The sequence below is a fragment of the Strix uralensis genome, chromosome Z (assembly GCF_047716275.1).
Source record: "Strix uralensis isolate ZFMK-TIS-50842 chromosome Z, bStrUra1, whole genome shotgun sequence".
Lineage (NCBI taxonomy): Eukaryota > Metazoa > Chordata > Aves > Strigiformes > Strigidae > Strix > Strix uralensis.
Window position 1 is genome coordinate 4,222,892 of NC_134012.1, and position 288,358 is coordinate 4,511,249.

Genomic DNA, 288,358 nt, shown 5'->3' on the forward strand with positions numbered 1-288,358 from the left:
TTTTTGCTGTGTCTTTGTTGACACAGTAGACGATAAATAAGGTCCCAAAAGCATAACACAAGAGCAAAACTATTCAAAATTGCCTCAGTATGTTGTTCAATAAATAACTAATGAAATGTGTCAACAGTTCAGATTTTGTGCAAGGCTGGAGAACAAGCAACACACAGTGGAAAAGAAGGAACAAATTACTATTTTTTTTCCCCTAAGAGCACTTGCACAATAGTACCATCAAAAAAGATTGTGTTCAGTCCACAGAAATTGATGATAAAACAAAGGCAGATAATAGATGATGTGTTGGCTGAAGTATAAACCTCCAGAGCTGATTTTGCCAGTCAGAAAAGCTTGGGTTTTGAGGAAATGAGTGTGAGGAGTGAAAGATTTTCTAAGGGAAGCTTCAGATAAAGCACCCACTAACTTTGCCTGCATTTTGACTCTCTCCTGCAAATTGTGGTCTGGATATGTCGTTTAAGAAACCAACCGAGAGACTGTGACTATTGCAATTCCTAAGTGGTAAAACTGCAACATTCATCAATAAATCACTGAAAAAATGAAGAATTGGAACATCATGTTAAAAGAGCTTCTGGTGACAGGACAAGCAGATGGCTCTTTGCATTGCCTGACACTTGAAAGGTGGTAGTCATGATGCTGCTGCCTCTTTTCCATCAGCTCAAGGATGGATTAGGAAAGCCATGCATTTCCCCTCGTGTTGAAAAATTGCACAGGTACCCCAAATTACTTTCTGCAAGCACATTTTCCTTGAGCAAACAATGGCATCAGTGGACTTCAAGGCACAGCAGATAGTTTTTAGTGCCCAACAGCAATACTGAATTTGACGTGTTCCTCAAAAAGGCAAATTACTACAGAGAGTCTTCAGTGACCTTACTGGAGACTGGCAATTTTAACACAGCACGTACACTTCCCATGCTTATTTTTTACAAAGAAACGAGGTTACACAGAATCATATCCTATGAGGTGAGGTTTATCTTCTCTGTCCACCTTTGATCTCATGATCAAAATCCAAGATCTTACTGTTCATCTTAATTTCGTACCTAAATTTATTACCCAAATGACAGAGAGAAAACAAAACCTGAATCAATGCTGTTTCTATTACTCTAACGCACACAATTCAGTGAGTTTTATCATGTAACTGACATATCACTGAAGAAAATTGCCATTTTTCTTGTATGTGCAACTAATAGAGAGCAGTGATTTTCCACTTCATTTGCTGGGAAAAAAAAAAAAAAAAAAAAAAAACAAGTTTACTGGTAGTGTGCATTGAGGACATTACACACCTTATGCTGCTAAAGATGGTCTTAATGTCTGAGCACTAAGAGCTCATCAGGTTGGGTGTAGGTGGAAAGAAATGTTAAACAAAGGCCCTCTGAGTGAGGAGAAGCCAGACCTGAGAGATGGGATTTAGAAAAAGGCAGGACGTAGTATTTAAGACAGAGGCAGGTCAGGGAGCGTGTGATAGAGGTCACAGACTTCTTAAGGAGCAACCTGCCAGTGACTGAAGGTAGATTCAGGGGAGGGGACAAGATGAATGTAGACTTAAGTGTGTCAACATTCACTTCACTTGGGAGAGGTGAAGGCGAGGAGGGAGGCTGTGAGCAGTTCACCGAACAAGCATGTAAGAAGGCAGAAGGGAGATCAAAGGGCAGATGCTTGTGATTTATTTGGGACACAAAGTCTGAGTCACCCCTGCCTTCCAGACGAGCTGTGGGCAACAGGAAAGAAATCCCGTGCTGAATGCCAAACAAACATGTTATAATACCCTAGCAGTAACAAATGTGAGAATCAATGTTTGGACAATCTAGCAGGGGGGTTGTTGTTGTTGAATAGCTACAATATGGTGGGAAGTAGTGAAAAGCTGCCTTTGTCACAACCGCAATATGCTGAGAGAAGGAAGGTTTTATAGGGGAATGTCAACAGTTAGTCTTAATCTGAAAACCCAACCATCAGCACCAGCTGAGAAGAATAGGAGACGTAAAGGGACGCTGGGAGGAAACGAGAGTTGACACACACCGCGTCCCTCTTTTGGCAGCGTGGTGGAGAGGGTTTGCAAACAAACCAAGATCTCACATGGCGAGTGGTTGTTCGTCACGAACCGATCAGTAATTGTCAGGTGTTAGAGAAAAGTGTGTGTCACATAGTTGGTTCATTTATTTTTCTTGCTGAAGGGAATAAATGTCCACAGCTCGCTCGGTCTGTTTCTCCGTCAGACCTCGTCATAGCTACCACCACTGCTGGAAACCCCCACAAATGCCAAGGACAGACTGGGTCCATCGATCAGACCCTGCTGTTCAGTCCCTCCAAATCACACACACCTGTACCACCTAACAATACTGAATTTCACCAGGGAAGGAAGTCTGCTGCCCCTGTGCCAAAAATAAAACCATTCAGTGCAGAACGATTTTTCAGGGATGCCAAAATAGCCCTGTTCTTCGTGCTAGACTTGTTGTAAAATATCGAGATCAATCTGTAAGGACAATGCGTGTAGCAGGAGATGTCTATGATTGTGGGAAAAAATGTCTATCTGTAAATATGGTCTTTTTTTCTTTTACTAAACTAATTGCAAAATAACCCATTTAACTCAGCGCTGTCTCCAGTACTGCTGCCTGTTACCACAATGCATTAATTTCTTCCTAGGAAAAAGATTATAAGAAAAACATAATTCTTGTTTGACTATCAGACTCTTTTCCCTTTGTGAGCAAAAACTGCAAGTAGAGTTTTGTTCTAGTTGCTGTTGTTTACTTAATTGCATTCTTTTCCTCCAGTTTTAAAGGCTGAGTTGTTTTTAGGGGCAGTGAGGGGGGCAAGTTTTAGGAAACTGAAATAAAACTGAAAGGATGATCAGTTTGTTGTTAAAAATGTTTTTAAAAGAAAAAAGCTGTGTTTTCAAAGGTAGGTGCTTGTTTCAGTTAATCTCTTCTGCAAATTAAAAAGAAAAAAAAAAAAAAAAAGGTAATATTTACAGGAATATGCAGGTGATACTCCAGAGAGTGACTAATTGCTGGTTTCTGGCCTACCAAATATTTGCAAATCTGAACTGTATCAAGTATCAGGGACTAGAAAAGACAATCTGATTTTAATTCTGTTTAAAATCCTTCCTTATTCCGCTGAAGCTAATTCCATCAACAAAAGTGTTCACCTCTTCGCAGCTGAATTAATTCATTATGAGTCAGCCTGTCTGATAGACTCTCTGCTTCCTGTTGGGCCTCATCCTCAGAGATAAACTGCTGCTTTCACCTGCTTTGTAAAACCACAAGATTCGTGACCTGAATTTTGAAACGTGTGGTTAATAAATTTTTAAGTGTTGTAAATGTTTGCAAAGTGCACGTCTTAACTTTTAAACCATTGCGATTAAAGTCTGGTCTGCACTTCTCCAGTGAGTGTTGCGGATTGTACTGCAAGGACTGAAGATGCTCTCCTGCTTTTGGGAAATTTAGTGGAAGTCTTGTAATTGCTCATGCCCCAGGTCAAGAGACTTTACTGCATTAAGGGAAGCAGTGATCTTACAAGAGCAGCTCTGGGTCAGAAAGCAAAGCTCTCAGGATGCCAGTGTGCCATAAGAGAGAGTCATAGCGTGGTATCTGTATGGAGCAGCAAAGATGAATACATTCTGCCTCTACATTTTAACACTAAAATAAAAAATACATTATCTCAGTATTGCTCAACATTTCTAAAAGATAAATAGTCCAAAACATAAAAGTTTAATAAAATTAATAGAAAGAAAAGGAATCATAAACTTAACATTGATATTTTATATTTGTATCCCTGTAACATTGATTTACTTGGTTAGTAATACCTAACAAAAACAATGTTGTTATGTGTTGCAGTGACTCAGGCTGAGAAAGTGAATGTCTATATTGCAGCCTAACAGTTTTAATTTTACTCTAAATATATGGAAAACCTGGTGATCCTCAAAACTGTATCTTCTTAGGTATAGGAGAGGAGGGAAGGTAGCTCCAAGCCTTAATATAGCCTTTTGGCATCCAGCATCGAACACTTACCTCTACCTCTGGACATAGCAGGAAAAAAAATACTACATGTTACTTCCACCTATTTTGGTCTTACTCTTTCAAAAGTCTGTAACAGAGAATGGGCTTTGAATTCTGGTTTATCGATTGTCTGTTTTCTATTTGACAAAATTATCTGATGTGCAATTTGATACAGTTCAGGAGAAGCAAATGAACATCTAAGCATTGTATTCAACAACTGTTAAACATGAACTCACAGAGGAAGACTACTGTACCCATAGCCATGGATGAAGGAAGGTTTAGCCCAGAAAATAATCTTGATTACAACAATCCTCAGGCAAGTGAAAGGTGATTTGGTTTTCAAGTATTTAGGGCTTTATTTTCATTGTCCTTGTCTTTTGAATGTCGATTTCTGAATACCAGATAAAACCTTTGTCATGATTTGTCTGAAAGTCCAGACAAATAAAAAAAAAAAAAAACCAAAAAAAACCTGATATATCAGGAAGAAAAAAACTGTTTATTTCACATGTTTTGGGATGAGTGATCACCAAAAAAGCAGAAGGGCTGCGGGAGACCAGGGCCTAGCAGAAGAAACAAGACCTCGATTCTTCATTACAGTTGCAACGACAATAGCTTTGAAAGGGTTGGCTGGCATATGAAATGGCTGTTTTCTGCTCATGTCCCAAACTTAGTGTTTTACCCTCAGTAGCAGCAAAACTCTGTCACCAAGCAGGGCTTGTTACTCTCAGTGAAGCTCATCTCCATTAATAAACATGGATTTCCGTTCAAAAATTAGTTTTACTTTGTGCTTTCTGATGAAATCAGGAGCAGGTGACCGATGACAAAAGGTTTGGAGACCTGAATCTACAAGTTCTCACCTCTTTCTGTGGGAAGGGTTGGGCCGGGGCGGGGGAGGGGGTGTGAAGTAGCAATTTTTCACCGTGAGCCCCCCTTGATGTTTTTTCCCAAATCTAGTTCTGCCCAACCTGCAACGAGAGAAGAATCGGAGGCGGGTGGGGGCAGGTTTATAAATTATGGCTACAATAAAGCTTGGAATAAATTGTCCCTTTCGGGTTTTATTAATTACCTTTACAGAGCTGCCCAGTTCAGGGAGTCAACTTTCCTCCCGGGTCCCACCAGTTCTAAGTGTCACTACACGGTGTCGAGAGCTCCGCTCGATTTCTCAGACACACTTCCCCCCGCTCCCCAAAGTTTTCAACAAATTGTGCGCTGCCGCTGCATCCCCGCGGAGAGCCGCGGAACTCCCGCGGGGGTTGTGTGGGGCGGGATAGAGGGGACCAGAGAGCATCTGCCCCGGCTGACAGAACCGCTGCGTGTGCCCAAAAGAGGAGAAAAGCCAACGGGGGGGGGGGGGGGGGGGGGGGAGTTAAAAAAAAAAGTTTTATCTTTAAAAAAACACACAACTGTTTTTTTTCCCTGTTGCGGGTGATTTTTCACAATAATTTCACGCCCTTTTCGGCTGCATCCCTGCCTGCGCACCCGCGCTTGGTGCGACCTCTCTCCTCGGCCTCATTCCACCGCGTTTCCCTAAAATTTCTCTCACTTCCTCGACCCTCGCACCCGCCCCCGCGCCGTTTCCAAAATTCCACTCTTTTTCCCGACTTTTCCCTTTGGCCCCCGGTTGGTCCAGCGGGATCCGCACCCGCGGGAGGGTACGCAACGCCCCGGTCACCCCGCCACATTTCCTGGTAGTTTTACGAAGTTTCGGGAAACTCTTAAAAAACATAAAGTCTCCTTTATTTTTAGGTTCATTATGATTTTTTTTTTTTTCGTCGTGGAGCACGGACGCGGGTGTGTTTGCTCTCTCCCGCCCTACCTGCCTCGCTTCCACATGCCTTTTTTGTCACTGTTATTATTCTTTTTTTTGCCTTTTCTGCTGTTTCCTCGTTTCTCCCTTACCACTTTCTGGGGCGGGGGGGGGGGGGGGGAGATAGGGCGCAGAAGCCCCGAGGAAGCCGCGGAGTTGGGGGGGGGGGGGGGGGGGGGTGTCGGCCTTAACCCCGCCGCTGCCTCCAGCTCCGCGCAGCTCCGCGGGTGCGGAGCGGGGCGGCTCCGCGCGGCGCCGCCAGGGGGCAGCAGCGCTCCGCCGCATCCTCCCGCCACCGCCCCCCCCCCCCCCAATTCCAGCCCCCCCCCCAGCCCTTCCCGTCGGTGTTGCCGCCGTTAACGGCCGCCGGGGGGGTCCCAGCGGCGGCTCCGAGACCTGACCCTCCCTCCCTGTCCGTCTGTCCGTCCGCCCGTGCCGGGGAGAGGGGTCCACTCCGCTCCGCAGGTTGGTTTCTTTGTCCTTTCTTTTAATAATAATGCTAATTGTGATTATTAGTAATAATATTGATAATAGCGATAAGTATAGTGTAATATGCTACTCTTGCTGCTACTATTATTATTTTTTTTTATTTATTTATTCTATGTATCCATCCAGGGTGGGAGAGGCGCGTATAGGGGTCGGGCACCGACCCGCTCAGGGCGGCTTAAAAACTGGGCAGAAACACTCATGTCGGGATGAAAAACCGGTATTAGCCCGGCCGGGGGGGTCACAAAACTGCTTTTTTGTTGTTGTTTGTTCTTGTTTTTTCTGAACGCTGGCGGTTTTACTCCGGTGAAGTTCACCGGCGGTGGCGGGGCGCGGGGTGGGGGGGTGGTCTCCATCCTCCTGCACAGGTGCCTGCTCTGGATGGTGCTGCCTCCTGCCACACCAAAGCAAAGCAAAGAGACTTTTTTCCCTGCTCTGGAAGGAGTGTACCTGCCTCCTGCCCTCCTTCCCATCCCAGGTTCGGGCAACCCGAGTGTGAGGGGGAAAAGTGCTTTTTCTGAGAGCAGGAGGAAAGAAGCAACGTGCTGCTGGTGTCTGGGGGGAAGAAGATGTCCACGCAGGACGGCGGTCTTCCTCACCTTGGCGGCAACTTCAGCTGGGACCTCTTCCTCAAGGCAGCTTGAAGTTTTGTGACCCAGGCGTTGCGTTCTTATCAGCCTCTATGTTTAAGAACATATAGCCGCGGAGCGACGCTGTACCGCACGTTGTGGGGTGTCTGCGGGTCCGCAGGGACACGAAATCCCTGCGGTGGGGGCTGCGGGCTTGCCTTCCCCCCCCCTCAATGCAGATTCCCACCTCCAGGTGGGTCCCTCACGGCAGGTCCGCGGTCACTACCCCTGTGGGTTTAACCGCTCCTTAAGATCATTTCTCCCCCCTCCTTCGGTGTTCAGCAAGTCTAGTTGTTCGCTTGGGGTGGGGGTGGGAGGAAATAAAACAAAAGAAAAAACAAACGAACAAAATTAAAAAAAAAAAAATCAACCCACAAGCGGGAAAATAGTGGAGTCTTGAAAATTTCTCCTGTCGTTTCTACACCGCTTGGGGAAAATGATCCCCTTCAAGTGTGTCTGGAAAGCATCCTCACCCCACCAAAAAAAAAAAAAAAAGAAGAAAAAAAAAGAAACAAAAAGGTAATTGAGGCAATTCATACAGCTCTTCGTTTTTCTTTAGTGAGAATAACGATCTCAGCTGAAATAGGACAGTGGGGCTCAGGGAGGAACCGTTTGATGCTCCTCACATACCCGGTTGGGATGAGCCGGTTGGTACCTTTTTAGCAGGGAACGCTTTTTTAGCAGGGATATCACCCGATTTTGCAGAGTTCGGGTCAAACTTTGCACAGCCAAGGCATGTTCAGAAGTTCGCGTTTTATTACTTCAGCACATTTTTATAATAACACTCCACTCATACTTTAAAAAAAAAAAAAAAAAACACATCGACTCCAAAGACCACAGCAAACTTTCTATCCTCGTTTTTGAGACCACGCTTAGTTTTTCCCCAGGAAAAGTGACCCCTCGTCTAACGGAAGTTTTGCTGAGCACCAGCTGCAGGGCTGGAGGCTGCCTTAAGTTATTCAAATAACAAAAAATAATACATTTTATACTCATGATGTGCTTCAAGCGATTTCGCCTAGAGAAGAAGAGGACGAAGTGCGTCCTGTTTTAAGCCAAAATCGCTTCAGGGGGTGCCACGGTCCGACCCAGCACCCCGATCCCGGCTGCCACTGCCCGGACGGGCGGTTTTCAGAGTGGCCTACTTTTAGCTCAGAAATGCAGGTGTACTATTGGACGAGGAGAGTTTTGGGGAGAGAGAAAATCATTAGAGGAAAGACGGGAATAGAATTAAAGCGTTTCACTCCTCCAGAATAATTAAGCAGGATTTTGAATGTTTTATCCCCATTTGTATGGCGTCAACCTCTTGGCAAGACTTTTTCTTCTGATAATTATGTTCCGTACAAATGCGCTACTGGAACAATCCATTAAATTTGGTAATAAACAGTTTCAACTTCAGCAGATACCCCCGCCCCCCTTAAATTCCTTTGAAAAAGCTGAATACCTTGCCTTTACCTGCCATATATATATGCAAGTTTAACAAGAGATGAGTTTGAGAGCTACATTTTAAAGCGAACAGCCACATACCCTTGTAACTTGAACTGAGCCAAATTCTTCCCCTTTAAAATCAATTGCCCCGATTCAATGGGTTTAGAACCAATTTCGTGATGATTCCGTGCTTAATAATCCACTTTTTTTTCCCGCTTGAATTCTTAGAGCTTGACAGCAACTGATGCCTAACATCACTGGCGCTGACTTGCCCAGAAAGAGCTTAGCTCATTTTCGAAGTAGCAAACAATTTTCATGTATCCCTATTAAAAAAAAAAAAAAAGAAAGAAAGAAAAAAAGAAAAAAAAAAAAAAAGAAAAGAAAAAGCAAAAGCGTGCTGACGTTATCAGTAACTGCTTTAAAGAAGAATAAACCTGAGTGTGAGTGCGTTTGGAAAGATACACACACCAGGGAGTGGATGCTCCGTACGAGAAAGTGAGTAGATGTAATCAACAGCAGCGGTTATAGGCAGGGCAAAGAAAGGGGCGGGGGGGGGGGGGGGGGGGAAGCAAATTCAGGAACTTGCTTGTTCATTTTTACGAGCTTCAGGTAGTGGCACAATACAGCAAGAGTATGCAGACGGCTGTTCCAATGTCAACCCTTCCGATGGGAAAGGAAGTCAGTTCTAAAAGGTTTTAGTTTCTGTTTTGAAAATAAGGAAATGAAAAGGAAAACGTTTCCGTGCTCATTAGAACGATCAACATTATTCGATGGATTTTATTCCGATAATTTAAATAATAGTAACTCGCAATTTAGTCTGACTTAGCTGTTTGAATTTATTATATTAATAATTTTATATAACACCAAAATCGATACGAGATTAAAAACAATTCCCGGACATAATATAGGATGGTTACAATACTTTTTTTGTTTGTTTATGCTAAAGCATCAGAGATTTATTTTTATTTTAGTGCAAACTGGTTTTAAATATAATATACTTCCTACTTATTGATTTTATTTCGATATCACTAGTACAATCTCTCATTACATTATTTGTTTATGGAGATACAGTCTACATAAGGTATAAACGTCCCCAGAACGCGTTGGCAAATATTAGCGTTTGCTGTTTTTCGCTCTGTATGAAGGCGAAACTTGCATAACCCTCCAGAAACCACAGCCTTGACGGTGTGCTGTGCTCCGCTCCAATTAGCTACATGGCAAATCGTATTTTGCCGTCATTTGCATCACAGAGGGAAGAAGGCTTAGCATGATGCAATCTCGGGCGTGCAAATCGCTCGCAAATCGTGGCAGATGTGGCAATCACAGATGTGGGGGTCTCACCCCAAACGCGTCGGGGTTGCATCGTCCCCGGCCGGTACCAACGCGAACAAGTTTTCGATGAACCTGTGGGAGAAAATCGCCAAAAAAAAAAAAAATCTTCCGCTGAGCAATCGGAGGGGCAACGGGTACAACGCTGGAAACGCGCAAGTTTCGAGGGGGTCCAGAGCGAGCCCCCCGCCAGCCCCTCGGACAGGGGTGGGCTGGGAGCGTCCCCCCTGCTATATCGGGGTTGGGGAGGGGGGGGGGATGCAGCTCATTAACCCCCCCTGTCTCATTCACCACGGGTCCTGCGGTGCTGCCCTTCCCCGGGAACCGGCGGAGCGGCGGCAGCGATGCCCAGGCAGACCCACCCCAGCAGAGCCCCCCTTCCCCCCCAGAAAACGTCCTCCGTCGCGGCCAGCCGCGGCTGCTACTAATTCATTATTAGTACGTGTTGGAATAATAATAATAGTAATAATAGTAATAATAGTAACGACCACAGGAAGGAGGGAGGCGATGCCAGGCGCGGGAAGGGCAATGCCCCCCCCCCCCCCCGAGTCGCCAACCCACTCTCGGCGTGAGGCTCGCGTCCAAGTGGGCAGCCCCCGAGCCCCTTCTCCCCTCTTTCAGACCCAAATCCGAGTCCCCCCCCCCCCCCCCCCCCCAGGCTGATCCCCGACTTCTCGCTCTGCCGGGAGGGGGGGGTCACCGAAGGAAGGACCGCCCCGATAGACGTGTCCCCGTCCCCCGCGGCTTTCTGATTTGGGGGAGGGAGTGGGTGGGAAATGCCGGGGGAAAGGGAGGGAGAAGCCACGTCGCGGCCCGGTGTGGGGCAGCACCCGTGGCCGCCCCCCTCGCTCCCTTCCTCCCTCCCTCCTTCCTCCCCTCCGTCTCCCCCCCCCCCGAGCTGCTCCGGGCGAGCAGGGCCGGGATGAAGGAGCCTCTCCCGGGCGGCTGCGGCGCGGAGGGACCGCTGTGAGTACCGGGGGGGGGGGGCGGGGGGGTCTCGGTACGGTCCGGCCGCGCCGTCTCACCCCGCGGCTGAAGCGTGTCCGGGTCTGGGGTGAGGCGGGGCACCCCCCACCCCTCCCGGCTCTCTGTCCTCTCGCCGACCTCCCCCCCTCGGCCTCCTGAAAACACGGAGCGGGGGGGGAAAGTTGATTTTTCCCCGGGGGGCGGGGGGGGGGAAGTTGAGATCCGTACAGAACGGGGTGCTGCGGGGTGGGGGGCGGATGCTGGGGAGGCGTTCCTGTCGGACGGCGGAGGGACAGAATTCCTCTGCAGCTCCTTTTTCTGTTTAACACCCCCCTCGCCCACCCCCCAATTTCTTACGGTCAGTGACAAACCGTATTTACACGAGCAGAAGCTGTTGGATTACAAACCCGATCACCTGATGGGGGATCACTTCTGCGGGGTCCGTGGGGCACCCGCGAGGGGAGGGGGGGGGCAGGCCAGGTGAGTGTGGGGGGCTGTGGGGTGTGTGTATCCCGGGGAGAAATCAAAATAAGGGGGGGGGGGGGCGGGGGGGAGTTGGGAGGGCGCGTTATGGGGTGGGTGTGACGGTCTGTCCTGGAAGGGGGATGGGGTCAGAGCGCAGAGGATTTACAGCCTGGCTACAGGTCTTTCTGCCCCCGCCGAGCGTCTTTTTGGGGGTGTGAAAGAGCCGGGGGGGGGGGACCTGGCGTGCTGCAAGGGTAGGTGGAGGTGGGGTGAGCGTCCTTCCATCCCTCTGCACCAGTCTGTCTGTCGGCCGCACGCCGAAGCAGGACGGGGGGTTTGCACCTCCCGGTGCCGTCGTTCACCCTTTCCTTGATTCCTACTGAAAGTTGGGGAAGAAAACGGGGAAGGGGGTGTCTTAGGGCGAGGGGTTCTGCGTGTCTGCCCTACCCGGTGCCTCGGGGCGCGGTGGGGGGGGGGGGGGGGGTGGGTGTTGTTGTTCGCCCCTGATACCCGTCGCGGTGGATGCGCTGGGAGGTCTCTGAAACTTTTTGTCAACAGGCATGCGCATCAAAACCGGCAAGATTTTAATGAGGGTGCCGCCGTCCCGGCTCGGGGAGGGGGGAGAGAAGGGGGTGTGGGGGTGCTCCGGGAGCGTGGGAACCGTCCCCGGCATCGGCGTCCGTCTGTCTGTCCGTCCGCACGGCACGGCGAGGAGATGCGGTGTCACTAGGACTAAAGGACAAACGCCCTCCCCAGAAGGAGGGACGGACAAACGCCGCCGTGTGTGTGTGTCCCCCGTCCCGGGTGCACCGAAGCACCTCTGCAGCCCCTTCGGGGGTTTTGTCGTTGCTTAAAATCCAGATTTTTTCAGTCTCCCCGAGCGAGACCCACCGCGTCCATCCGCAGCAGGACACCTGGGAGTAAGGGCGGGGGAGGAATAATTCACACTCGGGTTTTACGATCTGGGAGATTCAGCCGGGTTTTGTTGGTTTGCCTCGGTGCACGACAGCTAAAACACGCGAGGAGCAGCCACGCCACGCGTGTGCTAGCCAGCTTTTGATATAAATATCTGGTATCTGTGAGCCCACAGCCTTTCCTCACTGTAAAAGCCCAGCACGAATTTTTTGTTGGCTTTTGGTTGTTTGTTTTCTTTTTTTTTTTTTTTTTTTGGTGGGGGGGCCAAGAAGAAATAAACTCCCGCAGGTTCAGAAGAAGCGTCCTCCGAAAGAAACGGGTTATTCCTTCCTCCGCTCGCAGTCTGTTGAGGTACGAGACAACCCAAACTCCTAGAAGGAGAAGTGGGAAATCAATTATCGAAGCACACCGACTCGGCGGAAGCTCGGCTAATGAACTACCAAAATAACAAAAAAAAAAAAAAAAAAAGCGGCGGTTAATCCAATCAAACGTAACCTCCAACTTCGCGGGAGTGCGTCTTCCTCCTGGCAACGTGCCGCGATGGGAGCTCCTCACCGCCATTCCTGCTCGTAAAAAACTGCTTTTCGGTAACATCAAACCTTTCATTTTCATTACTGCTGTTAAAAAGAGGAAGGGAAAATCGGGGAAAGGCAAAGCCTGGTACAGCTAGCAAGTGCTTCCGAGAAAAAGGTCTTTCCACGCAGCACCGGTACGAATTCAATGAAGAATGGGGCCATTCTGCAGGGACGAATATTGAAATATTAACGTTCCCCGGGATGTTGCAGCCGCACACCCCCACCCCCCCCCCCGCCTCCCCCCCACCGTTCATAAACCCAGTTTTTCTTCAAACAAGCATCCATAGAGCGAGACCATATTTTGATGCCGCGATTAACATGCGCAGCGCGGAGGAGCTGGGGGGGGGGGTGTGTGTGTGTGTGTGTGTGACAATTCCCCCTCCGTGTGTGGAAGGTGCCGGGACGGGGGGTGCAGGTGGGGCCGGGGGTGCTGCCAGTCCCCCCGCGGGACGCTCTGCCGGGCTTATCGTTACTCCCGCCAGGTCTATATATATATATATATATTTTTTTTTTTTTTTGGTGGAGATACGACGGCGAGGGGTAGGATTTGGGGAGAGCGGCCCCTCTGCCCTCCCGGGAGGAGCCGTGCGGCAGCGGGAACCGCACCCGGCGCAGGGTCCTGCCTGCTCCTGCCCGCGGCAGGTACCGGCAGGTGTCGCTGTCCCCCCGCTGCCACCACCAAGACCGGGGAGATGGGGGGGGGGGGGGTTGGAGGGGGGACCGGTGCCCGGTGCCCTCCGGAGCAGCCGAGGGGGCTCTGGGGGTGGGAAAGGCACCGCAGAGGAGCGGGGTGTCCGTCCGTCCGTCCCCGCGTCCTGCCCGCCTTTCCCCCCCCGCCTCCTCCCCACCAGCTCACAAGTGGGGGTCCGGCCCGCCGAGGGGGGGTGCAAAGGGGGGGAGAGGGAATAAAAACCCTGCATGCCCAGATCGAAATTTAAAATAATAATAATAATGAAAAGAAGAAAAAAGCAGGTTGACTCCGTGAGGCCGTAATTATGGAAAATAGCGAAATAACCGTGCATTTCCAACCTCGCCTATACCCGATGGTTTATGTTATGCCCGGGTATTAAACTGATTAAGAAAATTTAAAAAAAAAAAAAAAGAAAAAAAAAGCAGAAAAGCCATCGCGAAAATGGGTCTCGTTCCCCTTCTGCCAGCGCTGAAAGGCGTGCGTGGGAACTCGGGGGCTTTGGCCGCTTATCCCGGGCTGGGGCTGAAGTTGACGGTCTGCGCGCTCACTAAAAACGCCCCTAACAAAGAGTTTGCTGTACGTCACTGCCCGGAAATCTCACCATTTAGCGATTATTTGAAGTCTGGAGGAAAGTATTGCAGTTCTCGCCCCCTCTTCTCCTGCCGCTCCGCTTGGTTTCTACCTTTTTACCTCCAATCGGGGCAGATGTTCTTAACCAGAGAGAAGGGGTATGGTTTTGGGGTTTTCTTTATTATTTCTAAGGCAGGTGTATCCGCACTGGAAGCTATTGTGTAAGGAATTCAAATTATGATATTTGTGTGTGTGCGTAGGCAGAAAACTCTAAATTCAGCTTGTTTCCTTACTGAAAAAAAAAAAAAAATTTTCCTCATGCCAAATTTCAGTTACTTCACCTGGTATCATATGTTTGCCATTCTACATTTTTTCGTTTCAGTATTTAAGTCTTGCAGGGTGGGGAAAGAAAAAAAAAAAAAAAACAAGAAAAAAAAAAAACCCCACGTTTCTCTATACCTGCATCTCCACTCTTCTAAAATAATATGTAAACAATGTCAAAACAGGTATATTCACGTGAGGAGTGATATGCAGTTCCGATTATTTACCTTTTGATAAGAAGAGAGAGAGAGGGCTGAAGAGACGAGGGAGAAAATCTCAGTGTAAAATGCTGAATACTCGGTTTAGAGTCTAGGTATTAAAGGCGTTGGGGGGGGGGGAGAAAAAGAAAAAAAGGTGAAGGTGGGGGGAAAAAATGAGAAGGAGAGGAAGTGGGTCTATTTCATGCATTTATTTATTTTCAACCTGGCGCCCTGTCTCATCTCCGCGGCTGTAGCGGCCACTTCAAATCTGAGCATTATTAGTGCTTTTATGTACTGATTCATTTATTTATCTATCTACCCTTGGCAGAAATCCGTGCAATCGCCAACTTCGGTGGCGTTTTGAACACCTGGGGTGAGCCGTGCAGATGCGCAGCGTAATATACGCGCCCGTATTTTTAGCTGTAAAAGGCCGGTATTAGGTAACGCGTGTGCAGGGCGGGGGGACGGGGAGGAGGGGGGGGGGGGGAACACGGTATTTATTGTTCCTATTCCACCCGTCGAGTTCACGTTCAAGTGGCAAGTGGCGGAGGGGAGGCAGCTGTCCCCGCGCTGCCCGTGGCACAGGCAGCGGCGCAGGCAGCGGCGCAGGCAGGGCGGGGGAGGGGCGCGCTGCCACCGCCCCCCCCTCTCCTCCGGGGGGCTCATTCAAACGCCGCCGCCGTATGGTAACGCGGGGAGGGGCGGGAGGGGGGGATGCTGAGGCGCGGACCCCCGACATCCTGGGGGGTCGGGGGGATGGGGGGGTGCTCCGGGAGCGACAGCGGCGACCCCCCCCCCCCCCCCCCGCTCCGAGTAGGCGTAAGCAAGCGGGGAGGCGGCCGACGGGGGGGGTGGGGTGGAGGAGGGGGGGGTGTGCTGTGGGGACGGACAGACGGACACAGGCGTGAGCCCCCGCGCTCACCTCCGCCCCCCCTCTCTGCATATGCTAATAGGGGTCGGCGGGGGAGCGGGGGGCTGCACGTGCGCTAATTAAAAGCGGGGGAGGGAGGGTGGGTTTGCGACCGCCGGCCGGGAGTCCCCGGCACTCGGTCTTGGTAAAAACGTGTAAAAATGGTACTTTTCTAATGAATTGTTGCTATGTGTGGTAAGGTAAGAGCTAACCCAGCGGATGATGGTGTCCGTTTCCTTCTTGGGGTAGGGTTTTCTGTTGTTGTTGTTGTTGGTTTTTTAATGTTTTACGTGTAGCCATCTGACCGCTTTTTATTGGGCGACAGATCAGTGTAGAGCTCGTAAAACCGTAGGGAGAGGTAGCGCTGGAAATACCGTAAGAAACGCCAAAGAATTAAAGTGTACATGTGGTGAAACAGGCACTGAGTAATACAGACCGAGCATGACACTCTGCTCTTTATTTAAAAAAAAAAAAATACATGCATGACAGTCTTTGGGGAGGGCTAACTTTTGCCCTATACGTTCATGCAGGTAAGTCATTCATAGTGTAACTAATTATCTATGCATGCACTTGGACTTTTTCTTTTTAAGGGAAAAAAAAAAAAAAAGAGGAAAAATGCGTGTACGGGCGGGTGTTGTTTTTCATGGAATAACGTTGCTGGTTTAAAAACATAACATGCTGGACTATAGAAAGAGAGTAACGTTCTGTTTTTAATCATATTTAAACTACTTTTCTCTCTACTCTTCTTTCTTGTAAGAATTTCCCCATTAAGGTAAACCGAAATGTGCTGACAGTGTTTGTAATGTAATTCAAGGCCTGGGAATTTTCGGATAAAGCAGATGTAATGCTGTCGGCAATATTTTAAAATAACCTCTAAAAATGCGTTTTCTGTAAAGAAATAGGCAGCGGGTTTAAAGCTACACACGTCAAAAGGAGATGTAATACATTTAATAATGCAGCACTTCAGACAGAACATACAAAATGTCTTCCTCAGAGAAAGGTCTCCGTACCTGGGTCTACACATTTTAAGAGAAGATTTTGAAATAAAAGCTTCCTGAAATCAAGGCAGATATAAGCGCGCTTATAGGCCGTAATACAGCAATGAGATATTATAAATCCTTTGAAACAGTCCGCGTTACACGCGTTATCTTATACCGCCTTATACCTTAAAACGTTTTGGGTCTGGTTTTTTCCTCTTTTTTTTCCTAATAGGAAGTTAATTAGGCGATCAAACTTCCAGTTTCGAGCTAGCGGTATGATAGCTGAGCAGGGCAATGAGATCCTCCTCTCCTCTTAAGACCCAATAAGCATCTTGTGCACCTTGATTTGTAATATTAGCGCGGTGCCTATTTTGTAACGTTATAGAAACAGAAGCATGGAGGAAACTGAGTATAAAGACGCACACACAGCAGAGTCTCGCCAAAAACCGGGGGAAATAGGAAAAAAAGGGAAAGAGGGAAGGTATTTAAAGGGGGGGGGGGGGGGGGAAGAGAGGAGAGATGAAAGGAAAAGCGATAACCTGTAACTTTCAGTAAATTAAAAAAAATGCAAATATACCTTTACATATGCATCAGTATTAAAAGTAATACACGCTGGAGCCGAGAGGAGCAGCAGGAGGAGGAGGAGGAGGAGGAGAGGAGAATGGCGCAGCGGCGGAGCCCGGATCGTGCACCGCAGCCGCCCGCTCCCAGGCGCGCTCTTCTCCGCGCCCAGCCCGGTCCGCATCGCTCATTTCGGGGATGTTTGTTTTGTTGATGATGATGATGATGTTTGGAAGGAGAGGGGAGGCCCGATTTTTTGTTCCGTTAATTAGGATCTTCCGCAATAGGGGCGATCGCTCCGAGAATCCGCGGTCTCTTCTCCGAGCGGCGGGATTTGCATATTCTTTCTTTTCTTTCTTTCTTTCTTTTTTTTTTTTTTTTTTTTAATGCCCTTATTTCCTTGATGTATGTAAATGTAGCCGGACGTACAGTATGCCTCGAGCTGACGTCAATGGACGTGACCTCGCCGTTAAACCTTGAACGTGAAACGGGGATGGGGGACGCGGGGAGGGGGGGCGCAGCCGCGGAGGCGGTAACGCGATGCTCCGCGCCGCTCCGCGCCGGGGGAGGCAGCCGGCAGACACCGTCCGCGGGGGGGCGCAGGCTGCCTGGCCGCGCTTTGCCGCGCCGCTCCGCGCCCCTGCCCGATGAAATGAGCACTGGCAGCAACGGCGGCGGCAAGCAGCAGCCCGCCCGCCCCCCCCCTCACCCCCCCCCTCCCGACTCCAAACAAAGCCCACCTCCCCGGAGCACCGCCGAGCCCGTCCTGCCTTTTTTTTTTTTTTTTTTTTTTTTTTTTTTAATGGGACGTTATTTGCTGCTTCTCTTCATCAGGCGACGAGCGGGAAATAGAAAACTCCGGCTAATTTAAAATAAATAAATAAATAGATGGATATAAAATTGCCACTGCTCCCTCCCCAAAATATTGCATGACACAGGCGCGTTGAGCCAGCGGAGCCCAAGCATCCCTGCGGGCGACCAGCGGTGCTCCGCCGGCTCACCGCGGTTTCGGGGAGAGGGGCTGGGGGCCACCGGCCGGGGGGCGATGGAGGGGGGGCGGGGGGGAGGCAGACGTAGGCGAGGGATTGCAGCCGCTAAGTCTAGTCTCAGACCCCGCCGGTCTGATCTGCAAGTCAAAGCCGCTCTCCCGGCTTTGCAGCGATCGTCATCCTCCCCCTCTTCCCACCCGGTGCTCCATCGCGGGGGAGGGAAGCGGTATAAACGGGGGCTCGGTGTATGGAGGCGGGAAAGTGGCCGGTACGAGGGTGGACGGGAGCGGTTTGTGCTCCTTTTTTCTACACCCCCACCCCCCCCCCTCGCCTTTTCCCTTTGGTGCACAACGATGTTTGGAGAACTTTTAGCGCCAGGGGAGTTTCTGCCGGCAGGACTGAACGCAGCCGGGCAGTTTGGAAACGGGGGGGGGGCGCGTTCTCTGTGAGGACCCGATTTATTTTTTTTTACTATTATTATTAGTATTATTATTGATATTATTAATAATTTTTTAGTTTAATTTTTAAAATTTTATTTATTTATTTATGTGTTAGCCTGCTGAGAGATGCTCCAAAGCATGTCTCTGGACCTTGGTACGGTCGCTCCCACGGCAAATCGGCTGCCAGCGAGGGCTGCACACCCGTACCCCCCCACCCCCCCCCCCCCCCCCCAACCCCACCCCCCCGCACGCTTACGCACTGCTCTCCATTCAAACACCTCAACTCAACTTAAATACCCACGCCAGGGAGTGGAAACGCGAGTGTATTTCTGGCCGAGGAGTCGGGGGGGGGGGCGGAGGGGGGGGCGGTGTGGACTTTTATAAATCCTCGCAGCATTTTTTTTTGTTTGTTTTTAGTGTAGCCGGGGGTGGGGGTGAACTCCTCCTGAATTCCCTCGGTTGGTCCGCACAGAGATGTCTTTGTCCGCCGGGTCCCCGAGGGGCTTGTGCCGGCGGGGGATGCCCGGGTGCTGCGGCGGGGCTGTCCCCGCTTAAATCCGCGGAAATATCCGCGCTCGGGGACGGCGGAAGCGCCCTCTCCGCACCCTGCAGCCGTGCTGCGGGCAGGGACGCCCATCTGGCACCGTATACAGACACACACATCTATATCCGCGCGGTGTGTAGCACGTATATATATATTAATTTTTGAGCGTCGCTCCTCCCCGACCGCCCCTACCCCTCGCAGCCCCCCCCTTCCCCCCCTCCCATACCCACACTCCTTGACACCTGCCCAGGCGTGGTCTGGGTGTCGTGTAAAGCCGCCGCAGAGTGGGGGGCCAGCAGTATACCCCCCAGGCAGGGACAGAGGGGAGCCGTCCTGCTCCCCCTTCGCCGCGCACCACCTCCCTCCATCCCTCCTCCCTCTACGCACCCCTCCCGCTCCGGCGCACATCCAAACTTCTTCCAGCCCGCCCGCCCCTGCTCTCCGCCCGCCTCCCGCGCCCTAAAACCGAGACGGGGCTTTGACGGGCGTTTTCACGCTGTTTCCAAACCCGGAGCGATGGAGAAGAGGGGACAGAAGGAACCGGCAGCTCTTTAGGACACCCTCCTTCCAGCGGCGAGAGGTCACGCTACAAGTTTGCATGACAGCAGGGATGGGAAGAAAGTCTTTTTTGTTAGCACCATGATTTTTTTCTAATTCCCCCCCCCTTTTCTTTTTTTTTTTTTTTTTTTTTTTTTTTCCCCTTGCTGTTGTCCGGCTGGTTGATTTGGACAAAGTTGCACAAAACGGCAGTGCCTCCCCAAAAGAAGTCTCGGAAGAAACTGTTCTTCAGAAGTTAGCTGGAGGAAAACACCTTAGAAAACTCGACCTTTTGCTGCATTATTTTTTTTTAAGTTTCCAAAGAAATGCGCGCTTTCCTCCTTCTCTAGGAAAAGGTAGCCATTGCTCTTCTTTAGACTAGACATTTCTAATTTGTTCCGTCTGTCAGAATGGGACTGTGAGAGGTTTTTGGTCCAAATTCATTATCTCTGGCAACGCATAAGGCATAGTAGGAACTGAAAAAGACCGTGGCAATGGATGAACAATAGGGCTTCAGTTCATCAGCAACAAAAGCGTTGGGGAAATTGGTTGAATTTCAGAGCACGTCCTCCTCAGCAGAGAGGGCTGGACTAGACCTTGGCCAACCCCCCCAAAAAACTTGCAGAGCTTCACATACAACACTTCACTTTCTACTCCGGGGCGTAGGAAGCAATATGGAAAAAAAGGGGGGGAAAAAAAAAAAAAAAAAAAAGAAAAGACAAACCCAAGCCAACTTTCTGCGTTTCTCTCCTGTTTTCCTGGATGGAAGATTTCTAACTCTTTTAGGGCCTTTCGCATAAGAAGAACACCGTGGAGCTAAGCGGCACTTTTAAATAGGGATGGCGAGGGGAAAGACGTGAATTTTTGGAGACGTGAAAGAGCTTTCTCTGCCTCGAGGGGTCTTGTCCGTGGGGATCTTTGTTTGCCACCGGAGGCTCAGCTCACCCCACAGATCTGGGGTCAAATCTTTCTCTGATAAAGACGAAGAAATGTAAGTACCGCCGCGTCTGTGTTTGGGGGGTGGTGGGGGGGGTGGTGGTGGAGGGGGGGGTGTAGGGTAGAACGATCCTGAATTCCATGCAAAATCGGGGATACTGAGCCCCTGGCAGGCCGGGGTGAGCCCGGTCTGGGGCCGCCTCTGGCCGGGCAACACAAGCGGGTCGCCCCGGCGGGGCTCCGGCCACTTCCAGCCGCCCTCGGCGAGGGAAATTTGATTAATAAAGCAGGGTTTATAACTTGACACGGCGCTTACGCCGGTGAGCCGATTTTGTGCGTCTGATGCTACTAAACCTGTTGGTTGTGGGGCGTAGTGAGGTGCGGGAACTGTTAATTATCCGGCAGGCTGCCGGCGTAAAGCGGGGCCGTGGCTTTTCGGGGAGATTTTTGGCAATGCCTGGGTGTCCTCGGGAAGCGTGCAGGGACAGGAACCAACATTCAGAGGGCTGGAGTATAGGAACTCATTCCTGTGGCCTCTATATATTCGAGCTATACATATATATATAGGGAAAAAAAAAAAAAAGAAAAGAAAAGGGAAAAAAGCGGAGGGGAGAAAAAAGAGGGAGAAAAGGGGGAAAAAGAGAGAAGCTGAAGGCATGTGTCGCGGCTGGCGGGGGTGCAAGGAACTGTTCGCTGCAGTTAGTCCATCCGCTACCTCCGCACGGAGCAGGTCACCCGGAGCAAGCAGTCATCACTTCCCGGGTTATCCAAAATACAGCCCGGTCAAAACACGCACCCCTCCGCGCGCGGGGGGGTGGTGTTTGATAAACGCGTGATGCTCCTGCCACTCTCCTTCTCCCGGCCGAGGCGGCGGGGGACTGCGGCGCACGCTGAGCCGGGCCCAGCTCGGCTGAGCCCGGCTCAGGAGCGCGCCTCTGGACGGGATGGGGGGGATCGGGGAGGGGAGGGGAAGCTGGGCAGGGTCCCGGGGAGGGCCGAGGAAGCGCGGCACGGCCGCCGACCGCGTTCCTGGGTGTCACTGGAGCGGGGGACTCGTCCAGGGATGCCCCGCTGCATCCCTTCATCCCTCCCGCCAAAAAAAAGTAGCATCCCTCGGCAACTCCGGTCCACCCCCCGCCCGGGAAACCGTAAAATAGGACTCTGCTGCTCCCTGAGAAATAATAACAGTAATGGTAATAATAATAATAAACAATGGTGATGATAATAACAACAACAACAACAACGTGCTTTTTTTTTAAGCTGAGGCTGATGTAATCGATATGATGTAATGAAAGCGAGTAGCTTACGTTGTATTTATTTACCCCCGCGGCTCTTGATACTCTCGCAGGGCTGTAAATAGAGAGCATGCCTTCCCGGTGATCCCGGTTTCAGGACACCGGCGGTCTGGAAGAGCTGGGAAATCTGGCGGGGAAACGCTGGCTTAATGTGTTTTGCATGTTTTGAACTGAAGGCTAGGTGGAGCCTCCATCCTTTATTAAGCAACCGGCAGCTTATAGTATGCAAATCCTATATCTGCCTCTGTAGTTTTCGTCACTTCTATTCAAGCGGCCCTGAACAATGTTCTTAACCTTTCATTTTTAAGCATAGTTCTCCAGAAATAATGATGCGGTTTGCTCTTTTAAAAATTATATTATCCGCATTATTTCCTGTAAATATTGATTACCACATTTAACCCTGCAGATACCGGAGTACATTACTCATATCTGTTTTGTGTCACGTTAGATGATCTGCAGGAAATGTGGCTAGTTATTTTCCCGTTTAATCTAGAGCCAAGCGTTTTAGCGATTTATTTAATAACCGCAGAAGTTAATATACTCGGCGCCTTCTGAACACACACAGGTTTACCTGCTCACATATATTTCATGAACAAGAACCAAACACTGAAAGCGTTCAATCATGATCTTTTGCTTTTTTTTTCTGGCTATTTTTCAGGTTTAGACAACGCGGACGGACCACAGGGAGTGACAATCACGACAAGAAAAGGTAATTTTTATTTTTTTATTTAATAAAAGTCAGACGATACGATATGCGTTACCTACAGATATGAATACATGTTCTTTAACAGCACGCAGCTTTTCCACGTGTAATTACTGACTGTTTGCGGTTTTGTTTTGGTCCCCCCCCCCCCCCCCCCCCCCCCCGAGACTTTGAATTCTCGATAGTCTGGCTTTTCTTATGTCGTCATTCGGTTTTGTATCAGATACCCCTTTGCATGCCATACGCTCAACATGACAGAGGTATAATCTGCAGTAGCCTGTAAAATGGAATTGTGGTCACAAAACAAATGAGGAGGCACCTTTATTGGAAGGCGAGCCAGCCAAGTGACTTACCTGGCTGGGAGGAAAGGGATGCTCTGCAGGGAAAGCTGGCCTGGGGTGGCCTGGTGTGCCGCGGTTTACATCTACGTGAATTCTGTCATAATTTAGTGCGAAAATGGGATTTATGTAATGCTACATCCTTCTTATGTACCCCACAGCAGCTTGAGGGGGGGTCCTGTGTGTCCTCCCCGGGAAAGGTGGGGATGCTGTCGTTGGGACGGGGCTCTGGTTGCAATAATTAGAGAATCATAAGCATTCCTCTTTAAAGTCGATAGAGACTGTTTATTCTTAAGAAATCCACGCAGGATGTTTCTTCTTTACGTCACAGCCATCTGGAGACCTATAAAAAGATTAGAAAACAAGCATGGCAATCACATACTAATCTACAGACCATTAGCGGGAATTTATTAGGGAGGTAGGAGGAAAAAGTCAATGTTTGGATTCCATATCTTCCGTAGATCATTCGTACAGTGATTTTGGAATAAATAAGTTTTACACAATTATGTAAACTGGAAGAAAGCAGGCAGCTGCTTTTGACAGTTCAGGTGATATTTTGGGCAGTAATTTCAGGACTACACGTTGCTTAAACTTTCCACATGCCAGACAACACCACAGTCTTGGAAATGTGTTTTACAACCGCTGTGTACATTTTTGCGATCTTCAGAAAAAGCAAAGACTTTTGAGCAAGTCTTACTGGACACCCGCTGATTTCGAGGTCCTGCTAGATGTCTGAGAGTTAGAAAATGTAATTGGTAATATGGCTAATGACCAGTGGGGTGATAATCGTCATGTTGGCTCTTTCGACTGTCTGAGGCTCCAAATGATTAATCAACAAAACGTGACGGGTGGATTGCAGTTACTTCCCAGGTCAGTGTGTAAGTGAGCTGGTCGTGAGAATAGGGCTTGGTGTTTAAAGGGTATATCTTGCATCTTTGGAACATGCCCATTTGCAATAATACGCCTTGTATTTAACTGTAAATCCAGTGACACGCTTTACATGCATGCATTAACATGTACATATGTGTGTTAATATGCATCATATATACACATACCTATATAAGCACAGGTCTACACACACGTATACACGAGAGGCACTTGAATTTTCATGCCTCTGACTGAAAGAATTTAATGCAGAAGCCCACAAACCTGTCGTGTGCAACACATGCTTGATGGCCAACACTGCTGCCCCTAGCTATTGCCAGAAAAAAACATCTTTCTATCTGCCAATTCAGAAAAGCTCATTAGAATTTTACATAATATCAAAATAATCATGTGCCTCTGAATGTATCAGATGTCTGTTTCGGTCGTCCCTGTTGTGCTTGCATGGCCTGAGAGGTAATGAAGAAGCTCAGTAACTAATAGCACAGCATTATAAGAATTCTAACCATTTTGTGTTTCCCACAAAGAACACCAGTACAATTACCTCTTATGTCTCTCAGGTACAGAGCACCGGTGGTAAATTGTAGGGTCCCCCTATAGCAGGGTATCTAATACCTGTTTAAAAAAACCCCTAAAAATGCTCCATTTCAAACGCTGAGAATCTGAAAGCAAGATTGAGTAGCCTCGTTAGTGATGTGGCTGCTGAATTTGAGATTGGGCAAATTAGTGACGTGTATGTGTTACTTCTTGGTGGCAGTGTTAATTTTGGGCCTTGTCTGACAAATGAGATTGCTTCCCCATTTTCATGCTCCCGTAATGTTATCTTGTGATAAAAATGGACTCGTTGATGTAGTTGTCATTTTACAGTGTAACCACATACACCTACATATACATTTTAACACAAACACATGCACAGACATGTACCTAGACTGACACATGTGCATACGGTTCCCCGATGTACACACAAGCACACATATACTTTATCATGTAACCAGGCTCTGTAGCCACCACAGAGCAACAACAACTTCAATTTAACTCCACGCATTCAAAAATTTCCCTCCAGAAATATCAAGACATGCAAACAGAGGTTAATTTACAAACAAACATATTTAAATGCAATGTGGCACGTTGACTACGACTGTACGGGAACACAGCGCATGGTATTTCGTGTGTCATTTTGCACCTTGAAAGAACAGTAGCGGCATGAATTTTAAGTCTGGTTCCTCTAGGAGTGCAGAGCGGTCCATATTCCGTTCTGTGAATTTTTCGGTGTGCATCCTATACCGACTGCAGCATGCACGAGCTGCTGAGGTGCATTTATTAATTTCGACAGTAAATATGGTAGATCTCAGTGAGAAGATTCATTGTATCACGTATACTCGAGAGACCTTTAGCGTTTGCACTTTAGACTTATAAAAATTCTATACAAATTATACTGTTAAATAATTCAAAGTATAATGTTCTTTTCGGCGGGTGGGGGTGGGGGAACTGAGAGACTTAAATCCTAAAACTGTACATGACGCATTCTAACAGTTTAGAAAGACTTGCCTCCATCGGCTCCTTGAGTAATGTCAGCATGCATTTCTTCACTCTAAGTACGAGGTTAATAAAAATAAACGATAAATCAGCGTTTTTTATTAAGGCATTTCGCCAGATGATATATAGCCTTAGATAAATATTGCTGCAATGTTCACCTGTGTTGCATTCTAACGCAGACACACACACACACACAGAGGCTGGGAGGGAGGGAGGGAGGGCGGGAGGGATAGAGAGAGGGAGGGAGGGAGGAAGGGAGGGAGGAGGGAGGGAGGGAGGGAAGTGTAAGGGGGGGGGGGGGGGGCGGCATGAATGCTATAAAATAGCCTGAGCTCTGGTGCTCGCAGCTTTCCCAGCAGACAGGCAGAGGAAAACGCCTTGCACAACCGTCCCGATGTAAATACCCGCAAATCACTACTACAGGCGCGAAACACGACCGGGATGCGAAGCCATTAAAAACCACAGAACTCGCCCCCCCTCCCCCCAACTCCAACCCCCCTCCCCCCCCATATCCGCACCCACGCCACGGCGGAGCAAATTGTCAGTGTAATTATACATCGACTCACTGCGTAGCACAGACCTGATCCCGGCCTCAGAAAGCAAGGCCCCGCTTTGAGCCGCCGCAAAGTCCCTCCTCGCGTCTCCCCCGCGCCGGGCGGAGGCTGCCAGAAGAGAAACGCCGGCAAAGGCGCTCGCCGGGTCTGGGGAAAAAAAAAAAAAAAACACCAAAAAACAAAAGCAAGCCACAAAACCCCCGGCTTTTATCTGTCCATAGAGAGAGCTTTCTTCCAGTCTATGGATGTTAGAGCGCTGGCGAGGAGGACGGTGGAGGCGGCGGGCGGATCTCCCTGCGGCGGGGATGCTGGAGGCGAGCGGGCTGGGTCCCGCCGGCCGCTCATGCATATCCATAGCCGTGTGTACTTGAGATTTCTCATGACATCATCATTACCTTGGTCTCCCGCGGTCCAGGACCTCTGACCTTGCCGGGCTGGTCCACATTTTGGCACTGAAAGCCCTCCAATGATGGCCCTTTTCTCCTTCTTTCAGACCGGGGGCAGCAGCAAGCAGGCAAGACCGCATCTTCTCCTCCCCAGCTCTAGGAGCCCCGAGAAAGCGAGGATCTTCCCCCCCTAAAACACACACGCACGCACGCAGGATATTTGCAACCAAGCTGCCACCATTTGGTAAAAAGCTCTGTGCCGTGCTTAATCTAAAGGGATCAGGAGCCACATCCTCGAATCACCTTGTCACTTTCTACTGAAATGGGATTTTTTTTTTTTTTTTTTCCTTCTTCCTCCTGACACTGCGCTGGAAATTGCCGATGGCTTTTACGTCTTTATAGAGGCTAAAGAGTCTTTCGTGAGAACGAAGCGATTTACAATGCAAATAGAGGCCTGTGAAGGGATGGATGCTCCTCTCTCTTAACGCAGCTTGACGCACCTTAATAGCTGGTTTTATTTTCTGGCATTAAGAGACGAATTGTTGGCTACCGCTGCCGGAAATTACTGGCTGAACGAAAAAGTTCGGAGTAAACTTTGAAGGCAACAGCTCTCTTTTGGATGTTATTAGCCGCACACACACACAGACACAGAAACCAGGTCACAATTGCAAAAAAAGGATGAATATTATAAAGCGGCTCCAGTACTCTTGGAGGAAGCAACACGCCTGTTTGTCAGAAAGAATCTGGATTCTAGCAAAGGAAAAAAAAAAAAAAAAAAAAAAAAGCTTTGAGGGAAGCGAGTTGTTATCTTTGGTTATCTAGCTGTATGAGTGTTTTGGTCTTCATAAAGCTAGATAACCGAAAGTAAAAACTCCTTCAAGATCATCGTACTGCGTGTGAAAATGAAAGACTACCGCGAGAGACAGTAAAAACCGAGAAAGGTCAGGAATGCTTATTGAATTTAACATTTTTACAGCTGAAGGTGGGAGTGGAGGAAATTAAATGGCATACTTATTCCAAAATATGAAGTTGTCAGATGGCATAGAACGGATAGCCAGACGCTGCACAGAGGAAATAGTACTGATCGTAAACAATGCATGTGCAACTATTGCTGTTGAATAAATAAATAAAGAGAAACCCAGACCAGTTAACGTTTAACTGGGCTAAGAGGATTTTTTTTTTTCCCCTCGTAGAAAGCTATTTGGAAATGCTGAGTTTCATTTTGCAAAATGATTCATTGCAATGAAATGGCCTTAAAAATAAAGGCGGTAGTTGGTGATGATGAAGATGACGGTGGTGGTGATGATACAGCGTGGACTGAACTGAGGGAAAAAAACACCACTAAAAACAACAAACGAACCCAAAACCTGTCTGTGTGCATCTGAGACAAAGCATCGGGGTTTATTTCAAATAATATGGGAGCAAGCTTTCAGAAAAAGTTTACACCGAAGTGTAGGCAAGCTTAATAATTTATATCTACTAAGAACTCGGCGGAGCTGCACAAAGATGGAAAAAAAAAAAAAAAGTGATGGCCGATTTTTTATTCTTCTATTCAAAACGCGAGCACAGATGCTTCTCTGTTCCGAGAGGGTTTCCTTGAGGAAGCTACTGAAGCAGAAAGACATGATGGAGACGAGATCGCCTCCCCCCTTGTCAAAGTGTTAAAAAATGTTCCGCGCCTTACTCTGCGCCTAGCATTGGAAATGAAAGTGACATTTACTCCCAAACCCACGTGTGCGCCTCCTCTCTTTTTGTTTAAGGATGATCAGATCTATCCGGGAAACAGCTCTGGCATCCCCAACCGAAATAATTAGGACGTATATAGACCTGACAAAAACCGGAGGGGGGGGTGTGGGGGGTGGGAAGGGGGGGGTGTAGGGGGGGGGGGGCGGGGAAGCGGAGGGTCTTGTCTTGCCTAATTGATTCCGTTAAACGGCGTGCAGGAGATGTGAACGGCTGGGCGCTCCCATTCCCACGCTCGGGGCAAGTGGCAGCGCTGTGCCCCGGCAGCCGGTGACGGACAGCCCGGCGGGGGACGGGGGCTGCGGCGGGGGGGACCCCACACTCCGCCCCCCCCCAACACACCAAGAGCATCCCCCACCCGCAGCCATCCGCCGAGCGAAGGGGACGCGGCCGCGGAGGCCGACAGCTCTCCCGGGCGCAAGTTCCGCCCTTCGCCCGCGGAAGGCGTTGGGGGGTTAGTGGGGGGGGGGGGGGGGGGGGGGGGGAAGGGGTGGCCTTGCCCACATCCCCCCCCCCTTCCCCGGGGTTGTTACAGACCCCACTTGGGGTGCTGAGTCGTCTTTATCGTTACCGCGCGCCTCTCGCACCGAAATGGAGGAGGATTAATTGTGGAGGGTACCGTTTTCCTTTGGACTTGACCTAAACATCTTCCCTGAGGCACCGCGGGCGTAGGATACGGTGTTAGAGACCGGACGTCTCCAAGGCAGATTAAAATAAGATCAGAGATAAGGGAACGGGGCTCAGAGGTCTCCATGCTGCCTTTTTTTTTTTTGTTTTAAATTTTATTTATTTTTTTTTTAACTTCGCAATTGGGCTGCTTACATAAAACACCGTTTTGGGGTTTAACAGCGGGAATATTTGCCTTTCACGCCACAGACCGTGAGAGGAAGGGAGCAGCCAGCAGGTCCCGGTAGCAGCAGGGGTGCCGCCGATTTAAAACAAAGAATTTGGCCTCAAAAGTCACCCCACCCTCCCCGCACGGCAGTTTCGGTCGGAGGGTCCCGCCCGGTGGCTGTCGGCAGCGCCGGCCGGGCTGTTTTGAGGTAAATCCCCGTTTTGGCTGCGCTACACGTGCCAAAGTTTTACAGCCGCAGCCAGCGGCGAGCGGACCCTTGTTTATTTACATCCGAAAACGTGTTTGTGCCACCAAACCTTTCACCGCGGCGTGCCCGCACGCCTCTCATTGACTGCCGGTCCAGGGGTGCTATTTACCTAGAGACATTGTCTGCCACAATTAACATTTACATGACAAAGTACGCGGTTTTCTTTCTCAAAGAGCTTCAATTAAGGCCATAAGCTGTTTTCTGGGGAAACCCATTGTTTACTTAGGCATTCAGCGGGGTCAATTTACTTAAGCTGTTGCTTGCGCCTCGGTCTTTGATGTAAATTTGCGAAGGGAAACACCCGAGAAAAATATCGGCATTATAATCGCGTGTTGGCCGTGGTCGTCTTAAATTTGTTTTGTACCTTCTTCATGTGACGTAACTATCGATCAATAAAGCACGTTTGGCTGTTATTGCTATTATTACTGTTACTCCTTCGCTGCTTTAGGAGCAAAGCGCCCCATTTCTCTCCCTCCCCCCCCCGCGCCCCCCCCCCCCCCCCCCCCCTTTGTGCCGCAAATCTAACTTCTGACTTGGGAGAGCACGTGGAAATGTGGCAGCATGCCCTCCAAGTTTATGCTTTAAGAGGCTCACGCAGCAAGTAATGTTTCCTCGGATTATCTATCTGTTAGGTGTCGTTTCCTTAAAACTTGTGGGGAGATAAAAAAAATCAAACCCTATACAGCTTTACGTGACAAGGAGGTGGTGGGAGGGAAAGTGTAAATATCAGCGGACCGGTTTTTTGAAGGATAGTTTTAGCGCTGGGAGAGGCCAGATCGAGTTTATTTAGCATACCAGCGCATTGTAAAACAGTTGGAGTGAAGTTGCAGGTTGCGTGAGTATGCATGTTAACTAGCAGGGACCCGGGCTTATTCTTTGTGAAAAGGGAGCAGCAGATTGCTGTGCAAGGCCAATGTTAAAAAGGCAGCTGAATTTAACACCATCTGGAAGAAAAGATCCCTTCACGACTTTCTCACACCGTCAGACAAAACTAGTGTCTCTTGTTCTGAGCCCTTGTCTATGCGACCATACAATACTGAGTCATTATACTTTTGCTGAGAGAAAATTTGAGAACACAATATGGGTAACCAGTGAATGACCAAGTTTCATTGTGCCCGCTTAAGTCGATTGAAATCTACGTCTAGAGCCATGAATGGCAGCATTGTTTCCCTCACCGGGGCTGTACTAAATGTCAGCACAGTGTAAAGAAAAACTTGAAGTCTGCAAATAACTTACCAGATCTCAATTATAATATTTTCCCACACTAGAACTAATATCATTGCTAGGGCCTACAATGCATGAAATACAAAAAGAAGCGGGGAAAAAAATGAGTTCATTTACAAGTTATTTTAGCCAGATAAACTTTTTAATTTTCTTACGGGAACTGGGGTTCAGTGCGTAGAGCTGGCTAATCGTTTCCTGAGAAGTTCAAGTTACCAAACTGCTCCTTATGTAATTAAGAAAACAAACGGTGCCAACAAGCTTGTCTTCGGCAACTATTGCAACCCTCCAGCTTGGAACTGATAAAATGTTAATAAGTGCGCACTCCATCGTACACAGGTCACTTCTTCTGAGTCTAGGGAAAGCTTTCTTTTTGAATGTTTAGCAGAAATAAGGCCGAAACTGATAAGAAAAACAGTGGGAAATGTATTTCTCCACGTGCTGAAGGCAATCCATCAGGGCATCTCAGTGTAGACCCAGGTACCAGAAGGAATGTTTCCAGTTCTTTCAGTTTTTACTACTACTATTCTTTTTTTTTTTTTTTTTTTTTTCCACCTCACTTGATAGCGGTTTCTGTTATGAGTGCTGCTCGTTCAGTTGAGTTCTCTGTTTAGCATCCATGCACAACGCAGACTAAGAAACAGTTCAAGGACATTGTGAGGAGTTAGTCGTATCTGCTTTATCAGAATGTCTGTGTTTTCAATCCAAGCAACTGCGATTCTGTCCGTGTTTTGTAAAGCGCCGTGCAGTTCCTGGCATAAAACCACAAAATGATGAGTAACAACCCTTGTGCTGAATAACGCACCCCTTCGGCCTCTCCACCTGCTGCCTTTCCCATCACCTGCAGCACTGGATGCTGGGGGTACTGGTGCAGGGTGGGGGCAGAGGGCCGGCGCGCTGCCTGGGCAGGCGTTGGTGATGGAGAAATCGTCTTTTCTGACTTTCTCACGCAACCACTTGCGAGTGAGGGGTAGCTGGGGCTGTCCGGGCTCAGAGAAGAAGCAGGGTGGCACTGGCAGGTGCTTAAACTCTGTCTGTGGAGGTAGAAAGAGAAGCCAGGCCTTCACCAGCTCCCTGCCTGCTGTAAAAAACCCGGCCAGGGGTGGGGGGCTGCCTTCACCCCTCCGGAAAGGGCTGCTTGTATGAACAGGCATATTCACGAGTGCATCTCCCCCTTCCCTAAAGTTGCCATTAATACGCGTTAGCATAGGGTAGAGTCATTCTTTTTGTTTCAATTAAAGTAGACGTTGTGAGATATTTTGTGGAAAAGCCAAGGACACGCTGTCCATTAGGGCAGATCCCGCCCTTCCCACGTGAATTAAAAGTTGTTTTCTGATTTCTGTCAGCTACCTCCAGAAGTGGGGGGGGGAGCGGGTGCGTAGCTGTCCCACAGAGACGCAATGAAAAGGAGTCCATTTAATTTTTAAAACCTAGACCACTTCCACAGATTGCTCACCCTGGAGTGAGCACATTAATTACCCCTTACCGCCTCCATTATTTTAATTTAGAAGAAAGAAAACGTCAGGCTTTGACAATTAAATTTCCTAACTAAATGGCAAGTGCATGAGGTAAAAATTAGGGCGCACTTTATGGGCCTTTCTGGAAGGGAGTGGGAAAGGAGGAGAAAGGAGCCTCTTGGTTTTACTCTCGCCCATCAACAATAACCTGTTTTGCTCTTCTTGAAGCTCTCACTTGTGTTTAACTATAAACATACAGGCGTGTATGTATGCACATACATCCACGACGTGTGGTGTGAAGCTGGTGTGGAGATTACCTGCCAGGGTCAGAGTCTTAACAGGGATGAACTTGTGCCATTGGTTTTGCAGGGAGCAGGACCAAGTCTCAAACCAGGCTGCTGACCTGTAGATTTGAGAGATATGTTGGGTGTTCAGTCTGTGTCATTAAAGCGCTAAAAAAGCTGTTTCTCCCCCTAATTCCATACAACTAACGTAAAGCTATGCATGAGCCGAACCTTGCAGTGCTTGTCCTCCCTAAGTGCCCCTTGGAGAATGGGCTCACGGCTGCCCACTCCAGCTTCTGTATGATTTGGACTGGAAACAGAACAGGTCAATAAGTAACCACCATTAGGCTTCATGCATTTGGATTTTGTCCCTTATATGACAGTAATAACGGGAAAAAATTACTATGGCAGCTTGGCTTGCCAAGCAGGGTTCCCTCTTTGTATTGTCCATGGTGGATGGACACCGGGGGCAGAGGGGAAGGTTATCGTTGATAACCCCACCTGGAAGGAAACGGCCTCAGCTTTGGCCTCGCAGCCTCCACCCGTGGCGGGCATCCTCCAGGCAAACGAGGAGGCCGCGCTGGGCCTGAGCGTTCGCTGGCCGCCCCGCCAGGCTGCGCGCCCCTCCGCGGCTCCCCCCGCCGGGTCTGGGCCGAACCGCGGGCCCGGAGCCGCTGAGGGTGGTGGTGAGGCGGCAGCCGCCGAGGCCCAGAGCCAGGCCTAGGCCTAAGCCTAAGCCTAGACCAACCCTGCCGCCTCCCGCTGCCCCGCCCAGATGGCGACTGGCCGCCGCGGGGGCCGCTGGGAGCCAGCCCATTGGGCCACCGCCCGCGTGGCCCCGCCCCCCGCAGGGCGGCCGCGGCGCTGATTGGTGTTTCCCGGGAGACCGGCGGCGGCGGCGGCGCCGCGCCCGGGCTGGATGCGGCGGGCCCGGGGCTCCGCGCCTCGCCCCGCCGGTACCCGGCCTGTGCCCCCTCCCCCCGCTCATCGCCCGCCCCGCCCCTCCCACGGGGCAGCGCTGCTAAGGGCGGCTGTTAATTGTTGTTAGCGCTTATCGCTAATTAGCGCTGCCTGCCCTGCGAGGAGGCGCCTAGCACACAGCCCTCCCCCGCCCCCCCCCCCCGCCCGTACCCCCTTGCCGAGGGATTGAGTTATTATCGCGACCGATCTGTCGCTGCGCCGGTGTGCTCGTCCGCTGTGGAGGCTCCAGAAAAAAAACCAAACAACCCCCCCCCCCAAAGCAACAACAAAAAAAATCGGGAAAGAAAAAATCCGGGTCTTAAGCGGTTACTAAAGCCAGTTAATAACATCATGCATGGACATTTAAACTTGTTGTAAGTTGCAGAAAGGATTAGGGAGAAATCACGCTGCGCGGGGCTAATGATACCATCGTGGCTCCGGAGCGCTGTCAGGTTGGAGCTCAACCCGCCCGCCATGGCGACCGCCCCCACGACCCTCACCGCGGCGTCCTGGGCCACCGAAAAGCACTTGGGCCGGCCCTGCCGCCACCTCCTAGCCAGGGGCTTGTGGTTTGTTTTTTTTTTTTTTTTGTTTGTGTTTTTGTTTTTTTTTTTTTTTTTTTTTTTTCTCTCACCCTCTGTGCTGGACCCTTGCGTGCGTTAACTAATTTCCTGGAAAGATGGGACAGTGCCCCACCAGAAGCGGTCACCTCCATGTCGCTGCTGTGAGCATAGGCCCATTTTGGGGCCCTGTTGTGAGTTTTGAGTGCCTTGCTTACAAGTGTGGATGCTTCCAGCACCTTGGAGTAATGTTTTGGAAACGACTCTGTAGTACGCCAGCCATTTGGGATGCTGTTCATTTTTTTTATCTGTAACCCCTTGCTTTTGAAATTTTTGTGCCTGGGCTACACCATGTGGACATATTTATACTAGAATGCTAAATACGCACCTATTTAATATAGGAACAATGACAGGAAGCATAGAATTCAGGGCAAAACTGACCTTGCTCCTCCAGGCGTAGATGCTTTGTTGCCATCTTTTTTCCGTTCCTTCTCTTACTGAAATTTGAGGCATCTGATGTTGGAAAGTAACAGTGAACAGGCATTCACGCCTCCTAAACACTCATGGTTTATATATCTACGGTGAAGCCAGTATGTGCTAAGAACACAGATCTTCTTCGTTTGCTTAATGATTTGTAGACTGTTATGGCTTCCATGTGGCATGTGAGTCAGGTTGCAGTGGTGAGCAGGATCAGCAGACCCACGTGATAAAGAAAGTAAGGCAACTGCCAATGTGTAGGAGACTGTGATAAGGAACCACCTTCTCCTTAGCCTTTTGACCTCCAGTTTGTACATCAGCGTGGAGAAAGTAGAAGCTAGGTCAAAATGAACTTCATAAATAAATGACTATGGGAAATGGTCAGTAATTTGTCTTCCTTAGAGTCTAAGAAGAGTTTGTTGGGAAAAATTGATGTCCTGTGCTCTGAGTCAAAGCTTGGCCAGTCTGTCTTCAGACTCGAATAGGACCAGCATTTCGCCCATCGTAAAAGGATCTGTATAATCTGAGTGGGGTCATTTTAATTCCAGAATAAACTCTGTGCCAGTGAAAAGGGGCATGTAATTGTTTTTTGAAATCTGAAATTATATTTTTTTTTAAGAGATGTCTTTTCAAGTAAATTACATTTATCCTGTTAATAATGTCAGTTCTCTGAAAGGGACATTAACATAAAAAATACTCCACTCTCATTGTCATGTAGAACATTATCTTTAGGAAACAAGAGTTTGCGGTGTTATAAAATAATATCATTATCATGAGAATAATGGTAATAGTTTAATGTAATTGGAATCTAACACACAATAACCTTGTATGAGAAAGCTGGAGTCAGTAACAGAAAACTTGCACAGCGAGGATGAGATCACACATATGCAATTTCTTCTCACCTGTCTACCTCAGCAGCAGTAGTGGTACCTCAGAAAGTGTAAAATTAGCACTCTTGTGTATAAAGTATGAATTATTGTCTTTAGCTGTTCTGTCACAGAAAGCAGTTGCTGTTGTAGCATCTCAGAATTGGCTGTAGGTGCTTAAGAAAGTATAACCTGGTGGTGGTACAGGCTGAAACAGAGCCAGAGCTAATTCTTCACTTATTTTTCTATATTAAAAAATTGTTTCAAAACAGACCATTAAAGCTTCATTCTCTATGGTTGTAATTGGTGTGAGCATGTGTTATATAGGTTACTGTCCATCTGAGTACTGAGGATTTTATGAGGTATCAATATTTTACCAGTGGGCATAAATATATTTTTGGGAAAGATATGAATATTAATTTTATGTCTTCTCTAAATTCCCATAATTCTCAAATGGCATAAATTGCGTTTGTATGACCATTACGTAGATCCTCTTTTTATTTTAGAAGCATATACATGGACACAATTGGCATATGCAAACTTGTGTGTGCGTATGTGTCTGTGTGTGTAACTCTGAACTCAAAAAACCTGTGATCTGTATCTGCATGTGCATCATCATGAAGTGAGTTCACTGTGCTCCATCGTATCCATAAGCTCTACCTCATTTGCCTCAAAAAGACTTCATGGGCTGAGGGAAGATCCATAGTATGACACAGTTACCAGGAGTGAGTTACCTCTGTCACCAGTCTGTCTACACTGACGAGACAGAAAATTTCCATTTCTTCCCTGCATTGTCCTTTACCACTGGTGACTGATGGGATAGGCTAAAATAACTACAGAAAATCAAGTAACCATTTAATGACATTGTAATAAAATCAATGTTTCCTCTGATAGTTGAAGAAGAGAGGCTCCAGGATTTTATTGTAAATTATATTTAAAATTTCTTCCATTCTAATAGGAACAATACTTTATTTCCTATAGAATGGTCTAATTCCTAGTCTGTCTTTAAATTTGTCTTTTTCTTAAAGTAAAACTGAAAAGGGGAAACAATGTTTAGCTTTCATCGTTTAAAAATGGTTCATCAAATACAGCTATGTTAGATATTATAACATCTCGCACATCACTACATTATTAAGTTAATCTAATGCCCAGAGTCATTACGCACATTCCTGGGCATCCTGATATCTCTCCAGTCCACTGGATTTTGAAGTGTGATTATGTAAATTTTTCACTGATAAATAAATTACTATAATTGTAGTTGAAACACCACTCAAATTCTTAAGACCGTTGCGTCTAAATAATATATTATGCATTAGTTAATTATTTATCAAGACTAATTCAAAATAACTGTAGGGCAAAGCATACATTTATTTTTAAATAGCACTTTTTTTGCACCAGGTACAAAAATGTTCCAGATGACAAAAAGAAAAAAAGGAGAGAGAGAACAAAGTTTCCATCATTAAATGTAAGGTTTTTGTTTGGATTAATAATATTACACCAGTGATGCCATTCTTACTGTGATCGTGCTATCAATTCAAATATATGTTGGCCAATATACATAATTTCTATTAGCAGGAAGAGAAGAAGGGAACAGTTAATGTGGGTGGAAGGTGAGTGTATGTAACAATAAGAGAAGAACAGCATTTTTAACTTGCACTGAGAAATAGTGAGGAGCTGGCAAGATTTTGGTGGCTATAGATTTAGCAGGGAGTGTCAGAGGTATATCAAGCATTGCAAAATTAAAATCATGGGCTACGTGGATTTTAAACCCAGCATTCAGTGCTAGCTGTGGAATGTCTCAATGAACTGCCTAGTGGCTACTAGCAGCACTAGGCTGCTTTCAGGGGCACCATTTAGCTGCGCTTGCCAAGGAACTTTATTTTCAGTCTCGTGCACATTCTAATTCTAGGCTGGGTTCTAATCATCACATAAAAATCATCATAGGCATCATAAGTTCGCAGTCTACACACAATAGTTTTTCTTCCCCCTTTTCAGAACAGACCTTTATCTGGCTGCTAATGAAATACAGGAGATTGATTGCAGAAAACCTGCAAGGGCATATTTACTGTACCATATATAGTAAGCCCCATTTGGTGCATTAGCATTTAGCCATTTTATGCAAATCTAGGGAGAAAATGACTCATGTATATGATTTAATATGCATCAGCGATAACTCGTAACATCCTTATAAGAAGAAAGAAATTAAAAATTCATTAGAAAACTAGACTAGTGTCGCTACACAGTTAAAACATTATTAAAGCATATTTCAGTGTTTTGCTTACACTAGTGTTCTCATCATGGTGCCACCATTTCATGACAAAGAGCGTAGAGGAGAAAACATTCAACTTAAAATGTCTGCTGGCACACATCGCTGGATTTGTATGTCACTAAACAATGAACGAGCATAGCCTTGAATACCAACTATTTAATTAGCACTTTTGCCAGCCATGCATAGAAACTATCTCATTTACATGCGTCATGCTTAGTGATTATTCCCATAAAAAGCTACTGATTTTTTGTTTAATATATGTAGTATTCTAGTATGCCAACGCAATAATATCAAAACATATGTTATTATTTTAAAAACCTTGAAATTCATAAATTTAATTAAAACATGTAAAGTCTTTATATTTCTCTTGGAGGTATATTTTAATTATTTAATTTAACCTTAAGTGCACCACAAAAGGCTGGGTACAACTAATAATTAAGAACTTCAAAGGGCAACAGAAACCCTCTAACAGTCCCCAGTTTAATTAAAGGCTATTACTACAAACCTCTTGAACGTACAGTTACATTTAATGACAAGTGGTGACTTGCAAATGCTGCATTTGAAAGATACCACTCCTATTCTAAACACTGTTGACAGATGACGCTGAAACATGTAAATTGTCCCGGTGAAATACTCTATTTTGAACATAAATGGGATACATTCGTGAAATTAAATAATTCTGTCACTTTGAAAGTATACAAGTTTGAAGCATTTTGCGTAGAAATATTCATTAGTTTTGTTCATGCCTCTCAACATCTGCGAAACAAATAGAGTATTACGGAAGGAAAAAAGATATGCCAGTTAATGTAAATGAAAGTCAGCCATTTGAGCACATTGTGCTAATAACGTACAGTATGCAGACACATTCCCTTGCTGTACACACAGTAATCATAAGATACTATATTTAACACAAATGCTTAATTTCTTAATTTAGTTTAAAATACTATTCCACCATCACCTAAGAAAAAATAAATCTCACTGTATTTGATGTGTGTTTTCACAAGCAGCATATATTCAATTATCTGTGGGAATGTAGGCCAAAATACCTGTCAAATCAAAATATGTTGTACAAACTATTAGTCATGTATTGAGCCCAATCCTGTAAGGTCCCTGTTTTTCAGGCAGTCGTTACTTTCCTATGGTGTGGGAGGACCTTAAAAGAGGCAGGTCCTATTAATAAGAGCTACTAAAACAAACAGGAGCTTTATGTTGGGCCTATCATACATAAAATTAGCATTTCTCATTACTGGATACAGTCTTCTGTACTTTGAGTTTTAAACCAGATTTTGACCTGTTCTTTCCATGTTTTCCTCCCTGTGGTTTTGCTTTCTCAGATGAAGCCCAATCCTGTGCTTAACTAGCCATCAGTTACACAGAATGCTAAAGACCCCAGGATATTTGAATGCTCAGGTGTAATACGATGAGTTCACCTAACAATGAACAAATGAATATGCAATTTTAATGTTCTAATAATTTTTAAAATGAACATTTTTTCCCCCCAAAATGCTTAAGTAATTGCACACACCTTAGTGATTTTAAGGGACTTTATTATCTAGTCCTACAAACACTGAACTGATGATCTGAATGTACATATTCACTAATAATTTGGAGAGTGCAAATGAAACACCTCAAGTTACTTGTGTTTGCAGATGCTCTAAGTATTTTTGGGAAAAGTGAAAGAATAAGAGTAATTGAGACAGGTTAGCAATATTGTCTGGAAATAAAAATATATGTTTTAACATGGAAAAAAAAAGGTAATGAATATGTGGAAGAAAAAAAAAAAGATCTGAAACACAAATAAATATTCAGTGGAAACAGATAGTAAGTAATAGGAAGAGACCTAAGAGTGAAGTGGACAACAAATTAGTTACAAGGTCAAAATATGATTAAAAATAATAATAAAAAAGAAGTAGCAGCAATGCCATATATTTAAAAGCATTATGTTGGGAACCCATAATTTCCACATGACAGTATTAGACTACCTAGAATAGAGCATCCCATTAATAAAAACAGAATGTAATGAGTCAAACTGACGAAATTTGGAGTAGAAAAGGGGAAAACTGTGAAAGTGACAGAATGGTGGGATTGATTTGGGAGGAAGGCTTGAGAGAAGTGACTGAGCTAACTGATGATCAAAAAGAAATGCGTGTGGTTGCTGGGATAGGGAGTAAGCCCAGCTACAGAAGGTTTGCATGATGTCAGCTGGTCATTCTTTGTATGTGTCCAGAGTTTTCTCTAATGTTGACCAAAATCTGGCCAATATAATCCAAACCAGAATGCATTATTAGAGCAGTGCTGACATGATGATCCGTGTGCCTAGGAAAGGTAAATGAGAAGAAACTGAGCACAGGAGCTCGTTGTCTGAATATCTGGAAAAATTCCTAGTAGGGAGGTGGGTGGTGGGATAGAGTGGAAGGAAATAATGGTGACTCCATTGCCTGAGAATACTCCAGAGAACTCATTGCAGGTTACAATCCAACATACTTAAGGGGATTGACTAGATCAGCTTTTAGATCTTTTTTCATCTCTAAATTTTTATGATTATATAGTCAATTGATTCCAGGTGATTCTTTTCCTAGAGTTAAATCTTCAAGTGAAATGTTTTCTAAAGATAAATCTCGATAGTTTATTTGCACACTCCTTTGGAGAAGCACACGTGAAAAGAGACCTGTCGTGATAGTGTTTGCTGCCCAGCTACCACCATGGGAGTAATAGGAATACAAACATTGTCTTGAAATATAAATTTAAAAATCAGAAATGAAAATGGTTGGTTTAAGATGCACAGCCTTATGCTGAAGATCCCAAAGGTATAATTATATTAGATATAGGCACATTCCTTCCATTTATTTGACATAGATAGATACGTACTGCCTTTGCCTTTTTTACTATTTCCCATATGACAGTACCTGAATTATTCCTTTCTGTGAACACGTACAAATATATCACATTACATATCATTATATCATGGTCTATAGCAACATATCACATGTTTATAAATACAATGGTTAACAACATGTGATTTTTAATGTCAGTGTCCTACAGAATTTGCATTGTCCTTTAAAGACCCTTGCATCTTTCCATTGTAGTCAACAAGCGATGCTTGTACTTGTGCAAAATCAAGATCTCTTCATGAATGTCTGTAGGAAGTTAAAATGATTGCGTCTCAAATAATTTATAAATTACTGTCTCTGAACAGACACTGGCAGAATACCAGGCCAGGTTAATTATAGAGACACCTGTCCTGATTTCATCCTTAAGTCTGAGTTTGAACATGGCGTGAGCGTTCAGCCACCTTAGTTCAGTAAGAAGAATACAGTCCAGCCTGACAAATTCAAGCACTTTTACGGTATGACCTGAGAGCTGATTTGATGCCTTTGAATTGTTCTGGATGCCTTACTGGCATGCATCCCTGCTGTGCATAATTTATAGTTATACATATATATGTATACAGGAATATGAATATATATGTAAACTGTATATATTATGTACTATCAAGGTAAACTACACAGAGAGTCTACCCCAGTGTAGAATTTTGTGGTGTCATTGTTTACTAGAGAGAAAAAATATGAAATTTCAAAAATATTAAAAATAATAAAAGTTTTAAAAATATGAAGGAAAAGGGAAAAAAAATGAACTGTCAACCGTAACTCCGTTTTAACATATTTTTTTTCATGATAATTTCCAATAATGACTAGGCATAAGAAAGTCAAAGAATCATCTCTTGCTGATGAGACCAATATTCAATAATATGCATTAGCCTTAAATCCATGTTGAGAGTAAATATGTAGGAGAAATAGTTTGGGCCATTATTATTTTATTAGTGTTCTAAATTTTCAGTTTATAAAATGAAGACAATTAGAGCAAGAAAAGGAAAAGTAAGACATGAGACAACAAAACCATGACAAGCATCTGGAGAAGCTTTGGGAAGAATTTTTAGTTTAATTGGAAGTTATTGAGGGAAGTTTGTTTATTTCTAGACGCTCCATATTCTAGCTTATATAAAGGTGAGTTTCAGGAGCGTGTGCAGTCAGAGGTATCAGCCGCGAGCTGGGTGAAGCTGTGCCCCTGCGTGGGGCGATAACAGAGCTCAGCGGGGCAGGGAAGGGGGGATGGAGGCACTTTGGCTGAAGGGTCTGGACGTGCATCGGGGAGACCAGGGTCCAGTCCTGGGTCTGGGGGCTGTGGCTGTGTTTTCTCATATCGTCTTGTTTGCTCTAATAACTCCATGCCCAGTTTCAAGACCCCAGCTGGATGCTGGCAGGGACCAGGTGCCACAGAGGGTCGGTGCGGATGTGGGGGCAGCCTTCTTTACAGGATCTATGCCTCGCAACTCCTCCCCACTCCACTTCTCCTTGATTCTGCCTTCTTAGACCTTTTCCGTGCTTTCTGTCTTTTCCTCCTTACCAGTGCAGAGGAGGATTCTGCTGTTGGAAATAAACACAGAGATCAAATACAGAGCTGCTGCTCTTGGGATGAGAGCTTTGCTGTCCTTGAGGGTTACTACGTGTAGGAGAAGAACATGCTGTAGTGGGGGCTTCAGTGCAAGAATACAACCTTTACAAACCAGGGCATATTCTGACCTTTTGACTTTGGTTGTTTCCAGGGATGGTTAATAGAATTACTTTGTGTTTGCCATGTTTTAAACCAAGATCAGAATCGAGCCCTTTTTTTTCCCCCTCCCTACTTTTGCTTTTTTTTTTTTTTAAATTTTCATTGCACTAAGAACGGAAGGATTCCTCCTTCATGCATTTTTGCAGTATTTAAATGTGATAAGCTGAGGCTGTATTTGTATTCCAGAGCCAGCCTAAGAAGAGGTATGGTAGATGATGGTAAAAGTAAGATTATTGAAAGATAACCACATAGCTATTATGTACATCCTACCTCTCTGATTGGTTAACTCTCTGACAAACAGCAGGAATCAATTTGTAGGGTATATACTTAAAGAGAAACAACTGTGCAGTGATTAAGAAAATTAGAAACTCTTCAGCCAATCAGAGTGTAAAGCACTACAAAGCTAAGAATTAACTTTATACGGTAATTGAACGTATGTTGAGGTTTAACCCCAGCTGGCAACTAAGCACCACACAGCCGCTCGCTCACACTCCCCACCCAGGGTGATGGGGGAGAGAATCGGGAAAAAAAGAAATAATAAAGCTCGTGGGTGGACATAAAGACAATTTAATAGAACAGAAAAGGAAGAAAATAGTAATAATGGTAGTAATAACAACAACAACAAACAACATAATAATAATATCAACAACAATAATAATTATTATTTATTATTATTTTTACTAGAATACACAAAACAAGTGATGCATAGTGCAGTTGCTCACCACTTGCCAACTGATGCCCAGTCAGTTCCCGAGCAGGGGTTCCCTGCCAGTTTTCCTCCCAGTTTACATACTGGGTGTGATGTCATATGGTATGGGATATCCCTTTGGCCAGTTGGTGTCAGCTGTCCTGGCTGTGTCCCCTCCTGTGACCCTCCAGCCCTCTCGCTGGCAGGGAATGAGAAGCTGAAAAGCCCTTAATATAAACACTTCTTAGCAAGAACTAAAACATCAGTGTGTTGTCAACATTAGTCTCATCCTAAATCCAAAACACAGCACTGTACCAGCTACTAGGAAGAAAATTAACTCTATCCCAGCTGAGACCAGGACAGCATATCTTAATTTACCATAAGAAATTAATTTTATTATAATTTTGCTATGAAAACTCATTCTGCTATGTGTTTGTTTAACTTTTTCATAGATATAGGTTAAAATTCCAGATAAAATTGTGTGTAATATATTGCAAATGTGGGCAGAAATGGTTTATTGCAACAAAGTGTGTGGAGTTCTGAAAATGCTGCTCTAAAATGCTAAGGTCTGAAACTTAATTAGTAGGTAAAGAGATATATTTTCCCGTTTCTTGAATAAATTTAACAAAATGACATGATTTGTGTTTCTGCCACATTGTCTTCCTTCAAGTATAAAATGTGTGCATAAATTAATAATGAGCCTTTCTGTACAATAAGTTGGGGGCAGATTATAGAAGGATTAGCTATAGTTTAATCAATATTCCACAAAACAAATAATTAAGTTTTTTTCACAAAGGCAGAAAAACTAGTGAAGGAAATAACATCAATTCCACCTTTAGCCGGTTATGATGTAGGAGGAATTCTGATCTTTTTTTAAATTCATCTATGGATGTTGATTATGATTTAAATATTCCATAAAATGTAAATTTCAAGTAATAACTGAATAGAATATAAGATTATGGAGTATTCTAAAATAGAAAAAATGGAAATATTCCAGTCTGTTGATCTTGAGTTATAAATCAGGATGAAAATAAAACCATTTTCCTACCTTTATGTTCAAAGACATTCCAAGTGATACAACATCCTTATCATAACATGTAGCACCTGTATGTGTGTATATGAGTATGTGTATATGTTTATGTTTTCATATACGATGTATAGGTATATGGAGAGAGGGCTCTTCACATATCAAATCCTTCATAAATGTTTATTAATTCATCTTAAAATAAGGTACATTTGATTGCGAGGCTGACTGCTTGGATTTTTTGTTTTTTTAAAAGCAGGAAAATCTCAACTGTGTAAACACTGTCTTTCACAAGAACTTGAGAGAGGCTTTACTGCACCAAAATAATGTGTATATTTTAAAAAAAATATTTTCTGCATTTTAAGAACTCCTAAGAGAATTGTTGTTCTTTAATTTTTTTTTTTTTTTTTTTAAATTGGAAATTCTGCTCTCCGTGAACAATCCAAATGCGCATTTATCTGTTGCTATCAACTTGAGTCAATAACAGGCACAGCTGAGTTGGTACTCCAGGTATCTAACTTTGAACTTATTTCTATAGAGATATTTAAGGAAAGAGCTAAAGTTCAGTATCGTTTATGAACGAAGGTGTTTAGTGTGCTTTAACTAGTGAACATCTGGTCCACTAGTTAATTTTGTCCAAATTATTTTTCTGTTTAGACATGACCTCAGAGTGTAGATGGACCAAGAGCATACTCAGCACTGCTTAGGAGCCAGTTTGGACCTTGCTCTGAAGTGATGTGTTTTATTCTTCTGAGTATTGGTAACTGATTTTTTTTTGCATCTTAGCTGCACATTTAGGTGACAACTGGCTTCTTTTCAGTGAAGAGAGAGTTCTACAGCAACTTGACAGCTAGTAGCATGACATTAGAAGAGTGAAGGAGTTGAAAGCAGGGCAACTGGGAAAGGAAAATAAATTTTAATCAATTACACACAGACTTTATGCTTATTTTGAGAAGTCAGCTGATTTCAATAACTAAGGCATGTTTTAAGAAGAAGCATCTTTGACTTTTGAATTAAGGGTTGACATGTGCAACGTTTCAAGAGATTCTTTAACAGAACTATAAATAACTAAATATTCATCCTCATGGTCCTCATATTTTGGCATAGGAGAGACAGTTGTCCAACTTCAAGTAAAATGAGGAAGCTACAGGGTCTTTGTTCAATTCAAGGGCTGCTTATTAGATAAGTATTCACAGAAAGCAAAACTCCTGATTTGCATTGGTGATTGACCTCTAATTAAATAGATCATCTTCAGTAAGTTTCAAATAAACTAAAGTTTATGGAAGCCAAACTTGTTTGTCAGTGGCCGATCTGATCAAAAATATTTTTAAGACTCCTCAAAGCATCTTATCCTGAAATTAATTCCAGAGCATCATTTTTTAAGCCTGGAGATCAAGAAGTATTAGATGAATGTCCGTTTGGAAGGCAGTGTACTCTCTTCTAGATACTGGTTTATTTAAATTCAAGTATTTATCTACAATAATTCTTGGAAAGGCCATCAACTTTTGGAAAGCCCTGATATCACTTATTTTAACAAAACATGATAAATAAATGAAATAAATCTACAAAGAATAATAGAGAGTTTCAGCAAATTTATTGGAGCGGACAGGGAGAACTCTTCACCTGAAGGCTGTTGTAAAGCATACCTCCCTTCCAGGTAGCTGGGAAAAGGGTTTTGTACTTCAGAGATGAAGTGGTGATTTTCAGGAATATAAACTTGGGTGATCATTCTTTCAGTAAGGATCACAACTGAAACTGGATTTCATGATAAGGGTGACAACTTTATCAGTAAGTTAAATATCAAAGCAAGTAAGTGGTGAATCTCCCTACCAATGGGGTCAAGCCTATGTAGGCATAACTCTTGTGACAAGTTTATCCAGGAGATTCATCTTCAAAAACAAGAATCAAGAAAGATCTTTTCTTAAGGAAAGAATCGGTCTCATGGTGCATGAGACCACCTTATTCCTAAATTTGACAGTTTAATGACAGTCCTGTTTTGACATGTTTTAATTTAATCTTGAGGGACTCATCTGAGGATTTTACATCTTCATAAGCAAGTTCTTCAATTAAATAATAATAAATACTTTATACATGATTATAATGGTAAGGGTTCCTTGACTCTTTCTCTCCTTTTCTTTTTTCTTTTTTTTTTTCCTAAACAAAAATCTGTAATGAAGGGAAAAGGACACAACCAACGTGGTGTATACAGGTTAGGTAGATATTCAAGTTCTTGAAACTTTTGTGCTTTGGCCAGGTGAATTTTTTTGTTCCCTGCAGGACCCAGCAAAAATACAACCCTGCAAAAAGCTAAGTGCCTTCTGTGATATGCTCATTTTAATCTTAATGGAGACTGAGACTGTTCAGCACCTTGTAGTAGACACTCAGCAGCTCAAAGGCCTTCAATTTCCTTCTCAAATGCAGGGGAAAGAACAGTAAAGTGAAATCTCAAGACAGAGTCAATGTGCCCTCAAGGAAATTTCTTTTCTGACCCAAATTTAACAATCAGTGAAATGTAGTGTAGGACATCAGGAATTTCTGACAGAACAAGCTGCATCTGAAACCCGACTATTCCTTTCTGAGCTTTAATACCAAGGCAAATGGCAACCACAAAACCAGCAGAGAAGATGAGGAAAATAGATGGGTGGGGGAGTTGCAGTTGGCTGCCAGCAGAGGAGCTGGGATAGGCTTCCACTTCCCATCAGAAAAGCTCGATCTTCTGATGCGTGCACACTGAACAGATTTATATGAATATGAGCAAATATGTACACGGTGGCCAATCAACCAGCTGTGTTACTGGATGGTCAAATCTCCCATCAATCCGAGAGGGCTTAGCTGGTGCGCTCCCCACGGAGGCAGAGAGCGGTGTTGTCATACTGCTGAATCGAGTCTATAATTCCTGTTCCTTTCCTGGTGCTGAACCCTTTATCCTGAACACAGCAGGGAGATAAAAATTATTGCACAGTAGAGTAAACCTTTGCCAGAGTCAGAAGGAAATACTGTTAAGCTTTAATTTACTAGACATAATATGAAAATACCCAAACAATTCTACTTTGTATCTGTGATTCTTATTATACGCTTGAGTTCTGTATGTGAATAAACCGGTCCTGGACATATTTTAAATGGCAAGATTTGTATCTGTTTTGCTTTTTGTAAATATTATTTGTCGGTAGCTTACTAGTGAGCAATGTGGTGGCTCTTCTTTCTCCTAAGATTGAAATGTGCAGTGTGGATATCTAAACTCTTGCAACATTGATGATAAAACAGCCAAGCACGGACCCTAAATTTGAGCTGCGGGGTATCAGTACAGATATACTGGATATTTGCTATATGTGGTTCTAACCTGCCTATTACTGAGGAATTCTTGCTTTCACTGAGGGCATGTACTGTGTCTTTGTTGAATCAGGGCAAAAGAGAACATAGGAATAGAAGGGTTTGAGAACAAAGTTGATGGGAAGAAAATACTATTGCAGACTTTCATGTTTGCTGAAATGCTTTGATTTTCTTCTGGAAAAAAAAAAAAACAACATAAAATGTTTGGGTTTATTGTTATTGAATTATATCTCTCCATGTTCTAATATTGCTTCATGGGTGTTGAAGATGAGATTCCTTCTCTCATATATGAATAGTGCAGTATTGTCTCCTGTCTAACCAAGTTCTAGACACGTCACTGGAGTTGCATAGCTGCAAGCGCCTGCACACTGAAACACAAACCTGGTGCATAAAGTTAAAAAAGCCCAACAGAATTAACAAGTCTTTTAAGGAAACATGGTGCAAGATTTACATATGGGCATACCTGATGTTGCAATTAGATTTTAAAATGCCAGAATAAGAAGTCATGGGAAACTGACTTTTTGTATTAAATTTTTAAACTTTAGTAATAAAGTTTTAATAATAAAAACTTAATAATAAAGACTACTTTACAGTTGCATTTGTGTTCTGGAGAACAGAAGCTACTAATTTCTCACAAAGAATTAGGAATGGATTTAAATGGAAGAAAGGAATCTACATGAGTAGAAAATTGCAAAAATTTAAATTATAATTGAGATTGCTAGGTAACATAACTAGCTTAACCTAAGTTATAATATCATTACTGCTAAACCAAGAAAACATTATCTTCATCTAGAGATAATCTATGAAATGTGACTTCAGTCTTAATTTTTTTGTGCAGATGTATTCTTGACCAGGTTAAGCAAAAAGCTAAGAGCCATTTTTTCCACTGTTTTTCATTTCCCCAACTTACTTATCCACTTCAAACATCACTTTTATCAGTTTGGACAATAGAAATAAAATCAAGATCAGTGACTAGGGTAGATAAAATGTAGTTGAGTAATGAAGAGCAAGATTCTTTCTACTATGACAATGAGTAATTTAAGCAATCCTATTGATTCCACTGCTCAGAAAGTTGGCACATTCTCAGCCTAGACAAACAAACAGCCAAGATCATATCTCTGTTTATTTTCAAAAAGTGATTTTAGGCACAATAATCACCATCAATTTTAGCAATGGTTTCTGGTAATCTATATGAGCGGAAATTGATCTCAAGTCTGCAATTCTAAAACCCCATCTATTATTCTATACAGATAGTAGTGCAGACCTCAATTTCTGCATTAGTTTTAAGTTTGCATCCCTCCATTGAGAACATTTGGTTGTCCCTGGACTGTACTTTGGCACAAAGAGCAGTCTCCCTAGATCTTTTAATTGCAAGTCTAAAATTGCTGTGGCTATTAGATGTGGCCCTTTTTACCTACTAAAAAACTTATTTTGAACCTAAATTACACTCCACGCCCCCCAGAAAATCCTTATTTGCTTGATCAGTTAACTTAATAAAGTGAAAAATATTGTCAGAAACATGCTCACCTAAGACTAAAGCATACTGCTTAAATTAAGGATGGGAATTATTTTTCCAGTTGGATCACAACATTTTGTGAAGGTTTTTTTTTTCAGTGTCAAGCATAGAGGTAATTTAAAATTATAGATGCTCCAGTTTAGAAGTTAAACATACATTTTTAAAATGTATTGCTTCTGGATACATTTTGTATCAAAGCTGAATTTCCAAATTCATCTGTTAAAGCAGTGGTTTAGATATTCTGATGGTTCTTTCATTGCATTTAATCTAGTAATGTCAAAAATAAAAGTTCGTAGTTACATTATTGTGAGTTTTGTAACTTTCACAAGCATCAACAGTTGTTACAACTTAAGAAGTAACCATAAAAATGAAACTGCAATATACCAAAATCAACATATAAATCTAATTTACAAATTTTAAACCAAATTCAAACCAGTACTTCAAACAAGGCAGTATTTTTATGGTAGTTAATAGAAAGATACTGCTAGACACCATACAAATATAAATGCCAGTATATGTGATATTGTCAGTGTGCCAGTGGTGTTAGAGTTGTTTGAAATGAGAAGTACATTTTATGAACATTTAGAAATTTAAATTATACCTCTAAAATGATAACAATAAAAAAAGGGTATTTTTTGGTAATTGCATTTTTTACTAAGCAAGAAATGTGTGGAAAAGAATGCAGAAAAAAAATCTCATAATGGGTAATTGACATGAATTTGTTTTTTCTGTTTGTTTCTCAATCCACTTAAAATGTGTTTCTTTTTCACTATGTAACAGAATAGTCAAAATATGAAGACAATGCATATGTTTTAGTGTTCCCCTTTTAGGGGTTTATGCAAAACATCTGATTTTGCATTAAGGTGTCATTCATTTTTTGCTTTTCTCAAAGACTTATTCACTCATATTGGGTCAGATTGTGCCATTGATTTTTACCTAGAATTCCCCACTGACTCTAATAGGAGGTTCTGCTAAAAAATCAATTGCCTGATCAGGATCACTGTGAGATTCCTCTGAAAGAAAGAACCTGACGCCTCATAAAAATAGGATAAGTGGAAGTACTGATAGCGAGGCAGCGGTATGAAAGCTGGAAAATGAAAGAAGAGTTGATAGCAAATGATACGCAAAAAATAGAAGCTGAGTTAGAGGTGATGTTTTGGCTGTTGGGTCTTCCTCAGGTCATAAGTGGAAAACTAACATTTTTCTATTTCTTCTTCTGCCTGAGGAAGGCCTCAAAGGAAGAGCATTGCCTTTAACCTTGTTCTGTATTCCAACATGTATTTTAAAGACTAGAAGAATGTTGTTGGGACAAAAGTGATAGGATAGATCAGAAGAAAGCTGCCATTATTTTTCTTAACTAAACAGACTCTGAGAACTATACCCCCAGAGTTACTCTAAATTCAGTATTCTGTCCAGGGACACTGCTGGTAAATAATTAAGACTGCTACTGACTTAACTAAGCCCAATTATAGATCTAAACATTCCTCTGAAAATCAGTGTCTAAACATTTCCCTAGCGATGGTGTTTTATACGGAGGACCTGATTCAGGCATCCTGACTTTCATGATATGATATTACTTGTGCACAGAGTTTAATTGAGGTTAAAAGGCCAAATTCTACTCTCATCTGTACAAGGGGTACATCTTGAGTAAAGCTATTAAGGTCAGAGGAGTTACTTTAGATTTACAGCAGTGTAACTAAAAGCTTATAGGATATATTCACATAAGATTTATTTATGCTTGTAAAGGTTACATGCTTGGGCACCTAGGTTTTCTCTTAAAGATACAAATTTCAACATTTATGTCATGTTTGGTATGCCTACCTAATTTACATATTTCCTGTAAGTTGTTGGTTTATAATTCATATGTAAATGTAAACTCTTTAAAATAATCAGTCCTTGAAGTAGGGGGGGAAATAAAAATATTAACTCTTTTTTCAGCTCAGGAATGGCAGTTCATTTCTTCTCACAGAGATCTCATGTAGACTCATTCCTGTAGTATATATGCTAGCATGCTTTGCTAAAAATGGGTCTGCCTTTGACAGATGTGGCCTTAGGCATGCAGAGGCTGTGACATTCATGGGCATAATGTCTGAAAGCCTAAAACACAGAGGATGCATCTTTCTGATTTTCTCAAAATAAAGTGATGGAATTACACTGACTTTGTAGGAGTACATGAAGGCTTCAAAAGAAACCAAAATATTATTGTTTAGAGTTACAGGAATGGCCAAAAAATAATACTTAGCATATTTACAGCATGGTCTGTTCACAACATTGCACAAGCCTTAACTAATTCATCAATAAGATAGGTGATTTAACATGATGTCTTTTCTGCTTAGTATAGCCCTGGCTATGGGTAAAAAATGACATGTACAGTATATACCAGTGAACAAAATTGTGTCAGAGACAAAACAGCAAAATCTACACAACCATGAGTGTTTCCATAATGAAAATATGCAGAGCTAAATACAGAAGACAAAGTATGGACACAGTGGCATAGGCAAGTTCTGTTCCCTCCTGAGCCTAATTTGTTTCAGTTACCTTAACTGGGAATCTTTTTTTAAATATTTTCCTTCTAGTGATGGAATAATGGAGTACCTCGTTAACACTGTGATTACTGTAATCCTAGACACTTTTGAAATTGAAGCTTCGTAAGGAGAATTCACTAGCCCCACTCCAGTTCTTATCCACCATCAATCTCTGCTGGGCTCCCGAAGAGCAAAGTTTCATAGCATGGAGCTTCCCAACACAAGCAAATTCTGACAGGCAGCTGTCCCCTATCCGACACTTGTCCTGGATGGAAAAATGTTTGTCATTTTTTCTATGGTAAATAATTACCATGCTGGCTATGTGTTTTTTCTTGGCATTGGTACATACTAATGAAGATAATAAATGTTGGCTGGCTGAAGTAGACTTCCAAGCATGTAAGACATCATGGACTAGTGACCGAACTACAAAAAGAACCTGGAAGATATTTCAAAGATGTAATAGATCTTGGGAAAAGGCTTATGCCAGAAGATGTAAGTGGAAGTCCTGCCTTTACTTTAGCAAGATAAACGCCAGTCCTCACTGTGCAGAAAGCAGCCAAATTTTTTAACTGAGCACAATGTTTTACAGACAAAAAAAACCCCAAACCCCCACCAACACTCTCGGAAAGTATGGAAGCAACCATTTTGAAAACAGGAGGCAAATGATTTGGTAGATATAACAGTCCGGAGGAAAATGAGAAGTGAGATTTAAGATCCCAAATAGAACTGTACTGTAGATTTTGAGATAACAAAAATCCCCTGTAGGGGAGAGTGTCACTCGTATGAGCATTAGGCTTACACAGGGTTTACATCATAAACATAAGGGGAGTGCCCAGAAGATGCTCTGGTAGATAAAAATAGCAGCTAAACCAATTGATAATGAACTGGGATTAGAGAATGATAATGTAGCTGAGATTCAGAGATTCTTCAAGCACAGTTTTTAGGATTCCATATTTCGGAGTGAATGATTTTGAATAAAGAAATTGAGGAAAACACAATATATTTATTGAATATGGGTCTGCTAGGGACTAAAATGAGCGGTGCTTACTGAAATGCATATGGTCAGCTTAACATGTTTCTGAAACAAGCACCCAAGTCTCTGTAATCTTTATAAATATATTTTGCACCAATTTTGTGTTATTTACGTAATAAATGTAGAGCTTAAATTTTCATATCATCACTTTCAGTTACATTTTTTAATGCTTTTGTGTTTTTCTGACATTAAAATTTTATCCTTAGATACAGATTAATTGTTTTAGAATGAACTGTAATTCATACTCCCTATAACTCAGTATTTCAACAGTTACTTTTCTGTCTTCATGGTTATATTCCCTTGACTTACATGTAAAAACTGTCAATTCTATTATTAATGTTGTCTTAAGGTTTTCTTGAGGTAACCTTCTGACATGCAAACTCCAAAGCAATGCTGATGTATCCCATTTCTCTACTATTGGGGTTTTTACTGCTCCTTTAAATAACCTTGTTCAAAAAATGCTTGTGTATGGTTGCAAGAGTGAAACAATATGTCCCATGAAGTTACAAACAGAAAGTTTCAGGAAGGGATTTCATCTTCTATTTAAATCATAGGATGCGTGCAGTAACAACTGACTTTTTTTCAAAGTGTGTGTAGTATTTACAGTCTAAACAAAATAACACACTAAGCCAGAGGCATTATTTAGTAACTCATGCCACAGAAAGTTAGGCAATCTACACTTAATGAATGAATCATGGCCAAAGCTGAAATGAGTGTTTTAAACCAGAGGAGAGGAAATGGTATTTTGTAAGTTAAGCTACATAGTTGATGTGTGAAACTCACTTTCATAAGGAATAACCCAGGATGGTACTCCAGCAAAGTATTAGTTATGCTATGGACAACTTGAGTAGCCACAGTTATGTTATATGAGAAGTTATATGCTGTACAGATAACTAATCAACAAGTAAAAGAAAAAAACATTTCCTCTGGACTGGTAACGTCATCATGCGCTGCTCTTGTGTTTAAATGTTTTTTCTTCTGTGTAAATAATGCTGGCCAGCCACAGAGTCAGGATGATTTGATCCAGGATATCAGTTCCCATTCTTTTTCCATTGGATACATAATTTCCACAGAACTATTGGAAATGACATCTGGGACAGCAATGGTTAAAAATCATTAGGATTATGATTAAATCATCATCATAGATTTGGAATGTTTTGGGTTGGAAGGGACCTTAAAGACCACCTAGTTCCCACCTCCCTGCCATGGGCAGGGACACCTTCCACTAGCCCAGGTTGCCCAAAGCCCCGTCCAACCTGGCCTTGAACCCTTCCAGGGAGGGGGCAGCCACAGCTTCTCTGGGCAACCTGTGCCAGGGCCTCACCACCCTCACAGGGAACAATTTCTTCCTTATATCTAATCTAAATCCACCCTCTTTCAGTTTAAAACCGTTGCCCCTCATTCTATCCTGTCACTCCCTGATCAAGAGTCCCTCCCCCCTTTCCTGTAGCCCCTTTAAGTCCTGGGAGGCCACTCTAAGGTCTCCCTGGAGCCTTCTCTTCTCCAGCTGAACTCCCCCAACTCTCTCAGCCTGTCCTCACAGGGGGGTGCTCCAGCCCCCTGAGCATCTTCGTGGCCTCCTCTGGCCCCGCTTGAGTAGGTCCGTGTCCTTCTGATGTTGGTGCCCCCAGAGCTGGACACAGCACTGCAGGGGGGTCTCATGAGAGCAGAGTAGAGCGGGAGAATCCCCTCCCTCGACCTGCTGGCCACACTTCTCTTGACGCAGCCCAGGACACGGTGGCTTTCTGGGCTGTGAGTGCACATTGCTGGCTCACAGTCAGTTTTCCATCCACTCATTTCCCCAAGTCCTTCTCCTTGGGGCTGCTATCCATCCATTCCTTGCCCAGCCTGTATTTGTGCTTAAAAGTTTTGTATGAAAAAAGAAAACAGTAGAGAAATTATGTTAATATAAAATACATAAACCAATGTGATCCTTCAGCTGTAAAAACTGAAGATATCTTAAACTTAAGAATTTTATAGGACATCAATAATTTTATAATTTTAGGGCTGCAGTGTTTTAAACCTTAGCAAATGTGATTGAAACAAGGTTTCTTTAGGTTACTTTCAAGGCATGTTTCTTTAATATGACTATTTGATGGATCAAATAGTCCACTGAAATTTTAAATTGAAGCTTTCTTTTTATCTGTAAGAGCACTGTAAAAGCATAGAGCCCCTTATTCTGTAAAATCTGATATAAGCTGTGCATCTATAGTCCTTTTTTGTCAAATTTAATCTACTCTTTTTTTGAGACAGAGGAAGACTCCTGCAAGCCTTTTGCATGTATCTTCTTTCACTATTTTGGGTTTTTTTGGTCTGATAGCTCACATAGCTCTTCTCTTTATGTCTTCCAATATGTATTTTGCTCTCTCCCCAAGTCTCAGTGAAGCTCTTCTGCCTCTTTCTTCTGCACACCTTTTGACTTTTCTACTCTTCTCATTCAACTACTGGCAGATGATCTTTCTCTTGAGTTAGTGAAGTATCTCTGAGTCTAGATCGCTTGTGCCGTGAGGTTATATGGTTATCTGTCACACCAGCCAACAATTCCAAATTGGTTTAGTGCCTTTAATAAACAGCTGGCATAAATATGTGAAAATCGTGCCCTTCTTTATGTGAACAGGAAAACTTGTATATTGTTGGAATCATTATTTAAAGACTTTTCCAGTTGTGACAAGAATCACAAGACCAAAATTACAATGCATTTTATGTATGCTTAACCATCATAGAAGCAGTAAAAGGTGAGACAAATTTACAACCTTGCATAGTATAAAACATCTCAAGATCACCTCGATATGTGCATATGCATTCTGAAACTACAGAATATGGAGAATTTAAAAGTAAGCTAAATCATTTCAGCTCTTTTGTTATCAAAATAATGTAATGAATTGGTAGCAATGTCATAAAAGGCTTTTCTTAATGTTCTGTTACAGTTCCCTGGAATCCTTAAAAATTCAGTTCCAATAAAAAGATATATAAACCTAAGCTTTAGTAATCATGTCAAGTATGCACAAATATACACACTAATAGGACATTATTGCCATTTCATCGCTAGTTTTAGGATGTAATTTCTTGCTCTTTCTTAATTAGACTTAAATTCCAAAGTCATGTCTCAGAAGAAATTGGCCTGTTTTAAGACCCAAGAAACATTATTTTTGTTACTATGTTTCCCATTCATCAAGAAGTAAACACTTTTTTTTTTTTTTTTTTCCCATCCGGATTATCTGCTTTATATACTAAATAAAAAAAAAGAATGAAGAGCTTTAAGTTTTCTGTGACAACACAGGGAGTGACTCTATCTAAAAGTGTCTGCCGAGGATCTCAGACCTCTGAGCCAGCAGACAGTCAAATACATGCAGTGTGCACACACCAGAAATTACAGTCATTATTTGATCCAAATCCTTTCTTACGAGTCCCAAAGTCCTGCTCGGGCTGATGTTTTGATGGGATGTTATTATCTTTATTATGTGGGGGTTTTTGTGTCACATAATAGAAAAAAATGAAGTAAAAGGTCTTTAATACTAAAACTCAATTCTGTTAACCCTGTATTACGTACATTCACTATCCTTTCTTGACAAAAAAGTTAATTTTGATCTGAATGTTGAGAGACAGTGTGTGTTCAGTGTCAAAAAAGTGGAAAGAAAGTTTCAGAAACATGTTTAGCCACAGAGGCCAAGTCAGTCTCAGTATAAGCTGAGGACCTTTTAGGTTGCTGTATAATTTTTTCTGAATGCAAGATGTTCCTCTGAAGCATTGTCACTTACATGGTGAGAGATGGAGGGAGACATTAACAGTTGTACTAGAATATGCCATTTACCTTCTTTCAACTGCTCTGGCTGAGTTTCTGGCCTTTGATTTTGCTATATGCATAGGGATTAGACATTTCTTCTTAAAAACAAAAATACATTTTAAACATGTATGTATATATCTTGAAATAAAACCATAAGATTCCAACAGTAAAGGAGTTCAGGAACTAAAATTGACAGCATGTTTCTGTAATAATTTTGCCCTTCAGAAGTCATTATTATGGAACTGTACTGGGATCATGAATAATACCTTCAATGAAGATAACAGAAATAAGAAAAATCAGTATGTTGAAAAGATTAGTCTGGGCCCCTGTTTTAAGCGATTTTTTCCCCTGCTCCTACACCACTATGCAGAATATAAACATAACATCAGTGAGGGGAAAAAATAATGCTTACCAAATCGAATACAGCAAATCAGGAGGGCACTGCAATGCTGTCTGCAAACTTCTAATTAAAAGAAGGTGTCGAAAATGAAATGACTATGGAAGAGAGCTGAACTTGTCCCATTAAATACAGATTACCAGCTACAGTTTTCAGGTGCACTACACAGAGCAGTGCCACACGGTGAAGGCAGCTACACCCCCTTACAGGAAAGATCCCTGAAATTTTCTTTGCAGTACTTTCAGAAATACACATGTAAGCATTATTACAAAAGGCCAGCGCGGGATGAATGGCACACACGGTGCCATTGTGAAGGTTTCCAGCTGTAATAGCAATCAGGCCCTTGCACTGTTTGTGTGACATTTTTAGTCCTGACTATTGATCATAACCCTTCCCTGCTCGTACCCTGGTTGTTTCAAGAGCAGGCATGGGACCAAATGAGTTTTACTTCACCTTCCTCACAGTATTCTAGGGAACACTGCTATCAGAACAAAAACCCGACACTGAATAACGGGGTGATAATAGTTCCGTGTAGCCACTTCTTTGCTCCCTACGATACTGTAGGTTTTTATTTTTGGAGGATGGAAGGCAAAGTGCAACTTTCCTTTCATAGATCAGGGCAGTGACAGTGATGAAATGCAGCTTAGCAGTGCTGCTTTTTTCACTTTTTGCTCTTCTGTTTGAGGCTTCTGGTTGCGAACCTGCGGATCCAGGAATAACATTATTCCAGCTACTGGACTTTGCACCAAGACTTCTCTGTTGCTTCATGTTATATCACATGACTGACTATTTAAATTGATTATCAATTAGCACAGAAATATTTTTAAAATAGTTTTTAATGGTATTCTATGAGAAATTAATTTTCAAAATTACACAGGAAGTACTCAAGACAAAACAATTTATTCAATAATGATCAGATTGAGTTTTTATTATGGCTTTTTCTTCAGGGTCACTATCAATGTAAAACAATATTTTGCACAGAGGAAGTTAATGCAGTGGATTACTCTCAGATATTTGTACTTTCATGCAAATGCCTTATATTCCTATTCAATATTGTGTTACATGGCATGCAGTATTATCTTGCTATCTTGTTATGTTACCTATATTATGACCTATTGTTTCTTATTTCACAAGACTGGGAGTTTTCAAAACAGATGTTCTGGACTAAAACACCTGCATGAATATGTATTTGCAAAAGTTCCAGTATTAACATTTATGGTACTGCCACTTCTGCCATGGTAACCAAAACTTATCTACTTACATTTTCACAGGTCACAGTGACATTAACGGAGTAAGGTTTTTTGCTAAAATAATACTTGTGGTTTCTTACTGCTGCTCTATTGCTCCAGCTCTATTCAGTTTCAGAGATGGTGAAGACCTAATAGGTTATCTAATGTTTTTCTATGCCATTGTAGGATTGTTCCTTAAAGTATACTCTTCAGTGTTTGTCTTGCGAAGAACAGGAGTCCACTATTTCCCCTGGGAAACTTTTCAAGGGTCTAATAGAATTCACCATTAGGAACATTTTCCCTTTTTTCAGATTACATTTTCCTTTTCTTCATTTCATACAGATACTTCTATTTAATGATAATAATTGGACAATTATATTGTATTGCCTTTCCAGATACATTCCCAAACACTTGGAACCTAATTCTGAAGTCATTACTAATGCACAATGTCCTACCAGTGATGAAAATTTAGTTTTCAAATGCAATCCTGCAAGGTGCTGGGCATGTCCTGCAAGGTGTTGCACGTCTCTCAAATTCAGCACTGCCCAGTTAAATCCAAGCCTTTTGCCTTTGTGTTCAAACCTCTCCATAGCATTGTTCTACCTTATTTGACCTAGACATTTGACCTGCCTCTGCCCTCTCTTTTCTACTAATGATGTTACCCTTGGTGCCCTGGCTGTCTGCTCCCCTCCTCGTCTGTGTCTTTTTGTCTCATCCTTGCCATTTGCATAGAGCATCCTCAGTGAATTGAGTTATGAAACACCCGCCTTCTCCATAGCAGGAGCTCTGGCTAAACTCCAGTTTTCGGCATTAAAATTAAAGCAAACTTGGGTGATCTTTTTGAATGTTTGGAAGTATGTTTATGTTGCAAGTTATAAACATCAAAATAATCAACCCTGAGGTAAACTCACTTTTGCTAAATAACTGCAGTTATTTAATTTTTGTCATGATGTTTGTGTCTCTCCTCTCATTTTATCCTGTTCTCCAATGTGTTGAGATTGTAGTAAAAGTAAATTTCTCTGGGAAAAGATGTTTGCTTTGGAAGTACAATGTCTAGCTTAAAAGAGAAATTATGTATTCTTAGTAGAAAAACAGTAGTAGTAGTAGTTTTATCCTGAAATTCCAATAGGGCAAAAAAAATCTGCAATTTTTAATAGGCTTTGTACTTCAACATCAAATGTAGCTTGGGCTTCAAGTAAATTAATAAATAGAAACTAATTAGAGGAAAACTTCACTTTTGAGTGGAGCTCAAACTTCATTTTGAGTGAAGGAAACATCAGGAGTTCACTTGTATGTGCAAATACTGCTCAGTTGAAAAAACAGGCGCAAAGAATGATTTAGGATGCTGACGCCTGGCGATGACTAACCCGTTTGACATGAACTATAGAAGTATTTTCAGTCGGTCTGGGCTAGGTTTTGAACTGTATTTGCAAATTAACAGTTATTTGCTCAAATTTTATGGGTGCCTTTTTATAAGCTCTGTCAAGGCTGTTTGCTAGATAAGGATGTATGTATATCTATTGCTCTCTGTTGAGAGTATCCTCAGAGTTTTCAGGCTGATGTGCATGTTGAATCTGAAGGTGAGTGTGCTTTGCTGTGAAAGGTTATTTGAGGAAAGTAAGGCAGAAGAAGTATTGGTGGTGCATCCGGTGATCCTGGGTTGAGTGAATGACAAGAGGGGACGTTCAGTCAAGGGCCATTTTCATTAGATTTATCAGTAAAAAAACACCACCTATTTTTCATGTTCTTTCTGGTATAGCATGCAAACAAATCTGGGAAAAACATCTCCTGGTTTTAGACCTAGTTCTGTTGCTATCTTTTATTACCTTCTGCAATTCCTTTGGGAACTGTTGTGGTTTTACTTTTTATTTGATATGACATAAGTATCTCTCAATTTTACAATAAGACATTTATTTATTTCACTGATATCTAAATTTTCTTCTACTCTTTGCCTCAGGCCTGTGTTGTATTATATCTGGACAGAGGCCTATGCACTCTTAAGATTCCCCCAGCCTGTGAACAACATCTTTAAATTACCATCAGTTAACAGTTTGTCAAAAGAGTCCTCTGTTATTAGAAGGGAAACCAATTTGTTTTATGAGAATTCTTCTGTGTCCTTAGACTATGAAATAAATGTTAACAAAATATACAGTTCTGTAATTTATTTGGTTAACAAAAATACTTTTGTTTGTTTTAATATTTAATTATTTTTAAGATTTTCTGCTTTGACATTTTTATGAAACCCACCCACTCATAAATCAGCCTCCAACAAAATCATAGTTGCTTGAAAGTGACTTTGTTAAAATAGTGCACATTAGCACCCTTGTTACTTATCTTTCTCTTTGAGCCTACAGAAAATTTATATAAAAACTTTCCTCTATAAACTTAGTTTTAGGTGTGGTGATATCCTTGTATATGGAAGAGAGAAACCTCTCTTGACATAGTTCATAGCTACCCTAATGCCTTTCTACCAACTATTAACTGAAAGAGGAAGATTGTGTTCCTCCCTTTATCCCAAGCTGCTCATACTTATTTTAAAACAGATCGATATTATTTCTTTGAAAAATGAGAAGCACAGCCACAAATTGAAAATCCTGTGCACGCACAGACACTCCATTGCCAATTATGTTGCCAGATAACAACCACATCTTTTTATTTTCTTCCCTTGGTTGTGTTTCTACTAGTTCCCGCTACTCAGCCACATGCAGTCACCACCTTTTTATGGGAGTGGGTCTATCCAGTGTTCAGACCCTTCACGCAGGAGTTCATTATCAATCACTGAAGAGTTATTCTCCTCCAGACTGTTGCATCGCACTGCAGAAAGGGCCATTTTTTTACTTTATCTGCTAGACATTGATTTTTTTTTTACCATCCCCAAAGATTTTTGTGTCTAGTAAGCAGATCAGAATAGGAACTGATTTGTCAACTGTGGGGTCCTGTGAGCTATTGCAAAATCCGGGTCAACATTTGCGATGGACACTGTGATGGAAAAATCAAGCCTTGGTATCACTTATCTCTTATCTCAGTCCCTGACATGGCCCAGCTTTACTTAGTTTATGAAATATGAGCTCTCTATTTGAGTACAGATAAGTACACATCCTTGTATCACTGAACAGCTCTTTTCCTAGCCTAGTGATTACAACTTTTAAAATTTTATTCTGGCTTCCTTGGTACGATGTGTGCTTTTACAGGAGCTACTGAGTGTGTTGTAACTTTTCCGATGCAGTCCTTTATTTTAATGTTATTTGCAACTTGGCAATATTTTGCTACTGAAGATTTTGTGGTAGAGAACACAAAATTGATGAGATTCTTAGTATCTTACATCCTACACAGAAAAGATACAGTACTTCTCAAGCTTGTGATTTGGTGACATTCTGCGGGAAGCCAAAGATAGCACAGCTTTCCCATCGCCCCCCCGCCAAATTGCTTTGAAAATCTTACTTCAAACTTTGTGTCCACTGTCATCCATATTTTCAGAAATGATAAGCACTCGTTCTTGCTGCTGGAATAAACAGAAGCACAGAGAACTTTTAGAAACCAAATTTTCAAGCATTAATACATTAATGCTTGTTTTTTCCTTACAGCACTTATCTATGCCTCATATTTTGTTGTTAATATTGCTGTAGAAATAATAGTAAAAAAATAAGATCAGTCTAGGAGTCGAGACTTTATTTTCAGGGGTTTAAGATCACTTTTCTTGCATTTTCGGAGTAAGCAGGCAAGCGAAGTTGCAGAAAGTGGTACAGGTGCTTGAAGGGATTATTTGCACAAGTATTCGCAGTGCCATCTTGAAAATACATTTTGGAAAGTTGGAATGAAAGGAGGGATGTTTTGACACAGAATCTGGGAGGAAGAACAAAAATTTAAAATGAGAGCCAGTGTTGGTAACTCGAAGGAAGTGCTGGAAGGGGTTGTGTTGTTAATAAAAGCAGTACTGGGCCAGGAAGGCATCTAATCACACAGCTGTTGCCCACAGCACACCGTGGTAGTGGCTATGGAATAATTGTGAGATCGCTAACACCCTTGAGCATCACCTGGGAAGGGCAAGTTCGGGAGTGTGCCTTGCATCGTGTCCAGGGGGTCATTAATTGTGGGCTGGTCATGCCTACGCACAGAGAAGCTGTGCAGAGAGGGGGCAAACAAGGATGCACTGAGCCAGAGAGGATGCAGGGGACCGTTTTGGGTGGGTGTGGTGGAAAAAAGATGCGCAGTGCGTGACAGCTGGATCTCCCGGGTAACAGGGCTCACCGGGAGCAGGGCTGTTGAGAGGCGGTGGAAACGTGAACTGGAGATGGGGAGCTCAGCAAGGGCCTGAGGCTGCTGTCAGAGGAAGAACAAGCTCCAAAGGAGGCTCGGCGTCTGCAGCAGCAGCAGCAGCAGCAGCAGGGTGTTGACATACAGGAGGATGCTGAAAGGGGCCTTTGCCCTGGGGATGGAGATATGAGTCATGTAACTCCCTCCTGAACCTGCTGGTTTTTGGAGTGCCCCTTGCTAAGCAGCTTGGACAGGAATGTTTTCATGTCTTCATTGAAATGGGAAAGTTGTTTCCTTTGGTATGGAAAATATTAAATTTTTTTTTAAAAAAATTGGTGTTAAAAATTACAAGCTTGCATCTCTAATAGTTGCAGTTCCAGCTTATTTATAATTTCTGTCTTTCTGGAAGCTGTTACATGGCTCTTGCAGCTAAAACTGTTAATAAAAGACACTCTTTTCAGGCAATCTTAATCAAGTTTTAAAAGTTGTTTTCATATTTAGTTAAGAAGGTTTATAAACACTTAGTTTAAAAAGCCTGACAGTCTGTGTTTTCAGAAGTTTGAAGTTGTAATAAGAATTTAACTTTTCAAGAAATTGATTTTCATATTCTAAATAAAAATTATTAGAAAATTGTTTTCACTCAGTACATAGCAGGACAATCACAGATGAATGTCATAAAAAGTTAACAAGGCCTTAAATGCTGTCAGTAAGTGGAATAAATCTTTTCGTCTGTGTCGTTCTCTCCTTTACACAAGTGAGAAATTCTGTTATTTGGGAACCTAACATATACCCAGCTAATGTGTACCTATATGAATTTATACATATACACATTACACTTACATATAAAAGTATATAAAAGGTCAGCTTTGAAATTTCTTAACCATATGTATCTGCTGATCTACTGAATGGTCCCAATTTCATTTTCTCTCTCTCTCTCCCCCTTTTTTTTTTTTTCCTTTTTATTTTTGGTAAAGAAAATGAACCCAAAACAGCCCTATTGTCTTGGTTACACAGTTTAAGACATCAGACTAAAGACTAGGAATAACATCATGTGAATCAGTGGAAAAAAACCCCAAACAGCTATAAGAGATTGAGACATAAACTCAATTCTGTTCATTCTTGTGCATCAAAAATATGACATTTTCCATTTTGCAAATACTTATGCATGCAAAAATCTCCTTCGGGGTAGTTAGATGGCTCACATGCATAACATTAAACACAGATATGGCAGCACTGAAGTCTTGTTTGCTAAATTCCCCTTGCAAGGCCTTTTAGTCGCATCTGTGTGTCACTACAGGTAGCTCTTGGAAGGTGTAACCCCATCACAGCTCAGCCTGAAGAAGCATTTACTCCAGAGAGAACATAATTTATTTTCAGGAGTAGGACACTGGAGCATGTTTGTGAGGACTGCAGTCAGAAAGTGCTCTGTGTAGACTGATATATTGATAGGGATTATCTGAGAAAGGTAAACAAAACAAAATAACAGAATACCCTGTTTGTGATTTAAGTTGCATTTCCAAGCTGTTTTCCAAAGAGTTAGTTTGGGATGCTCCTGTTGAATGGTTCTTTGGTTTTCAATATAAAGTACAGCTGGCTGTTTCCCGTTTTGACTGACAGATGATGAAGGAAGCAATCTGATTGTTTTATTTGCAGTGACATTACTGGGAAACTAAGTAAAATGGAGGAAACAGCTTTTTGTTTGTTTGATTGATTAGTGGGTTGTTGTGCAAGCAGAGATGAAATGTTTTGTGTTTTAATTGCTTTCAGAAGTGCCTGTCCTGTAAACACCTTGGCTCCAACAGCAGCAGGTTTCTGTGTGCCTGTAGTGAAACGAGCAGGGTTCTGCATGGATTCACTTCCCTGCCCCTGTGCTAACGTTTGCTGGCTCAGGGCCGAACACACATGCTTTAACTTCGCGTGCGTTGGTCGTGCCACTGAACTCAAATGGGGGAGGTGACCTTACGAAATAGCTACATCAGGAATGTACAGTACAGTGCATTATTCTTAACGGCAGTTCCGCAAACACGGGCAACAAACATGCAACCTGATGCAACCTGAGAGGCAGAGCCAACGGGTAAGAAACTTTCATCTAATATAGGACAAATTAGTATGGTGAAGGATTAGCATCTCCTAAATGTGTAATGCAGTTTTTGGATGTGATTCATTTTTTAAGGTGAAAAAAAAAAAAAGCCAGAAATGAGTATGTTTTTAAAATGATTAACAAAGCACTTCTGAGAAATGTTTTCTACAAAAATGTGCTTTTGTACTTTATATACTTACATGCTTTTAAAACGCAAAACAAATTAACTTCAGAGAATAGCAATATCTGGAGCATATAGATAGTGGATGTCTTTGCCTATATTGCACTTACATATCTTTGAAATTTGAAGAAAGATGTTTTACCTATCTTCACTTGAGGTTGTGAATGGCACTGTCTTGAAGTTATAAACGATAGATGTCTTTCCATCTTTAGACAGTCTGAACTTGGTCACAACTTCAGAATGGCAGCCTGTGCTAACCAGAGTCATAAACCAATCCAGCACTGCTGTATCAGAAGTGTATTTTTTACCCAGTCATACAAAGCATACAATTATTACGTTAAGGCGATATTCACATGTAATGTTACATGTTCTGATAATTTCACCTAATGAACACTGGAAAAGATGAACTCTCTCACATCACTTAGATTAATCCAAACTCTAAAAAGAATATTTCTCAACCCTAAGTTTTCCTTCATATTTACATCTCTGTAGTATGTCTTTCTAATGCTCAACACTGGGCCACAATTAACAGTAATATTTTTGATTCCACATGTGCTGATTCAGTGTATATGAATTGAGCTAATCTAACTTGAGTCATTATGAGGAAATGACCTCAGAAATTAAAAGTATGTGAGAAAAAAGGACACTGTTGCATCTACAAAGCAGGGAAGAACAATCTTTACTACATAAATATTTGAGTCCATGCTTTCCTGTGATAAAAATGCTACAATGGACCAAAAGCATCAAGTGATTTCTGGTATAAAGTTGCTACTCACATACAAATCTGTCCCAAGTACATCAAAAGTATAGATATTGATTATTCTTAGCTCTCCTATGTCAGCTTTTCAGTTTGTTTCCCAGACTTCCTTCCAGAGGAAGGTATCATTCTTGCTTTCCAGATGAGGAAATTGATGCACATGATTGTTCTAAATAACAGAGAAACCAAAACTTTGTCTCGGAGTAGAGTATATCTACCAGAATTCATGGCTCCCTTAGATAAAAACTTGCATCATACCTGAGTATTTTGCATTGAACCACCAAAGCTATTTTGCAGGTGCATTCCAGTAACCCACTTCCTTCTTTTATTTACCTGGTGTGCTTTGGAGGATGCCTTGATGCAATTCTGCTTTATGTGTCTGTCACACAGTCAGATTCAAAAAGGAGTTTTGGTGCCATCACATGGGCGCGCTACTGGAAGTTGGGTGCCCATATGCCTGAACCAAAGTCTGCATCCCTTTTTTCCAGTTCTGCAGGCGCTGCCTGCAAAACTACTGATATTTTAGGTTAAGTGTTAAAGGCAGACAAGCTTTGAGTGGATCTTTGGATACTTATCCTAGTGAGAGTGGAACTAAATATTGTGCCAGTGGCTTGATTTGCCCTGTCCTGGCTGCCTGAAGGCATGAGTAAGCCGCCATCCTGTGTGATGCTCTCTGGTGATGGAGCAATGAGACTATTTCAGACCAAAGTCAGACTGCAAACTATCACCTGGGCCATGGAAATAATCAAGGAAGCCTGAGCTCAAATATGAACTCAAGACACAATGGGACAGTTTCAGTGTAGCCCAGAATATTTAAATTGCTTATATCCATGCACTTGAAAAACAGTTTATTCTGTTCTCTTTGGTAGTTTGAGGCTTCAGCTGGTAAAATGGTACCAAGCCCCGTACAAAAAATATCTGGGCTAAACAGATGCTGCTCAGTCCTGCAAAATTATCTTATAAATTACTTATGGTCTAAGCTGATTTTATGCCCAGCAAATATATTTCTAAAAGAGATTTCTTGCATGAACCTTCCCCAATAGCAATACCTATTGCATAATGCCTTAAAACAGTATACCTACTTTGAGGTAATAAGCCTCACAATCAGTCACTGTGGCAAAGAGTAAATTATCTTTTTATTCCCTTTTCACAGGCATAGAAGTATACACAGAGGTAAAGCGTTTACTAGAGGTCAAATATGAGATACTATCAGAACAGGGGTTAAAACTAAGGGTTTTCCAGTGGTGCTTGTATACTTAGGGTGCTTAATATTGCTACTTCATTTGTCCTTTTGCTGTAATATTAATTAATTTGTTATGACAAGAATGTTAAAGAGCAAAATATCGGAAACATTATTGTGTAATTCTTTCTGTCATGCTACCTGTGAAATGAATAATTCATCTTCTCTTGGTAGATGAGTGCATATCTGCATCAGTGTATTGTTCATAGTATCAAAGAGAGGAGGTTTTGCCCTTTAAAAGTTTTATTTAAAGTAGAAAACTGAGCATGCGTTACAGCAAACACCTTTTTCTAATGCACTTAATTCTGTTTCAGAGCAGTGTATGGCTAGTGACCTATCTTCCTGAGGAGAATGGCTGAGATGTCTGGAATTATTCCTGGAATTAGACCAGCATGAGGTCTCCCCTACCAATCTGAGGTAATACCGCTGAAAGGCAAGAAATCCAAAGTGATGTATGTCCAGCTGACTGTGCATTGACACTGTCAACCCTGGCAAAAGTTCCACATGCCTGGAGCAAAAAGAAAAAAAAAAAAAAGCCAGAAGAATGGGTAAACCTGGGGACATCATCACTCTGTGAGGCATGGTAAACATAAAGTCCTTTCCGAGGGATATTTAGTCAGTAGAGCCAAAAGCTTCTCTATGTGACGGCTGGGTTTTATTAACAGTGATAGCCCAGACTTCTGCCATGATGAAGAACCTTCTTGGAGATAACTAACTAGTTATTTACCTAACAACGCACAATGTTATGGCAAATAAAAGAGCATTGTCATGTTTGGTTAATTTGTAGAGTCTTTACAACCTCAGAGACTCCACTAGAGGAAAATCAGACAATTTAAAATGAGAATGTGGACAGTTAATGTTTTGTGGTTTGATACTGCTCAGGCCTAAGCCTCTTGCTAGAAAAAACACTCAAATTCTGCTTTCCTTTAACCTGGTGTGCACCAGAAGAGGTTTTGTTTGCAATCATTTGTATCAGGATAAGCCTGCAATAAAATGAGGGCTGAATCAGCCCTGCTGGGACATACACACATACGTAAGGCAAGTATGATTTGCTGAGCAATATGCATGAAAACTAATTTGCTTGCTGTGGAATGATCTTTTGAAATGTTTTCTTTAAATGGTTGTAGCTAAAAAGCAGCAGAAAATATGCCCAGGTCTGAGGTATATCTGTCTCATTCTGCTCCCTTGAAGTTACATAAATTATGTATGCCCTCTTCACTTTGGATAACAGTCTGGTCTCAGAAAGATATTAATTATTACGCAATAACTTTCACTAATTGTTTCTCCCTTTAGATTATTTAAAAAATTGGTTGTATTGACAATAGTAAAGGATAATGAATGGTTGTTAAGATGTCTGTAGTACAAAATGAAATACTGCGTCTGCCAATAATTTCAGCAAGGCAAAGTCAGTGTGATTTTAATGGTATTATAGGTACATTACGCTTCTGCTACCTTTTTTGGGAGGAAGAATAGCCTTCAAATGTTTCTGCCATTTATGCAACCTGAAAAACCTGCATTGGCACCCAAATTGTTATCAGCTAACACACTGAAATATCCCTAAACACACTGCAAACAATGCACAAATCCTTCATGTGCAGAAATCCCATTTACTTCAAAGGTTTGACCTGATTTCAGTGGGAGCTCTGTAAACAGGGGGTTGGAAATCTAGGTTCTTTAATAAAGAAATCCTGACTCCAAAAATACAGATGACAAAAATCAAACACATTTTAACAAAAAGCTTGAACAAAGATGTTTTTCACAAGTTTGTGAGTTATTTCTTTCAGCTATCAAAACTCATGTATAAGCGAGTTAATATAAAGTTAATAAATGTCCTATGTACTAGAACACACTTGCAAAATTTATAGGTGTCTTAACATCTCTTAAAGACAAATGCTGCCTCATTTCCTAATAACTGTCTCAATTGCATACTTGCTGCCAAGTCAAAATATGTCACAATACAGTTCTCATTAAGAGGAACTATGCACAGAATTATGTATTTATTTGTATACAAATATATGCACATCCCCCTCTAATTTCTGATGCTCTCTAATTCTAGAAGTGAATAAAATGCTTATGTTGTTTTGAGGTGCTTTCTTAAAGTGTACATTATTCTGTAACACAAATGCCCTGTCAATATTTTACTTTTTAAACAATATTTTATTAATTTTAAATGCAACAAAATGCTTAATCTCTTCAGCAGTTTTAATTGTAGGACCACTCTGTGAAAGCATTAATGAGACCTCAGACTGATTTTGATGTTACTCACCTTGGTCTTTGCTTAGATATATGTAACTCAGGTGCTGGTCTTTTCTGGTACAAGCTAAAAACAATGGAAAGAGAAGCATACCTAGAACAAGGTAAAAGACAGTCTCCTATAAAAATTTAGCCTCTTGGAAATTAGTGAATACTTTAATTTAAGAACAGGCTACACAGAGGAATGCAAATTACCTTGCAGTGCTATGCCACTCATTGCCAGGAAGACTTTGATGAAGTTTTGTCTAAATACTGATGTGGTCTCATCTTAACTGTTGAGGATACAGCGAGAATCAACAAGCCAACCAACAGCATCTAGGTTGCCTTACTCTGCAAAACAGTTTGGATAGGACAAATTTTGTGTTCAGCTGGGCTGACTTCGATCAGTAAAGTGGCTGGATGTGGTATCTGTTCATTTTCTGAAGAATAGAGATTTTTTTATATAATATCAGCAGGTATTTTTTTACTTTTTAAAAATAATATCGAATACTTACAGGAGCATCTGATGGTGCTCCTAACTTTTTTTATCTCTAGTGTAACTAATCTGGAATATTTCTTTGCAAGTTGAGCAGGAGTGAGGAGTGAGTGCCCTCACCCAGGAACTGCCCATTCCTGGTGGTGGGAGCTAGTTCTGACTTTCTCTGCAGATGTAAGACCTAGGGGCAGCTCATAATAAGGACAGGGACAAAGATTTAGCTGGAATTTAGGAATCCAGGCCAGCTTCATCTATGGAACTCCTTCATTCTGTCATCTCTTCTGGCTCTGCCAAATAGGTCAGAGTCTAGCAGTAAATTTTTGATAGGCACATGGATGGAGAGCTGAATGTGTCCTGAATAAGGCTACTTTTTTTTTTCTTTTTTTTAAAGCAAGCATCCTGAGCAAAACTCTGTCAACAGCATCTTCCACTACCCTGCCACAACCACCACTACAACCTACCACTTGCTGATTTTGTGGTGCTTTATGAAACAAAATGGCCCTGTGATGAAATGGCCTCTCCTGTGCTGAAAGGGGTAGGTTTAAGTAACCAGGATGAAAACAAATGGTAAAATACGTATCAGCAGCAACCCCAAGTCACTTCTCTACCTACTGTTTCGTGTCATAAACATTGTTCAGTTTTAATTAACTGATCAGTGCAATCAGTTGTAAATGGTGTTACAGTTCTTCCAGGGTTTACATGTTACTTGAACAGGCACCCTTTTTGTCATCATTTTACAGAAAAAGCTTGCTGTGCATTGGAGTATATATGGCAAAGATAAAAAGGCAAGCCCTCCTCCTTGCATGAAAAGCTTGTAAGTTTGGGAGTTCTGTTGTAAGTCAATATACCAAAAGTTTCAGTAGAAGAGAATTACGCAGTCGAGCTTTTGAAAGTTTGGAAGGGTAAGAATTAAAGCTTCCTTTGAAGCCATTCTGATATTGTCACATACTGTTTTTCTCACTTATTCAATCAGTGGAGTTTGGAGGTAAGATCTTCAAAGCTGCAGTGCAGGTTTCTTTCATTTGAGCCAACAGAGTAACCAGTAACTGAGGTCAGACATTTTCCTGTACGTGGGCAGCTCTCGGAGAGAGAGATGACATGTATTTTGCCACCAAGTTACACAGCAGAGAGAGCAGTGAAATACAGGGTAAGGGGGCTGCTGGACACTGCAATTGGAGCTGGGGTGGGCTTGGTAGCCCTGGAGCCCTACAAGAATTGTAACCCTATGGGAATTTTTTTTGCAAAATGGTCATTTGTCGGCTACTTGTGAAGGGAGTATCATACTGAGAAATAAGGGCTATAAACTGAGCCGAATTCTTCTGAGCACAGTGGAAAAGAAATGAGAACAGACCTTTTGTTTCCTGAATCACACCTAAGTGTGCTTTCCTTTCGTAAATCAACTTTTTAAAGCTTGTGGGTTTTTTTTCTCCCTTAGACGCTATATATAGCTCCCTTTGCCACAGTGGGAGTGCTATAAATATATATATGCATGAATGGAAATAAAACTACCAAACAGAATATGGTGCATTTTAAAGCATGGGGCAGCAAGAATGCCCTTAGAGAGCTCTGTCTGAAGACTGCAGGAGTGGTTCTTATTTTCAGAGATACTGTTTTCAGTATTAGCTCATTCTCTGTACTAAAATCTTTTTATCAAATAGTTAAAAATTTCATGTGGCTTATATAGCCTGTTCAAGATATGGTGTAAAGCTAAAGCAATAGGAAAGCCATTGACAGAGGTTTACTAATTCCAAATCCATTCAGACTCCTGAATGTTGTGGCACCATGTTTTTTGTTGATAGCTCAGCCACCATCAATTTGAACTTCTGAAAAATAAGAGTGGAAATGTTAATGGCCCAGTTTGAATTGAGGCTAATACCAGGCTACCATTCATGCATCACTATAGGGAAACAGCAGCATTTTGTGAATAAAAATACCTACTTCTGCCTTTATAAAAATGTTAGCACCTACTTGTACAAAAACAATATAATTTGCTTCTATATAATGTTTTTTGTAATACATTGTGCAGTGAAAATTTCTTTTTTTTTCAAAATTCAGAACTAGAGAAGATGCATTTATTTCGTTATAACAGTAGCATGAAACTGTAAGCAGCTAGATGAATATTTGTACATATATAAACAAAGATCAGATTTTGACAGCTGAACTTAAACATTGCTTCCACTTGCTATCCCCAACAACGTAAGGCTGAATGAAGGCAACTGCAAGGCTGAGCCTTCCAAAACTAACAGCAGCAATCCCAGAGCAGGTCAGTCAGTCCAAGTGGAGAATCTACCTGATGAATAAACCAAACCCAGCCCAAACAGATTTATCTCCCTGTTTGCCAGCTGCTGAAAGCTTCAGAGATGACTTCCAGTGCCTACAGCTGTTATGTCTCTCCTGCATTAGAGGCTAGTGAATACCTCAAGAAATGTTTGTTCATATTTTGAGTGATTCACTGTAATTGACTCTGCTCTTCTGTGTATGAGTATTCTAAGAAAGTAGTTTACTGGAGGAAACAGTCACTGTAACAGAAAATTTTAAACAAATATTACCAAACACTCATGATATAAAAACATTTCATTCATAGTCATGAGTGTTAAAAGCCTCATTCCAAAAGTAGCATTAGCCCAGTCAGAGATGAGAAACATCTTATGTTACTTACATAGCCAGATAGGCTATTGATTTAGAAATAGTTATTTTAGAAATAATTATTACAGTTTTATTGAGTTACTAAATAACTAGTATATCAAAGATGACATAAGACAATTTGCAAATATATTTATTTATATTAGATATAAAATATATGTATATTTTTTACCTCTTGTTTATACTCTGCTCTACTCTACACCCTTGCACTCTGGGCTGTATAAACTCTACTAACTTCTCTAGTCCCCTTCTAATCCCTGCAAGGAAAGATGACACCACCTTGTGCACAACCCCTTTATCTCTTATCCCTCTAACTTGCTGTTTGTTTTGTAGTAGTACTACCCAATTTGTTAAGCATCGTATACACATGTAATATTTCCCAAACAGGTGAAGCCCCAGGCAGGTGTATTGTTACTGATCATATATTTTCCTTTGTTTCTATATTCCCACACCTGACAGTCTTCTAGGAAACTCTTCATAATTGCATGCCTACTGGAAGGGACAATTGCTTTCCCTATCTTGTAAGCCTGTGGCGGGGATGGGTAGGGGACAGCAAGGTCTGTGAATGGCCTACCTTTAAGCCTGTTTCCCTCATCTCTGGTTTATTTTCAAAATTGTCAGCCTGGAAGAGTGTGATGACTCATAACCACATTTTCTTTAAAAATCTTCCTCAGCTGACTGATTTCTGTCAGCATCATAAGTGTCTACAGAGGGAAAGCACGCTGTCGACATTGTTCCCAGGAGCTTGGTCCTCCTAAACTTGCAGATGTGCTGTCCTGGACAGCGCATTTGTGTGAAACAGCACCAATGCAAAATGCTGCATAAGTTAAACATTTCACTGTGGAGTATGGGTTGACCTTTGAAACTCTGGGGCACGTCTGTTTCAATGTCTAGGAGCGGGATGTTCATGCTGACGTGATGGACTGGGATCCTCAGCCCCTGAGAACAATGCCAAGGCACATCGTGGCTTTGGTATGTTTTTATTGTAGCAAGGATTTTCCATAAGAAAGTCAGCTGAGCATAAGGTCCGTGTATCCCTCACTGGATGAAGATGAGTGAGTATCACAATATTTACATTATGATAGGATGTGTTCTCCGGTTATTTACATATTCACTGATCTGCTGAATTTATTTAGTTGGAAACCCACTCCTGCAGCTCTGGCTGTAACACTTGAGTTTGATCTTATTTCTCCTACATCGGAAAAATGCCTGAGGTGAGATCTAGAAGGGATTCTTAGGCACCTCAGACTACAGTTCTGTAAAAATAGTGCTTTATGGTAGGATGATGAACATGCCTAGACTTCCCAGGGAGACATCAGAGTGAAGCAGGTCATGTAGAGGGTTACCTCTCGGTTCTTGGTGAGGGGTCCTATGGGGCAGCCAACGGGAAGGAGCTCCTGCCTTCTGCAGAGCAGGACGGTCTGTCAGCTGCCTGTTCAATGTGGTGTTTCCAGTTCACAGCCACTCCACCAACCGCACGCACGGTGAGGGAGAAAGCTAATAACATGCATGCCAAGACAAAGCCTTTTGGCCTAGCTTTTCTAAATATCATTTATAACCTCTGTGAAACTATTGTGTGGAGAACAAGGTTTTGGTTTGGGAGAGACAGCACACGGGGCATTGGCATAGAGGTGTGTGCAGAGCTGACTGAGGGTTTGGTAGTTTGCGTGATGCTTTGACGACTCTAAGCCCCCACGTGTGTATTCCTAGTCTGTATCTTCCAGTTTTTATGGACTATATCCCATACAAAATAAATGTCATAAGAATGGAAACAACTGCTACTTCCCACGTATGAAAGATGACCTGATTAATCAGTGCAAGAAATATTTGGAACAAAATGAAACTCAGAATTAAAAACACCACACAGATCATTATTTTATTTAAAAGCATGCAATGAATATAGCTGTCTGAATCGAGTAATTGTGGCAGCTCCCAGGAAACACAGACAAATTCTTACAGGTAATGCAAAGGACGTTTCCTCCCTTGAATTATAGAGCTATTTTATTTATGCCACATCATATTGATGAGATGTAACCCATTCTTCTGCTGGGAGATGCTCTGAAACAACGTGATGAGGACAGCATTGTGTTCTTTAAGACTCACATGAGAACACCCCCCCTCTTTGAGAAAGAAAATACTTTTTTTCCTTCTAGTTTCTAGCAGGAAGGAGACAATGGTGGTATTGTAACAATTTGGCACTTCTAGAATCATTCTTCTTTGGAAAGAAAGAAATATAATGATGTTGTATTTGATTAATTCCATTATTTTCACAGGATCTTAGGAATTAAAGAAGTGGTTAATCTCCCATGTAGGAATCTCACGAAAAGGAATGTATCATGCAAGATAAAGTTCAAGAAGTCAAATTATTCCTTCTATTTGCACCCTAAAATTCTACTGAAGGCAAAGACTTTTTTTTTTTTTTTTTTTTTAAATGAATTTATGCTTCTTTCAAGGTGGGCCCAGTTGTGTTCCTGTTGCAGCCAGTGGGAATTTACCTTTCCCTTTCAAGGGGACAATGTTAAACCCTTTATTACCTACTTTGGGACAGAAACCAAGGAACTGATTCTGAAAGCTTCCCTCTGGTTGGCAGATCTGCTGAAATCAGTGGATAAAGCTGGATGAATCAGCCTCGAATTTCCATAAGATCAAAATACACTTGGTACAGTATAAGAACAACCAGAAAGTAATAACACACTTCAGGGATCCAGTCTCTTTGTTTTAAGGTATGAGGCAAGGAGAAAGCCTTGAAATCAAAGGCTGGCTGTCCATGTTGAGCCTTATCTGTCAAATTCAGTAATTTATATCACTTTATCAAGATCCATGCAGTTAGACATATAGCAGATATCTCACTTGTCATAAATAAACAGTTACTTCTTAATTGTTACCTACCACTAGTGTGTTTACTTAAACTGCTATCAACAGAAAACCTGAATGTATTATTAAAGCAGAAGATTTTTGGAGGCAGTTTAGATGTTGACTTTGCATTTTCTCAAACAATAGTAAATTGTATTTTATAAACAAGAGCATACATCTGATTTAATGTTGAATTACACTGGTAAATCAAATGCTAATATCAGATGGCTGGAACAATTTTAAAGAAGAGAAAAGGTTATCTCTGTATATATGTTTTGCTTTGTCACTGTGCTGTACTCTATATCAGAAGAACAAAGGCTATATGCATAATAAGGCCATGCAAATGGGGTGAAATCAGCAAAAGTATGGTGGGGGAGGGGAAGATGTAAAATATGGCCATCAGTATAATGACCAAGGAGTAGAGAATGTAAATGTTTAATGCTTGCACATTCCAGTTCATTTTTCTGTCATCTTTTTGAACATGTAGAGTGAGGCTCTTGAAAGACCAGAATGAAAAAATCTCTATTTTGGACCAGAAGGATTAATAATGTGATTTAGCAGACTGACCAGATATGCCTTCCTAGCCTACAGCTATTTGCTTCTGTTTTTTAAACTAGAAGAAGCATGGTAATAATTAGCAGGGATAATGGAGGAGAGGGAGAAACCCCGCTATTTGTGTTTTCGGTGAGGGTTTTTTTTCCTTGCCCTGCTGCACTGTCTGGATGCCAGCTCCCCATCTCAGCCATGATGGAAGCTCAGAGTACAATAGAAGCACAGCAACAATATGAATTACAAATACATGTATATCTTACTGCATGGCCTTTCCCTCCCCCTCCTTTAAATGAATGTAGTCTAAAAATATCCTCCACTCTAAATTGCTTTACTACTGAGGCAATGTCTTCCAAAAACACTAGGTTACTTACAGAAGAAAACAAAACCTCAGATCCCAGACAGAATAATGTTAGTGTAAATTGGGTTTGCATCTGACAGCAAATTAATTAACTTTTTGAAAGATATTATTCTCATTTAGTAATGTGGAGTGCATGCCCACATTAAGAGCAATAGTATTTTACTTACAGTAAATTTATGAGGAATATCTTGCTGCTACAATTAAAAAAGGGGGAAAAATATAGGTGCTATACATGTTAAGTACATGTTGTGTTATTTTTTTATTGTTGTAGCCTGGTAAAAGTAATTTAGATCAGCTTTTGGAAAAGTATTAATTGTCAATTATTTCTTCACACATGGGTCTCAAGGGGTAAAAAAAGGGGAAAGATACACCAAAATAGTAAATAGAATGCATATTAAAATTATTTTGTTAATTTCAGAGCCCAGTTCAGCAAATTTACTAACAGGAAACTACTCATATGAGTAACCCATTCATATTAAGAGGTTTACTCAGGTAAGTGTAGTTACTCATGCGCAAGAGCTTGCAGAATCAAGCCCCTGTCTGTAAATATTTAGGAAATAAATCATTGATGAAATGCACTATATCCTTCTGTCTACAAGATGGAAATGTCCATCTGACAATTGTAGAATGTGCTAATGAAAGGCTTTCTTAAAGAAGTGAAAATTAGCAAAGTATGAATGACTTCCTTTGAACTAGTTAAATCATTTCTTTACCTGCTATCAAAAGAAAAACTAAAATGGGTAACTCTTTCTTTAGCATTTTAACTCTTTTGTGAAAAATCTTAACACTGGCACTGTCAGAGTTTGGGGCTTAATCAGCACAATTGACAAGGATTTATGAACTTTTTCATTCCGAATGCATTTACATATACACAAGCATATATGTGTACATAAATTCATTTTATTACAGCCATTTTATACAAACAGAACCTTAAGTAGTTGAAGTACTAAAAAAGCCAATCAAAATACTCTTCATATATCTGTAAGTCCATAAACCTCTTAAAATTGTCTCTTTAAAAAAACCCCAAACAGCTAAATTATGGAAATGCAGGCTGCATTACAGAATATTTGCCAGTTATATCTTGATTCTTATTTGAAATTCCCACAAGAATATAGGCATGCCAGTGATAGAAATCACAGAAAGAGGAAAAAAAAGTAGAACACAGGGACTTGTAAATAAATCCATGAATATCAAGAAGCAGGGATGCTAAGATTATGCATTTTAACAGTACACTCCTTTGCTTGTAAAGCATAAGGCCACATGTTTGTGAGATGCAATATTGCCAGCTCTGCAGAGGGGGGAGCATGTGTGTGTGTGTGTGTGTGTTTGTGTGTGTGTGTTCGTATGTATGTATGTATTTATGGGGGGGTGTGTGTGTGTGAAAGACAGGAGGGAGGGAGGAGAAAGGGAGAGGTGTCGGGGAGAGGAGAGGAGGTGGGAACAAGCAGACACAATAAAGCATAATAACATTCCTGCATGTCTAATAGCTTAAATATGCTCCATCTCTCTGTATCCTATTGCTATTGATATTGCAAGCAGAGTCAGAGAAGCAGTTAATATTCCATCAATAATTTGTCTTTGATTCAAGTACTTTTTGACAAAAAAAAAAAAAAAAAGGAAAAAAGATTTGTAGCTTCAAGTACACAGAAAAATGAAATGTTTACTTTAATGATATTTTCAAGATACAGCAGTGTTTGCGTGCCTCACATGTTTAGCAGGCTGCTTGCCAATCATAAAATACTAGCATTAAATTATTTATATCTTAGTTTTGTAGCACACCTTATTAGTAGTAAATTAATATTAATAGTTCCAATTTGTCTTTTAACAACAGCATATTTTTTTAAATTACAGTTTTAGGGACGTAAGATGAAGCCAAGCCCATAGCTAGCAATGCTCTTCCTGTATATTATTTGGCTCCAGTGTGGCTGTTTTGTGAAAGTATAGGGTATTTTTTTGTTTATTTGATGGATGCTGTGGCTTTAACAAAGAGTGACTGAGTTGTCTTAACAAAGACGAAGAGGGCTGAGTATGTTGTTTACAAGAGAATAACCACCTTCCAGATCTCTTAAATCCACACTATATGTAGCGCGGGTCCTGAGTGGCTGTTGTTTTCAATGTCTTTTGTGAGCTTTTAGGGTTTGGTTTTTTGGTGGTGTTTTTTTTTTTTTCTTCCCCCTGCGTCAAATGTCAAGTTAATTTACAGGGCGCTATTACTGATATGTTTCCTTGGTCTGTGGTTTTCTGTGAAAGGCAGGCAGCTGAGACCAAGTCTTGGGGCGAGGGGGAGGTGCAGGAGAGCCCGCAGCACGTACAGTGAGCGCCCGTGCCTGTAAATTGGCTGCCCATATGACAGCAGGACGGGGGAAACCTCCCACCCTCATTTGCATCCTGAAGAATATCCAGGATTAAACCCGACTGATTTCCATACGGGATTTAGACCTCACATTTATTACTCGGTTCACAGACCTCTTGAAGGAAAGTTTGTTTTCCGCTCATAGATGAAAAAATCCTCCTAAGATAAATAAAGGCTGGCTTAGCAGCAACAGTAAATAAATATATTTCCTGTATTTCTTATGGATTTATCTTATGTGATTACCAGACAGATGCTTGCCACCAAATTATGGTATTTTGCTCCTTAGCAATTCAAAAGAAAATATCTATCACATCCACCATTTGGAAAATGTGGCTGTTTAATTCCAGAAGTTTACTTCCCATAAATAAAATTATAGATCATGGTTTTAAAGGGAAATTAAAACAATTCTTGAAAAGCTATGTCATAAAGATTTTACATCTGTCTATCCTTATGTAGGGAGATACAAATTTCTACCTGCTGTAAGCATATGTTAGTATTTTTCAAGCAGCATGAAAAATGCAAGCAACTGTTACATGTGAGCATGCATGTAGTGAATTTATAACATCACACTGGCTCGTTTTCGTCACCTAATAGCTTCATAAAATATTTTGGTGATGCCTAGCACTCCAGTCTTAATAGCTGGTAGTGATAAAAACCCATAACACAATTTTAAAATAAAATTTTAAATAAACCAAGCCTTCACTTTTAATGAGAGCTAGTACAATGCTTTCACTTGTCACTAATTTAAAGGCACACATTATGATTTTCTCAAGGTGCTGCTCTCCAGACAGCTCTCCCAATAATTCTGATGCAGGATGTCGGCGCCTTCTGTGAGCTACTTGGTGGCTTTCAGGATCAGGGCCTTAGCACCTTAGCAGGCATATCCACATAAACGTGGCTCCCAAATCTCCAGCCTTTGCTGACAGCTTTTGAAACTTAGCTTGGTCTGAATAGTGAGAACAGGGAACAAACGCAAGCTCAGTCACAAGGCTGATCCTACAAGAGTTAGGGTATGCTAACACTAAAAATATTCACTGAGAGCATATAGGGATACAGCCCTAGCATTCTCCTGCTATATTTTGTTTTATTTTTATTTATTTTATCATTTAGATTAGCTGGAAGACATGCCCTGCTGTTTGTTTTGGCCCCATGTCTGTGAGGCACAGAGCATTTTTGGGGGACATCTCTTGGTGGTTGTGTGGAAGTCTCCATGGATAGACCCTTTGTGAACATGGGGCAGCTGTGAGTGAACCTTGGTCACTCCTTCTGTGCCTGACAGATGCAAAATACATACTCAGAGGTAATTCCTACACTTACATCAATGCATATCCATGTTTTCTGAAAAAAATCATGTTAAGACATTCATATGATCTTCATGGATGTTCTGACAGATTATAAATTTTAGCCATTTAAAAAATGTAATGCTTGGGGACCATATTGTTTTCTGCAGATGGGATGCACGTGCGCCCACGCACACATCCAGACACGTGTGCACATCCATGCGCCTGGGTACTTGGGTGCAGGGTTTTGCACTCCTTTCATATGCCATAACACAGCTGTAAGTTATATTTGCAGTGTGCCACAGTCAGGTTTACACTGTATGTATATACAGCCACAAATAAATGTAAAATGCTAGATTTGGCACCCCCGTGTTATGCAAAGCGAAGGCTTCCCACATTGTTTCATTACCTTCTGGCTAATTTCCCCACTTAAATCTGAGATCTCACACAATAATGGCAGACAGGACTTTGAGTGAGCTCCTCTTCTGCTGCATTGTTACACATGGAGGACAGGATTGAGTTTATGTCCACTAAACATACCATACCAAATAACTTTAAAAAAATTGATGAATGAAACAAAAAATACATCTATTTTCCTAAGCGTAAATGTAGTGGTGTATTTATGTATTTAAGAGAGACAATTGAATGTATTCTTAAATTTTATGAAGAGCAAATAAGTTTTACTAAGAACATACACAATTAAAATTAGTGTTGTGTTTGCTCTTTAGTATGTCCTATGAGATTTTTTCTGTTTAAGTATATAACAATGGAATAATTTCTGTTAAGACTGAAGGATTCATAGAGTAATGATACTGCATGATTTGTTTTGTGAATATTTTGAGGCATGTGGCAGTGTAAATACCAGAGATTTTTTTTTGCAAATGAATTAACTCTATAACAACGTCCAGTACTACTGTAATATACAGTGTAGCAGGCAGTTTTACTATTTTTTTGTAAAAAGCTAGACTTCTCGATCTTATTATTGCATACTAATTTGTGGTGAATATCCACTGATATTTTGAGGCCTCACAGTGCATTACACCTTCATCTACAAGTAACTTTACTGACCTTAAATGAAATTGTGTCATGAATTTGAAGGTCTAACTGATGTGCTATCCACTCAAAATATCAAGAACAAAAATTCTCATAGTTAGTAATCATTACAAACACTACATTTTTGGACTAGACCCCAATTAATTTCTCTAATAAACCACATATCCAAACCTCTAGGAGGTACAACGGATCTGGAACATAATTGCCGTTCGCCATAGTTAGCACTAAATCATTTAACATCATTGTTTTAAAAGTCTGTGCTTAAAAATGAGAACAGCTTGCTAAATCGCTCTATCAGGTGGGTAGTCAGATTATTGAAGTAATTAGACCAAACAAACTCATTTTTCAGAAAGCAGTCCAATACATGAGACATTTTACTCTCTATTGTTATCTGTAGGTAACAGAATAACAGCATGTAAAATATCTACAGAAATACTTTTGTTCATTTCACATAAATAAATGGCATTAAGGTAAGACAGTCTTACATGCATGCACACATACCACATGTACATTAAAATCCTGAACCTTAAAAATTAGTATGCTAGTAAAGTATTTGATTTTTAAAATATTTTGTTCAAATTCCTACCAGTTCACACAGCTCCCAGGAGAGACCAAGGAAATATTAAAAATACTATAGAGATAAAAAGGATAAAATATTTGTCACTCTTGCTTAAATTGATGTATGCTGCTGTCCTATAAACGTCACATCGGATAACCCTGAAAAATTACCATGAATCTCCATAATTACGCATATTCATGATGGTGTTTTGCATAGCGCTAGCAGCAGACTGCATGGTGGGGCTATGAAGGGAGGCGGGTGAGGAAAGACCGAATGGTTTGACAGACTAAAATTATTGCCAGCATCCTAGAAATAGACTCAGCAACAGTTCCGTTTTGCTTGGCTTACAAAAACAGAACAAAATCCCTTGCGCCGCTTTCGTGATGCTTACGATTCGTGAGCAGTTTTGTGCTGCATACTTAGCCACAAAAATTTAGCAAGGATAAATTGCTGAGAGATGCCTGTGCTAATTAGAGGGGTCTTTTTTTTATTACTGACAGTTGTAAAGAAAACTGGGAATGAGAAATCGGAGGAGTGCTGTTTCAAAATTGATTATTTTGGGGGGAGAAGGGTCGCGTTTCCAGCACCATACTTTGGTGTGGATTCCTCATTTGCTCACCCGAAGCAGGTGGGCCCAGCACAGATTCAGTTCATCCTCACTTCTGCACCCAAGATGAGGCCCAGGCGATATTCAAGTAGACTGTTAAAAGACCAGGAGAGACAGAAAAGTTGTCCTGCCCCTGGCTCAGTAGCTTTTTATGCCGAAAACGGAGAGCAGAGTTAATCAGAGTCTCTAGAAGTAATTATCAGCAGGGTTTGGGCAGTGCGAATGCTTGGGTAAACAGCGATTGTTCTTTCCAATAGAAACAACAATGCTGGCATTGTCCTCCACTTCTCATTAAGGGGCTTTGGGGAGGGAGTTGGGTGCTGGGAGGCGGGTGGGAAACTGACAGTCAGACCATGCTCCGAAGGAGCCTCTCCTGATCCCGCTGCAGCAGGCCCTGGCTTTTGGCATTGGCGGTGCCAGCTGCATGGGGAGAAGCCAAGCCTGTCATACCATCTTCTCATCAAACCTTCAGTGAGGGGGCAGAAGCTCTGTTAGAGCCTAATGAAGAAACAAACACAAAAGGGAAGATTAGGCCTTGTTAACACATGCATTCATTGGCCCCCAACAACATCCCCACACCAGGGCTGCTGTGTAGGGTGTTTCATTTGTTTATTGTTTTTTTTTAAGGGGGAGAGATGTGGCTAAGGTGGTGTTTTCTGTGGTTTTTTTAGACGTCTTGCCATGACCACATAGCTGTAACATGGCAAACTGTGATTGTCAAAAATTGCATTTGCAACAGCTCTGTCAATGGCCACTGTCAGAGCCCACAAACACGCACTTTGAAAATGTTGATACTAACAATATTGCACTGCTCCTGTCCAAAGTGTTCACTTACACACTCTGCTAATATGATTCTATGTTTTTGGATGAATAATCCCGTGGGCCTTTATGTGTTGTTAAACTCAATCTACTCTTCAGGACCAACACCAACATGTGATGGCCCCGAGTTACTCCCAAGAGTGGGCTATGAGCTCTTCTCCCCGAACAATGTCTCCTTCATGAGCTGCTCCACTGATTTCAGCAGTGCTTCTCATTGGTCCAAAGGATGCTCACTGTGAGCACAGTCTGGTCCTCCAGTCCTGCTTCATCCTTCTTTACTCAGAGCAAGGTGGCCTTAATCAGGGTCCCAACCCAAAAACCTTTTGCGTATCCCATTTCTGGTGGAGCTAATGGGAATTTTGTGTTTGTGGTTTGAAGAATTAATGCCTTAATCTGCAAGCCCGTAAACAACACTGTCTGCAGGGGAAGGTTATCATTAAACAATGGAAATCTGTGTAAAGTAGCTTGTAGAATTACATCCTCAGCAAGGACTCAGAATTTGGCCCTGCTTTAGGCAGGCTTTAATGTAAAGATACACTTAAACCTGTGTGAGCTCGTGTGCTTGAATGTATATCACCAGAAAAATGAACTGGGGGAAAATACAGATAAAACTTTTAGCTAAATTTATCTCGAAAGATAATTTGGAGACTGGAGGTTACTTAAATGTTTACACTCATAAGGTATGTGCATACCTGTATGAAGATATAGGTAGATATGTGACTACACAGAAATATGCCTATTTCAGTGTCAGTGATTTTATATTTTCGTAGCTGAGTATACGTGAAAATAAGTTGAACACTGGGAACAGTTCTCAGGTGTTTCTTGTACAGAGACATATACATATTTACCTGAAAGTGTCTGGGAAGTTTGACAGGCATGATGTTAGGATCACTTTCCTTGTTGTAGGTGAGCAGTCTTCTGCAGAAGGGCGTGCCGTGCAGAGACCCAACACACAGCTTCTCTTTGTTTATGCTGCATTTGGCTATGTCAACCATAGAATACTGGTAGTGTATATCTTAAAAGTTAATACTCTAAAGAAAACAAGAGAACTTTAACTGAATGATCTGTTTGCCAAGCTGCAAGGCATGCACAGAACCTGTACAAGAAAGACCCATAATAAATCCCTATCGTTGAAACCTCATGTGCTTGTTTGATGAAGGTAGCCTATTGCTAGAAGACAGTGATGCGGAAAGATATACACAGAATTCTGTATAGAGAAGTATCTGATTTTTAAACAGGAATTGTGCAAAAAAAAAATCGTTATATTTTCTGCTCTGGACAGCCAAATTTTGTGCAAGGATGACTTGAGAATTATTTGCAAAGTTCAGCTTCTTTCCAAGTATGCTCTGCTATAGAAACAAAATGCACGAATATTTGAAGTATATAACAACACATGATTTTATGAATGATGACATGTAACACCAAGTCCCTAACAGGATCAAATACTGGTTTTATGTTACATTTACCAAAACTTTGATTTCAGTATATTTATTTCCATATACTGATTCACTCCTGCCTAGGTGGCAAGAAGAAGAAAAAGTGCTTATGATGCATTTGAATTGCAAAACCAAGACCTATTTCACGAAGACCCCACCCCCTGGGATCTCAGTGACTGTATGCCTTATTTCATTTTTCCAATTTTTACTATCATTATCGCACATCATTATTTTTATTTTATTTCACCAAAATTAAGAAGTACATTTCTATTATGAGGATTAGCGTTACCTTTTCAGCACATAATGGTCTAGTGTTTTATCAGGTTTTTATGATTTAAGACCTATCAAAATGAAATGTCTTTATCTGAGAAATGCTTCTGCAGATTCAGTGAGACTACAGGCAAAAAGCGCCTACTTTTGGTAATAATCCTCATGATATTATTTGGTACTGTGTTTACTAGTCAGAAGTCCACTGTTGTGATTTTGTGCTATTTTTGTGAAGCTGCTCATCCAGTACCAAAATTATATGATTTTGTTGTTGTTGTTAAACTAAGCAACCCTTCAGTTATTTTCAAGGAAGGGCAAAAGAGTTAAATAATGTTGCTGAAAGCCAGTACTGCTGTACAGTAGCATAAGGCAAATATTAGTGCAGTTTGCAACTACTAGATCCTATTTTTCTTTACACAAATAAGTGAGCTTTGTAACAACAGAATCTAAATTTCTTATCAATTACAGAACACTTAAATATGTTGTTAGAACTATAACTAATGCAATCATATGTATGTGAGAATTATGCAAAGTACAGCAACACTATTTCATAGGTTATTTGTCTCTTGAAGAGGTTCTGGTTGTGTATACAATCGTAAGATCAATAAAAACAGCACCTGAAAGCACTGTTTAGCAGATGCTAACTATTACAGGGATGTCAAGAGGTCATAACATACATTAGTGTCATATAGAATTTAAGTGTCCTGTGTGGTGCCTGTATATAGTGCTATCACCTGTGTATTTCATGTGTTTAGATAGGTGATTGCTGGTGCCAGATTTGTAGGGAGAATATAAAGTTAACCACTTTTTGAAAACTCTGTTGCTGGCCAGTTATCAATACTGCAGCCTTCAAATTCCAGGGAGAATTAGCCCAAATTGCTGTATATTTTATACTTTAAGTAGCTTTTGAGAAAAATTAGATTGCATATGTGAGGTCCTTTGAGGAGATTATTGAAATATTTTTGAAATAAATGTTGTGATAGTGTCTCCCTTCAAGTTCTATTTTATTTGAAGGCAAAAAGATATGTCCCAAATTGTTTAAAAAAATTAGTTTTTTTTTTTTTAAAAAGAAAATACATATATATGCAGACAAATATATACACATGCTTACTATACTATATAGTCATAAGTTTGAATATATGCAGTATCCAAGTACATACCTATCTCTTTATATACACTTGCTATATTATATATCAATATGCATATAAATATATGCATTATCCTCAAAATTTTTATATCTATAAGTAACATTTTATGTTTTTCATGTATTACTATACTGCTACTATAAAATATCAACAATATACAGGAAAATATTAGGCATAATATAAAACAAAAGACTCATTCTTACAAAGCTTAAGCACAAACACCCCCAGCAACAATTTATAAAGTTTGTGTTTTCATTTCTCCTTCTTTACTAGGAAAGATAATAAATAAAGCAGAATAAAAAGCCACTAAGATAAAATATTACTATGTTGGTTACAATGAATCATTTAATAAGGTTTTGAGTATGCTGTTTTTTACTTCTGTAGTACTCCTGTGAATAGTCTTCACCAGCACTACTTATTTAGTCAATGACATGTAAGGTGAGTGAAAAGTGTAGAATTAAACCCTGAAAGGAATATTAAAAATCCCAACAAAATCACTGGAGCAATCCTTCAAGATACTGAGTACTTTGCAGCTAATCTGACATGAACTCATGAGCAGGATAAACTTAAAGTGTGTTCTCAAAGTTAAAGACATACACAGGTTTAAGTGCTTTGCTGAATGGGAGAGAAAATGAACAGAACTTTCTTGCCCTGGTTTTTGGTGGGTTTTTGTGGAATGTTTTGCTCTAAGTGTTGAGAAAGGGGTTTCTGAAATGTGCAATGTTTATTGTAACAAATTATTTTCTCCCAAGTACATACCTCATAATTTTTTTTTCCCCTTAGACTAAGAATAAGGCAAATCATTCAACAAATATATAGGACCTGGGTTTTGTTCTCAGACCTGCCAGAGACTTATTTGTGAAGAAGGTCTGTCTGCCTTATGAGGCCAAATTCAATTTGATTAATCAGACTCATGACCACCGAAATAAATGTAAACAGTAATATTTACTGCCTTGCAAGACTGTCAAAGTGTTTAATTTGTTATTGCTTGTCCTCATTGTAAGTAACAACTAAGACGCATGGTTGTGCTGTGAGGTAGGTTGGGATTACCACTGATGTGGGCACAGAGCTGATGAACACCAGGCAATGGCTCAGAGGATGTTCTGGGCAGGCTCTGAACAGGATAATGCTGATATTATCCAGAGGAGGTCTGTTCACCAGTCTCACCTGCTGCACAGAGTAGTGAAGCACTGGTTGAAGGAGGGGAAGCAGGCACTGGGCAAGTTTGACTTGGGTCTATCCATGTCCGATGAGCTCTGCTCAAACCAGTGCAAAGCAGGATGAGGTGGCAAACTCCAAAAGCATCAGCTATGCACTTTACAGTGCAAAGATTATATTAATTGATGTCCAAAGTAGAGAGGTTTTACAGTCCCTTGAAGAAATTCTTTGTTTCTGCCTGTGGGGGATATTTTGGAAATACCTGCTTTTTAGTGTATTCCTCAGGCAAAACAATCACTCTTTATGAGCTAAGAATAAAAGTCAACCCTGTCATGGTTGGTTTAGAAATTCACAGAGAGGGACATAAAATACTGGAGGCCACAATATCTTTACTTCCCACCCCCTTCAAATTTGGCACAGATATAGAAATCTAAATAACATCGTGTCTCTGTCTAGACCTTCTGTTTCCAAGCAGTGAATTTGATTTTGTTGTTCAGCTTTCTTACAAAGAGATTAGTGCTAAACACTGAGCTGTGCCACAGATGTGTCCATCCCCACAGCTTCATGTGTATCGTTCAGCTTTCTATTAAGTTTATATTAATTTTCACAGATGTAATTTATTATTTCCCATGACTTTTTCCGCTTGCTCTCCATTGCTGTTTTTTTGTCAGTCTTGTATACACTACCTCCAGAGTTGTTTACCTCATTCCTTGCCTCTTGTTTTCTTCATTTTGTCTCCCCTTTCCTCTTCTTTTCCTCCCATTGCCTTTTCTCCCACATCACTACTGTTAAACCTCCCTCCATCCTTCTGACTCTCATTGGGTCCCTGGTATTCACTCTGCAGCCAGCGCCTGCTCACTTGTGTGCTGCTGCCAGGCTTTGCTTCAGCTGGACACAATAAGGCACTCGGTTGGGTGGTGCAAATCTCCGGACTTTGAAATCTAATAGGGAGGCACTTTTCTTTCTGGATAAGTGCCATAGACGCATGTGGCTGCTCTTTTGGGTATGAGAGGGCCAAAGAAATCTCTCTTTATCAGTAGAGTTTAGGCCATCCTTCCTTTAGGTAGCCTAAGACTGTGGTGTTGAATCACAGGCTGCTTACAGGAGCACCATCTTCATGCATTATGCACTGCAACTGTGTGACAGTGGAGAGAAGGTACCAGTCCTGGATGCTACCTGGGGAGTTTATCCACTGTCAAATTGCCCAGTCCAGCTTTGCCACGAAGCCTGTTTAAAAGTGGATTTAAAATTATCAGCCATACGCTTATTTTGAAACATAGCTGAAATATTTATTGCAGGTGTAGTTCTACACACATTGTCTAATATTATGAGCTGTCTATGTACTGTAACAATATTTTTTCCTGCTTTTAACTCTTCAGCCTCTCTTATTTCAATAAAAATACAGTTGTGCAATATCTCTCTGTTAGAAGCATGACAGGGCCCAAAACCTGTGCTGACCTACACCATATGCAATTATTAAATCCAGTGAGTCATACTGTGTGAAAGTCCTCCACAAGGATCCCCAGGCTCATATAGAAAACTGACTGCCCTCTTGAGTGCACAAAACAGCCGTGAAACAAAGGCCGCTGCACACCCCAGATGTCGGGTCGTGTTCTTCACAGTGCTTTTCCCATAAAACCACAGAGCAATGAGAATTGGTTGGGAGGGGTTGCTTTGCTCCTATCGGTGTGGATGCCGTGGCCAGAACGCCCCACATAACGGCGTGTGCCCGGGCAGTCCCTCCTAACCCAAAGCTGTCAGTGCAAACCTTATTCACCCAGCCTGTGGGGAGGGGTGAGTCTCATCCTCAGCTGCTTGTGCACGACCACGTACATTGCCCTGCTAAGTGTTCTTAATCGAAGTGAAATATTTTGCAGCCTTATAAGGTTTTCCTAGGTAACCCGCCATACTACTGCATGAAAAATGCTTCTTTACTATTTTATAAAGGCTGGTGTATTTTCAGACATGACCACATACATTTGTGTTAAATCAAATCTGCTGAGTGTGTCTGTAAGTGGGCTAACAAAAATGAATACTCCAGCTATAGGCATTTGAGTGACCTATTAGCCTGAACCTCATTCCTAAATTTTTCTGTAATTAGAAGTTAATTTAGCTACCTACATGCTCTGCCAATTAATTCTTAGTGTATTTATCTCTTTATTTCCTCAAGTATCTTCCCAATTCAAGATTAAGTGACATGTTTTAATGAAGGAGTTTGTTCTTAGTTTTAAGTGTTATGTGAAAGTCCCTCAAGCAGAAATTATTACTCAGAAAGCTCTATTCTGTAAGGAGAGTGCTCACACATACAAGTTACAGCAAGGACAGGCCCTCAGACTGTCGTGAGAACCCTTCCATGGATAAAGTTAGTGAGGTAAGTAATTGTTTGCAGGACTAAGCCCAGATACAATAAATGTGAATGTGAGAGAAACAGAAGCAGTTTTCAGAGATGTTAGTCCATGATGAATGTCAGTATATTGGGAAAAGGTACTTTACTCTCTGGCATTCATAAAATTTATACTGCAACTGTATATCGTGTCAATATAAATACAAAAAAATCTTTTGATAATGTATTTCTAGAGTGAACATAGTTCACATAAATCTCAATGATTCAAAATAAAAAGAGATAGTACCAAGTGCCCAGAATCACAAACAGTGAAGCACACAAAGCTTTGTTGACTTCCATGGGACTACTTATATGATGAAAGTTGCCTATATGCCTAAGTGTTCATATTATTGTGTTCTAATAATGTCATCTCTCTTTTATGAAAAGCACTAGTGCCCCTTAAAAAGAATAAAGATCCTGCTAAGGAACCAGTGCAGGAAAAGCCACTGGGTAGCTCATGGAGTCACTCATTTTATAAGGGAACTGTTAGTGGAATCATCTTCTTTTAGGGCTTGACTGCTTGCCCAGCCATCCCTAAGCAATAAGTAGTGTGCACTGATTCATGTCAGAGAGACTTCTAGGAAGTCAGTTTTTTATTTTGCTCACCTCTTGCTCCAGAGAATAGTAATCTGTAGGTGACCTCTTCCAGTAGTAAATTATCCCTCACTCCCTGCATTCCTGTGCCTGCTGGAGCGCTGGGGGATGTCGTCGATCCCCTGCACTTAGCTCAGGCTGTACCTGCTAAAGAGGTGCAAGATGACTGCACGTGGGAGTTGAGAACTACTCTTACCCATATGCAGAAAGCCACAACCAACCTTTATTATTATTTTCCAGACTTTCTGTTAGTAGATACAGCTAACCAAAATCTTTGCTTTCTCCCTAGATGATAAAAGAATTTGCAGATTTTGCCTTACTCACCCCACTTTGGTGCCAACAGTGCATGTGCAATGATTGTTGAGTAAAAGTATAAAACTGCAGTATACTGTTCATAAAGAAATTTACTTGAGATGGAGAAAAACCTTGAGAATGCTTAAGGTTCTACATTTTCCTCTCTAAGGGAGCAAACCAGCCCATGCAGGAATGGGATCAGGGGTATGGATCCAGCAGATCCTTCAAACCGGTGACAGGTAAAAATTGCTCTGGGCGCAGAGTTCGGTGGATGCACAATAACACAAGAGGCTTAAGAGTCAGGCTGGCAGAGCTGCTGCTGGCCTCGTGGTGAGCAGCACACTGGGCCCTTTGGAAAGCAACACAGAAGCTGAGGATGGAAGCTAATACTGATAAACTGGCAGTTCCTTGCAGAATTCTCTGGAGAACCTCAAAGAAAACGTGCTGTGGGGGCTCGTCTCATTTCTCAGCTTGGAGCCTTCCTTGTTTCCATTTTATGGGGACTGCTCATACAGCTTTTAGGGGAATTCTTCTGGTTGTATTTGCTGCCATCCTACTTTTTGGTGTTGATGTAAAGGAGAAAAGCACCAGGCTGACTGTTTTCATGCGCTTAGAAAAGCAATAGTTCATTATACTTTGATTCATTATGACTAAATGTTTGTCCTGTTCACAGTGTGGAGTGTTTGTGCAATTTTCTTATTCTGCAAAATTTTGAATTATTTTCCTTGAAGTATAGACTCCAATTGATCTGCTCACAACATCCCTGTTTAATAACTTCTCTTCTTCGTGACAAGCAAACTATTGTAGACTTAGCAGTCAAACAACAGGCAAACTTGTGTTGCTTATGATTAAGAAACATCAGAATTTAATAAACCTATTTAACCCCATAAATGAAATATTTCTATCAAATCATAATTATATGATTTATGATAATGTTATCTTAAAATACTTTTTTCAAACACTAATATAATTTTAAAAATAAAAATGTTTAGAAAAGCATTAATCCATTTTCCCATAATGTGTAGCTGAGATTGAAGACCAATAATGTTTGTTAACTGAGTCTGTCTTTTCCATTTTTAATGCAAAAATTGTAGCCAGGAAAAAAAACCCCAACCACCAAACAGAAAATGTTTTTTGATTTTGGCCTTTGTGCTTCACTGAAAAAAAAACCCCAGAAAATAAGGAAAAAATGTACCTTTTTTCCTGAAAGGTACTGAATAAAAGGTCTTTTTTTCAAACAAGTCTGAATTTTTACATAGTATAATTCCTCATGATAATTTTTCTCCATGTCCAGAGCCAAGGAGGAGATTGCATTACTCTCCATAACAGTCAGCAAAAATTCCCCCATTAGGCCCCAGTCAGAAATTGCTCATGACCTGTGATTCATTTTGAGTTGTGTTCATTTATACCATCTGCGAAAACTATCTTGTGTTGCTGTCTGCCGTACGTAAAGGATGAGACCAAAATAAGACAGTATTGCCATGGTAAGCCAAAAACTGACTTGGTTTTCAATTCATCCTAAATAATAAGCTTACAAACGTGCTGTGTGACTGCTCAGTGGGCTTGGTGTGATGGGCTAGATGCTTGAGAAAGGAGAAATGTCTTTGTTCTATGCCATGAAAATTTCTTCCTTATACCAATTTACCAATAAACTAATATTCAGCGCAAAAAGTAGAGCCCTGCTGCTTGTATATCATCCCCTCCCACCTTAAAAAGTAATTTTCCATGTCATCAGCAGAACTACATGAGATGGGGATGAGGAGCTGGGGGAGGACCCTGCCTTCCTCAGTGTAGGCATTTGTCCTGACATCCTTCCTGGAAGGGAGGGGAACGCAGGAGTGGCCAAAGCATATCCTTCATAGATGCCAACTTGTTTGCCTATAACAGGGGGATGCTGCTGCTGGTTTATATTGATGTGCTTTGCCAAAAAGAGACCACGTGCACGTCTCTGCTGTCTACTGTGCATGTCTTAACAATGGCATACTATTAACTTGTAACCCACAAGGCCGATCTTTAGGAAAATTCTGTTGTTTTCCATTAGGAAGTACTGCATGCCAGGTGCTAATTGTTCCTTCCTTGCAGTGTTTCAACTGATCGTGTGCTGTTTACATCAATAAAGCAAGTGGTCTCCCAAATGCAACACTCAAATCAAGAATAAAAACCCTTGCTTCACAGCGAAGCGTCTTGTGCCTCCTTCAGCCACAGATGCTGATAAGCAACATTTGATCAGCGATGACTGGCTTTGGTTTTGCTTTCTGTTTTCTGCTGTGCAAATGCCAGCGAGGGCCTGATTAGGATGCTGAACATATCATTAGCAACTTCGCTAATAAGTGAATGTTCCCCGGCGATTATTAGCAGGGTCTTGACGCATGGTGAAATTGTCATTTCAGCACACGAAGCTGGAGCAGGGGAAGCGACAGGCGGTGCCAAAGGTCCGTCTGTCTGTCCGCGCATGTCCACGCTGCAGCTGGGGTCACTGGGATGGTGGGACTGGTTGAGGTTCAAGGTCGTTGCTGACATTCAGCTGTCACAGCTTCATTGTCTGCATGCCTTCCCTCCATTGACACGTTCAAGGGTACTTTATAGACGCCACAAAGAGCCAGTCAACTGATACCATTGCACTCCCGGCACACACAAACCGGATGCTTGTTTGGGACTGTTGATACAGTCTCACGTTTATTCATTAGCAAAGCCATTGAAACTGTGACTTGCCCAATGCTGCTCCTAACAACGCGGGCTTGCTTGTTTAGTCCAAACATTTAGCTACGTCTTTTAAAAGTTTTGCGTGGCGTTCTCTAATTGACACAACATTATCTACATTTTAATGCTAGGACATTTGTGTCCAATGAAAGGCTACCTGAAGAAGTCGGCCACTTACCACGCCGGTTTAAATACAGGCAGCTGCAAAGGAAAAATGTACACAAAAGATGTAAGCAAGGGGAAAAAATGCAGATATTTATTTGTTCTGAGATCAGAAATAGGGTCTGCAGTGAAAAAAGGGAAGACGTAAGCTCGGGTCAGGGAAGAGACAGTGATTAGCTCCATTGTTAGAGGCTCTTTGAGCTTCGTTGGTCCTAAAGAAAAACCCACTAATGAATCTGTTGAAGCTTGCCAAACTTTGGAAGACAACTTAAGTTGTGGTGCTTATCTGAGACATGGTAGTAAAGTATGCTGATAACAGAAAGCAGCAAATGTGCATCTTTATTATCTGCTTTCCTGCACAAGCCCTACAAAGACTTCTGACAATTGTTTATTCCAAAAATGTGCAATTCTTTAACTGAAAACTTTGATTCTGGGAAATCAATGCACAGAGGACAAAATATAAAATAAGCAAGGCCTGGAGCTATGTGCTAGAGGAAGCTTTAAAACTCTTTACTGCTGTTTTCACAATGAAGCCAGAGGAAAGTTTGTTTTCTTTGAACTTGCTTAGGAGACATTTATTTTGGTGTTTGCCTTGCTGCTTGATCAAGGACTTGAAATGTGTACAGCTAGACCTCACCACCACAGTAAACTTTGTCATTACATTAGTTGTATATCAAAAGCTATTGGCTCCTAAATGCTCTACTCAAAAATACAGGTTATACTGTACGAAGCTATTTCTTTATGTTGTATTTTTTTTCTCCTGACTGCTTTCCTGTGTACCACTTGAGCTCCTTTGTCACAGTGCTGGTGCAGCAGAGGCAGCAGCAGAGCAAACTTACCACCAGCATGCCTCATCTGATGGGGAGGGACCACCTCTAGAGGCTGCAAGCTGCTGAGACAGTCAACAGGGGTGCCAATTAGCGTCAATTGTTGCCATTGTTCTCTGATATGGACACCTGTCCATTGGGAACCAGCCCTAGACCACCAAACTAATTTGACAGAAATCAATGAACAAGCACCAGCTGAAAACAGTCTCCAGTTACACACTGACTATCTGAACCGGCCTGATAAGGGCCTGTGTTAAGCTGGGCAAGCAGGAGGCCATGCGTTGCTGGCACTGTATTCAGCCCATGAAAACATATATATTGTCTTGTAGGTAACAAATCATAGAATCACAGAATCATAGCATGGTTGGGGTTGGAAGGGTTCTGGTTCTAACCACCCTGCCATGAGCAGGGACACTTTCCACTAGTTGGTCAAAGCCCCGTCCAACCTGGCCTTGAACCCTTCCAGGAAGGATGTTCAGGTGATGAGGCGAAGGCCCCTGGAAGGCAATGGTTGTCTTCTGGTGAGGCACCACCAATGTACCCTCTGCTGAGAGTCCTACCTACCTCTAGCTGGCTTTACACTTTACCAACCAGATCTCACCCAGGGCTTTATCATTTAATCTGGATCTCCAGAGAAAAGCTGCAATCCCAACCTCTCCATTGTCACTGAGTCAATTAACAGGTTTTAAAATCACCAGACAGGACACCTGGTAATCTGCCTTAGCAGGAAATAAGGAAAGACTTTCCTGAGGGGTGGCCAGAAAGATCTGACTGTTGCTGACAGGTTTTTGCCTCCTTCACACCCATCACGGGGCAGGCCTGGTAGCCAGAGGCCTAACTCCTTTAAGTGTTATGGATCAGATAGAGATCCAGCTTTAACTTGCCAAAAAACAGTACAGTTGAAAGCTAAACCAGCTGTTCCTTAGACACACAGTATCTGGTAGTAGATGGTTCCTTTGCAGTGTTTATAAATAAAATTGAGGCTATTTAATCCCACTCTGAGTAATCCTTCCCTTGTATATCCAAGGCAGTGAAACAGTCCCTGTATTCAGTCATGATCATGTATCCAAAGGTTCCCAAGTTCATTACCACATGCTTACAAGTGCATAAGCTTTGACTTCACATCACACTACACCCGTGTAACCGAAAAGGTTTAAGTGAGCCTTTTCTCCACTTCTTCCAGTTTTCTTTAAACCACTTCATCTTGGTGTATAGGTGAAGCCAAGGATGTCCTGCAGCTTGCAAGAAAGCCAATGTCTGAATTTAAGCATTGACTGAGTTCCCATTGCTCCAGAATGAGTTAGTCAACTTCTGCAACTCAGCCTTGCATTTGGGTTTAACCTGGATGATTTGTGTTTCTGGGTTTCTGTGTTTCTGTTTTATGGGTTGCAGTGCAACCTGAATCCTTAAAAGTCTGCGTATAAATAGCACATTCTTGTGAAGATACTAATACATTGCCAAAGTGATATTTCATGCTTCATCCACCCCCAAACCCACTCTGAAACAGGCAACAGAAAAAAAAAAAAATCAATTTAATCACAAGGAACACCACTCTGAGACCCAAGGAGATGGAAACACCAGCTACGTTGTGCATCCGGCTCTGCTCGAAGGAGATGATTTAGGCAGCACCATGACTCTGGTCCAAGATACTCTGCAGAGATCAATGGGCTTGGACCCAGATAAATCTGCTCTGACTACTTTTTGTGTTATGTTTGTTGGGAAAATTAAAAAAAGAGGAAGCAGTGCTAAATTACTGTGAAATAATAGAACAACAACAACAGCCAAGAGCATCAGTGTAGTGCAGCGAGGTTATTTGCATAACAGATTTTCCACCACTTTTTATTCATGTATGTGCAAACACAAATATACTACCAATATCACAATGTTACTTAACTAGTGTATGTGTGGGTGTTTTTCTAGCATCAGCATCTGTACTTCTGGATGAATTACAAGGCCATGCTAGTAAAAAGCTAAAGCCTAGAAGTAGGCTTCTGAATCTGATTTTCCCTGTTTTGGTTGTGCTCTACACCCAGAAATTCCTGTTGGCATCAACAGGAATTGCAATAATCAATTTTTGGGAAATAAGGTTACTTAGGAGTAAAATTTTCCAAAACTCCTAAACAGGTTTATAGGAGAAGTAAAAGCTTTTGTTAACACAACTGACACTTTTTAAAAAACAGGGAAGCTTTCAGATTTGTGAACGCTTCCTAACATCCCAGCTTCATAAGAGATATTAACTCTTCCTGTAAACTTTGCTTCTTGCACTGAGGCCATCATGACTGCAACAAAATTATTATAAAATTGACTTAGAGCTTCTAAACGTTTTATTTTTATGGGCCTAAAATTAGGCTCCATTTTTTGACTGACATGACGATGTACATTCTTGTTTAGGGCATTCCTGATTTTTAGTGACTGTGTTTTGGGATTAAGCTGGTTTCAAGTCTGTGTTGCTCTTCTGGTTCCTCCTATTTTCTTTTCTTTTTGTATTCCATTTTGTCCTGAAAAATCTTGTATTTCAATGTTTTTTTCTATTTTGTAGACTTAAATCTGCTACTGATAAAATCGGTGAGACCTACATCACTGGTGTCTGAAGAAGTTAGACAAAGCCATATTATTTGGATAAAATATATCAAGCAAAGCTTCTTCTTGTGATTTTAAAGTCTGGTTCATGCATAATTTTCTTTTATAGTTTAACTTTCCTCCTTACTGACACAACTCATTTGCACTCTTCTACTTCTTAAATAAGGAGTAAACACCATAATGTATCACACATTCTTCATATGAGTCCATTCATTAATAAAGTGTTTAGCTGCAGCAATATTGCGATACTGCCTTTTATGAATGAGTGATGGAGAAAATTTCTGTATTTAACAGTTAAGAATAGCTCTGGTGGTCTGACACACTGGTATAAATTATATCAGAAACCAAGTATTCTAATTCCCTCTCCCTTTTTTGTCCAAGAAGTCTACATCTAGCCTTAAATGTAGTACTGATTATTTTAATTTTTGTTATAGCCTGCTAATTACACCAAGTCTTACTCATATATTGTTGGAGGAAGGTGGAAGGTTAATTAGCAGCAGTAAAAATCAAGCTTCTGAAACTCAAACTGCAATTAGACCAGACTGTAACATTTTTGCAGTTTTAATAGATGCATTTTGTGTTGTTCAAAACTAGACGTTTTAATTACATTATCTGGTTCTTTAGATAAACAGAAATAATTTTAAGGCATAAAACACTTGCTGGCATAATTTAATTTTACCTTTCAACAGCACAGAGCCAAACCAAGCAGTTTACAAAGAAGGAATTTAGATAATATTTAGTTCTTGCAGATTAAAAAAAAGAAGAAGAAAAAAAAGAAGGGGGTAGATAGGGAGGGAAGAGGCAAAGGGGGTGGGAGCAATTTACTATTCTAATAGCACAATCTTTCATGGAAGGATTGCTGAAATACTCTTTGAGCTAATTTTTAATCTAGAATTAGAATTATTTGATGGGTTTACCCAGTAATTAGCAAAATCCATAATCAAGAGAACTGATTCTTTTCTACTGGCAAATCTAAGAAACCGAGTGCATCTGTTAACAGCCTACAGTCAAGTAGCGTGCAACTGGCTTTCTTCGTCATAGCAAAGCTAGTAGTGCCTGATAAGACAAAAAAGAAAACTGTTGTTGCATTAATAGCTAAGTTAATATGAAAATAAAGTCATATTTATCCTGTAGGACTAGTAACTGTGTTGTACTATTGAATTCGATGGCCCATGATGTTGTTAGCAATGAACACCACCAGACATGCTGAGCTGTGCCTGGCAAAGACAAGCTGCTTGCGGTACCTCCACACAAGCTCAAAATGAATTTATTTTTAAAAATTGTGTAATCTGCCATTTGTAGATGATTTTTAGCTCTTCGTGGTGTTCTTGTAGCAGATGACCATGATGGCATCTTGAATGTTTTGGGGTTGTTTATTGTTTGGCTTGTTGCTGACGCTTAGCAGAAGAGACACTTTCAGGTTCTGTTTGAGGAACCTCAGGGCTCTCTTTTAGGCAGTTCAGCCTAACGGAATTAAGCCTGACATGTTTCAACTCTATTTCTTTATAAAATAAACATAAAACAATGGTTTAGATTTCTAATAAAACTCTTGAACCGTGTGAGACTCAAACTTTCCCTGTTCCTTTACACATCTGTAAATAAAGACCATAAAAGAAGAGTACAACAGGATAAATCAACATGAATTTGAAATCCACTGCAGCATATTAAATGGCGCGGTCTCACTGAAAGAAAGGGCGACCCTGCGGCTTCTTGCAGTTTGAAGCTAATTGTTTTCGTCAGGATGGGAACGTCTGGAAGTCCACTGCAGTGTCCCACCAGCAAGGCTTCAGTAACTGAGCCGGCTTGCGGAGAATGAGCCCACTTTGTAGCGACACAGCAGGCTCAGACACCACCTATTCTGCTCTCCAAACTGTCATGCATAACAACTTCATTGTGCTAAATTGAACTTGAAAGCAACCAAAGGCTATGAGAAGGAGAGGCTATGAGAAAAGCGTGCTGTCAGCGCTGGCAAAGGCTGACCTGGAAAGTAGGCTCAGAGACAGGAGAATAAAAGACCAGAGCCCATGAACACAGCATATTGTTTCATTTTAAAGTATGATTCCCATACCAGCGAAAGTAGCAAATGTGATGTAAATTTATTTAAATAGATTCCGCTGCTTAAAAGTTTGCCAGCCGCTCTTATCCAACTTTCCCAGCTCTCTGATTCGTTACTTACAGTGGGAATATAATGACATATAGTCATCATTGTAACAGCTTCTTTGCAGAGGCACAATGATGATTAATAGCTAGCAGCAAATTTTCACATGGGCTCTGAAGCACTATAGCGTTAAGCAGCCAAACACTCCCAAATCCCCCTTTTCTGTTCCACTGAAAAGTCCTCTCCTTGTACCTTGCAGATATGAACAAAGCCTATCTTAATTCCAATCAGCTTTTTCTCATTCAAAGAAACTTTCTCTTTTTCATAATTGATTCATGTGCATTTTTTTTCAGTCTTTCACTGAGCCTGAGACTTTTTTTCTGGGGGAGGGAGGAAATAATTTCAGTAATAACTTGTTTTGCTTTGTCTTTTCCTCCAAAACATATTTCGAGACATTTCTCAGCTAGTTGAGCTAATGCACATTAATAAGAAACACAAAAATGAAAAAGAAGCTTTAACTTTCTCTTCATTGAAATATTATTAGCCATGAGTACTGAGGGATGAGCTCAGAGAAACAGCTCTAGTAACGTAAGTCAAAGACTGGAGACCAACAACAATAAGCTGCTTCTATTTATTGTATCAATTCCCATTCCCATGAGAAACTTACAGCTGAAACTGGAGTGGATTCATTTTTCTGTGCAGAATTATTTCAAAGATAAGATAACTTTAAATAGAAATATTTTATTAGAAATATTTAGAAATACTTAGAAATATTTTATTGTTAATTTAATATTTATTCACTAGTGGGAATTTATTGGTTTTCCACCAATGTTCTTTCCACATTTATAGAGAAAAATTATATTTAGGATCGATGCAGTCTTCCTTTCATCAGTTTCAGTGTGGTATAACTACACTTTGAGGGAATTACACCTGATTTACACCAGAATGAGCATAGGGGAGATCAGCGGGATAGAGTTTTGGGTTTTTTTGGGGGGAAGACAAAGGGAAAGAAAAATGTCAAAGCATTGTTAGAAAGCTAAAATTAACAAAGAATGTCAGTCTGGTTTGCTCCACCTATGGAAGAAATTAATTACAATTCTATAGCTCCATGTGAGCATCATATACTCTGTTAATATTTGACTGGTAGACTTTACACATTATTGGTGTTCCACTCATGATTCGATCTGTCCAGTCCAAGAAAGTATTTCCTTGTCATTTGCATATTAGACATAATGTAGGCAAAAATCAATTTTGAAAGTAGAATAGTATCTAGGAATAAATAGTATTTCCTGAAATCACTTCATATATATGTGAAATGAGGAAGTATATACATTCATCATGAATATTCTTTTTCATGCACTTTAAGAGAACGCTATGGTCAAGTTGCCCATAAATTCAGTGAGTTTATTTTCTAGAAGTTAAAATTTTCATCTCAGTTTTGCTCCCAACACATTCTTTCGGAAGAATATAAAATATCTGTGAAAATTTTCAATTGTTTTTCATTTGTGGAAAATTTTCATTTGGTTTCAGGGTCGAAAACTTCTAGTGAGACAAACAGCATGGCAGATTGGGTTTAAGATTTTCGCTGAAAATTTCTTTAGTTAGGAAATAACATTGCATACCAAAATCTCTCAAGTGATCAAATTTCTACTCAATTTCTTTCTGTCGCAGTACTCTGCAAGCAGGTTTGTTCCTTTTTTTATGTTTCAGAGATTTTTACCCTGATGTAATTTAGCAGGATTACATATGATTTAATACATGTGACCCAAGACTTGATTTAGGCTCATAGGTTTTTTGTCAAGTGTTATTAATGTTCAGTGAATTAAAGGTTGTGTTACAAAGTTGGGAATCTTTTGCTGCATCAGCGTGTGAGATTCCTTCCTCTTAACTGAAAGATATACTGCATTAAAGAAAATTTGCATTGTTTTCTGCAAGAGATTTAACTTTTGACATTTAACTGAAATTGTTTGACATTTAATGGAAAGAGTTAAAAATAATGCAAATTCTAATACATATCAGTGACTTGTAATGAATAATGCTTGCATTGCAGTTATTTAAGAGGGACTGTCATTGAAAATATTCCTGGAAAAGTGAAAACCTAAACCTGCATATGGATGAGGGTGATCTGTTCACTGGTTTATAGACCCCAGGTTCCTCAGGTGGAGTCACAAATCTACCCAGTGTCCCTGTGAGTGGTGTTTTTGTTTGGAACTCTGAATTTCCTACAAAATATGTAAGATCTTTTGTAGTCAGTGAACTCCCCATTGACAATGCATCTGAGGCACCTTCTGCGTGCTGTTTATTTCAGCAAATACCTGGAATACATACACACTCCCGATAGCCTCAGACAACGGTATGCAAATAACTGGCAAGAGGGGCTAAAATCTCAGATGACATACCCTTTTCAGGATGTGTCAGCACAAGCACGTTCAACATGTCAACACGTTCATGCATCCTAATGTACCTTTTGGAGGACAGCAGAATCCCAGCACAGCTCGGGTTTTACAGCTAGAAGGCTTGCAAAAGCACGTTTGTTCCACTTTTTGGTGCTGTGTATGTATTGGTTTCACACAGCTGAGCCTTATGCAACTGCGATGTTAGATAGGAAAACTCCTTTCACTAGCAGTCACTAGTGCTTTGTGGGGATAGGTCAAGTTACATAATTTGCTGAAAATATTAGACGGATCTGACCCAAACATTCCTGATCCTTGCAGAAGTCTAGCTCTGAATCTCAGGCTTGTATCTCCAGTGTACTTTACCCTCTGTCTTCTGCTACATTGTGAGCTTGTAAGCTGCAGACTTCAGCTATCTTCCCTCACTTTGAAGAATGTTCATTCCCCTTACTCCATCAATCCTGAGATATTTTGATATGCACCGAATCTTTCGATGGTTTTCCTAGCACAGCCCTATTCATACCCAAAAAAAATATACCTGACCAGTACAGCGGTTGCAGGTTTGTGAGTTAAATCTAGGAAAATATTGAAGTACATATACTTACTTTTAGTGGGAAAAAAGGTCTAATTTTGCCATCTTTACTCATGTTGAATGATAAGATTTCAATGAAAATGCTGCTGCTGTAAGTAACCATTCAGCAGGAATAAGCGTCAGAATCTTCTTCATGGTTTTGAGAGTCAAAAAGTAATAATTTTTTCTTTTCCTCTCTCATTTGCACTAAATATATTCCTTCCCTCTTTCTACCTTCAGCCTTTCTAAATTCTGCTACCTATTCTTGTACCCCAGAACCTCTTCTCTCACGTGATTCTTCCCTTTCCTCCATGTTGGTTTTTTTTTCCCGCAATCCAGAAAAACCTCATTCTGGTTCCCTGTGAAGACGCTTGGACACCTAATTGCCTTTTTCCACACCCCTTGAAACTTCTGCTGAGTTCCCGGCCATCAGGTCCATATCTCAGTCACTCTTTTGCTTTGGAACAGACTTCCAGTTCATTGCCTCTTTTTGTGTTTGGTGACAGGGTATGGACTTGTGTGTCCTCCATTTCCAGCGGCTTTTAGTCACCTTTTTTAAGGTCACAGTATTATGTAGCAGTGCCACACTCTGTGCATTGAAGAGCTCAGACCTGATGTGCCTACTAAAGTGGTGTAATTCGCACTGTAAAGGCTCACTTTTACAAGGAAGAAGAGTGTCTGTATAGTTCTTCAGCTATTCCTATCTTAAATTAAATTTTCTCATTCCGGATCCACAGTTTCACATTTCCAAGTTATTCTGTTCTATTATCCAGTTCCAGATCACTACTTGTTTCCTCTGTGGGCTGTCAACCTCATGATGAACCTAGATTAAATATCTGGATTAAAATTGTGCCAAAACTGGTGAACAAATACATTTAATTGTCTTGGGAACCAGCACTGTGAATGTATTGCCATTACATTTTGTGCTTAGTTTCAGCTGCGACAGCCTCTGTTGAACCAAGAAGCCCAAAAACTGTGAAGAAAACCTATTTCAGTTCAAAGTCTACCCAAGTATCCAGAGAATAGCTTTTTACTTCTAAATCTCAGCTCTTAAAGTCATGAAAGATAAAAAAGTCTTGTGGAAGGTTACCTTAGAATAAGTCCCCATCTGCCATTTTCTGACTTTTATTTTTGACCTGGTTTCTGCATATTCTTTAGGTCATCCGTAAGAGCAATAAATCGTAAGTATCATTAATAGCATAGACACAGATATCCCGTGACATCAAGTTTCTTGAATTATTCTTTCGGTCCGTTGCCAACAATTTTTCTTAGTTGTTCTGAAGGAAGACAGTGCTTTCAGTCTAGAATTCAACTATTACTGTTTTCTCTCACTGTCACCTTTAACCTTTTACTTTCTGAGTCTCATGGATCACCAGACTTTGTATGTTTATCCAATAAAGGAGCTTCTCATAAAGGAATCTCCTTCCAAGCATAATACATCTTATTCTTCCAGACTCTTAAAGCAAACAGTCCTCTGTAAAGAAAAAGAGCACTTTGTACCCTCTAGGAGATAAGGAAGCCAATGTGTCGTCCATTATGGATAGAGTCAGCACATGTTGCCTCTTGCCTGAACATCACGCAAAACAAAGCTCAGTAAAGAATGGGGGAGGATGATGTGAGTAAACACTGAGGAGAACTATTGTGACAGGAAAACTGCATATATTGTGATGGTGGAGGAGAAGAGACTCAGAAAGGCCATGGAGAAGCTGTGGATTATCACAGTTGATGATAGGAAGGAAGATAAAGCAGAAGGCTACTGGAGATATTGAAAAGAATCAGTAGGATTAGTGTATAAAGGTGTCTTTTCTTCATCAACTCACAAGAGACGATCCATTCATATTTTCACATCGCAAAAGGATTTTAAAAACTTTCAAGAGAGGCACTGGAAAATTGGAATGAGTCCAATTTTGGCCAACAAGGTGATCAGAGTGCTAGGGAATTTGACATACGGAGAAAGGTTGAAGGCATTAGGTTTGTTCAGCCTGGGGATGATAAGGCTGGGGATCAAAGTAATCTCATATCTGAAAGGTTGTTATAGAATAAAAGCTGTCTTCTCTTCACAGCGATGCATGGTGACAGGACATGAGGGAAGGGGCACAAGGTGCTTCAGGGGAAGTGCTGTCTGGATATATGAAAAACTTCACTCTTAAATATTGAAACAGTTTGCCCAGTGTAGTGGTAGAGTCTACCTTTCTGGAAATATTCATGTCTTGGCTTGACAAGGCTCTGGATAACCTAATCCAAGGCACAGAAAGTTGGACAGACTGTCTTTAGAAGTCCCTTCCAACCTAGACTTCCTTATGATTCTGTGACTCATACTAGTACCAACATTAGCATAGAAAGAGGCTAATTTTAAGACTATGTTAAAAATCAGCATATATTTAAAATATCAAAATAAAACCATATATTTTAAAATGGCATTCATTTCACAAGCATGAGTTGTTTGGCAGTTATAAAAAAATTGAGGGTTCCAGGCCAATGTTCTCAGATCTTCAGCCAGCCATTCTCTACTCTCACCCCAATCTCCCTGCTTTGTAGGTAGCTCTGGCAGTTTACCTGTCTCAGCTGTCTACCTGTCAAGCAAGAATAAGACATTGTGAGCTTCAGTTAACATAAATAAGTGACTTCAGTGAAAATGTTTATTGCAACAGCAATCAGACAATATAATTTTGTAAAAACTGAATTTTAATAGTTCTGATTGTATTCCATTTGACTGGTGTCACTACACATCTTTTATTGTATCTCCCCTTTGATTTTAACTGCTCACACCCCCCCTTATTTGTATTTCAAGTCCCCCAATCTCTCCTCTGTTAGTTTTAATCGTCAAGTCAGATAGCACTTTCATTTTGCTGCCTCTCATTTCCTATTCCTCATCATTTGTCCTAAAATAGTTCATCGGTTCTCACATCTTACTGCAGTGATGTGCTTTCAACCTCATCTCTACTTGGAACTGATCCTCCCCTTTTCTCTGCTGACCTCCACCCCTAGCTTGTGCCCTTTCCAAGACTTACAAGTTGACAGTGTCTCTCATTTCTGTGGTGCATTCTGCTCTTTACTTCTGACAGTGTTACTTCTACTGGGATTATTGTCTACAGCTATGTGTTTTTATAATTTAAACTCTTGATCTCCCTTTTCATCATTAGTATTTTCCTCCTGTAAGACCACAAACACTACTTTATCTTTCATCTCTGAAGTTCTTATGCTCTTTTGCCATAGAATTAAGAAGGCTGGGTACCAAGTGATTTCCCTCTTCTGCATATGTTTTCAAATGTTGTATTTAGTATATTTGTAAAATAACTGTGCTTCAGGTGCTGATTTTACAGTCTTTTCTGCCTTTTCTGCCGCTTCACAACTCTCTGTTCTTGACTCCACTAGAGGACTCAACAAGTTCTTCTCTCCCCTTCCTTTTCCATCATGCCCAGTCATGTTCTTTCCTATTTCTGTGCTCTTATCTCCTTTCCTAACACCTTTGCTCTATTAAAACCTGGTGGTTTTGTGCCCTTATCCTGCTCTCTTCAGGCACATGTTGTGCTCTCGATGGAGAAGAGACTGAGTAGCAGTCACTGGAGAAGATGAATGGTGCTTCAAGAAGACTGTCTGAGCTGTTGACAGCAACTTCTCATGCTCCTCTCCTGGATAGGATTCTCAGTTTGGTGCAGGGCACTTCAGTGTCTGATCACATTGGCTCTCTCCAGGCTGAACTCCTCTTGCAGGCTGGCTGTTTACTCAAGGAAAGTTGAAGAAGAAAATAAGAAATAATTAAAAGACATCCAAATGCTAATGGTCTGTTTCTCCTTCTCCTGGAGCAGGCTTTATGTCTCCAGCCTATTTTCCTAGTTCACTAGGTAGTGCTGGTTTATCACCAGCACAGTACCTCTTTCAAGGCCACACTTTTGAATGGCACTTCCTGTTTCAGCTTTTCTTCAGAAAAACCAATTGGGTCTGATCTCCACAACTGCAGCAAATGCAAATTTAGAGTAAGAGGTGAGGCAACCCCGGCACACACTCAGTTACAAACTGTCTGGGGGCTCAAAAAGTTTTTAGATATCACTTGGATCAGCCTGAAGATGACCTCAGTGACCTCTGTGCATCCCATGGGAACCACTGCACTGCGTAAAGATCAGGGTGATAATAATATATTTTGCCCTGCCTTACCTGCCTGGTCATGATCCCTCCCTAGCCAACCACTAAGACAAGACAAGAAATGGCAAATAGTAGTGTAGAGCACAAAACCACTACAGCCAGACTTGTGGGACGTGCCTCTTAGATTAATATTTTTTCTCAGTTATGAGCACATTGTCATAAATACAGCTAATAAGAACATGACCCCATTCTTCCAGCATCCCTCCAGAGCAAAGGTGCACATGTAACTCGGGTTTTCTGTATGACTCAGATTTTTCATATCAGCCTACTCTGGCAGGTGCTGAGGGCAGAAAGTGCATCTGTCAAAAAGTCATAGATCCAGTTCAGGAATCACCTGGGCAGTAGGGCTTCCTCACGCAAAGTAGAGGAGAAGGAAAGAAAGATGCTGGCCTACCAGGCATCTTTCTTTTTGAGAAGGGAAGAAGGAATTGTGAAAAGTGAGGGAAGTGTAGGTGAAAAAACTGTTGGATTTATCTAGCCTGCCAAGGATGACAACATCCCTTCAGAGATCAGGCTGGGCAGGAGCAGCCCTTGACTCACAAGGCTTCAGTGATCTGGCCATGAAATATCGCAAGAAATGCCCCCTGGGAAAGTGATTAAAGAAACTTAGGTCATGTCAAATATAAAACATAAATAAATGCATTACTGAAGAAAATAAGGACTACTCTAGATCTTTGCACAACAGAGGTCCACGAGGCCACAAGGATAAGGATAGCTTTGCCTCAAGGAGGAATTCGATTTAGGGACTGGAGATGTATGAAGACCTATTTTTCTACATGTACATATTTTTTTTTTTGCTTACTTAGAACTGACAGCATGCTTATTGACCTACAATGTACAAAAATGAATCCTTTCTATTAACTGGTATCAATAACAATAAAATTACAGCATACTGACATGGAAAATGACACAAAAATGGGAATAAATTTGGCATCAGGGAAGGTGATTATTTTTGTCTTCTCTTGTAAAATTGCAGAGTAAGTGCCTTTTTAAGACAGAATAAAATGAAAAGCAGGGAGGGGGTCCAGTTATATTAGAAAATTCAGATGAACTGCAACTTCTCTTTTTCTGAGAAGCTGAGGTGAGCTTCTTTTTGAGCCAGCCTGGCTCAAACAGTGAGGGAAATAACAGAACTACTGTGTGATGGCCACCATGTGACTGACCTCTACCATTTGTCTCAATGAACTAGGTATGAACTTGAAATACACAGAATGGCATGATAGGGGGATAAAACTAACCTGTAGAAAAACAAACAGAGAAAAAAGCTTTTAAGGATCACAAACAAAACTTGTGCAGATCTGTTAAGTGCTCGTTCATGGATGCGATTCAAGACACGCGTCAGTCTAAATTGGGATGGGATTAGACAAACAGTTATGGAAATGAAACAGTCCCTGTAGAGTTTTTCTGTGCTTATTTTGTGTGCATTTTCTGCTTTTTAACTGAAAAGTAAATCCTGAAGTCATGCCTGAGACACCTTAGCTTTTTGGTGTGAAAAAATTGTTCTCTGATGCAGAGATTCTAGTTGCTTTTTGTTTGGCAGCTCCAGGAAACAAATTTTGTGGAACACCGGGAATAATATAAAAATGGAGCATCACTGTCAAGCTATCAAAAAGAAATCAAACTTTCAATATGTAGGTAAGAATACTACAATCTACAAAGGTACTATAATATATTATGTCCAAGGCAGTATGTTATAAACCCACTACTTTTTCTGAACAAAGAATCTTTAAAAAGACAACCTTTCATCAGAAGTCTTGGTAAACTTACACCAATGAACTTAATAAAATTGGACCTGATGTTACTCTTAAATCTCATAAAATTGCCTACATTTTGACATTTCCTCTATTGGTTCATGTTTCCCCGTGGAAATATACCAAAGTCAAAAATAGAAAAATCTTGAAATCTTTTTCATGCTTTTGATAAGATACTTTCTTCAAATAATGTTTAACTCACAATAACTCTTCAAGCCATGTAGAACAGAGAACAGAGTATTTTTAACTTCTTTCTCCATCCTCCAAACAGTTGTTAAAATAAAAAAAAAAAAGCAATTGAAGTATCACCTACATGGTAGACAACTCAATTTGTTGTTTTGCTGCAAGGTAATCTATACATGCCAGGGCATACAGTGGGGTCTTTGTACCTCTTACAACAGAATTGCTTCAAGGTGAAGTTTTTAGTTGAAAAATTTAGAGTTTTGTTTCCTTTTTGATGGAATATTCAACTTTAAAAAATAAAGTTAACTGTTAATTTGATGTGAAATGCAGCTTTTGTTTCTTGATATAATAGCATTTCTCCATTATGTAAAATACACAGAAACCGCAATTTTCCTTTCTTTTCAAAACAGCTTTTCATTGAAGTTTATGTGAATAGGTTAATCTTAGCAATTCTTATAATCTTATAAATTCTTTAAGTTTTTTCTGCTTGTCACATTTCATATGAATTGAAAAAGTATTTAGCTTAAAGGTGTTATGAGTGATCATGAACACCACAAAGCAACTTATTTTTTAATCTTTTTGGTCAGATAGCATTTTCAGATGATTAGGATTGGGTCCAATTCCCTGTTGAACTGCAAAAGAATTGGTATTCTGTCAAAAATAAAAATGGTGTTTAATGGAGGAAAAATTTATCTCTAGCTAGTTAAAAATCTCGCAGGAGGATAACTTTGTGAATTACATGAAATATTTCTTTTTGTTGTTGCTTCCTCTCCTTCTCCTCAGGCTGTCTACTGTTCTTTATTTTTCCAAATGTTTACTGTTCTTTAGATTTTTATAAAGGGAAGGGGAGGAAGGTGACTAGACCATGTCTGTGTTGAGAACTAGCTTCAATACTCTTTATTGTTACGAATGTAACCGGATGCTTAACTAAAATATTTGATCCTCTGTGTTTCAGTCAAAAGCTCCCTTTTAAATCATAGATAAAGCAAGGTCAGAGGAAAGGCACTCCCTTGCTTTATGAACTGAGGAAGTAATCTGGGTGCGTGTTTTGGAGATATCTAACTCCCCACATAGGAATAAAGCTAAATCTGGAGCTAGTTTCAGGTTTAATACCTTTCACTGAAAGTTGGACCTTCTGAAATCCAATGCAAGGTAGAACTCACAAACGAGGATTTTGTTTTGTGAGGGTGTAATTGCACTAGACAGTTCAATCCTATGTCCTTATATAGCCCCTTACCCTCCTTTACTTTGTACAGTATTGCTGTAGTCAACTAGCAGAACTTAATGAAGGCTTGAACATTGTTTACAGAGGCTTATTTGTGTACAAATTGGCTTTATGGCACTCTCTCTTAATTATATCAGTTAAGATGGAATTAGAGAAATCTTTATTTGTTGTATTATAGCAGGAAATCTGAAGGTAAATGATACTAATAGTGTAGCAACAGCTTAGTTTACATGCTACTCTAGAGGTACAATGGTTATTTTGTTGTGTGTCTGCTTTTATGCCTAATCTCTGTTACAGAGTGCTATAAACATGGTGAAATGAATTAAGATGTTTTTCTTCCACATTTTTTCAAGCAAAATAAGGTCACTTTTTACCATAATTGTCCTCTCTGACACTGATAAAATTCCAAAGTATACATGCTGTATTGTATGTATCTTACAAATGCTGCAACTGTGTTAGGCAGTTATATGTGATATGCAGATATATTATTTCATCTCCTCTTCAACCTGCCTTAAACCATTTTGTCAGGACCCAAATCCCACCAAAATCAATGAAAATATTTTCACTGACTTCATTAACTTTCAGACCTGATCTGTAATGAACCTGTCTAGGTTCATCATAACCACCACGCCTTCCTTCACCAACAGTACATTTAGTTTTTCTGTTTTCGTCTATTTTTCCTGCTTGGCAGCTTAAAGTCTTTGCTGTTGTGCTTGCACAAGCTTCACAGACCGTGCAGCAGGGCAGCAGAATGAATGATCAGAGTCCTTTGACCTATACACTGCCAATATCAACCTTCACATCAGATCTACCATCAACGCTGGAAAGGAAGTATTAATGAAGTCACTTATTCTTATGCAGTACCCAGCCACAATGCTGCCTGGGGGCAGGAGATATGTCTTTTCTAGAAGGTCATGTTGCTTCTGGACATGAAAACCTGAAAAGTTTTGGGTTGCCTACCCAAGTTTGTCTTGACACCGCTGCTCTGAAGGTTCCGAAAGTCTCCTGAAGATCTCAGAGAACAACACAGATGTTATCAGCAAGCTCTAATTACAGGAGAAATGGTGCAGGAGGCTGCTGGAGCAGCAAACGGCAGTCACCCCTGCTTGCTTTTCTTGTGCCCATGTCCTGGAAAGACAAGATGTCCACTGCTTCTGTGATGGGGGGTCTGGTCCTTGAAGACCATCAGTGCTGTCACAGTCCCTCTTACCTCGTCTGAAGAGCACTTTCAGCTCTTCAAAGCTCTCTGATGAGCTATGCCATGACTACGCTATCTGCTTTGATCTGGTACTGTCACTGCATGATGAAGTTCACTTTTGCCCAGATGACTGATGACCTAATTTTGTTTGTGAAAGAAGATGGTCATGAAGACTCGGCTCCCGTGGTTGGTCCTGGCTACTTCTCACCTACAGCACTACCACGGCCAGCCTCCTGCAAGTCTGTGTGTCAGACCAGGCCACCAGGCAGAGGAGGTCTGGTCCTATGGGTCTTCATGTTTAATTCTTAAGGAAAAGTCAGTACCATCCTGTCCCTGGAGGCTATAAAGGTATCTCTGTCTTCTGCTGTTTTATCCATAGCATTGTGTGTATAAAAGTGCTTTAAGACAGTTAAATTTAGTTTGAAATATTAGGTTTTCCCCCTTTGTCCCTAATCTTATCTTTGAGGCATTCCTGAAGGAAATAGGATGAAGGTTTCAGACTGGCAGTTTTGATTGTATTATTGTTTTTTTTTTTTTTTTTTTTCCCCTGGAGATAGGAGGTGCCTCAAACCAAGGACACACTTTTAAAACTGGATCATCTTTGCCCACCAACTGGGGAAGTTTTTCTTGAATATCTACAGCAGAATCTGAAAATCCTCCTGTAGTCTCTGGGAAACTGGGGAGAGGAGGAAGTATGTCAACAATGCTAGAGGATACCTTGAAAACCAGGAATCAACTCCCCCTGAATCTCCTGAGATCAAAGCTTTTTTTAAAGAATATTTTAGAATAAAAACCCGCAATTTCCTTGATTTTCTGTCTAAAGTTCAAGTCATTAGGTTGTATACAGGTCACATTATCCAGCTTGTCCTTGTAGCCATAAAAGACTAGAAACTCTCAATTTTTAAAAATGAAAACAGGAATGTCTTTTCTGGTCATTTCCAAATTTCTTCTTTTCATATAATCACTTGGTTTCCAGGAATGCACTTCTCTCAATAGTCCCTGAAATATTGCTCAACTCCAGCCCAATAATGGGCAATAGACACATCACAAACTGGGCTCTTAGTCAAAATCTATATGGATATGATCAATATGGATAGATTACACATTATAGCCTTTGGCTAAACCACAGATCAAGTGCTGCGCAGAGATCGCCTTGCATTCCCTGGCCGGGTTCAGACCAGGGGATAACTCCTACTCCCATGGGACAATTGCACTTACAGTAGTGTCAGGTTACTGCAGACTGTTGATATCAGTTGGCCACACTGAATAAAACAATAAGGCCCTTTTAGCTCCAGATGCAGTCCAGAAGTTCTGGGGAATGCATGTCATCCCCATCCCCGGCATGCCTGCATCTCGCCTCTCGCTTCAGGAGGCAGCTTTTCCATTCCCAATGAACTCACACAGCAAAGCGATATCACTACACAAGGAAGGAAAGAAATCTCTGAAATACAAACCAGAGAGATGAGGGGTATTTTGGCCAGAGAATAGGGAGAAAAGTGAAGTATGAAACAGAATAAATTTGAAATAATTATGGATTTTCTTGGAAAGAAATAATTATCTCTTTTGCCCCACAAATATATTTTGAATTTTTCTGTCTGATACCACCTAAAGGGAGTAGCGCATCCCCACAAAATGCCAGGGATCAGCAGGGTTTTTCTGGAGAAACACAGTTTTTTCAGGGACAGGTCTTTTGTTAAGCTAGTGATGACGGGTATATTTGGCCTAGATACACAAAATAGCAGAGATGGCGAGATAATTTGCTATCTTAATTTGATATAATGCATACACCAGCTGCATCAGGGAAAGAGTTAAAAGGCAAATAAAAAGGAACTGTAGAGAAGTTCAACACACCGGTGTGACCCGTGCCTCTATGATACAGGCATATTGCTGAGGTAGACTCAGCAGCTCCGTTTCTAGATTGTGGTAGAAAAATCTGATTTTTTTCAGAAAGACAAAATTTAGACTGCCTATAGCAAACGTGTGCCCAAGTTTTAAAAGCTGCTGCCAGCAGAAGAAAAGAACCACTCAATTTTTTCAGATAATTCCTTCTCTCAGTTAATCATGACTATTGGCTAACGAGCATCAGAACTGAGATTTCCACCGAAAAGGAACATTTAATTTCAGAAGGATTTTTTAAAGAAAAACATGTAATTTTACAAATACATGAAGAACTAAAATTATATGGTTTTCTGACAACACTTTAAATGCTGAAGAAATAAGACTGAAAAAATGCACACATTCTCTTTGAAATGTCTTAATTCCCTTTTTTTGCTTTTGGCCACTCTTTCTTTCTTGTTTCTCCTGATTCCTTTATGACAAAGATGTGTAGTAAAAAGGGTGAAAGTGCTGGGAGGCTCCTCTTCATTTCATCCTGCATGAGTCTGATGTGATTTCCTTGCACTGTATGTGACAGTTCTCCTTTCTCAGTGGTTGAAAACTCTAGACAGTGGTGGCAAGACATGCCATGGAGTTGATGCTGGAAAGGATTTCCTCCATCTACCTTTCTGGTCCCTTCACAGTTCCTGCATATTTTGGCCTCAGCTCCAGACCTGTTACATTACATGTCATTATATGGGAACTAAGAAATGCAATTAAACGTGAATAAGAAATTATTTTTCCATCCAGAATTTGCAGCTGAGTTGTATATTCTATAATGAGAAAAACATACACACTGCACATATGGGAAAAATAAAAGCAGATCAAAACAAATAGAGCAAAATTACATTATTTTGCCTTCTTTCCTTCCTACCCTTTCCTTTACAGCACTCCAGTGTCTGGAAATCGTTTGGGTCAGAAAATTATAGAAAGATAAACAGTGACCTCCAGTTCATAAATATTTTAACACCCATAGATACAGTGTCACACTCAGAGATGACATTGTACTAACCATTCTTACATGGGTTTTTTTCAGCTTATTGTATGTTGGCTCTGCTGGTAAGCATCCAGGCTTTCTGTCAGTAGAGACCAAATGAAGCTATGTAGGATGCTTTAGCTTAGATTAGCCTAGATTTACATTACTCTCCTGCATCCCACTGTCTTTAACTTGGACCATTGTGTTTATGAAGTTTAGCTCACACTGCAGTTTGCTAAAGACTCCACATGCAAACAATGGAAAAAGAAATGTGGATTTTAATGGATATAATCCACCCTTCTGCTTTTTCATTGCCACCCAAGTGCAAGAACAGAGACATAGATCTATACTATTTATTAAACAGAAATAAAGGCATTCAGGTATGAATAGAATGCAGGAAATATCATGAACTTAAGCTCCAGAAAGAGAAGACCTTGCAAGAAAAAAAGTTGTGGTTTTCTTCCTCAAAATTAGTCTTTACAATGTGAAATGACATACTGATGTTATGTTGAATATGTTTTCTATACTGAAATTGCCACACCACCACTATGAAAGGAGTGAGGTTCTACAATAACTTTAACGGAATGCTGACTTTGTTGCTTAATTATGGACTTTTTCATGTCAACGGTATTAATTACACGTTGCACTGTCTGTCTGCTTCCTCCCAGGATGAGACCCGCAGCTACATGACATTTAAGTTGGGAATGTCATCATTGCTTTTGGTTGAGGGGAGAGTTACTTGATGATGTGACAGCACAGATGTGTTTGCCAAAAGCTTTTCATATTATAAATAGCAAGTATTGAGACATCTTGTACAAAAATGTTATCTGTATCGAGTAAATACAAATAAATAAAGACTTAGTTGAGGAGTGACCTGGCAGAGACATCTGCTGTTGTAAGATCCATCTTGCATGGCCCCATGTTGCATTTACTTAAGGTTGATCTGTAGCTGTCTCCTCCCAGGGCACATGTACTCCAACAGTAACAGCTACTAAGCAAAAGAAGATAAACTTAGAAATCATCAGGAGGGGAAGCTGGTTTTCCTTTTGAGAAAAAATGAAGAACCAACCCATGGAAACACAGTAAATCCCCTTATAAGAGCAATCAGTGAACTAAATTAAGGATACTAAAAAATATGATCCTATTTAACCTATAGTAACTAAAAAAAAGAAATCTTAACTTTCCCATATGAATATGCTACATATACATTTTTATTAGCTCATCTCCAACAACAGGACTCTAATAATTGGTTGAAAAGCAATCTATCACTATTTATAGTAAGAGCAGTTGCCAAGCAGGAGCTGATAGTCTCAGTCTTTGCTAAATTGTACTATCATTATTCCCACAGCTGCAGTGCAAGTGCAAAAAGAAAATGAAGCCCTCATTATTTTCCTGTGCCGCTCTCTTCCTCTAGGCCATGTCAGGTCTGAGAGGATTTTGCGTCCCACCAAAATGTTCCCTCGGAGGCAACATCATGGTGGGCTATGGCAGTTGCATACCACAAGCCCTTCCATTGAGGCCAAGTTTCAGAAGACCACTTGAGAGTCAAAACCCCCTGTGGGCTGTGGTAGGGACATGGGATTGGTCCCAAATTGACCTAAATTTTTGTGGTGGGCTACATCTACCCCTTAGGGTCAGGCTCCTGAGCCTAACTCGAGGTTTGTATCTCAGAGGGTGCCATGTGTCCTGGGTGCCATGTTCATCTGAAAGCAGAAGTCACAGGAAGAATTTGGTTGCTCCTGTAGGTTGCTTCAATGCTCAGACAATAGCCAAGCAAACAGTCGACAGCCTCAGTACCCCCAGCACTATAACAGCAGCTGTGGATTTAAATTTATTATTAAAAAAAAAAAAAAAAAGCAAACGCCTATAACTGGGTTCTTTTTTTCTGGTTTGTGAGCCCTCAGGGTTGAACTCAATTAGAATATTCTGACTAGATCCAAATATTTTTCTTCTGGAACATGAAGAATTCTTCTCTCACCACATCCCCAAAATGCAACAATTACAATAAAATCAGGGTCTGATAATAACAACTGAGTCACACATACTCAAACCAAGCAGCACACACATGCACACACAAAATAATAAGAATCTAAGAGGAATCCAGGTATTGTGAAAAAAAAAGAAAAGCAGAGGTTTTGGGGTTGATTGTTGGTGGATGCTGGAGAAAGGGTTGCACAGGGCATTAGGTTCAGATGTGAATCAACACATCTACCACCAACATATCTTGGAAAGAGTTAAACGTCTTTGGGGTTGATTTAAAGCATCAGAATTAAATGCCTAAAGTCAAACCATGTGAATATTCCTGAAAAGAAATGGAGGGAAGTGACTTAAGATTGTTTATATTTTTACTAGGAGACACCAAGCTACTAATTTTGCCAGTAATTTATAAATGTTACATGGATGGTTTTATATTCTGCTAGTGAAATACTGACAAGGAGAGTTTAGCAAAGGGAAAGGCAATATTAGGAATCATGAAAAAAAAAATTATGAGTCTAGCCCTTTCATATTTGACCTTCATGAATACAATACAATTTGTTTTGTTTTGTTTTGTTTTGTTTTGTTTTAATTTGAAAGATCTTAGCTTACAAAATTAAAGGCAAATACAAGTAATCTAAGAGGGCTTAGCTATCATTCAGGTAGCATCTTTAGATGCTACAGGGTAGTGGGGGAGATGGCAACAGTGGTCACATTTCAAGGAGAATGATTTCTCCTGGGGAGACCTGGAGGTTCAGCATTTCTTATTTCCCACTCTAACATCCTCTCTTTCATTTCTTCTGTCACACATGGCATTCACACTATGTCTTGAAGTCAGCCGAAAACTTTGTTTTTTTCATGAGGTGTTTGAGTTATAAAACCTGTATTCAGCTGAATGAATCTCTAAGGTCATCAACACCCGTGTGTTTCTTTCTTGTCTTTTTCCTTTTTTTGTATTTTGCAGTGAGTAGGAACTCTTACCTGCAAGTTAACTTGCTGTGAGTTTCTCATGTTTTGTAATTAGCACCCAGAACCTGCACTTTTCTGAAGCAAGCACAAGAAAGGCCTGATAGCTGCAGTCCATTAACAGTCTCTCAGTACAGTTTGCTCTCAACTTATTTGCTTTTAATTGAGACCTTACTCATAATGAAACCATTGTTGCTGAGGACAGAGTATTGCTACATTAACACAGATCACTTTGCCTGGTTTTCATATACATTAGTAAATTACGAAAGATCAAATATCTCACAGAGCTGACACGTACAGAATTGATCCTGAAGCAACCTTGCATTCACTGTTTCAGGTTCAAGATAATATATTAAACCATTGCTTTTGAAAGGCAGTCCCAACAACAAATGAAAATGGTACTTGAGTGTTAAGTGATAAACAAGATTTGAGATAGAGGTTAACTACTGTATTTGCAAATAAAGTGCAAACTCGGGCGGTTGACTTACATATTTGCCGATAAGGTGCTAATTGCATGAGGTAGGAATTTGAAAGCCCTGAACTGAAAGCTCAGAACTCTGGACAGGCTGTAATTGTATTTAAATAGATAACATGAAATTACAAGGGGGAAAAAATTAAGAAAAACTGAAGTTATTAGTTCCATTTTACATAAGTAAATGGAAAAATTGAATTTATAACATACCATGGTGTTCTATAACAGCTATTAGAAGTTTTAACTAAAATTTAATGCTTTTTCAAATCTTTCCTTGCATGTTCTACTTTACTTAATTGTTACCAAACAATTAAAGCTCATTCCTGACCAGTTCCAGAAAACAATTATTATCCATGATATTTCTATCACTAACTACTGCTTTTACTGGAAGCATTATTGTTAATGCTTAGGTCTTAATAAAATTAAAAGTTTCATCAGCAGTTTAAAAATCCATTTATAATTTGACTGGTAAAAGTGAAAAATAGAAAAACGGACTGTAAAAAAATATGTAGGTGCCTTACGACTTGCCATGGGTCACACAAAGTAGATGCCTTAGCAGCATATCAACAGTCCTGCTAAAAATTAGAGATGATCACTCCCTGTCTCCAAAAATGAAGTATCTAATAATAAATAACCCTACTTTAGGTCTCAGTGTGATGGACAAAAGAAAGATTTAATCATTGCAAGCTGGTTGCTGCCCAAGAATCAGTGATTTTGACTTGATTGCATTCAGTGTGAGTAAAAGAAGGAAAGGTTCAAGTAGCAATATGGCATATACATCAGGCTTTCAAATTGGAAGTCTCATGGGCAGAGAAACTGCAAGGATACATTGGAGAGGAATGTTTAGAATTAAAGGTGTGAATAAAAATTAAGGGCTTTATAAGATGAATTTATAAGACAGCCAAAAATCATGATTACACAAGAAAAACAGGCAACACTAGTTTTTGGCTGCTAAGCAGTGAAGTGAAGGCAGCATACAGAAATTTAAAAAAAAAAAATTAAAAAAAAAAGTTACAGTGGGATAACTAAGAAAATGGACGGCAATAAGTATGAAAGAGAGTTTTTGTGTAGCTACATGAAAACTTTAAGACACCAAAAAGAGATTTATGGTATTTTTACATAAATAAACAAACAGATACAAGGATTTGAAAAAGGCAAAGATCAATCTATAAATTTTAAAAAATGCATTGGGAACAAAACAGGTTCCTACAAACATTGGTATTCTATTAGCAAATTGTTGTGATAAAGCTATTAGTAGACAAGCAACGCAGAAACAGTCAAAATAATTTCTGTTGTCCATTTGGAAACAATAAGGACATTCTTATCACATAAAAATATCCTTTATTGAGGTTAATAGGTACTTTCCAGTCAATTAATAGACATTAAAAAACATCTGCCAGTAGGTCTGAATAACTTTTATCTGAGTCCTAAAAGACTTGGCTGGGGAGAGCACTCATTCACTGACGTTAATATTAAATAAACCTTGAAATAGAAGGGAAGTGCCAGAAGACTGGGAAAACATTGCTGTGCCAATATTCAGAAAGGGCAAGCGGTCCTACTCAAGTAACTTGAGCCAGTGAGAAAAAAAGCTGCTTTGCAAATCAGTTGATGGGGAATTAAACGGCAGATCGCAGGTGATTAAGGGAAATTAATTTTGTCAAACAGACCTAACTTCTGAATAAAACTGCTGGTATTGCACCGTGTAAAAAGAAAAGCTATTCTCCCCCCTCCAACACCAGATGAATAAACGGTAAATGGGTTCAGAACAGGCTAATGGATGGTTCAAAAATAAGAATGTGAAAAAGAGTTTTTCTGCTGCGACCTGCAGGGAAGAGAGCACTGCTAGAGCTTGTCAACATTTCCGTCGATGATTTCGTTGTAACTCTAAAATCACTGATGACGTAATAAACACTCATGAGGACAATCAAATGAAGCAGTCTGCTTCACTTAGTACGTGGAGTCTGTTCTGACATTTTAATACAGATGTATGAAAGTTGCAGGTAGAAAGCAGGCAGTGCCTGCAAAATATGGGACTGCACGCTAGTCAGTAGCGACTGAGAAGAAGATCTCAGTGTCATACTAAACTCCAGTGTTGCTGCGGCAAGAAAAGGGTGGTGCTCTCCATGCTGGTACAGCATCGTGTAGGGTTTGTCTTTGCACTCTGCAATGGTAAAAACATCGTGAAAATAGTTCAGTTGTGGGGGTCCTTTTAAAGAAGTGGCAAAGTCAGCAAGTGAGTAGAAAAGACCCCTCAAAATTATTTTTCTACTGAAGATAATGCTTTACAGTGAGCGTCTTAAAGACTCCGTCTATTCGGTTTATCAAAAGGCATACTGAGGGGGAACTTGATTACAGATTTCGTGGGGAAAACAGACAGGGTGCTAAAGAGCTCTGTAATCCAGAAGAGAAAGGCATAGGATGAACTAGTGGCTGGAAGCTGAAGCCAAACAGCTTCAAATGAGAAATTAGACACAGTCTTTTGCCAGGGAAGCTGATCAATCATCAGACAAATTACCGAGGGAGGCTGCAGGGTCTCCATCTCTCAGATGAGGACTAGGTACCTTTCTGGAAGACGTGCTTTAGCTAAACACAAGTGACAGTCTAACAGCAGAGGTGCTTGAGCTCAGCACAGGAGGGAACAGGTGAAATGCAGTGTCCTGTGACGCTCGGAAGGTTGGACTGGTTGTGATCTGATGAGTCATGAAGCCTTAAGCTTTAGGAATTTATGGGTCAGTAGTCATAATCATAACCATAATAGCACTTGCAATTGCAAACACAATTGCAATCGCAACAGCAATATACTTTTTGAATTTTATTTCAAATAAAAATACGTGTACCTGAAATTTAAAGGGCCACATCCTGATTAAGAGACACAGCACAGGAAAGCAGATTAGCCTATGGGGAAAAGAAGTAAGATTCTGGGCCACAAAAATTCTCCCTATTCCTCTGGGGACCTAAAGAGTTACAGCTTCTGCTTCAGGACTGGGGTGAGATGAGGAGACAATTGACCAGATGCATTTTTGTCACATAACATACCCTGCTATTTTGTGGTGTGGTACTGCCCCCACAATCCCTGGAAGAGGACCACATCAGCACTTGAACCTCTTGTGCTGCTTCTCTCAGTTCTCCAAAAATGCCATTTCCATGGAGTCTCAGCACCTGCACCCATTGCTGTTGGGGCCCTCAGCACCCTCAGAGGGCAGAAGGGATTACTCAGAGATGAGTCCATCACTTTCTGTCATTTGCAAAAATCTTAATTGACTATGGCATTTCACCTTAAAAAAAAAAAAAGAAAAAAAAAGCTTCTTGTAAAACATCTGTGGCCAGGCTTTAGATGAAAATTTCACAACGATGTAAAGTACACGTGGTAACCTTGTGTGCATCCTCTTCTCCTTGACACGCTCATCACCTTTTGTCTAATCAGCATCCACTATCTATCAACTTAAACATTTCTAAGTAAACTTTATTTCGACCTATCCTGAAAACAGCTCTGAGAAGATGAACATTTTAAAATTATGATAACTATGAATGTGAGTACCCTTCTCTTGTAACTTCAAGAGTAGGCCATGGGTAAAGAAACTTCACTGGGGTCTTTGTGGGGAGAAGTTACCCCAAAGCTGTGGAGTGAATGTTGAATCACAGTCAAGTAAATCACAGTTTTACTCCTCTGCTTCCTCAGAGCACCTTCTCTGGAGTGTGGGAGAGGGTCTACACTCTTGTCACCCCTCCTGCAGCTTTCCTCACTTCCTAACAGGGATGAAGAAACTCCCAAACTTCCTCCAACATGCTTAGAACTAAAGTATCATCCAGTTCTTTGTTAATTTTAGAAGAACTTAGTTGCATATCTTCCTGATTCTTCTGTAACTATTCTAAAAATAGACACTCATTGCACATAGCTGCAACACAGTGCTGTAGATTTTGGCATTTCCAAATGCATATTCTTAGTGGTTGCATCTGCTATTTAAAGCACTGATCAACTCTTACTATGCACATTTATTTCCTTTTGCAAGCATTATTTTTTTGGCTGAGGTCTGGAAGAAAGTATCTTTTGAAAAGGAAATATACTTTTTCTCACAGTTTAGGTAAAAATTGTCATGGTTAGTGTAAATTTCTTTATTTTTATTTAATTTTTGTATGCCACACTTGAGGAAAAGCCCATGACTGTTCTGTATTCTGTTTGTTTTTTTGTTTTTGTTTTTGTTTTTTTTTTCCAAAGGAGCGATATTTGTGTTGAACATTTTCACATTTTGTTCTTTTTTTACATGTTTTTGTGTTTTTTCCCCCATGGTTACTGCAAAAACAGCTACACAAAAAAAAAATAAATTTTAAAAGAAATCTTCTGAGAGAAAACTAGATAAAAATATGGTGAAAACTGGTTTTCACTAGCTTTCAAGTCATTAGGAGTTTGATTTTTGCTCTCATATTGGTCTTGAGATGTTGGCAATGTCATTGCTGCCAGAATTAGTTGCTGACAGTTCACCCCCATAGGATTACTTGCATACTTAAAGTCAAGCAAGTGCAGAAGTGTTTGCAGAACCAGACTCTTTAATAAGCAGCTATACACTCACCTGCAAGTGCAGGGGATGGATAATGAGTCATCAGCCCTCCGAGGGCAGCGTAGATCACCTCCGTGGCTGTTACTGCAGAATGTGTTGGGTACCAAAATTGCAAATGTCCTTTTCTCTTCAGTTTCCCTCCTCTTCCTCTCAGAAAAAGTGGAGCCCTGACATTGTGACATTTCTTTCGTGGTCCGTCCATCGTTGTTTCAGACACCTGTAGAAATTCTCAGAGGAGATTATGGGCAGTCTGGTTAATTCATTTTTCAGTTTGGCATCCTGGTGCATCGGCAAAATTGCTTTGTAAAAAGAATTCATAAAAACCAACTCTTCTAGACAACACCTGGAAGACATCAGCATTTAGGAAATGCAGAGTTTGGACACACAGAGCAGGAAAGCTAACTCTGAGAGTCAGCACTTCTGGAGAGCTGAATGTGAGTGTAGATGTGCATCTCTCCAGAAAAATATATTTTATTGTCAAGGATGCTAACTGGGCGCTGATGTTTTGTGAGGGTGATGTTCACTTTGTTATGAAGTAGAAGAGCAGTGGCTCACATACCAGCTGGTCAGCAAAGACTTTCATCCCCATTTCTCTTGTAACTTTTGCAGTTTTCATGACTGTGGATTTAATCCTTTTGCTTGAAGTATGACATGCAACATCCCTCTTCAAGTACCACACCAGCTGATTCCTCCCCAACCTCTAACTTTCCTCGTGAAGTAACAGATTCCCGAGATCAGCGCAACCTTAATGAGGCACATATGAAATAAGCAAGCTCATGTATTTTATAAATCAAACTTTACTGCCCCAACCCTCAGCCAGCAGTTGATTGTACATGTTATGTATCAGTAGGATTTCACACTCTTGTAATTCAAAGAAATCATCCAATGTAGAGTTACTCTTTTGGTTAAATATATGTCATAAATATGCAGGATGACATGTTACAGATTAGCTGATGCCACAGTGAGGGTCTTACTTTTTTCACTGCCTAATTTCTTACTGTATGTCTGCAGTGACCAGATGTTGCATGCATTTAGCTGGCATTAATGTTTTACCTTCTAGCTCCACAAAGGCAAGGAAAAGCCCTAACATACACAGCTGCCAGGTATGGAATTAATTTGGAGCTGACCTCATTCTCATCCCTGGGCTGGGGCAGGGTCCAGTGCCTTAAAATAGACTTCAGGGGGGTGGCACAGATATCTGCTGGTGGCTAATTAAATTAACAGTGTCTGTCTGGACTCATGCATTTAACTCAGAAATTTCATACATTTATGGATTGACTGTGGAACAACATAATTATATAAATGTGTTTTCATGTCCAAATTGAGGACACAGATATAATCCTTGGCTATGTTGCATAAACCTACACATTTTCAATCTGTATAAATGCAAACCCGTTTTTAGGTTTGTAAAAAAAAAAAAAAAAAAGTCTTGGCTTAATAAACAAGTTTATTTTATCTGTGTCAAATATTCCATATTTATAAAATATGGGCTCTGAAAACAGTCCTATTTTACTTCAGGTACAAAATACAAATGATCATTCTTAATGTCTATTTTTTTTTTTAGATTTTGAGTAAATGTTGTTCTTGCAACAGAACAAAAAGACATTGTTATTATTTTCTTCTGCTCTAGCTTTATTCTATATTTAGGGAATCCTTTGCCAGTAGCATTCCTAAGTAATGTATTCTGGGCATGCATACTATGGTATATTTTCTTAACACATAAGAGGAAATATCCCAGTCTTCAAATTCCACATATTGTAAGCTTAAAAAATTATGAATACTCCATAGTGGAGGACAATATCTGTGCCCATTACAAAACTTTCATTGACAGTGAAAACTGAGCAAAAAATAACTTCACATCATGAAAGTTAAAAACAAATTCAGGAAATTAACTTATTTGCATCAACTCTGGCTATATCTGCTAAATATTTTCCAACCATTCTCAGAAAGAAAAACAGAAGGCACACTCGCAATGAATAGAATCAATAATGGTCAGTAGCATGTGTTGCATGTTATTTGAATGGCAAGTAATATATCACATCTGAAATAAAAGCTGTTTATTCTTGTGTTTCACTGTCTGTAACAATCCTTACAATTTATCTGTGAAAAAGTGAGAAACTGTACCACCATTAACATATGAATACTTGACACATCAAATTGGTTGTACAATAACAGAAGGACATTTGCTATTCGTGTATGCACACAGACAAAGCAGCCATTTTGGGGGGGGGAGAAAAAAAAAATAAAAAAAATGAAATGGAGTGGGTGTTTAACCCGTTGTCTGTCTCTGGTTTCACACGACAGCTTTGATGAGAGCAGCCTGACAGAGTGGCTGGAAATTCCTTAAAAAAAAAAAAGAGTGCGCAGGTTAAACGCTGGAACAAAGATCATATGTGTTAAATTTGTATTCAGATGGTAGCGGATGAGATGATGCAAGAAATGCGAGAAACCGGTCCAAAATAAGTGATATTATATGTTTTTTACCTGTGCACCCAGGGTGGGGAGAGTGCAGAAATGCGGAGGTTGTACAGAAATGAACCATTGCCGATGTACAGTTTTATTTCATGGCAACAGCATCGCAGGCCTTGGGTCAGATGTGTGAAACTATTTCTCAAAGAAGCTGCATACATAATTGAGGCCCTATGAAGGGTTCTCAGTTGAAGTTGCCAGGCTACATTCATTTCAAAAGCAGAGCCATTTGTTATCAAATTTAAATTAACTCTCTCGGCGCTGGGTGCGTAGTTTAAAGCACAGCTTTGCAGATCGTGCTTGCTATTTGAGGAAGGAGGAATGGTGCCTGCTCACCGACAGTAACGTTGTTTTGCAAAGGATGGAAATCTTACCTGTATTTAGGCCTGAAAAGTGATAATCTAGAAAGAAGGTTAATTTCTGAGGGATATCTTTATGCTTTCTCCACTCTTAGAAGCACAGTGTCTTTTTTCTCCTATGCTTTTCTTTCTTAAAAAAAAAAAAAAAAAAAGTAATGATTTCAGCTTTAATTTGTGAGTAAATCATTAAATCAATATTTGCTACTGTTTTTCTGCAAGCACACTGTGGCTGCCTTCACTAAATTTTTAAAAATTTTATTTCAAATGGGGCTTCAAGTGTTTAAACATACAGATTAGCAACTCAAGATATTTGTATTTTTCAGCCCCACACAGCCTACAACAGCTGGGTGGGATCCTGTAGCCTTTAGCTGCACTGGTAATCCTTACGGATGTAACTGCAATATGACTTCTGTCACATTCAAGAATTATTAATGAGATAAAAGATTGCATTAATTGTTATAATATTTTTATTTATTTCCTTGAGCATCCCAACATGCTGTGTGCTTTCTGAGCAGAGAAGTGGAGGTTCTTGCCCTAAGGAGCTCACATGGCTGTTACAAGCAACACACAGGGCTTGATGATGCCATCTCTTAAGTAGCAAAGGGCAACCAATAAAAGCAAACACCCCAAATCACAAACACCCATTCACCACATTAATCTGTGTTCACGGGACTCGTGTCCTCCCTGTGCTCGCTTCCAGTAAGTATTGTAGCAGTTGAGTGCCAATGGCAAAATATTTGTGAAAAGAAGTCTGTTTGCTAGAAACTCTTGGTGCCTTCTTGATGGAGATGTTGGACACTCCTGAGCTCAGCAGGAACATACGTGTGCTTGATGGTAAGGTGCTTTGGCCCAGATCCTTGAGAGTTATTCCCTAACCCTCAGTGAAATCAACCACCTTTGCAGGTAGATGGTTTACTGAGTAGTGGCCAGAGTGAGCACTCGAAACTTTATATCATTAGCTCCAAAAAGAAAAGAATGGGTACAGCAGTTTATGACTTCTGCAGCCAAAGGCAACTGATGAGTTCAGTGCAGGTTTTGATTATTGGTAATGAAGTCATAGAGTAGGGAAAAAAACCAACCCCAAACCTACATTGCAATCTGCTCACAGACATGACAAGAGATAAAAAATGGCTAAATTTATCAAATAAATTATTCATCATGAATTATTTGCTCTGTCTAGCCTTAAATTAGGTTTACTCAGGCTAATCAGCAAAGATATGCCAACAATTAAACCCAACAGAACCGGTCATACACAGAGCGTGTGTGTGCCTGAATGTGTCACCATACAGTGCGGGTGTTTGGAGCAAGAAAAGAAAGATGTACCCGCTTTTGTAAACTCTTTATGAAAGACAATGATGTTATTTTTCAGTAAATTCTCTTTCGAAGTGTTAAAGGTTTGTGGGTTTAGAGCTTTTAGACCTGAATTTTTAACACAATTTTATTTGACATTTCTGTTTTCATTTCTCTAATAAATTGGAGTCCCTAGCTAAGACTTTCACAATAGTAAATCTTAATATACTATGGTAAATACAGTATTCTTAACTACCTGTGCTTTTCCTTCTTGAAACGCAAGCCTAGGGAATTTAATCTACATCCCTTCATCAACATAAGATGCTGATTTGTTAGAATCAAGTCAAGCCTGTTGTAGCTGTTGACAGATGTGCTGGTAAAACTGAATTTCATCTCTGTAGTCTTTGGGTTGAGAGAGGACGTTGTTTTAGTAAAGATGATGAGAATACCACTGAACACCGTGCTGCCACATTAAAATTACTTTTCCCCATAAAAACGGACAAACTTCTTTTTATTATACATATTTCTAAAGACGTAACTCATTTGTTTAAGCAGTTAGTAGGTGACCATGCCAAGTTGCCGGGCACATTAGGGGATGATACTTCATGTAATTTACAAACATCTTCTGAAAAACAAGGGGCAAAGATAAACTGAATTAAAATAAAGGAGAGTAAAGTTACACTTCATAACATTTACTCTTTGATTTTTCTAAAGGAAGATATATCATGTATGCGTGCCCCCACACAGCCCTGGATATTATTCTAAAACTACAAACCATTTGCTTATTTAAAGCCCTGTACAGCTAACAGTACTACAGAGCTAGTAAATCCTGCCTAGCACTCCTTGAGAATCTTGTTTATTTACTGGTGGAAGTGATGGACCATACTTGTGTAGCCATGACAACACTGCAACATGCCAGAGCAGGACTAGGTCTTTTCTTGCTCCTGCAATATGAGATTAAAAGTAAGAGACTAAATCTTATTAAATAGCAGAAGCTTTTCAGAAGATAAAACATAAAGTTTATGGGAACGTATGATAGTTGTTCATGGTAATATATTTGTGCTATTTCAATGCTTTCGTTAGGTTCCTCCATTGATTGTAAATAGTACTGAATGGTGAATATACCAGGAAAGATAAAACTTTGCAGTTCCTCCTGGAGTTCGTAATACAGGAAAGTGATTCAACAGCGTCAAGCCTGAATTGTTAAGAATATCCATTTTAAAGGGTATTAAATTGGATCATGTTGTAATTTTTATCTTTTCTTGAAAGGTGTTACAGGTTCTTTACTATTTTTCATTCTCATGCCAAATGCTTTGATTAAGAATGTTATATGATCCAATGGATTAGTAATGTAATTGCCTATTTATATTTATAAATCCATGCATTCTCTCGGTGCATTTGTGTTTGCTGTGCCGTTGATATGTTAGACTGATATGATTGAGATGCAAATTATGTGTATGTGGTGGAATTTAGACATAAAATGAAAATTCAATTCTTTATAAGCCGTTGTTTTTCTTACTGTTACTCTTGATTATGTTACCATTGCCTTGACAAAGGTTGTGCACTTTTAAGGTTTAGAAAAGCACCTTGAAAAGTTAAATCAAATTAATTCTGCACAAGCAAATCTATGCAATAAAGGAAGAGTTTCTTAGGTAGCAGTAGGCTCCAGAATAATATTTATCTTCCTCTGACATCTTAATAAATAACACAGCAGGCCAAATTCTAGCATAGGTTTCTCAACATTCATAGGTTTAAGTGACAAAACATTTTGATTTAATACATCAGACGTACTCCAGATATATTGTATTTTCCAGACACATTAGTATTTAAGCTAATGTCTAAAGTAAAAGGCTAATATGTTGGCTATACGCTGATCACAGGATAAAGTTTTCTGGTTTAATATTGTGTGTTACTTGAAGCTGTCAGTTGATTCACTAAATAAAGAAATGAAGTCCTGAAACAGTCAGTAAGCCTTAGCTGAGACTAGCCCATCACTGTACATTAAAAAATTAGGATCAGGGTGTGTCAACTCTGGAAATTATGAAGAAAATAACCCCTGAACTGCATGGAGTAACCTCTTACTAGTTTTCAGAATAACAGCAAAACAATTTTTTTTAAAAAGGATAATAATAAGAAATAAATTATTTCTGTTGTTTTTTTCTCATTTTCTATCCCATTCTCAACAGTACAATTGGTCACCTCTGCACAAACAAAACAACAGTTGCTTGTTAAACTGCTGCTTCTGCAGGTACCTGCTCCTCAGCTAGAAGAGACACACAGCCTTTCGTCTCCCGCTGACTGATTTTGATCATCACACTTAAGGGTGAGAGGGTTTGCTTACACACCTGCCGTTCAGGTGTGTTGTTTATGAACACACATAAATGAAGCTGTGAATGTGGTGGGGGTGGGGGGGATATAGTTGTTCTTATTGCTGTCTGGCTGAGCATTTACTTAGTCTGTGAGGTCAGGAGGAGGCCTGTGCTAATGGCATCCATCTAAGTGACAATAATTTGCATTTTTGTCAGAGAAAGGAGTGGAAGATGGGAAGATTTATCCCACAGACTGGATAAATGCTATTCTCAGGCTAACTTAACTGTGTGGCATCTTTGGTGTTAGAAAAACAATATTTTTCAAGATTCCAGCTTTGATATTGGTGCCAAATTTCCATCCAAACAATGATGCAGAGAGTCCTCTTTACAATCCTTCTTTTTCAAGTCAGGCTTTGTAGACCGTCATGGTTCTGCCTTTTTCAAAACATTTCTAAGATGTTGTTTACAAAAATGTCAGAGAAAACTCCTAAAAACAACACAAAAAATAAAGATCTGGTCAAAGCAGAGGTCTCTGTCTTCCCCATAACACAAGGAGATAAGAATGGGATCATCCCCCTTTGGACAGTGTTTGTCACTCTGGTATTAGCATGTAAAAATTTAATACAATAGCATAAGTTTCACAAACAAGTGGTTTCACTAGTTATTCATCTCTGATGATCCAGTCTGACTTGCTCTTAAGAGCAACCTGGTAATACTGTTGGGATATTTCTCTCCCTTGTGTTCATTGACCAGAATTTAGCCAGATGGAAGAAACTCTGAGTGATTTATTTGATTTTTACAGTTAGAGAGGAGTCTGTCTCTTTTGGGGACTGCAGGGAAGAATGCTATACCTGTTGCCACTTAGAGGCAGGTAAGGAATATTGCAACCTGCGAGTGATCTAGCCAGAGACAATAATTTGTCTCACTCGCCACTTTAGTAAGGTCCCTTACTGGAGTTTGTTCTTTTGTGCACCCTGTGGATATACGTTGTTTTATTTTCAGCAATGTTTGTCTAAAAAAACTTAATTGCTTAGCAAGTTCAGCTGCAGGAAGGGTTGATTTTATCAGCTATATTTATGCGTGTGGAAATCAGACATCCTTAGTGTTTTTGCACAATGATAGCAAATGATAGTTTGTAAACATTAGTAAACAACAGTAGATTAAATGCAGGCAGGAAACCCATAAAAAAGCAGGCAGCAAGTTAAGGCAGGGGTGAAATAAGTTATAAACTAATTTGAAATAGAAGTCTCAAAAATACTTTTTGAAAATGAAACATCTTTTAAGAAAAGATAACATGGTAGGGAATGTATATGAAATTTGAAGCCAAATTCCTGAAAACAGGCACGTTGACATCAATGACAAAGCAATCTTCTCACAGTTCCTCTTTGCATCTGCTCTCCACGTAAGACTGTGGAGTGCACAGTCCAGTTTCAGAGCACGTTGTGAACATCACAGCCATTCACATCGGATACTAACTCACAGGGCGAGATGTTAGCCTCAACCTTAATTTCCATGTCTCTCGTTACCTGTCTTTGCTACCCCAGTTATTCTCAGTCTGCAGCATCGTGCTGTCCTTGTGCAGTGCCCAGGGAAGGCACGTGCTCAGCGTGGCCCTGCGCACGCTTTGCCTGAGCTGGACAACTTTGTTTTTCAGGGTGTTACAACACTCCAGCAGTGCAGAGCCATGGGCTTCAAAGCAGTTTCCATGATCTGCATCGAATATCCAGCAGCCATTCTATTGTAAATCAAATGTTTTAATAGCAATTAAAGAAAATATTCTTGAAATAGCATATTGAGATTACATTAAAAAGTCAAATAAATACCTTAAAGAATGAATAAGATGACACCCTTATTTGCAACATATTTCCACATATGTAAGGAATGAGCGGTTTTAGAGATTACAATCCAAATGCGGAATGGGGGAAAGTTCAGCTGTTCTATACATAGACTACTGTAAATTTTCTTTGTATTGTCTAAAAGTGGGATAGGGCAATGGGAGTGACAGAAGTGGGTGATAAACCTTCATGTTTAATTAGTGATGCGAACAAAATTCAGAAAATTGTAATTATAGAAAGAACTTGCATGTCTTACAGTTCTCTCCTCATCAAACTATTTTTACTGCTTGTTTCCTCAGGATGCCAGCCACCAGGGTGGCTGAGCAATAATACTTTGTAAATAGTGGAATTTCTCATTCTTAACGACTATGTTAGAGCGACTTATGATAGCTTTACACAAATACATCCTATTGACAAAGTTCAGTGTAAGCATTTGTTATTCACTGCAAAATATAGTTAATAAACAAAAAATGTGGTAAATGGTGTGTATTATTTTGTTTGATAACATCCCATTAGATAAATTGTTTTAAAAGATGTCAGCTGACATTATATGTTCAAAAGGCAAGAGAACAAAACAAAATTGTTTACCAGAGTCCAGATGTTAGTTTAGCTCTTGTTTGTATGCACATCTGTAGCATTTACATGGCAAGAAAGCATCAAAAAATTTTAAAACTTGGCTTATTAGTTGCAATTATGCAGTTGCAGATCTAGAACAAGTATAAAATCTCATATTAACAAGGAAATATGTAAAAGAGTTATTTTCAGCTTACATTTTTGTTTGCGGGATGATGTTACTGAATCTGTTAGAGTCAGTGATCTCTTTTCAAAACTGGAAGCGGTCTAAAGAGGATTTTGTTGAACATGGCTCTGCTGTTGACATCATTGACTAGAAACATAAATCATGAGATGGTACCATAAATTGAGTTGCCATTATTAGCTCTGGGCACAAACTAGACTGCTAACAATAGGTAAATCATAAAAAGATTTGTAGATTCTATTTGACTCAGATAAACATCCAAAACCATTTAGGGTGGATATTGGGATGGACTCATGAAGAGGCCAGTGTGTTTCAGCTGACGTGCAGGGGCCAGACTGTGGACTTGTGGTGCTGAAAGAGGTTTCCAGGGCGTCCAAAACCAACTAAAGTTTGACTGAAGCAGTTATTTTCACTGTTAAAGGTTCCAATGTGTTTGGCCAAAGTATATCCTTGACGTAAGGGTACTGAAAATAAGCATTTTGCACCGTGGTAATCTGATAGCTACGTGGTTGACTGCTGCAGAGGATAATCAGACAAACCTGGAAAGCAATGAATTGGAGTTATCCTGACTGACTGAGCATGGCTTAGAAAAGAAGAAGCTAATCACAGCTGTAAACAGTGCTACCCAAAACCAGATTGGGGCAGGATATCTGCTTCATAATTGTGCTTGTTATGCTTCTTCAGTTTTTTTCTTTTTTTTTCCAATTGTGAAAGACATTGCAAATCCTTCACTATCTCTATGTTTTTGAATCTGGTGTCCTTTAACATTTTGCCAAATTCTCCCCATACTTATGTAACAGTGAAGGCTTTTGTTTAGAAGATGTTAGTACTTGCTGGAGGCACATTTTAAATATCTTGTAATGGTCATAGAAACCCAAAATATGCATATTTTATATGTGTCTTTGTATAATACAAATAACACCCTACAAAATTTGATAAAACAGGATATCCAAAAAACCCAAAAGCTAATTTTCAGTCTTTCAAGAAGTTTCATAAATACCCAATGTATCTGTATTTAAGTGCTGGTAAAATGCTATTTTTTGTTTTTCAAATGCTTAAATGTAAGCTATATGCAATTTTAATTTACATTGGAAGTTTTTTCTTACAAATTTTTTCCAAGATTTCCGTTGTGTTCATGTTCACTTTTTGACCATGGAATACACAGAATTTCAGTAGGAAAAGGAATTTTGAAATTCATAAGCAAATTTGGTCTTTTTAACAGTTTTATTATACTAAAGTTACATTTTGTAGGGACAGTTACAGGAAAAATTTCTAGGTGCTTTGTTATATTTTTAATTTGGTTGATGGTATTTAGAGAATTCATTACAAAAGGGTAAGGATGTGACTCATTCAATTAGAATATAGGAAATTTTAACTAATTTTCACATAATAATTTTATTACTTAAAAGTGATTGGACAATGTTTTAATTTAGCTGCTTAAAATTAGGAAAACCATCTCAGATCATTTATAGCCAGTCTAATTTTAAAATCAGCACATTCCCCTCATTTCCGTTGGATTTGTAGAACATATTAATCAATTAGTATTGATGTTATTTAACTGTGTGACCTATTTACTATACCCTCATAAGAAAAATTTAGTCTTGATCTGGCCCTCTTGTAAGATTGCATGTGTTCTTAATCAGTTTAATTAGTATGCACACTGTCACCAATAAACCAACTCTAAAGTGGCTAATTCCTTTATCTGCATGTTTTCTGAATGTATTCTGAATACTAGCCCAAGTCATACTATTTTACAATAGTAAATCTAAAATACATTGAATTACAAAGCTTGCAGAATATATTCAACTCACTGATTAACTTCTAAAGAGTCAATACATCACCTGGGGACTGCAAGACCCAACACAGCCCCTAAAAGAAGCTCAGCAAAGTGACTAATGATATTGGTATATATAAATATGCGTGCACACTCCTGTTCTCACAGCTCTGACTTGGTCTAAGTGGAGTTTTTCCTGATTTGCCTCCCTCTGACACGAGGCTTCATAGTTATGTGACACGAAGACATTATTTGCATAGGTCTGAAAATAAATATTAGGCTAAGCAAATGTATAAGAATTAGTCTCTTAGACTCACAGCTTGCAGGGTACTGAGCTCCTTGGGCTGTCTTCACATCCCATATTGGGCACATTGTCTTCTGCAGCATCAGATTCAAAAAGCTTCACTGTAAGACACTGCACGCTTCAGTAACCCGCAGACTCGCGGGCTGTTTTTTTCAAGCTGTATGAAAGCAGTATGTATACATGGTCTATTCAAGCAGCTCACATGATATGTGTATTTGAAGCTATTGTTTTGCTCTATACCTGCCCATAGAAGTAAATTACAACTATTTTTTTTCTATACAGTGCTCTTAAATATAATTATCTCTCTTCATTTTTTATAGGGGAAATGGAGTTTAGAACTGACTCTCGATACTTGACGCACATTTAGCAGGAGGCCAAGGCGAATCAGAATAAACATCCAGAAGAAAATGCCAAATACAAGAAAATGACAAGCAACTTAATATGATTTAATACCAATAAAGTGGTTAAGGCTAGTGGAAACAATCCTTGATCTTTTCTTCTTCTAATAAATTAAAAACGATTTTATAATACATTATAGCTTGTGTAGCTCCTTCCAGCTAGGGCTATCTATCACAGCCCGGATGAAAACTGCTTTTTCTCCATATCATGGCAGCCAAACTGTTGAGAAAATCTCATGGCAAAGGACAGAGTGTTATAAAGATCTACACACAGTTCAAGAGCTCATTCCTGCCATTTTCTACAATTTCCTTTGTGTTCTTTTATTGAAGCAACAGGTACCAGCTCTTGCTCTAGCATGCACGGTGATGCAACCATCCTACCAATCCACACCTCCAAAGATGTTCTGGGTCCTGGGATGCAAATCTTGACCTTCAGCCATGTCTAGCAGAATTGGTGGTGCCAAGCAGTGCAAATTGTCTTCCTACACCACCTACGGAGACACCCCTGTGGTACCCTGCCTCTTCCCTCCTCTCATCACATTTGGGTGTTTCATATTAAGCAGTCATGACAGCTGAACTTTGAACTCAGGTCTGACATACACTTCATTGCCTGAGCTGTTCCCTCTTTCTCTTGCACTGTTCAACCGTCTTGGCTGCTCCCTTTCCAGCTCAGCAAATCTCAATTATATTATGCAGAATACAGATGCTGTGGACTGAGGGGGTTTCCCACCCTGGGGCATCGGGTGGTTAGGCCACATCCTGAGAGGCTGCAGAAAGGGATAAAACTCAGTGGTGAAGGTGAAGGTGCGACATAAGTGTGTATTCCCTATACTCCCGTTGAGTTACCAAAGAAAATATAGTGAAGAACAGGTGGGAGGTACCTCTGATCCCACCACTGTTTTTTGTCATTTCCAGTCCAGTACATGTTTTCCTGATGATCTTATGAGATGGGCAAAGGTGGGAAAGCCCAAGAGGCTGCAGATCATAGAACGGTTTGAAAGGGACCTTTAAAGGTCATATAGTCCAACCCTGCTGTGCAATGAGCAGGGACATCTTCAACTAGACCAGGTTGATCAGAACTCTGTCCAACCTGAGCTTGAATGCTTCCAGAGACGGGGCATCTACCACCTCTCTGGGCAACTTGTTCCAGTGTCTCACTACCCTCATCATAAAAAGAAATATATTCTTCCTTATGTCTGGTCCAAATCTACCTTCTTTTACTTTAAAACAATCACCCCTTGTCCTATTGTTACAGGCCCTACTAAAAAGTCTGTCCCCATCCTTCTTATAATCCCCCTTTAACTATTAAATGATGTGAAGGAGACCCTTGGCTGTGCTGCAATAGACTCTGATGAGAACAGTCATGGTGAGTACCTACAGGGTTTGATGAGAGGCATCAAATTTTAAACTGTTCTCCTGCTTATGTATTTTAAAAGACATCTTACCTAATGCGTTTCTCAGTTAGTTGCCTCTGAAGTAATGACGTCAGTCCTGCTATAAGATCAAGACTGTGAAGAACATTGGACTATACTGTATCTTCAAATGAAGAATAAAATTTAAAGAATTGTTTATATTGAATTAAAAAAGTGATCCCCTAAAGATACTTAATCTTCCATTTAGCTCATCTGATGTTTAAAGTAAGGTGGCAGGCATTTATGTTCACACATCTGCTGCTTAATCTTATCACCATTATCATCATCATCATCATCGTCTCACAAGAACATAATTACTCTTTATGTAATGTGTAAATTTAAATACAATCCGTAATGGCATTTTAACAACTGCTGCAAATTAAATGCTTATGTTCCATAGCCTGGTTTAAATGATGTTAGCAAGTAAGCATACACCGTGTAAGGATGGGGAACTGTTATTTTACAGGAGACAGGTGTTAGAAGGTGTAAAACCAAAGAAAATTGTTGTCAGTTTGCCATAGAATTAAACTCAAAACCTATCAGGCCTTAGCTGGTTTTATATTCAGTTATGAGCAACGAGGTCAGGCTGGACTCACTGACATTTGCAGATATCCAACCTCATTGATTTCTTGTTTCAGATGAAAATCACACAAAGCTTGTGACACCTGGCACCAAGATAAGCTTAAAAGTTTTGGCTCAATTCTGTTTTCAAGTTTTTTTCAACGAAAGAGTGAAAATTATAAAAATATAAACACTGTGTCAGAAACCTGAATAAATCTAGAACAGTTCTGCAGACCTGTTCTTCCAAAAACCAAGTCTGCTGCAAAGGGGGCTGATGAGTACGTGGAGCAATGTGGTGTATGAAACAAGAGAAGCATTTCAGATGGACCTTCCACAGGCAGATGTTTGCAGTCACAGTTTAATGAAACTAACCACCAGTAACGTGACAAGTAACATGTTTAACTATGACTTCTCGCTATTCAGAGGCTTTATTTTTTAAAAAGCACCATAATGTCTAAAACGATGCTGTTAATTGTAGGTTGCCAGCACCTCACACGGTTTGCAGCAGTGCAGCCTTTCCATGCTCCTCTGCTATGGGCAGCTGGGGACAACGTGTTTTGCAGTGGGACAATCTATAAAGAAGAAATACAAACTAACTGAGCCATCTAACCATCCAACTGATCAAACCATCTAACTGAGACCGACTGGCCGGTACCAAGACAAATCCTACACCATCTCCCTGTTCTCTACTCTTCACTGGAGCTGTGAAAAGCTACTGAAAAAGTTATCCAGTTTTGGGGCTGTGCATTTAATTTTCTTTCCCTGCTAAGGCAAAATAGCACCAGATGCTTAGGATGGGAGAAACCTGCAGCTGTGTAAGGCGGGAAGGAAGAACATTTTCCATTAAAATCTTGCTAGTAGGGAAGTGGAGCTCTTTGCTTCCATATCTTAATGGGAAGTTAGAAAAAGTAAATTATGGGACTATCAACGTGGTGTGAAATGATGGAAGATCAAGAGAGAACAGGCCCTGATTTCACTGTCACTATCTGGATTAGAGGAATGTTCCTCTTGCCTCTTTTTCCTGTGGGATTATGGGATTGATGGGTGTGATCCGTAATGCTGGGCAGCCAGGAAAGACCAGCCCTGTATTAGAAAGTCAAAACAGTCTTTGTGCGGTTCCCAGAAGAACCTAGTTTTAACTGGACTTGAAGGGAACTGCAGTTATCCCCTTGAACCTTCAGTGGGCAGTACCAGATAAGTCATTAAGAAGGTTCCACTAATACTGAGGTATCCCTGCTCCATGGAGCAGCCTCCAGAGAAAAACATCTCCTTAAGGCTATGAGGTGTGCTGCCTGCACTCCTGGTCACTGGCTACCTACTGCTAAAGAGGTGTTAAGAAAACTCAAGTCGATGTACTTGATCTGTGCTGAAACTTGCATGATGTTCCACCATCGCTGTGAAAGAGGCTATTAGTGCTGCAAAAGCTACTATATCATTTCAAGGAGACATTTCCCATTGCTGAAATATATTTGAATTAAATTAATTTCTGAATAAGAAATTAACTGGAGAATTTAATGGATGGCACCAGGGTAAAAGTTTGGCATTCTGAATTATCTTCTTTTTGCTTTTAAAAAAAAAAAAAAAAAGAATGAAAACGTAGTTCACTTCCACCCTCTCTTGTGTACCTTTTTGTTAAGTATCTATATAAATGACTAACTATGAAAATGTTAACGTGATTATCACGACCATCAGAAAATGTTTTCCACATCTTAAATCCAATTCTTTTTTTTGGGGTCTCAATATCTGAAGTGGAAAGTGAGTGCAGAAAGATAACACCTTAGTCATGGATCATTTTGTTTGACTTCTGTGGAGAGGAGCAGTTTATGCCATTAATCTTGTAATAAAGAGTTAATGCTAACTTTGCTTTGGTTTGTTTCATTTTTTTGGTTTTGCAAAGGTATCTTAGCTACATTCCATAAAAGCACTTAAGACAGGTTACTGAGCAGTGGGAAATACATCTACAGTTCTGAATGTTTTGGAAACAAAATATGTTAACAACAAAAAGAAAACTTGGTCTTTATCTTCATCATGGAATATTCTGAAGGCAATAAATGTCGATAAACTGTACAGTGAGATGTGCAATTTGCACTGCTTTGGGGGCAGGGATAGTTCTGCTTTTGGCCAACATGTGGAATAAAAAAAATCCTTGAGAAGAGTCACCACCAGAACGTAAAAAAAGTGAAGATCTGACTGTCAGTTTATTTCTAATTTTTCATCAAGGTTTCGTCAATCATCCCCAGCTTTTGAGCAAATCCAGTAAGGCATGTTTAGCACATGCACTGTTTCTAGTGCATGCAAATTTGCAAAGTGTGTGTTTCATCATGCTGGAGTATAAGTTCATGAATCCTGTAGTCCGAGCTGCTCAGGGAGAACCTGGAGACTGCTCAGAGGTTGCTAATTTAAGTGCACCTTCAGGGGTATGCATTAACCTGTGCATTAACCCATGCAGGTCTGAGTACTGAACTGGGTTCTTCAAGTAGGAGCAAATCTGCTGAGTTAAACTGAATGGAAAATGAAAAAAGTTCAAATACCCTCCCGATGCATGTACAACCACTGCACCAAAATATTTATTTGTTTGTTTGCTTACTGACTTATTTATTTATTTATTTTGGGTGAGATTAACAGTAATTTTTCTTGGATTCTTTCATTATTTACCTGTTGCACCATGTACTGGAAATGCAGCTTTTCTATTAAATTCCTATTTATTTACTTTCTTGCTTGCTTTCCTTCAGCACAGTGGGACCTAATGGACAAATAAGTTAATGACATTGTTTCATTCTAATTATATACAAACTTCAGGAACAGGCTGATTTACAGCCAGTCATCATTTTGAAATCGGAATCAACCAAGAAAACCTGTGATCAGTAGCTAAAGCATGATTTTCTTATTTTATAATATTTATAAATTATATCAAAATGAAAAAACAGTTTGTGTCTATGAAATGTGGTTATGTATAGTTCATTCTTTAAAGGTTTCTTAGAGAACTATCTATCTTCATCTTCTCTATGAAATTACTGTTTTTCCAAAACTTCTTGCTTTATCCTTCTGTTTCTTATGCGCAGCAATAACATTATAGTTTTATATTAAACAAAAGGTGAAATTAAATGAAAGAACCTTTAAAACAGTTTCAAGTCACTTGTATTTTCTTATTTTACATTCATTTTATAAGCACAGAGTTTAGCTTTTTAGAAATCCTGTAGATCCTTTGAGACAAAATCTTTGTTGAAATTACATGAAACAAAGATTATAAAATTGAGCTGTGAGATTAGCTCTGTGTGTGTGTGTGTGTGTAACACAGCCCCCGATCATTTTTCATGCCATGTCCTGCTGCCTATTCAGAACACTTTCTCCACCAAGACTTAACATTTGATGTAATTAATGTCCATGTCTTTCCCAATTTTCTAATAAAATAAACATCTCGTATTGCTTAAACGCATCTCTTTGGTTGGAGTCCTAATTAAAATCTTTAAATTCTTTTAAATTCCCATTTCTAGGCCTTCCAGGAAGTTGAGCTGATATAAAAGCTTCTCTTTTTGATCATGACCTATTTTAATCTGGCTAAGATGGTGATAAGTAAAGTCTAAAGCTCTGTGCAGCACCATCCTGTAGCAATGGAAGAACTTAAAACAATACAGCACTACTTAATTATAAATAAATTTTTTTTAAACATTTGGGACCACACAATATATGACCACAACATGTTCATCACTGTCTGTAGTATAAATGGGTATGAGAGCTGTGAATTTATTTTTGCGTATCACAACTGTTTTGGAAAGAGTGTTCAAACCTGCGTGGTGGCACTGGTGGAATATGAGGTGCCTTTGGCATTGCTTCTCCACAGCCAGGGCAGAGCTAAACTCTGCTCAGTGCTCACATCAGAGAGAAGAGAAGTAGCACAGGCTTTCAGTGGGTATCAGTCCTGACAGCCTTGCTTTCCTACCCTTAAATTAATGAGGGGAAATAACAGCTGGTGCACTGAGCAAGGTGCTAGCTGCAAGTCCAGCTACATTTCCATGCAAGGGACTGTCAAGGATATCAGACAAACTGCAGGTTGCAGTCAGGAAAAGAGGAAAATCTGCCCATGGACAACCATCCTTCTCACCATTAACTCCAACTCTTTTTCCTGACCTCTAAACACTCAAGCTAACGCCAACGCAGTGCTGAGCAAGGAATAAACTGTGCTGGCTAGAGGGCTCTGAGTCTTGCTTACACTCTGAAGACAGAAAAGCAAGGAGCTGAACTGTGACTCTAATATATAGTGCCTCTTCAAGAGCATCTTTCATGGGAGCTCATTTAACTCTGCTTGCTTAGGAATAATTCATGGGGTAACTGTATCTGGCTCCAGATTTGCAATGGATATTGCTCAACAGAAAGCAGAAAGTCAAAGAGCACAAAATTTGGACCTTAAGTATATGCATGCAGTAAGAGTATTTAAGGGCAAAATTAGTCCTGCTTTACTTAACAGAAAACCAGAAGACATGCATGGATCTACAACACCAATCACCAGCCTACTATGAGGATGCAGGTAATACCACCATTATCAAGCAATGTGAAATTATTTATCCATGGAACTTACTTCCATTTCCTGCCACTCCACCATATGAGTCAGTCCCAAACCACTCATTTTTGTGTTTCCCTTTCAACAGTATTTTCCTCTCTGTGCTAGTGGATTGAAGAGTTAACAAAATTTCACTACTACAAGAAGTCATTTCACAACTAAACACAGCAGTTCAAAATGGGAAATGGAATGAATGCCAAGGAGATGTTTAATGAGGTGGCGTTCTGGATGTACTCTTTGAAGAACATTTGCAGAATTCTTCAACTGCTTTAGAGTGTGAAGGAAACAATAAACCTGACACAGCATTAATGTTGGGCAACCTGGGCTAGAGGAAGGTGTCCCTGCCCACGGCAGGGGGTTGAGACTAGATGGTCTTTAAGGTCCCTTCCAACCCAAACCATTCTGTGATTCTATGAATTACAAACAAATATGATACTGAATTACCTAATATTATGGAAATGTTCCTGTGCATTTTGCATATCAAAATGCTCAGAAAACCAGCGATTCCTTCAGCCTAAAGATTAGGAAGGTAAGACTTGAATCTGCTTATTCATATTAAAACAATTGCAGTCTTCACCAGTCTTAAGACCGGTGAACAAGTTGTGTTTAAACAGTACAGAACTGTAATTTAACCACAATTCAGGCCAGTTAGATTTTTACATTTTTGTCTCCTGACAGCAACTGTAGAAGAGTATACACAGAAACTGTCAATATTACATGTATTGATTTTATTTAAAAGAAGCAGACTGGTGTAACTGGTTTTGCATGTCATTGTGTGGACTCCAGTGCCTACCACTCAAGGACAATATTCATCTCAGCTTCTAAATCTCAGCATGCAACATACAGAATTCAATCTTTGGTCTGGTTTTGGTTTTGGTTTTGAAAGCTTGAGGTCTCTGTGCAACTCAATTTTGTCTCCTGCTTGATCCTGTGGTGAGACCACACCATCGGCAGTACTTTGAAGGTTTTGCTAGAGAAATAGCAAATGTTGGTATTTCAGCTGGATAAGAGTCACCAACCCCTGTCCTCCTTGACTCTTCCACCGTCACAGATAAAATGTTTCAGCCAGCTGTCTAGTATCCCAAGGTGAGTTTCATCAACACTGGTGACTTAAAAATGAGTAACTTAAACTAAATCCTCCCTAACCTTCTCTTTCTCTACAGTAGCTGGAATTTTGCCCTTTCAACGTGACTGCTGGTCATGACAACAGATTTCAGCCAAGTAATGACTGAAAAACAAAAATAAATGCAAGTCTTTGGCTGAAGTGTCAATAATATATCTTTCTTTCCCCTGAGCAGTGAATCAACCCTCTCCTTTGTTTTCTGCCTCACTACTACTGTACTTACAGAACACTTTCCAGCTACCTTTTATGTCCCTGGTGACACCTAAACTCACTTTGTGCCTTGAGGAGATGGCAATAGCTTCTAATGAGGCATACCCAAGGTCCATCTGGCCTTTTATCCTGTCTCCAACCAAGGTCAGTAGCAGGTATTTAGGAAATAGCATAAGAACTGGGCAAGTGTGTATTAATTTTTTATTAGCATCTTGTACTTGAGGAACATCCTGACCAAGAGGTTACATCCTTGCACATAATCACCCTGGGTGGATTTTTTTCTTTTTTCCCAATGAATTTTCCCCACAATTTACAGGCATTTTTAGCATACACAATACTTCTCAGTATGGAGTTCCATAGAAAAACTGCATACTGTCAGAAATAAATACCATCAGTCTGTGCTGTCCCTACCACCCATGAACCTATCCAATATATTCTTACTAATTTATCAGTTTTCTCTTTCTGGTCCTTGATTCTCCCACGTTTTGTCAATTTATGCTTCTCCGGGTTGTGCCAGCTCTTATGCCTTCCTTATGCTTCTGCTTAGCAGAGTTAACCAAACTGAAGCTCCCTTTGGGATGTTGACACCATCTCAGAATCACAGAATCACAGAATCATCAAGTTGGAAAAGACCTTGAAGAACATCCAGTCCAACCATTGACCTCACACTGACCATTCTCAACTCCACCAGATCCCTCAGCGCTATGTCAACCTGACTCTTAAACCTCTCCAGGGACGGGGACTCCACTACCTCCCCAGGCAGCCCATTCCAATGCCCAACAACCCCTTCCAGAAAGAAATACTTCCTAATAGACAGTCTAAACCTTCCGTGGTGCAGCTTGAGGCCATTCCCTCTTGTCCCATCGCTTGTTACTTGGTTCAAGAGACTCATCCCCACCTCTCTGCACCCTCCTTTCAGGTGGTTGTAGAGGGCGATGAGGTCTCCCCTCAGCCTCCTCTTCTCCAAACTAAACAACCCCAGTTCCCCCAGCCACTCCTCGTAAGACCTGTCCTCCAGACTCTTCACCAGCTTCGTTGCCCTTCTTTGGGCACGCTCAAGTAATTCAATGTCTTTAGACTTCACGTGCTCCCTTGTGAAAAGGTTTGGGTTTGATGAGGCAGCATCTTCCAACTCTCCTTCGTCTTCTCCCAAAACCCTGAGTGAAAAAGGAAAGTTGGGAAAATTAACAGCATTTATAATTGTAATTCATCACTGAAACAATAACCTTAATTTCCCTTTGACAGTTATCTCCATGTAGAGTAGATGTCAATCTGTTCCGTAATCAGGATGAGAGGGTTTTGCAATCAGCTTGCATTTTGTAAATCACTGCTGAAGCCACAAGATGCATGAGAACAATATCTCATGCAAGAGCAAGCAGTGGGTTCAGAACAGAGATACCTTGAATAAACTTAAAGATGCCAGCTCAGGGTTTGTCACCAAGAAGCTCAATACAGATTAATTTACTCAATGAAGAAATAAATTATTCCTTATTTAGCTCCATGATGCCATGAGAAGACATCTATGAGCAGCAAGCCAGTAGTGTAATGTCAGCTTGCTAAGCAGGGGCTGAAGTGAAGGCATATTTGGGGAATCAGACCCAGCTGTAGCCATCAGCCTGAGCACAGGGCTTTCACAGGGGCGTTTATAGATGGACACAGGGGTTTCCCAGTCCCAGGGTTTCCCTGAACACTCTGTAAGGAAAAAAACCAAACAAACGTATTGTCCTATAACTGATTCTATATCCTCACCAGAAATAAGCAAGCAAATCCCAAAAACAGCATGTCTTTTCTTCATTGATCCAAATCATGTATTCTCCACATAAATAACTCTTTCCTTTTTATTATTCATTCCAGCTGAGTGGACTGCTTACCTGGCCATATAAATGTCTTCAAGTGGATAAGAGCCACTTAGGCACATATCACATTGGAAGGGAAAATGAAGGATATTCCAGGAATAGTTTACAGGCAGAGGTTGTGCTCCTTTGATTATCACTTTAAGGAGGATAACAACTTGATTTTGATTATGTCTCCAGACATCTGTGTGTGTGTGTGCACATGTAGGTATCAAGAAATGGTAGGTTTATAGACAAGTGTGTGCATGCCAGCAAAAGCATGTGTGTATATTTATGTATGTGCTTATGTTATATAAACCCAGCTTTTCAGAAGTGGAAATAAAGAAGCTATGAGCCTTTTTTAAATTGCAGAGTCAGCGCGATGTCTCCTCATTTGCCCATGGAGTTTTGCAGGCATAGTTGATGGCGTTTAGACCTTTACGTTGGGATTAATCTCTACTAATTTGGGTTACCTAGCAGTTAGGCATTATCAGTTAGGGAGAGGCACCTCCAGAATTCAGAGTTCAAAGAGGTGGAATCATTTATCATCTGGACGCTACACAAGCACCTTAACAGCTTGCTTAAATTGCATGTCTCACTTCAAGACAGTTAAAGCTAGAGGAAACAAATCTTTTTGCCAGCTACTTGATTGCTGCTAGACAGCTCAGGAAGATCATCTGAGTATGCAAATAACTGGACAGAAAAAAAATGAGAAAGCAGGGTAATATCACTTCTGCTCTGTCAAAAACATATTAGAGAACTGAAGAATCCAGGCAGTGCTGGATTTCCAGCCTCCCATAACATGCATGTATTGCAAAGTTACACACAATATATATGTTTTCAAAATCTGAGGCCAATACCAGCTTTCCTTTACACGCATCTATTGCCACACCCTTATTCAGGCAAGATCAAAGAGGTTTGCAGGTAAAAATGCCAGTGTTGGTTTTAATGGGCATAAACACCAAAACACTAACCAGCACAAATGGCTGGAACTGTTAAAATGCACCCATTGCTGTTTGACATCTTTAGACTGCCAGTGTTTATGGAGGAACCAGAAAAAGTGTGGAGGTGTTAAAACCTTGTAGAATATTTTCCTCCACCAAAAACTACTTTATTAACAAAATATTTGAATATTTATATTTTAAGCCAATGGTATTGCTAACACTCCTCAATATATTAAAAACAGATATTAGATGGAGAAATAATTAAAGTGTGTGACTCAAAGAAACAAACACCCCTCTCAACATTCTGTTAATTCAATTTTAATGACGTCCAAAAACACACGATCTTTTATCTAATGCTTTGACACTCTTTCAGACAATTGAGTCAAGAGAACATCCTGTTTTCCTTTCCAAATGGTGGGAAAGCAAATGTTAACCTGCTGTGAGAAAAAGTAGTCCTGCACATCAACAACATGACCCTTTGTTATACTCATTGAGAAAGCTTCAATTCTGTTGATCCAGCTTTTTTTTACAAACACTCCAATACAACACAAAACAAAAATAGTGAGGCCATTACCTCAATTATCAATGATCTTTTAAGAGACAGATTATTTAAAGTATCTCACCCATGGAAGAGAATTCTGTATTTACAGTCATTTATATTGCTACATAGAAATTAACAAAAGATTTCTTCTTTATCTAGGTATTTAGACTGTGCTCATCCACATGGGATTACCCTTAATGACTTCCCTTTTGTAGGCAAGAATGGAATTTTGTCTGGTTTGTTCACAGTCATTTCTGAAAGTTAAGGAGCGAAACAATGTGCAAATCTGATTTGCATAAAGCAGCAGAATTACAGCTTTGTTCATCTTTGGAAATTATTGCCCAAGTGATACTGCACATGTCCATATAACTGAGGACATGTTCCATGGCCTTTGCAAAAATATAACGTAAAAAACAGTAGGAAATAAAAATGCTCATTTCACATGGAGCTGTGCATATAACTATCTTCAATCTTTATGAGAATATTCATTGTTATTTGTAGGGTTTATCGTGAAAAGCATAATTTGAGGCTATTTTTTTTTCCTGCTGGAAACAAACAAATGGGAAACGTTTTAGCTGTATATGTTGTATCTCCCACTCCATTGTGAAGAGTGGCCGAAGGAATCATGAACACGTAAAACAGCTGTGCCCTATTAACAATCTGTCAGATGGTTGAAGCAATATATTACCAGTCGCTTTGAACAAATGCCCACACCCTCGATTCTTCACAGCAGTCTTGCATGCCCATTTTATGAGCAGATGTGTTATTGTAATCACACACAATGCAGCCATTCAAGAAATAAATAAAAAAGAATGAAAAAAACCCCAGAAATATAATCTTTTTAGTTGGAGTTGACTAGCAAAATCCACTTCCATAATACGATCAAAGTGTTTTTATGTGGACCTAAGGAAGCATTTGAGGAGGGATCTCTTTCCAGGGTGACTTGCCCAAGCACACTTAATTTTGGAGAGGGCAAACTGCAGTCTAGAGATCCTTGTTTTCTCCTGCTGATTGTGGCAGTCTCCCTTCAGGGTTTAAGCTGGAGCTCAGGGAGATGGATCGCACTTTGGACTCATTTGCAACCATGCTAGAGAGTCGGGTACCGTCGATTACCCAAGACAGGCTCCTCGGCAGCGCCAGACATCTGCAGCGAGGGAGGAGCTGATCACCCCAGGCTGCCCTCATCATTAACAGGCACTTTCAGAGCCTGATTCATATGGCCTATTTTAGATGCCTACCTTTGCACGGGAAGAATTATTGCCGAGTGTCACTCTTATGTTTGGCCAAATGATCCCCACCCTTGGTTTTCCTTTGCAAAGCTGACATCTGATGGGTTGCAAATTTAAAAGCCACCTATAAAGTTCTGCATTTTCCAATATGATTTAAATGTTTTATATTTTAAGGGCTGCAAGTTGCATACCACTTGTGGTTCAGGCTCTGATCTTGGCAGTTTAGCTGCAGATTCCAGTGGAGCTCTTGCATCAAGACCCCAGCTCTCCTCCCCTACAGTAATTCAGGCATGAATGCCTTTAAACTGGCTAGAGATAGCAACTTCCACAATAACATCAGTCAAATGCTCTCGTGGCATTTGTGATGGAGAATGGGACTATCTTTGTTATTAATGCACATTAAAAATTATATATATATACTTGTTACTATGAGTAAATGATGGAAAATTTAATATTTATTTTGCTTTTATGATAATTACAATATTTCATAACGGGAGAGGAAAAAGTGTGGGGATTACCTGTTAATTCTCAAGTCCTCATAAACTGCCCATCAGTGTTACAATAACCCTTAAACCCAACTAAATATTCAAGATAAGAAAATTAATTAACTACAAACTTTGTTTTGTTGATGTTTGCAGACTTTTGTTTTGTTAGTGGGACTCTGTTCTCTGTTCTCATTTGTATTTCACACAAGAGACTTATTTCACCCTGTTCTGACAACACAGGAAACATTTGTATAAATGAAAACATCTGGTTCAGTCAATAGCATTTCAAACAAGGAAGCAGAGGCTGTATTTTGGAGCAGTACATAAACATAATTTGAAGAGGTAGCAATGAACTAAACCATATTTACACAAGCATTTGTAATAAAAGCTCACAGGCTTCACAGAATGTTTTATTCCTATTAGCTCAATGGCACAATTGGTTTGTCACTTGATATCTTACCCAACCTATAAATCTTCCTGCTAGATAGGAAATCTAGTCCATTTTGCCATCATCCTTCACATTAAGCACACATCTCCTGCTGCTGTACTGGAGGGAAGTAAAAGCTAAGGATTCTTTAAAACACTTCATTATTTTTTAATTCTACACTACAGCACATTAAAATTAAAATGAAAAGCCCTGCACCTTATATTACTTGATGAGCTTTACAGAAATTGTCATAATTTTGTGTGGGGTTTTTAATGACTGCTTCTTGTAAAATACCTTTGGTAGTGCAAGATCAAAGCAAAGCAGAGATGTCTGCTACAAGATGATAATTCAGGTAAACACACTCAATGGTAAAAATGCAAATGTTGAAATGTGATTGACTTTGCTTCTATTTAAAGTTTATTTTCCCTGCCAAAGCAACGACAAGTTCAAACTAATTTCAGACCTGCTATAAAATAAATCGAAACTACTATAAGTCAACTCATTTCCATTTTTTTTAACTTAACCTAGATCTCACACAGTAAAACACTGCTCAAAGGTTTCATCTAGTCATCTTTCTATTGTGCTTCAGGAACGTGAGAAAGAGCTCAAAAGAAACTAGCCAAGCTATAAATATTTCCAAAATAATTCTGTCATCAATTAAAATCATATGAGAACATACCACCCCCATTTCATACATGACAGCAGCTCTGACTTCTGCGCGTGTTGCGCATCCCCTAATTGTGATCCATCCTTATGTTTAAACTTTTAAAATTGGTAAAATCCTCTGTCTGGGAATTCTAAATTAATGAAATAACCCAAATTAAAAAACCCTACAGAATTGGACACAATCCTTCACACAGGAAGGTCTTACTATATCAAGCTTCATGCTTGAAAGGAGGGGGGCTCGCTGGTGACACCTGTGGCACACGCACAAAGTGGGGGGATTCCCTGCTTCTGCAGGATTTACAGGGTAATTTAAAGCAGTATGTGCCACAGGACACAATGTCACCCAGAAAAAGAGGAGGAAGAAGCACAAATAATACTCACAAAATCCTGCAGCATCATTTGCCAATTTCACACCATCCCATGTTTTCCTGTCATGCATATAGTACGACTGCACAGCATCTCCCTTCAGGACAATTCTGGAGTTATCTCAAAAGTCTTATATTATTTTAAAGGAGACATGTCTGAAACTGGGTTTCCTGGATGTACGTGCATTAGGCCCAGCACTGTAAATCCCAAGTAAGCCCACTGTAGCCTGCAGGCGCCTTGGATGGGCGCAACATCTTCACGTGGCATCTTCCACAGAGCCTACAGCAACATAAAAAAATGAAGGAATAACAATGCTGCAATTAATTACCATTAATCATGATAACCCTGTTTATTCAGCCATCAGGGATGACGAGAGTCATCGCTACATTAAAGCTTCCCCTGCAGAAAGCTGTTTGCTATTTACTGTATTTGCCTGTCACCCCTGTTCTGTTCTCCTACTTCACAGAAATATTAAAATCCCCTCCAAAACAGGATTGTCTCTAGATGAGACAATGGTAGTGCAAAGAAATGTCAAATAGCCTAATTCAAGCGCTTTTAGAAAGCAGACATAAAATTGAGACTGTAATAGTATAAATTGAGAGGTGAAATTACACTCCAGCAGAGAAAGGGAGAAATCGAGAGACACGGAGACGGAGCTATAGACAGCTAGACATCCATTACATGTCTACACTGAAACACACTTATTCACAACAGGAAACAAACATCTACCCACAGCGTCACACAAAACTTATTACACTAATTTTCATTTACAGAACAGCAGCACTGGCAGGGACTGTCATCCTCACTTTTCCACCCAGTGCAGATCCCTCCCGGAGAGGGCAGCGCATTTCTGGGCAGGTGGGGAGCGCAGGCCACGGGCACGGCTTTTTGAAGCGGGGGATCTGCCGTGGGAGGTATCCCGGCCACGGGGGCCAGCTCCACGCGTGGCGTGATGCCCAGCACGCTGTACCACCATACACCTGCTTAGGGAAAGGACCTTTGGCAACGGCCCTCCCAGCCGGAACAAACCATCCAGAATGAACGTGGCTGATGTTTTGTACCTCACACACAAAGTTTTGTTGGTTTTTTCTTCTTTTTAAATTATCCTGTTTGTTAATGTAGTGAAGAAATGCAGCAAGGAAATCTAGGATGGGTAGGTAAATGAAGCTGCTTTTCAGCTATAAATCCCCCCTTCCATTCTGGCTGCACTGGAGGCTGGGACAGGAGGGACTGAGTGAGGAGGAACCGCTCAGGGAATAAAAAAATATCATTTTGGGGATTTGCTTTGTTTTGACTCAAACGGCCCACTTTAAAATAACTTAAAAAAAGGAAGGATTTGTTTATTTATCTGTTTATTGGGGTAACTTCATTGACCTGGTGCCCAGTGCAACCCTGTGAACAACTGCGTCAGGGCAATGAAGAGGATGGAGACCTGCAAGATGAAACTTTGTGAGCTGGCTTAGCTGTCAGAGAGGAGATGATGGAGCAGGAGCGAGGGCTGAACTGATGTCCAGGACTGTGAAACAGCAGGTGGAGGGAAGAGGATGCCGGGGGAAGACATTGTACACTGACTTTTCTACTGAACCATCAGATGGTTTGCAAAAGGAGAGGAAGAATAGTAACTGGCAGTGCCTGACATTAACCATATTTTTTCAGCATATTTTCTCTCCATTAAAGTCCAGTTTCAACCAGTCATCTGCTTGAATAGTTGCTGAATTATGACCCTGGTGGAATGGACTGTTTGTTGGTAAGCAAATCACATCTTTTTGGAAAAAGGTGGATTACATTGTGCAGGATCCATATAATCATGCACTTGAAATTACAGCTTGTCTAAGTACACAGATAAACCTAAAAATGAAAATAATGAAAAAGGTTTGGCTGTGATATAGCTCCCTGGGAAGACACTCCAGTTGTACACAAATTATTGAACTTCAAAATAGTCATTCTCTGAATGGAAGGATGCCTCCCACTCCCTGAATTGGGGTAAAAACATCTCTGGTTTAATGGATGCAGTATAACCCATCAAGGCTGGACAATCACAGTGGGTTCTTGTAGCCTCCACATCTGTTGAGCTCAAAGAGTAATTTCCTAAACAAAATATTTCAGCGTCTATATGAACACCTAAATGTTGAGGCACATGTAAGAAAAGACAAATGATTGTATTTCCTCACAAAAGACAAACACTCCTCCAACAGAGGAAAGAAGATGAAGTTCACTCTCACCTCAGCCAGCTCTGCTTTTGCACCAAACTTTATGCACGTTTTTTTGAAGTCAACCCAAATATATATATTGGCTCTTTTTACGATTATTTGCTCTCACATAATTTGGTGTTCTTGCAGAGACTTGAATTTTTAATTTACACTTTATCATAGGCTCTGAAGTGAAATTTTCTTGAAGATGGAATCTGCTGGCTTTGGAAAGCCGATGGAGCTGCGAGTTGCCAGAGTGCCATTGCCCTTCAGGCTGGACCTGGTGGTTGCATGTGATCTCAGACTTAAACCACTTCTGCTCTGAAGGGGAAGGAAAAATAAATAAAAGAAACTTTGTGTAAAAAGGCAAACATATTTGAAAGGAGAAACTGGGAGGATCTCACAAGAGGGAGAGTGAAAACTGGCTGAAGAAAGCCAGAGGACAGGAAGAAATATCTCCTCTTTAATATTTACTAGCAGAATATGTTGGATAAAATAAGTGACAGAAGGACCCTAGATGTTTTCTGAAATACACAGGGTATATGATGCAGCCTCAAATACAGATTTTATCTGCGTAAAAGTGGCTGGTTGCGTTACACATGGCTGACTCTGCTGTGATAAGGCAGTTCCCTGCAGATGAGCATCAGTAAAATGTTTACACCGTACCTCCGCATCCTATGTTCTGGATGGGCAACATGCACTTACAAAAAAACTATTTTAGGAGTGTTTAAGACAGTGTTAAAATATTTCATAGAGACTATTTTTTCTCTGCCTCTGCTTGTAGAGCCAAGTTCCCTAAATAATTATCAGTCAAAATACAGTAGGCTTAGAATGAAATTCTCAAAAAGTACCAAATATAACTTTTCTGGATACAAATATATGCTGCTTGGAGAGTCTTACCATGGCCTTTTTAGAGGCTAGAAGCACATGATGAATCCCTTTAGGAAAATCCCTTTTATACAGACATAAAACTTCTACTTTCATTCTCATTATGTCTGTGGATATGTGGAAAAATTGCAAACCACAGAAGAAATTCCTTCTCTGTTTTTCAGGCATGCGCAGACATCACTCATATCTGGGGGGAAAAAGGAAATTTTCTCATTGTAAAGTGGTGGAGTTTTGAATTTTTTTTTATCAAGTCCTGGAGGACTACATGGATCTACAGTTAGCAGGAATGTTAGGTGATCAAAGGGACATGTGAAATTTTTAAGTTTTTTTTTTTTTTAATGTATTTTATCTGTTTAGCTGTTAACTCCTGTATCTGATATTAAACTGTGAAGTTTGCAAGAAAGGGACTTCCCCTTCAATGAGGACTATTTTTAACTGACATTTAAACACATACCCCTAATATGTGCTGACTGTTGTGAATCCAGTTCTGAAATGCCCCACACTGTCCATAAAAATCAGGGCAGTGTGGCTACGTTTTTAGGGTCAGGAATGGCAAATCTCATCATGGTGATGGCCAAGGAGTGCGTAGCCAGGACATAAATGTCCTGCCCATGGGCTTTATCTGAGGCATCTGCTTAGCCCCACTGAATCTCCAAGTGCTTGAGCACTTTCTGAAAGTTAAGCAAGTTGTCAAATACCCTTCCTGAAACAGGGATGCTTTCCTGAGTTGTTTTCACCTATTTAAAGCAAACTTTGCAAAAATGAATTTATGGGAAGATGTACATTATGTATTTTAAATTAGCTTCTGCTTCCCCAGGCTTAACATAATCATTGGTCACTTCTTTTTCTCAGATTATCTGAAGAATGGAGACCAAGCTGCAGTCTAACGGATTAGTAACTCAATTGTTTGACTACTGATTATTTCTTATTAAAGAAAAAAACAAAAACAAAAAACCAAAAAACAGTTCTGAGGTTCTACATGTTCCTTGTACTGCAGGGTGGGCAAAATAAAATGAGGAGTCAAAGTTTAAGAAAAAAAAAAGTGTAAAATCTTCTTCTCATAAGGAGTTGATGTTTTGCCTGAAGGTATCAACCAAGGCAGGTGGAAGAACTGAATCAGACTCAGCTCCTTCCACCCATGTTCCTCCTTTAGAGTCCCACGTAGGCTTCCATAGTCACTGTCATACACAGAAAAATTGGTGAGCTGTAGCAAGGACTTAAATAACGTGTTCATCTCTCTGCTACTTCAGGATTATGTCTACTTTCTGGTGGTCTGTTTTTTTTCTCCTTCTGGTTAGTTGCTTTTTAAAAGGGGATAAGAAATTGGCCTTTTGTAGTCTCCTTTTAAAGTGGAGTAAATTCAACAGTGCAGAATTCATGAATGAGAAAATATCTTTTTTTAATGGTTTCCAAGATAACTGCAAAACAACATTCACCAAAAAAAGGAAAAAAAAGAAAAAAAAAAAAAGAAAAAAAAAAAAGGCCTAAAGCACATTTTTAAAATTTTTTGAGTGTAAAATACATCTTTGGTTCCTATGAATTTAGAATGGTACATTCATAATAACTAGGAAATTTAAAACTCAAATTCATTGTCATTGAATTTTCTTTGTTATTTTAGATGTACGCGTATTCAAATATCCATTACTAATATCAATTCATATTAACAAATTAATTTTATATACAAAATTAACCAGAATTAAACACAATCGCGGGTACAAAGGGAAAATATCTCTTTGCACAGTTGAACATCTCCAAGCAGGTGACACACTCCACAGCTGGTGCAGTGATCAATGTTTTTTTAAGCAAGAAAAGCCTAGTGAAATCTTTAACATCCACTTAAAACAGAATGGTCCTCGATTTCTAGGTTGGAAATGTTCCCATCATACATATATTAAAAATTCTTCAGATAAAGTCTAAACCAACCAAACAAAAAAAGCCTTTATTTTCCTTGTTGTGGAAAATGATTGGTAATTGTTGGTAATGATTGGGGAATGACTATCAACTCGTTCGTAACACATGTCAAATGACAGGATATTTATTCATAGTCTTCTGTTATATTGGATATGCCAACTATTCACATAAAAGAAACAACTGAGTTCAACTCAGCCCGGGGAGAAAACATGATGGGTCAAATTCAGATCTGACTTGCAAAGCTTGGTTATTTTGGATTGCAACCATTTCACTCTACTGTAAATGCATACAGCTAATTTTAATTTACTAGCCCCATCTTTACCATTATGTAACTACCAGATTTAATAGAAATAAGCCAACTTTATGTTAGTGTGATGAGGATCAGACTCGACCAAATAATCAGTGTTAGGTGTAGGATTTATAGATAAAAATCTGAATTTGTTTTACCAAAGGGGAAAAAAAGGAGTGTTTTTGCCACATAGTCTCCAAACACAAACTCGATTCTAGTTCCAAACAAGCAAAGTGATAAACTGCGTTACTCTCTTAAATAAATGTAACCAAAAGTGGGCATTTTATCTTAAGGAGAAAGAAAGAGATAGAGAGAATAAGTTATGTCCTGTAGGAGATCAAAACATGATGTGGAAAACAAGAAAATAAACTTAAATGATGGTGTAATCCCCAAAGGAAAACCTTCAGTAATACTGTGCCCACAGCAGACAGCTCACAAACATGTAAATCATTTTATCTATAAATAACTGAAGATTACAAGAAACTGATTTAAATAGTTTTATTCTAACTTGAACAAACAGGGTGATTGGAAAAAACAGAATTACGACAGACTAGGGGTCTGGCTTGATAAAAACTCTATTAGCTGTGCTGATGTGAAAGGATTATTTTAGGAATGAGAAAGAGGAAAGGCAGAGATGAAGGAAGGACAGACAACTGCTGCTGGGCGACGGGGAAGCAAAGGTGGAGAGGGTGGCTGAGCATCACGCCTACTCTCACAGCTTCAGCCTTGTCACATCAAAGCATTGCCATATGGAAAGGGGCATGTTATACACACACTCCTCAACCCAGAATGGTGCTCGGGAAGGCTTCTGAGCTTTTTATTAAAACAATGCTTGCTGCTGTAGGTTTTCTGGGCATTTATATTACGCTTATTGCTATGATATCTGCGCACTTGGAGTCTGTGTTATAGTTCTCAGTTGGACACTTGACTGCGTGGTGATGGGAGCCCTTACCTGCAAACCGATGGGATGCTTGTAGTAGATGTGCTAGGATGCATGGGACAGCAAGCCACAACACTGGGCAAGGGCCCTTTATTTTATTTTATTTGTTTGTTTCTTTATTACCATGAAGGTAGCAGGTTGCCCAGGTTGGCTGCAGCCTCTCCATCCTTGGAGCTATTCAGAACTCGGCTGGACATGGCTCTGCACAGCCTGACCCACTTGGACTGCTCGGAGAGCAGGGCTGGAGAACGTGCCCTCCAAAGGTGCTTCTTGGTGTAAAATAGCTTATGATTCAGCAAATGGCTTTAACAGAAATTGTGTGTGTTTAGCACTCTCAGTTGGCATTCACATATAAAAGATGTGCAACTCACAGGGCAATACTGCCTATGAGTTTTCCCACTTTTTCTCCTATTATAGCCCCAAAGAGCTGCATCTCAGGCCATGACTGGAGCACTGGTATCAAGCCACAAATATTTTTTGCTGGAGAGTCTGTTGAAATTACCCTGTACCTGGACAAAGTTGATCACTAACTACATGTGCCAACTGTCCAGGCTCTTGATGTCCTCCCTGCCCCCAGCAGCTGCTTTACTCTGCCCCAAAGTGGCTTTTCCTTTGTGAACACTTCAGCAGGATGGGTCTGGCTCTGCACTGGTAGTGTGCACAGTGGTACCCATTCTGGCACCTGCGGTGATGGCTATCGGTCACCCCAAACTGGTGTTTTTTTCTTCCAACCACCAAGTCCTGTAATTGCAATTGTAATTCTACAATCGTTTAGCTTTCCTGACATGCCAAGAATAAGCAGTAAATCACTCTGCAGGTTTGTGCAACCTTTTGTGTTCACCAAAACCTGTAAACAAACTATTTTTATTTATTTTTTGAGATCAGAACCTAATTTGCCCACAGCGGGAGGCTTTGTGATAGATCTTGAGGGGAGATCTGGGGCATCGTGGCCTGGAAAAACAGAAGCAGATGTTCATCCACAGGTCAAGAACAGTGCACACAGATAAGATGCAGGTGCTTTCTTATACTTTTATTTTTGAACTCATAGATATCATCTTTACAGTCCGGAGGAGGGAGTGGAAAGATAAGGAAAGAAAAAGATAAAGCAAGCAGAGAAATGGTTTTATGTGCTTTACAGGAACGGTGTAACTGCTCTGAGGATTACAGTGATGGTAAGAGGAGATTGTGGATCAGTGGTTATTAGGCTCTGACGAAAGTCTCTTAGGTTAATTTCAATTAACATGATACTTTTAATCTGGTGGTGTTCCGTAAGCAAAAGTCAACTCATATCTGTATTTTTCTGTCAGATCTTAGCTCTCCACTTCCCTCCGTGGACATGCATTTGGTGAGAAGTCACCCTTTCTACATGCCTGCTTCCAAGCCATCTGACACAGCTCCTGAGCCCTGCAAGGCCCTTGTCAGAACTACTGTATGAAGGGACATCTGCAGACACAGGGAGTGAGAAATGCCGTGTGGCGAATGCCCTTCGCTCCAGGGATGACAGATGCTGTCGTGAAGATTTCTGCCCCTTTCCTCTTCCTCATGCCAGGCCAAGGAAGGACAGAGCAGTTCCACAGTGTGACTGGCCCGTCTGCATGCAGTACTGATTATCAGGCTTCCCACACTGCAGGTCAGAAGTTTATCCTGGTTCCTGATTGTGAAACCATCACACCCGACTTCCCGGGATGCTTTAGAAGTAGCACTATCAAGGTAAGCACGGAGTGTTTCCACGTAGCAAATCTGCAAGGGACGGGTACAGTCCAAAAGCAGGTGGTACAAAACAGTGTAGAAGGACCCTGGCAAAGCTATCCTTGTCAGGAAGTGAGTGTAGTTTGCAATTAAGTGTGTTATCAAGAAGTCCATTATTGTCAATGCCTCAGCCTAATCCCGATTAGAATTTAAAAAAATATAAAAAATAGCCCAAAGGTTTCTCCAATGAGATTCCAACTTTAAAAAAAAAAAAAAAAAAGAAACAAGAGAAAAGACAATGAGCACATACAGGGAAGATGAGTGAAAAATGAGCCATTATTGCTCAGCCTGATAGGTAGCAGGCATCTTGCCAAGGCCAGACAAAATCATCTTGGGCAGTACCTACCCGTAGAGTGACATTTTCAGATAATAAAGATGTAGGCATAGAAAGTCCACAGATTTTTCCCAGACTGTGTATGGTGCAGTTCTTAAAACTTCTTCAGCATAGCATCTTGACAGGATGGTTTGTTTATCGTTATCAGTGGACGTTTCTGACTAAGATGACTTCTAGATATTAACAGCACAAAATTCCCTTGTGAGATAGTGGCAAGATGCATATTAATTGACAAAGCTAAGTTCTGCGGCAATTTTTTTCTCAAAGGTTTCTGATGGTTCCTCCTTTAAAAGCAGTGAAATGGTCCTACAAGTCTTTAGCACAGGCCTAATTTCAGCTCCAGTATCAGCTTCAGTAAGTGAAAAGCTGAGCAGCCTGTGCTACTAATTACAGCGTAAACATTTAATAAATATTCCTTCTTCTTATCCTTTGCCCTTTTCAAAAATGAAAGGTTGTAATTTACATGTATGGTAGCTTCTAATTGACTCTTCACAATACCTTGCTTGTTTTATTTATTCTCAGTCTTCTTCTGGGAGGAGGTGGAGCACATTAAAAGAGAGCAGTGTTTCTACCCTCATCTGCATGTCTTCTGTAAAACAATGCTCCCCCCAAAAGCACCCCCAGCTCCCTCCCCACAGAAAGCTGCAGAGCCCCAGCTTGGATTTCCTATGCATCCACCTGTGGTCTCAAGTGATCATTCTGCTGAATTGCATTTTTAATTACAGAATAGTTATCTGCAAGCACATGTGTGCCTTATATGGGCGCACAGCTTCATACGTGGTGCAAAAGCAGAGTTTTTTGCTTTTCTGTTTTGTCACTATTCTGACGCGGACACGACTGCAGGATGCGTTCCGTTTGCAGGGGTTTTTGTTTTTTACAGCAAAATGTGGCTACGGGAATGGTTGTGTTTGGGCTCCATATGCAGGTCGCAGCCATATATTCAAGCTGGACAATAAAGCAGGGAAGAAACAGCTGATACACAAAAGGGACCGTCTAGACAGTGCCCCATCAGTCTGGCTAAATTTGGTGCTGGCATTCCCAGTGGGATTGTAATATAATTGTTCTGGTGTCTGCGTTCATTCCCCCTGTCAAACACCATCCCAAATATACATCCTTTTTTCAGTACAACAGGCCCAAACTGTACTATTCAATGGAAGCAGCTTTGAAACAACTACCTGAGAAAATATCTCCTAGTATGCAGAAAATCTGTTCTTTAATTGCTGGGGGGAAAAAAAAAATCAACAAAACTAACACCATTTTTAATCAGAATGGAATTCATTTGACTTTCAGCCAAAATATAATTATTTTAATTAAGAATCTAAAAATATTTTGGGGGGAAAAATGTGAAAATATTCTTTTGTATGGGCACAAAGAAAAGGCATCCTCTACTGCAGGTTTATTAATGTCTCAAAGAAAATTTAACGGAAATTCAGAGATGTGAAAGTTAAATGAGAGCTATGGATCTAGATTGTAACGAAGGAAAAGTCTAGTGAAAAAAGAAAAAAAGCATTAATGAGCAAAAATTAAGGAAAAAATATTGTCATTTTACTTTCTCATAATTAAAGAAACCAGCAGTTACTTCTTGAATTTCTGTGAAGTGACTATTTTATTTATTTGGAATTTTTGATTGTTCAAAAGACATTTGACAAATCTTAAAAGCACAAACTTATCTTGATTAATATTGTTCTATATATTTTGGAAAAACCTGCAAAGAATCTGAAATCTCTGATAATTTTATCAAGGAAATCAAGCACAAATATGGAGCTTCAAAAAGGAAAATAAAAAAGGGAATTAAGAACATATTGGCTGTATCACTGATGTCCACAGACACAATGGTAGAAGTCAAAACATGCAAATAAAATGCAAAGACATCAAATCCCTGCTTTAGGAAAGTAAAGTACAGAAATTTGTTTCTGATTTGTTATCTTTCATGCTGTTTTGTCCTTTTGTTTCAAGAACAAATTATTCCAAGACCTGTAGATATAAATAGGAAACAGGCATGATTTTAGACATTTTAAAGAAACATTACCCTAACTATTTTAGAGAGTGTGGCTCTCAACGTGCACCAGTAGCTATTTACATGGCATACTGAGGGTCCACCCCCACTGCAGCTGAAGGCCGTGGAAAAGGCCGAGCTGTCCCACGCCTGGACCACATCCTTGCCTGACCACGCTGCTCCCATTGCAAACAGATAATGTGGACTTCTTCCCCATTATTTACCAACTCTGACAAACCGCAGTCAAAGGCGTGATGTATGCCAATAACCCAAACACCAGGTTATGTCGCAAACAAGCGAAAAAAAAAAAAAAAATCTTTGCCCCAAACACTGGTGCCTCTCATTCCCTAAGTTTTCTCTGCAGAAAGTTTGGTGCCAGCAACTTTTTGCAGGATGAGTGATGGAAAAGAGAGAGAGGGAACCTCAAGGAAGAGGAGGGGAAGTAAATCCCCTCACCTCTGCCCAGAAAGGCCTCGAAGAAACTGGCTGACGTGCAGCTCACACTGAGGGGGATCAAAACCCAGGTGCTGCGCACCAGGAAACACAAAGTTTAGGAGAAAATATGTAAATATGACGACAAAAACATTAAATAAATCAAGTGCAGGTTTAACGTTGGGGTTACCAGCCCCACTGGAGGGGGGAGTGCAATAACGAGGTGCTGTGGGGGGAGGGTGTCTGTTTGGGGGTGCTGTGGATGCTGGGGGGGTGCTTCCCCTTCCACACCCTCTGGGCCGGGGGATGAGGAGGCTGGGGGGACGCCGGGGGGGGTGGGGTGGGGTGGTGTCTGGGACTCTGCAGCTGCCCCTCTCGCACTTGAATAAAGGAGAACTTTTTTTTTTTCTTCGGGAGGGGGCGAGATCCGTGAATACCTTACCCAATAAGAGATGGGGCATATTGAAAACTATATTAAATTACCCTGATTAACAATTTAGCCACGAACAGGGGAGCTTTGGGAGATCTCTATAGGCAGGGCTGGGGGCTATTCATGCCAGCAGCTAAGAGGTCGAAAGGTTTCTGAAGTTCACAGGCTCAGAGCCTTTGTTATGCTAACAGACAATCTCAAATCAGCTGCCTGCTGGAGTGTGAAATATAAATGATTCCTTGAGAACTTCCAATAAGTTGTCACTCTTGTTCTCCAAATACCAGGACAGGCTGCTAATTTCTAGCAGGGCCCTTTTCTTGCGGCGTCACGAGCCCTAAATGAATGCCTTTGTAGTTCAAATAATCTTTTTAAGGAAGCTGCCCTGCCGTAATAGCCTGAAGGCGTCTTGGTTTTTGGTTTGTGAAACGAAAATCGGGATTTCTCCGAACTTGACTTTCCCCATGTTGGAGGCGTTTGGGGTGGGTGGGAGAGATGCTCCCATATACACGCAGAGGGGGGGGAAGCATCAACGAGGGGCCTGGGAGCTGCCGGGAGCCAAAACCTCATCCTGCCCCCCCCCCCCCCCCCCCCCCCCCCCAGCCCCGCCTTGGTCTGAACAAAACCCAGGGCGAGATTTACGGCTCCAAAGCTACCTGCACACCCCCCTTTTCCCCTCCCCCTCCCCGTTAGGTGTGATTTAGGGAGCGGCGGGCCCCGGGGCAGGGAGAGGAGGGGGCTGCATCCAGGCGGTGGGAGGGGGGGGTCTGAGTTCTGGGCACAAAGAGAAATACTGGTCTGGACATCGGCGCTAATGCCGTTAAGAGGAGAAGAATGAGTTAATTATCTTTATACACAAGGAAATCAATCTATTAGAGGATGTGATCTGCTCTCACCCCGGGGAGGAGAAGCGAGCCTCCCCTGAGAGCCCCCGCGGTACCCCAGGGCGGGGGGGGCGGAGATTCGGCGGAGACTCCGCGGCCGGGGGCGCGCAGCGCCACAGAGCCCCGCGCTGCCGGGGAGTGGGGGGGGAAACTTCTCCTCATCGAGATAATAGTGATGATCATTCTAATAAAAACGGCACGTGTTTAGTTTCCTCGCACGGGAAATAAAAATACCGCCTGCCCCCCCCCCCCCCCCCCGCTCCCCACTCCCCCAGCCAAAGGACACAGGCACACGCGAGTTTTTTCGGGGTTAAGTTTGGCTAAAGGAGGAGTTGCGTGTGCCACAGGCAGCTTCAGGATCCTCTGATAAACGCAGAGCGGAAAAATGATGCCTTTTGACTATTCTTGCCCTGATACAGACTGGACGGTGCTTTATTTGCGGGGCGGGAGCCGGGGGACAGCGGGGAGAGGTGGTAATTGTTTTCCTCCTTCTAATCAGCATTTACCTTCCCTTTTGAAAATGGATCTCGACAACTGTTGTCTATAAAGCTTTTAGAAAAATTCTCCGAAAACAGGAGAAACAAAAGTTAGGTTTATGCTGTTTGTAAGGGGAGAGAGAAATTTTTTTTTTCATTTTTTTCTCTTTTTTTGAGGGGTGTGTGTGCGCGTGTGCGAGCGGATGCATGTATGGTGGTTATTATTCTGAAACACCAGAGTCACGAATTATCCGTGTCCTCAGAGTTACTAATAACAGTTAACACTTCCCACGCGCTTTGTATTTACAAAGAACTGACGAAACACACAATAGGTGTTGTCATTTTATTTCGCGTTTCGAGCCTTTTTTTTTCTTTTTAAGGGGGAAAAGTTCTCCCTTTCCCCCGCAAATTTTCAAACAAAACCCGCTACTTTCAAGCTACTATTGAAAGTTTGTCAGTAAATGGCCAATAGTGGCATAATCAATAACGCCTGTAACAGCTAATCTTGAGTCGAACAGTCTGCATGTTAATGACGGTGTTGCTGACGGCATTTATTTCATTGACAAATAGCTTCACACCCTTCTTCTCACGTTTTCTGTGGTAGAGTTTTGAATTTCAGATTTTAGCTTTCCTTTAAAAAAGCTGTAACAAGGTAGGAACTGCATAATGCTCGTTGGTGCAACTATTAAGTTACAATAAGCAGATTTTTTTTCTTAGGGACAATTTATGTTTGAGCCGGTATCTTTAAACTATACCATACTTTAAGTACAAAGTTAAGAATTGCATTAAATATTTCTTTTGTTGAAATACGATCGAATATTGAAATAGAATCGACGTTAACAGGAACTAAAGCTCTTAAGCTTTCCACAGAGACAATGTGAACGATTAAACCAGTAAATAGGTCTTTCAATAAATATCAACAGTATTAGCCAGAACGAAGTTAATTTGGGAGAGGGAGCATCCAGGAGATTTCCTGTTTTATCATTCCTGAATGGTATACCTGCACGCGAGTTTGTAGACAAATTAATCTCGTTCGCAAGAATAACATTTTGCTTACATATTTGCTTTTTGTAAATACATTTCCAGAAAGAGCCATAGAATGCAAAAATTATGTTTCATTCATATGTATGAGTAAATATAGAGGCAGATGTAGTTTCCTTGTAAGCATTAGACAGCGATTGCATGAAGTGCCAAAGGGGAATGCAACTTTTCCATAGGATTTGGAATGATGAAAATATCTCTTTGCATATCAAGTACTATCTTCGAGGCTAATTAGGGTGAAAGGCAGTAAGACAGCAAAAAGAAAGACTGGCTGGAAAAGAACCAAGGACAAAAATGTGCAATATGACACCCACAAGATGGCTGCCTTTTCATTCTTTCTCTACGATTATAGTCCCATTTCTATAGGAAAATTAATGGAAAATGTTCTTTAGCAAATCAGCCAGAGAAACTACAGTGGCGTTCTCCCAGCGCATATGCAAACGGTAATAAAATGTCTTAAACACAGTTGAGCTCATATAAATATAGCAGAACATTATGTATTTTGTCTGGAGCAACGCCTCCTGCACATCTTAGTCATCATACTAATATCGACAATTTTGGGTGCGTGAGAAGGACAGTAAGGTACAGGCGAATATGTAAGATAAAAGAGATCGTTTCAGTATGAAAGGCAGAATTAGAGCAGACGTATGCAACAACTACATCGTTTTAGCAGATGAGAAAATACAACGCGAAAAATATACCTGAAGATTTTAAACATCTTTAGGCTTTCTTTAGGGTGGCTTCTCAAATTCAGGCAAAAAATATGTCTTTGTATAATCGTATTAACTCTTCTCTTCTTGGCCAAAATCTACAATTATTAAAAATGATGGCAATAAAACAAAGAAAACGTTCAATGTTGGATCAGAAGCTTAATAAAAAAGACCAATCTATATTACAAAACAATTCAATCCGGAGAGTTTAGACAAAAATCAGGCTTCCTGTGAACTGTAAATAGTTTGGATTTTAGTCTATTCAGCAAAAATTGGTAGGTTACAAGGTTATTATGTGGGCTGAAACTACAGACAAGAACAAAGCAAATGGTTCAGTTTCAATAGGAAATATAATAAAAACCCCTTTATCTAAAAGCCATCAGGGACAAGCACTCAATACAAGTTAACAAGCAGGAACTGATAAGATAACATTTATATGAGGTCAGAAGTCAAATGCCAGTCAAAGGCTTTTAACCTCTTGGGTCATAAACAGGAATAGTTAAAACACATAGATAGTTATTTATCGGATTTTAAAGGTATCTGATCATTGTGAGTGAATAACGCGATGATTTAACTAATTGGGATTTATAGAAGAGGAACTTTGTCGTCGTTAACATAAAATGCACAGCTTCTAGCCTATAATTCTTAGGGTTTTATTTTAATTTTTAAAAAAATTGGCCATTCCGTCTCTCGTAAATCTACAAAACCAAAGCAGACGGGCGACGAAAGCGATAAACATTTTCTTAAAACGGAGGCATACTCAGTCAATACGTGGATTGATCTGTGCAATCCAAGGCTTGTCTGAGGATTCAATAGGCTAAATATTTACAGTCAACATACATAAAAGAACAATAACCACCCTCCCTATTGTGGTGTTAATGCCACTGGAGTTTTGTTTTGTTGCTTTTTTTCGAGTCCACTAAAGTAAAAAGAAATCTCATTCGGCAGTAAAACTGAAGGGATTTCCCTTCGCTAAACAAAAGCACCCGATATTAAAAAATTACCTAGTTTTAAGTGCATAAATATTGCGGGTGGATTTAGAGGAGCTTTAATTATACTTCTAACCTATCCGGGAACAGTAATTTCCCCTTTAGTAGTTTTTATTTCGTCTTGCAGCTTGAGTCTCCAAATTCTGTAACTTGCCTACGTTTATGTCCAAACGTGCATTTTGAAGGTACTGCTAAAAAATTACCGAATAAAATATAATATTCATTGTCCAAGAGAGAAACAAGGATTGATGGAAGGCCTTTCTAGGCCCACTGTTTCTTTAAACAGAGTTCACAATACACTCGGCGAACATTGTGGATTTAAAACGCTTTTAAATATTTATCAGAAGTATTTTATCACCATATTCAAATGACACCTGGAGTGCACTCACCTTTATTGACAATCTCTGTTCTGAAAGTCCATTTGCTTCTCGAAAGCCCCCCAAGCAGAACAACAAGGACTAACCGTTTTCATTCAGTTAATGTTTAGTAAAAAACCAAGCAACCTTAATCAGCATGCTGATTGCATCGTCAACTAACAAATAATTTACTACTCTGAGCATTGCATTCCATTAAAAGCTCATTAAATTTTCTGTTCTCCAATGGGAGCTTTAGCTTTTGAACTGCATGCTTTTGCTCCGAATTATCACTTATTCCATTTTTTTCTTTTTTCTTTTTTTTTCTCTCCCCCCCCCCCCCCCCCATAGGTGAGAATTTCAATACTAGATCCCCGAAAGCCATGGGAAAATAGATCTCAGATTTTGATTTCTGTTGTAAATTCAGGATCCTTGGGTGTCGCGGGGGTGGGGGGTGCAGAGGGAAAATACTTTGCTAGATTCTCACTCAAGCAGTTTAACTTTGGTGAAACACCGCTATTCCACGGAGAGGAGTGATGGCTGATTTAGCTGTGGATAAGCTTTGCACAACTGCGAGGGGAATGTAACAAGGCAACATTTTGTCCTGTGAGTTGGAAGCGATCGTTTAACGAAAAAGGAAAGGAAAAAAATGTAAAAAAGCCCAAGCCCCTTCTATTTTATTGGTGTAAATAATGAATAAAGAAAAAAACCAAAACCAACGCCCTTTGGGAGTACAGAACTTCTTGTCTGTCCTAAATATCATGGACTGTAGTTAGGATGCTTTGGGGGGCTCATGGGGGGAGTAAAAAGCTCATCTTCCTCAGCCCTGCACACTAAGCTGCACATAATCGTTATATTTAATAAGTAAAACGCAAGAAAATGTCAGCCCGTAAATTAACATGCATCTTTGGATTGCTAATTGTGCTCATTGCAAATATGGGTCATTTTGCATGAGTGACTCTAATGTAGGGCTGAGATTGCCACGCAGCGCAGCGGATTCCCGATTCCCCGCGCTAATCCCGAGCTCGGTGATTGTGTCAGGTGCAGCTCGGTATGCTCCAGCAGCTGGTTCATCCTCATCAATGCAAATAAGGCGACTCCTACAATCAAAGCCTCGTGAGCCTAAAGCCTGATTGCTGAGGGCAGGCTAGAGCGCTGCACAGGCTCGCTTTCAAATCACCCGAATTGACAAGACAACTGTAATGTCCCTCCGGTTCAAACCCAGCCTTTGGCCAAACAAAACAAACCAACAGCAGGGGGAAAAAACAAAAAAATTAAAAAAAAAAATTAATACAGGGACACGCGTTAGTTTGGGGGTGTACAAAATGCAACCAGGTCTTCCGTGGAGGCGGGTGAATAAAATATATATATATACACACACGTTCCAAACTTCAATAAAAGTCTGCGGTCGAGATAATTAACGTCATATTTGAATATTTATGAGGAAGACGGGCAGCCAGTGGTTACAGGTGAAGGGTGGGGCCGCCTCTTTTCTCACGAAGGTCTCCCCAGGGCTCTTCTAACGCCCCCACCCATTGCCAGGGGCGCAGCGGGGAAGCCCCGTCCCGGGGCTGTGGTTCCCCCGGCCCCAAAGGGGAGCCGGGTTTGGGGTGTCCCTCACCCACCCACTCACCTCGGGGAAAACCCTAAGGGGACCCCTTACTGAAATCTGCCCTCTGCCTGTCCCCAAACTGCGGGTGTTGTCCTAGCTGCCTTTCCAGAAAGCGCCCAAACATGGGAAAAACGTCGCTTGAAAACGATTAAGGGCGTGAGAGGGGCTGTAAGAACCCAAAGGCCCCTCCAGTGGATCTCAGTCAACCTACATAATACGTGATTGCATCAAATATAATGCGCACAGTAATATAAATACAAAACAGGGGAAAAGCAGCTGTTGCAGCAAGAGGTTACAAAGACCCTTACGGGCAGGGGAAAGCGGAGACCTGCAGCCCCAGCAGCACCGCCCAGGGGCTGCAAATCCGGCGCAGGCAATGTTTGGTGCTGGAAAGATGCTTCGAGGCAGCGGGAGCCGCGTCGGTACCCGGCAGGGGTGCGGGGATGGAGGGATGCGGGGATGCAGGAGCTGGCAGCGCGGGCCGGAGACCCCCGGTACGGAGAAAAGGGGGAAACCAAACGTCCCTGCAAAGTTTGCGGAAGGAAATACCAAATGTCCCTTTCCCCTTGCCCCTCCTCTCCGCGCCTCCCCGCTCCCGTCGCCCCAGTTCACAGGGTTTGGGGGCGGGGGGGTAAGAGGGTGGTGCTAAAAGATGCGACCGGTAAACCCGACCCCAAAATCCCGGATTTGCACAGCAGACGCACACCCGGTCCGCGCCCACTCGCGCCTCTCCCCCTCCCTTCCCCTGATAGGATTAACAGACATTTTGCTGAAAGGAAATCAGAATTGGTCAAATCGTCTGTGACAGTCGATTTGCTCACAATATCCACTTTTTTCCGCACCATCTTCAGACGGTTTAATCCTGGCTGACCAAGAGCATCTTTCAAGGCAAACATTTGCCTTGGCAAAGCACCTACACCCTCCTAAATTCTTCCCATTCCTCAAGTACCCACGAGCGGGGTGTCCCGAAGCCTCGGGGACCCTGGCATCCTGATGACGCAATCCGTGCACAGGATTATTGCCGTGAACCGATCCCTAATGCTTTTTGTAATCCGCTTCCCGCTCTGTCCCAGGTTCGATGCCCGACCCCTCCCCGAGACCCCCGACCCCTCCCAACTCCTCTACTCTTCAGACACCGGTGCGACGGGCAGACGCTGCCAGGAGGAAAGCAAGCTCTGCCCATCCCGAACAGGGCTGAATCCTGCAAATTCATACTCGTGGAGACGGGCTTTCGGGTCGTCCCCCGGCCCTGGGCTAGCGGCAGCGCTGCTCGGCTCGCCACCGGCACTGCCGTGCCCCGGCGGGCTCGGGGGAGATGCTCGGCTTCCTCCAGGTGCGGCAGCTCCATCCTCTTGCGGGGGTCTTAGAAAGAAAAACCCTGCTCTACTCCGAAATTCTCTTGACCTTAGGGGTTTCGGGTTTGTTTCTTTGTTGGTTTTCTTCCCCCCCCCCCCCCCCCCCCCTTCTTCTGCTTCCTCTTCCTCCTCCTCCTCTTCTTCTTCTTCTTCCTCTTCTTCTTCTTCCTCTCCTTCTTTTTCCTCTCCTTCTTCTTCTTCCTCTCATTCTTCTTCTTCCTCTTCCTCCTCCTCCTCTTCTTCTTCTTCCTCCTCCTTGTCCCTTATCCTCTTCTTCTTCTTCATCCTCCTCCTTCTTCCACTTTCTTCCTGGTCTAGTGGAAGGTGTCCCTGCTCATGGCAGAGGGGTTAGACTAGATGATCTTTAAGGTCCCTTCCAACCCAAACCAGTCTATGATTCTACGAATAGTCTTATTTTTCTTTTCTTTTCTTTCTTTTCTTTTCTTTTCTTTTCTTTTCTTTTCTTTTCTTTTCTTTTCTTTTCTTTTCTTTTCTTTTCTTTTCTTTTCTTTTCTTTTCTTTTCTTTTCTTTTCTTTTCTTTTCTTTTCTTTTCTTTTCTTTTCTTTCTCTTCTTTTCTTTTCTCTTCTTTTCTTTTCTTTTCTTTTCTCTTCTTTTCTTCTTTTCTTTTCTTTTCTTTTTCTTTTCTTTTTCTTTTCTTTTTCTTTTCTTTTTCTTTTCTTTTCTTTTCTTTTCTTTTCTTTTCTTTTCTTTTCTTTTCTTTTCTTTTCTTTTCTTTTCTTTTCTTTTCTTTTCTTTTCTTTTCTTTTCTTTTCTTTTCTTTTCTTTTTTCTTTTTTTTCTTCTTTTCGTTTCCTTTTTCCTTTTCTTTTCCCTTTCTTTTCCTTGTTATTTTTCTTTTCCTTTTTCTTCTTCTTTTTTTTTTTTTTTCCTTCCTTCTCCTCCTCCTTCTCCTCCTCTTTAAGGTCCCTTCCAACACAAACCAGTCTATGACTCTTATGATTCTGTGAGTATTTTTCTTCTTCTTCTTTCTCTCTCTGTCCCCAAGCAGGAAGATTTTCTGTCTCTCTCTCTGTAAACAGGTGCAGTTAGGCAGCAGAGAACCCCCAAAGACATCTTTCTTACTCAGAAGCCTATACAAAGTCTTTTAATGCAGTTAACATCACAGATAAAGTTTCTTAACTTGATCTGAGCTCTGATTTTGCTACACATTGTGAAGACAGAATGAGGAGTCTGAAATTGTTTCAATTCCATGTGCTGTTTTCTCCGTTCTTCACAGGTGAGGACATGAGATTTGAACCAAAGGTTACTTGACTTTTCAGTAACCTTGTAAACTAATTAGAACTCGTTGAAAATAACAGTAAAGATTATTTTAAAAGATAATTACTTTAAATTTTCCACCAGTCATATTCTATTCTGATGTCATTCTCCCTCTTGTTTTAAAAGCATTTCCTTCATATGCAACTGACAATCTTTGAAGAGTTGCAGGGAGGGGCTACACATTACCAAAAGGATACACTAACTTGTGAAACTTTTAAAAATAGAGAGAGACACATATCCTGAGTAATTCAGAGTGAGCTGGTGGAGTAGTAGGTCCACAGTTAGCAGTTGTGAAGAGCATGGCACAAAGGCTTTAACTGAGTCCAAACAGAGGAAACAACACTGCATATGCAAATAGTCTTTAGAGCAAGGGAGTCCCCAGCCAACAGCAACCTCCTAAATCCATTTGACCAAATACACAGGCAACTCTTTCCAAACTAACCTTTGGCTAACAGCTTTCCAGGAGTTAAAAGATTAAAAGCTATCTTAAAAGACTAAAAGCTACCTTACACCCATTTCTACAAGCCTCTTGGTGGGCTTGATACGCTTGTTGAAGTTTGAGCTAGCCTCCTGTCTTCTTCCTGACCAGGGCAGGAATAGAGACACTAAACTCTCTCTGGTTCTTTTTATAATATCAGCTAAAGACTTCTGACTTGTCCCATAGCAAGGGCCAAATATTTCTTCTTCACTGAGGAAAAAATTGTGACAGAGGTTCATGCCCATCATAAAGACACAAAAATACTTCAAGAGTCTGCTCCTGATCAGTGACTGTCCTTGGAAAGGTTATTTAATTATCTGTTAACTGGTCTATTTTAATATGGCTCAGCCTTTGCTCACACTCCTTAGAGCCACCCTGAGTAGATGATTTTGTAGCAAACACTCACTACATATTACTGTGTTCTTATATTCCATGAGTTATCACAGCCATTACATCTTATGAGTTGGGATGTTCGCCGACCAAACAAACTATGTAGGCAAATAAAAAAAGCAACGTACCTCAAAAAAAAAAGCTAATAGTGAATACATGAAGACGATCTAATGTTGAAATGGCTCAGTGATGCATACTAAACACAAATTTCTAGATTCCATGGTAAGCGTCACAGTTTTGGTCAACACAGGCTATTGAACTGGCAGTGCCTGGAGTAAAACATTAGTCCTAAAGCTAAATCTTAAGAAGTCAGCTGCCATGGACAGAAATTGTACCAAACTCAGTTTTCTTTGTGGGTCAAGTGCAGAGAGGGATATATACCAGGGTACACACAAGAAAAGCTCAGCAAGACACAGGTTACAAGACATCAGGGAAAAGACAGAATAATGCAGGGTAGCAAACAGGTGAAGAACCTCCCGGCAGAGCTGGTGGGGATAGATGTGTAGGAGGAGATGGTGGTAACGACTGCCTAAAACCCCATGTACACCACACCGTCTCTCAGCTAGTCACAAAACATTCAGCCCTGCATGAGACAAGAGGGAAAAAAAGAGATGCCAGAACATAAGGCTGTTTTAGGTACATGCCGTAACCTTTATTCTGGGTACAAACCTTAGTCTGAAAGCACAGCCGTGACCCTTTACACATTCACACAACCACCGCGCTGTTCCAGGACAGGGTCTCTAGTGTCTTGAATTTATCCTGTTTGTACACCAAATCGCGTCAGACAAAGTCCATGTAAAAACTGAAAAATGATCACATAATTTTTAAAATGCCAACTCTGGCCATTAAGGCAATACCCAAGATACTCTGCTGGTAAGCAAAGAGGAACAGTTTTTGCTATGAAGGCGCAATGTGCCAAATCAGAGCTATCAAATCAATTTCATTTTCCATTATTTCCCGATTTTCTGCTCTTTCATTGCACAGACAACTAGCTAGTATTTAAAGGAACACGGGAGGGTGGAGCTGCTTGTAATGTATTTACTCAAGTAAGTACTTGGGTGTAGTAATGAGTTTGTTTTAAAATATTCATATTATATAAATGTTAGTTGAAGTTGACAGTAAATATTGTACAGACATATCAAAAGGGCAGTATGTCATCTTCACTTCTCCCATGTTGTCTAACATTCAGGCAGCTTTTTGCTCTGCTTGTATCCATTTCCTTACAGAAAATTGATTTTTAAAAATTATGCCAAAACGATGATTGAGTATGACAGAAGAAGAAAGAAGGAGGGAGTGTAAAGATCGTGCTGCCCACAAGAGATTCCCAGGACTACTGTTTGATTTCTATCAATAATTAGTTATTAGGTCTCTTTTTCAGCACATTAGAATGAAAGACACATGGAAGACCGAGGTCTAAAACTACTGTAATTTTTCAGTGCAAGGGAAGCATCAGGAAAGTGCTGTTACTAAAAAAAACTTCCATCAGTTTTTTTCTAAGTGATGCATGACAAGTAAGTATTTCATAAGCATTCATGCAGACATGGCAAAGATCAAAAACACTCCTGAGACAGGGACAGAAAGAAGAAAATAGGACTAAAAGTGGTGTGAGAGAATATCTCAGCTCCAAGTTCCCCATCGTGTCTAAAGGCAAAATGCTCCAATTCCCTCCTGTCTTTTAGAATATGGTTTCTAAATATGGCATTACTTACCAAGAGAGCTGACACTGTTTACATCCTTTTTAAGCTAAAAAAATTCCCCCATGCCCAAAAGACCTCAGCATAAATGTCTATACAACACTTATGCTCCTAAAGATGCTACGTACAGGAGTCTGAAATGGAGGATGGTTCTACCGGACTCAAAATACTGCCTGTGTGATGTGAACAGAGATCTGAAGAGGAAAGAGATAGTGCCATCTAATTTCCTCCTAATTTAATATTGACATAATTCTGTCTGCTACTAGAGGGTTACTGGGGGTGGAGTTCACATTCCTCATGTCCTCTACAATCCTTCAGAATTTATATGGGTAGATTGTATAAAGCATGTGTAAATGCAAATGTATTCATGATTACGTTTGTTTACTTTCATGACTAAAATACTTTTTGTTTGTCTTTTGGGCTTGACAAGTTCGCACTTGTCTATAACTGATGCTACTATTTGCAGAGCACTTCTGAACTAATACCCATTATGAATGCTTCCTTGTTCAGTAGCCAGGCTGAGTTCAAACATTTTTGTAGAGAACTTTGTTTTTGTGGTTTTTTCTTTCTTTTTTTTTTTTTTTAATCCATAGACAACCAAATCAAAATGCTTTGAAATATTTATAAAACACTCACAAAGGGGGAAAAAAGCCTTAAATGGTTGCAGTGAATAGAGAAGCGTTTTGAAAGCCAAGGGGCTATTTAAGCATTGTCTTAGCTCTTCTTTTCCCCCTCATAGTCAGCAAAGTCTTTCTGCAGAAAAACCCTATCAGAATCCTTCACGGCTAAACTGCCATGTGCAGTTTTGGTTAGAGAATTGCTATTAACCTATTGTTTTCCAACAGTCTTACAGAGAATGTAGAAGCATATGCGTGCCAGGAAATCAAGACACATGAAACAAAAATTATTTTTCCTTGGAGGCTTTTGCCACCAGCAGTTTCATGATTCTGAGGTCTCAGATTTAACTTACTTCTTCTTTGACATAGATAGTCATAGTCATGTCAAATGAGCTGCAATTGAGAAAACACACTTTTGCAAGTGCTCTCATGCCACAGACATGCTGGACTCATCTCTCCCAACTTACATAAAGGTCCACTCCTCTACTTCTCTGGAATAGAGGAGGGGAAGGGAAGGGAAGGGAAGGGAGGAAGAGGAAGGGAAGGGAAGGGAAGGGAAGGGAAGAGAAGGGAAGGAAGGGAAGGGAAGGGAAGGGAAGGGAAGGGAAGGAAGGGAAGGGAAGGGAAGGGAAGGGAAGGGAAGGGAAGGGAAGGGAAGGGAAGGGAAGGGAAGGGAAGGGAAGGGAAGGGAAGGGAAGGAGGAGGGGAGGGGAGGGGAGGGGAGGGGAGGGGAAGGGAGGGGAGGGGAGGGGAGGGGAGGGGAGGGGAGGGAAGGGAGGGGAAGGGAAGGGAAGGGAAGGGAAGGGAAGGGAAGGGAAGGGAAGGGAAGGGAAGGGAAGGGAAGGGAAGGGAAGGGAAGGGAAGGGAAGGGAAGGGAAGGGAAGGGAGGGGAAGGGGAGGGGAGGGGAGGGGGAGGGGAGGGGAGGGAGGGGAGGGGAGGGAAGGGAGGGGAAGGGAAGGGAAGGGAAGGGAAGGGAAGGGAAGGGAAGGGAAGGGAAGGGAGAAGGGAAGGGAAGGGGAAGGGAAGGGAAGGGAAGGGAAGGGAAGGGAAGGGAAGGGAAGGGAAGGGAAGGGAAGGGAAGGGAAGGGAGGGAAGGGAAGGGAAGGGAAGGGAAGGGAAGGGAAGGGGAGGGGAGGGGAGGGAGGGGAGGGGAGGGGAAGGAGGGGAGGGGAGGGAGGGGAGGGGAGGGGAGGAAGGGAGGGAAGGGAAGGGAAGGGAAGGGGAAGGGAAGGGAAGGGAAGGGAAGGGAAGGGAGGAAGGAAGGGAAGGGAAGGGAAGGGAAGGGAAGGGAAGGGAAGGAAGGGGAGGGGAGGGGAGGGAGGGGAGGGGAGGGGAGGGGAGGGAGGGGAGGGGAGGGAAGGGAGGGGAAGGGAGGAAGGGAAGGGAAGGGAAGGGAAGGGAAGGGAAGGGAAGGAAGGGAAGGGAAGGAAAGGGAAGGGAAGGGAAGGGAAGGGAAGGAAGGGAAGGGAAGGGAAGGGAAGGGAAGGGAAGGGAAGGGAAGGGAAGGGAAGGGAAGGGAAGGGAAGGGAAGGGAAGGGAAGGGAAGGGAAGGGAAGGGAAGGGAAGCACTTGCCTGATGCAGTCCTTCTGCCCGAGGACCAATATTTGCCCAAGAGCTACATAAAACTTTGATAAATCCATTCTTTAGTCACCTAAGTGGCTCCCTTTTCCAAGTTTCAACTCAGCAGTATTCACGGGAGTCTAAGTGCAAAGCCCTCATTTGAGACACCTATTCTCAAAGTTTTAATCAAGAATGTGGCATCAGCATTTTGTCTAGTTTTCTGTAAATATAAACATATATAGTATATAGACACGCACATACATGTACATAAACACCCACATAGGTATGCATCTATATGTATCAGGGCTTTTCATGTATACATACATATATATACATACACACACACACACACATATATATATAGTATTTCTACCTCTATGTACTTCTGCATATCTGCAAGGCCAGGTGCAGACCTGCCTTTAAGATTTGTGAAGAACGCTTCATAGGTTATCGCATAAAAGATAGTGTGTAAATTCTAAAAAAGACTTTGAAACAGGCAACTTGCTTTTCCAGGGTGCTATTAAACGGCAGACTCAAATTTGCCTGAGTACAAATATCACATTAGCAGTGGAGCTAATGAAGCCTGCTCTCCTTTGTATTTGTGTCTTGTCTTGGATTTGCTCATGTCTGAATGAGAGATATGAGGGCCAGCTGCTGCTCTGCCTGCATTTAGTGTGCTCTTCCATGTAGATTTTAATAAGGGGTGAGTTCACATTGCTGGTAGCAATAATGAGGGTCTCGACACCGGCTTCACGTTTTCATGGGACTTGGAAAAACTTAATATCTTTCAGGCAGGTTTGGTAGGAATTGGACAAGTTCTACCAGGTGGAATGACTGTGAAGCTATCACGCACACACTCACCCACCAACATAGAGTGATTACAAACAGATTAATTCCTTAGGAAAACAGGCTGAAATGTTTAAGAATGAGAAAACATGGTTACTTACAGTATGAGTTTTCCCATGCTCCAGAGCATTGCAAGCTGTTAGAGAAGCATTTTAGAGGAGGTACCGCCATAGCAGAGAGTTTGCCAGCAGAACTATTTTTATTTTTTGTAAACTTTTTTCAATTTTTATTATTCCGTTTGAATCTCAGAGAGCTAAAAGGGCATGACTGAAAACATTCAGCTTTTTCAAACATGTCCCAAAACTCAAGGGTCCTGGCATTCAGCACTGTGTATTCCCGGTCAACACCAAAACACTGACTATTTTCAGCATCATTTACCCGAAGCCAGTTTATAAAACTCATTGATCTCTTCTTTGCATACAGGAGAACTAATGCTAACTCTGCCTCTGTGACACGTCATGTTACAGAGGATGGCAGAGTTCTTCACATTTTTACCTTAGGGCTACATTGGAATCACAATGAGGCACACGAGGGCACAGTTGAAAGCACTCAACAGATGTGTTGTTCTGTTCCACTTTTTAATTTGAGCCTTATATCTTGACTACATTTATTTCAGACATTTTTGACCCAGATTCATCTTTAGTGTGGCTGTGCTGAAATAAATGGATTTACATTGGGGATTAATTTGGCCCGTTATGCTAACATCCCTATTTCTTCATAATCAGCCTGTATTGAGATGTTTTCAAGGTTTCCTTTAGTTTAAGCTGAGTGAAGAATTGCTCCTACAAATAACACTCTGATAGAGAGAGAGAGAGAGAAGAGAAGAGAGAGGAAAAAAATACAGAGATAAATAAGTCCAGGCAACGAAACTCCTCGATAGCTTTTATTCTGTGATCACAGAGCATCATTTCCAACTAACGCTACTGAAGCAGCACAAGCCTTTACTATTGGGTATAAACAACACATAATGAGCATCTATGGGACGCTGGATAACTCCCCTTAGTGAGGGAAGATCTTCATAACTCACATGTTGGTTTACCACTTTGTTTTATTAACTCTCACTCATTAGATGGCAGCGGTGCTTTCAGCCACGATGACAGCTAACTTCTTCAGGGCCCACTGCGTGACGGGTTTCCTGCCGCCGGCCTTTTGGGGATTTTTCTGAAGAGAGGATTGCGCATATGATTTGCTTGGGGGGTGTTGGAAAGGTAGCTAGAGCTGACCAATAAAAACAAAAGGTCTGCTTGGTTTTCCGTGCATGCAGCCCTCTGTACGTAGCTGACTGAGCCAGCCCTGTCTCCCTCCTAGACAGAACGGGGAAGCAGAAAATTCATCACTGACCTTGATCTCCTTTTCTTGTAGAGACACCAGGACAGGGGAAAACTTGTCTCCTGACCCTGGTCTCCCCTTTGACTGCATGGGACTAGAACAAGTCATTGCCTGATCCCCACCCACCCACAGTCATTCATCCTGGGGCCCCTTTCACGGTTTGGAGCTCCACAAATCATCGTTCTTGTGAGGAATGCAGAGGCCTCTGCTCCGAGTATCAACAGGGGGTGGAGGAATCCTCGTCCTGAGCCTTACAAATACTGATTATTTAATCTGATTCCTAGATGTGAACGAGAAGAATACTCTTGGGGTGTCAAGGTTTTGTTTACTTTTTTTTTTTTTTTTAAATTTTACAAGCAGAATCAGCTGAAGGCTCGTAATCATACTTGCAAGAGCTTGGAATACATTTCTGGATGCCCAAGGAACTGAGACACCGAGCTGAGGCCTACGGCACTTTGGCCGAGCGTTTGAAGAATGCTCCTGTCAGGTTGTTAACTGGCTCCCAAGCCTCCAAACAGACCAGAGTTACTTTGTTCATTACACTGCCTCCCCGTGAAGCAGAGGATTGATTTTAAAATTCTCTTTCTGACCTGCAAGACCTTCAGTGGTCCAGCTCCTGCAAACCGGCACAAGCTTTCCCCACTTGCACTGCAGATTGTTCATCATCTGCTGCTAGCTCTAATACCAAAATACCAAAGAACGTCACCTTTTTTTTGCATTACACATCTGGAACATTTTTCCAATTTGTAGTCCACTCACTCGTGGTAAGATTTTTTACACATCAATGCTACTCTGGGAAACTGTAGTGTGTACTGGCCCATAGCTGATATAATTTCATTCTGATTGCTGCTGTTATGACTTCATTTTTCTAACACTTTAGTGTATATTAAAACAATGTAGACAAAACCTTAAGATTCCAAAGAAGAAAACATCAGAATCACTCAGCGATTTTTAAATGGAAATATTACTGTCAGAGACATTTATTCTTAAATTCTTTTAACATGCAGTGGTTAAGCGAAGCCACAACACACCACAGGCCTTTCTACCTCCATTGCACTGCTCAGCAAGAAGGCACCTGATGCTCAGTAACTTGATTTTTTAGGAAAAAAAGGAAATGTGTGCTGTCAGAAAGTACATTTCAAGTTAGCTTAATTGAACAAAACAGTTGTGTGTGTGCATGGCATAGCTGTGGAAAACAATATAGAAAAAGCTGTCATTTCATACATAGTTCAAGTGATTTGGTCTTAATTTCAAAATGTGATAGAGAGGTTGGGGGTGGACATTAACACCTAGAAAACTCAGGCCAGACCTAGGTCCTGTGAGGCGACTTACCACACACGCAAAAAAACGAACGTACAGCCTTTGTAGTCATTACTTTCTATCTTATGGCACTGTAAAACAGGTGAAATGAACACACTGCTGTCACAAACACAAGTGTTTTATTTTTTGGTCTGAATTCTCATGGAAATAAAGCATATATGGTCCTGCACTGTGGCTATATGTAAACACCTATGGGTGTGTGAATCTGCCTGTATGCTGGCAAGTGATTTTTCGTTCAGTTTGGAACCCACTAGCCTGTATCAAACATACTTGTAAACTAAAATTCTCAATTATAATTACCCTGCCTGTGGGTAGGCCAGAGACATTGTAAATGCCCCAAACAGCCCCCCTCTTAAAACTTGCATTTCTAATCTATCAATCATGAGACAGAAATCCACAGGAAATCAAGCTTCATTATCACTATTCACAGAACTTGTTTAAATTATCTGAGCAGCCACCTACCTAAGTCAAAAGAACCACCAAGTACCCCCTCCCCTCCCCCATTTTGTATGCTAAATGCCTATGTTTTTATTTTAAAATGCTGGGAAATATTTTTATTTTACTCACAAGATTCAGAACTATGCATCTAAATGGATGTTTTCCAGTCTGACAGGCTGTCTTCCAAAAAAGAAAATAATGAGCCCTCTCTAGAACGGATTTTGATGGTTTTGCCATCATTTTGCTTCAATATCCTCTCGTATGTTGAATTAGGCTTTGAGTCTCTTAACAGTCTTCACCTTACAAAAATGAAAAGTGTTCCAAAAAAATGGAAAGTTAAGAATAAACAAAGCACATTGCAATGGCATGTGTTCTTGTTGTTCATTTCATAACCAAATTTGTACTGACATAGGACTTTAAATTTCCATGTATTTACAGGGATCTATTCACCTATAGAGAAACCCAGTGATTTTAAAAGAACTTAAAGATCAGCCCCAGCTTTATCTCAGATTCCTGTTCAAAAATAATAGCAACTTCCCTTACCTGGTGGGTAAACTCTAATGCCAAATACATGAGAGATCCCTGTGCTATGCTACTGATAAGGAAGAATAATGCCTATTGGTGCATTCAGGGCCTTGACAGAAGCAGGGAAAGTCAGGGAAAATTTTCAGGTGGCCAAAACTGCACCCAAGTTTCAGTGGGTGAGTAGGGAGCAGACTGTCCTGTGTCCAGTTCAGATCTCTGAATGACTGTCAGACAGTTAAACCTCTTCAATAATTAGCTAGAGAGACTCAGGAGGTACTTAGGCCATCCAAATGTGACCTTACAGATATACTGTAAGTGATGAACTTGGTGTTACATTTCACATGAACTTTCAGAAGTCTTACAGCTGTCTCTGCTTCATTACGTGGAACAAATTCTTCAGAGCAACCAAAGATGCTCTTTAATTTTTCTCACAGATCCAAGAGGTAGAACTTCCACAAATCTAGGAAAATAGACAGGAACATTCATCTTTTCAAGCAGCTCTTGTTTATCCTTTGTGGAGTAACAATGGTGCAGCTGGAAGAAGAGGTTCCTTAAATATGCCTCTGCTTGATTCAGATGAACACAGGAAATTTCTAGTATGTTTTATATTTTGGTTTACGCTAGACAACTCAAATCCCAGCATATTGTAGGAAGTGGAGCTCTTACTCTGTCCTGCAACTTGCTCTAAAATGTTTCTAAGTAACTGCATTCTCTTTTTTTTTTTTTTTTTTTATTAGGCAATTTGCCCTTTGTTGATCTAAATTACCTTCTGCTTACTGTCCTGTCATCTAGGGACTGTAGATAGCATTAAATAAAATAAATATTCTCTTTTAAACTTTGTTTCAGTAGCTTGGTTGCTTGCTTTAGCATTACACTGCACACTTCTCAAGTGTCTATAAGTGTTTCAATTCTTTCCAGGCTCATTTTCCAGAGGAAGATTTCTTGGGCTTTTTGCCGTGTGGGAAGCTCTGAGATAAAATGCATCCTCAAAAATGTTTATAACATTTTATCGCTTTCAAATGATGTTGATCAGATGGAAGTCACTGAAATCCCCCCAACTCCTGACAGCAAACTACTGTCCCACAGATAACCATGAGATTAGATCTCCTTAGCACTTGACTGGAGAAAAGAGAATCTCCTTGATAGAAGTTTTCCTCCTCTCCATTTCCTTGAGACTGCCTTTGTCTGGAGTGAGACTGCTGCTGCATCAGAGAGTGAAAAGTTACTTCATAATGTAGTTGTGTTGGAGATCAGAAACAATCATGCCACATCCCTGTTAAACTTCCTTTATAGCCCCAATGATGTAAAGATCTGCTGGATACAAAAGTGAGGATGATCCTTGACAACACATTAACTGTGACATCATGAGGAACTTTGAAGGCTGAGAGCCCTGTTTAGATATTTTCTCACTAAATCTGATTGTCTCCCTCACTCTCCTTGCTGGAAGTCGTTATCCATGCGACCACAGCAGCAGAATGAGACCCATGACACAGCCTCACTGTGGTTACATGCACTTAAATGTCTGGTGAAACAGCTCATCTCAAAGCACAGCAGCGGAAATGTTCCTTGTAAAGAAGGTGGGACATGATCAGCTCCAATACCAAGCTTAAAGAAGGAGCCTGTAGAGACTGTAATGAAAACTTTCTCAGAGCTTGTCAGTGTTGTGAGTCCTGCTCCTTGCTGCACGGGGAAAATTTTTCTGAACCCCTAATAATGTGATCTCAGCATTATTCGGCAAAACTGGTGTCCTGGTTTTAGCTGGGATAGAGTTAATTTTTCTTCTTAGTAGGTAGACTAGTGCTGTGTTTTGGATTCAGTATGGGATTTGGTATGAGAAGAGTGCTGGTAATACACTGATGGTTTCAGTTGCTCAGAGATCAACATCTCTCCAACTCCCCGTGTCCTGCCCGTGTGCGGGTGCACAAGAAGCTGGGAGGGAGCACGGCCAGAGCACTGGACCCAAATTAACCAATGGAATATTCCATATCACGTAACGTCATGCTCAGGATATAGAGGAGGGGAAGGAGGGGGTTCTCTCTCATTTCTGTGGGATTGTGGGATCTTGGTATTCTGGGATCGCTGGCTGGGAGCGGGTTGGGTATTGGTTGGTGGGTGGTGAGCAATTGCATTGTGCATTATCTGTTTGTACTTTCTCTTATTGTTATTGTTTTATTCTATTTCAATTATTAAACTGTTTTAATCTCAACCTACGAGCCTCCTTTCACCCTACCAACTCTCTCCCTCATCCCCTGGGTGCGGGGAGGGCTGTGTGGTGTTTGGGTTTAAACCACGACACCTGGCAAGCTTACAGCTGCTTAGACATAAAGCAGAGTTAGTCCTGCTAGTTGCCATATAATATGTTATGCAAAAAATTTTTTTGCTGTGGAGGTTAAAGTACACTTGGTGTGGGGGAGGAAATGGTAACCTGGAGGAAGAGTTTAGTGATGTGGAATAAAGAGAATGGAGAGGCTGCTGAGACCACATTTAGCACTCTAGAAATGGTTGGGTATTTTTGGGGAGCCTTGCCCTTTTCCTGAAGAATGAAGCATGTAAATTCCACTTAACTCAGCCTTGTATTTGGGCAGCGTGGGCAGCAAGGCCGTGTCTGCTCTAACGGGTTTCTTAAAATCTGTCTGCTGTGCCAGACTAGAGGGTTTAGGAGAGTACCAGCTCAGGTGAGACGGTGTTTGTATCAGCAGCACTTAATAATGCATGGGACAATCTCCTTCAGCTTGCTTGCTGCAAAGGTCCTGCTCAGCCCATATAAATAAAAAAAGAAATCCATTTTTGCATAGCAATTACAACTTCAGCCTCCCATTTTTGTGTGAATATTGATTATGCTAAACATCCTTTCAGCAATACTAGAATTAAAATACTAGGGCTCTAAACTCATGCTTGATGGAGTTCAAGCCAACCAATACATAACTCTTGTTTCAGCTAATCAAACAGCTCTGCTTGTTATCAATTTTGACTGTCCATTTTTCATATTATGCCACCAAATTCTTATCAGCAATGAAATCTCATGCCAAAGAGTTCCACAGGTAAGTTATGAATTTCCTTTAAAAGACACACGCTTTCAAAACTTTTACATTCAGAAGTGTTAAATGCGTCTCAAACTGGTTGCTTTCCAAATGCAGCTAATCTGTTACTATTTCTACACTCACAACATGATTAATGCTTTTCAGTTGTAACTTTGCTTTTTTAAGAACTGGTTTTCATTAGTATATCCTCCATGTGCCAGGAACACGATTAATGGTGTGAACAGAGCGCCTTCAGAATTTGCTATTTTCTTGACAGCGCTCTTCTCTATGCTACATTTGCCACAAACATCAGCAAATTAGCATTTATAAACTGGGAGGCCCAGGACTTGTTGACTAAAATGAAGTAGTTTGAATAGGTCAAAACTGTCTAGTCTTTGTCCTTGATACTATAATCTCTGGTATCTGAGAGGATTTCCTTTGAGGTCTGTTTGCTCTATTATTTTATCATTGTGATGTCGAGGGGGTTTTGTTGGGTTTTTCTTTTAGCTGTTACATATTTCAAAGGTACAATTAAAAATGTCAGAATGTCAGAGTTTATAAGTCTCCATTACAGTTGTTATGCTGTTACTATATTATTTTTTCCTAGGTAATTGTGTGTGGAGTGAGATTTAGATTCACTGTGAATCCCCCTCTTGGGATTCTCTGAGAGGCAGGCAAAGTTTGTCAAAATACCAACAGATGTAGGTATTTCCCACATAAATACGGTTTATCCAGTCGAGTCGAACACTTGCGCTTCAGTTTCCAGTTCACGCATGACGGACCGCGGCAGTAAATTTAAAGCAGCAGGATTTACAAGAAATCTGTTTTGTTATTTCGGCTAAGAGATAGGACGACTTGCCATCGCTCTTTGGAGACAGGCGGGGCTATGACGGCGCGTCCTCTTACCACAGGAACTACGCGGTAAGCAGACCAGAAATCAAAGGGCGAATACTGTTTTGCCTTGAAGAGCCGCAGGCAGGCAGACACACGGGACATTTTCCTCCGGTTGAAGGGCTCCGCGCCGTTTCCCGCCTCCGCAACACCTCAGCGGGCCCGTGAGGCGGCAGTCGGGCCCCACTCCCCTCGGAGCCGATGGCGGGTCCCTCCAGGCGGGGAGGGCTTTTCGGAAGGCCTCGCTACGCCCTCGCGCCCCTCAGGGATCACCGTTCAACGGCCGCTGTCTCCCAGGGCAGCGCCGCCATCACCGGGGAGGGCGGTAGCGGACCCCTTTCCCCCCTCCCCCCACAGTACTTCCGGCTTCATTCTCCAGCTCTGCGCATGCGCCACGGCGCCGCTGGACCGGACGGGGCGCGGCCACTACGGCGCATGCGCAGATGTGCCGCCGTGCCGTTACCCCCACCCGCCCCGTTACCGTACCGCACTGCCTCGCCGCTGAATTCCGCCCCCCCACCCCCCGTTTCTCTCCTGGTGCACACCGACTCCGCCGCCCCGCTGGGTCGAGAAGCCAGCGTTCAAGGCGACATCCCGCGTCACGTGTCCGAGGTCGCGCCGGTGCCCTGCCCGGGACTGGCTGCCCACGCGGCGCCTGACGGGGCTCCCTTAAAGGGACCGGCGGGCGGTGTAGCCCCGGCGGGCGCTTCCCCTCGCCGCTTTTCCTTCCGCCCTCCGAGGTGGAGCGGTAGGCGGGGGCGTGTCCGTCGAGGCGCTGCCTCGGCGCGCCGCGGGCCCGTCTGCGCAGGCAATTGGTTAGACAGCTCAGGCGGGCCTTGGCCGGAGGGGTCCTGGCGTGACCTCCGCGGCGAGGCGTGCGCCGGGGGGAGCCGGTGCGGCGGGGCCTGGCGGGGCGGCGGGAGCGGCGCGGCGGATTTATGTGCTGGGAGCGGGGCTGGGCCGGGCGGCTGGAGCGGCGGCGGCGGCGGGTGGGGCCGGCTGGAGCAACATGGTGAGCGGGGCAGCGCGGGGGGGGGGGGGGGGCGGTGAGGTGAGGCCGACCGTGCGGAGGCTGGGAGCGGGGGGCTCGCAGCGCGCCGCTGGTGCCTGGTGGCGGGGGGCTGAGGTGCGGCAGCCCCCGGCCTGGCTTGGCTGCAGGGACAGCTGCTGGGTGTGGGGCCGTCTGGAGCAGGGGGGTAGCGGGGGGGAGACCCTTGATGTTTCTTATTAGTGCTCATTAAGAAAATACCGCCCCGCTTGCTTCCTCACTGCGGCTTCACACCGGCGCGTTTTTACTTCCTGGTGGTCACGTCCCTCTTTGCTGCTTTTCCACCGAGAAGCAGAGTGAGCCACCACACTTTATACTTCATATTAGGTTTAAGATACGTTTTTATAAATATATCGAACTGTCCATTCACATCTCCTGTAAATAGGTAATTTAATTAGCTGTGGTCTTGAATGTATCTAGAAACCTTTTGCCAAACACTGTGGTTTTCATTACTGCTAGCTCATTTTCAATGCACTGGGTTACACCACAGCTGTAGTATATGCTGTGGTAGCACATGAATGCACTGGGTTCATGAAAAACTCCTGCCCCAGATTACTTTTCTCGACAGGCGATTTAGCACAGACACAATTTACCGCACTCGGCTTAATGCACAGCAAATGAATTTATAATATAGATAGTAGCAGAAGAGCAAAGTTTGGTGCAATTGCTGCTAAAGCTTGTTGGCTAATGTGTAGCTTAAATAGTAGAGGCAGAATATTTCATGAATGTCCTTCTTCACTATGAAGTTATGCTGAATTTTGTATTTAGGTCTTAGTTACCATTTAAAACATCAGAGTTGATTGGTTCTACTTTTAACATACTTATTTTACAGATATGAGATAATGAGCACCACAGAGATACATGAGTGCAAGTATAAAAGCTTATTTTGTATCTGCCGTTTATATATTTCTTTTCCATATGAATATAAATGTCAATGTGTCATTTGAACTATGGTGACATAGTGTTTGTTCAAAGGATGGAAGTCTTATTTAGGGAATATGCTTTAGAGTTACACTTTGAGTAAAATCCAACTTTTAACTGTTCTAATACTTAAATATTCAATCACCGGATTCTACTAATGTATTTTTTGATTACGTATGTTTTGAAATCTGAAAGGAACTGGGTAGTTTTTTTCCTCGTTATGTCTTCTCCTCCATTCTTTTTTTTAAAAATTTTCTTCTCTGTAGACCTTAATCAAAAGATCTCGAGAGGTTTCTGTCATTTGTTGGAGTGCACACGTGCTGTTGTCTAGCTCTGTATGTGAAGCTACTTCTGGAAGGTTGCAAGCAAATACAGCTTTTCCTCTCAGTGTAGGTCCTTATTTAAATAAACTAAGTGCTTGTTTCTGTTGCCTGATGGCATGGAAAAATCAGGTCCAGTTTTCTTTGCTAGTTGCTGGCAGTGTGGACAAATAATCTTTGTGCGAGATTCCATGACGTAAGCAAAGTGAAAGGATGATAGTCTACTTTTATGCTGTTTGGGTGCTGTGTTCTCCAGTTCCAAAGCAACAGGAGAATGAAATGTTCATTAGTTTCTTTTGCATCAAGAGGCTTATAAATCAAGTCATCAAAACAATTTACTGGGACTGCCAAGACTCATCAGTGTAGTTGCAGTGCCAGTTATGTTCACAACTTTAAACTCCGCACAAATGTCTTAATACTACGTACAGTCATGGTGTTTTAGACTGTTCAGCAGAGACATTAAAGACTTTTCACTTTTTATACTTGGAATGATTCCTGTAATGGCAAAGCCTGCTATTTAAAAAGCAAATGTTCTTGGAGAGTGAGAGCTTTCATAGTTTCTATTTGTGTTAATTGGGGAAGTATGGGTAAACTAGATTTTAAAAATCTTTGAATAGTAACAGTAAACTCTAACCTTGTTTCTTCCCTTGTAGTAGATCAGTTCTCTGAACTAGTTGTAACTTAATAATACGTTGGGTATGCATTGGTGTTCTGCACAGCAGACATTCTATATTGACTTATTCAGTAATAATGATAATTCTGCAATTTGATAAATGCCCTTCTTCTGGTCATGAGATTTTTCTGGCAATAACTTGATTTGCCTAGTGATCACTAGTTCTGTATTCTTTGTACTTAGAGAGCGTCAGTGGAAAAAGAAACAAGGCTGTCAGGTAAAATGGAGTTGGCTGTCTGGAATGGTTTTAAACAAAACCATTTGTTTCAAAGGGAGTCCTGCTGCTGGTGAGTGCCTCCATCCAGCACTTTATGGCTGTCCTTTGAATGTGTGGAAAGACACTGGTCAAATGAGAAGTGACCTCTGGGTGGGAAAGACCTGTGAAGGTGAGCAGTTTGGTGGTAGTCCTGAATTCCTTGTGTGTTCTTCGTGCATCTTTTGTTCATCTCTGCTGTGTTGTGAATGTTGGTAGGCGTAGGAAAATACAAATTCAAGGAAAACCTGGCCATGAAAAGCAAAACAAAAAAATCTGAATTTTGGAGAGGTTTCTTGGCATAGATTTCTTTCACAAAATTAGCTGTATGAGTGTCTGATTTTTACAAATCGTAAGATTTGAACTGTCTCAGATTGTTGACTATATGGTATCATTCTGTCTATAGGTATTTTGTGAAAGTAGTCTTTTTCACAGGAAGCATTTATTTTAAGGCTTTGCACAGTGAGCTCACTTTTCTTTGACCATCCCATATAATGTTTTCCACTGTATAGCAAACAATTTTGAATTGCATTTATGTTTCAGGAGAGCACCGTCTTGGTTTTTTTTGCAAGCTGCAGCTTGAGCATGGACATACACATATTGAGAAAATTTTGCATATGGACAATTCTCATCTAATAGTAAGAGCAATAATGTGTCACCAATTAAATGGCATTTCAAATAGGTTGTATTGATTTAGCTTCTAGGCTTTGCAAGTACCATTACACTTTTGGAATTGCAGAAGATAAGAGTATTTGTTACGTTCTCCTACAGATCTTGCTCGTTGCTACTAATATGAAAGCTTTTCCATTTCTTCCTTAAAAATTCACAACCTTGTTAGTATGTTTGTATGCTAGCATTGAAAGAGATTGGTGTGTCCTAAATTGACACCTATAGAATACTCCAGTGCACTTGTGTAGAAATCTTGTTTTTAGAAGAGTTGCAAGTTCAGAAAGTAAGTAGCTGGGATTGCATTTCTGGAGGTGAAGTTGTAAATTGGATTCTACTAGCTGCTTTTTCAGGCATGCAGCTGTATTGCTACTGCAATCCTGGCTCATGGAGCAGTTGGCTTCAGCTCAAGGCCCTCGTTTTGCAGTGGAGGAGAAGATTATTGTTAGAGAACGAGTAGTTTCAAAGTCCTGTGTAAAGCTAGGTGTTTGAATTATTTCTAATATCTAGGTATGTGGTGAGGGAAAAACCTGACCTGTTACTACAAGGTGTGAGAGAATAACCTTGGGCAAGGTCAAAATGAGGAGACTGAAGCGGTGTCTTGGCATAAAACTATTACCCTTGTTTATCTTTGCTCTGTGTGTTCTGTAAATCAATTCATGATGAAAAGCAAAATGTCCTTTAGGCACAAGTACTTTTAAAAATTTGTTTGTTTTTTTCAGGTTACTGTTCTGATAGATGTCGGTGTATTATAAGTAACACTTAACTTGTAGATAAGAGTATTGTAACTTTATCTTAATTATTCTTACTTTTTGTTCTCTGAATTATCAGCAACAGTGTCTCCAGGTATGCAAGTATAAAAGGTATAGACTGTGGAACCAAAGTCTAGGTTATACTTTATTCAGCATTATACTGTTGCCTTTTGGACCTGTCATCTCTTTTTGACGATTTTAAGAAAGCTGGCAATCTTCCCTTCAATGTAGCTGCTAACACTTCTCTTGTAGACCACTTATGCATTCTCTGCTGTGTTTTATTAAAAGCTTTCTTGTAAAAGATGTGTAAAAGTAAGAACACCATACTTACAGAAGGATCTGGAACTGAGCACAGTGCTCAAGACTTTTAAGTCATCTCTCACTGAAGACCTTGATGACAGTGTAGTCCCTATGTGGTTGTACTATTTCAGTCTCATCTTTGACCACGAGGTTGCTTGCCAACCTCTGTTTTGCAGAGAAACTGACTTAACTGTCTTGCGTAGTCATCTTTTCTTTGGGCTGAGTGCTTCTTGGCATTATACGGTTTGACAGAAATGTCTCTGATCAGCGAGACAGTGACTTCTCTCTCCAGTGTCTTGATTTTGGATTTCAACTTCCAGGCTGTGAAGCTGAAGTGTGATAGGGTCATGGATATATGTGGAATCGGAGAGTGCTTGAAGGTCTTATGAGATGGATTCAAATAATGTCATTTTCTAACAACTGTTCTGTAACTGCAGATACTGTATTTGATCTGTGCAGCAGTTCCTCATCTCTAAGAGGCGATTAATGCTTCTGTTACTTTTGAGTTGAGCCTGTCTATGATTGTGTGCTCAATTACTTTTAGCACGGATCACATGGGTTGTTGGATTCCAGGTTTTGTTCACTAGAGGCCCCCAAAACCCCCATGTAATTGTGGATTGCCCTTGAGCATCTTGTTCCTCAAACACATATACACTATTAAGCTGGGATAGATTTTTTTTAAGTTGTGGATTTCTGGCTAAATTCTAAAGTCTGTGTCCTCTAATTCTGAATATGGCAAGTAGAGAATACAAGATACTGGTGGGAACCAACACCCGATCTTCATTCATATTCATGAAATGAGTGATTTTTGAATTTAAACTGGTATTAGTGGTAATGGGAAGACTTAAAAGTACGTGGGAGACTTGATCTAGACAGAGCCTGAATTGGAATGAACCCTGTATTTTGTGGTTTTAAGTGTGTGTGTTGGGGGAGGGAGGGGGAAGTTGTGTTCAGTGTTGTAATATGAGATAGTTTAGGATGTAGATTTTTCCAGAGTGCATTAGACAACGTATAAGTAGTCTATAACCATGTACAGGCAAAAGAGTAGGGCTCACAAAATGTTGAGCTTTGCACACAGCATGTTATTTTGAGTGGGCATATCACTGTATTCCTCTGCCATGTGTTCTTGGCTGATTGCAAGAAGATTAATACAGTGGAATTTTTTTTAATTTCATGTGACAGCTTTACTTTGTTAACATATTGCTCATGGTTGATTACTAACCTTCAGGAGTCAAGAGAAAAATGCCCTGATCAAGTGAGTGGGTATATCCATTTTTTAGTTGCTTGAAGTGTAGAAAAATACCAGAAGGACTTTTTCACCACAAAATCAGATTTAAAATTAAGATTAGAGACACCATTGTTGCTTTTTAAAATATTTTTAATGGCTTAAAATTTGCTAGGTTGCTTTCAGTTGTAAACCGAAATATTTTTGTAGGCATTTCTGTTTTTAAGAAATACAGCAGTAACCTTTATGGGAGTGAGTACAGTGAATTTCTGCTGAAAGGGGACAGGGAGGATGCAGAGAGACATTCAGTGGCTGAAGATAAAATGACCCTAATGGCTTCAGTTTCAACTTGCAGCCTTCACTTGAGTAAGGAGAGGGGTTTCTGTAGGTGCACTTTTAAATAGTGTGTTGAATTTTAAGTATTTTAGCTCAGCTAGTGGACCTGCTACCCTGTATAAAAAAAACTGTCTTGATTTGCATAATTTTCCTTCCTGTTATCTTGAGTTGAAAAGGCATTTTCTTTCCCTTACAAAGAGAAAGTTCTAGGAGTAATTGAAGAGACACTGGCACCTGATTAGGCAGTCCTCCTAATAAAAACGTTATTCTAGAGAAAGATTAATGTAACTTTACTCTTCGATAGTTAATTCTGAGGATTGTGGCTTAGTAGGCAGGCCAGATGGAGGGACAGTGGTTTCTCTCTCACACTGAGTGGAAGTGGTTAGGCTTATTGCAAGGTGGTCAGAATAAACATTTGATTTTAAAATGCATGGTTTGTTTTGTAAACAAATTAAAGATTATATGCTTCCTGAGCAATTTAGTAATTTAAATATATCAAATATATTATGCAGGCAGCTTGTTTTAATAACACTTCATTTTAAGTACACTTTCCCTTAGATAGGAAATTGCTTTGAGTAATCTTATATACAGGACTCCAAGATGTGAAGAATCCCTAATAAAGGTAGAGTGTTTAAAATAATACATATAGTCTTCAATCCTGATCTTCGTCCCTGGTCTTGGTGACATGGAGCATAAGCGACGTGTTACTCTTTGAGGTACCTCAAACAGTTGATGGCACCAATGTAAAGGAGCAGTAGAAATTTCAAGGAGGGTGGATGCAAAGAGAGGCTTGAGTACTAGAGAAACATAATGCTATCTGAAAAAAAAACTCAAAGGTGTTATTTCAAATAATGAAGTAACAAGTACTTCTAAGTGATATTCAACACTTTATTATGAGATGTTTAGTAACATATTGAAAGTGTTTACAAATACTGGAAGATAATTTATGCTATCTTAATCTCCCTCAAGCATGTTTTATCAAGGATGACACTGGACATAGAATCATAGAATGGTTTGGGTTGGAAGGGACCTTAAAGGTCATCTAGCTCCAACCCTGCTGCCATGGGCAGGAACACCTTCCACATCACCTATAACATTTCATCTGCTGTATTGACAGAATTTTTGATTTAAATGAAAAAAAAACCCAAAGTGTTGAAGGAAGAAGAGAGAAGAACTTTCCTTAGTACAATATTTAAGACCAAAGGAGATGATGTTGGTGAGGAGGGGGAAGGTTGACGAAGAGTGGTGGATGCTGTAGGTTAACAGCTGGTTGCATTGCAGGTGTTGACAGCAGGGACAACATACATGCTTTGTATGACCATAGGACCCCCTCTGAGGTTCAAGGACTGCTAGGAAGGGACAGCATCCACCTGACCAAGTGGGGCAAAAGCATCTTTGCCAACAGGTTGGCCAAGCTGGTATGGAGAGCTTTAGACTCGGACTGAGAGAGGAGGGAGGTGATGACTCACGAATCGAGAGGAAAAAGTGGTGGACTGGGTTGTTAAGCAAAGGATGCAGGGTGATGTGGAGAGGAGTCCTTGAAAACGGCTAAACAGGGCAGAACGAGGCCCACACAAGTATGTGAATACAAGAAAATACCCGTACAAAGATAATGAGGCCAGCATTGGTGGGGAGGAGGTCTTACACCTCTTGTGGGAAAGTGGCACACTTGGGTGCATCTCTGACCTGCCTGTACACTAATACATGCAGCATGGGGAGAAAATGGGAAAGTAGGGGCCTGTATGAAGTTGCAGAGCTATGATTTCATTGGGATAACAAAAGATGTGATGAAATACCTCATACAAATTGTGTTGCATTAAAGGGTAATTTGGCAGAAAATAAACCCCCTTGCATTCCAGCTTATCCTCAGATGTCAGAGGGGCTGGGGGCAGCTAGGTTTACATTGAGTGATATCCAATTTGTCACTATTAGTCCGGTCACGTTCAATTTATTGAGCTATCATGATTATGGATGCACTCACAGCGCACTGCACTTTCAGCTTAGTCATGCTCCATGGACTCACACGGCCAGACTTAGAGAGTCTGGCAGCGCCCAATGAGAAACTTTTATGGCTAGCTTAACGAATACTGCAGTTTATTGAAGCAGCAGAAGTACAGGTTCTTATGGATTGCCGGTAATAAATATACTGTCTGCAAAAGCATGTGCAAATACCAGTATTATAAATAATCAGTGCAAGAAATTAAAAAGCGACTCTATATGTAGAGATTTCTAAGTTTTCCTAGCAAGCACTTGGAATAGTCCAGATCTTATCCAAAGACATCCTTATGAGTGGGGAAAGAGAGGTTCAGCCCGTTGACTGATCGCAGGAATCAGAGGCAGTATCTCCCCTGACTTGTTCACGATGATATCTTCCCCCAACATTCCCCCTTTCTCAGGCCATTTTTATATAATTCTTTCTCTTCAAGGTGGAGTTTGAGTGACTCTAGTCATGCATACCTTTTTTATGGTATTCTCTCACTTCCCTTTTAAAGGTATAGGTTAACAAAAATTCAGAGCGCAAGCTCAGTGAGGGGGTGGTCACACTTTAGAGGCAGGTAGCCTTTGGGATGGAGGTGTGTTTTGCTATTATAATGAGAGTATAATGAGCAAACTTGGCACGAAGGACAGCATTTTGTCAGAATGTGACAGACTGTTGGCCCACGGTGGCAAATATGCAGCTTATCAGTACTGTAGTACCATGAAGTTCCCATCTCTCCAGCAATTCACAGAGCCTGACCACGGAGCCTTCACTCTGCTCCTCCCTCGGTGCTATTTTGCAGGTAGCTTTGTCCAGGGAACCACTGTGGAATAGATTCCTTGCATACCAGTTGTGCTTCACCCTGGAAGCTTCTTTGATGTTGTACTTTTCCTTAATGTGTGAACAATGCTGTGGCTTTAACATAGGTTTGATTTCTAAGTCACCTCCAGTAATTATTCCACAGACTGGAGTGGTGCCATGGGTGGATGGGTTGATGCAGGCCCTCTGGAAGGACTGGCTGGGGTAGTGAGGAGGGGGACTTGCTCTTAAGTGAGAGAGCAGTGGGAATGCTTGGAGGTCTGCCATGGGATCAGTAATGAACCGTCTGAGAGCTTATGGGTAAGGACTAGAGGACAGAGCAACACGGGTGATGTTGTTGTAGATGTCTGTTGTAGATCACCTTAATCACGAAGAGGTAAAAGAGAAGGCCTTCTTCAGCCAATGGGAAGAATTATTCAGTTTCTAGGTGCTGGTCCTATGGGGTATTTTAGCTACCTTAGTATCTTTGAAGAGATAACACAGTAGGGCACAAGCAATCCAAGAGATTTTTTGTGTGCTTTGATGGCAGTTTCCTAACACAGATGATTGAGCAGCTGATGGGGAGAGGTGCTCTGCTGGACCTCAGACTTGCAAACAAGGAAGAACTGGTTGGTCATGTGAAAGATGTGCAGCTTTTGCTGCAGTGGCAGTTGGATAGTAGAGTTCAGGATTCTGAGAGAAGGAAACAAGGCAAGTAGCAGGTTTACAATCCTAGACTTCAAGAGAGCAGACTGATCAGTCTCAACTTGAAGAGTGTTATAGAGTCTGGGAAAGCTGCTGGACTTTCAAGGACTCCAAGCTCAAGGACAATCCATCCTGATGTATGTGGATGAACACAGAGCTCATGACAAAGCTCAGACATAGAAAAGAAGTATGCAAGAGGTGGAAGCAGGGTCAGGTCACCCAGGAGGAATGTGGAAAACTGTCTGAGCATGCAGGTGTGGGGTTAGGAAAGCCAAAGCCCACCTGGAATTGAGTTTGATGCGGAACCTGAATAGCAACAGGAACACCTTCTACAAGTATATCAACAGCAAATGCATTATGATGGAAAACACAGGCCTGCTGCTGACTGGGGCAGGAGACCTGATGGCAAAGGACGTGGGAAAGACCAAGATACTAATGTTGCCTTTGCCTTGGTCTTCACTGGTACAGTTTGTCTTCAGAAATCCCAGGCTCCTGGGACTGGTAGGAGAATCTGGAGCAATGAAGGCTTATCCTCCATGTAAGACTATTGTGTTAGGGAACATTTAAATAGATTGTAGATAGACAAGTCTGTGGGTCCTGATGAGATGCACCTACCAGTGCTGAGGGAGTGGCAAGTGTTGTTGCAAGGTCACTCTTGTTGGCCACCATCACTCTATCTTTGAAAGATCATGACAATTAGGGGAGGTTGCTGAGGACTTCAGAAGTCAAATGTTACTTTTGTCTTCAGGAAGTGAGAATATGAGAACTAAAGGCTGGTCAGCCTCCCCTTGATCCCTAAGGAGGTAATAAAGCAAATAACCCTGGAAACTAAATTCAAACGTATTAAAGACAAGATGGATTTGGGAGTAGTCAGCTTGGATTTATGAAGGGGAAATCATGCTTGGTCCAACTTGGTAGCATTCTACGATGAAATGACTAGCTTGGGCAAGGGGAAGAGTGGATAATGTTTATTTTCACTTTAGCAAGGCTTTCAGCACTGTTTGCAAGTAACAGCTTTGTAGACAAACTGATGAAGTATGGGCAAGATAAGTGGTCAGCGAGGTGGACTAAAAACTGGCTGAGGTGCTGAGCTCCAAGTGTTGTGATTAGTGGCACAAAGTCTGGCTGGAGGCCAGTCACTAGTGATGTGCCCCAGCAGTTGATACTGCTGCCAGTGTTACTTAACATCTTCATTAATGACCTGGAAGATGTAAGAGAGTGCACCCTCAGCAAGTTTGAAGATGGTATAAAACTTGGAGTGGCTGCTACATCAGGTAGTTGTGTTGCCATTCAGAGGGACCTCTACAGGCTGGAGAAACAGGTCAACAGGAATCTCATGCAGCTCAGCAAAGGGAAACACTAAGAAGGAATAAGCCCAGGCAGCAGTACATGCTGGGGACTGTCCACCTGGAAAATGGTTTGGCAGAAAAGTACATTGGGGTCCTGGAGATCATTAAGTTGGCCATAAGCCCTTGTGGCAAAGGTGGCTGCCTTGTGCTGAGAATCACCAGCAGGTTGACAAAGGTGCTCACCTCTGCTCAGCACTGGTGAGAGACTGGAGTGCTGTGTCTGGTTTTGGGTTCCCCAGTACAAGAGAGACATGGGCTTACTGGAGAGTGTTCCAGCACAGGGCCACAAAGATGTTAAGAGGCTGTACCATCTGTCATACAAGGAGAGATTGAGAGAGCTGGGACTGTTGAGCCTGGAGAAGGTTCAGGAGGCATCTTATTCATGTGTATAAATACGTGATGGGGAGGAATAAAGAAGGTGGAGCAAGACTCTTCTCAGTGGTGCCCAGTGAAAGAAGAAGAGGCAGTGGGCACAACACAGAATATTCCATTTAAACATAAGAAAGAAAAAAACTGCCTAAGGTGAGGATGGTCAGACACTGGCACAGGTTGCCCAGGAAGGTTGTGGAGTCTCCGTCCTTGGAGACATTCAAAACCTGACTGAATACATGGCTCTGAGCAACCAGCTCTAGTTGACCATCTTAGCAGCAGAAGTGTTGGAGGCTCTCGAAATAAACAGGACATAATTAAAATAAAGTTTATTTTAGGTACAATCAACTGACACTCCAACAATTAATAAATGACAGATCCAAATGTCTATGAGAGGAAAAACTATTACTGCATAATCAATTCAGGGAACTCCTAGACTTTAATGGCAATCCAAAACAATCACTCACCTGAAAAGTGAGGGCTCTCAGCCTCAAGGAGTTTCCTTGGGTGATGTCCCGAGCCAAGGGATGAGTCCTCGACTGCAGCCGTGTGTGCTGCTCCAGAGGGGACTGGCTCAAAATGGCTCCCCCAGGGGATTCCGTTTGTACCCGAGCTGGATGTGATCTGTGGTCAGCATCAGCCTTGTTGGCTGAGGGCCCCAATTACTGTAAAACCCTGAGAACAAGGATGCAAAAGAAAGAATCAGCAGCTGCTGTGTCTCAACAGCCAGGAAGCCCCATCTCTGTCGGGGTGGGTGCATCTGCCACAGGAGGTCGGACTAGTTTATCTCCAGAGGTCCCTTCCAACTTCATCTTTTCACCGTTGTGTAAGAATTGCTCTTTTCTTTTCGAGGTTACCTTTACATTGAGAGAAACTTGGGGTAAAAATAACGTGTTGTTAATTTTCCTCCAAGAGAACAGGTATGCTAGGTGGGAGAGGATGTGTTTGAACAATGGCGGTACCGTATGCTGGGCGGCTAGTGAGGTGTTCTCGAGGGACGAATCTTATTCCTCTGGGGAATACTGGAGAAAATGTTTCTCAAGTGTATGAGCTAATCTGTGTTTTATTTGTCAATGGTTAATTGCGTACTGCTTCTATATGTGGAAATACTTTTGCCTCCTGACCTTCTATAGCACATTGCATTAGTGCAAAGCTAGTGAAATTCTCAACTTGTACAACTATAGAGGGAAATATTTTTATCATCAAAATATTGTTAGTAACTACCAGTATCCAAAACTTGGTAGCCAACAGCGAAAGTGAATATGAACTTTTATATGCCACCATTTAAATGTGGCAGTTTGTGTGCTGATTGAAAAGTGCCTGTACTCCTTTCCATGAGAAAGTATTCTGAAAAACAGTTTAGAAGAGTGGAGATAGCTTAGTTGGTTGATTCTTAGTGTCTTTTCAGTTGCATGTGTTTGTAAATTCTTGCATATTTGTGTTTGATACTATTTTACTATTGCTTGCGATGTTTTAAGCATGAAAATCTTGCATGTAAATGGAGGAAATGTGCACACACTTCATGCTGGTTTTTAACATGGTGTTAGCTGATAGAATTTCATGTGCAGGATCAAAGTAATACGATGCAACATTTCACTCATTGTTATTTAGCTTTAGAAGTTTTAAGTTGCTTTATTTAGAAACAACATCCGATAGACAGAATTAAAGCTTGCTGAGTGACTGGGAATGACATTGCTGCTGGCTCTGCTGAAGTGCCAACTCCTGATCAAGGGTTGGAGGTTGAAGTGAAGCTGTGCTGATTCCTGCCTGCCCTCCCCTCCCTTCCCCACCTGTGCCTGCAGTTCAGCGAGGAGCACGTGCTCTGCACTAATCAAAGGCTGAAATTTTATGATGTGGAAGTTGTGAATTATTGTTAATTCCAGGGGGCTTGTGCGTTGTCAGCTGTTAAATCATGTCAGAACTGAAGAGACCACAAAAGCTGAGATTGTAATCAGTGATGTAATTTTAAGGCATGATGTCTTGTGAAATGCCACGTCCACCATGGGGTCTTACAGTCCGTGAAGCAGGGGACATATGTTACCGACCTCATGACCTGGCAATGCCTTTTCCCTTCGATGAATTATGTAACTGATAATAGCAAGTTCCAGGGGATTTCTTGAAAACTGATACAGTATTTTTTTCCCCCCCTCTAGTTTAAAAAGAAACAAAAAGTGTTATCCCTACCATACAAGGTGGTTTTAATTTTTTTTAAAAGTACTTCAGCACTTTTCTAAACCACATATTGACTTGTTATTAACTTATTCCTTTACAGGGTGTGATAGGTGTACAGTTGGTGGTTACCATGGTAATGGCTAGTGTCATACAGAAGATCATACCTCACTATTCTCTTGCTCGTTGGCTTCTCTGTAGTGGCAGGTAAGATAAGAAACAGTTGCTACAGGGTGTGTGAATATGGTAATGCAATTATGCATTAGAGTAGTAACAGTAAAACATAATAATTTAGGTTGTTTTCTTGAAAAATAATTACTCTGCTGTTCTTAAATGTATTACCATAGCATTGTGACACCTGACTTACAGGCTCACGGTATAAAGACAGTGTTGCTGTAAAAGAACAGACTTGTTTGTTGCTGCTAATTGTATCAGTCATGAAGTTAGCTGTTGTCCAGCTCTGATGTTATTAAAGGCACGAGGTACATACTTTAATATTAAAAAGTTAAGCTGAATAAAAGACACTGAAGAATGGATTTTTTCCTCTACACTGCCTCGGTGTTCTTGATACTCCACCTGCTGATTAGCCTTGCATACAAAGAGTGCTTAGGTGTTTATTAGAAATTCTATTTTTTTTTTAATACTTCATAGGACAGGATTAGTATAAATTTCAGTACACTACTTCCTCATAACAATAGATCAAGCAGACATAATGAGTTGCAAGGGGAGCATTCCCTGTGTAACAACGAAAACCAGCAGCTGTTTTGAATACAAATCAGTATCTTAAATATTAAAAGAATCATAGACAATATGTTTTTTCGTTTCGGAAGAAAAACACTTTGTATGATTAGAAGGTAGTGTGCTGTCTTTTGTAATTGTTAAAAATTTGAGAATATCAAATCTCTACTCACTGATTTCTGAAGGAGTATCCTTGAATAACAATGTGCTCCATAGGAGTCTTAACCAGTCTTGTATAATTTTTCCATTGCCTTTTTTCTGCTGCATCTCAGAATTACCAACTTTTTTCTTTTTAATTTTCTCCATTTCATCACCTGAAGAGTTGCTAATGGAAAATGACTAAATGTTGTTTAGATGCATGTTAGGTATAATGGAAAACAGTAATTGTCAGGTGAATAATATGAACAGGAATCATACTCTCAATTGTTGTGTGAAGTTTCACTGTTGACCACATCTGCAGGGTATTGATCACCCTTTTTGTGCTCTAAAAAGAGTATTACATTAACGAATATGAAATTGCATACTGTTTATTTTTAAGGTGTGTTACTACCATAGTGTTTTTTATCAGCAATTACTCAAATGACATTTTTTACTTTTTATGTCCTCTTTAAAAGATTTATTTAAATTTTTGTTTCAAAATTTAAATATTTAAGTGCTCTTTTTAAAGAATTGCTCGATACTATGCCCATGTTCTTCATTCTTGTGAAGTTTTCACTCTCTGTATCCTTGTTCTAAAGCATGTCTTGTGACGGTGATAGGGAGAGGTTTGCTGTTCAAATATTTTTCATAATCCTTTTCTTCTTTTATCTTTGCACACCTGCAGATTGATAAATAGATAAAGCAGGATTTCTGCACTTGTGCCTATGGAATTTTGCTCTGACTGAAGTCAATGGGAGTCTTATTATTGCCTTTCATGTCAGTAGTCTTGACAATCTCATTGTTGCTTTTCAGTGTTCTATTTATCTGGTAACTATTTTAGTGCATTGTAATTTCAGTCATTGTGAATAACCTCCCAAATACAAGAATTATGTAAAGAGCCAGAAATATTTCTGCGTTCCAGAAATAAAAACAAGTCAGAAGCTTCACTGCAACAAGAATCTGAATTTAAACGGCCAAAAGAAAAACAGATCTCTTCTTAGTTCAGCTGACAAACTATCTTCTATGTTAACCCATTTTCTTTAGTGCTGTCTTTTTTTGCCTTCAGCGTTTTCTTTGACAGACCTGTGTGGGTGGGGTGGTGGAGGGTTTTATAGACATGTAAGGCACAGGCAGACACGCTCCTAAGTAGTCCAGCTTTCCTAGGAAAAGTTACTGCCTGCTCCTCCTTTCCTTTGTCAATATACTTCAACTAGTCTTTGGTTCCTGGAACTGGTTATTGGCTTAAGTGTCTTCCAAAGGGTTGGGAGGCTTTTCTAAGCAAGATAGTCTGAAATGTCTGCAGATAGCCCTTGCCAAATGGAAGGGAGGATAAACATATTACCAGACAAGCCAGAAACTCTTAAGTGACCAGTTGGTTTCAAGATGCCTGTATGTGTACATTCAAAGTTGATGAAAAGGAAACACAGACACTTCAAAATTTAGAAGATCTGTTAGAATAGGTTGACACAATTATTAATTTACAGAATGAACAGCTCTCATTGACTGCTAAAAAATTATTTACTTAATGTCGTAAAGAAATAAAAACTTTTCCAATCAAGGCTATGTTCAGAACTTGAACAGAATTTGAATATTTGTATTTATTGAAGTCAATGAATTTGCAGCCTAAATATCTGTATAGGCTTTTTCATTTTTAACTAATAAAACATTCTCTACCAAAATGTTGCTTGTAAATTGCTCAGCTACATTCTATTTTCAGGCCGCTTCAGGAGGACAGGAGAAAATGAATGTTTTGTTGTGCATTCATTAATGACCTTCATTCAAATTAACTGGGGCATATTTGTGCTGCTATTGCTATTCAGACTAACTTGGGTATGTCAAAGCTACAGAGGAATCAGTTGTGGGATTTCAGTTTTAAACATATATAAGCTAAAGCAGATATGAACTACTTTTTTTTTTTTTTTAGCTCTACCTTTATGACAATGTTTGTTCAGATCTCTTGGTTTGTAGATTTTAAATGCAAGGTGTGTAGCATTTATTAACTAGAAAATCCCCAAACTCTTGTATCCTGTTAGTTGTAATTAGGAATCACTTGCAACATGTGTAGTGTAATTAAGAGCAAATTGTGATTTAAGTGTTTGATTTGTGTTAGTATGTTACACATGGCAAGGATTTTGTCTGTTCTGCTGTATTAGGTACTATTTCTGTGCAGGAGATATTTTGAAAAATTTGCTTTCCAACACAGGTAATTTTTGTCATTACAGAACTTGTGGTACTTTCAGTATGCAAAGTTCAGATCTGGGAAATGGTGAATGACAAAACAGAAGACTATTTCTTTGCTTTCCCTCACCTTCTCTAGGTCATGTGAAAGATAGGAAGAAGTTAGTATCTCCAGTGTAGGTTGTCTTCTTGGATGAAGAGGTAGTTGCTCTGGTTTCTGTGTGATTCTCAGTCTTAACAAAGGCTGTTTTGCAGCAGAGTTTGCAAACAGCAAGTTTTCTAGCTGGGACCACACATGGTAAAAATAAATGAGTGCAATAACTTGCACTCTTACTGAAGCCTCAGAAAAAAACCACCAGAAATTCAGACCCTCTTCTCCCCACCAAAACTCCTTGTACATGCAAAGTCTGTAGTATTGGCCATTTTCAATTTTTGAACTGGCAGTGAATTCCTTCAAGAGAAATTTGCAGCGTGCAATGGTGTGGATCATGCTGATGTGTTATTAGCTGTTACTGAACTTCTTTTCTCTTGAAGAAGTCCCAGCATCAGCTGATTCTTTAGCCCAGCAGTACCTACTGACACAGGCTTGTGGAACCCCCTATTAACCAGATTGTATTCTTTGTAATATTGCTGGCTTGAACTCTTATCCATTATGCCAGCTTTTAAGTTATTTTAAAATGATGTCCATGATCTCTGTGCAACTGCCTGTTCAGTGCTTCATTATACCAACAATTAAACTGCTGAAATCGGGAGCTTTTCCTGAAACGTGTTGTATTTTTGTCACACCATTTTTCTTCATTCCCGATTCCCTATCCTCAGCCAAGTTTAGTGTAGTGTCAAGGACAGTATCAGAGGGGCCATGTCTCCTGTTTAAGATCTGCCAGGCAGGCATGTGCTCAGTGATACACATTTCATTATAATTGTACCTCTTCTTTATCATAGTCTTTGTCCAGTGTCTCTTGCAGCACATGTGCACACATGAAGTGTCTGTGCCATCGCATGGAAGGTATATGATGTATAATACTGCTTCTTGTGGCTGCTCGTATTTAGGACTGTTTCTGCTTTTAGCGCGAGTCCTGTAGCAGTGGACCTCCTTCAGCAGACAAGTGTTCCTTAAAGAATGACAAAATTTTTTATATTTACTTGAAAGTCCATATTCTGCAAATATAAAGATGGGTGGACTAGACTTCCACTTGGGACAGGAAGCCTTTCCAAAGCAGAGCTGGGAATCAGGTGTTGTCCAAGTGGCTTGAGGATGTTTGTATTTCATGTTTAATTTTCCAAATTTGCCTTGCTCTCTTTTTGAAATTGGATGTAATATAATCTCTCATTCACCAGTATGCATTTGAATGGTCCTACTTGATGAGAATTTCTTAAGGTGAGAAGTACTGGTTGTGCATTCCATTATCATCACTATTACCCCATGATAACCTGTGTCACCTGTTAGTGGCCGCCTCCTCCAGAAAAGTACTTCCACATAAATTTCCCAAGTCTGCTCCTGTCAATACTTGGGCTCTTTTGCCTCAGTGTTTAAGAATGGAGATCAGAGTGACGTCCTTGCTGCATCTGGACAGAACTCTCCCCTGTTCAGCGTGGAAAAGGCCTTGTTTCAGCTACTAAGGTTTTTGACACACTTACAAATTAAGGTAGAGAGTAAGGTAAAATGTACCATTTTAGAGACTTAACTGTCTCTGCTTTTCATCTACAGAATTTCCTTGCCACTACTTTTCTTTTAAATAAATGTGCAATGGCTGTTGCATTGGCTTGTGAAAGTGGAAAAACTTGCAGCTCAGCTACATGTAAATAAGTGACTTTTTTAATAGCACTTTTTCTAGTAGGAGTTGAAGATATACTGACGAGGTGTTTAGGAAAGGAATGTTTATGTTATCATCTGCTCTGCCTAAGAAAAAAGACTGGTAATGGTTATTTGATAATAGCTGTTCCAGATTCTGGAAAATTACTGTTTTTTTGAGAGGCATAATTATACTTTACAAAATCGTTGAGAATACTGTTCCACTGGGTAATTATAATTATTCTAGTGAACGATGGTATATGAATTATGGTATAATTATTCTAGTGAACTTTTTTCAATATCGGTACAACCTTGTTTGCTGTATTTGATGATAACTTGAAAATTTGGTGTTTTGAGAAGTGAAGGGCTTTCACTTGAATGACAAAGTAGCAAAGCTTTCTAATTATGAGTAAGCATCTTGTATACTGAAGAGAACTGAAGTTTAGCTGTGGTTATTCAGTTCAGGCAGGGTTGGTACTTACACACTAGGGTATTTTGGTTAGGTGTTGCAAATGACCATTGTCTTAATATACATGTAGGTTTGTGTTGATATATAGTGTTTTTTTTTAAAAAAACCACTCTAAATTGCTAATACTGATATTGTTTTACTTGAGATTTTCTTTTTCTTTAGTTTACGGTGGTATCAGCATCCTACTGAAGAAGAACTACGGATTCTTGCAGGGAAACAAAGAGGGAAGAGCAAAAAAGATAGGTAAATACTTGTTTTAAGCTTTTTTCCTTTTTTTTACCTCTTTTTTTTTTTTGTCAGCATGATCCTTGTAATAACTTTGCCAGCCAACTTTTGTCTTTGTGTAAGTTGAAAATGGCTAGTTGCATATGACAACCCTGTTTACATTAATTATCACAGCTCTGTACTGAACTGTGTTCTTTCAGCTTAACAAAGAGTTGAACGTGCCCAAATTGTGCAGAACTGGATGATTTCCAGTCCACAAAATTGGTCTGTGAAATTGCTAATTTGGTGGCAGAGATTTTTTTTTTTAGAGATATATAGTCATTTGGATGAAAACTGAGGAAAGCAAATCTTCCGTAGGATTGAAGCTCTTCATCTTGAAGGAAGAGAAGAAAGATTTGAGTATATTAGTTCAACATAGGATTAGTATGAGCCACCACTCTCACACAGCTGTGAAAAAGGTAAATGAGCTCCTAGGATGTATTAGGTGAGGTATTTCTAGTAGAAGAGATAGGGAAATATTAATCCTCTTGGACAAGGCACCAGTGCAGAACTTTATCTGGATTACTGTGTACAGTTCTGATCACTCATGTTCAAGAAAAATGAATTTGTACATGAACAGGTGAACAGAGGGCTACGAGGATCATCCAGGAAACAGAGTGTCTGTCTTACAAGGAGGCTAAAATTGCTTGGCTTGTTTAACCTAGCAAAAAGATGACTGAGAGGGATGAGATAGCTCTCTGTCAGCTTAAGCTGGAAACAGATTTCTGACATTCAGGCATGAAGTTCTGGAACGGCCTTTCCAGAAGTACAACTGTGACAAGAACAGAGACATCTTGAGGTGGTGGAGCTGGCTGTGTTTAAAACAAACCAACCCACCCCTCTGGCTTTCTTTTTGGTGACATAGGAGGTTTCCTTTAGTCCTTTTTCTTTTATTCCAGTATGAACTCTTACAATTCTTAACACCTGTGTTAATCCACAAACTGCACATCTAATTTGTTCGTTGTAATGGGATTTTTCTTTTTTCTGTTTTCCTAGTTCTTGAGCTACATGGTTAGCAACCTTATTGCCACGCTGTTCCAGTAGTATTAAATAACTTTAATTTTACATGTTTGCTACAATATTCTTTCAAATTTAGAAACTCATTTTACCTAACAGTTTTCTCTAACAAGTTGAGGCAAAATAAATGTGAATAGCATTATGATATAGAACTGTTCATTTAACCAGTGATACTTATTCATATGTGAAATAAATTATGCAACGATGTCCACCCATAGGAGCCTTGAAGAGAAAAACACAATCGCATGGCCAAATAATAATTGTACATTGCTCTTCCTGCCTTTCCTCAGCCAAAACATGTGTGTTCTCACCTTCACCAGAGCAATTCCATGCTCTCAGCTGAGTGGAGGCATGGAGTGTTAACATGTACTGACATATAAGCTTAAATTTTGTAATCTTTGGAAAATTTACTGTGAAACTTAGTAGGAACCCGTATCATAAGTCACCTATATATGCATTAAGTCCTTTTTCAGTTACTAAACTTCTGCGTTTAATGTTTCAAATGTGATGCTATGTTTTCATGTCTGTGCAGTCAAGTTTTGTTGGTGTGATTTAGTTATTATATGGTTGATATAATTATCTTACTATATTAACCAAGAGAATACAGTTGTAATAGTTTAGGTAGTTGCTTATACTAGAGTAAATGTTAATCACAGGTGGATATGAAACTTCAAGGACACCAAGATGGTAGAGTGGAGGCTTAAATGATGCTTTTTTTGCTTTGCTGTTCTAACAACAGAATGAGTAATACACTTACTTTTTAGTCAATAATACCTCTGTGTCCTCTAAAGCAGTGGCTGTTGTTGGAGGAGGACTGTAGTTTAAAGTAGGAATTGTTCCTATTGAGTTGGTTTGGATGTACTGTTTTAGGTTGCAAAAAATGGAATGCAGTGCTTCTCTGAGCCAAGGAGACGTGAAATGGATATAGGAGAAATAAGAATGTGTCTATTCGATTTTCCCCATGTCTTTTCAAGATAAAGGATTTGCTTTCTCAAGCCCATAGTCTTGCAGAATTTAGTACCTGCTCCTTACTTAACTTTTCCAATTTGAACTAATTAAAAGAGAAATGACGAAAGGAGATCCAAGGAACTTGCTTGAAAATTAGCCTTAGAAACAGCTGTAGTGTGAACTTGTAGTCCATTTTATTCAATGCGTATTACGTTTTAGTATATTATGCTGTAGGTTATAATAGCACATGAATATTAGGCAGATTTTCTATTTCAGAATCGTTTGTGTTATATTAAATTGTTAGGCTAATGAAAAGGTCCATAGCCACTGTGAATTACTTTGAATTAAAGCTGTCTGATCCAGGGTATGTTCTGACTGTGTCTCTTTAATTATGGGTCCCCTGGGATAATTAGAGTGTAGGAACACCAAATTTTGTTTAGCTGAAATGGCTTCAGTTCTGAAAATGCTCGTCTCACTCAAGATGATGGTGCTCCTGGGTGCATGCAGTATGAAAACATCAGAGTACAGCTCTGGGCAGGGAGACATGTGGAAGTTTGCAGATAGTCAAGTGGCTCGGCAGTGTTTAGACTTGAGCACCTGAAGTTTTGGAGTAATGCTTTAGATTCCTATCCTCAGTTTTCAGTGTGTCCATTAAAATTCTTGTACTAAGAATTAATGTCACCTGAAAAAAAAAAAAAGAAAATTCTTCTGCTTGTGTTCTCATCTCACACATTAGCTGAGAGGACATCATTCCTTAAAAATAAGTTCACAATTGATGATTGAATTTTTTTTTATGCTTATGTCCCAATAACTTGTCTTTCTACAGAAAATCCACCTCTCCTTTTCTAATTTCAGAGGTGCTATTCTAAAATGTGGCAGAGTTTACTGTTTTCTTCCCCATTTAGGAGTTTTAAGTTTGATTTTGATTTTTTTTAACCTAACAAACATTTTCTGATCTGCTTTAATGATTTTTTTTTTTTTAATAGTGATGAAGGTTGTTTTACCCTAGTTAGTAACGGTAATTTCTCAACCCAATTTCCCATAACTTGGCTTGTTCAGGTTCTTTTAAGAGCATCCTGTCTTCTCTGATTTGAAGTCCGGTAGTGTGCCTTATTTTCAGGAAAGTGAAGATCATGATTTTTGTATGGTTTCAGAGCTCCAGATGAAAATGCTCCTTTTGCTCTAGATATGTCATCTTTTATTGTCTTTACATGTATCTCTGCTGTGAAAAATGATGCCTTAAAGATGTGTTATTCTAACCAACAATTTGGAAATCATAGTCTAACTTCATATTATACGTAAAAGACATGCTTTTGTTTATACTGTATTTCAAAGATGATTCAGTAGAACTGGAAAAGGGAAGTGATGGTGGCTAGAGGAAAGGCTTCCACGCAAGGAGGAGAAGCGTAAGGTTTACTAGTCTGGGAACTGGCTAAGGGAGGGTTTTGCAGCAGGTATGTATCTGGTGTGCACAGAGGGTGGATAGGGACTAGTAAGCTTACTACTATGTTATACAGGGAGGCACCAAATGATGTTAGTAGATTTAAGGACTTCTCAGTTTGGGGCACACACTGTGGAACTTTGTACTACAGCACGCTATGCAGCTCAACAAATTTCATCCTGGTTCAGAAAAGGGATTAGGCAAATTCATGTAAGCTTTGAAGAATGATGGTTTCAGGAGATGCACTCTCTGGCTGAGTTTATCCCTAAATTGCTCTATGCTGGAGGCCAGGAAGGGTTTAGCAGTGTGAGGATCAACCTTTGGTTGCCTTATTCCATTTGTATAAGCCAGTAGCCACCTGTATGATAGGAGCAAATGAATCTGTGTTACTCTTTATGAAGCCTCTGCATATCGCCATCATGCTCTGCAGCGAGGGCTAAAACCTGGAACACAGCTCTGAAGCCTGGTGCTGTATTGTGATGTACTTGGCCTTGTGTGCCTCCCCAAAGACAGCACGGTGGATTATTTTCAAGATGTACTGGATCTCTAGGATTGCTAGTAATACTGTGATAATTTTTTTTTTTGCTTCTTTACATAAGCAGGGTATGAATTGGAACAAGTCTATAGTACTTCTACATATACTCTTAGATTAGAAAACTATCTTTAAATTGTCTTTGCTTGATGGCTAGTAGGATGGGTCTTTCAGGGATCTAGGTTAGTCTTGCTCACGTGATGTACTTGCTAAGCACCCTGTTGTGACAAAAAGTCCTAATGCTTTTTTGGGAAATCTGTTTTTTATTTTTTTCCTTAGAAGCTATCTTTTGAGATAGATTGCTGCACGTTGTTCTTTCCAGTGAATGTTCAATAAATTAACACTGCTGAGTCTGTCTGTCTGTCTTACTTATTTTCAATCCAGAGACTTCAGTGTTCCTGTCTTTCAGCATCCTGGTCTAGACCTCAGTTAAAAAGCCTCAGTTTAGCTTTGATTTTCTCCAGGGTATCTGTATGGCAGGGTGGATATATTCTGCTCTGTAGCTGTACTCATATCACTAACCTTTTGAAACTGTGGAGAACTTACTAAACACCCTGTAGCTCCCCGAACAGAGAAAATTGGTGGGCTGAAGTAAATGCTGGCTACTGGATCTTGCCCTAATACGGGCTCAGGATGCAGTATACAGAAGCCATTTAAATCTGTACTGCAGTGGTATGTCAGAACCTTGCAAGATAAATCTAGGAATCATTGATGTACCTGGTTGTTTCTCGAGATTTGAACTTGAATTAATGCTTTTAGCTAGATAGATAAAAATTGTGTGCGTTTGGCGAAAAAGTGGTCTGCACTTTTCTTAAATTTGAAATGCTATTATATATGGAAAAAGTTTATTTTGTCCTATCTGTGGGTGTATTATTTATTTTTACAGAAAATATAATGGTCATATTGAAAACAAACCCCTAACCATTCCAAAAGACATCGACCTTCACCTGGAAACAAAATCTGTGACTGAAAGGGACACTATCGGTAAGAATAAGTGGATTCAGACAATAATGTTTCAAATATATCCTGATTCTTTCTGTCTAGTGTTTATTTGTGATGAGTGCTGGAATAACGTTTTTCATAGACAATGAATGAATAGAAGTACAACTGATAATAAAGTTAAACAAGAAGGGAAGAATTAGGGCTAAGTCTCCTTTGTTGTTCCATGGGTGACATCTTAATAGCAGTGTTACGGAAAAGGATGAGTAGGTGAAATCCAGCATAAAGCACATCCATCGTTGTATCAGACATCCATATCAATATGAGACGATACCAAAAGGATCAAATCATAGTCTGTTTGAAATAGACATCATAGCTTTGTACAAGAAAATGACAATTGCCAGGTGTCGAAACATATACTTTCTGTTTGTCTGAAATAAGAAATGTGCCACAGCATTGAAACCTAGACCTTTCAACCACACATCTGAAACATTGAGGTAAAATGCTTAGAAACGGAAAATGACAGTACAGAAATAAGCAGCATTAACTGTTTTGGCAGTTGCTATTTTTTTAAATGGTAGTTTTTGATTCCTTAATCATAACCAGTCATTCTGTTACAGAAAACTTATATATGGGTATGTATGTATGTGTGATAAGTACTTTCTTCCTATCTACATTTTTATATCCATATGTATAATATCCATATATGCATAAGCATAGAAAGAAAGGAAGCATAGTCCTATGCAGGAGATTTCTCAGTTTAACTTATTGGAGACAGTGTAGAAAATACCTTTAACAGCAATGCAGAGTTTTTTGAAGCTAACACATAAATAAACAAACCATTCACAAGTTTCAATTGGTGTTATTTGCCTGAAATTACACATTTAGCTGTGTCCCTGAGTATTTATAGATACTGATACAGTGTAGGGTTTAACTGTCTTTAAAAAGTTATGTATACAAACTTCTGTTGAATCAAACCAGATAGTTATTTCAAAATAAGTATAGGACTTGGAAATACCTGAGTTTGTCCAATTTCATGTGTTTGACATCAGGTAGGTAGCTTGTAATCAACAGACAAATGCTCAGTAATGTTTTGTGACTTTTTAACCCTGTAGATGTAAGGAAGGTGTTTGCGAGGGACAGGCTGCACTTTGTTGTCTCAAATTGTTCCTTGCAGTTCCCAGCACCTATGGGAGCTCTCTCTTTGTAAATCACCCAGCCTGTATGCAACACAGTATGATCCCCAGAATTTTTACAGTGGAATTTACACAATGATTTATTGCTGTACGGGAGGTACTAACAAAACCTGGAAGAACAAACCATCAGTATCTTAGAGGTTGTTTATTTTAAAGAAAAAGTGATTATATGTAGTATTTTAAATGACTGCCAATGAGCTTTTAATCTTTAACAGAGTCAAAAAAACTCTTAACCTGGAATTGCTGCTAGACTCAACTGGAAAACCATTTTCTGTTGTGATGTTGAGATCTAAATTAAGTATGCTTTTCGAACTTAGGTTGTTAATGAATAAAAGCTGACATGATAGAATAGTAAAATCTTGTAGCCTTATAAATTTAAGTAGTAATTAAGTATCGAATAACAGAAGTGAAGAGTGAAGTTGTTGTTGAATGGAAAAAATGCGGCTTTTTTGCTGCTGTTGCTCTTTGCTTGGATGATCTGTGTCTACCTAGACATCAAGTAATGGAAAACATTTTTAAATTGTCACTGCATTCTATATATGTCAGTAACTGCCTGAAAATATCACACCTTTAACATCTGCAAACTTGTGTTTTTCAGCATTGCATTATTTTCCGGAATATCAGTGGTTGGTGGATTTCACTGTTGCAGCTACAGTTGTGTATGTGGTGACAGAAGCCTATTACAGTGTTGTGAAGCCCTCACAAGAAATGAATATCAGTGTAGTGTGGTGTCTGCTTGTCTTGGCTTTTGCAGTGTATCCTTTTCTGTTTTGTTAAATCAATATATCTGTTCCAATAGTTTACATCATTCTGCAATTCATATAAAGCTCTGTATTGTTGATTGGGAAGATACACAAATACTTAGCAATCGGAGAAAGGACTGTGTAAGCTAGTGTCATTGTTGGGTAATGTGTATGCTGTACATGCCGATATCAAGAGCTTGTTAACATTAATACCAAATGTATGGAAGAAATACATGTGTGTGAACATATAGTTAGTGCTCATCTGTAGTATGTAGTGGTTCTAAACCACTTCGTTTTGCCCAGTTTGGCAATCAGAAATAGATTTCTGTACGGAAGGTTGTCACAGTTTCAGCTCAGAGGGTGACTGGGCACCATGCAGCCGCTCACTCAGCCCTTTCCCCCATAGTGCTGGGAAGGAGGAAATAAAGCCAAAACCTTGGGAATCGAGATACGGAGAGGGATGACTCATCTGTTACGGTCCCAGGGAAAAGACAGACTCATTAGGGGAAGAAAAAAACATCAATTCAGAGACTAACAACAATAACACTTAACAGAGTGGGACAGTGTTTCCACTGAGTGGAACAGTATTACTGAGTGGGACAGTATTTCCACAACTTAAAAACACCTTCCCCCCACCCCTCCCTTCTTCTTGGGCTCAGCTTTGCTCCCCATCTCTCTACCTCCTGCCCCTGCCAAGTGGTGCAGGGGATGGGGGCTGCAGTTAGTCCCACCACTTCTTCCTCCTCAGTGGGAGGACTCCTCACATTCTCCCCTGCTCCAGTGTGATTCCCCTCTCACAGCAGACAGTCCTCCATGAACCTTCTCTGACCTGAGTCCTTCCCACAGGCTGCAGCTCTCCCAGCGCTGAACTACAACAGTGGGGGCTGCTTCTCCCCTCACAGTCCCGGCCTCCTTCGGGCGCAGCCGCCTGCTCCGCTGTGGGCTCCTCCACGGGCTGCAGGGCAGCATCTGCTCCACCGGTGACCTCCATGGTGGCAGGGGGTCCTGCCCTCTCACCACGGGATACAGGGGGGTCTCTGCTCTGGAAAACCCCCCCCCCTTTCCTCCTGCTCCTTTCTTCCACTGACCTCGGTGTTCACAGAGGTGTCTCCCTCACAGCTCCAACCCCTCCTCCCAGGTTCCCCTTCTTAAATATGTTATCACAGAGGTGCAGCCACCATCACTAATTGGCTCGGCCTTGGCCAGAGGCTGCTCCAACTCGGAGCCAGGGGAGCTTTGAGAAGCTTCTCAGAGGGACCACCGCTGTAGCCCCCTCCCCTGCTACCAAAAACCCCGCCACACACACAGACCCAAAACATTCCACCCCTCACCTCTGCAAATCATGTATTTAAGAACTGTCATTAAAATCCACATTACCCCTCATCTTCTCCATGTGGCTCCTTGTAAGAAGAGAGTCTCCATCTCCTTTGTAGCCACCCTTTAAGTACTGGAACATGGTGACAAGGTCTCCCCTAAGCCTTCTCTCCTCCAGGCTGAACAAACCCAGTTCTCTCAGCCTTTCCTCACAGGACAGGCTGCCCAGTCCCTTGATCATCTTTATGGCCCTTCTCTGCACCCTCTCCAGCCTGGCCACATCTTTTTGGTATAGCTGGGACCAAGACTGAACACAGTATTCCAGGTGTGGCCTGCCAAGTGCTGAGTAGAGGGGGATAATGACTTCTTTATCTCTGCTGGTGATGCCCTTGTTGAAGCAGCCCAGCATCCCGTTGGCCACAGCAGCACACTGGTCACTCATGTTGAGCTTGTTGTCCACCAGGACCCCCAGGTCCCTTTCCACAGAGCTGCTCCCCAGCTGGGTAGGTCCCAGCCTGTGCTGCACTCCTGGATGATGTTTTCCCAGGTGCAACACGTTACACTTGTCCTCCTTGAACTTCATAAGGTCCTTGTCAGCCCACTCTTCCAGCCTGTCCAGGTCTTCCTGCAGGGTGACTCTCCCTTCCCCAGTGCCCACTTCCCCACTCAGTTTGGTATCACCAGCGAACTTCATCAGGGTACACTTGGTCCCATCATCCACGTCACTTATAGAAATATTAAACAGTGTTGGGCCCAGTATTGATCCCTGGGGGACCCCACTTGTGACAGGTTGCCAGTTTGAAAAGGAGCCATTTCCCACCACCTTCTGGGTGCAGCCTGTCAGCCAGTTCCCCCCCCACTGCACAGACCACTTGTCCAGACCGTAACACATCAGCTTCTCTAAGAGAAGGCTGTGGGGAACTGTATCAAAAGCCTTGGAGAAATCCAGATAGACAATGTCCATCTCTCACCCCACATCACCCAAGCAGGTCAGTTGTCATTGAAGGTGATCAAGTTTGTCAAGCATGATCTGTCCTTGGTGAATCAGTGCTGATTTTTCCCAATCACTTGTTTCATTTAACTTGGGATGGCCCCCAGGAAGATTCATTCCGTAACTTTCCCAGGGCCTGAAGTAACACTGATGGGCCTATAATTTCCTGGATCCTCCTTTAAGCTCTTCTTGTAGATGAGGGTGACATTAGCCTTCTTCCAGTCTTCTGGGATGTCCTCCAATCTTCACAACTTCTCAAAGATTATGGAGAATGGCCTCACAATGACGTCAGCCAGCTCTCTCAACACCCTCGGGTGGATAACGTCAGGGCCCATCGATTTGTGGGGGTCAGGCTCCTGTAATAGTTCACACACCAACTCGTCCTTCACTGACGGTGCATCTGTGTTTGCATTGACCTGGATTTTTGTTCCCAAGGTTGGGCCCAACAGTGCTGATAAAGACAGAGGTGAAGAAGGTGTTGAGAACCTCTGCCTTTTCAGTATCGTTGGTGACTAACGCACCTCTCTTGTTTAACAGTGGGCCAATATTTTCCTACTGTTTCTGTAGGCAAGTTGCCTTTTAAACATGTGATAGGTGATAAAGCAGTGGAATTGAGTAAGGGCATGCAACAGTGCAGGTTATGAAAAGGTGAGTTAGAAAATTAATTTCTGCAACTCTTCTGCTCCCTCAACAGCTGACAACCAGATGAAGTGCTAGGTTAGGGTTGATATAGCACTTGAATATTCAAAATTGATTCCTCTGTATAAATGCTAGTTCTTCAGCAGAGATTCTTACTGTGTTGTGGGTTTCTTTTGGAGGGGGGTTGGTGTTAGCAATAGTTGATGTTGTTATGTAAAACCCTTGAACGCTAATGTTTGGTTATATTTGGCTAACATTCTGGATGTACTTAATCCTTGTGTGTACTTGATAATTATTAAAATGTGTGCTGCCTTTATGAGAAAGACAGGAATTCTTTTCCTAAAATGATACCCAGAATTTTCCTTGTAATGAGTGAGAACTTGCTAGAAGAGGGAGTTGAGTCACATTATGAAAAAAAAGACTGTCAGTACCTTGCTTCCAGACCAGGTGTTTCTCCTTTAACTTGTCAATGGACAGATCCACAGTTCAAAAGTCGGTGTCTGGCTCTTGTGCACCTTGTAGTGATGTTATAGCTATATTTTAGTTATTGTATAGCTGTTACTCCACAGCCTTTGTTTTATTTGTTTGGTGAAGTCAGGAATTCTAGTTTAATCTTGGCAGAGGGAAGGAGAGAGGCAGCTACTGCTTAAGAAATCAGAAATGAAAGCCAACACCTTTCACTCCAGTTTTGAGGCTGAGGGGGACATTAATAGAACTAATGGAAAAACAAGCTTCAAATACTAAAGCCACAATGTGCTCTTAAATTTATTAGTGGCAACAGCCCATTTGCTTCATCTTGCAAATCTCGGGTGTAGCCAATTTAAGTAATACTACAGTGATTGCAACTCTAGGTGAAACAGAGTTGTGAATTATATATTGTAGGAAAATCCGCTCTAGTAATTCTTTATTACAGTGGTATTTGAATAGAGTCCTAATTACTGCTTTCATTTGGTCATCAATTCAGAGCAAAACCAAATGCAGAAATTAAAAAAGATTAAGTTGCCTGGCAGCGCAAGCTTTCTGTCTCAGTATGTGAACATGCAAGTAGCTATTAGGGTCTTTTTTTGATTGTTTCTTTCTCACCTGCCATTTTTTTAATATAAATTGAGCCTAAACAAATGTTCCCAGTTTTATTATAATCTGGCTGAAGCACTTGAGATCTAATTGCACATTTGGACCTGGAAGAGAATGAAACAGATCTAGTATTCCCTGCATGTTAGAAGCACATTAGCTGTATTTTCTCACTAGCCTTCATGCATGACTGAAAGGGAAGTAAGATCACATAGATAGTATTAAAAGCAAGAGATGATGTGCTAAAAGCTAAATTTTATCTAGCAAGCTGTGAACATTTAGCATTTTTGTACCTAGTTATGTATTATCTAAGGGACCAGTATTGTTTTGAGGTTTTGGTAAGAGGCAGTATACTTTAGAGAGAAAAGTCTTAAGGACTTCTATCAGTTTGTTGAGATGAGAGAAAGGTTAGAGAAGTTAAAGTTTAAAATCCATTTGGCACTTCTGAAATCACACGCAAATTTAGGAAAGCCTAGGAGAGAATGGCCTGATATATAGGACCAAGTCTTCAGAAATAAATAAATTCCAGGAAATAAGAAATATGTATACAAGTGTAATCTTGTATAATTACTTATCTAGTACTAGGTAGTTGAACAGTCATTTATTAGTTATACAAAGGAAACAAATGGTCAGAACTAGTTTTCTGCCACTTTGTACAACTGTTTTTTTTTTTCCCCTGTGGCATTAATTAGACTTTGTTTTTATTGGAGGATTCTGCTCAGAGTAGGCGATTTTGTAGAAATCCTTGTGAAGTCACTACTTCCTAATATTGAATAGGGCTTTGCTTAATTACCTGTATGGTTCCTGGAATGAAGCAGTGTGATCCTGTGAAGTCTGAGGGGATAGCAGCAGTACAGAAGGCTGCAGTACCAGGAAGTACAGTCTAAACTTTATGTTAGAGTTAACATCTCTATAAATATGTTAACATAACTTACTCTGGGCATTATAGCTTTTTGGGTGAAGGAGGATGGTGCAAAGAGTGATACACAGAGGTATTGATAACAGTCCTTGTGATCACTGGAACCTAGCCAGGTGAAAAGAGATTTCAGAAGAAAACTGGCCCATGTATTATGACGTCAGGCCTCTGGGATGCTGAGAATACTTTAAAACTTACACAACAATTTACTAATTCAGTATGTTAAGACCAGAAATGATTCATCATCATTTAAGTGTTAGGAAAATTTGGTTGCCTCCATATTTTCAATTGTAAGCAGTCAACGTGATATGTCAAGAATTAATTCTGTAACCATTTTGTGTTTTGATGACAGGTGTTTCTTCTGTTTCATGGCTGTGTGTTAAGAGGTTGTAGTGAAGGTTTGGCTGACAGAATGACAAAAAAAACCTTAGAGAATTTGGAAGTCGTGGTTGGAAATTTTTTCAGCTGCGTCTTCCTGAAATAGATGTTTTGATTCAGTGCAATGACCCACTATTAGCATTTTGGAATGTTCATAGCGTATTCAGAAAAATGCCAGAAACTAATCTAGTCTACGCATCTGTGTCTTAACAGAAATTTAGTCTAAGAAGGAGTAGTACATAAATTTAGTGTTTGAGTTCCAGTGTTAGAGTGTGTTGGCATTACATTGATGGTAGTTGCACTAGGCACAACTAAGCTAGCTTTAAGCATGTTTCATGTGCTGAAACGTTTGTGCAGCTGCATTAGCAGGTACCTCAGCGAAAGATGCAGGATTCCTCTTCCAGACGGAGTAGATGCTCAAGTGGCAGCTCATGGTCAGCCTACCCACTGTAAGGCCAGGGCAGGAATCTCTGCGTGTCTCCCTTGTTCCGTGGGACTGGGGTGTGAACAGTCTCATGATACAGTGGATAAATAGTTGCAGGATAGGGAACTCTCTTATTTTTAGCAGGACAGAAAAATTAAATGGCTAGATACTTTCAGGAAGACTCAGAGATGTTTCTTGGAGGCAGAATTTAGAAGACCTGCTGTACCACCTGCTTGGGGTTTAGTATTTTTGAAAGGCTGCAGGATACTATGTTGGTTGATCACTTTCCATGCTGATAGCCTGCAGTCACTGAACGGTTTCTCGTACCTGAAGAGGAGTAACAAAAGATCTTACAAAACAAAGATCTTGAGGTTTTTTTAAAACACATTATTGGTCATGGCCTTCTGATTGTGAATTTTGGCTCAAAAATGAGTTTTGCAATGTTTCTTTCAAAAGTGACATTAATGTTTGTGAAAACTCATTGTGGTGTAGGCCAGAATGTTTGAATTACTATTTTTTTAATTATCCTATATTTACAATTTGTTGCAGATAGTAACTATTTACAGATTGATGGTTTCTATTACTTTGAAATTTGGAAAGGTGGTTTCTGTCAGAACAAATATTCAAAATTAGCAAACTGAGTTACTGATTGCAATTCTAAATGCAGCAGTTGCAGCCAGCTTCCTTGCAAAGGATTGGGATTGTAAAATAACAAAATGGTTTATTGGTGGGAGGAAGAATGCGTGAGGATAGAGTAAGATGGACAACACTGAGAGACAATCCATCTTAACAGTAAGCTGTGCCTAATTTAAATTACTATATTTACACGGCTATTTAGAGTTCATCACTGAGAACAACTGAATAAGTCAGGTTACATTTTTTGTCTGTAAACTTTTAAACAGTGTTCTATGCAATCGTTTTTGTTGCAAAGGCAAGGTATTTAGGAAAATTAATGTGGTTAGGAAAAGTAAGGTATTTCTCAGCTGTGAAGCTGTTTTATCTGAAAAGGTTTAAAAAACCTGCTTTCATAGGTAGGTTAGTAAATTTCACTGTCTACTTTGGGAAACATATGGATGGCATAGCAAAGGAACATGACGGTCTTTTCTTGACTGAATGTTGATCTAGGGAAAGTCAGTCATCAAATACCTTAAAATAACCACTGAGCCTTAAACTATTATTTTTTCTACATATATGCAATTAGAAATAACATAGAGGAGATTACTTGGTTTTCAATTGTGTATCCAAAAATTTTGTGTATTTTAATAGAAGCAGAAGACGGATCTTTTTCTCTTCAACCATGTGCATAAATACCAGTGGACTAGATAATTCCAAAAGTCCATAATTGCAATAATTTAAAAGATAAAATTATTTTTGTAAAAGTGTATGCTCTGAATTCTACAGGCATATCACCTTTTGTGACCAAAAACCAGAAAGGTAGGAATCTATTTACTTAGCACTGTATAATCCTGAATTATTTGTTTCAGGTCCTGAAACATAGGTCAGACAGTGAAAGGAAGTGATGAAGTGAGCCATAATGCTTTGATTTTCTCCATCCCTAAAATAGGTAGCAGTGGTGATTATTCAACTAACAGAAGATTTCAGTCACATATAGTTTGCATAGTCATTAAATTATATATGGAGTTCTGAATCTGCACTATAATGGGAATTTACTGTCAGTATGCTTTCTTTTTCCCAGTTGCATTTTCCACATCCTTTAGGCATAATCCATAGCTGAAAACATGAAGGACCTAGTGGGTTATAAATCTGTAGGTTAGGACTATTGATCACAAACTGTTATGAAGTCCTTTGTATAACTTCAGGATTTGAAATTAATGTGTCTTCAATTTGTGATTGATGTCCCTAGCTGTAAGAAGACAGTTGGTTTAAGAATGTATTATTAGAGAAACAGAGCTTTCCAGCACACAGTTACTATGACCCATTGTGTACCTTTTTTAGGATGATTTAAGTCTTCCTTTAGATAAATCAGTTCTTTCTGTGAAGCATGAAGGGAGCTTAAGTTGATTACTGTGAACTTAGAGTCATTAAATGCTGTGCTTAGGCCACATTATTGTGTGCATATGAGTACCTCTCTGCACATACATGAAATAAAGCAATGTTTATGTTAAACATGTGCTGCTGACTGAACTGCTGTATTGCATAATTGCATAGTTTCTTGAGAGATTAACTGATGACTGTTCAAATGTTTCACTGAATAGATACTCTAAAACATGTTTTCATGTAATCTACATCTAAAAATACTTCCAATTAAAAAGTGAAAATATGAATGAATATGTTATTGCATAGTGGAAAAAACAGGTACAGTTTACACTTAAAATCTTTTCCCTTTTTCTCTTTGTTTTTTCAAAGCAGGTAATGTCTGGAGTGACGTCCAAGTACTTTATTTAAATATGGACTGGATATTGCCTGCCATTTGAAAAAAAAAAATTATAGTGGACTGCAACTCATAGTAACGAGTTGACATTATATCATGAAAAATTTATCCTAATCTACTGTTCAACTTTGAAGCTAATTATGTTTAGAAATGTGTTAAAAAGGAGAAGAGTCAATAAACATTTTAAAAACAGCTTGATAACAGAGCAGGTCATGTCTTAGATGTTCGTATTTGTGGCACTGGAGTTACATGAAAGGACTTAATATATCATACCAGACTATGTAGGGTTTTTTAAGTTTTTTGGTTTTGTTTTTTTTTTTTTTTCCCCAAGATGAGCATGGGATAGATCTTTCTTTCCTAGATAGTACTAAGCATGCTGTTGTTTTACTATCTTTGATAGGTGAGAAATCTCAAACACATGCATGTGAAAGTGAAGAAATACAAATTTAATCTTTTCCTATGTTTTCTATTTAGTAAACAGTCACATTTTCTGTTTAGTAAACAGTCACAATCTAAGCAACAATCCCATGACATTTGTCACAGTTTCTTGTAAGTCAGATCTACACTCCCTGTGAGCAAAAACTCTCATAGTTGAGAAATTTTATCCCATTAATGATAGAAGAGCTTGCTGGATCATCCCGTTCTTGTCGTTTGTATGTATACCTTAGGGTTGTGCATCCAGGAAGAATGCATATAGCTCCTCTGTGGTTAAAAATGTGTTTATTCACTTCCCTGCCATCACTGTTGCATTCAAAGGTGGTATTTTGGAATTGAAATATTAAATCTTGAGTTATGTAGTTTGATTAAATATTTTTCATTGAGCTTGATAGTTTGCATTGAAGACACAATTGTCTTACTTTTGGTTTGTTGTAACTTATGATTGTGTAATCCTTTACATTTAAACTGTGGTTTAATTCTCCTGGCTTGAAAGTGAATATTGCTGCAATTGTCTATAAGTAAGCCTAAATCAAAACTATAGAGTAGTGTGTTCCTGGCTACCCATTATGTGATTATTATGCTTTACAGTATTCTGTAATTTTAACCTAAAATTGGCTGAACACATAATACTTTTTTAAAAAAATTGCTCATCATAAAACAGGCCTAGTATAGATGACCAAAATACAGCTTTATAGTTCTTAAATATAGTTATTTTACAAACTTAATTTTCCTTGACCTTTTTCTTGTGTAGTAAGGTACTGTTTTCATTGACTACCCATTATTTCAAAGTAGAGGATGGAGGTGAAAGATCAGTCTGTGTCACCTTTGGTTTTTTCTTCTTCGTGAAAGCAATGGCAATTCTCATTGTGACAGAAAAGTATCTAGAGTTTGGACTGGAATCAGGTAACTCCTTTCTTTAGTGTTTCCAACAGCTCCAGTGATTGCATGACCTGAAAAATTTATTTCAAGTCTTTTAGGTGTTTTTGAGCATATCTGTGTTAAAATGAACTCTGTATGTCATACAATTCTAAGAAATTTTGCTTTGGAATGCAGATTCTGAAGGATATCCTGTATATTTTCCCTGCTTTCTTTTACATGGTGTACTCTGCCTAGGTCGTTTACTTTGTCAGTGATATTTGCCTTTCAGTTTTACATTTAACCCATTTTGCCTTTCATAGTAAAGTGAAGCTCCTTTACTGAAAAAAAAATACTTATATTTGTAAAAAATATTAATTTTATTCATGTGCTTGAAGCGTACAAATATCAGAGATGTTAATAATCAAGTTTTATTGCATGATGGCATACTAATTAGCACATGAAAGAGCTACACTAGACATACGAAAATTTGTTTAAAAGATTACTTGTTACCTAGCATTTTATGTCAAAAAAGGGGTTCTGCATTTGTACCGTAATAAAATACATATAATATATGTGTCTCTGCAGGATTCTCGAATTTCTCAGAAAGTGCTATGCAGTTTCTTGAAAAGCAGGGTTTGGAATCCCAGTAAGTTTCTGGAAATACATTTGTCAGTTTTATGTGTGCATTTGTAACTGAACCACTTAGATTTTCTTAGCAACCATTTGTCTTGCATGTTTTGCTCTTGTACGTGCTTATAGTCTATAATAGTGTGAAGAGGTGGGTTAATGAAAACAATTACTCACAAGTAACTTAAGTTGCATTTGTGTTTTCTGTTTTTAATTTGGTGGTAGTTTCTACTCTGACATTTTGGTTGTAGTTTATAAAATACAGTTCAAAAGTATAAACATTTTTTCATGGTAATTGCCTTCAGCTTTGCAAGAATTGCTTAAAACAGGTGATGGGTATTTTTTGCCATTCCTGTGGTATGTAAGAGGATGAGTGTGCAAAAGCCACAGATGGAGCTTGCGATAAAGTTGGTATTAGGAGTAAATTTTGTCTTTCAGTCCCATTTTCAGGTTGTAATAGTGTTTTCCTATTATGCAAAAACATCTGCTTGCTACAGGACATCCAAGTTTTGTATAGACTGTCAAAGGAACATGCCATAGCTTGTGATGTTACATATATATACAAGCGCTGTTGTAAAATGGATTTCTGTTACAATTCTTTCCTTATACATATGCTCTAAAATGCATTTATGGGGTATGTCATCACTGTGGGAGCGCAACTTGGAACTTCTTGCTTGATAGTTCTTAAGTATCATACAGAAGCTATGGAATGTCTTTATTTCTGAGGAACAGAAGTTTCCTCAAACTAGATTAATGTGTCATTTATGAATAAGCTCATGGGAAACCCTTAGCTGAATCCCATGTGTTTCTTAGCCTTTCTTCACTCTGCTTTTCCTAAACTGTTGCAAGTTATTAACTTCTGTATAAATTTTCTGTTTAAGTGTTTGTTTATTTTTGAACTTTTGGAGTGCTTTGGCTGTTCACAGCAGCAGTTGAGTTGATGATAGTGTCTCCTGGTGGTTTATATGATGGAGATTAAGAAAGAATCTGAAATTCATGTGGATCACTAGATTTGGTTTTGCTTCCCTTTAATCTGTTTTAGTTACACATCACTTGGGTTTTTTTGTGTAATCCCACGTGTGTTAATTCTGTAATTCAGTTGATCCTGGATATTTTTTTCTGTAATTTTTTTATATACCCCATAGTTCATTGAACCAACCTATAATAAACACTTGGCGGAGACATATTAATTGGCCACATGTATGTTTTAGATAAATCAGTGAAAAACTGCAGTTACAACAGTTTGATAGAGCTTTTTAGTGGATAAAGGTAGAATGTAAGTAGTATAACTTAAATATCCATTTTGTCTTTGACCAGTTAAACTTATGATGCATCTGTTCCTCTCTTAAAAACATAATTATTAAATTCATTCTATTAGCTATTTCTGTTACATAATTTGTTGTTAATTACAATACAAAATTATTCTTTTTTGTTCTTCTCTACTAACAAATTTAACATAGGCAGTAGCTTAGGTTTTCTGTTTTTCTAGGAAATAAATAGGTGACTTGTTTTTTTTATTTTAACTCCTGATTGGTTTGTAATAATGCTGGTATTCCAGAATAAAACTATAGAATACTGTTTGCTTTTTTTATTAAATGTTAGATACTGTTGAGTTGAAAGTAGTCTCTGATACCACACTCCCACAACTTTCTCCCCAAGAAAATGCTTATTTCCTTTCTTTTCTTTTAGGGGTCCTGTGTCTAAACTAACCTTCAAATTGTTCCTGGCTGTTCTGTGTTCACTTATTGGTGCTTTTTTGACATTCCCTGGCTTGCGACTGGCTCAAATGCATCTGGATGCTCTGAATTTAGCAACAGAAAAAATAACACAGTAAGAGAAAATATATGCACATAGGTATATGCTACTCAGTCTTAAATCTTTAATGTCTGAAAACAAACAAAGCAAACTATTCCAACAAGAAGGTAGTGACTAAGACTTCTGTTGCTGCCTGCTTTTTGTATCTTGAGCAGACTTGCCACCTGCCTCCTCCAGCTCAACCTGTGCTCTGCCAGTCTGTTACATTCTTTGTCTTGTAATTAGAGCCCCGATTAAAGGAGCTTTCCTCTCCTCCTGCAAGAGCTCCACCATGAATGTTTCTGCTTACTGCTTCCTTTCCTCCATCATATCTTTTTGGAAGTTAAGATAACTTACAGGAAGTAGAGGTGCAACCACAGACTTTGTTTTTCCCCAGCCTCACCTCCAGGTGGGCATTGTGCCTTTAATAAATTTAGGATAAAATACAAAAAAAAAGATGGCCCAGAATACTTGATAAGGGTCAGGTGTTAATACCAATTTAAGGGAATATTTTCATTTTCAGCCATCCTTGAGTTTGGTAGTAAATTGTTGTCTCCAATTTAACTATTTCTCTTCAGCATTCTCTGGTTGAGGGAGCAACTCCAAATGTCTTTCATAGATCTTGAGCTTTGATGTTTAATACATGTTAATGACAGATTCTGCAGCATAGGCCATTGTGATCATTTATTTAGTCTGGTCACTTTCTTAAGAGAACCATTGTATTTTCTGATATGACAATTATTTCTGTTCAGACTGCATTTTTTTTTTTTAATTTCCCCCCCAAAGTGCTCAGCTTTAAAATTAATCTGTGTTTAAGGGGGGTCCTTCACTCTTGGTAAATTTATAAGCAAGTACTCTGTGTTATTCTTGCACTTATTGTAGTTGAATGCATCCAGGTACAGCTGCAAGCTGTTGACTTGTATCTGCTGTTAACTTTCTATCTATGTGTAGACTGTGACTGAGTCACTTCCTAATCTGTTCTTTTCAGCTAAATAAACTGCTTAGTTTTTTTCTTTTTATGGTTCTCAATATTTTAAAATTTCTTTTGCCTTTTCTGTAAATATCCTGTAATTTTCCAGCATCTTCCTTGATTTGTGGACATGAGATTCTAGGCAGAAATATAAAATCTCTGAAACAGAAGTTCATTAATCAAGAACTAAAAGAGTAATTAATATCCAGTAGAATGGGGTTATGAAAAATAAATCTTCTCTAACTTCTCTAATGTTTAGAGGATATTGGAACTGGTTGTTGAACATTGTGCAACACCAAACAAATTCTTTTCAAAAGTCTGCCAATACTTTGACTATTCAACTGAAACAATATAAAAATTATGTTAAATGTATTAAAACTTGGTCAGATATCAATGTAATTAGGTAAGGCAATTATAAACAAAGAATCATTGTCGAGTGATAGGTTCTAATTGGCCTGTAGAGATCGGTATTTGCCCTTAGTGATGGTTTTTTATCAATGAGTAAATCGTTATTGACTGTTTGCAGTTTTTTGTCAGTGCCTAAAGGGAAGTAGTAAATGAGGATGACGTGTCACTGATACAGAGCTCTCTAATTTGGGTGTAGGAAAACAATGCCATTCTCTGCAGTCAAATACATGCTCTACTTTTGAAACCAAACCAAACCAAACCAAACCAAACCAAACCAAACCAAACCAAACCAAAACCTTCTAAATCCCCAAAGCTTCCCAAAAAAACCACCAGCCCCTAAACTCCCCTCAAAAAACAACCCCAAAAAAAGAAAAAAAAGAACAAACCACATTCTGTTACAGAATGGGAGACTTAACTTACAGGGAACACTGACCAAAAAAAAAAAGGAAGGGTTAATGATTAACTACCACTTCATTAATACGTTCAAAATTATTAATATGGTTCTTTTATGTATATAGACTGTAATTTTGGGGGGGATAAAGAGAATAAAAATTGTATTCCTTTTGGTTTTGATAGCTGCTTTGATTTTTTTCTTTAGCAGCAGTATCCTCCTATGCATATATTTTGAAGTCGTCTTAATCAATTTGTACCATTTTTGTACACATTCCCTCATTTTCCAGAGCCTGCTTCAAGAGTCTTTCAGCCTTTCTCTCTGTACTCAAAAAACCAGAAAGGGATTCTTGCCACCCTTTGGCACATTCCAGTCCATTAACTCTGTAGGATGTCTTAAATAAGTAGAAGTTCAGGTAAAATGCTTTCACAAGTTACTGAAATGTTTTGGACTGTTCTTTGATGCTGTCATGTTCCCTAGCAACGCTGAATAACTAGCAGTGCTTATTTCTTCATCAGAAACCAATGATTTAACTGTGTGTGTGATGAAACATGCAAACATTTTAATGGTTATAGGAAGCTTGGTAGTTTGAAATCAGTAAGGTCTTGTGTTCTTCAGAATAACTTCTGATTACCTCATTTTTTCTATAGTGTAGAAGCACTCTGGTCGGAAATGGAAGTATAGACAAGCTGATTCTGTTAGCAAGGAAGCATTGCACTAGCAAAACCACCAGGTCTACAGCACTGAAGTCTTCAACGTTTTTTGTTTCTTTTTAGTAATGACAAATGATTGGTATATGGGGTTCAAAAGTGAAGAAGGATCTTAATTTCAGGAAAAACTCCAGAAAACTATCTCCTCTTTTTAAATTCTGCTGTTTGTTTTGTACTCAAAGATTACAAAAGAGTACTACTTTTACATTAACTGTGCAGTTTTGTGCAATGCTTTTAAAATTGAATAGCTGTGCTGGCTTCCCCCCCCCCCCCCCCGAGTATCTTTAATTGAATGTAAGTACCAAGTTTCATTTAGTTAAGGTTCCTAAGTAAAAATCTTCATTAAACTGGGAAATTTGAACTCTGGGAACTGTTTCCCCTGGTCTGTATAGATAATGTAAATTAACCTGAGTACATTTTTAATAAAGCAAAAATGTACTAACATGGCAGCATATTCCCCATAATTATGCGAGATGCTGACTCTAGATTAAAACTTTAATAGCTAGTGCAATAGCTTGGTGTTAATGCCATTGTATGGAAATTTTCAACAACTATCTTTTACTATAGTGTGGCATAATGCAGGTAGCTCCTTTGGTTAGATTGTTTGGAATAAATCAAGTTTTCAGATATTCTAAGAGCACTTTTTTAAAGCCACAAGCAGTGTGATTTCACAGTATGTAATATTTCTGTTAGGGAAGTAATTTTTAGTTACCTATCTCCCAACTATTTTAAAATTTGGATTTCTCCTTTTGAATCTATACCCCCAGTTTCAACAGTATGGTAATTGTATTTAATAATGTCCCCCCTCTTTTTTTTTCTTTCAGAACACTGCTGCATATAAACTTCTTGGCACCTTTATTTATGGTTCTACTGTGGGTAAAACCAATCACTAAGGACTACATTATGAACCCACCTTTGGGCAAAGAGAGCGTCCCTTTGTAAGATTCCCTTTAAAGATTTTTTCTGGGGTTTTGAAACAAAACCGTAAGTCTAAGTAGTGCCCTATGAAAGTCACAGAAACATGAAAGACTTAAAATTTCATAGCATCTGCTGTCAAAGGTATTGGGGAAGTTACAGCTGAGCTCTAAAGAGCTTCTGTTATTTCATAAGAACGAGAATTAGTTGCAGAGTGTTGAATGTTAAGGTGGTGGTGTCCAAAAAGCTGCTATCTTCTGGCATCTCTTTGGCAGTGATGGGTTGTTCTTCCTCGGGGTGGAATACCACCTCACTGGTACCGTCTGGAACTTTCTCTCTTACATAGTGGTGTAGGAGAGGAGTGATTTTGCTGAAGACAGTTGAGATACACTGGCATGAGAACTGACCTAAGCAATTTGTCTTGAGATCTATGTGTAGATGAAGTGCATGTGGAATTGATAGCTAAAATATTTAAAACATAAAAATGGAAAGAATTTTCAAGAAGAGTGGTATCTGAAATAAATATTGTATAAGTAGCATAGGTGATTGTCAGTATTAGTCTAGATAATTCACAATAGTGGTACTCAAATAGACTTGAAACAGGTACGATTGGCTGATGCATTTATTGCTTTCTAAGTCTAAGATACACTTCTAAGGTGATTCTGTGACCACTGAACTATTACATAAAACATCGCAAATATACATATTTTGTGGTTCCATTTTGTTCCTCAGTTTATCTTAAAATGAAGGTTGTGCTATAACAGGGTATCTAAGGCAACTGAAGTACACATCTGCTATCTAGAACTGTGTGTCTTGAAACCTGTAATTATTTGAGTGAGCTTGTTTTTTAGTGTCCTATCTTCAGTATTCAGAATTTAAGCATTTAAGAGCTATTCTTATTTACAGACAAATGGATACCAATTTGGATCTAATAGGGGTACTAAGAAGTAGCAGTAGAGGGAGAAGCGAAGGGCAAAAGTGAATATTACTTGCACATGAACTTCATAACTGTAGATTGTGCATTGTTTTTGACAATATGCTTCAAGATTTCTTTACAGGTGATACAAACAAGTAACTCTGTAGCAATAGATGACCTTTGGGAAACATCATTACCCTTTTTTTTATCCACAGAATGTCAGAAGACACATTTGACACCCTGAGGTTGTGGATTATAATCCTGCTGTGTGCTTTACGATTGGCTATGATGCGTCATCATTTACAGGCCTATCTGAATCTAGCCCAGAAAAGTGTGGATCAAATGAAAAAGGAAGCTGGCAGAATAAGTGTGGTTGATTTACAGAAAATGGTAAGTATGGTGGCACTGAGGTTACATCTTTGGAGCGCTCTGTCAGTAAAAAGGCTTTTCTTCCAGTTTATGTATTCTGTGGCACCAGAGCTGAAATCCGAATGAACTTTCCTAAACTGTATCTCCTATAAAAATAGCATAATTACAGAGAAACTCTGCAAACTAAAATATGCAGAGATGTATCATCCATATTATGTAGATTGCTTGTCTTAAATTATTTGGAAGTTGTTATAAAAGATCCCTTCATGACTTGTTCTTTACAAATAAGTACAAATATGGTGTGTTTCTTTTCAGCATGGATAGGCCTTGGGGAGTGCACAGGGTTAGTGGTGATCTGTAGCTACAACATGTTAAAAAAAAGAAGTTGAATTTAGAGAGGAGGGTAAAATACTGTTACCTAATCACAACTTTGATTTTTAAATTGAGGCAAAATTTAAGGTAAGGTGGTTATATTTTGGGATGAAATGAGACATGTCTAATTCTGTCAGAATTCTCAATTGCATGAGCCTAGTTACAAAACTGTCTGCCCACCTTGTTACTGTGGCAAAGGAAGAATTTGTTGTTTTTTTTTTTTAAAGAAAAGTAATAAAACATCCCATCAACAAACTGAGGAGGTAGAAATTCATAAGCTTGTTGTAGAATGGTGTTGTGTGTTTGAAAAATAAGCTTACATTTCTAGTGTTGCATGATGGTGCTGCCTGATGATCCTGCTGAGTTGGGGAGTACTGCAGGAAGAATATTGAAAGTATACCATAAGACAAAGATTCCCCTCTTAGGATTGTCACTATTACTTACAATCTTGTCCTTGGCTTCACTGAGTATCTGGCGGTTGTAAGTGGACTATGCAATAGTTATTTACAAACAAAGTGGCTAGCAATTTGCTTCAGAAAAAAGGTTAGGAAATACATGTAGCAGCAACTGGTTAAGACAGAACTGTGCTGAATGCTGTGAAAGCATAATTTTAGCTCTGGGAGCTTTCATCCTATCTGTAAAACAGTAATGTCTTTTCTGTGTGGTGTTTCCTAAATCTGTTTATCCAGTATCTCCATATCTTCTCTTTGAGAAGGCCGTAGCCACTAAATGAAGTCCTGTCTTGTTTTACTAGCCATGTCTGCTTTATCTTTTTCTGGAACTTCTGCCAGTAAAGTCTTTGCTATCTGTCATCCTACAGTGATCATTACTTTTTATTTTGTTCTTTTTATCAGATTCCATCAATTACCTTACAATATTTTTTGTCTCATGCTTTTTCTTCTGTCAGTGTCTTACTGCTTTTTCTTCTCATCTTAGTTTGTTGATGCTTGCTCATCACAAAGCCCTTTGAGGTTTTAGAGGTATTTCCAAAAATGTCATGTCTGCCTTCATCTCTTTTGCCTTCCTGTATTCTGTTCTTCTCTAAAATCCAGATAGCTTTATTTCATTGCTTGCTTGCTATTGATTTTATGACTTTTTTCCTTCTTTATTTGGTCACGTCTTTTAGGTCAGTAGCTTATATCAAATACATAATGTAACAATCTTGAGAAAGATGGAACAGATTGGGAGCGAGGGAAGGGATAAATCTGAGTGGATTTCAAAGAAACATAATGTATACCTGAAATAAAGACCATTTAAATGCTGTTATTGATCAACTTCTAATGAAAAATCATCTTGTCATTGTTTTTAAAATACTGGTGTTTCACAGTTGGAAATTTAAAAATATCTTGCTTTTGAAAAGAAACTGCAATATTAACCAAACTTTCATTTACTTTTTATGAGGCTTTGGACTGTGACCACTACTTCATTTCTGAAATGGGATTTAGTTTGTAAATCACTGGGGACTTTAAAAATTAAACATATATTTAGCTTTGATTCTGGTCTTGTTACCATAAAAGCCATCAGAGGGACTCTCTAAGAGTCGTTCTGGAGCTGTAGAAAGCAGGCATTCTTTACTGCAGCGCTGGGCGCACACGCACACGCAGAGGTGAGCGCACCTCTGGTCTAGAAGCGGCAGCTAATAAACAGATCATACATATTCATAATTTTCCTGAGAAATGAGTTACATATGCATTAGATTTCCTGGAACTAATTACAATATCTGCATCCTAATTACGCATGCGCTTTCTCACTGGGTAGGGGTCTCCGGTGTCTGCTGGTTGACCTCCGTGCTCACGCAGGAGGTGTTGTGCAGCTGTGTTGTGTCTTGAGCTGGTTTGTTTTAATTTGTCCTGACCTTGTTCCTGTTATCTTCAAGAATAGGCCCTGACTGTCTTATTACTGTCTTATCTTCAAACCCCTTTCTTCTTCACAAAAGCACCAACCTTCAGCTGTGTCTGCACATACGAGAAGCTACATTGACATTGACCTACTTCATTCTCAAAAAAAATGTTTAGCAAGATGAAGAGGAAAAAAAAAATTGTTAGCAAGACGTTTTGGCTTATGTTTCATTGAAATAGGAATCTTTCAATGATGACATGCAGTTTGCAGAAGCAAAATTGATTCTGTTCATTTTAACAAAACTGATGCTTTTAATTATTTCCTTTCAGCACTTCCTCTCAGATTTGTAAATGGCCTGAAACTAGAGTTCATTATAGGGATTTCTTCATTGGGTCATTTGAAGACAATATGTCACATGCCAAGATGTGCTAGAAAACTTTTAAAACAGCTTTAATGCATAAATGCTGTTTTTTTAATAAATTGCTTGTTTTTCCTAGACATGTTCATAAAGGTTTGCTTTGATCAGCCAGAACTCATGAATTACTCTCTTCTGTTTTCCCAGGTGGCTCGGGTATTCTATTATCTTTGTGTAATTGCACTGCAGTATGTTGCACCATTGGTAATGCTCCTTCACACAACTCTGCTCTTGAAAACACTAGGTAGGCAAAATTGGATCAACAAAAATGTGTTCTGTTCTACACAGGCCTTTTATATTTTCACCTTACTAAAGGAAATTAGAATGTACGGGTACTTGCAGTACAGAAATACATCGTAGTTTCCAGCAATTTAAAACATACTGATGTGTGGCTTTTAAGCAGTCCTCTTGCTGATTTTGATATCTTTCAATTATTTGCTAATTTATTTGATTTATTTGTGAGAAACTGTGTAATACAACCAATTAAGCTGTTTACTTTTGTTGAAATACTTGTCTTTCAAAAAATATTTGTAAAGTGAGCTGTATAAAAATTTGTTGATTTAACCTTATGAGCATGTTAAAGGACTTTTTTTCAGCTTTTTGATCTTAAGTAGGAGTTTTGAACTGAAATTGTGAGATATGGGGGTTCATTTCATTATTGGGACATCTGATGTCACTCTGGGTTGTTTGGGTTTTTTTTTCTTTCTGGTGAGGGATGTCTTTCACAGCCTGCCGTGCAGTCGTGGCATTCTTTTTGCAAAATGTCAACTGAAAGAGCTTTATTAAGCTGTGATTCATCCCGTTCTGGAGTAGACATTTACATCTGGTGAGATGAATCGTACCCAACACTGACAGGGGTCCCACGGCAACTATATCACATGTAGATTTTAGGAGGTCAAAAAGTAAGATGAATCCTACCCTAATAGCTTACTAGTGTGATCAGGAAGCCATGCAGATGAATACAGTTAGTATTTACTAATTTATAAAAAATTAATATTTTTTTTGGTGTGTGGAAAAATATGTATAAGGTGATCTATAGAGTGATAGAAATAACAACTTGAATTTAATTGTACAAAAATCTGTTACTCGTTTCTTTTTAACAGGTAATTATTCTTGGGGCATCTACCCGGAATTGAATTCTGACAGTCCAATAGAAAACAGTCTGCTTCCCAGTTCAGTTCATTCTGAGTCTCCACCTGCTGATGGAAAGATGAAAGTAACTGTAGTACAAATAACAATGGCTTTGGGAAGCCTAAAGAATATTTTCACTCCTCTGCTGTTCCGGGGACTCCTGTCTTTCCTCACCTGGTGGATTGCTGCTTGCCTCTTTTCTACAAGCCTTTTTGGGCTTTTCTATCACCAGTACCTGACTGTGGCATGAACAGGTCAACTGACAAAGCAAGTGTGAGGTCAAATATTAGATACAAACCCAGGTACCCAAGAGGAGATGAAGAGAAAAGAAGAAAACTATATATGAAGAGAAAACATATCAGAATTTTTTTTAAACACTTCCTCTGTGTTCTCAGGGTGAATATTCTTATAATGTTTAAAATCCCAACTGGGTTTGTTACTTTTGTTACCCAAATGGTAGGTAACTAATTGGATTATAGTATCGGGACTGACTGACGTTATTGTGTGGCAGGTGGTGGTGAGCATGCTGAAAAGATACGACCTCTGAGTATCTTCGTTTTCATAAACAGCAAGCCAACCTCAAAACTTTGTGTTTTAAGCATCAACAGTCAGTGACTGAACTGTGTTAGGAGGGTACTGGTTATAGTGGTGGTGGCTGCCTATCGATTAAATCTTGAAACTGAGCCATAGGAAGGAGAGAGGGGATGTAAAAAAAATTCTGTTGGATAGCTATCAATCACTTTTCTCCATGAAAAATGAAATAATCCAACAGGACAAAAGAGATACTGTATATTACAGTAAGGAAAGTTGTATAAAATTTAAATTTAACAGGAATAGATGTATGGACCTGACAGGTATTGCTGCCTAAATATTTTGCAGGAATGCTTGTACAGTAAGAGGAGAGTTTTAAAAAATAAATTATTTCAGTCCCTGCAGTCATTTTGAAGTAATGGCCATCTGTATTGGTGCTAATATTGATCCACAGATTCCATTTGGATCTTTTAAATTTCTTCTTTTTAGGTAATAGATAAATTCCATTGAATTCACAAAATAAGAGAAGATTAGTGACACCAATCAAACATTTCAAAACAAAACAGTTTAATCCTGCTGACTGAGAGTGTATGTATCTGTGTAATGTACATATAAATATATATTATATATTAAATATATAATATATATGAAGTTATAAAATATGGAATCTTTATTTTAAATTACTGAATGTATCTTACAGGGCCGTGGGAGAGGGATGTATGTGTATCTAGTAATTTCAAGATCCCTTTTGAAATGAAAATTAAATTTTTTTTGAAAGTGCAGTTGAAAGGGCTATTTGTTTTTGGTGCCTCTTCAAAGGTACTTAGCTATACTACAGAACTTATGCTGTGTTGGAAAAAAAGATCTGCTTAAACTGTTAATCTTGAAATTTCTGCTTTGTCAGATCATCATCGTTTGCCACTCTAATCTGTGTTAATTTGGCCATGTAGTAATAACTAATATCTCTTGGCTTCAGAAATAGATTTTCTGTATAATAAAACAGCTATAGTAAGGAGGAGCAAAGCATTAACTACAAGTTTTGCTTAACTGGAGGGATAGATTCCAAGTATAAAACCATTGCAAAACAAAGTAGAATGACAGTTTTTCAGATGTTTTGTGTAATTGCAAAACAGAAATGGGAATTTATATGCAGTAGCTTTTTTAAAAAGTTAATATTACACTTTGCAGAGGTCAGTGGGTTTTTTAAATTAATACTAGCTGTTTTTATGTTACTGTTCTTTTGAATTTGTGTACAGCTTTGGCATATAATAAGCATTTATAAATGGAAAAGCTTAACTAAATATTTAATATGTAGCAAACCTACCATATGGGAAAACAAAGTGTCAATGAATGCAGAAAATCAAGAATTAAGCTGGTGATAAATTGTCTTACTATGTTGAATGCCTTTTAAGTTATTTATTAGTTTATTAAATTGCATTTACTGCTACTAGGGAAAGATCTGTGTACACCAGCTAGTACCTACCGCATGCGTTTGGGATGTCTGAACACCTTGCATGATTCTACCGGTTTCACTGCAGTATCGTATTTCAGTGCTGCTGGTGCTGCAAGCTTTGTTTTTTCACACCAGCTTTTCATAACTAACAGGGACAAAGGCATATCTGTGTGAATTGGCCTGAAGAAAAATATTTGACGTCATAGATTCAGATCTCAAAACATTCATAGGAAACGTCTTTCAGATGAATAGAATGACAAAATATGACAGGTCCAGCAATACTGGAACCACTTTCTATTAGTTTGAGATGTAACATTAATAGTACTATTAACAGGGCCAGCTTTTAAGTTTTGGTTAAGTATCCAGTGTAAATGTTTTATTCTGGAAAATAAAACAGTATAGTGCAGTTTGATTCTGATAGTGAACTTGGCTGAAGAAACTCACTATATAGGAGATTTAACCTGTTGTTGCAATCTGAAGGATAGGAATAAACTTTGGCTGAAAAATAAGACTTCAAAATAATATTAAGTAACAGAGTTTCTGTTGGCATAGGTATTTATTCTGAAAGCTTACAAGTAAAAGTGAACTGTAGTTATATAATATTGCATTCAGCAAAGGTAATTGGTTGTGTGTGTAGCTGAGCTTCACAGAACTTTTGTAAGAGCTCATGCTGTCTAATTCTTCAGACGTCACACTGATCACAGTGAAAAGTAGGCACCTGGATGTTGCTAACGTTCAGATCAGCGCTTCTGGCCACTGGTGTTTCACTGTTCCGCAGAACTGAATGGCTGACCTTCTGGTCATCTGAGTGGGAGATGGTCTTTCTTTGGCTCCATTTAATCCTTACGTGAGTCTAGGAGGCTTATTAAAAACTAAAGTATAGCAATAAATGCCTTTGAAATGTGAGGTGACAGTGAAACTAGAGGGAGCGTATTGCTATGGTTGTGAGCAGTGCTTCCTACAACTACGTGATAGGCTCAAAAGTGACTTTTAAAGTAAAATAGCAACCCTGATAGTCCTGAATTCGGTGTATATTATGTAATCTTCAAAGAAGTATCTGCTCACTTCTTTAGTAAGTTCCTTTAAAACAGCAGCTGGCAGATGCTTTTATTTTTTTTTTTCCATGGAGACCTTTATCAGCTCCTGGGGGAAAAAAAAGGCATCTTGCAGAAATGGAAAAGTAGGTAAAACATGACTGAAGGGTTAGTAGTTTTTATTCAGGATTCTTGAACATTTTGTCTTGCTTTTTGCCCAGTACCTACTTAATTTCGGAGAGGTTTTTAGAGGGAAGGGTGCCTTTGACAAAGAATTGATGTTTCTTTTTCTTTCTTTCTTTCTTTCTTTCTTTCTTTCTTTCTTTCTTTCTTTCTTTCTTTCTTCCTCAATTCAGATCTCCCTTTCTCACTCCAGTAATGTGACTTGGTAGTTTGACTGCTTTTTCCTATCCACAGCTTTTTCCCTGCGTTCCCTACACAGGACTGACTGGGCTAAATTAGTTCAGGATTATATTTTGGTTTTTATTGTTTTGGTTTAACTTAATCTGTTTTTGAAGGATTAATTCCTTTAAATAGTTAACTAACTTTGAATTCCAGCTGAAATGTGAACAAACTTGTTAACGATTGCTTAAACACTGCACTTTTGTTATGGAAGTCCCTTTAGACAAAGTGTTAAGATAGTGAAAAATCCAAGTCTTCCAGCAGTTCAGAGAAGTCCAAACATAACAATTGGACTATTTCTGAGCTTAGAGAAGTTGATTAGGAAAAGAAGAATGATTATAACAAGACTACTCTTCCACTGTGTAGATTATGTTCTTGGGCAGCACTTGTCTTCTTTTGATACCTTCTCAAGCTATAGGATTTGCCAAGTTTTGAGGTATTTTTAGCTGCAGTTTTCCTCTTCCACACTTCTCTTGCATAAGAATCAACAGATAAAGTAATGGGGGAAAACAGGTAGTATCAGTAAAAGAGAACATCCTTGTACAGAAGGACAAGATTTAGAAAATCCATTTATATGGCACTTGTTCTTCACCTTCTTTGAGTCACAAGTACTGGAGGATGTATGAATAGAGATATGTGCTTACTTGGGTTGTAACATCAAACTCGCCTATGAACAAAATGCCACCAAGGTACTTGAACACAGCAATTAGGTATCATAACCTCAGCGTATAAAATGGTTAGTGAGTACGGAAATTTCAACTAACCACAAAGGAACAATTAAAAGTTTTATATTTTGTCACAGTAACTACAGCTAAATGGGAATAGAGGTCTTGGATTTACCGCACAGAAAATTTAAAGTATCCGATCTTAAAGCTGTTGGAAGGCTCTGCAAGGTAAAAGGCTTTATGCCTCTTTATTTTAAAAGGCCCCTGTTTTCCTTTTGAACATTAGCTTGTTTCTCCAGAGGAGGTTTTGAAGTTTTTAAATACTATGCTTCATGTTTTGTCATAGGACACAAGTTGCACATTCATTTGTTAGCCACAAAAATTCCAGACTTAACCCCACAGTTCATTTTGTCACTACGAAGTTGCTAGAATGTTTTAGTTAAGATTGAAGAATTAAGTGCATGGTGAAAATGGAAACACCGAGTGAATATGAGTCCAAAGAACATTGTGTTTTCTCTTGGAGAAATACTTCTATTACAGCTGAGCAAAATCTTGACAGAGGAAGGCAACAGCAGGTCACTTGTATCCTAAAGCAAATATTAAACGTGAATGTTTACCATTATGAGTAAATAAGACTGTTATTTTCAGCATCTGCAGCCTAAGTCCTAAATCCCAAATGGTAAATTAAGAGCAATATTTTGACCTCACTGATATTACTCAAAAGAGCACCTAGGCAACAAGTATTGAAGCCAAATGTCTGATCTTAAGCAAGCTGATGCAGAGTAGTCAGTCTGTGCTTTGGAGTGATTTTTGTGCCACAGCAGCTTTCGGAAGGTCTGCCATGCTTTGTGGCTGTGGCAGTGCAGGCACTGGAATGGATGGCATGTCTAAGCTCCACTCCTAATACTAGACTAGACTAGAAGGGTCTTTCTCCTCTGTGGGAGAGATCGTGAGGCCAAGATGTTATTTCAAGGCTGCTTTTACTGACATCTGTTTATGCTGCACTTAACTTTTTCAAGTCTCTCACTGTGGACTGCCAGGGGAGTAATGCTGCACTGGACATTGTTTTGCATGCCAGTGTATATGTATTTTTATAGCTTTGATTTAAATGGCGTTTTTAATGGAAATTATTTTTAATTCTGATACCATGGACCATCTTTTCATTTTTTTAATTAATATCAGTGCCTGCAACTAGAAGTCAAATACTTCTACACTGAATTTTTTTTAAAACTTGATGTCCAGACTGAAGTATTAACAAGTATGCAGTTTTCTATTGAAGTGTGAAATCCACCTGTAAATACCAAACGTTCCATATGTGATCACACATCAGTCAAGAATCCTTATTTCGATTTGCAGCATTTCTCTCAACAACAGTGCTATCTGTATGACTCTGCTATTTATAAAACAAACCAACACCTCAGTAGAGTTTTGAGAGTAGCTTTTTACAAAGTCCTTAGTAGTAGGCCACTTCTGTTTGTTATGATGCTGCTAAGTATTTTTTAAAACCTGGCTTAAAATATCTTGTGCTTAAAGTCAACCTTGCTCTCTTTTCCTCTGTTCCTTGTAACTCTGCTTGCTGTATATGTTCTAAGCTTCAAGAATGCATATTTGTAGTATTTTTGATAAAAACCTAGGACGAAGAAAAACGCACAAAAAATTTTATTTCGTAATTACAGTTCATACCCATGTCATGATGTGCCAACAAGCAGTTTTTATTTTTCCCGTCTTCAATCATTCCTTTGTCCCGTTGTTAACAATCTTGCATGTTTTCAGTATGTAAGGTTTCCTAGGAAGAATACATGTGGGGAAATACTCTGTAATAGCAATCACAGGAAACTTTGTCTAATGTGTCAGTCTTTCCATTTATGTGAGCGAATATTAATGTAAAGATGCTATTAAATAATTTAAACATAAAATTTCTCATAAGGTAGACTTGTTACAAATTGCACAGGGAACATCCTCCAAGTTGTAAATATTTTACTTTAAATATGTCTCTGCTGGGAACACATGTAAGTTCAGTGTTGTTGTTCTGTTGATAGTCTTTTTTTGTCTTTTTAAGTGAAAAGCACGTAGTACTTCCTACTCTAGAACAAACTGAAGAACAAAAGACTCCTCTCCCTTCATTTCAGTATTTGCCAAATGGGAAAGACTCTGATGTTACTTATGTAAATTCTAGCTTCCTCTTATTGCTAAAATCACTGTTAAAACGCGATTTTTATAGTTAACAGCTTTACAAGTATTAAGACCGTCATGCTTTGCAGTGAAGATGGTGTCAGATGGTTGTTGCATTATATTGACCTGTCCTGACTGGTGTTGCATTACCTGCTGTTTCAAAAAAAAATTTGTCTTGTTTGCTTTATGCTTTAGATGTTCATCGGGATCTGTGAACAGGGGAGCGCAGCACATGTTGGAAAAGCTGGGGAGTTGCTCTGTTTTGGGTCGGGGTTTTGTGGGTACTTATTGGTTGGTGGGTTTTTTTTAGTCAGTGTGGATAATATTGAGGTACAATTACTACAAATAATAAACAATCTACAGTAACACTGCATTCTTTTTGTACACTGTAGACTAAAGTGCCTAAACATGGGTGGTCTCTAGAAGACATGCTTTCAATTTCTTGCGTGTACCTTTGTAGTTATTTTGCTACATAATAGAAGGTTAACTTTTGGAAAGAAAATTCAAGGCCTCCTAGCCCTTAAAATGCATTTTGCTATAGAATTATTGTTTCCTTAGAGTTTTTGGTATATAGAATGTCCGTGTGTTTTTATGGGTTATTACACACTGGAGGCAAATAATATTTTTAAGAAATCTTTTCCATTCATGTTACTTTAATGATAATCTAACAGCTTTGCCCACTACCTGACTGGTAATATAACACCCCGCTGCCACCTGTGCATTTAGTTTTCTTTTTTCGTGACTGAGGGAGAGGACTTGCACAATTCTGAAAGGGTTGACTTCAACGAAGTGTTGTAGTGACACCCAGGGTGCTGTTTATGCCCCCGTTGCACAGGCACATGGGTGATTTCAGCCGGGTGAGTGTAGTTCCGCTTGAGCTCAGAAAGGCTGCACTGAAGTTCACCACATCCATATGGATTTGGGGCACAAAGAGCACAAAAGAGCTGGATTGTAACATGGGCTGGCTGGCACCCAGCAAAGCAGCTCCAAAAGAAGGCACAAGTAACGCCTTGTACTGATTTTGTAGCTGTTAGGGTATTGAATAGTGAAACCACCCTTACCTTTCAGCCGCTTCCCCACCTCGGAGAATGGTAAGAGCTGAAAGCGAAACCTGCCTGGTCTGGTTCAGGAGGGAAGTTTAAAAAAAAGTGAGGAAACAGCAGGTGCCTAATCTTGAGTTAATTATCCATTCTAAATGTGAAGTGCTTGTAAATTGAGACGGTGTTGCTGATTCAAATCTACCAAAGTAAGCTTTCCTCTGAGGAAGGCTTATAAAAACATTTTGAGCTTTTAGCTCTAAAAAGTGGCTGTAGTAATCTGTACTGTATATAGTACACCGTTGGGGAAAACTTGCTCCAGTAAGCTTACTAAACATTTCCTTACACTATGTGTAAGAAATTACATTGCTTTTTTTACTGTAGAGCATTTAATAAGCTGGTTTTGTCTTGCTTAATGTTACCATGTATCAGGCACCATTTTATTAATGTGAAAATAATAAGAATTGGTTTGTCATCTAAATGCCTAAATTCCTTTAACATCAGCAAATTTTGCAAAGTGAAGCAAGATTACACCTTCTTATTCCACATTAATTCTGTTGAAATGTTATAATTTAACTTTGTTTTTATAATGCACACATTATTCAAATTAAATTTATACCTATTAGTTGCTAATGGTAACACCACAGCAAAACTAAGAGAAACTGTGATATCTGCTGTATATCAACTGCCCCATCAACTTGCTTGCCTTTGTAAAGCGTTGATCCGTGTTAGACATCTGATGTCTACTGCAGTGATGCTCATATAGTATTTTAGCATCCCTACATGTACTCTGCATGCCTTGCGTTTGTGCACTGTAAAAGGATAGACTGTTTTACAGTACTCACTCTAGGTTTAAAAAAACTTGCATTGTTTTATATAGTATTTCCCATATCCAAAATAGGACAATTTCTAAAGCCAAAGATCAATAAATGTTTATTGTCTATCAGTGTGATTTTTTTTTTTTCCTATTTTGTATGATACATCCCACTTGTGATAAACTTGTGCAAAATCTCCAGGTTTGTGAAAGAACGTGTGGTAACCATACTTTTTCTCAGTTTCTATGCTAGCCTAAATTGTTTGTCTTTTTTAGAAATATTTGAGTAGGCCGTTTATCCCCACCTTGTTTGGGGGTGCAGCAGAATAAACAATTATCTAGTATAAATGCAGATAATGTCTTATTCAGGTGGATAACAGTTTACCCACAAAGAACCACTTACAGATTTGATATAAATGTTTTCATTTCTGAGTGTTTCACAATTAAAATTTGGGAACAATTTAACTTCCTTTGAAAAAGATTGGCTGTACACCATGGTGAGTAGAGGAAATTCCGAGTTTCCCAGTACACTCACAGGATTTTTTCTTGACTGTCACCCTTCCTGATAGGAAACCACTTAAAAAGGGGTTGTATTTGCTGTCTTAAAAAAACCCAAGTAATGTGTTTAAAAACACATTGCATGGACTCTTCCATTTGTTTTCATCCTAACAGCACTAAGAAGGGATATACGAAATATCTTGTAACTTGTGTGGGTTTTTTGATTTGATTTTTGGAATATCAGGTTTGGTTACACGTGGATTTTCTTTCCGTGTGTGCAACACGTGCAGATGAGTGATGCTCAAAACTGCTTGGATAGTTCTGCAGCAGTAAAACAGTTGTTGAGAAAGCAGCCTCCTTCAACCTACAACCAAAGTGGTACCAAAGACCCCTTCAGTTGTAAAGGACAGTCCTGTTGCAGAGAGGAAAACCACCCCACAGTTCCTATGAAGAGCCAGACTTGAATTTTGGGTGGTGATTTGACAGTGTACAAGGCATGTGAGGTGTGGGACCCCCTCCTGAAAGTGATCTAGGGTAATGGGGTGAATTTAAAGTCATGCTTAGGAAGAAGGTAACACATTATGATGGGAGATTTGTATCTCAGGAACCATCTCAGCCTTCTGCTTTCTCCACCCAACCTGAAGCTTGAGGCTGCCTCAAGACTCTACAGTCCCCAAGACTTGGCAGTAGAATGGGTGTTTAGCTTCGCACGTGCTTCTCAACAGTTTTACAGTCCATGCTTCTACTTTGGATAATGTGTTGATGCTAGTTTGCTACTTCAAGTTAATCGGTGGGTGCTGATACAGTGTAGGTGCTTCTCAAGATTTTTTCCTAGGCTGGGTTCCTGTGCCCTACGAAGTTTGTTTGGTTAACCTTCTAAAGGACTTCTACTGGAGCCATATGAAGACAACCAGGTTACTTGGGCTGTTGACTCTACAGCATCTTTTCTACCTGTAAAGTGTTCGAGTGCTGCAGAGCTCAGACAATTGAGCAGTTGCCTGGAGAAAAGCACCCATCCATCTGCTAGCTGCAGCCCTGGTTGCCATAAAGGTGTGTGCTCTGCTCTTCCAGCTCCTCACATTCATCTGCTCTGCAGCGAGAAGCTGCTGTGAAAGCCTTGGCAGCGTGCTCCTGGAATGGAAGTGAGCCTTTGATTTCAAGGGTTATATGAAGTCTTGCTTTTGAATCCATCAGGTTCACACTCAAGCCCCACTGATTTAAAGGGTCTTTAGTGAAGAGAACTAGCAAAGCTGACCTCTGCTGTCAAGGGCAAACATGCGTGGTTCAGTGTAACAGCCCAGGGACTATCTGACTTTCTCAAATGTTAATTTTAGCAGAGTATGTTCTGTGGTAGAGGAAGGCCTGGAAGTGTAATCCAGCCAAGAGAGCAAGCATCTGGCACCTGTCCCATGCTAGCTGGTCTGGACAGGGCTGAGAAAATAATGAACATGTTGCTGTGTTGGTTCAGCTTTTATGAAGAATTTTCAGAGAAGATGTAACACAATTATTGTTGCTTGCCTACTGAATAGACCGTCTCTTAACTGGTGGACTGCAAAAGGGATGCAGCATTGACTGGGAGATCACTCTTCTGGAGGAATATTCAGTTTCCCTCTAAATCTACATTAAAAAGTAGAAAGGAATTTGTTATACGTGTTCTGGAGTTAATCCTGCAATATTTTCTGCTTCTCATAATATCTGAGTGTTTAAAGACCTCTCTGAAACACTGTTTGTTTGTTGAGGGTTAGCATTTTGCTTTCCCAGGGGTGCAGCCCTGATGGGTCTCGGGGAAAGGCGGCTTCTCCGTTTGTGAAGTGTGGAGCCACTTTGTAATTCTGTCTCTCTTGAAAGCTGAAAGGCAAATAAAGGATCCTTCTCTCCAAGTTATGAGATTCGCAAGCTGCTGTCAGTGTTTCTGGATAACCAATGCGTGCCCACGTTCCTCCCACCTGTCAGAGTTGAAAGCAGTTTTTTTTCAATGAGTATAGAACTTGGTGCGATTTCCTGAAATGCTCATTTTTATAAATGTATAGTGGGAAGCAGTTGTGCACGTCAGAAACTAAATACAGTTAGATGTATCTGATCTTTTAGGATCACAGATGTCCAGTTGCTTCCCATTCATTCGGGTTATATTGCGAATAGGCCATAACTGCAAGTTTTGGTCCTGAAATGCAGTTTTCTTTGTGTGAGCACATGCTATTCAACTCCTACTGTGTTTTTGGTATCAGCCTGAAGAGTAAAATATAAAAGTCTTCAGCCCAAACATCTGTATCTTGTCCAGATTGCCAGTTCCCCTGTCCTCTTGTTCACAGGGTGGGATTACGCAACAGCTCACAGAAGCGGGGAAGGGGGTGAGGAGGGTCACAGCAGAGTCATATATCAAGGAATCTGGGCTGCAATTTACAGAAGGTAACAGAAATCAGCTATTGTGGACAGGGATTTGTTAGCCACAGGGATGCACAACATGGTGATTCAGCAGTTTCATAGACGCTGCTAAAAACCATCTGGGAGGTGGGGAGTGAGTGTGACTCATTAAAAAGAAAAGGGGCGAGTTGGTGATTGTGTCGTGTCCCGCAGGATAAGTGGGACCAATGCCATAAAACTGCAGGGGGTGGTGGTGTGTGTTGTTTCTCATGTGAAAATCTGGGAAAGCTGTGGAGGATTGAAGGACTAGTAAAATGATTTTAGTAAAAAATTTAAAAAGAACTCTGCAGAGTATCAAGGAAGTTTTCAGAGGTTAAAATACCTTAATGTGGAATAAACTGCATAGAGAAGAACTCTGATCTTAGAGGAAGATAGAACAGGAACCAGAGACTGGAACCTGACACTAGATAAATTGCAATAGTAGAAGATGCGATTTTAACAAACAGAGTCACTAATTGCATTACAACCTGAAGTGGTGAATTCTCCACTGGGTTGTCTTCAGACATCCACTGTAAACTGATACGGGTGAGCAAGTTACTGCTCTCCATACAAGGATAATCAACAAAAAGTAAAGTAACTAGGGGGTAAACAATTAAACCACCATTTAATTCAGTTTTATTCTAAAGATTGGAATTTTGGAACTTTTGTGTTGGCACTGCTGTGGCTGGATTGCCACGTGACTAGGAGAAAATGTGCAAACATAATTTCTTTAACCCAGATTATGTGTAGCCATTTTTTTATATTGCACAGGTTTTCATGCCTTTAAAAAGTTGTAAGTGGTGAAAAATTTTAAATACAGTTTTGCTGATATCTAGAGAAAGTTAATGTAAATTTGAAAATAAAGAAATACAAAGTAAAAAAATAAAAATCTTACATTCTGAATAAAGGCATAATGTTAGAAAAGGAAACTTTCTCTGGAAATTCTTTTTCTGAAAGATGCTGAATTGAACTCCATGTCGAGTGGAGTCAGAACATTATTCTTGCAAAGTTAGAAGTCTTCAGCACTTGAACTTTTTGTTCTGATGCTATCATTTTATGATTCTCCTCAGCTAAAAATAGAGCAGATGAGTTCCTTAGGTAAGCAGCTAGATGAGAAATCAAGAACTGGCACTTAGATTTCAGTTCAAGTTTTGGCTTTCCAAGCAGCAGAAGTTGTTAGCAGGAGGAGGCTTGCTGCTGCACTCACTGGCTTCAAGTCTGAGCTGGCAATTTAAGGTTCCACTTCTCTTAAATGCCTGGAGGTAAGAACCATTTTGTTCTTTATGTGTTATTATCATTACTATTATTATTAACCTTTTGGTGGCTGTATTATTGAGACTCCTGTGCTACTCTCAAGAAACCCTACTTCGGAGATGTATCCTCCTCCCTGCCCCTGCAACTCCATCTTTTCATTGTAACCTTGCTTAAGAAACAGATGTCTGATAGTTCAAGCAAGCTTTTGCGGTTGGTTTAGGCTATTTCAGTAGGAATTCACAGGTTCCTTGCCTGTTATCAAAGTCTTCATAAACTGGATTGGTGATTTCCTCCCTTAGTAGCATCTATATTCTGCTAATTATTTTTTTTTTTTTACTCATATATGTCGTTTCTTTCATATCTTAGTTTTCACTGTGGACTCTGCTCTCGAGAGCAGTTTTTATCTGAGGTGTGTTGTTTTCAGCGGTGCTGTGTCCCCAGCGGGGGCTTTGACCTTCACCCAGCCCAGCACACTCTTACCACCTCTCTCTGCACCCCGTACTCGTGTCTCCTCCTCACCCACACAGAGGGACACCAGACGTGCACTCCCCCATGTATCTGTAATTACAGCTTTAGCCAATTATTACTCACCCTTTATATACTCGTACAGGCTACTACTGTGTTCCTGGTCTTTTTTCCTCCTGCCCTTGACTGCAAGCCCAGTTCTTTCAGCCCTCCCAGACGATCACCTCCCAAGTGTTAATAAGACAGCCCTATTAATGTATCGCACAATCAAATGTGCTTCTCGTTCTGCAACACTCGTTCTTATCTGGATATTTGATAATTCCCAGATCCTTTTATGCAGTACTGTTACAAGGCAATTATTTCTTATTTTTGTATATATGCTTTTTTCTTTTTTATTAAGTGTAGTACTTGACACTTTGTTGGGTTCCTTTTTTAAAAAATATCAATTTTACACCATTTCTCCGATGTATCAAAATTACTTTAAATTCAAAGTAGTTGTAACTTCAGTTCATTAGATTTATTATGTGTTTTCTATGCAAACATACTAAGATCATACAATCATAGAATCATAGAATAGTTTGGGTTGGAAGGGACCTTTAAAGGTCATCTAACCCAACCCTCAAGTTGCTAAGGAAAATATAGAAGTGCATTGTCCTCGCAGGAGTGTGCACACACACGTGTTATACAAATGATTACATGTATGTGTTTTTATGCATAAGCACCACCCCTATTATACACTCCCTATCTAACAGTGAAATGCTCATAGTAATTATTCTGTGTTGTGTCCTAACTGGCTTGTACGTGCTTCATACTCCTAATCCCTACATTCTAGTCTGTTTATGAAAATTTCCTGCTGGATTGCCTCAAAGACCTTAATAAAGGCAAGACAGATAGCATCTCTTACTTTCCCCTTCCCCATCAGGCCAGTTGTGTGAAAGAAGGAAATTAGATTGGTTTGACATGATCTGTCCTTGGCAGATCTGTGTTAGCTTTCATTATCGCTTCACCCTCTCAGAGTTTACAAATTGATTAGGAATCTGTTCGGGGGTTTTGTCTGGGTATTGAAGTTAGGTTGGGTGGTTAAATAACCTCAATTACCCCACACTTTCTATAGGTGGTGGTTGTATTTCCCTGTCTTCAGCCCCATGAAACTTCTTGTCCTCCATGACCTTTTCGGGACTGGTCATTAATTGTGTGGTGACACTTTTGGCCAGTGCCGTAAGTACTCCAGTGACCTTCCTCAAGCCCTCCTGATTAAATGCGTCGAACTCTTCTTAATATTCTGTAGTCTTTTCTTTCTGTATCCTGGCCTGCCATTGTGAAAAATAAACAAAAAAAGTTAAAGAGCATTCCAGCAGCTTATTTGTTTAATTTCCCTATTAAGTAATAGGCAGCTATTAGTTTTTCTTCTTATTTCCGTTGTCCCTTAGATATTCTTAGCTTTCTTGGTTTTGTCCCTGTCTGCCTGTTGTAGATTTTTTATGCTTCCTCTTATTTGTATGCTGTTGTTCAGCTCTTTTTGTTCCGAGTTTGGTTATGAAGGAAACCCACCTTTCTTCTTGCTCTGGTTCCTTTTCTCCTTCCATGGTACCATTATTTGTCATCTCTCTTTACTCCCACTAGAGAAGTCACTTTTTGTCTATGTTTTAGAGAACGAGCTGTTCCAAGAGTTGAAACATACTTAAGTCACCCTGAAGCATAAATTTATCCTTTTGGGAAAGTGTGTAAAGTCTAGCTTTGCTGCCATTGGTAAAAACCTCCAATCTCTGTCAGCTCCACGAAACAAAGTTATTCTCAACTCACAGAAAAAAGATTCTTATTACAGAATTAATAGCTGCTTTCAGTGGGATGATCTTTATTTTTACCAGATATTGATAAATACGGTGCTTTCCATCTGTGTTCTCTTCCCAATCAACACAAAAAAACTTGTAGATATTTTCGCTCCATTGCACAGCTGTAGCAAAGAAGTAAGTAGCCTTCTGTGGAAGGCATTAAATAGGAATAAATATGCCCAAAGTCAGCTGTTGATGTCTCTGATGCAGACCTATGTTAAACAGAGCAGCTCTTCAGCAGGGCAGGAAGAAGTGCCCTGACAGTTGGCTTATTTGCTTAAGTGGATTTAGTAGTATTTCTGTTTTTAAACAAACAAATTAGGTTATGTTAACATCACTCCAAAATACTGAGAAATAAATTTTGAAGTCGTCAGGGCACATGCTGCTTGTATAAAATATCTTTCTTCGAATACTGTTTTGTCTCTACAGTCTTGTTTTTGCTTCCATCTTCTGTTTCTTTTGATTCAACTGCATAACAGTGTAAAGGGTTTATTTTTTGTGATCCCTTTGCTGGGAGAGAGATATTACATCTGAGAAAATGACTATGCTAAACCTTTCACGTACATATGTTTCCTATACTTAATAAAACAATAAAATTGTCAAAACATTGAAAGAAATTTTGTCTGCTGGTGCTTATGTGTGTAAAAGAATGTTCTGTTGTAGATGAAAGTGCAACTGGTAGAGACTGAACATATTTATTTACTGATCGGTCTGTACTCAAAAATGCCAGGTGGCAGCATCGGTGTGAAAATACTGGATTTTAGAAGCAGCATCAAGGAAGCATATTTTGGTTACAAGAAAATCAGAGACTGAAGAATACACATGCATTGAGGGTAAGTTACTGGTCAAGTGAAGAGGGTGAGGACAGTGGCTTTAAACTCACCTGCTGAAGTATCTTCAACCACTACCTTAGTGTCCTGTTTTTCTGCAAAGACTTTGGCACAAGAAAAGTCCTTAGGACATGAGAAAATCTTGCCCAGACCCTTGGCTTGGGCCAATATGCTTTCCAGTTTCTGTGTGGGACTTGCCTCCCTGTCCTCCATAAGGCTTTTCATAGACTTTCTCCCCAAAAGTTCCCCCACCTTTCTGTGGCATACTCAGTTTTGAGGCCCTTATGTGGTTTCATGCAAGTTCACTGAAGAAAAGAAAAAATAAGGCAAAGCTGTGTAATTATCTAGTATTATCTTTTAAACTCTGTTTTAAACAATTTTATAATTACTTGACTAGATTTCACGGTTTCAGTGTCTCTTTAGCCTGTCTGCTATCTGGTGTAAAATTAAATGCAAGGGAGGAAGGGACAGGTAGTAACTGAAAAATGGCTACTGCTGGTGTATGTGAAAAATGATCACTATGCAAATGACCTTTCCTTTAGGAAATTTTAAAATAATGAAATCACTTTAATATATTTCTAGCAGGTCATTCAATTAAAAGGGTTTTAAAATTAAGTTTCCGCTGCTGAACAAACAAAATTGCAATGAATCTGAATTAGCAATGTAAATAGTTTGTTTAGTGGGTAAATATGAGACCACTGTGTAGTTAGAAACATGGAGAGGGAGTTATACAGGGCAAAGTGTTCAAGCCTGTCTACCTCAAGGTGAGCTCTTAAATCTGTACAGAGGCCCTGGTCTTGTTTTGCGCTGCTGGTGACTTTTATACGTGAGCATTTATCTCAGTGGCTACACAGAAGCAAAATGATACTGGATTTAAATGTAGCAGTGTTGGGCCCAGAGCAACTTACAACTGAATTCTCCTGTATTTTTCCCATTGAAAAGTCACCCCTTAGGTGGAGGGCTGGACATTGCCCTGAGGATGAGGAGCAATCCAGGATGCAGCAGGTTCCCCTCCAACGTCCTGGTCTGAGATGGAGTTGTGGTAGAAGATCCACCACATTTGCGTGAGAGTTATTTCAGTTTTCCTAATTCCTGCAGCAAGTGTTGTTCCCTTTCACGTGGACAGTTTTGAACTCTTGAGATACCTGAGGAATTTTATTTTCTTACTTTTGCCTGTATTTTCTTTTTTTTTTTCTTTTGCAGTGTTCCTGTTCTGGTCCTACTTCATCCTGTGCTTTTTCTTGTACTTTGAGTGAATTGGCATGTTCTAACAGCAGTTTCCTTTTAACCTGTGTTTCACTGATAAATACATGTATATGTTTTACATGCTATGTATGTGGAAGGTTTGTAAGAGAATCTGAGCACTGATGCTTACTTAGTCCCTGCTGAATAAAAAGGGATTTTAATTAATTTGAAAAGGGAAAAAACTTTAATTGAAGCTTTTGCAATTTAGCGACTATTTTATTGTGTCATTTGATGCAAAATATAGTCCCAAAATTAGTGTGAAATACTGGTTTTAAACTTGCTTGTAAAAAACAAGAGTAAGCACATTTAAAAATTGATTAGAGCTGCATGAAGCTGTTCCCTAGAGATTTGAACTCTGGTGCATATGCCCTCCCAGCTATCTTAGTCATTGCTGCTTTGCCCACTTAGTTTGCAGCTGGCTCACCTTGTTCATTTGTGCTGACCTACTTTATCTGATTACTTTAGTTGGCCATGGCAGAGAAGGAGAGAGGATGAAAAAAAAAAACCAAACCCACAGTAAAAGAAAAAACAAACATTCCTTTATGCAGTTCTGGAGAGACACTTGTTTTTCTCCCTTGCAGCCATCTCTGTTGTTTCACATCTTTTAAGCGTGAGACTACTTGTACACCACACTTTGTTGCTGCATGATAACAAGCTTCAACGGGACGTCTCTCTTCAGACCAGTTCTCAGGGACAGAGACTGCAGGATTTTTGCAGTCACAGGCGTATGCAGAAATGCATATACTTGGCAACATACGTCTATATTTCAACAGTAAGCAGCATGCGAGGAATTGGCGTTTTAATAAAAAACGAACGCCAAAAGACCATTGTGTTCAAGGGACTAAAATATTTGTGATAAAACCTGTGTTTTCTTATTATTTTGATTTTCAGTTTTCAGAGGGAAAATTGAATTATCTTGGTCCCATGCTTCTTTAAGTAAGTGTTTTGTATTTTTGTAATTGATTTTTTAATTAAGGTTGAATATATTTTCATGTTCTTCTGAGTTATTCTGAAGTTTCCCCTCCCACACACCAATTTTCTTTTGGTTTAGTGGCTAAACTGATATCCATTATCCACACAACTTCTTAGTTATGAATGCCTGACCTAGACAATTCAATACTGCTCTCTGCTGTGTAGTGTGAGTTATAGGAAAAAAATGTTAAGCTTAATGTATTTGTTAACGTATTTTCAGTACCCAGCACAACATGGTTCAAGTGTGCATCTTCTCCTGACCATAAAACACTTTCACTACTAAAGGAAAATCTCTGGAGATTGTTCCGTCCCTTCATGGCTTATTTTTTTTGCTCATGGGGTGGCTCTTAAAAAAAAAGTTTGTGATAACTTAGCCAATGTTGCATAAGATAACTGTGAATTTTTTTTATCTGCAAAGTTTTTTGAATTTGATTACATAGGAATCCAGAAAAGGTTGGGGTTTTTTTTCTTGCATCCTTATGGCCACTTTTTTTTTTTTTTCCCCCCACTTGGTGAATAATAAAAATGACAAGGGAAAAATACAGAACAATTTCACACCTGAGATTGAAGGAGTTGATTACCGTCATTTTGATGATGTGCCTTTTATATGTCTGCAGTGGTTAAGAAAGACTTTATGGTTTGGAGCATGAACATTTTAGAGCAATTCAAAATTATTGAACAGCTACAAATTTTGTAAAGTGCTTCAATTTGTTAGTGACTCAAGCAGAATTGTAGTGAGTTTTGTAGGGCTTTTAGTACAGTTGTATGCACAACCTATAAATGTTCTTGTAATCTTCCCTCGCTTTTTTTCCCTCCCCTCTGCATGTTGGTGCTGTTGCTCGTAAGGCTCCGTCTGCTAATATCAACGTTTCTGTTCAGCAGCAGCATTGTGCATGCAGTCTCAGCCACCAGTGCAGGTGAAAGGGAGGGGGATCACTGCAATGCTATCGTAATAAAAAATCCCAATGCTGGTGGTGACATCAGTCATCTTAAAGCTGCATCCTCCCTTGCTGTGGAGGAAGAGGATACATTTCACTCTCACATGTTTAAAGTTTGGCAAACTGAGATCAGAAAAGGCTTGCTCTTTAAAAGAACATAATCCTAGCACACTTAAAAGAGAAAACAAAAAAGTACTAGGTTGTCACTTTCTTACTAACTCTTATGGACATGGAATTACTTTCTTATTCAAAGTGGTCTTAGGTATTGTAGAGAAACTGTCTCCTTATGTGATGATACGGTTTGGTTATTTTGAGTACAAATCACAGCTTTTGTGCATGCCTTCCCTCGATTTTTCTCCTTATTTTGCAAAGCAGCATGAGAACAGTTCAATTTGCTTAGCAATCTCAACTGCCCATCCTAGTTCAGTGCATTTCATACTCAATATTACACAGAGCAAGGTAAAATTTCCTAACAAATTTGTACTAAGTTTTCTGCGAAAACGATTTTTTTTCAGCAGTACATGTTTGGAATGGCCTGTGTCTTCCCTTTTGTGGGTTTCTTTTGCCTTTTGAAATCCAACATCTTCTTAGCTGTGAAACAAATTGCGTTTTGACTTCTGAATGAGTATAATAAGCCCGAGATCATAAACCTCCTGGTCTGAATCCTCACAGTGAGCAAGATTTATGTTTGTCTGTTTGAGGATGTGTACTTGTTTTCTTGGGGATTGACTAGAAGCAAGTGTCAGCGATTTGCTTCACTCAAAGTTGATGGGAACTTTCACCCGAGGGAAAAAATGAATAAAATCACCAGTATTCACATAAAATTTGTATTAGTATTCACCCAGCTCTACCCATAATAATGAGCTTAATGCATTTCCTCTTTGGAGTACTTTTATTAAGAACACATCTGTGAATTAACACATGATTACAGATATGTCATACTCTGTACAGTTATAATTTTGAAATACTGGCAGTAAGGCACTGGCAGTCTGTTTTTTATTTCTAGCCTCTGAGACATCTGACCTTATTAGGGCTAACTAGGAGAGCAGTGTTCAAAGACAAAAGTGGCAGTAAGCCAAACACAGTTATGCACAGTCTTAAGAAAAAAAAAAAAAAAAAGGGAAAAAAAAGAAAAAAAGAAGAAAGTCTCAGTCATGAAGTTGCAAATCCCAAGAGGTTTGAGACACTGCAGCTGATTAACTACCAGCTCGGTGAAAGCAGAGCTGAGCGGTGGTGAGTGCCTGCTAAAAGCCCCACTCAAAGCGCACTCAGACCCCCATGTGAAGGCGTGAGAGATTGGGCAGCTGGAAGGGAACAAAGGCTTGGCTTCCTTTATTTTAGTTTTCAAAGTATACCAGCCATTCAGTCAACAGGTGCCCACCCTGCGCTCTGGCTGCACCCCTATTGCTGGGAATTTGCATTCCCACCAACGAAGCGCGACATGACGTAAGGAGGGTGCAAGTCCTGGTGAGAAAAGGAAGAAGTGATGTGAGGCCAGGTGAGAATTTGTGTGACATGGCAACAGGGACAAAGAAATAGAGCTGCATCAGAAGCGGTGGCGGAGCAGAATGCTAAAATATCAGGCACGCTGCAGGTGTTTTTTCCCTGCAAATCTGCCATCTTTGCAATGCAAAGTCCTGCTCCAGCTGTGTCAGGATCTGTCTCAGAGCGTCGTCCTTCTTCCAACAAGCCAGAGCAATTCCTCTTTAGGGCCAGTTTGGAGCCTCCAACAATGTGATTTTACAGCTTGTAGAAATTACAACCTCATGGGACCATCTTCCACCACTTTCCCTCTATCGTGTCAAAATTATTTTCCACTGTTTGTCTTCTCTAGGTTGTCTGGGTCGCTCCACATCACAAGAGGTATCCCTTACCCTTTCATACCTGTAACTTTTCATCATATGCTCCTTTTTCAGAATCTAGCAGCATCATTATCATTCGGGATACTTCTGCCTGCTCCAGCGATGTTTCCGTCAAACCTTGTTCCTCCTTTTGCTGCAGTTGCTGGCACCTTCTGGCACTACAGCAAGTCACTCCTTTGCAGGTTATCACTTATTATTGCACCTGCCCTTGGATCTTGATCCCTTCCTATACGTACGTATGTGCAGGGTTGCGTATATAAAGAAGAAAGAATTGCAGGGAGGAAAGCACAGTCAGAAAAATGACTCACCTCTTGATGCAGTGCTCTCCCTTCCCATCCTACCACCCGCCTTTTCCTCCCCTCTAAAGGCAGAGACCTGCTGCCACCTCATATATCTCCCTGCAACTTTGTCCAAGTCAGTTTGATGCCAGATTCCTCTCCGCAGAAGAAACCTCTCCTGGAAGTGGCTGAGCCGTGGCCTCCGCAGCGGGATTTGATTGATAGATGGTTCGTTCCCCCACTGAGTTATTCAGCGATGCTTATGCTCTTAGTGGTGGTGATGCCCAGATGATGTATATGTGTCTCCCTGCAGGAGGATCAAGCCATCAGCTTCTGAGATGAGATAATTTAACTCGCTGTACCTGTTTTTGAGAGATCCTGAATGCACAGCGGGGGATGTGGATGTAGCAGACAGCCACCTCGCTCTTCATTTTAGGTCGTCTTTGCAGCTTGAGCTCTGGCTATTGCCTTAGGGCTCTGCGTTGTTTTGTTAAGAAAGAATGAAAAAAAGAAAAATAGAGGTAAGAGGGAAATAAGGTGAGAAGTGCACCTTTGGGGTATTTGTTGCTTCGTGTCAGTGCAAACAGGAGAGTATTCTGGAAACCTTGTGCTGCACCTGAAACATAAAACTGAGTCAATTCTAACAGACAGCTTCTGGTGAGTGGCTTTGGGATGTACTGCTCAGGGAAAGGCTTTTAGGCATAGACAACATCCTAAGCAGGAATAACCTCTACCCACAGCCTGATTTTAAAGACCATTACACAATAATCTGTGAGTTAACCCTGAGACAGAGTAGACCTATATGGCCAACTTCTGTACTCCAAAGCAGGGGACTTTTGTTAATCACTGAAATGTAGAATAATTGGCCAACTTTGAATAATTTGCTTGGTGGTTGGTTTTGTTTTTGTTTTTTTTAATTATTGCTATGTCACCCCAAGAAGGAACCAATAATACTTGTGCCTGGAATCAAATTCTCAGCTAGCTAAAGCTGCTGAGATCTTTTTTAGCCACTTAATTATATATGCTTTACACTACCAACTGCTCCACACTCAACAGGTTTTTATTTTGAGAGAAACAGGGCCTTTGACCAGAAAAGTAAGTATATACCAAGAGGCCTCTAGCTGAAGGCAATCCATTTGTGCTGCCAGTTTCTCTTGGAATTGGCTGGGAAATGCAATGGCAACAACTGCCTGTTTCCCTGCAAGTGACTTAAATACACGCATTGATGAAGGCAACAGGATTACTCATATGTTTTATGTTAAGCATAATTAAATATGCTTAATTGAAATATTTTTAATTAAGCATAATTAAGTAAGCTTAATTAATAAACTGAAAATGCCTCTGCATCAGACTAATCAAAGGTATTTTAGGAGAATCAAATAATTAAGATCCTTATATTCCTGTACCTTTAATCAGCTGTTTAACCAAATAATTTCAAACAAGGTCTGACTTACCAAAGCAAAAAGTTTTTCTGAATGTTTTGAATTGCGTTATTTCAGAACTTGGCAGGCTTATAGGCTTACAAATTCACAGAACAATTCCTACAGAGTCTAAGTGAGCTCTGCAACCAGTGAGCTAAGTATCAACTATTGGAAAAATAAACAGAAGAAGAAGAGGACGAAGTGAGCCTTTTGTTTCCTGTGGCTGTAGGCTGCTGGCTGCAGGGCTAATACCAGCAACAGGTTGTGGTATTCCTTAGCTGACTTGAATGTTTGACATTATTAATAAGTGGCTTTGATTCTTTCTTTAGGCTGTGTCTCAATCATGGCACATCACATGGGGCTGCCAAGGGGCTGCAGCCAATAAGAGAAGCAGAGGCATGGAGGGTTCCTCTAGTCCTTTCTCTTTCTGGGTTAGGCTCTTGCTGGTAGCATCAACGTCCCTTAAAAGGCTGAAGTGAAAGCTCGGCTTTGCAAACTGCTAGTGGGCAGAAAAAACATTTTAAAGCACAGTGCTGGCACCAACGCAGCAGAGGACATGGTGGTTAGGGCTCGAGGGTATAAATTCAGCTCTGAAAAGCCCCTCAATCCAAACCCTGCCAGGCTTTACTCATTTTGGTCTGCAGACCATATTCCTGTTTCCCAAGGAGGGACGTAAATTTGTTGTATTGCTGGAGGAAGAGTATGCAGAGAGAGCATCCACAGGAGCCTCTCTGCACCATCACCACACAGATTTTCCCAATTTAGAAAAATTTCTGCAGGCAAATTTTCCAGCTGTTAGGTTATTTATAAGGAGGGCAAATAATCTGGAAAGAAAATAGAAAGGATCTGGTCTTCAGTATTTCCATGAAGTTTTTTGTTTTAATAAAATCAGTTTCTTAGCAGATTATTTTGTGAGAGGAAGATCCACTGAGTGGATCTGTCCCAAGGGCTGCTGAGGACATCATGCAAGCCATGGTACCCCAGGCTCCACTGGCTGATGTGGAAGGCAGGTCACAAGTTGAACGAACCTACTCTTGCTGGACAGTTTTCCTGAAATCATGCAAAATTGCTATAGGAGTTTCATCAATCATTTTGTTGTTTCATCTATGTGATGTCTACCCTCGCTGCCCACTCTAAGTTAAACAAGGTCCTACCCACCCACAGCAGAGTTTCAGAATATTCCTGAAGAAGGAGTACTCCTTTGTGTTAATATTCTTGGGTCTTTTTTTTGTTTTTTTCCAATTAAAATATTGTAAATACACATTTTGTAAGAATATGTGTTATTTGTTCAGAACTGAAGAAAGATTAAAATCTTGCTGACTTTATTTAATTTTTTTTTTCTGGGGAAAAGGCTTTCTGACTGCAAACTTTTCCTCTCAAACGTTAAAGGATTATAGTTACAGCAACTAACATAAACTACTTTTAGCACAGTCAGGCTGCAATGAAACGTCTTTTATTTTTAAATTACTTCCTAAAAGTATTGCTGTAACTGAAGGAAGGAAAGTTTCTAACAGTTGTGCAGAGTGCTAACACCCACAAGGACACATGTCACGCAGTCCTTGATTGCCTAATTGATGAAATGAAGCCTTCATTCTCAAGAGAATATTACAAAATAATGAAATGTATTAATGCACTCGACTCCAGCAGCCACGTATCTCCCGACTGAATACTTTCAAGCCATTGCCAGGAGCAGGCGATTCTGACATGACAGACCTTTCCCATGAACTTCCCCAAGCTGCACTTTTACCGAAACAAAAACTCTCCTATGGCCTGGAGATGCCAGCACAGCTCCTTTTAGTTCACACGGCGTTTGGTGCTCTGCAAAGCAGCTTTCCGTGAACTCTCTCCTCTCTGTGGAAAGGAGCTGCCCTACCTGCAAAAAGCTCACGGTTTTTCCCATGCAAGCTTGTTACATCTGTCTCAACAAACACAGCAGATGAGGGCTGATTTGGAAGCCCCAGGTGCTCAGATTGATGCACAAGAATAAAGCAACTGCTGAAAAATCCTCGTGGAAATGTATTAATTTAAATTCAGTGTAGTTTGGACTAACAATGAGAACTTTCATAAAATCAAATGACCCAGTACTCTGGGTTATAATAACCCAGTTCTCTGGGTTATTTTGCAAACAAATCTCTCATGGAAAGAAAAAAAAAAAAGTTGTGCACCCGCCTCCCGTATTAATTTAATCAGTAACCATGCCAGTAGTTTTCTGAAAACTGTAGTAAGGTTATTGGTACTTTGTGACTGAAACAACAAAGTTTGTGACATTTAAAACAGCATTCTAATTTTTTGCAGATACCTTTGTAAACCTGTAGTCTGTGCTATTTATTATTAGGAGCTTGATTTAAAAAATCCACGCTTCTGAATGTAAACATATAGGTAACTGTTTGTTACACTAACACAATGTATATTGCCAAAAAAAAGGTATTTATTCTCTGTTTAAAAAAGCTAAGCATCTTCCTGGCATCTTTGCAAGAGAGCTTTGGAGGTCTCAGTTCCAAAACACTTCAAAATACTGTAGTTAGATTTAAAGTGAAAGTAAATCGGAAAAATCTGTAAAAAATATGATTTAATTATATTCATCTCCCATAATTGAAGGGGGAACAGGTCAGTTTATGTGAGAGCTTATTCTTTAGGAAAAAAAAAAAAAGAAAAAAGAAAAAAGAGAAATTGACTTTTACATCTGTAGTTCATATTGAATTTAATACAGAATTCACAGTCGTGTGAGAAAAATACTGGGGTTTATGTCATGATTTTTCTCATTGAAATAACTTATTTTATAAGGCATCAATTTAGTAGCAGGTCCCCTTTTTAACAACAACAAAGCAAATACTGAAATGATTGTAATCTATAAACCACCCTGGATTACTAAACAGAAAGAATTATGAAAAACAAATGAGTAACTCGAAGTGATTTAGTATGGATATGCAATACATGCAACAACCAAGAACTCTGTGCTGGGTGGGGCTCATAGCTATTACTATTAAATTATTCAGGCAGGGTAGCGTGGGTCTTTATACTTCAAACTATTTTAATCCACTTGTGTAAAAAAGCCTTATGTAGAGCAAAACAGAAACAATTTTTATCGTATTTACAACCAGTAATGTGATACCTCACATTAAAACAACTTTCGTTTGCAGCTCCTTCAGCTTCGAGTGAATTGAAGCGAGATGAGTGACAGCATCTGCTTTACAAATAAATAAAAATAGCGTTTTTGTGCTATCGCTGTCAGGTCAATACCGACACGGCCCTCCCTCCCCTCCCCAGCGGGGCAGCGGGACTGGATGGGGAAGGATAGATGCTCCTGGACCTCTGGGATGTTGTAGGAAAACGAATCAACGCCTTCACGGCATCCTCCCTCCTCCTCCCCTCCTGCTTTCCCTCCTTTTTTTAAAAAAATCCCCCCCCCCCCCCCCCCTCCCCGGGTTGTGGTGGTGTGTGTTTTGTTTTTTTTTTTTTTTATTTTTTTGTTTAAATTAATATTCTCGGCGGGTGAATGAGCAGCTGCGCAAGTCCCCGGCGGACCCCGCTCCCCTCCGCTGGGCATCAGAAATGCCTCTCCCGTCCGCAGAATTTTGCGGACCAGCAGAGTTCGGGGAGGTGGAGGGGCAGGAAGGCTCTGCTCGCTCCATCCCGTGCCCCTTCCGCCCCCTCGGACCGCCCAAGTTGCGCGCACGGGCTGCATCGCGCAGACGCGCTAGTCTCGTGCCTTTCCGGTGTTAAAAAAAAAAAAAAAGAAAAAAGAAAAAAAAAGATAAAGAAAAAAGAAAAAAAAAAGAAAAGAAAAAGAAAAAGGAAGAAGAAAGAAGAAAAGAAGAAGAAAAAAGGAAAAAAGAAAAAAGGAAATAAAAATACGAAAAATAAAAGGAAAAGGAAAAAAGGAAGAAAAAAGAAAAAGGAAGAAAAAAGGAAGAAAAAAGGAAAAAAGGAAAAAGAAAAAAGGATCTTTCAGCATGAGAAGGGAGAAGGCATCCTCGGAGACAGCAAATGCTCCCCTTTATTTTTCCCTGGAGGGAGCTGCATGACAGAAGAAATAAGAAGGGAAGAGGGGTGGGCGGCCTGGGACCCCCTCGTCCTCAAAAGGGTCGGGGGTGGGAGAGGAAAGATTTCCCGGTGGCCTGTGGAGGAAGGATGGGGAAGCTCCTGGCTATAAACAGCCTTGAAAGTTACCTTTCTTCAGCGTGTGGGTCACCGTGCAGACACGTCTTGGGAGCCGTGCAAAGCAATGGGATCGCAGGATTCGCTAAAAGGAATGGTTTAAAACCCCCTGTTTTTTCCCCTCTGTGTGGCAGAAGTTAGGTGTATTTTGCACTTTTTGCCTGGGAAGGGTTGCAGGACCAATCTGTCAGTAACTACTGAGTTGTTTGTCACCACCTGGATTTTTCACACATTATCTTGATAATTGCTTACTTACTTCTTGTAATAATGACCAGAGCCTGAGAATAATTCTTCCATGTTATAAATTCATTTCTATAAAATGCATTTTATGCTGGGCTGTAAAAGCACTTTGCACTCCAACACACATGCAGTGTGGAGCTTTTTTTTAAATAAAAATTACTCAGAATGGTCTCTTCAATAAAAGTATTCATTTCCATGCTAGGTTATTTTTTTAATTAAATAATAGTCATACTAACATCTTCTAATTGCAAATGTAACTAAAGTTTTACCACTATAAATTTCATCTGCAGACACAGCTGATGAAATAATGAAAGGAAACGAGTTTAATACAAAGTGTGAATAATGAGTGTTCAGAAAAAAATAAAAGAGAAGGGAGATTTCATTATTTTGATGTCTCCTGAGAGGTGGAATTTTTTTTCAGTAGTAAGTATAAAACTCAGTTTAAAAGATTTTTCCTCCATATGGTTGTAACGTCTAGTCATAGTGGTAATAAATAGTAACGATATTTTACATTAACTGTGACAAAAGAAATGAAACCTTATTCAAAAGAAGAAAGAACGGGTAACTGAGGCATCACTCTTCTCGCCACCTGCTCTGCAAAACCCTCAGACTCTGCTCCACATGCCTTCATCCTCAAATATGTTTAGTGGTTTCAAGGTTCAAATATTTGAGCAAAATGGTAGAGTCAGGAAGGCCATAAAAATGTGGTGCTTTTAATTATTCTTTTTTGCAGTATGGCCCAGACAAGTGTCCCCAGACGTGTCCTGCCTGTGTGCCCTCACCACCAGCAGTGCTGGGTACCCCTGGGGTCCCCACTGCTGCAGTGCAAGGTAAAGGGCTCTAGAAGCAGGCAACAAACTTGGACTAAACTCCTAAGTGGATCTGATAACTTGTCTTCTTTTCAGCTTTTCCTCCTCCCAGTTTGGTGTCCTCCATCCTGGCTTTCCATCTACCCACTTGCTTTGTGAATCTTCTCGGAGACAGCCAGCATTTTCTAACCCAATATCAGCAAAAAAAGCCTCAACAGGTGGCCACAGACTTTACCTCAAATCTCTGAAATGCTTAAAAAATGATCCTAAGTTTTGGTAATGTAGCATGTCACGCCCAAACAGATTCTGCTTTCTCTTACTGGAGTTGAAGGAGGATTTGCTTTTGTGATAGTTCTAAATTGGCAAGTTTTATTCCTCTGTGTGCAGAGAACAGTGACAGGGTTCCTCCACCATCGTTTCATCAAACGTAGTCATCATTCATCTTCATGAAGATGATCTTGCAGGTTAGAAAATTCAACGTACTTTAAAGTGGTAAGACAAACTGTTAAAAAATGCCAGTTTGAGTTAGGATCCATTTTCAGGGGCCATGTGAGTATAAAGAGATGCCAATATCGTACTGAAATTTTATTGAGCTTTGTTTGAAAATGTGTCTTGAGCTCCTGGAAGAAGGAAGTGGGACTTGAGCTAGCTTTTAGTGCTTTTGAGGAGTGTGCTTGTTCTGAGACTTTTCTAGTACATTCTTCAGAGACCCATAAACTTTTATTCAAGGATAGATGCAAAATTAAGATAAATTAACAGAAAAAAAATTCTGAGTGAGGAAGGAAACTATCTTCCATCGCCATAATGAATTGCTATATTTAAATGGCCATGCTTTGGTTTAGGAGACATAGTAGGACTTTTTAACTATGATATATTATTGATATAATGCCCATGTTTGAGTTGTGGACTTGCTGCCATGGGCTTTTTTAAAAAATAAACGAGATCAACACCTACTGGGACTTGGCTCTGCAAAAAACCACTGAGATGGATTACATGTCTCAAAGTACCCCTTCCCAATGTATTTTTTATGACTTGGATGATATTCAGGAATACACTGCCTTCGTCTCACATGGAAGTAACTGCATGAATGAAGTCAATTATTTGGGTTGATGGAAACATAGCATTGGTATATGCTCATCACAATCATCCCACTGATTCTGGCAGTTTTTTGCCAGGGATTTGGCAATATCTGACAGTAGACATTATATTTTCACATTTTGATCAGTACACAATTATCCTCAGGGAAATATAAAAGGATGGGAGTGGATCTTTTTGTAGATGGGAATTATTAAGGCCATCACACTGATATTGAACCATGTTTAAGTTCATGTACTACCATGAATACATCTATCAAGCTTTGGGTCAGTTGGGCTTTCCATTGGGCAAGACTCCTATAAGATAGCCCATCCAGAAGATGATTTCTGGGATTATCTTCACATTTCTGGTCTAAGTTTATTCATACTTGGATTGTATTCACTATCTTCTGTGTAAAATATTTCCTTTCACTCACATGGCTTTCTTCACTCTTTCTTCCCCACCTTGCCTGTGTATTTGCAGAGGGTAATAGCATTGTCCCATGGTGATGGCTTTGGTAGGCCAAAAGGTCCCTTTGAAGATATTCTTTTGGGACCTTAATACACTCACCTGCCCTGAAAGTAGAATGCGAGGTACATTAGATAAACCAGCAGAAACGGTGAAGCACCTGAAGTGTTTCTGTATAATACATGCATAACAGATCTTCTGGAAGTTGCAGTTTTTAAATTCTGTGGTAGTGTAAGCCTTAGTGTGACAGACTTGACACTCCATGTTGGCTCTGCAGAAAATAGAATTAGATTTCAATGTTTTATGAAATTCAGTGTCTTAGAGGACTCAGATAACCATGAGGGTACCTGAACCAGAGAGAAATAATATCACAGCATGAAAGAGAAGACACTTCTGCAAATGAATTGGCATTTCAGGTTTGGAGTTAAAGGCAGTAAACATGTTGCTAAGGAATTTTAAGCCTTTACTTCTAAGCTGCAGTAAACCAGCAAGATGATTTTTTTTTTTTTGCAATGCCACAGCAGTGAAATAATGACATCTCAAGTCCTGTGCGCAGCCTTAACAAGCAAAGAAAGTCCCAGAACTAGGTTGACTCAGCAGTACCTGACCAGACTGCTGGATGAGCTGAGGAAATATCATTGCCTTCAGGAATTAAGTGTAGAGGCTCCTTTAGCTTGTGTAAAGTTCTCTGTGCCATTTTAAAAGGTACTTGGGAGAAAAAGTAGGCTGGTTTTTAATTTTACTGTTTTACTCATCTGTTTAAGTACATCTCTGGTTTGCTTTGTTAAATGTGAACAGGCATCTCAAGTGAATAACATTTACACCAATCAAATTCCTCTACTGTAATATCAACTCAAGAATGTGGATATCAATGCTTACAGTTTCATCTTTCTAGCATTAAACCAATTTCAGCAGTTATTAAAAATATGTCACTTCATGTTATCTTCTAAATGTGCAACCCCTTTATTGCATCCCGATCCAACAGGCTAAATGTGGAAGTGGTGTTCAGGTCCTGTTATTCTGCAGGCTGTTCCTGTTCCCATATCCAAACAAAGTATTTCTCCAAGTACAGAACAAACAACGGTGAGATTCACAGAGGGATTTTTGCGTGTGCGTGGCTACTTTCTGCAGTCGTCTTTATTCTGTTACAGCTGAAGTGAGTGCCTGTGGGAAATAGCTGTAATTCGCTCACCATCCCCACCTTCAGAAGCAGAACCTCCTGCCTCACCTCAGCAGGAGTCTTTCCAAAAATCTCCCTCTCCTGCAGCAGCCCTGGCTCCATGCCCCCATTATTGCCCGCTTGCATCTTCTTTGTGTGCTCTCTCCCATGATGGACACTGCCAGAATCTTTGCCCCTGTAGTGTGGATGATACCAGTTGCTTCAGATTAGTGGGCAGCAATATTTGCTGTTCCTGGGTGGCTCAGAAGGGGCAGAGAGATATATCCTCAAAGCTGAAAATATTTTTCCCCCCTCCCCCTGTGAGCTCCATGGGCTCTTTCTCCTTTTCAGCCACCCGTTGCACAGCTGGTGGGGGACAGTAGTGAATATGCCTTTGTCACTGCTGCCACCGCCAGATTGAGAGGAGAGGGGATTAGGGCTGGAAAGAAAAATGGATTAAGACAGACCCTCATGAGGCCCTGAGCAATATCAAAGTGATGGGGAAGAAGAGCAGGGACTAGGGCTACCGTGGTGTCAAAAACTACAGTTTTTTTTCTCAGCTTTGAGTATTCCTGGCCCTTGTTGTGTGAAGGACATCAGGGAGATGTCTGCCTTTCTGTCATTGCTCTCTCTCTACTCTGAGGCTGGGCTTTTCTCCTTCCAGCCTTATCTTATCCCTGACCAGGCCCTTCTGTTTCTGCTCTCTTATTTGCTCAGATGTTGAGTCTGTAAAGGATCTTTCCCACCTCTGACTTCTTGCTTAAATTCTCATCTCCACCCCAATGTCTCTCTTATTTTGTTTGGGGTTTTATTAACTCCCTGAAAGAATGATTGGTACCATCTGAGAAAAGTTCTCTGCCTCTTGTCTCCCTCTGTTTTACTGCCTTTTCTCTTTATGATTTTAGCCCCTGATATACTTGGAGATTTCCGAAGTCCTCTCTGGTTCAGGTTCCTTGACTCATCCACATGGCTCACCCACTCCTGTCATGTTTCTTCTTCCTCTCTTTCTTCTTAAAACCTTCTCCATCTCATATTGATCCCTCTTCTGGGGTCCATATTGATCCCTCTCTGCTCTGCCCTTGGCATTCAGGCAGGCTGCTGTCCCACATCCCCTAACTGGTGGACAGAGCTCATTTGTCCCTTGCTCATACTGTCACCCTCCTTTGTTTCGTCTCCAGCATCCTTGCTTAGTCTCAACACTCCAGATTCTTCCTTCTTTCCTGACCACTTATTTAGTACTTTCTGGTCTGAATTTTAAATATTTCCTCCCTGTAAAGACTATCCTTTTTTTTTTTTTTCTTTTTTTTTTATTTTTTCCCATATGAAGAACAGACTATATTTTGTCTAGTTTTAGAAGTTTGAAGTAAAATGTGAAGTGTGGAAGGTGGCACGGACTTGGCCACTGTCTATAGTATTCCTGCCCATTAACCCTGACTTTGTTAATGTTACCCTTCAGGAGATTTTCACCACTATAATTTTTAATACTTCCTGCCATCTTTTATGCCTTGAACTTGTCTGCAGAAAATTGTGTAAGAATGGCTATTTCTGGTTTTTATTGTAACTGAGGAAATTACTCTGAGCCCAACACCCCTCTATCTTTTCCCATGGTATTTGTTGGTCATGTAAGAGATTTTCGCTTTTCCTACAAACCCTGCTTTTCTACATTTGAAAGTGCTCTTCACAGGTATCCTGTAACGACCTTCCAATTGTGTTCAAGTGTGCACGAACGTGTGGCACCAGGTTGAGGTTTCCAACAGTTTTTGTGGCTGGTACATGTTTTCCACTGATTTGAATAAAAATTGTCCAAAGTACTTTTGAAACTGAACCTCTGAGTGGTGACAGTTTCCGCTGCAGGTGTGGGGCAGTGAGAGTTTGGAAGCCAAAGGGTAATGCGGGTTTATAATTCTGAGTTTGCCACTCTTGCACCTCAGAGTAGGTTGCTAGCTCAGGAAAAGTGATTTCTAAAGTTCAAAGCCCAGATATAATCAGCCCATGACACCAAAATGATGGACTTTTGGGAAATTGTTGTCTAATTTGATTTTCATGTTTATTCTTTATGAAAACTGGATGCATATATCTGAGGGGTGTATTATGTGAACCATGTTCCTTTCTAAGGAGAGCATGGTTGTATCCCTACCTGTGTGCATGAACCCTAGGTCTCAGCAAGACAGACACTTTTGAGGGCACAACCAATGCCTCATTTTTAAGAAAAATGTGGCCATTATTGTCCTACAGAAATTCAGATTGCCACGAATCTTGCCTAGCACACCCCTGAAAGAGCTCTGGGCTGCTCCTCCAAGTCCTCAGGCAGCCTGAGGGTGTTGTCCACCAGCAAGCAATCACTGCCCCTTCTCCATTTTGTGATGGGGCACTGCTACAGCACCTTCCTTTCCTACTCTTTTTAAACCCATCGTTCACCATTAGTAAATCATGCTGTCTTATATCAAGCCCTGCAATGCCTAGCAGCAAAGAGAGTGCTTATGGGTGTGGGGATCTGGAATGTCACCAGCTGCTTTGGGTGCTGTTGCCTGTTGAGCTTCAACACCACAAGCTGAGAGACCCACCAGAGGATTTGGGTAGATCAGCCCATCTGGACCCCCTTCTGCCCGCTACCATTACTATATGCTAAGTGCTATGCCAACTGCAGATCCAACCCTGGAGCTGAAGATCACCATGAGGTCAGTCAAGTGACTCCAGCTTTCTGTGTTGCTCCAGATTGTCATGAAGATGTTTTTCTTCACCTGCAATAACTAAAAAGAGGTCCAGGACTAAGATTTGCAAACAGTAAAACTGAAAATGGTGTCAGAACAGCCTCTTTTCTGCTTATGTCTTTTAATGTTGTGATGTTGTGTTTATTTTTTCTCATGCACTTTTCCCTGGGGTGGGACAGGAGGGGGAAACATCACTGGGTATAATTAGAATGGGAACCTAATCCTTGGTTTTGACCCATGCAGCTGAATTAATTCCCAGTTTAAACCGCTGGAGTTGTGCTTTCACTGCTCATGACATGAGCAGAGCCCTTCACATAGATTACTGCTTTGTAGTCACTGCTGGACCATCTATTATCCAGTGTCTTCTACTGCTTTTGAAAAACTTAATAAACTCACCACAGGAGAGCTGCACTGTGTATCTTTACATATACTTTTTCCTTACATTTTCTAGTGGGTTTTTTTTGTTTTTTTTTTTTTTTTTTTTTTTTTTAAGCCTGTTTCACAGGATCTGGTATTACTGCAATGCTGGCGCAGTTGTGTTGCTAACATATGCCTCTTAAATGAAGGAACAATGTGTGCAATCCTGACAGCAAAGGGATTGGAAATCTTCAGGAACTGATGAATAGTGTTATGAAACCATCTTTCCAGTTGAAATGAAAAAGCAAATTCTGCATGCACACCTTGTGTATTCAGGTGGATGCGGACAAGTATTTAGGCTCTTCTCTGTAGGGCACTCATGCTGAATGAGCGTGACACATTCCAATAACTGAAATGCTGTAATTGTTTGCTCCAGAAAGGCTGCATTTGGGTGGTTTATGAGCAGGCACAGCTTGTATGTCGTTGCTAGGTAAGCTCATAGCTGACTTTTGCAAGGAGTAAAGCTGAGAGTTTAGAACTGCAAGGCAAACTCAATCAAGTTTTCTAAACTTGAAATCTCCATTTTAAACCTGCTTGTGGTCTAGGTGAGATGCTGTATTTGTGTACTCCTTGTGGAGCTGAAGTCAGAAGACGAAGCGTGTTCTTCTTCATGCGTTACTGACCAGTATTGTAGATTTCTGTGTTGAAAAGGATTATCTGGCCATTGCTCTCACAGCTATCAGTAGCTTCTGGCAGCAGGACAAATATGGTTCATCTTTATCTGGAAGGGGATCTCTGGTGTCACATGTAGGTGGGTGGTGGATGGTGTGGGACTGAGTAAGGTAGGAGGGGAAGATGGAGCATCTCTCGATACACAGATCTGTCTGTTCCCTCTAGCCTCTGCTCTCTGAAGGTGCTCAGAGGCTCCTTCAGAAGTGGAGTTGCCATAGGTCTGTTTTGTCTGCAACACATGTTTGCACAGCACACCAGACAACTGGTCTTGTGCAACTTCTCCTAAGAGTGTGATGGAGAGTTGTCTGGAAAGGAAAGCTTAGCTTTCTGAGCTTGGTATAGTTGGCTTTGGGGCTAGCTGCGTTAATGTCACATTCACAATTATAATAGGACCACTTGTAGGTTAATGTAGGAGGAGAAAAAGTTGTCTTACCATCCTCTCACTGCACAACCATACTGTGACATGTCCTAGTTTTAGCTTAGTGTTAGTTGGCTTTGGAGATGACGGAGTTAATGAGTCATTCGTAATGGTAGTAGGCTAGCTGGAAGTCATTTTGTACCACTTTCATTAAACACTGCATTCAGGCATGTCCTTGTTTGGGCTTCTGTACGAGGAAGATGAGCGTAGGTGATGGGCGTGGGTGAGGAGAGGCATCGGGCCAGGCTTTTGGCTCGGTCGTGAATGTTCCTGCATTGCAGGAGGAAAGCACTTTTCCCATAAACTACCAGCGGTAAAATGCCACCAGCTTGTTTATCTGTTATATAAAAGCGGATGAGAGGGCAGGTGAGTTAAGTGTGTAGCACAAAGGGGTTGACTTACTGATGTAGTTAGCGTAGGTGTTTTGTTCTTTGCTGTACCAGAAAAAAATTATGATCTGCTGCCTCTGACAACAGCAAAACAAAAGTGGTGAGGATCTGTCCTGTGGAGTGTACCTCAGAAGCTTTTCTTCACACAGGCTTTGATAATCGTCAGATGGTACATATCCTTCACCTTACACCTAAGAACACGAAGTACTGCAGCTTTGCTACAAACATGGTAAACGCTTTGCAGATGCCAAAGTTTAAGCTGACTCATATGGCTGCTTCACAGACCATGGATATTTAAAGAAATAAAAGGCAGAAAAATGAGTAGGCAACATAGTGCAAGAAAATTAAACCCTTTTACTTCAGCTGCCTTGAATAACATCTTTCTTGCAAAGAACAAGTCAAGCACTTTGCAGACAAGGAACATAACAGATTAGTATAACAGGAGTTAGAAAGAAATCTTTTTACTTTTAAGGTTATCAGATTTGGATCTGAAAGTCATAGAGAGTTGAAAAATGTGCATCCCTAGGTACCATTTTTACAAATGCTCCTCTCAGACTAGAAAGGTGCCTTTAAACCATTTTTTTTTTTAAAAAAAAGGTCCCAGAAATCAAGCAACACAAATCCCATTTTCTGTTAAAACTTGGGGTTGTAATTCTACTATCTTATTAAAAATTTAATGTTGCGAGATAATTTGAGTTCTTAATAAAAGTATTTTAAAATTAAAAAATAATTTGATTTTCTGTACTCCAGGCTATAATTTGATGTTCTATATTCTAGAAAATGTTTTCAAATTACCTTTTATCTGATGAATAGAAAGATTAAGTCAATCCTGAAGAAAATACAGTAAGTAATACATCAAGGGATTAACAACAGATTTTTTCATTGTCTGTCTATTTTTGGGTGGTGTCCTGGAATTATGTGACATAAATTGGCAGTTTTAAATGCCAATACGTGTATTCTTCCTTGAGGTAGGGAAGATTTATAGCAATGCTATTCCAAGGAAAGACCTGGAAAAGGAATGTGACTCTAATTCATTTTTACTATGAAAAAAAACAGTGCATTTTTTTTTTTTTGTCTTGGGGTGACTGAGAGGAGGAGAACCCCCTCAACCATGGGGAAGTCACAGTCCTGTACCTGGCTGCCTTCTGGCCTCAGGGAGCAAGCCGTGGTTTAAGGCAGTGTATAGCTCTTCCCATGTGCCCTGCATCAATATCACCACCACTGTGAGGTGAGATTTAGAGCTGGTTCTTCAAGTCTTGCTGCCCAAATTATCTCAGCAGGCTTTTCTCCCTCAGTACTAGAGCTGGTGGGCACGTGCACAAGAGAAAAGGGGCATAAGGCACCGTCTAATAAGAATGGGTGCAGCCAATATTTCAAAACATGGCGTCACGTGAGCTGAGAAATAAAATGCAAAACAAACTTAATCCAAATAAAGTCCATGTATGAGGATTTATTTTTGGTTTTGTCTTTCCATTTATTTTCACCACTGTCTAGTGACGCTTATTTGGGTTAATTCTCCTAGAGGTGGAGTATGATGGTGATGATTAGCAACAGTAGGAAAAAAAAATATAGTAACGCCTACTTTTGCAGTGCTTTCTTATCCACGGAATTCAAAGAACTTGTCAAGCATGTATATATTTTTGCTTTCACTTTGCAGATGATAATAGTAAAGTAAAAGTAACTGTTGGCTCAAGTCAGTTTGATTCCATTTCTGTAGCAACATTGATTTTCTTCAGCTGAGGATGTGCCATTAGTATTTAAAGGTTGGCTGGAAAATGTAACTTGCAAAGTTGCAAGGGAGAAAGAAAGAGAGAATGGGAGGGGATGTAAATGCAGAGGACAGCAGCGAGCCTGATCAGCTCTGCAAAACATGAGCTAGTAGGAAAGGCATAAGGAAATGAGAATTAGCTTAGTTTAATGAAGAGGTGTCTAAAAGGAAGCTGATCATATTCTTTAAATGTGCCAAAAAGCTTGTAAAAGAAAGAGGAATAAACTTACTTTTTTCTGCTGTAAATCAGAAGGGAATTATGAGTTCACATTACAAAAAGCACAACTGAGGTTAAACATCAGGAAAACCTAATGGACAGTAGAAGAATTAAGCACTAGAATCTGAGTTTTTTCTTGGGAAGTAATGAAATACCAAACATGACTCATTTTTGAGAGCAAGCTGGGAGAACTGGTATCAGGAAAGATACTCATCTATATCAGTGAGTCAGCTCTGCCTTTAGCCAGCACTATGGATCAGAGGACATCCTTACAGGACTAATTTTTAAAATGTATACCTATCAAGAATTCCTCTGTAAGTAGATTCAGATCTGTTTGAGGAATCCAACAAGTTTTTGACAACGCAGATAATATACGTGTACTTTTACAGAAACTGAGGATATACTGAAGCTGAAGTCCTGATCACTTTGAAATTCATCCTCTACTAATTATAAAATATAATTTTACCTGTGGATTGTGGTGGGGTTTTGCAAACCTTTCAGGGCTTGCCCTTGTAATTTATGGTGTCATCAGAATCCATCCACAAAAATGCAACTTTTATTCACATTCATTTTCACAGAATATAAAATCTGCTGACAATTTGAAAAGATGGATGTGAAAAGCATCAACAATAAAACGAGCCTTTCCTGTAGCTCAGCCATCGTCCCCTGAGCTGCCTTGCTAAATTGATAATGAGATGTTTGGGCTGTGGTTAACTGTAGCGTAGCGTTAATGCAAGTGGACTGTTTTTTCTTCCATCGTTGCCCAACACAGAAGTGCTGGTGGGCCTGCTGAAGGACATGCATGCATCTTTAGACAGAAAGGTGAAAAGAGCGCGTGCTTTCTACAGTAGCCTGTTTATTCTGGGAGACACTGCAGCTGACTGAAACAAACGTGCTTCTAGCATAGAAACATGGTTGTGGCTTTTTTAAAGTAAGACTGGGGAAGGGGGACATTGTGTCCTCCCCTCTCTGATCCTTAAGGAACTGCAGCAAGCGACTGTCCAGTGGCACTGTCCTTATGCTTTTCTGAGAAGTGGTGCATCTGTAACATTGAAAACGCAGCCCATTTTGCACGGTGGTGGAGCCCATGACACAACCTGACCTGTTGGTGCGAGACGATTCTTCTTCACAACCCTCCGAGTGCCCTTTCACTGTCTGTGTGGGAAGGCTGCAGGTACCTCTGTCTTCCCACTGCACAGACATCATATTTTCTCCCACACCAAATGATTTTTTTAGGACAACAGGAGCACAGTGCACAGGCTCGAGGAAGTTCATGTTATCGTCTTGAGCAGAGCATCCGAGGAAAGGCTGCCTTTATGAGGGTGTTCCCCCAGTCTTTCCCCCTCCCCACCCCTGTTTCTCGCTGAAGATCCATCATTAATCCTATGGAGAGGGTTATTCATGCCCCAGCAACATCAATCAGCCAGTGTGCACAATGCCTGACTGTAAATTATGACATTATCTATGAACAGGAGAATGATGATAATAACAACAATGATAACAAAGCTCAAGCCACAACACCAGTAAGCTGGGAGCCTCCACCAGACCTGTCAGATTTGTTTCCATCATGAAAGGGTGGCTTATTTCCTTATTTACTGTGGAAGTTCGAGGCCCATACATCACAGGGGCTGTCAGGAGTTTCTGTAGGACCATCTGATGTGGCTGAGAGCAGCAGCTGCCCAGTGGCTTTGGGATGCAGGGCTGGGGCAGGAGTTGCTGGGGCGCAGGAGCTGCAAGCATCCTCCTTCAGATGGGCGCCCCGGCGAGCCATCCTGCTGCTGCCCTCTGTGAGTCACAACCAGAAGTAAAACCGCTGTCACCGAGATGAAAGGCTCCTTTCCTCTGATCTCTCCACTACGAAATTACTTCAGTGCCACACTGTATTTTATGTCAATACCTATTTTATTTTTCAAAATTGAAAAAGATATAAGTACATTGTTCCCTGAATTCCTGATGCTGGGGGTAACCTAGCAACTCCCGATGCTGTGCAGCATACAGCAGCGCGCCAGCCCGCTGCACACTCGTCCTCACGAGTCAGCGCTGCAACATTTCACTTGCAGATGATTTAGATAAACTCACGGTTCTCGTCTGCCTTTAATTTCAGCACTGATAAAGCTCCCTCCCTCCTCACGCCCTCACTGTATCCCCATCCTCAACATGTCCATGGGAAAAAATAAAAAGAAATGTGGTCGCTAATGGTTTTATTCTCTTTCTTTTGGGCAGCCCTAATTGTCCAAGGGCTCTTAGCATTCACCAGAGCTGAATAGCTGAAGCTATTTGCATGGGATTTGTAGCCTACAGCACCCTGCAGACTGATAATCACTGAAAACATGAGAATATATGCAGAAGCACATTTTCACATCATGCAAAATTTGCAAGTTCAAAATGTACCTGTGGAAACAGTCTTTTGGGAAAAGCTTTTAATACAGGGATTGCTCTCCAGGGTCGGGTGGTGGAATCACAGCGTTTCAAGCCCAGGTGACCTCCCAGCAGGCAAGGCATCCTCCTCTCTGCGCTCCTGGTGAGCCACAGCCCTGCTGAAGGTATGCAGGGCATGTCATGCCAGCAGCAGGGGGGACCAGCAGCAGCTTGGAGAGGGTTCAGGGTGACCCTGGTGGGGGCTGGGGAGGAAGGGTGCTGGAGATGAGATATGAAACCCCACTAGGGATCAGCTCTACCATGTGTCTTTCATGTCTCATCAGGTATCCTTCAGTTTTCCACTGCTGAGAGCATTTCTCAGGGGTTGTGAGATGTCCCAAAAGTCCCCTGACCTGCCTGAAACCATGAGTGTCTTTTTGGTGCCTTGAACACTGGGGGAGCTGTTGTGTGGGTGCAACCTGGGGCGGGTACGTGCATAAATCTCTGGGAAGGGAGCAAGGAGCATTTTGCACATGTACATCCCAGGGCTGTTCCAGTGGCATTTCTCAACATTTCTATAACCCTATGGCTACCCAAGCAGGGCTGAAAGAAGCCTCACAGATGCTTTAAATTAAAATAGCTGACAAACCAAGGCATTGTGGTGCTGTGAATGCTAATGACAAGGCTACGTTGGCTGAAGACCAGAGTACTGAGGAAGATCTGGTAGCTCCATGTTATCTGAGGAGTCTTACACAGGAGTATCAGCTCAGACAAATTTATGAAGCATGGTAAAGTGGTCCTTTCAGAAGGGATGGCTAAAATATTTTATTCCATTTTTTTATTTAACAAATCATACATGTGGCTCTTTCTTTCTTACTTTTAAATTCAGTGGCATTGAGTATTTTTTTTAAATTGCATTTGGCATCATTTCATTAATTATAAAGTAAAATTAAATATTTTCCCCACATTTGTTTTAAATTGCATTGCTCCCCCCCCCCCAAGGATAAGAGAGAAAAACAAACCATAGCAAAAAACATCCCAAATAAAAAAACCACCACACTCAGGTCATTGTTTGGTGAAATCTCAGAAGTTTCAGTGAATTCCTCCAGCACTTTCAAAGTTGGAAAAAATCCTCTGAATACCCATGCTGGTTTTATTTGTACTAAAAAAGAAAGTGGATGTGTTTCAGGGGAGAGTATTTCATTGTTGATATGTCTTTCTAGATGTTAATATATTACAAGAAAAGAAAACATTTTCCTCTTTGGTGGCAATTGTTGCCAATGCCATTCCCACAAATCTCTCTTTTCAGGTTCACAATAGTATTGTGATATTATATTCACTGTCTTAACCATACGAACTCAATCTAAGTTTATCAGTATGAAGGTGAAGCACAGCTGACCCGGATTCCTTATTTGCTTTGTTCTAACAGCACAAAAAAGACCTTATATTGTGAATAAGCAAATTGCATTTGCATCCTTTTTACACAGGCAAAATTGGGCAAGACTTCTTTTGAAAGAGTCAGTATAAATAGCTCTTTTTTTCCCCCATCTCATGCTCATTATTCAAAATCACAAGTTTTACACATTTTTTTCTAAAAGCCCATGCACATTCGGATAATAAAAGTTCAGTAAATAAGCATCTCCTTGATTTCTCAATGACTGTGATTTGTGCTGAATAACAAATGACCCATTTCATTAAGCCTGTTGCCACTGACCGACTGACAAGATGGTAAATATTATTGCTAATGCAGCATACCATGGTGATACTGGGAGGGCAACAGTGCTGAAAAACCTGAATACAGTGTACAGTCTGTCTGGTAAATGGCCAAAGGGTAATCTTAGTCCTGAAATCGACCACAATTGAAAAAGAAGAAGGAAAAAAAAACCCAACCAACCCACGTTTGACTTTGCAAGATCTTGAGTATTTTAGGAGGCGGGCGTTCCCATGCTGATCCTTTCAGGCAAGTTTGAAACCTAAAGTAGCGCATGGTAAGAAAAGAAGCATTTGTGTTTCTGTATCGAAATGCCACAAAAGTACAAATGGGAGTAAAGCCAAGACCACCCATCGAGAGAGGGTCCTTGTTAGAGCAGCTGCCAACTGACCTGTGCGCCAGAGGGTGGCTGCTGCTGCTGAGGCGATGGGATGAGGGCTGAACGGGGTGATCACATTCCCTGCTCTCAAGAACCCTGCAAGGTAGGAATTCATAAAACATTAATTTCTTTCATTTTCCTTCCTTCCTTCCTTCCTTCCTTCCTTCCTTCCTTCCTTCCTTCCTTCCTTCCTTCCTTCCTTCCTTCCTTCCTTCCTTCCTTCCTTCCTTCCTTCCTTCCTTCCTTCCTTCCTTCCTTCCTTCCTTCCTTCCTTCCTTCCTTCCTTCCTTCCTTCCTTCCTTCCTTCCTTCCTTCCTCCCTCCCCCCCTCCCTTCCTCCCTTCATCAAATTATTTTTATGATTGGACAGTGATACAGAAGAAGCTACAGAGAGGGAATGCGGTTGGATACAGAACTTAGCCAGCATAGACCTACCTTATGATGTTGTTCTGTCAAACGCCTACTATTTCAAATATTTTCTGACTTTGCAAAGTCTCTTTGGGAGGAGGGTAATGAAAAAACCTAGCCAGATCAACATGAAGTCATCTGGGAAGTATTTTTAAGCCATAAGAGCTAAGCTTTATCTGAGCTAACAAATTGGGAGTCAGGCAAAACACAGCAGTTTTGGTTATGGTCGCAAGCGTGGCAAATCAAGCTTCCTGTGGGTGACATGTAATTTGTGGTGTTTTCAGTACGTCAGCACCCGGAGGGGCTGTGTACACTCCCAGCCCTGCAATTGCTGGGGCCAGTCTGGCCCTGGTCCAGATGGCTATTCAGAAGGCTTTGTAGCAGTTAACAAACAGCCCAAGTTCAGGCTTGCCTGATCCCTGTGTTCAAACAGGGCTTTTTGTCTGCTGCTGAAACACTCCTTGATGCTTCTGCTGTGCTGCCTCCCAGGGATGTGCAGAGCAAGCAGCGGGGAGGGAGTCCAGGACTGGGGTGCAAAGGTCCCAGGGGGGACTGAAATTTGGGCTCCTTCCCCCTGAGAGGACCCTGGGGTATGGATGTACTTGCACCTTCGTGAAAGGAAAGAAAACACCTGTATGAAATTAAAGCAAGAAAAAGAAAAACAGAAAAGAAACCCTATTGGGCTACTTTGATCTGAAACAAAACATTTTTTTCCAGTTGAGCATTTTGTTAAAATCACAACTCCAGATGAGTCACGAAAGCCTGCAGAGAGAAATTCTCAGACAAACAATGCTTGCCGGCTTTATGTGCCTTGGAATCAGAGTCAGATGTGTTTGTAAAACTTTCAGACCCAGCTCTTGTCTCCTTTTTGCCTTTCATATTTCAAAGTACATCCAGAGCCTCGAGAGTCCAGGTTGTGGTGACCCTACAACATCAGATAAGGGATATTGGCTGGAGGATGGCTCACAGGAAGGAGCAGCGAAACCACAGATTTCATAATCAACTCTAGCTATGAAGGTACAATCAGCTGTGGTACAATTCAGGTTATTGGCTGCTACAGCATTAATCTTGCAGCCAGCTTCCAGGAGGAATGGGGCCACCAGCGCCTTGGCATACATGGAGAGGAGTCTGGAGCAGCACGGGGCAAAATGTGGTGGTTTTGGCTCACTGCCACACCTATATATGATCAGGGAGGGGGAAAAATTGTAGAGCTGGAACAGAAGGAGGTGCCTTTTCAGATAATTAACAACACAGCAAAGGCAGGAAAACCTTCTATGGGCAGCCCCCTGTATGCAATTCAATCTGAACACTAATTTTCCTTCATGTTGTGCTATGCTATTCATGCTAGTTCGTTAATGAAAATTGTAATTTCTAACTGGAAGGTGAAAACTTTCATTTTTGAATTATGGAAATGAAGTGGGTTTTATAGAATTAATGTACTCTTGCTTTTCCAATGTCCCATGGCTGTAGTCATTTTTAATCTGCTGTTCCAGTTATCAGTGAATCCACAACTAATCCTATTTTTTTTTTTTTTTTTTTTTTTTTGCTTTTTTCTATCCTACTCTAGATCAGAAGCTTGTGAAGAAATGCCCAAAAGGGCTGTACAGGTTATGGTGGAGGAAAGCTTCATGTGGATTGAGCAGCTCTACTGCAGTAAATATTACTGTGGATTTCAAGGCAAGTGAACTCTGACAGCTAGGAAAAAAATGTTACTGCTAAAGCAGACATTTTTCTCCTGACGAGCTTCTTATCAGGGAGAGGACTTCCATTGCTAGAGACAATTCACTTCCAACACTTGCACAAAACATTACATTTCTTTCCTCTCATTACCACTGAATATCTATTTCCCTGTGGTTTGTAAAAGGCTTTGTAAGTAACTCTCCAACATTTTATTTCTCATCAAACATTAGTTTAGGAAGAGAGAAAACCATTCCTTGGAAACACAAATTTCAAAGCAAGGCCTGATGTTTCTTTTCACTTTTTTTTTTTGACCACTCAGCAAAATACAATGAAAACAATCCTAGGGAGAGAAGCAGTTAAGACCTGTTTTCGAAACCTGAGGTGGGAAAATACTGCTGAGTGCATGACAGGTAGGCATATCTTTTTTTCAAACTATTAATGTGTTTGAGATGAGAATGGTAACCTGCTCTGTGTTTCTGTGCCACCAAATTTGGATAGTCAGGTCTCTGATGCTGGATAATGAGCCATCGCAGGGCTGACACTGGTTATGCTACACATCACAATTTTTACAGTAAAAAGCAAGGAGAGATATAAGGACTTTCTCCTCCAAAAGGACTGCTTTTTCTCCTGCTAGATTTGGACACTTGGTCATGATGATCCCCTTATTCGTAACCTCCAGTCTCAATTACTGTAGTTCACTGTACCTGGGCATGAAACCTCTACCTTTAAGAAAGCCACGGTCAGCTCAGCAGCAGGTTGCTCAGCAGCAGAAGTGGTGGTGATCCCCTTACCCATCTCCGTGTCCTCATTTCCAGGTCCAAACTCAAGGTTTTTCCTTGTTCCCATGCTGAGGGCCCCATTTTCAGGAAAGGGGAGGTGAATATACTCTCTATATGTATGTTTCACAATTTTTGAAATGCATACCCAATCTGTCAGCATAAAATGGTTGTGGGTGTTGGGAGACCCTGGCTCCCTTCAACTGGAAAGAAAGAACACATTTGGATTTTTAACAGATACGATATTTTTTGCCTACACAAGCACTAGGTGGTATCCCTCATGGGAAATAACGTATGACGCAGTTTCCTTTGCAATTTGGCTGGTTGAAACCATTCTGCTCACCAGAAAGAGAGGTCTTGAAAAACTCTGAAGCCATTCAGTACGCCTGCAAAACTGCATGAATATCTTTTCCTTGTGTTTGAAACTAGGGCAAATTATAAAGACAAATACCCATGTGTTTACTGAAAAGTTGATACCAACAGAGTTTTGCAAGTGGATGTGCTAGATCAGCTTGTGACACATGAATCTGGGGTATTAAAAGAATGGGTCTGTTATTTGGTAACTCACAGCTGTAGTTTTCTTATCTTTCACACCATTTTACAGCGTGAATCAGAATTAACTGGGTGCCAGCCTTTGCGACAAGCTCACCCAGAATATCGCTATTTGTTGTAGCTCATGTTGGCATACAGGTCTGAGGGAACACTAAGAAAAAAGCAAAATTTTTAAAATTGTGACTTAACTAAAATGGAATAGTCTTTCTCCTAAAGAAGAAAACAAGCAAAAAAAAAAAAAGTGATCTAGCTCTTTGTAGCAATCCCAAAACAATTAATGCTGTCACTCTGAAACACATATAACCCTCCCATGCTTTCTGTGTGTTTCAGGATATTTAATGGAAAACATTTGTGCAATGAAGATTTCAAAAAGTGTATTGTTAGTAAGGAATTATACAATAAGAGTTGCAACACAATTCCTGTTAATTATATTACTATCTATATTACCTTTTTATAACATGTGATGCATAGTTATTCTGTACCTTTCCCTAAGAATACAAAGCATTTCTTCACCTACCAGCATATATCTTCTGAATTATCTCTCTACAATAAGTAAGGAAGATGAATGTAAACCCCCTATTCAGGTTTCTGGATTATTTCATACCATTTAAAATTTCTTCCCTTTACATTTTCTTTTTTTGTCTCTTTAGATCATCTCCCATTCAGCCATGGTGCCTACCAACAGTGAAGCCACCTGTTCGCTAAATTAAAGAGAAGCGTGGCAGCAAGTAAGGGTAAGTTTAGCGGGTGTACCACCAATATAGCATCACAGCACGCATGTCTCTGTCTTGATGCAGGCTCTGGATGACGTCCATTTCATATGTGGTTAACCTCTGTGCAATTCAAACAATGCCATATGGGTATTCCTGTGTGTTACTTGGAAACACTTAAATAAGACATAGGACACACAGTGCTGCAGAACAGCAGCCTTCCGCAGTAAATACACTTAAGATTTCATAGGGAGGATGCAGGATTTGAGCCTGCAAGTGCTGAGATGTGACAGATGCACTTCAAAACCATGCATATTTACATGGGCTTTTTATACTTATGTCAACTTCAAGCACTCAGTTTTCTAGGAAGTAATCCCAAAATAACTCTTTCCTTTTTACTTTCTTCAGTTTCTTTTCCTTCTTACTCAACTGTCTCTATCTGTTTCTTCAATTCCTAAAATTATGGATAATTTTAATAATTTAGTCTGTTTTTCTGCTTTAAGCACATCTTCTGTTCTTTCATGTATCTTTTTGTTTCTGAATGCCCTCATCCTTCTGCATTTTTTCCTTTCAATGATTTCTCATGGTCCGATATTTTCCCATGTGCACCTATATTTACTCATATATCTCCCAGTTCCTTTCAGGTTCTTTTTGACCTTTTTCTCTGTGATTTTCAATATCTCTCTCAGAGAGACACTTATGCTACCTTCTCAACTTTTGAATTTCCTCTCTCTGCTTTTTAAAGCATCTTCTCATCTACACTCCCTTTACATTACTCTTATCTATTTTTTGTGCCTCTAGATCCATTTCTTTTCCTTCCTCATCTCTACAACTTTCTACTTTCTAAGATTTCACATTCCTTTCATTCTTCTCACGCATTCCCCACTTTGAGACAAAGCTGTGGCTGAGAAATGAAGGTATCTGAGAACATATACAAACAACATTTTATTCAACTTTCTGAAAGAGCCGGTTTCTTGGGGAGATCAGTATTTGAGGTGTACTCTTCATACTAATACTAGCACTAACGGCAGGTGTTATGCACAAAATCTCCATTTTACTGCACAAAATGAAACCCTGAGGGTTTACTAAAGATTTATGTTTTGTAAACAGCCATTGTCCAGGTAAGTGGTAGTTGTTTGAATATGGCCTTTCCTCTCTACCCGTATCACCTACTTCATCTCTTCAGACTTTTATGTAATGACAATCAAGTTTTCACATACATGTATTACCCTGCAAACTTGTCATCTCAAGAAGTTTAGCAGGACTGGGAGAATTAGTGCAGTACCTATTTTTTTCCCCAGCATAAATAATAAGCTTTTCTCTTTTTACTTCCAACATATGTAATAAATACAGAACTGGATTATCAAGTCAGACAATATTATTTTCTGATTCTGACTTTTTTCCTTCCCGTTTGTGATAATTTTTTTTCCTGACTGCAGTTGTGCAGGCCTATCCAAAGCTGCGCTGTGCTTCAAGAAGGCTGCTTTGGCTGCGAAGGAGAACAGAACCCGGCTCAGGATTATTATTCTGCGTGACTTTTCTCCTATCCTGCATTATATATCCTTCTGTAGATCCTTTGCTTTTCTGCTTCAAGTCCTACTGGTTCTTCCCTAGTCATCCTGAACATCCGTCCCTCTCTGCCCCTTTTCATGATGTTTCATCCGAACTGATGACAGACTGCTGTCTCTCTTGCAATTCAGAATGAAGCAAAACTAACTCAAAAGAAAAATACATATCTTGCATGAGCCTTACTTGCTTTTACAGCTACCAAGGGTATAGGACGGTATGCCAGTATCCATAGTAAGTATTAATGTGACAACCCTGGCCTAGATGGAATAGGGAGGCTTGATGAGACAGGGAAGCTTCATCAAAGGGTTCTCCTTACATACAGAGTGAGACAGGTACAGATAAGTACACAGGCGCAGGTTCCCTCTATATACAACCTAGTTTAAAACTATCTGTAAAGGCCTTTTTGGCCAACGAGAAGTAACTTCCCTCCAGGTCCACATCCCAGTGAAATCTGCTGTCCTATGGAAGTACTTGTACCACACTGCTTGAGGATGGTGTGTTTAGATGTTGACTTTTAGACATCTGAAGTTAGGTGTATCTTGGTACAGTGGCTAACTTTAAACAGGTCACCTTCCAAATAATAGATCACTCTAACGTATGCATATATTTAAGGTGTTGCCTCTATATTTTCTTCTTTTACTGAATAATTACTCCCGTGTTTTCCATGGCACAAGAACACTTCAGGTCCTCACGTCTGAGCCAGCTCCTGGTATACCGCTATGAAGTTCTATCTTCAGTGATACAGAAGAGGAAAAGAGTTAAGAGCACTCTTCACTGCTCCACTTCACCCAATCATCTTATCCACCAGGGATTTGCGGAAATAAAACAGGCGGCTGCAGAGCTCTGTTTTATTGAACATGTGTTCATATTGGGGAATGCGGTATGCTCCTCCAACACACAGGATTCACATCAAAATCACTAACATAAAATAGTAAATTGCACTAATCTGAGTTTTGCCATTGAAGCAACTGCCAATTTGCTTAAATCTTTTTACTCCTCATACTTGACCAAGAAACACAGAGTTTTTACACTATGAGTAAAGTTTAATTCAGAGATGTAGATACACAGAAATATATATTACTATAATATATATTGTAGTTATCAGATTTTACTATAGTTTTCCACTCATTTCAGTATTGGAGTACACTGTCAGAAACAGTGTAATGTGGAAGTAACAAATGTTGAAATTGAAATATTTGTCTTGAAGAAGAAATGTCAAGAACGTATGCAGTCATCTGGGCATTTATGCTCAAGTATTGGTCAGTAATTAGGGCAGGTCAAAATGAAAACTCATATTTACAAAATATTTTGAGGTTATTTCAATTTTAAAATAGACCTTTTTTTTTTTTTTTTTCATTACACTATCAAAACTGATCCTGGCACTGAACACTTCAGTAATGAGTGAGGAAAATTACTCTTTGACATCCTCATTTCCCATTTGCTTGCAGAGTCATTTATTGAGTGTTGTCTGGGTCAGTTCACAGAATGAGCAAGCTCCAGATACTGGTGGTAAATTTTCTGTTTGCCTGTCTTTGAAACAGTGAGGAGGTGCTGCAAATGTAGCCAGTTTGTCTGAAATTTTACTTCAAAATTTCGTGTCAGATTGCCACTTGAATTCCTGGCTTGCTTACCTTCCTCTGTAGTAACTTGACCTCTAAGCAGACTTGATTTTAAAAAGCCAAGATGTTGCCAATAGTATATGAAAATCTAAAAGACAACTGAAAGCTGAATGGTTTCAATAATTGGAAGGTGTCAACAGGTGCTACAGCTCTTCAAAAAAGCAGCATCAAAATCAAAGACTGTAAGAACTGTTTTTGAAACTTTTAATTATTTTTGTTTTATTATTTTTGATTTTTTGATTTTTACTGAAATATTTCACAACTTAGAAACATCTTTGAATGCCACTCACTGGCAATTAATGTTCCTAGGAAGACAACACAGTTTTGCCATCTTTGAAAGCCAAGTGCTCACTTTTGCTGATGTCAGCAAGACAGTTTCACATATATATGGCCAAGATTAGGCATTCATCTCCATGTTTACTGGATTTGAGAAAGGTAGCTACTACTTCTTGCTTGAAGGGTGTTTTCAGACATACGTGAAAGAGGTGTGTGGTCCTCCTTCCACGAGCGTGCAAACATTTCTGTTGCTGATATTCAGGTGTTATTATTACTTTTTTTTTTTTTTTCACTTTTTCTGCTTCATAGGCAAATTCTCTTACTTAAAAAAGTAATTTTGTTTTATTTTGGGATGTCCTTCATTTTCAGGTGACCTTTTCCACCTCAGCATAAATATATTTATGCTACAGGTTTTGTATTCTCCAAGCTCTTGAGACCTTTAGATTGATAGTTACGATTATATAGATATAGCAGAAATAAAAAACAGAGACAAACCCGACAGTCCCAAAGTTTTTCATTCACATAGTGATATGTGCAGTGATGTGTTACAGACACAGTGCTTTTCCATTTCATGTTCTCTAAGCGTCTGTACTGTTCAGGAATGGTTGAAACCTTTAGAGATGGGAAAGCCACTTGTCATCCTTCTTTCTCTGAGAAAGTCACTTTCCAGGATTCACATTCAGATATGCCATTTGCCTCAGTGTATGGAGGTTATAGTTTTAGACAGCCTTCCATTATGCCTTTGTCTTAATTTTTCTCTGAGTCCCAATTGCTGATAACCTTCAATTAGTTTTTCTTTTGAAAACAATTTTAGATCTATCCCAGTCAAAAGAGATGACTGGAATGCTCAGGAAGTTGCGTCCAGAGTTAGAACAGCCTCTGGAGAGGATATAGCTCATTTTCTACCCTAGCATTGTTGTTCTTAGATTTAAGGGATTCCCTACCCTGCTAAGGAGCTGATGTTGGAAATAATAAATCTCTTGGAATGGACTGGGACATTCATAACTGGACTGGGCTAAAATTCAAGGTTGTGCCCTGTTTTTCAGTTCAGTCCAAATCAAACAGGTGGGCCAACCCTGCCTGAAGTTATAACTCAGGAATATAATATCTATACTGTATGCATGTTAACTTCCATAACAAGTCTTCAGTATAGTGGGCTGGTGAGCACCAAAACTAGACATCAATTTTATTCTCCTATCCGCCCCTTCAGAGCAATCAAGATTATCTTCCAAAGATGAAGTCAGGCAGGATAGCATCTCATGAAGAATAAAAATTTCAGAAGCCTGAAAAAAATTTTCACATTTATGAGCCAGTGGCACATTTTAATCTTTTTTCTCCAAGCTAAACACTTTCTGCAAGAACCATGTGAGGTGTTAACTGGATGACTTCAATTAAGGACATGTCTACTCAACACACTGGAAGGGTCTACCCCTGATTTGGTTGTTCAGAGTTGTAACTCAGACCTTCGTCTTTCTGAATGATTATGAACTATTTCCACATTATGGTTCAAAATATGAATGCCTAACATATAGAGAGAACTGGAGAGGGATTTTTGTCTTGTTAAAGCCAAAAAAAGTTTTGTAATTGATTGTCATAGAATTTTACCTCTGATATTTACAGAAGCAATTAATACAGTTCCTATCAAGCTTGCTAAGAACACAGTATTACAGAAAATCTGTTCATATATCAATATGCTTTTATTTCAATGGCTAATATTATTTCCTATGTTTGGAAATATGACATTTCAGTCTACTTCTCAGTCTACTGATAGAGCTTTGTATCAGCTGATGCTTGTGTGATCCAAATCTTCTTCAGTAGAAATCTAAAGTCTAAACAAATGGGACGTTTCCTAGGATAGAAGCCCCTTCCAGCCCAGAGGCATAAAGCCACATGAGAAAACATTAACTTTCTTCTCCAAACAGCTGAAGATGTGTTAGTGTTCCTACGTACACAGGGTGCATAGTGCAAGTGAATAAAATACTTAAAAGTGGGACTGTCATATTTTCACATATGGTTAGGTTTGTTATCATAGCTCTCTAATTCCAGAGAATGGCAAGCACATACATAAAACTACAGCAAATTTATTGAGCTCAGCTTTGCTAGTGTTTTTATAGCTAAGGCCATGTCACCTTCTCTTTTTCAAACAAGAACTATTAATAAATTCAGAGTCTTTCATGTGATCCTACACATATTTCTCAATACTTTTCTAAATGCCAGAGAGTCTCACATGAGACACAAATGCTGTGAAACCAAGCTTCATCAGAAGCCTTGGCTACTCTTTTTGTTGATGCTCTTGCCATTTGCTTCACCTTCCCTTTGCTGTTTCAGTGAACATTTTCGAAACCCTCAAACCAGGCTGACCTAAGCCCAAGCCCAAGTTTACTGGTATTTCCTAAATCGGTACAGCCAACTTCTTAAACCAGGAGCCTGGAAAGCAAATTATGATTATATCTGAGCATAACCAAAATCCTAATCCTGTAATTTCTATTTGCCTACTGCTGAGGTACCTGAACTCCAACTACAAGAGCAACAGATTTCAGCACCATTACCTCGATGCACCCTGAGAATGAAAAATGCTGTGAGGGTTTTAAATCAGCAGTACCTGGTATTAGTGTCTCTGCATCTCAAAATTAGCTAATGCTGGTGTGCTAGCCATCGTTTCAGGCTGGCAGCATTTATGGATGTGTTTGCATTGCAGTTCTGACAAATTTAGAACAACCTCTAAAACTCAGCACAGAATTTTGCACCAATATATGTTTGAATCAACAAATGTGCAAGTACAATCCCTTGTAAATACAAAATATTGAATTCAGGGACAAATGTGTCTACTAATGAGCTCCAGATTCCATTATTTTGCATTTGAAAACAGTGAAGTCACAATTAATTGCAGACATAAGTCTGCAAGTGCAGTTCCTGATGATGGATTGTGGCTAAATACTGCCTGTTTCTGCAGGTGTGTATGCCAGCTCGTGGGAAGAGAGAGACAGGGAGAGAGAAAAATTAATTGTTATGTTCTCACTGTTACCAAAGCACACATGGAAGCCCTGAAGTCTGTTCTGCATTGCCTTTCTCTGTTTCTTTTGATGCTGTGCAAAAACCAGTAGATGTGGGATCATGGAATCAGAGCAACAGGGACTCCTGCAACGTTGGACATTGTTGGCACACAACAACGTAAGGATTGGGCTGCAGTAACAGATCAAAATACTGATCTCAAGGAAGTTTATGAATGGCTAGAGGATGATCCTGTTTACTTCTAGCTCAGACCCCCTTTGGTTTTACAATCCTAATTTTGTTTATGTTAAGGACTGCTAACTTTTCTCAGATGGGTAGTCCTTTCACATGCGACTGAATTAGCAAGAAAAAATAACCTTCTATCAGTCAGCAATAACAAATATATAAAATGCCAACTAGCCCAGGGAAAAACCTAGGCTAAATCAATTTCTAACATTTAGTAAACACTGAGGTACTTGCATAAAATCAAGATGTGAGTATGGCCATGAGGTATGAAATGTTGCCTGTACTAAAGAGGTAAGTGACCCCAGGCCAAGTACCAAGCTGAGTTACCCACCTCTGGGCTGGGGTGCACAGGGCAGCGTTGGGCCAGGCAGCCGGGCAGCTTGACCTATGTGCCGTGGGTGTTGCATCACCCCTGAATTCGTGTTGTGAATCCAGAGCCCTCAAGTGACTCACGCTGGTTGACATTTTAAGAAATTAAACCCTTTGTCTTGAATCTCCCAGGCTAATACATGGACTTCAGTGAAGCTCAACTTTCAGCCTTTGTATGGAGATCAGTATGTACCTTTTCATAAGCAACAGGACTTGAAAAAAGTTAATGAAAAAGGTGGTAGAAGAATGCATTTTCTCTGTTGTGCAGTGGCTTGTTTGTACATAATTCATAGAAGTACATCCTGACCACCTATGGCAGAGAGATCTTCAAACTATCTACAAGTCTATGATTGTGAGGTACTATAAATTACTAAAACTGAGGTCAGTATATAAAGAAAAACAATGCAAAAGAAGCCATCCCCATAAAGCAGTGCCTCTAGTTTCTTTTTCTTGTAGGACAGATGATATGTGTTTTAAGAAAATATATTACGTTGGCGATGTACCCTGAGCATCTCCAGTCTAATGGGTAGACTGCAGAATTAGAGATGTGATACCACATCTGTCCTTCTTGTGTTCACAAAGGCATCAGTGAGGATGGGGTGCAGACTTCAACTGTCACTCTTCCAGTGGTTGTGCCACAACCTTAACATTTGAGCACTGTGTGGATTGCATTCGTGAGCTTAAAAAAATCTGATCTTGCACTTTCACCAGTCTTAAGAACTGCTATGAGAGAAGTGGACAACCTGTATGACAAACCTCATTAAAATACAGAAGATGTATTGAGGTTCCTAATTCTATTACAGCACAGACAATGAGTGCATTTGTGTTAGTCAGCTTCCCACTTTGAGGTTAAACAAATCAGTGAACGGAAATCTGGGTGGCAGCAGAAAGAGGTACTACAGATGACGATACAAATGCCAGCCCAGTTTCTTAAGAAAAACACAAAACGCAACCGTTTCCCCGCCTTCTGATGAGTTCCCACTAGTTTGGAATCTACGCATATGTTTGAACAGTTTCTGCCTTTCCTTAGCACTTTCATTCAATATCTGAGTGCAGAGGCTCACATGATACATTTCTCTCTGTGTCTGACTCTTGCAAAATATGCCTTATGTAGAAAGTACCTGAATAAGCCGCAGTGCATTTGTTCTGCCTCTTTTTTGTGTTAATATACCTCACTGCCCCAAGAGCTGACATTTACAATGATAACCAGGTTGAATAACATACTGTATTTTCTCCACTAGCTCCACCACAGGATTTTCCTCACTGATTTGATTAAGCTATCACACCGCTATTAAATATCACACTGCTATTAAACTAAACCAAAAACCCCTTTTAGATAATAATGCAACTCGAGTTTCAGACCTTTAGCCACTGTGCCATCCATCTGTTGTTTGTAAGAACCACCTTCCCTGAAGGGAGATGGTGTGTTGAGGCTGAATCTACCACCTGCCACTTTGCTCAGAAAAAAACCCAACCCTTTCACTCCATGCTATGAATCAATACTACTGGGATGCAGAAATCTTTATAGAAAAACTAAGGATTATGCAATTAACTGCTGTGGCTTTCTGAGGACTAATCTTCATAGGTAATGGGTGGGATATCAGGATACATGGAGCAGAGGAGCAGGAATATTAGTAATTTTGTCTTTCTGGTTGCCTCCAACAGTGTAAGACACATGGTCATCCTACAGTTCTGTCCATGAGGCTACGTCTTCATGACTATTCCTACCATGCCTTCTGGCTCTGTCAGTGCTGCTGGGAGCATCACAAAAGTATCAATTTTTATACTGATCCACCTATGAAAATACAACCCAACAGCATATTGAAATGTTTTAGTAAATCCTGCACACACACCATGATGGGTGGGCATGGATAGATATCACAGAGGGTTAGCAGTTACCTAGAGTGGGACTGCTCTTGAGAGGAGAACTTAACTTGCTAGTATTTCATGAGATTTCTGTAAGGTTTTATCCATAATCCTCCAAGGCTGAGTGCTCTGTAAGTCTTTGCATGAGTTGGACTCATGGAGACGAATAGCTTTGAATTAGGGACTTTATCACTGAAACAAAACTGAATTTTGAATCTGTGATGACTTGACAAATCTTTGCCCATTCCTCACTAGAGTGATGTCAAAACTGGCCCTACCTTGCCTTTGTTAACCTTAATTATTTAAGTGGCTAAACATATAAAACAGAGACACTGAACACTGTTAAAATTGTTACATTTACTAAAATGTTATAATTCGATGAGTCACATCTGAGATACCATTATCTAAATGCCATTCCATTCAGAATCACTTGATAAATTTGTATGTTGGAAATATCTTGGTAAAAAAAGGAACTAAATATTATTTAGCAGTTCATCACTAAGATATCTGTTGAAGAGTCTGAATTAATATGAAGAAGAATGCAGAGAGGCCCTCATTTCTTGACCTAACATCTTAGCTTTTTCTTATCAAAACTAGCAAAAAGGAAGAAATTCACCCAACTACAGATTTTCTTTCTTTTTTCTGCTGTCTTTAATTTGAGAAAATGGGTTCAGATTACCAAAGTGATTTTTTAACGTGAAAAATCTATTTTATTAATTAATTTACTGTAAAGTCTAGATTAATAACAACCAGTTTTAACCTCCTAAATCAACTGTATTAATAATCTACATCCTAGTGGAAAGCAACACTTAGGTGAGCTGAGTTGCTCTCTAGAAGTGTTTATTACCTCCTGTGGAAAAAGTTCAGGGCTCCTGACACTGGACCCTTGTGAAGTGCTTAAAATTACATGGGCTGAGCCTAGGCTGGAAGCCAAAAAGAACTTATGGTGCTCATGGGGTTTCACCTCTTGAGCAGGCTACGTAGTTTTTCCCAGATGTTGGATTCAGAAGATGCAGGAAGCCTAGATATTTCAATGCTGATAAAGACTTAGCATCGAGAAATCAAATGAAAATGTAAAGATAATATCTTAAATACTGTGTTTTTCGTTTCATCTAAATATCCCGTCTGGCTATGTTGGAACAGGGTGCTGCAGGCTAGCTCTGCCTTGATAGGCCTAACAAGAAACCAGCTCTTCCCAAAAGTAATGACAGGGCTTGTCCTACAAGGGCCAAACTGTCCCATCAGAGCCAATTTCAGAGACTGTGTGTACCATGGTGGTACCAACACATGCAAAATCACTTGCAGAAGTCTACTGCCCACTCATGGGGCAATTCAGGGCTGGACTCACAAAAAATTTGCATTTGCTCGCTTGGCCAAGAAATCTTTTTCACTCAGTTTAGTCAGTGTAAATACTTGAGTGGCAGATATGCCATAAATTAGTAGTTTGTTGATGTGGTCATTTCTGCTCACAGGGACACAGTCAGGGTCCCTTTTCCCTGCATCATATAAACAAATATTAAATCAGCAATCTTTCAACTGTTGATAAATCCACACTTCAAAGTTTCTTAAAAGGTTTTTTATAAAAATAATCTCAAAATAAAAGATTGTAATGAGTTATTACTGCACCTGTTCTAATATTCTGGGGGAAGCAGTGCTGCATTGTGTCATACTGAGCACAATAATCCATCACACTCAACTATATTTGATGCAGACAATAATGAGATTTTATTACTTCAATTTAAATTAGTAGTTACAAAGCAGCTGCCAGAAAAACACATTAAAAGAAATACAAGTAAACAAACCTCTGACAGCATAAAATGTTAAATTGATGTTGAAAAGTGAAGTTAATGTCCAAATGAAGAGTGTGGGAAAATGTTTCTGTTTATATGTGAATGGTGTATATTTAATTTAGTGCAGTTCAGTATAAACCTGAAGATTAGAAGCCTTCAGTAGAGCTGATCAGGATATGTTGAGTTTTCACCCAATTTTGCCTGACAACCCCAGGGGTATGTAGTTGAATGTAATGCTGTGCAAAATCGTAGTCTATGATGCCATCTCCTTTTGGCCACTGCCATTCAAGTCTGAGTAAATTAACTGATACAATTAGAGAAAAGACAAAGAAACACAAAATATCCTTTTTCTAACAGAATTTTAAGTTTGTTTTCTTCTAGTGTGCAGTAGAATTGGAAGAGACTCCAGAAAATACAGTAAAAATAATTGACCTAGTAATATGTTGTGGCATCTACTATTAAATCTTTCCTAGGAGGTGGAGAGACATGATTATACTTTTCTGTAGAGCATAAAATGTGTGTCTGCATAAACTTGGATTATTAGTTAGGTTCTGCTGTAGAGAAATCTGTCTTAAGGATGGGTTGTAAAGGGAAAGAAATATACTTGATCTCTCTTTTTTTTTTTTTCTTTTTCTTCATGGTATATAAGAAATATCTATGGGAAGAATTTTAAGAGAAAGTGTTTCATTTGGGGTTTTATTTGGGCTATAAACTGAAAATCTATGTCTTAGCTATCCTTATATTGGATGAAAATTTCACAGTCCTGTCATATCAGGGGCACAAGTTGTGCCTTATTGTTTGACAAAAAGAATTATCTTTACTACTCCATTTAAAACTTTTTTTTTTTCTTTGTGTTAATGGTTACTTGATGTGAGTACCTTAGAAACACTTAGGTGTAAAGATGGTCTTTATTAAAATTAATCATTCTCTGCTCTTTGAATTATGTATTGACATGCTTACAGACTGCGTCTTTGAAAACTCCAAAGAGCCCTCCCAGGAGAAACCGGAGAAGCAACACCTGGAGTTGTTCACACGTTTTATTTAAGTTGAGGATGAGAGAGGGCAACAAGAAGGGAAATAAGTGGTATTTTTTAGTAAATGTCCTTAAGAGTCTTCTGTATATCATTTAGGAGGAAATAATGTATAGGCCCAAGGACTCTTTTAAGTACCCTCTTCAGGAGCAAAATAATGAGATGTTTTGGAGTGGTCATTTCAGATGGGAAGTGGTTTGAAAAACACAAGGTGCTTGTACGGGTTTTACTGTAAAACAAGGCATGTTTTATCCCCACTAAATGTCACTCCAAAGAATAAGGGGAATATAATGGCGAATAAGGTAAAGCGGTGTTTCTTGCTGTTATCCTGAATATTCAGGTAGTGAAACAGTCACAACTCAGAGAATTATTCAGTCTGTTTTCAAGGGCAGCTTTCAAAAGCCATTTTTCCATTAAAACTGTCAGTTTTGTAATTCAGTCATGATTTCAAAGCATAGCAATGCAATATTCTGGCTCAAATCAAAGACAGATTACATATTTTATGTTTACCTATTCTCAATCCTTAACGCTAAAGCACGTTGCATGGCTTTTTTTAGAACATCAGTGTAATAAGAAAGGAAACCACAGTAATGATGCTAAAAACAAAACAGCAAGTGAGATGCCTCAGGAGGAGTAGTTTTCTTTAGGTCTCCAGGTGAAAACTGAAATTCTTTCCAACAGTTAGCTTTCATTTCAGATGTAAATTTCTGGTCTGAATGTAGAAAACATGTAATGATATTTTTTGATTTATATTATGAGGAAAGACAGCCTTCACATCCTAATAGTCAGTATGGATCAATCCATGAGTCCTCCTGGAAAATAAAAGGTAACCATTTTTTCTTACACTCCACACATATATAGACAAATTAATGATCATTTATATAAAATCTCTGTGTCTAGTCCATCACAATAGTCTAATAAAATGATTTTTTAAGAGTGGGAATTATTCTGATGCAATCACCATAACCTTCTTCTCAGATGGGAACACCTAATCTTTCTACCCTTCTTACATTTGTAACTATACCGTAGGCAAAAGATTTTTAAAAATAAAATGTTTTTTCAAATATATATATTTCTTTTCTGGCATTGTGAAAATATTCTACCAAAATCATGGACACCATTTATTTAAAAGGAATCTTAACCATGGGAAGAATAAAGAGCAGGTCGTGTGATGAAATTGCCACATGTATCTAAAATGTAGATGATAACTAGCCTCTCCATCCAAGAGATGAGATATCTACTTTCCAGAAGAAGCTGCTATCCCATCAGTAGCAAATTTCTAGTTCTCCAAACCATCATTTTTGGATAACACAATGACCTGCCTCCAAGGTCCAGCGTTTGGGATATAGGTAGCAAGGAGAGCAATCTGACATAACATTTAGGTATTAATGTGGTGGATTACCTAAGCCGTTTCCTTGACCAAGTGAGAAGCTTCTATAAAGACAATTTAAAGCTCAAATGGAGACACAGCCAGGCAGACCAATACTATTTTTAAATTCTCTGGGAGAACACAATACCTACAAACGTGCTGCCTGATCTGGGGGTCTTTTGAGACCTGTGTGAGAACATGTAGGCTCACACCAATAGGTTTGGATCAGATCCTAATTAGGGAGTACGTTTCAAATCTTTTCAGGCTCAATAACATACTGTGTGGAGGTCCACAAGGGACTCATGCTCAAGCACTTTTCAGTAGACAAGAGACTGGTGTTGGTGCTAATTCAGAGGGGTGCAGCACTGAGCATTGGCTCTCTTGGATCAGGAAAGTACAAACTTTACAACGCTATGACAGCTCTGAGCACTCACACTCCTAAATTCCAGATCTTGAGTGCCAGTGAGTCAAAGTCCTAGTGTTAAAATAGCAGGTTGCCCTCATGCCTGTGGCTTAATAACTGAAATTGTTCTTTTATGGTGGTGGCAAAAAAGAATCTTCCAGATAATGAGTGTGAGCAGGACTCTGCCCTAATTACAGCACATTTGAGTAGACTGTGAAATCAACCCTCTCTCTCCCTACCACCACAGGTTTGCTGGGAAATGAACAGTGAATATATTTACACTGAAGTGGATCTTTGTATTACCCAGGCTGAAGATTTTTCTCATTTATTTTTTAAATATCAAACATATTCTTCCCTCTCAGAGTCATTTACTCTTTTATTAGCATACAAAAAGTATCCTGTGATATTTAAAACAAATATCTATTTGAGGCTTTTGCATAATATTATTGCTACTCTCCCATATGATTTTTGAAATTAAATTATGTTTCTTCACTGGTCCCAGTCTGCAATGCTTCTGATCTAGTGGATTCAGAGCCACAAGAGGGAATTGATATTTTTAAAAGAACCTGGAAAAAGAAGAGTTAAGTCTTATACACACCAAGCAGTTGTGAGGCCAGCATTGAAAACTACATGCCTTTGTAACATTGGTCATTTTGGTTTGGAAAAAAGGAAGGTTCAAGTATCTCCAGAGGAGAATCCCCTCTCCAGCTTGCACAAACAAGTAGACTTATAGCATGTGAAAACTTACAATCGCATTAACCTACAAGTGTATTTACCTTTGATCTGAGAGGGGGTAGAGAGTTTATATACCAGGCTTGCTCACTAGGAAGGTAGATTGAATTTCTAAGGAGAAATTCAAGCAGGTGTCCTGCAGACTCAAGGTGCTTATGAGAATGGTCCTTTTCAAAGCACACTGTGACAGTAAACTTTATAGATCTATTCAGAGAGAAACTTGCTTCTCCACCAAAAGAATTTTAAAAAAAGGACGAGCAAAATTCAGCTTTTATTAATTGTAATAAGTCTCAAAGATCATTATATATTGAGTTGGATGACATCTGAATACTTCTGTGGCCAGAAGCAGTGAGATGCAAATAAATGTTTCTAACAATAGTTTAAAGTTTTAGTGTAGGAAGGTTTTGAAAAGCAGTCACAAAGAGGAAAGTAGAGTGATTTTTAAGGGAAGTGTATTGTGAGAAGGAAAAGAACCACAGTCCAAGGGTGAGTGTGCAATACTGAACAGAGATGGCTCCACAACTCAGCTATAAAATTAAGTGCATCTACTTGAAGAATATGCTTGAGTTGGTAAGAGCATGAGACACCCCTCATCTAAGAGGTATCCATGCTTTCAGAGGAGATAAATTAAATTCCTCAAAGACTGTGTAGCTAAACACAGCTAAAGCAAAGTGATTGCACGTGTATGTCATTTACTCTGAAAAAATATCACAAGTGTTGATGGTTGCTTGACATTCATTAGTCTGTTTGACTAATCAATGGAGGAGCAACTGATAGAAAAGCCAATGTCACATGTGGTGGGAATACAAACTCTTTTGTGTTCTTATTTGTTTTCAGCAGGGGATTTCTCTGAAGATGAGGTTTAGCGAGCTGTAACTCTGTGTTTGTCCGTGTCTGAGAAGTGCCAGAAGTCTGATTCTGACTTTTTGAGGGAATGTCTTTTTTTGGGGGGACTGGAAAAAGTGCAAACATCTTCACAGAAGAATTACTTGTTTGCAACAGAACTGAGTAAACAGTTATTGTTCAGAAGAAATCCTCTGGCTATCAAAACACCAAAATTTCTATGATATTGAGGGATTTCTGTGAATGATGGCAGTCCATAGTTCTGCTGCTATGGGCTTGATATGTTTCTGTCACTGAAATATAACTATGTCTTGCTAATGCCATTGCAACTAGAATTTTTATAAACAGAGAAAATGTGTCTTACAGAAAAAAATGAGCTAGTGTCATGATAAGGTGGCCAGCATGTAAGAAAGCCAGTTAGAAAACTCTGAATTGGTGTTTACTGAAGATTGTAGGATGGGGCATGTAATTAATTTAAAAAATATTATGAAATGATATGACAAGATGGATTATCACCATGCACTTAGTGCAGGAACACCTGATATGTGTTGTGTAACCCAGATACCCTTATTGTAAATGCAGAGGAGGCTGCTTACTTGCAAGCGTTGGGATGAGTAGTCCTGTCCAGTGCCAGCTTCTAGTTTTGTGCTTCTTCTCTTTGGGATGTATTTAGACAGTGGTTCTGGACAGACACTGCCAATATCACTGTTTATTATTAATATGAGCATAATTAATCTAATAGTTAATACTGAACTGTTACTATTATTCAGTGGAGTTTAGCTGTGGAACTCCTTAAGCTTCTCTACTTAAAAAGAGTAACCTAAAAATACTAAGATGTTGTCAGTCTTTACATTTATATACCACGTAGAAATACCCAAGCCAGCTTTGAATGGGTTTTCCTTATAAATTAACCTGTAGAGAGCTCTGCATTACATGATGTTACCCTCAGTGTGTTTCTTAGCACGTCGTTGTGCCACAAAACCAGTTTGTCTTCTTTGCCCACAAACAAAAACCATAAGAACATTTTCCAGCTAACCCAGCATGAGCAGAACTCAGGCTTCGGCTAATCGCTCCGTGTTGTGCCACACAGTTAATGTTTACTCTCTTTCTTTCAAACAAGCTCAACACGTTTCCTCACTATGTAACTGCCAGTTGCAAGCACATTGCAAGTGCTTTTTGTTATGTAGTTGACAGGTGTCAGGCTATACTAATCTCAAATGTTATATTTTCTAAAAGCAGAGAAAAATAAATTGCTCCATGGATGTAATATTCTATCACCTTTCTTAAGCACCTCAAGCTTTCTTGATCAATTAGTTCAGAGGGGTTTTTAACTACATTTCCATATGATTCCTTCTTACATGATTTGGATTTTTTTCCTTATATTTGCAGAAATCAGTGGCAATGTGCAAGTATGAGAGAGCACGTACTTCCAGAAGGCACTCTGGGAAGTTAATGTGGGCAACCACCTCCAATTTTCTGGTCACCTCCAGCAGATTTACATGTGAGTGTAATAAGAAGGAATGACAACTTGGTCATGGAGCCACTCGTGCAGACACAGTTTGAGAAGCAGATAAAATTTAGATTTTGCTTAGTATAGAGAGATGAGGAGAAAATAACGCATTAGAGATGTAAATCTAAAAATAGTCAGAGACAGGAAAAAAGATTGGTTGCACTTTCTGAACCCCAGGAAATGAGGCTAGGCATTTGGGTCATGCTTAAGACTGGGTGGGTGGAATAAGTGGGTTTTTGGAAGAGTTTGTCAGGACAAATACGGCTTCTGTGACCAAGAGGGCAATCTGATGGAAAGGTCCTGAGACCTCGGGAGCTGAACTTGTGATACATGGAAGTCTTCAGAAATCTGGCCTGGAGTCCTGGTCTAATATTCCCAGAGATCTGGAGCTTAGCAGATTTTAAGTAAGCTTGAGATCTTTGTGAATGAAAGAAAGGCTGGGAGTGGTTAAGTTGTTCATGGTCATGTAGCCCTTTCCTCTACAAATATTTATAGCACCATTAGTACCACTATAGCCACAACATTGTTGAATAATTGGTGAAACATTTTTTGGCTGGAATATATTTTGTAAAGATTCACTTTAAGCCCATCAAACTAATATTATGGCTCCAGAGATGTTTTAAATATTTCCATGCTTTTAATTGGGCTGTTTTTTCAAAATGGTTTTGATTAACCTCATTCCTCAAAGCAAAACAAGCTTTGCTGGTGCATTCAGACCTGTGATAAAGAATAAGTCTAGCAAGCTGAGGAAAAAAAACCTGCAAGATAAAATGCATGCATTAGCATACTTTTTTTTTTTTCCTTTTATTTCTTGCACTTATTTACTGATGATTGGTTTTAACTCAGAAAATGTTCTGTTGAGTCGTACATATAACAAACAGGCTCAGAACCAGTCTTTTTAAAAGCTCTTTCCATTTATGACTTTGTAGAGTCATGCATTCACACACTGGCTACACCTTGTGGTCCCAGTCAAGTGAGAAAAAGTCTGATTCTGCACCACCCAGCACAGCTTTTGATCCCCCACTGTTGGGTCCCCGCTGTGACCAGGCCATAAACCTACTGTTCAATCTGCCTTGGCTTTGGACTGCAGTGGTTCCTGTTGGGTCTGAAGTTCAGGGTTGCTTAAGTGGTCCCTGGCCCCTCTTATCACTCGTACAGGCTTCGCAGGTCATCGTCCAACCCCCTGTCATGACGGTGTTGCTGGATTATGGCCCCCTGGTGTGATTTAAAAGGTCCTAAAAAAAAGCTGATGCCTTGAAAGCTATGGTAGATACTTGGATTACAGGCATTGTTATTTATAGCTTATACTTGTTCAGTTATTTATTTCTCTGCTTTATTATTCTGAATATTGATCAAAAATATATTTCTTAAATCTAGTCCAACTGCTTAATCCTTATCTAAAACTTGGCAGCAGCTGCAGCACTTTCTGGTCTTGGAAACATAATGAAAACTGATTTTTAACTCCTTTGTGTATGTACAACTGTACATATTTGTGCTGTAAATATCTATGCAAGATACATAAATGATGATAGTCCTGAGGATTATCCTACCTTTTTCTTCATGCTAGGTTCTTAAGTAGACTAATATTGATAGTCTTACACAAATAGGCAAATCGGGAACTGTTTACTTGATTTAGGAATGCGATGGGAAAAAACGGTTAATTATTTTCATAGCAAAGTATTAAATAAATAATAAAAATTGTGTGCTGCTAGAAAATTAACAGCAAAAGCTAAACCACCACATACAAGTCTTTTTGTTTCCAAGAACAAGATTTGGTAGCCCTGTTTCATTTTCAGTAAATGCTGCTTTGGTGGACAATTGACATATTGACAACAGAGGGAAGATTCCGGTTTGGTTGGGAGTCTAGGCCTTTTTGAAAACATATTCAGATGGAAAATTGCTGATGAGGTTTTTTTGGACAAGTTAAT

At 40.3% G+C, this 288,358-nt stretch overlaps 1 protein-coding gene and 1 long non-coding RNA gene across 9 annotated transcripts; both read left to right on the forward strand.

Annotated features, from left to right (window-relative positions):
• Positions 1-6,142: 6,142 nt before the first annotated feature.
• On the forward strand, positions 6,143-135,882 carry LOC141937815 (uncharacterized). 7 transcript variants are annotated; one of them, XR_012627080.1, is made up of 6 exons: positions 10,504-10,643; positions 22,231-22,281; positions 65,875-65,977; positions 68,680-68,823; positions 125,597-125,733; positions 130,710-135,882. It is a non-coding gene; the product is annotated as an uncharacterized LOC141937815 (long non-coding RNA). The 7 variants fall into 7 exon arrangements; XR_012627076.1 differs by lacking the exon at positions 68,680-68,823 and adding an exon at positions 78,158-78,347; XR_012627077.1 differs by lacking the exon at positions 68,680-68,823 and adding an exon at positions 78,158-78,289.
• Positions 135,883-178,675: 42,793 nt separating this feature from the next.
• TMEM161B (transmembrane protein 161B) lies at positions 178,676-232,880 on the forward strand. Of its 2 annotated transcripts, XM_074857160.1 has the most exons (13): positions 178,676-179,117; positions 181,864-181,958; positions 192,071-192,174; positions 197,445-197,525; positions 202,371-202,468; positions 204,218-204,374; positions 213,677-213,828; positions 214,369-214,429; positions 216,100-216,240; positions 219,508-219,621; positions 220,730-220,904; positions 223,657-223,753; positions 224,613-232,880. In XM_074857160.1, the coding sequence occupies exons 2-13, from the start codon at positions 181,938-181,940 to the stop codon at positions 224,888-224,890; spliced, it is 1,479 nt and encodes a 492-aa protein (XP_074713261.1). In that variant the 5' UTR covers positions 178,676-179,117; positions 181,864-181,937; the 3' UTR covers positions 224,891-232,880. The 2 variants fall into 2 exon arrangements, with proteins under 2 accessions (XP_074713261.1, XP_074713262.1); XM_074857161.1 differs by lacking the exon at positions 181,864-181,958.
• Positions 232,881-288,358: the final 55,478 nt, after the last annotated feature.

Excerpts from the sequence above, each read along its gene's own strand:
- TMEM161B (XM_074857160.1), top strand. The coding sequence starts at position 181,938 with ATGGACAATTCTCATCTAATA. Across the intron at positions 197,526-202,370 it reads GGGAAGAGCAAAAAAGATAG|AAAATATAATGGTCATATTG; the intron begins GTAAATACTTGT and ends TTATTTTTACAG. Across the intron at positions 219,622-220,729 it reads GGCAAAGAGAGCGTCCCTTT|AATGTCAGAAGACACATTTG; the intron begins GTAAGATTCCCT and ends TTTTATCCACAG.